This window comes from Ranitomeya imitator, chromosome 2 (assembly GCF_032444005.1).
Source record: "Ranitomeya imitator isolate aRanImi1 chromosome 2, aRanImi1.pri, whole genome shotgun sequence".
Lineage (NCBI taxonomy): Eukaryota > Metazoa > Chordata > Amphibia > Anura > Dendrobatidae > Ranitomeya > Ranitomeya imitator.
In genome coordinates this window covers 128,128,582-128,416,939 of record NC_091283.1, presented here as the reverse complement: position 1 = coordinate 128,416,939, position 288,358 = coordinate 128,128,582, and the positions used below count along the sequence as shown (strand labels likewise).

Sequence of the window (288,358 nt, the reverse complement as noted above, 5' to 3'; positions counted from 1 at the left end):
AGAAGCAGAGCGCCGAGGACAGACAGCGGTAGGTAAGTATGAAGCGGTTGTTTTTTTTACTTTAACGATGGTAACCAGGGTAAACATCGGGTTACTAAGCGCGGCCCTGCGCTTAGTTACCCGATGTTTACCCTGGTTACCAGCGAAGACATCGCTGAATCGGTGTCACACACGCCGATTCAGCGATGTCTACGGGGAGTCCAGCGACCAAATAAAGTTCTGGACTTTCTTCCCCGACCAGCGACAGCACAGCAGGGGCCTGATCGCTGCTGCCTGTCACACTGGACGATATCGCTAGCGAGGACGCTGCAACGTCACGGATCGCTAGCGATATCGTCTAGTGTGACGGTACCTTTAGTTTAGTGAGGTGATGTTATAGACCTGCCTAAAGAGTTGTTTTTAGGGTAAAACTGTAGATACTGGGAATTGACCGGATTGTGTGGGGTAGTACATTCCAGTAAACTGGTGCAGCATGAGAAAAGTCTATAAGTAGCATTAAAATATGACAAAACATGGCTTTAATTATACCTTACATTTTTCCTTATGAAATATTGAACCTTTAAACAAGGAGGCAATATGGCAGTATTCTACATACAGTTGTGTAGTGTTCAGCTCTTCCTCTCCTGCACTATTAGGTCTATACAATGCATGGATGACCTCTACTGTAAAGTCTAAGAAATACATATTTTTTTCCAACTTGCAATTATTATTAAAGAAATATTCCAGGTGAAACAGTGCTATGCTTATTGAAGCACTAGATGGTGGCCCGATTCTAACGCATCGGGTATTCTAGACTATGTATGTAGTTTATTTATGAAGATTTCAGAATAATGCAATGAATACACAGGATTCAGCCAATTCGCAGCCAGATTCGCTGAATCAGTGAAGCCAGGGCGAGCTCCAGGTTTTTGAGGGCCCTGGGCGAAAGAGTCTCACAGCCCACATAGCATATAACACAGCCCACGTAGTATATAGCACAGCCACGTAGTATATAGTACAGCTACGTAGTATATAACACAGCCACGTAGTATATAGCACAGCTATGTAGTATATAGCACAGCCACATAGTATATTGCACAGCCACATAGTATATTGCACAGCCCACACAGTATATAACAGCCCATGTAGTATATAGCACAGACCACGCAGTATATAACACATCCCACGCTGTTATGACCTGGTGGTCAGGACAATAATGGACCTGGTGGTTAAGAGCACACGGAATGACCTGATAGTTACTGATAATAAAGGACGAGCTCTGGGACGTGGGAACTCTGCTGACCGCAATCCCTAAACCTATCAACCACACTAGATATAGCGGTGGATTGCGCCTAACGCTCCCTATGCAACTCGGCACAGCCTAAGAAACTAGCTAGCCCTGAAGATAGGAAAATAAAGCCTACCTTGCCTCAGAGAAATTCCCCAAAGGAAAAGGCAGCCCCCACATATAATGACTGTGAGTAAAGATGAAAATACAAACACAGAGATGAAATAGATTAAGCAAAGTGAGGCCCGACTTACTGAACAGACCGAGGATAGGAAAGGTTACTTTGCGGTCAGCACAAAAACCTACAAAAAGACCACGCAGAGGGCGCAAAAAGACCCTCCGCACCGACTCACGGTGCGGAGGCGCTCCCTCTGCGTCCCAGAGCTTCCAGCAAGCAAGACAACAAATTAAATAGCAAGCTGGACAGAAAAATAACAAACCAAAGAAATACAAGCTGGAACTTAGCTTCTGATGGGAAGACAGGTCACAAGAACGATCCAGGAGTGAACTAGACCAATACTGGAACATTGACAGGTGGCGTGGAGCAAAGATCTAAGTGGAGTTAAATAGAGCAGCAGCTAACGAATTAACCTCGTCACCTGTGAAATGAAACTCAGAAACACCCACCAGAGGAAGTCCATGGATAGAACCAGCCGAAGTACCATTCATGACCACAGGAGGGAGCCCGACAACAGAATTCACAACAGTACCCCCCCTTGAGGAGGGGTCACCGAACCCTCACCAGAGCCCCCAGGCCGACCAGGATGAGCCAAATGAAAGGCACGAACAAGATCGGCAGCATGAACATCAGAGGCAAAAACCCAGGAATTATCTTCCTGACCATAACCCTTCCACTTGACCAGGTACTGGAGTTTCCATCTCGAAACACGAGAATCCAAAATCTTCTCCACCACATACTCCAACTCCCCCTCAACTAACACCGGGGCAGGAGGATCAACAGATGGAACCACACGACCTATGGAACACATTATGGATGGCAAAAGAAGCAGGAAGGGCCAAACGAAATGACACAGGATTGATAACCTCAGAAATCTTATACGGACCAATGAAACGAGGCTTAAACTTAGGAGAGGAAACCTTCATAGGAACATAACGAGACGACAACCAAACCAAATCCCCAACATGAAGTCGGGGACCCACACAGCGCCGGCGGTTAGCGAAACGTTGAGCCTTCTCCTGGGACAATGTCAAATTGTCCACCACATGAGTCCAAATCTGCTGCAACCTATCCACCACAGTATCTACACCAGGACAGTCTGAAGACTCAACCTGCCCTGAAGAGAAACGAGGATGGAAACCAGAATTGCAGAAAAACGGCGAAACCAAAGTAGCCGAGCTGGCCCGATTATTAAGAGCGAACTCAGCCAACGGCAAAAAGGACACCCAATCATCCTGATCAGCAGAAACAAAGCATCTCAGATATGTTTCCAAAGTTTGATTAGTTCGTTCGGTTTGGCCATTTGTCTGAGGATGGAAAGCCGAGGAAAAAGACAAATCAATGCCCATCCTAGCACAAAAGGATCGCCAAAACCTTGAAACAAACTGGGAACCTCTGTCAGAAACGATGTTCTCCGGGATACCATGTAAACAAACCACATGCTGGAAAAATAATGGCACCAAATCAGAGGAGGAAGGCAATTTAGACAAAGGTACCAAATGGACCATCTTAGAAAAGCGATCACAAACCACCCAAATGACCAACATCTTTTGAGAGACGGGGAGATCCGAAATAAAATCCATTGAAATGTGCATCCAGGGCCTCTTCGGGACCGGCAAGGGCAAAAGCAACCCACTGGCACGAGAACAGCAGGGCTTAGCCCGAGCACAAGTCCCACAGGACTGCACAAAAGAACGCACATCCTGCGACAAAGACGGCCACCAGAAGGATCCAGCCACCAAATCTCTGGTACCAAAGATTCCAGGATGCCCAGCCAACACTGAACAATGAATCTCAGAGATAACTCTACTAGTCCATCTATCAGGGACAAACAGTTTCTCCGCTGGGCAACGGTCAGGTCTATCAGCCTGAAACTTATGCAGCACCCGCCGCAAATCAGGGGAGATGGCAGACAAAATTACCCCCTCTTTGAGAATACCCGCCGGCTCCGGAACACCCGGAGAGTCAGGCACAAAACTCCTTGACAGGGCATCAGCCTTCACATTCTTAGAGCCCGGAAGGTACGAAACCACAAAATCAAAACGGGAGAAAAATAACGACCATCGAGCCTGTCTCGGATTCAACCGTTTGGCAGACTCAAGATAAGTCAAATTCTTGTGATCTGTCAAGACCACCACGCGATGCTTGGCTCCTTCCAGCCAATGACGCCACTCCTCGAATGCCCACTTCATGGCCAACAATTCACGATTACCAACATCATAGTTACGCTCAGCAGGTGAAAACTTTCTAGAAAAGAAAGCACATGGCTTCATCACCGAGCCATCAGAACTTCTTTGCGACAAAACAGCCCCTGCTCCAATCTCAGAAGCATCAACCTCAACCTGAAACGGAAGTGAAACATCTGGCTGGCACAACACAGGGGCAGAAGAAAAACGACGCTTCAACTCCTGAAAAGCCTCTACAGCCACAGAAGACCAATTGACCACATCAGCACCCTTCTTGGTCAAATCAGTCAACGGTTTAGCAACAGTAGAAAAATTAGCGATGAAGCGCCGATAAAAATTAGCAAAGCCCAGGAACTTTTGCAGGCTCTTCACAGATGTCGGCTGAGTCCAATCGTAAATGGCCTGGACTTTAACAGGGTCCATCTCGATAGTAGAAGGGGAAAAAATGAACCCCAAAAACGAAACCTTCTGAACTCCAAAGAGACACTTTGACCCCTTCACAAACAAGGAATTCGCACGAAGGACCTGGAACACCATTCTGACCTGCTTCACATGAGACTCCCAATCATCCAAAAACACCAAAATATCATCCAAATACACAATCAGGAATTTATCCAGGTACTCTCGGAAGATGTCATGCATAAAGGACTGAAATACTGATGGAGCATTGGAAAGCCCGAATGGCATAACCAGGTACTCAAAATGGCCCTCGGGCGTATTAAATGCTGTTTTCCATTCATCGCCTTGTTTAATACGCACAAGATTATACGCCCCTCGAAGATCTATCTTGGTGAACCAACTAGCCCCTTTAATATGAGCAAACAAATCAGACAGCAACGGCAAAGGATACTGAAATTTGACTGTAATTTTATTAAGAAGGCGGTAATCAATGCAAGGTCTCAAAGAACCATCCTTCTTGGCCACAAAAAAGAACCCTGCTCCTAACGGTGATGACGACGGGCGAATATGGCCTTTCACCAAGGATTCCTTTACATAACTCCGCATAGCGGCGTGTTCTGGCACAGATAAATTGAACAATCGGCCCTTAGGAAACTTACTACCAGGAATCAAATTAATTGCACAATCGCAATCCCTATGAGGAGGTAGGGCACTGGCTTTGGGCTCATCAAATACATCCCGATAATCCGACAAAAACTCTGGAACTTCAGAAGGAGTGGAAGACGAAATAGACAAAAATGGAACATCACCATGTACCCCCTGGCAACCCCAGCTGGACACAGACATAGATTTCCAGTCCAATACTGGATTATGAACCTGTAGCCATGGCAACCCCAAAACGACCACATCATGCAGATTATGCAACACCAGAAAGCGGATATCCTCCTGATGTGCAGGAGCCATGCACATGGTCAATTGGGTCCAATACTGAGGCTTATTCTTGGCCAAAGGCGTAGCATCAATTCCTCTCAATGGAATAGGATACTGCAAGGGCTCCAAGAAAAAACCACAGCGCCTAGCATACTCCAAGTCCATCAAATTCAGGGCAGCGCCTGAATCCACAAATGCCATAACAGAATAGGATGACAAAGAGCAAATTAGAGTAACAGACAATAGAAATTTAGACTGTACCGTACCAATGGTGGCAGACCTAGCGAACCGCTTAGTGCGCTTATGACAATCGGAGATAGCATGAGTGGATTCACCACAGTAAAAACACAGCCCATTCCGACGTCTGTGTTCTTGCCGTTCAGCTCTGGTCAAAGTCCTATCACATTGCATAGGCTCAGGCCCATGCTCAGATAGTACCGCCAAATGGTGCACAGCTTTACGCTCACGCAAGCGTCGATCGATCTGAATGGCCAAGGACATAGACTCATTCAGACCAGCAGGCATGGGAAACCCCACCATGACATCCTTAAGGGCTTCAGAGAGACCCTTTCTGAAGATTGCTGCCAGGGCACATTCATTCCACTGAGTGAGCACAGACCACTTTCTAAACTTCTGACAATATATCTCCGCTTCATCCTGACCCTAACACAGAGCCAGCAAGATTTTCTCTGCCTGATCCACTGAATTAGGTTCGTCATAAAGCAATCCAAGCGCCAGGAAAAACGCATCAACATCACGCAATGCCGGATCTCCTGGCGCAAGGGAAAATGCCCAGTCTTGAGGGTCCCCACGTAACAAAGAAATAATGATCTTTACTTGTCGCACAGGGTCACCTGAGGAGCGAGGTTTCAAGGCAAGAAACAATTTACAATTATTTTTGAAATTCAAGAACTTAGATCTATCACCAAAAAACAAATCAGGAATAGGAATCTTAGGCTCTGACATCGGATTCTGAACCACAAAATCTTGAATGTTTTGTATCCTTGTAGTGAGATTATCCATCCAAGAGGACAGACCTTGAATGTTTACACCAGTGTCCTGAACCACCCAGAGGTAAAGGGGAAAATTGAGACAAAACACACTGCAAAGAAAAAAAAATGGTCTCAGAACTTCTCTTATCCCCCTATTTAGATGCATTAGTACTTTGGGCCACCTGTACTGTTATGACCTGGTGGTCAGGACAATAATGGACCTGGTGGTTAAGAGCACACAGAATGACCTGATAGTTACTGATAATAAAGGACGAGCTCTGGGACGTGGGAACTCTGCTGACCACAATCCCTAAACCTATCAACCACACTAGAAATAGCCGTGGAATGCGTCTAACGCTCCCTATGCAACTCGGCACAGCCTAAGAAACTAGCTAGCCCTGAAGATAGGAAAATAAAGCCTACCTTGCCTCAGAGAAATTCCCCAAAGGAAAAGGCAGCCCCCCACATATAATGACTGTGAGTAAAGATGAAAATACAAACACAGAGATGAAATAGATTAAGCAAAGTGAGGCCCGACTTACTGAACAGACCGAGGATAGGAAAGGTTACTTTGCGGTCAGCACAAAAACCTACAAAAAGACCACGCAGAGGGTGCAAAAAGACCCTCCGCACCGACTCACGGTGCGGAGGTGCTCCCTCTGCGTCCCAGAGCTTCCAGCAAGCAAGACAACAAATTAAATAGCAAGCTGGACAGAAAAATAACAAACCAAAGAAATACAAGCTGGAACTTAGCTTCTGATGGGAAGACAGGTCACAAGAACGATCCAGGAGTGAACTAGACCAATACTGGAACATTGACAGGTGGCGTGGAGCAAAGATCTAAGTGGAGTTAAATAGAGCAGCAGCTAATGAATTAACCTCGTCACCTGTGAAATGAAACTCAGAAACACCCACCAGAGGAAGTCCATGGACAGAACCAGCCGAAGTACCATTCATGACCACAGGAGGGAGCCCGACAACAGAATTCACAACACCACACATTATATAACACTGCCCACGTAGTATATAGCACAGCCCACACAGTATATAGCACAGCCCACACAGTATATAACACAGCCACATAGTTTATAGCACAGCCATGTAGTATATTGCACAGCCACGTAGTATATAGCACAGCCCAGGTAGTATATACAGTGGGGCAAAAAAGTATTTAGTCAGTCAGCAATAGTGCAAGTTCCACCACTTAAAAATATGAGAGGCGTCTGTAATTTACATCATAGGTAGACCTCAACTATGGGAGACAAACTGAGAAAAAAAATCTAGAAAATCACATTGTCTGTTTTTTTAACATTTTATTTGCAAATTATGGTGGAAAATAAGTATTTGGTCAGAAACTAAATTTCATCTCAATGCTTTGTAATATATCCTTTGTTGGCAATGACACAGGTCAAACGTTTTCTGTAAGTCTTCACAAGGTAGTCACACACTGTTGTTGGTATGTTGGCCCATTCTTCCATGCAGATCTCCTCTAGAGCAGTGATGTTTTTGGCTTTTCGCTTGGCAACACGGACTTTCAACTCCCTCCAAAGGTTTTCTAAAGGGTTGAGATCTGGAGACTGGCTAGGCCACTCCAGGATCTTGAAATGCTTCTTACGAAGCCACTCCTTCGTTGCCCTGGCGGTGTGCTTTGGATCATTGTCATGTTGAAAGACCCAGCCACGTTTCATCTTCAATGCCCTTGCTGATGGAAGGAGGTTTGCACTCAAAATCTCACGATACATGGCCCCATTCATTCTTTCATGTACCCGGATCAGTCGTCCTGGCCCCTTTGCAGAGAAACAGCCCCAAAGCATGATGTTTCCACCATCATGCTTTACAGTAGGTATGGTGTTTGATGGATGCAACTCAGTATTCTTTTTCCTCCAAACACGACAAGTTGTGTTTCTACCAAACAGTTCCAGTTTGGTTTCATCAGACCATAGGACATTCTCCCAAAACTCCTCTGGATCATCCAAATGCTCTCTAGCAAACTTCAGACGGGCCCGGACATGTACTGGCTTAAGCAGTGGGACACGTCTGGCACTGCAGGATCTGAGTCCATGGTGGCGTAGTGTGTTACTTATGGTAGGCCTTGTTACATTGGTCCCAGCTCTCTGCAGTTCATTCACTAGGTCCCCCCGCGTGGTTCTGGGATTTTTGCTCACCGTTCTTGTGATCATTCTGACCCCACGGGGTGGGATTTTGCGTGGAGCCCCAGATAGAGGGAGATTATCAGTGGTCTTGTATGTCTTCCATTTTCTGATTATTGCTCCCACTGTTGATTTCTTCACTCCAAGCTGGTTGGCTATTGCAGATTCAGTCTTCCCAGCCTGGTGCAGGGCTACAATTTTGTTTCTGGTGTCCTTTGACAGCTCTTTGGTCTTCACCATAGTGGAGTTTGGAGTCAGACTGTTTGAGGGTGTGCACAGGTGTCTTTTTATACTGATAACAAGTTTAAACAGGTGCCATTACTACAGGTAATGAGTGGAGGAAAGAGGAGACTCTTAAAGAAGAAGTTACAGGTCTGTGAGAGCCAGAAATCTTGATTGTTTGTTTCTGATCAAATACTTATTTTCCACCATAATATGCAAAAAATATGATAAAAAAACAGACAATGTGATTTTCTGGATTTTTTTTTCTCAGTTTGTCTCCCATAGTTGAGGTCTACCTATGATGTAAATTACAGACGCCTCTCATCTTTTTAAGTGGTGGAACTTGCACTATTGCTGACTGATTAAATACTTTTTTGCCCCACTGTATAGCACAGCGACGTAGTACATAACACAGCCCATGCAGTATATAACAGCTCACGCAGTATATAACACAGCCCACGTAGTATATAACAGCCCACGTAGTATATAGCAATGTGGGCACCATATCCCTGTTAAAAAAGAATTAAAGTAAAAAATAGTTATATACTCACCTTCCAGGGCCCTGGATCCAGCCCAGGCCTTTAGCGATGCTCCTCGCGACGCTCCATTCCCAGTAATACCTTGTGGCAATAACCCGTGATGATGTAGCGGTCTCGCAAGACTGCTACGTCATCTGGGGTCATTGCCGCAAAGCATTTTTGGGACCGGAGCGTCGCAAAGAGCGGGAAAGGCTGCCGCGGATGCCAGAAGGTGAGAATATAATGATTTTTTTAAATTATTTTTAACATTATATGTTTTTACCATTGATGCGGCATAGGCAGCATCAATAGTAAAAAGTTGGTCACACTTACAGGGTTAATGGCAGCGTTAACCGTTATGCAGCGGTGTATCTCAGTCCGTGTAACGGACTGCTAAAACACTATGAGGGCGCTAACTGGAGTGGAGTAGAGAGGGGCCAATTCGTGGCCGGTCTGTGCCTGTCGTTGATTTGTCGCGCCCAGCCGGCTGCGACCAATCAGCGACGCGGGATTTCCGTCACAGACAAACAGACAAACAGACAAACAGACGGAAGTGGACCTTAGACAATTATATATATATAGATGTGAGTGCATGTCACAGGTATTCAAAGAACACCAACCACAGGCTTCCATTCACACAAATCTAGCACTAAATGTTATGTACACCTTCGGCATGCAAAAATTATTTTACCTTTGTTAGTGGCTACATTTAGTTTATAACGTGCCCTATGTTTCACTCTGCAATCTTCACTCCTTCATTCATTTTCAATCCTCATAATATACAGTTTGAAGACACAAAAGAGCACAGTGAGGTCAAAAATACTCTGTTGTAAAAAAAATCACAGTAATAAGCAAGTGCTAGTCAAAAGATGGAAAAAACAGGGTATTTAGTTGATACGTTTTTATTGGTCATTTGCATCAAAGCTGTTCCATCCAGCATGTCCACATGAAAATTCCCTCTCTGAACCCTGCTTATACAGGTACTATACAGATGATCAGGTTTTTAAATACATCAGATAGGGATTATATACATTAGGTAGGACTGCTCTATATGGGTATACCTTGACGATTGGTGGAGCAGCTTAGTATACATTTTTTTGCAAAAAATGTATCAACTAAATACCCTGTTTTTTCCATCTTTTGGCTACCACTTGCTTATTATTGTGATTTTTTTTACAACAGAGTATTTTTTGACCTCACTGTGCTCTTTTGTGTCTTCAAGTTTCTTGGTGGTGTGTGAACAGGTTCCTACAGACTTGTTCATTGTGCAAGTAGCCCAGACTAATTCAACTGATTTATATTACAAAATCATCTGTATTTTTAAAACAGTGGGGGACCCATAGATCACGAGCATTCAGTATTGACTTTTGACTTTGTCCCGTGGGAAGGCATAGATTTCTCCAGAAACTCTGAATCTGTTGACATTGAGTCTGCTGACGTTGTGTACTGTAGATCACGGCATATTCAAAGTATCAGCAATTTTCTGTTGAGAAACATTTTTCCGAAACTGCTGCACAATTTTTAGACAGTTGTTGACAGATTTGTGAACCTCTCACCATCTTTGCTTATGAGAGACTCTGCCTCTCTAGCATACTCTTTTTTATACAGTCATGTGACATTGATGAAAATTGACTGTCCAGCTGGTTTTCATTAGTACCTATTACTTTTCCAGCCTTTTGTTATCCCTGTGTCAATGTTGTTTCAGAAGTGTTGCTGACATCAAATTCTAAATGAGTTAACTTTTTCAAATGAAATTGAAAAATGTTTAACTTTCATCTTCTGATCTGTGTTCTATGTTCTGTTTGTTATGCACATGCCCCACTGCATTTGATTTTCTGGAGCTCCACGTCGGGCTCTGCAAGTAGCCCAGTGAGATCCATATGTTGTATTTCCAATGCCAGAGACACACTTGTTTCTTGGTATTGCTCTAAGATTTTTAGTAACTCTCTTGGTTTTTCTGCGCACAGTTCCAATCCACATTCACCAGGACATCTCCTGTTTGTCTGTAGTTTCCGGTCACTGAGCTACTTGTCTGCCATTTCCAGTAACCTTGCTACCTACCCGCCTGCGGTTTCCAGTATCGCTAATTTCTTGCCTGTGGTTTCCAGTATCGTTACCTACATGTCTGCAGTTTATAGTAACCTTGCTACCTGTCTGGAGAGGACCTCATCTATTTTCCTGGGGTTTCCAGTATCGCTACTTAGAATCATACTGTAGAATCATAGAATGTTAGAGTTGGAAGGGACCTCCAGTGTCATCATTCCCAACCCCCTGCTCAATGCAGGACTCACTAAACCATCTCATACAGATGTCTGTCCAGGCTCTGTTTGAAGACTTCCATTGAATGAGGACTAGTGATGAGCGAATATACTCGTTATTCGAGATTTCTCGAGCATGCTTAGGGGTCCTCCGAGTATTTTTTAGTGCTCGGAGATTTCGTTTTTCTTGCCGCAGCTGAATGATTTACATCTGTTAGCCAGCATAAGTACATGTGGGGGTTGCCTGGTTGCTAGGGAATCCCCACATGTACTTATGCTGGCTAACAGATGTAAATCATTCAGCTGTGGCAAGAAAAACTAAATCTCCGAGCACTAAAAAATACTCGGAGGACCCCGAGCATGCTCAAGAATTCTCGAGTAACGAGTATATTCGCTCATCACTAATGAGGACTCAACTGCCTGTTCCACTCATTGATCACCCTTACTGTCAAAATTATTTTTCTAATATTTAATCTGTGTCTTCTACCATTCAGCTTCATCCCATTGCTTCTAGACTTTCTTTGTGCAAATGAGAATAAAGCTAATCCCTCTACAATGTGACAACCCTTGAGATATTTGTAGGACACTGTTTGCAGACCAGTCACCTTTCTGGTTGCTCTTCTCTGTACTTGCTCCAATTTGCTCATGTCTTTTTTAAAAATGTGGTGCCCAGAACTGAACATAGTATTCCAGATGAGGTCTGACCAAAGAGGAGTAGAGGGGGATTATTACTTCACGAGATCTAGGCTGTATGCTTCTTCTAATGCAGCCCAGAATTGTGTTTGCCTTTTTCTCTGCTGCATCACACCTTTGACTCATATTCAGTCTGTGATCTATTAGGACACTGTCATGGGGTTACCACAACAGAGAGGATTCAGAAGACTGCAGCATCTGATTGCTTCTACTCCTGTGCTGAAAAGAAGCACTTCACCTTCTTTTTAAATGGTGTAAATACAGTATCTTTTGGAAAAACAGGGGTTAATTGGCCATGTTGAGAACTCTGGGAGCCAGGGCTCTCAGCTGGGCATGGTTAGCCACTCCTATCCCCTGTATAATCTGAGTTCTGACTGACACACATGTTAGAACGAGCTTATGTTGCATGCCTGGGAGGATAGTTGTTTGGTGGTTATATGAGAAGGCATTTGTTGGATTTATTTGTGACTGTTGCTTAGTTTAGTAAGTGTGACAATTCCCTTTCCTTCTAGTTTGGTTTTTCCCCATCCTTCACTCCCTGGTGCATTCTGTTATATGTGAGTGAATATATGCATGCCTGATACTTTCAGTTGCCCCTGTTCGTATTGCCTTCTTCGTCTTGTTGGTGTACTGATGTTTACAGGGTTTCTGGCACTCGGGGCAAGAATTCATTTTGGCTCCCCCCCTTCCCCCACCAAGGACATATGTGATTTTCACACTTAGTCATGTACCGACTAGCTCCTCTCCCTAATGCTCTCAATGATCAGTGAAAAACTGAGAGAAGCAGGAAGAGAAGCTCATTGTCACAGGACCACAAGTATGAAAGTCACGTATGAGTGAAGTGTCCATGTGACGATTACTGGAACCTGCAGAGCTGAATCCTGACATTGCAGACTTCTGAATTTTCACAACTAATCCATTGCACACTTTTAGGATTCTCCCTTGCCTGTGGACAGTCATGTCAGCGCAATCATGTGATTTGTATACCTCTGGCCACATTCCGACTAGACGTGCCCGGCCTCACTCAGTTCATTTTCATTGAGTGAGGCCACACATGTCTAGCTAGCATGTGACCACATGTATCTAAATCGCCAGCACGAGAGAATCCTGACAGTGTGCAGGGCGCACTGTGAGAAGTCAGAAGTCTGCAGTCACAAAGAATAACTGCAGACTCATTACAAACCTGGACATCCCCTTAAAAGCTCCTAACATAAATAAAAGCATGAGCGAATAAAGGACTTTCTACAACAGCATCGTTGGGGTGAGTGCCGCATTTCTTCTTACATAACATATTGCAAGTGAAGTCTCCGATCCACTGTCTGCTGTGCACCACCCCTGAATGCTTTAATCTGGCTAAGTGTTAGAAGTCTGTGTGCCTTAGCTTGCTGAATTGCCTGTGAAGACTGACTTACCTGGTGCCGCATGGTCTTTGTATCTTGGCTTGTTTCAAAAACATGAGTTAGTTACCTCAGGGAGATAAAAACATTCAACACCGCGGAGACACCATCACGTGTTTCTCAACGCAGTGATCCAGAACACTGCTCCCATCCCATGTTTTGATCTCCCCGAGGTCATTCATCCTTATGTTTATAGTCCTTTTACTAGGCACTGATCCAAATAGTCAGTTTCCTACTCCACACTGATGAGGGGCAAATACCCCGAAACAGCTGTCTGTGGATGGATACCATGTTATGGCATAGGTGGTTTTCCTTTTTGGATGCTGCCCTTCCCGGGGTTGTTCCTTCCCAGTGAAAGACCTGGCTATTTATTGCTTGCGTTGAGAAACACGTGATGGTGTCTCCGCGGCTTTTCTACATGCATTTGCATATTTCCCATAAGGGATGGGAGCAGTGTTCTGGATCACTGCGTTGAGAAACACGTGATGGTGTCTCCGCGGTGTTGGATGTTTTGATCTCCCCGAGGTCATTCATCCTTATGTTTATAGTCCTTTTACTAGGCACATGCTCCTAATAGCCAGTTTCCTACTCCACACTGATGAGGGGCAAATACCCCAAAACAGTTGTCTGTGAATGGATACCATGTTTTGGCATAGGTGGTTTTCCTTTTTGGATGCTGCCCTTCCCGTGGTTGTTCCTTCCCGGTGAAAGACCTGGCTATTTATTGCTTACGTTGAGAAGCACGTGATGGTGTCTCCGCGGCTTTTCTACATGCATTTGCTTATTTCTGTATAAGACTTCAGTCTCCATTGAGGCGGGCATATCTCTGGCTATACGGTATGATCGTCGTCTTCGCCAGAGACATAGGGAGACATCCCAATGTGTGGGAGGTCCTGGGCCAAGAGAGATTGTGTGTGAGTCATCTGAGGAACTCATGCAAGTGGTTCGGCATCTCATCCTGTAAAACAGTCTGTTGTTCGCCAAAAAGGGGAGTGTAGTATGTTTTTACTTACTTAAAAGGGGCCATTTTGTGGGCATGTGTTCTTCCCAATCTCACAGTAAAACAGCCGCCGGAAAACTAAGAGCCCCAAGTTGCTGAGAGCTTAGCGACCTGGGTATACGTATTACCTCCGTGGGTAGGACACAATTTTTTCTGCCAGCTGAGATTTATCTGGGTGAAATTAAGGTGATTGCCAGCTGAGATTCATCTGGGTGAAATTAAGGTGATTGTGTTGCATTTCTGGACAGTGGGGTGGGGTTTAACTTGATCGACGCTAGGTTTGTCCAGGTCCGGGGCCTCAATCTACATACACTATCCAGTCCAGACCAATACCCCTAATTGCCATTGACTCCGGCCCATTGAGACAGGTGTATTTTACTCAAGTCATCCGAGGTTTACATCTTTCAGATAGGCACCATGCACTCTGAAGTAGTTGACTGTTACATGCTACAGGGTCTGCCCTCTCCTGTGGTTCTTGGACTTCCTGCCAATTTACAGCATTGTGCAGAGTACGCCAAGGAAGTGGTAAAGTGGAGTGAGTATTGCCAAGGACACTGCATGGGTACCCGGCTAGTGGGAGTGGATACCAACAGAGGTGTATCTAGGGTTTCTGGCACCTGGGGCAAGAATTCAGTTTGGCGCCCCCCCGAATGTATGCGATTTGCACACTTAGTCATCTACCCACGAGCTCCTCTCCCTAATGCTCTCAATGTTCAGTGAAAAACTGAGAGAAACGGGAAGAGAAGCTCGATGTCACAGGACCATAAGTATGAAAGTCGCATATGAGTGAAGTGTCCATGTGACGACTACTGGAACCTGCAGAGCTGAATCCTGAGATCGCAGCTTCTGAATTCTCACAACTCATGCACTGCACACTTTTAGGATTCTCCCTTGCCGGCGGACAGTCATGTCAGCACAAGCATGTGATTTGTATACTTCTGACCACATTCCGACTAGACGTGCCCGGCCTCGCTCAGTTCATTTTCATTGAGTGAGGCCACACATGTCTAGTCAGCACGTGACCACATGTATGTAAATCGCCAGCACGAGAATCCTGACAGCGTGCAGTGCGCACTGTGAGAAGTCAGAAGTCTGCAGTCACAAAGAATGACTGCAGACTCATTACAAACCTGGACATCCCCTTTAATGCTCCTAACATAAATAAAAACATGAGAGTTAGTTAGTATCACAAATAACATTCACATCCAGGTACCTTATAGATGACGTCGCCTCTGGAGTCATTCTCCTTTTCTTCATCTTGTCCAGACCGCATGATGAGTTTTCTCATCCACAGCCGTCTCTGCAGACGTCCATCTTCTCCGCTCTTTTGCAGAAAATCTCCACATGATGCCCTTAAAGATACAAGTGTCATTATAATGCTCCTGAATGAAAAATTACCTCTCACTATATTGTCTGCATAAAATATGACCCCCACACTGTCCCTCTTATGGTACATGCTATTTACACGGACCTACCCTTTCCATACCGGCCCCATTTTCACACTGTCCTCTCACACTGTGTCCCCCCTATAGGTCCCAGTATTTTTACTGTACTCTCTCATCACACTCCCCCTCCTTGGTATACTGTCCCCTCCTGGCTGTGCCCTTACACTGTCCCCCCATGCTACGCATGCACACATCCCAACACCCTCACTCCCCGTACTCTGTCCACATACGTTTTTCACATTGCTACTCATACTGTGTCTGCATACATTCCCCTGTTTGCTCCCCAAACTGTCTGCACACATCCCCCATACTGTTTCCTCATATATGCCCCCCATTCCCCGGTATTGTTTCCTCATACATGCCCCCCATCTTCCCCTTTGCTCTTCATTTTGTGTCCTCAAATCTCCCCCACACATTAAATCCCCCCATCCCCACTCCAAATATCACCCCACACATTAAATCCCCCATCCCCATGACAAATCTCCACCCACACACATTCAATCAATCCCCCATCTCCACTCCAATTCCCCCCCACAATAAATCCCCCATCACCACTCACATTAAATCCCTTCCCCACAATAAATCCCCCATCTCCACTCATATTAAATCTCCCCCATCCATTAATAAATCCCCCCATCCCCACTCATATTAAATCTCCCCCATCCAATAATAAATCCCCCTAACCCCACTTGCATTAAATCCCCCCCACAATATATCCCCCATCTCCACTCAAATTAAATCCCTTCCCCACAATCTCCCATCTCCACTCACATGAAATCCCTTCCCCACAATAAATCCCCCCATCTCCACTCATATTAAATATCCCCCATCCAATAATAAATCCCAACATCCCCACTCACATTAAATCACCCCCACAATATATCCCCCCCACAATATATCCCCCACATTCCCACACATTAAATGCCCCCCTCCACCTTCGGTGTCTTCAGCTTCACTGGCGCACTTACCACTGATCTGCGTCTCTGCCTCTGCTCTGCAGCACGGGCGAGTGACGTCAGCAGCGTGATCACAAGACCTGATCACGCTGCTGACGTCGCTCTGACCCGGCAGTCAGAGCTTCAATTGTACTCGCATCTCAGATGCAGTACAATTGAACACTGGGAGCCAGCGTGCTGCAGCTTCTCTGTGCCGGCTGTCAGCTTGACAGTCGGCACAGAGAACAGCTGACTCACAGTGCGGGGGGCGGCAGAATGCAGCCGCCGGGGAAGACACTGTGGACCGCCGCTTTAGGCGGCCCGACTGCGCCCCCCTGCCGGCTGCGCCCGGGGCACATGCCCCGGCTGCCCCCCCTAGATACGCCACTGGATACCAAGTCTATGCCTAATACCTGTCTGACTTTGAGGATGTGTTTCCTCCTGATTGTCCTTATGACAGTGCCATTAATTTTGTTCCTGGGGCCAAGCTGCCTAAAGGTACTGTCACATTAAGTGACGCTGCAGCGATATAGACAACGATGCCGATCGCTGTAGCGTCGCTGTTTAGTCATTGTGTGGTCGCTGGAGAGCTGTCATACAGACAGCTCTCCAGCGACCAACGATGCCGAAGTCCCCAGGTAACCAGGGTAAACACTGGGTTACTAAGCGCAGGGCCGCGCTTAGTAACCCGATGTTTACCCTGGTTACCATTGTAAATGTAAAAAAAAAAACACTACATACTTACATTCCGGTGTCTGTCGCGTCCCCCGGCGTCAGCTTCCCTGCACTGTGTAAGCGCCGGCCGTAAAGCAGAGCGGTGACGTCACCTCTGTGCTCTGCTTGACGGCCAGCCGGCCGGCCGGCGCTGACACAGTGCAGGGAAGCTGACGCCGGGGGACGCGACAAAAACCGGAATGTAAGTATGTACTGTTTTTTTTTTTACATTTACAATGGTAACCAGGGTAAATATCGGGTTACTAAGCGCGGCCCTGCGCTTAGTAACCCGATATTTATCCTGGTTACCAGTGAACACATCCCTGGATCGGCGTCACACACGCCGATTCAGCGATGTCAGCGGGTGATCCAGCGATGAAATAAAGTTCTGGCCTTCTAGCTCCGACCAGCGATGTCACAGCAGGATCCTGATCGCTGCTGCGTGTTAAACACAACGATATCGCTATCCAGGACGCTGCAACGTCACGGATCGCTATCGTTCTAAAGTTGCTCAGTGTGAAGGTACCTTAAAATCAGACTTTATAATATCTCTGGTCCAGAGAAGCAAGCCATGAAGGAATAAGTTTGGCAAAGGGTCATATCAGACCATCCTCATCTCCCACTGCTGCAGGGTTTTTCTTTGTAAAGGAGAAAGATGGGGATTTATGCCCATGCCTAGATTTCTGCAAACTCAATCTGATCACGGTCCGGGATTCATATCCGTTCCCTATCATTACGGACCTCTTTAATCAAATTGTAGGAGCAAAATGGTATTCAAGACTAGACTAGGCATACACTGCGTGCAGAATTATTAGGTAAGTTGTATTTTAGAGGATTATTTTTATTATTGATCAACAACTATGTTCTCAATCAACCCAAAAGACTCGTAAATATCAAAGCTTAATATTTTTGGAAGTTGGAGTGGGTTATTTTTAGATTTGGCTATCTTAGGAGGATATCTGTTTGTGCAGGTAACTATTACTGTGCAGAATTATTAGGTAACTTAATAAAAACCAAATATATTCCCTTCTCACTTGTTTATTTTCACCAGGTAAACCAATATAACTGCACAAAATTTAGAAATAAACATTTATAACATGCAAAAACAAAACCCCAAAAAATTAGTGACCAATATAGCCACCTTTCTTTATGATGACACTAACAGCCTTCCGTCCATAGATTCTGTTAGTTGCTTGATCTGTTTACGACCAATATTGCGTGCAGCAGCCACCACAGCCTCCCAGACACTGTTCCGAGAGGTGGACTGTTTTCCCTCCCTGTAGATCTCACATATTATGAGGGACCACAGGTTCTTTATGAGGTTTAGATCAGGTGAACAAGGGGGCCATGTCATTATTTTTTCTTCTTTGAGACTTTTACTGGCCAGCCACGCTGTGGAGTAGTTGGAGGCATCTGATGGAGCATTGTCCTGCATGACAATCATGTTTTTATTGAACGATACCGACTTCTTCCTGTACAACTGCTTGAAGAAGTTGTCTTCCAGAAACTGGCAGTAGGTCTGGGAGTTGAGCTTCACTCCATCCTCAACCCGAAAAGGTCCCACAAGTTCATCTTTGATGATACCAGCCCATACCAGTACCCCACCTCCACCTTGCTGGCGTCTGAGTCGGAGTGGAGCTCTTTGCTCTTTACTGATCCAGCCTCTGGCCCATCAATAGTCACTCTCATTTCATGAGTCCATAAAACCTTTGAAAAGTTAGTATTAAGATATTTCTTGGCTCAGTCTTGACAAATTATCTTATGTTTCTTGCTCAAAGGTGGTCGTTTTTCAGCCTTCCTTACCTTGGCCATGTCCCTGAGTATTGCACACCTTGTGCTTTTTGTTACTCCAGTAACGTTGCAGCTCTGAAATATGGAACAACTGGTGGCAAATGGCATCTTGGAAGCTTCACGCCTGATTTTCCTCAATTCATGGGCAGTTATTTTGCGCCTTTTTTGACCAACACGCTTCTTGCGACCCTGTTAGCTATTTGCCATGAAACGCTTGATTGTTCGGTGATCACTCTTCAAAAGTTTGGTAATTTCAAGACTGCTGCATCCCTCTGCAAGACATCTCACAATTTTGGACTTTTCAGAACCCGTCTGTTGTGAATTCTGTGGCAGAGCTCCCTCCTGTGGTCACAAGTGGTACTTCTGCTGATTCTCTCTGGGAGCTTCCGTTTGTGGAGGAAAGTGGTACTGCGGCTTCTGAGTTTCCTCCCTCAGGTGATCTGGTGAGGTCGTTAGGTGCTTCTCTACTTAACTCCACCTAATGCTTTGATCCTGGCTTCCTGTCAATGTTCCAGTGTTGGACTTGTTTTTCCCTGGATCATTCCTGTGGCCTGCTGCTCTGCATAGCTAAGTTCTTCTTTGCTATTTGTTTGCTATTTTTTCTGTCCAGCTTGTCTAATTGTTTTGCTGGAAGCTCTGGGACGCAAAGGGTGTACCTCCGTGCCGTTAGTTCGGTAAGGGTCTTTTTGCCCCCTTTGCGTGGTTTTCTTTAGGGTTTTGTGTAGACCACAAAGTTATCTTTCCTATCCTCGCTCTGTTAAGAAAGTCGGGCCTCACTTTGCTGAATCTATTTCATCCCTACGTTTGTCTTTTCATCTTAAATCACAGTCATTATATGTGGGGGGCTGCCTTTTCCTTTGGGGTATTTCTCTGAGGCAAGGTAGGCTTATTTTCTATCTTCAGGCTAGTTAGTTTCTCAGGCTGTGCCGAGTTGCATAGGTAGAGTTAGGCGCAATCCACGGCTGCCTCTAGTGTTGTTTGGAGAGGATTAGGGATTGCGGTCTGCAGAATTCCAACGTCTCAGAGCTCGTTCTATTATTTTGGGTTATTGTCAGATCACTGTATGTGCTCTGACCGCTATGTCCATTGTGATACTGAATTGCCTATCACAACAGTACAGGAAGCCAAAAGTGCTAATGATTCTCAATAGAGGGAAAAAAGAAGTTCTGAGACCATTTTTTTTTCTATGCACTGTGTTTTGCCTTTTTTTTCCCCTAGACATTTGGGTGGTTCATGACACAGGTGTAGCAATGGACATTAAAGGTCTGTCTTCATGTGTGGATCAGCTCACGGCAAGAGTTCAAAATATTCAAGATTTTGTGGTTCAGAATTCTTTGTTAGAACCGAGAATTCCTATTCCAGATTTGTTTTTTGGAGATAGAACTAAATTTCTGAGTTTCAAAAATAATTGTAAACTATTTCTGGCTTTGAAACCTCGCTCCTCTGGTGACCCAGTTCAACAGGTTAGGATTGTCATTTCTTTTTTGCGTGGCAACCCTCAGGACTGGGCATTTTCTCTTGCGTCAGGAGATCCTGCATTAAGTAATATCGATGCGTTTTTCCTGGCGCTTGGATTGCTGTACGATGAGCCTAATTCAGTGGATCAGGCAGAAAAAAATTTGCTGGCTCTTTGTCAGGCTCAGGATGAGTTAGAGGTATATTGCCAGAAATTTAGAAAGTGGTCCGTGCTCACTCAATGGAATGAATCTGCGCTGGCAGCTATATTCAGAAAGGGTCTCTCTGAAGCCCTTAAGGATGTCATGGTGGGATTTCCTATGCCTGCTGGTTTGAATGAGTCTATGTCTTTGGCCATTCAGATCGGTCGACGCTTGCGTGAGCGTAAATCTGTGCACCATTTGGCGGTATTACCTGAGATTAAACCTGAGCCTATGCAGTGCGATAGGACTATGACCAGAGTTGAACGGCAAAAACACAGACGTCTGAATGGGCTGTGTTTCTACTGTGGTGATTCCACTCATGCTATCTCTGATTGTCCTAAGCGCACTAAGCGGTTCGCTAGGTCTGCCACCATTGGTACAGTACAGTCAAAATTTCTTCTGTCCGTTACCTTGATCTGCTCTTTGTCATCGTATTCTGTCATGGCATTTGTGGATTCAGGCGCTGCCCTGAATTTGATGGACTTGGAGTATGCTAGGCGTTGTGGGTTTTTCTTGGAGCCCTTGCAGTGTCCTATTCCATTGAGAGGAATTGATGCTACGCCTTTGGCCAAGAATAAGCCTCAATACTGGACCCAGCTGACCATGTGCATGGCTCCTGCACATCAGGAGGTTATTCGCTTTCTGGTGTTGCATAATCTGCATGATGTGGTCGTGTTGGGGTTGCCATGGCTACAAGCCCATAATCCAGTATTGGATTGGAAATCCATGTCGGTGTCCAGCTGGGGTTGTCAGGGGGTACATGGTGATGTTCCATTTCTGTCAATTTCGTCATCCACCCCTTCTGAGGTTCCAGAGTTCTTGTCTGATTACCGGGATGTATTTGATGAGCCCAAGTCCGATGCCCTACCTCCGCATAGGGATTGTGATTGTGCTATCAATTTGATTCCTGGTAGTAAATTCCCAAAAGGTCGACTGTTTAATTTATCCGTGCCTGAGCACACCGCTATGTGCAGTTATGTGAAGGAGTCCCTGGAGAAGGGGCATATTCGCCCGTCATCGTCGCCATTAGGAGCAGGGTTCTTTTTTGTAGCCAAGAAGGATGGTTCGCTGAGACCTTGTATAGATTACCGCCTTCTTAATAAGATCACTGATAAATTTCAGTACCCCTTGCCATTGTTATCTGATTTGTTTGCTCGGATTAAGGGGGCTAGTTGGTTCACCAAGATAGATCTTCGTGGTGCGTATAATCTGGTGCGAATCAGGCGAGGCGATGAATGGAAAACTGCATTTAATACGCCCGAGGGTCATTTTGAGTATCTAGTGATGCCATTCGGACTTGCCAATGCTCCATCAGTGTTTCAGTCCTTTATGCATGACATCTTCCGAGAGTACCTGGATAAATTCCTGATTGTGTACTTGGATGACATTTTGATCTTCTCGGATGATTGGGAGTCTCATGTGAAGCAGGTCAGAACGGTTTTTCAGGTCCTGCGTGCTAATTCTTTGTTTGTGAAGGGATCAAAGTGTCTCTTTGGTGTGCAGAAGGTTTCATTTTTGGGGTTCATCTTTTCCCCTTCTACTATCGAGATGGATCCTGTTAAGGTCCAAGCCATCCATGATTGGACTCAGCCGACATCTCTGAAAAGTCTGCAAAAGTTCCTGGGCTTTGCTAATTTTTATTGTCGCTTCATCTGCAATTTTTCTAGTATTGCCAAACCATTGACCGATTTAACCAAGAAGGGTGCTGGTTTGGTCAATTGGTCTTCTGCTGCTGTGGAAGCTTTTCAAGAGTTGAAGCGTCGTTTTTCTTCTGCCCCTGTGTTGTGTCAACCAGATGTTTCTCTTCCGTTCCAGGTCGAGGTTGATGCTTCTGAGATTGGAGCAGGGGCTGTTTTGTCGCAAAGAGGTTCTGATTGCTCAGTGATGAAACCATGCGCTTTTTTTTCCAGGAAGTTTTCGCCTGCTGAGCGAAATTATGATGTGGGCAACCGAGAGTTGCTGGCCATGAAGTGGGCATTCGAGGAGTGGCGTCATTGGCTTGAAGGAGCTAAGCATCGCGTGGTGGTATTGACTGATCATAAGAACTTGACTTATCTCGAGTCTGCTAAGCATTTGAATCCTAGACAGGCTCGTTGGTCGCTGTTTTTTGCCCGTTTTGACTTTGTGATTTCGTACCTTCCGGGCTCTAAAAATGTGAAGGCGTATGCTCTGTCTAGGAGTTTTGTGCCCGACTCTCCGGGTTTATCTGAGCCGGCGGGTATCCTCAAGGAAGGAGTAATTGTGTCTGCCATCTCCCCTGATTTGCGGCGGGTGCTGCAAAAATTTCAGGCTAATAAACCTGATCGTTGTCCAGCGGAGAAACTGTTTGTCCCGGATAGGTGGACGAATAAAGTTATCTCTGAGGTTCATTGTTCGGTGTTGGCTGGTCATCCTGGAATCTTTGGTACCAGAGAGTTAGTGGCTAGATCCTTTTGGTGGCCATCTCTGTCGCGGGATGTGCGTACTTTTGTGCAGTCCTGTGGGATTTGTGCTCGGGCTAAGCCCTGCTGTTCTCGTGCCAGTGGGTTGCTTTTGCCCTTGCCGGTCCCGAAGAGGCCTTGGACACATATCTCTATGGATTTTGTTTCAGATCTTCCCGTTTCTCAAAAGATGTCAGTCATTTGGGTGGTCTGTGATCGCTTTTCTAAGATGGTCCATCTGGTACCCTTGTCTAAATTGCCTCCCTCCTCTGATTTGGTGCCATTGTTCTTCCAGCATGTGGTTCGTTTGCATGGCATTCCAGAGAATATCGTTTCTGACAGAGGTTCCCAGTTTGTTTCGAGGTTTTGGCGAGCCTTTTGTGGTAGGATGGGCATTGACTTGTCTTTTTCCTCGGCTTTCCATCCTCAGACTAATGGCCAGACCGAACGAACCAATCAGACCTTGGAAACCTATCTGAGATGCTTTGTTTCTGCCGATCAGGATGACTGGGTGTCCTTTTTGCCTTTGGCTGAGTTCGCCCTTAATAATCGGGCCAGCTCGGCTACCTTGGTTTCGCCATTTTTCTGCAATTCTGGGTTCCATCCTCGTCTCTCTTCAGGACAGGTTGAGTCTTCGGACTGTCCTGGTGTGGATACTGTGGTGGACAGGTTGCAGCAGATTTGGACTCATGTAGTGGACAATTTGACGTTGTCCCAGGAGAAGGCTCAACGTTTCACTAATCGCAGACGCCGTGTGGGTCCCCGACTTCGTGTTGGGGATCTGGTTTGGTTATCTTCTCGTCATGTTCCTATGAAGGTTTCCTCTCCTAAGTTTAAACCTCGTTTCATTGGTCCGTATAGGATTTCTGAGGTTCTTAATCCTGTGTCTTTTCGTCTGACCCTCCCAGATTCTTTTTCCATACATAACGTATTCCATAGGTCATTGTTGCGGAGATACGTGGCACCTATGGTTCCATCTGTTGACCCTCCTGCCCCGGTTTTGGTGGAGGGGGAATTGGAGTATATTGTGGAGAAGATTTTGGATTCTCGTGTTTCAAGACGGAAACTCCAGTATCTGGTTAAATGGAAGGGTTATGCTCAGGAAGATAATTCCTGGGTTTTTGCCTCTGATGTCCATGCTCCCGATCTTGTTCGTGCCTTTCATGTGGCTCATCCTGGTCGGCCTGGGGGCTCTGGTGAGGGTTCGGTGACCCCTCCTCAAGGGGGGGTACTGTTGTGAATTCTGTGGCAGAGCTCCCTCCTGTGGTCACAAGTGGTACTTCGGCTGATTCTCTCTGGGAGCTTCCATATGTGGAGGAAAGTGGTACTGCGGCTTCTGAGTTTCCTCCCTCAGGTGATCTGGTGAGGTCGTTAGGTGCTTCTCTACTTAACTCCACCTAATGCTTTGATCCATGCTTCCTGTCAATGTTCCAGTGTTGGACTTGTTTTTCCCTGGATCATTCCTGTGGCCTGCTGCTCTGCATAGCTAAGTTCTTCTTTGCTATTTGTTTGCTATTTTTTCTGTCCAGCTTGTCTAATTGTTTTGCTGGAAGCTCTGGGACGCAAAGGGTGTACCTCCGTGCCGTTAGTTCGGTACGGAGGGTCTTTTTGCCCCCTTTGCGTGGTTTTCTTTAGGGTTTTGTGTAGACCGCAAAGTTATCTTTCCTATCCTCGCTCTGTTAAGAAAGTCGGGCCTCACTTTGCTGAATCTATTTCATCCCTACGTTTGTCTTTTCATCTTAACTCACAGTTATTATATGTGGGGGGCTGCCTTTTCCTTTGGGGTATTTCTCTGAGGCAAGGTAGGCTTATTTTCTATCTTCAGGCTAGTTAGTTTCTCAGGCTGTGCCGAGTTGCATAGGTAGAGTTAGGCGCAATCCACGGCTGCCTCTAGTGTTGTTTGGAGAGGATTAGGGATTGCGGTCTGCAGAGTTCCCACGTCTCAGAGCTCGTTCTATTATTTTGGGTTATTGTCAGATCACTGTATGTGCTCTGACTGCTATGTCCATTGTGATACTGAATTGCCTATCACAACACCCGTCAAATCTCTCTTCTGACCCATTTTGCCAAAGGAAAGGAAGTTGCCTAATAATTAAGCACACCTTATATAGGGTTTTGACGTCTTTACACAACACCCCTCCTCATTACAGAGATGCACATCACCTGATTTACTTAATTTGTAGTTGGCTCTTAAGCCTGAACAGCTTGGAGGAGGACAAAATGTATAAAAAGTATCATGTGATCAAAAAACAACTTGCCTAATAATTCTGCATGCAGTGTATAATCTCATTTGCATTAAAGAGGGGGATGAGTGGAAGACAGCTTTCAATACGCCTGAGGGTCACTATGAGAACCTAGTGATGCCATTTGGTTGACGAAAGTGCCTTTCAGCACTTTATATATAGCATCGTTAGTCACCTGGTAGGTAGATTTGTGATTATGTATCTTGATGACATATTAATTTATTCACCTGACCTTGAGTCACATCAGATACATGTCAGGCAGGTCTTGCAAATACTCAGGGACAATAAATTGTTTGTCAAACTGGAGAAATGTATGTTCTCAGTTGAGGCGATCCCTTTTCTAGGATATGTGTTATCGTCCACTGGCTTTCACATGGATCCTGCAAAAGTCCAGGCGGTATTGGATTGGAATCGTCCTGAGGATTTGAAAGGGTTAGAAAGGTTTTTAGGTTTCGCCAACTACCGTAAGTTCATCAAAAACGTTTTGGTAGTAGGCAAACCGCCAACGGATATGACTAGGAAGGGGACGGACTTTTCCAAGTGGTCCAGTCTGGCCAAGGAGGTGTTTTTTTATCTGCGCGAATCCTCATACAGCCTGTCGTCACTCAACCTTTTATAGTCGAGGTTGACGCGACTGAGGTGGGAGTGGGGGCTGTATTGTCGCAGGGTGCATCACCTGGTAAATGGCGTTCATGTGCACATTTTTCAAAAACAACTGTCATCTGCAGAGAAAAATGATGACATAGGTAACAGGGAACTCTTGGTAATCAAGTGGGCTTTTGAAGAAAGGTGTCATTTTTTGGAGGGAGCAGTTCATCCGGCTATGGTGATCACGGATCATAAGAACTGCCCCTTTAATTCCTATTTAAGGGACAGTTACCTATTCACATGCCCTCATATTTATTGGCTTACTTTTTGGTACGCATTTTTATTTACTATTTTTTATTTTTATTTATTTTTATTTATTTGTATTTATTTTTTATTTTTTTATTTAATTTAATTATGTCACATTTCCTTTTTCAAATCTCATCATCATGTGCACTCACCCCTCATTAATCCAATTCACTTTCCGCATTTCTTTCATTTGTTTCTCATATAATGTAATCCATTCACCTATCACAAATCACAGTACTTTCCATTTTTCTTACCCTGTGTCCCTGGCACGCATGCGCTGCTGGCCCGACCTCAGGTCTTTGGGATCACGGACAAGAGAGCACATTGCGCATGCTCTGTCTCCTTGACGGATGCAGTGTGCTTGCGTTCCACTGCCGTGACCCGGAAGATCCTTTCAGAGTACCAGGTCAGTTATGCATGCGCCATTAGGACGGGACATTCATTGCAAAGTGGTGGTCACGTGAGGCATTATTATGATATGCCTATATTCATTCCTTGTGCACATTGGGCGAGCCCTGTATAAATAATCTGGTGAATCCCTCCCCCAACACACGCCTCCTGAAGAAGATTAACGAAAATTGCATTGGGGCGACGGGGACGCCAAGCTTGCCTCCTCATCACTGCAGTAAGTGTACTCTCCGCAGTTTATGTGATCTTGTACGGGTTTATATTTTGTCTATCTTTGCTTCACACTAACTTTGCATTTGTATTAGCGTGGTGACATGGAGTACTACATTATATATAGTAAACTATGCCAGCAGTACAATGGGATTTTTCCCTTAATATTTATTGAGCTTTTTGTTCATCTTCATGAGCAAATTAAGCTGTATCCTACAACTTCCTTTATTTATCTATATACAATATACACTGTACAATTGTTTTGCTGTTTTAACTTTTCATGTATTAACCAGCTCAAGAAAGGGCCATTATTCTGACTCTTCAAGGCAGTATGAGTTTCTAAATCCTTTCCCATCAATGCCTTAGATAACTGTATGATTGTTGTACTCACATGCAAGGCATCCTCAGACAGTGCCAACTAAGCTATACTGACTTGTAATAAGCATCTAGGAGAAACAGAGTTGATATTCTCTGAAATCTTGTATTAAGTACAATGCAGCAGGTTGAAAGAGTAATCCCAAACAGAGAAGTATACATTTGCATCCAATGATGGCTATAGCAAACTGATAATGAAGAAGAAGGGAGGAGCAAGGGCTAATGTAACACCCCTGGTAACTGGTTGTTACACGTGATTTTGCCTTCCTTTCGGGGAGGGTGATGTCATGCTTGGAGGCAAGGGGGATTTCCTTTAACAGGTAAGCATCTACATGCAACACATTCTAAATCCAGGCCAGAAGGGGGAGCTCTGAACCCGGATTCGGGGAGCTTCCCCAGACATATGTATTCTGGTCTGGAGGAGTAGTTAGTTCAGTGGAGGAGAGTGAAGAGGAGTGAGAGCAGAGAATGGGGCTGTGCAGCCATGTGTGAGCTGCAGTTCCAGGAATGGAAGATAAACTGAAGGGTTAGAATGAAGTGAGTATCTGAGGAAAGGAGCAAAGGAGAAGGAAAAGGCTTAGAACTGTGACCAGGCACCCTCTAAGCCGAAGCACAGGAACTGAGTACCGGGAGCCCGAGGTTGTGTTGAACTCTAGGTCGCACAGCAGACCTGGAGGGCAAAGGACTTTATGTAATTTGCCCACACCCACACCTGAAGGTGCAGCAGTACACAAAGAGCCCGGGTTATGATAGAGACCCTATAAAAAGGCTTGCCCTGCCCACCATAAGGGTAACTGTCCCAGGACAGGAGAGAGAGGACTTTGTCAGGGAGCCACAGGCAGCAAGGACCTCGCATGCGAACGCAAGCAGGAAGGCTTACGGACCTCACCTGAGAGAGGGATTCACCATTGCCTCCAGGCTGGACCACATCACTACCTGTTGCTGGTACCCTAGACTGTGGCGTGATTCAATTAGTAAACCAGGTAAAGATGTTACAACCCTGTGTCCTCCATTTATTTGCTGGCATCCACCACACCATCCCTGCCCAGATAGCTGGGAGCCCTGGGGACCCAGCTTCACCTGTGGGAACCGATACCATCTTGCTTCCATACCATCACCCCCAGAGGACCTCTTTAAGCAGCATCAGTCACCACTGGCGGAGTACCATGGGTGGTGTCACAAACTTTTATTGCTTTACAACTCCCTTTAAAAACTATCTCTTTTACTTGGCTGCCCAGGGCCACCGACCGGGTCACAGCCACAGTGACATCCCCTTTAAGTACCGGACCCAGTACTGAGAATCCCCACTGCCCTGGCAGGCGACTCAACTTGGCGTCACGAACAGGATGGACCGAGCCATTGAAATGGGTCTCGGCGCCATGGATTGTAATGGACTGTGTGAAATTGTTTAATGGCCATCATTATTGTACCATGAGGCGGATAAAGAACAGGAGAAGATGTGTTGCCATGGGTGGAGTTCAAGAATCGGTGCAAAAGCTGGATCCGCCCACTACAGAGACTTTAATGGGAACAAAACATGTCCGTCAGGAGGACGGATCTGCCCCTGGAGATGGCCGGTGGGTAAGTGGAGCAGAGACTGCCCACGAAGTAGAGAGGAGGAAGATGCGAGAAAGAGTGGCCACAACATGGCTGCAAGCTACCCGGTGAAAGCGATGGCGGACAGCAGTGGAGAGTCGCCAGGACCTGCCAACACCAGAGAGGATATCCCCGGTCAGCCATAAGAAACCCCAGACCTGATGACCACCTTGGATCCAGAGATCCTTGGCGCAGAGATGGAGGAGCTGGCCCGACGACTCCTGCGGACCCAGATGACAGCGGTGGCTGCATGGAAGGAGTCCCTGATCAGGAGGATGACGACTGCACAGCAACAAAACTTACCGCCAACACTCACAACCCCAGCGGAGCCAGAGAGAGCGGCACTGCTGAAAAAGATGACGGCGCTGATGACAAACCCGGAGCCCGCACCTTTGACCTCAGCAGAGTCTGGAAAGCGAGATGCTGCTGGAGGGGATGATAACACAGTGCACCTGACCCCAGCAGAGGCGGAAAAGGACACCTGTTGTGAATTCTGTTGTCGAACTCTCTCCTGTGGTCGTGAATGGTACTTCGGCGAGTTCTGTCCGTGGGCTCCCTCTGGTGGCTGTGAGTGGAGCTGCTGCTTCTGAGGTTCCTTACACAGGTGACGTGGTTTATCCTTTGGTTGGCTGCTCTATTTAACTCCACTCAGATCGTTACTCCATGCCAGCTGTCAATGTTCCTGCATTGGTTCAGTTCGCTCTTGGTTCTTTCTGGTGACCTGTCTACTCCAGCAGAAGCTAAGTTCCTGCTTGTTATTATTTGTTCATTGTTTCCTTGTCCAGCTGCATATTATGATTTTGCCTTGCTAGCTGGAAGCTCTGGGATGCAGAGTGGCATCTCCGCACCGTTAGTCGGTGCGGAGGTCTTTTTGCACACTCTGCGTGGTCTTTTGTAGTTTTTTGTGCTGACCGCAAAGATACCTTTCCTATCCTCTGTCTGTTTGGTAAGTCTGGCCTCCCTTTGCTGAAACCTGTTTCATTTCTGCGTTTGTGACTTTCATCTTTACTCACAGTCAATATATGTGGGGGGCTGCCTTTTCCTTTGGGGAATTTCTCTGAGGCAAGGTAGGCTTTATTTTCTATCTCTAGGGCTAGCTAGCTCTTAGGCTGTGAAGAGGCGTCTAGGGAGAGTCAGGAACGCTCCACGGCTATTTCTAGTTGTGTGATAGGATTAGGGGTTGCGGTCAGCAGAGCTCCCACATCCCAGAGCTTGTCCTGTGTGAGTTTAACTATCAGGTCGTGCCGGTTGCTCCTAACCACCAGGTCCATAACAGACACCAGCACCGGAGAGCGGAGAGACAGTTATGCAAACTGCACCGGTAGCTGAGGAAACCCTGATGGAACCCCTAGAACCCCCCGCCAATCCTAACGCCTGGTCAGGCAGCAATAGTCATAATCTGGGACCGCATGATAGACCTGGGGGATGCACTTACTGACCCAATGGTACCTGAACCCTCTTCCCTGAAGGCGTGTAGACAAAAATAAACCATACACTGGAGGCACCCAAAGACATACCTTATGGGATTCCCAGCAGAGGCCCAAGCAGCAGCTAACTGTGTGGAATTAATAGAAAAAGAGGAACTGTTTGTTAATCACAGAGATGTTGAGTCACACCTCTTAAAGGGCACGCTGACCGTGACCTTTACCCACCAGATAAAGTAACCTTTACCCGGCACCATGGTGAAAGGGGATACTATGCCTTATATGTAGCCAGGTGCACAGATAAATGTGGTAATACCTGTGTAGCCACTGAAAGTGGAGTACATAACCAGGCTACACAAACCCCTGTTGCTGAACTGTTTGCAGTTGAATCACCTGTTGTGACATATGAAAAGGAACTTCCCCATTCAGGAAGCAGTGGATACCAGGACCTGCCCTGGATAAGAAAATAAAGAGACAGAGTTAGCTGTTTTGAAAATATTGTTGATAATTTTTTATTAGTGTTTGTTGATATTTCTTACAGTTTAAAGAGACACTAGGGTAATGAACAGTGCTTACCTGAGAACTTATCCTTGTATATAGTTGGCATCTCTTAAGGTGCCCATTATTGGTTTTACCACGTGCCGGCAGTGTGTGTAGGAACCTGTTTACCCTGTTGTTTTACAGACTGAAGAAAATCCGTCTGGTTGTTATGCCTTGTAACCCACCCAAGCCAACGTTGGGGGTTTATGACGGGTCCTCCGCATCATTGTTGCTATTGGTGCACAAGGACACCCTGTGTTGAAATGTTTTCACTTTTCTGCATTTTTTTGTAAATATGTTATGCAACGTTCAAGAACAGTACCTCCTATAAAGTGAAGCCTAAGTTTAACTTGTTAACCGGGCACCGGGAGCCAGAGGTTGTGTTGAACTCTAGGTCGCACAGCAGAACCGGAGAGCAAAGGACTTTATGTAAATTGCCCGCACTTGAAGGTGCAGCAGTACACGAAGAGCCCGGATAGTGATAGAAACCCTATAAAAAGGCTCACACTGCCCACCATACGGGTAACTGTCCCAGTATGTGTCCTCCATCTATTTGCCGGCATCCACCACACCATGCCTGCCCAGAACACCAGGAACCCTGCAGACCCAGCTTCACCTGTGGGAAGCGATACCATCTTGCTGCCGCACCATCACCCCCAGAGCACCCCTTTAAGCAGCGTCGGTCACCCCTGACCGAGTACCACAGGTGGCGTCAAAAACATTTATTGCTTTACAACTCCCTTGAAAAAATATCCCTTTTACTTGGGTGCCCAGGGCCACGGACCGGGTCATGGCCACGTGACATCACCTTTAAGTACCAGACCTGGTACCGAGTATCCCCACTGCCCTGCCGGGCGACTCACTAACATCATCAACTACAGGAGAGACAAAGGGACAAACTTCAGAGGGCAGTCTTCTCCCTAGCAACAACAGAATTAAATGCATAAGACAGAAAATACACAAGTTGTTCCAATGAATGGGACACAACAGCCATCTACCCCCATTCCTGACCCGGCATACATTTTGTTTACGCTCATGCGGTTTAAAGAGCTGTAACATTTTTCTCGTTCGAATGCTCAAGTAATTTTTGTGTCTTTTTTGTGATGCGTGGGGCTTCATTTTTATGTTACTGTCTTTTCTCTCTTTTTTTTTGCTCATATTGGGGCAATATCAGTGGAAAAATAAGGGATGTAGGTGTCTGTTTTTCCTTTTTTCTATGACCACACAGGATTTAAAAAATGGGCCCCATTTTATAAGAAATACTTTTATTTATTGTACACTTTTTTTTTTTACACATTGTGACCCCATAGGGTAAAAAGGGCCTTGAGGTGAGGAGGGGGGGGAATTTAAAGATTTTTATTTTCGTCTTATTTCTGTTCAGGCCACATAGCAGAACTGTCTGGGTCTCCTATGACCCAGCAGCCCCTGCTCCCTCACTATTCAAAGCGACCACTGTGTATGCAGGTGGAAGTGCTGTCACAGCTTGCTAGTACTGTGTATGCAAGGCTTCTTTAGAACTGGGTATACAGAAATTGAGAAGGCAGATATGATGATAAACCATATCTGCCTTTTCTTTTTGGGAGTCAGGCTGCCTCTGACAGCGGAATCCCCGCTTGCACAGCTACATTGTGGTGAAGAACATGGAAAGCAAAAGTGGACCCTCTAGCCCGTAGGCAACGAACCCCCCATGGATGAGCTAACCAGATGGACCGCCCCCTATACAGGGAGATTTAGGGGCAGGCCCGTGAGGGACTATCACCACGGAAGCTGGAGGACCAAGACGGAAAAGGAATACGATGGAGAAACAGGAAACAGCAGGGTGAACGGAGACACAGAGACTGGTAGAATTGCAGCAGAGACACGGGAACTGGCGAGGTGCTGCAGAGACACAGAGACTGGCCGGATAGCAGCAGAGACACAGAGACTCGTGGGTTACTGAGGAGAGACGGAGACTGGCAGGATTGCGGCAGAGACACAGAGACTTGCGGAATACTGCGAGGAGACAGAGACTGGCAGGATTGTGGCAGAGATACAGGAACTGGCAGGGTACTGCGGAGAAAAGAGGAGAAGACCTAATGTCAGAGGGCAAGGAAATGCACAGAGACGCAGGAAGCCTAGAACACTTGAAACACAAATGACCATAGGCACAGGGAAGAGGAAGAGGCCGGTATTTAAGAGGGCGCTGCGCATTACCTCCGGGTGAAAGTCCTCCAGGATAGTAGAGAGGACAGTACAGGAAGGTGTAGGAGAAAGGTCAGAAGTGCGCGCGCGCAGAGCTGAACCTGGCGTGCGTGCGCACTCAACGAGCAGCAGGAGGCGGGAGCAGATGCCGAAAGGAAAACGCTGCAGAAGAGGAGCCGCGCCAGGACGCCGAGGACGGGTAAGTAAGAGAGGACGCGGCAAGCAGCGGCGGCGTGACATACATGATGACATGTGGCTGGACTCCTAGGCAGGCGCGTTTTATAACGTCACTGTACAGTAGGAGCTGAATCGCCCCGATGTTTAAAATCTATAGGCGGTCCTGAAAGCAGTTAATAATTGTGTACTGCCTAGGTCATTACAAGAGGGGCGTGCGTTTTTGGAGGGCATATAACTCCTTCCTGTTTGACATCACAAGAACAGTTAATGCTCAAAACACATCAGTCAGTTGAATGTTTGCTGGATCTTGCTGTACCACACATCGGAATATACTGTATGCGCATGAATACAAAGTTTTTATTCATTTTGGAATAAATGGAGTTTTAGTTATGCGCTGGTTTGAATTCTGGACTTTTTTCTATGAGGTTGGGATATGGAACCGTGCACTAATTAAAAACAAGTGAGTAGACTTCACTATTGGTTATTCATGAGGCTTTGAGCTCAAGTCAGGAGACCCGATGCTGAGTCTTCTGGTCCAAGTATGACTGCTGGTGCGTTAAAAAGCTTGAAATGGAATGGTATTGTGTAGGGAACCACATACTGTCCTATATGTCTCGTCAGCACAATTGAAGGCTTAGCAATACTTTTGATTCATTTCACTTTGAATTTTTGGGAAAAAAATATCGATGATGTCCAATTTACATTTCAAAAAATGCATTTGCAGCGCCCCAGAGTTCTGGTCGCTGCAGTAATGTCATTCTTCCACCAAGGGGAGTGATGTCACGTCTTAAGGCAATAAAGGAAATCACTTTACCAGGTAAACACAATACATGCAACATGTTCACACTCCAGACCAGAAGGGGGAGCTCTAAGCCTGTTTTATGTGAACTCCCCTATAAAACATCCTGATCTGGAGGGAAAGGGAGTTCAGAGTTCGGTTCCTGTCAGGAAGACATAGGGACAGGACGGAGTCCTGGAGCCTGAAGTGCTGCAGCTCCTGGAAGAAGACACTAAACAAACATATTGCAGAGAGTGTGCAGGAAAGCAGAGCACAGGAGAGGAATATCAGAGGGGGGCCAGCCAGGAGCAGACTGCTTCCTTCTGAGGCGCAGAAGCCGGTGGCCGGAACACCGAGGAAGCAATCGTCTCCAAGCCTTGCTTCAGAGACTGGCAGGACAGTTAATTCCACGTTAGCTGCCCGACCTTACAGCCAGGAGGCACGGTGGGGGCTGGGGCGTCGTAGGGTCCCTGTAAAAAGCCTCAGGCCATCAGTCATATGGGTTTGTCCTATCCATACCATCTGGGGGACAGAGAGAAAGAGAAATAACATCTAGTACACCAGCATCAGTTGTGAGGACCTCTGTTATGAATAGGTAATTCAGAACCACAATGGACCTTGAAGTTCAGAGCACACAAAGTGACCTGACAATAACCAAAAAACATAGGACGAGCTCTGAGACATGGGAACTCTGCTGACCGCAATCCCTAATCCTATCACACCACACAAGAGGTAGCCATGGATTGCGCCTAACGCTCCCTATGCAACTCGGCACAGCCTGAGAAACTAGCTAGGCCTGAAGACAGAAAAATAAGCCTACCTTGCCTCAGAGAAATTCCCCAAAGGAAAAGGCAGCCCCCCACATATAATGACTGTGAGTAAGATGAAAACACAAACACAGAGATGAAATAGATTTAGCAAAGTGAGGCCCGACTTACTGAATAGACCGAGGATAGGAAAGATAGCTTTGCGGTCAACACAAAAACCTACAAACAACCACGCAGAGGGGCAAAAAGACCCTCCGCACCGACTAACAGTACGGAGGTGCTCCCTCTGCGTCTCAGAGCTACCAGCAAGCAAGAAAAACCAATAAAGCAAGCTGGACAGAAAATATAGCAACAAAAGTAACACAAGCAGAACTTAGCTTATGCTGAGCAGACAGGCCACAGGAACGATCCAGGAGGAAGCAAGACCAATAATAGAACATTGACTGGAGGCCAGGATCAAAGCACTAGGTGGAGTTAAATAGAGCAGCACCCAACGACTTAACCTCATCACCTGAGGAAGGAAACTCAGAAGCCGCAGTACCACTCGTGACCACAGGAGGGAGCCTGATCACAGAATTCACAACAGTACCCCCCCTTGAGGAGGGGTCACCGAACCCTCACCAGAGCCCCCAGGCCGACCAGGATGAGCCATATGAAAGGCACGAACAAGATCGGCAGCATGGACATCAGAGGCAAAGACCCAGGAATTATCTTCCTGACCATAACCCTTCCACTTAACCAGATACTGGAGTTTCCGTCTCGAAACACGAGAATCCAAAATCTTCTCCACTATATACTCCAACTCCCCCTCCACCAAAACCGGGGCAGGAGAATCAACAGATGGAACCACAGGCGCCACGTATCTCCGCAACAATGACCTATGGAATACGTTATGGATGGAAAAAGAATCTGGAAGGGTCAAACGAAAAGACAGGATTAAGAACCTCAGAAATCCTATACGGACCAATGAAACGAGGCTTAAACTTAGGAGAGGAAACCTTCATAGGAATATAACGAGATGACAACCAAACCAAATCCCCAACACGAAGTCGGGGACCCACACAGCGTCTGCGATTAGCGAAACGTTGAGCCTTCTCCTGGGACAAGGTCAAATTGTCCACTACATGAGTCCAAATCCGCTGCAACCTGTCCACCACAGTATCCACACCAGGACAGTCCGAAGACTCAACCTGCCCTGAAGAGAAACGAGGATGGAACCCAGAATTGCAGAAAAACGGTGAAACCAAGGTAGCCGAGCTGGCCCGATTATTAAGAGCGAACTCAGCCAACGGCAAAAAGGACACCCAATCATCCTGATCAGCAGAAACAAAACATCTCAGATATGTTTCCAAGGTCTGATTGGTTCGTTCAGTCTGGCCATTTGTCTGAGGATGGAAAGCCGAGGAAAAAGACAAATCAATGCCCATCCTAGCACAAAAGGCTCGCCAAAACCTCGAAACAAACTGGGAACCTCTGTCAGAAACGATGTTCTCTGGAATGCCATGTAAACGAACCACATGCTGGAAGAACAATGGCACCAAATCAGAGGAGGAAGGTAATTTAGACAAGGGTACCAAATGGATCATCTTAGAGGAGCGATCACAAACTACCCAAATGACCGACATTTTTTGAGAGACGGGGAGATCCGAAATAAAATCCATAGAGATATGTGTCCAAGGTCTCTTCGGGATCGGCAAGGGCAAAAGCAACCCACTGGCACGAGAACAGCAGGGCTTAGCCAGAGCACAAATCCCACAGGACTGCACAAAAGAACGCACATCCCGCAACAGAGACGGCCACCAAAAGGATCTAGCCACCAAATCTCTGGTACCAAAGATTCCAGGTTGACCAGCCAACACCGAACAATGAACCTCAGAGATAACTTTATTCGTCCACCTATCCGGGACAAACAGTTTCTCTGCTGGGCAACGATCAGGTTTATTAGCCTGAAATTTTTGCAGCACCTGCCGCAAATCAGGAGAGATGGCAGACACAATTACTCCCTCTTTGAGAATACCCGCCGGCTCAGGCAAACCCGGAGAGTCGGGCACAAAACTCCTAGACAGGGCATCCGCCTTCACATTTTTAGAGCCCGGAAGGTACGAAACCACAAAGTCAAAACAGGAGAAAAACAGCGACCAACGAGCCTGTCTAGGATTCAACCGTTTGGCAGACTCGAGATAAGTCAAGTTCTTGTGATCAGTCAAGACCACCACGCGATGCTTAGCTCCTTCAAGCCAATGACGCCACTCCTCGAATGCCCACTTCATGGCCAGCAACTCTCGATTGCCAACATCATAATTTCGCTCAGCAGGCGAAAACTTCCTGGAAAAGAAGGCGCATGGCTTCATCACCGAGCAATCAGAACCTCTTTGCGACAAAACAGCCCCCGCTCCAATTTCAGAAGCATCAACCTCAACCTGGAACGGAAGCGAAACATCTGGTTGACACAACACAGGGGCAGAAGAAAAACGATGCTTTAACTCCTGAAAAGCTTCCACAGCAGCAGAAGACCAATTGACCACATCAGCACCCTTCTTGGTCAAATCGGTCAATGGTTTAGCAATACTAGAAAAATTACAGATGAAGCGACGATAAAAATTAGCAAAGCCAAGGAACTTTTGCAGACTCTTCAGAGATGTCGGCTGAGTCCAATCATAAATGGCCTGGACCTTAACAGGGTCCATCTCGATGGTAGAAGGGGAAAAAATGAACCCCAAAAATGAAACCTTCTGAACACCAAAGAGACACTTTGATCCCGTCACAAACAAAGAATTAGCACGCAGGACCTGGAACACCACTCTGACCTGCTTCACATGAGACTCCCAATCATCCGAGAAGACCAAAATATCATCCAAGTATACAATCAGGAATTTATCCAGGTACTCTCGGAAGATGTCATGCATTAAGGACTGAAATACTGATGGAGCATTGGCAAGTCCGAATGGCATAACTAGGTACTCAAAATGGCCCTCGGGCGTATTAAATGCAGTTTTCCATTCATCGCCCCGTTTAATACGCACAAGATTATATGCACCACGAAGATCTATCTTGGTGAACCAACTAGCCCCCTTAATCCGAGCAAACAAATCAGATAGCAGCGGCAAGGGGTACTGAAATTTGACCGTGATTTTATTTAGAAGGCGGTAATCAATACAAGGTCTCAGCGAACCATCCTTCTTGGCCACAAAAAAGAACCCTGCTCCCAATGGCGACAACGGCCGAATATGACCCTTCTCCAAGGATTCTTTTACGTAACTCCGCATAGCGGCGTGCTCAGGTACAGATAAATTAAACAGTCGACCCTTAGGAAACTTACTACCAGGAATCAACTCGATAGCACAATCACAATCCCTATGCGGAGGTAGGGCATTGGACTTGGGCTCATCGAATACATCCCGCTAATCAGACAAGAACTCTGGGACCTCAGAAGGGGTGGATGATGAGATAGACAGAAATGGAACATCACCATGTACCCCCTGACAACCCCAGCTGGACACAGACATTGATTTCCAATCTAATACTGGGTTATGGACTTGTAGCCATGGCAACCCCAACACAACCACATCATGCAGATTTTGCAACACCAGAAAACGAATATCCTCCTGGTGCGCAGGAGCCATGCAAATGGTCAGCTGGGTCCAATACTGAGGCTTATTCTTGGCCAAAGGCGTAGCATCAATTCCTCTCAATGGAATATTTATTATGATGGAATATAGGCTGAACTGGATGGACAAATGTCTTTTTTCGGCCTTACTAACTATGTTACTATGTTACTATGTTACTATGAATAAGACACTGCAAGGGCTCCAAGACAAACCCACAGCGCCTAGCAAACTCCAAGTCCATCAAATTCAGGGCAGCGCCTGAATCCACAAATGCCATGACAGAATAGGAAGACAAAGAGCAGATCAAAGTAACGGACAAAAGAAATTTCGACTGTACCGTACCAATGGTGGCAGACTTAGCGAACCGCTTAGTGCGCTTAGGACAATCGGAGATAGCATGAGTGGAATCACCACAGTAGAAACACAGCCCATTCTGACGTCTGTGTTCCTGCCTTTCAGCTCTGGTCAAAGTCCTATCGCACTGCATAGGCTCAGGTTTATGCTCAGATAATACCGCCAAATGGTGCACAGATTTACGCTCACGCAAGCGTTGACCGATCTGAATGGCCAAAGACATAGACTCATTCAGACCAGCAGGCATAGGAAATCCCACCATGACATCCTTAAGGGCTTCAGAGAGACCCTTTCTGAAGATTGCTGCCAAAGCACATTCATTCCATTGAGTGAGCACAGATCACTTTCTAAACTTCTGACAATAAATCTCTATCTCATCCTGACCCTGACACAGAGCCAGCAAATTTTTCTCTGCCTGATCCACTGAATTAGGTTCATCGTACAGTAATCCGTGCGCCAGAAAAAACGCATCAATATTACATAGTGCAGGATCTCCTGGCGCAAGGGAAAATGCCCAGTCTTGAGGGTCGCCACGTAATAAAGAAATAATGATCTTAACTTGTTGAACTGGGTCACCATAGGAGCGAGGTTTCAACGCCAGAAACAGTTTGCAATTATTTTTGAAACTCAGAAATTTAGCTCTATCTCCAGAAAACAAATCAGGAATAGGAATTCTTGGTTCTAACATAGAATTCTGAGCCACAAAGTCTTGAATATTTTGTACTCTTGCAGTGAGAAGATCCACACATGAAGACAGACCTTTAATGTCCATCACCACACCTGTGTCCTGAACCACCCAAATGTCTAGGGGAAAAAAAAGGCAAAACAGTGCAAAGAAAAAAAAATGGTCTCAGAACTTCTTTTTTCCCTCTATTGAGAAGCATAGTACTTTGGGCCTCCAGTACTGTTATGAATAGGTAATTCAGAACCACAATGGACCTTGAAGTTCAGAGCACACAAAGTGACCTGACAATAACCAAAAAACATAGGACGAGCTCTGAGACGTGGGAACTCTGCTGACCGCAATCCCTAATCCTATCACACCACACTAGAGGTAGCCGTGGATTGCGCCTAACGCTCCCTATGCAACTCGGCACAGCCTGAGAAACTAGCTAGGCCTGAAGACAGAAAAATAAGCCTACCTTGCCTCAGAGAAATTCCCCAAAGGAAAAGGCAGCCCCCCACATATAATGACTGTGAGTAAGATGAAAACACAAACACAGAGATGAAATAGATTTAGCAAAGTGAGGCCCGACTTACTGAATAGACCGAGGATAGGAAAGATAGCTTTGCGGTCAACACAAAAACCTACAAACAACCATGCAGAGGGGCAAAAAGACCCTCTGCACCGACTAACGGTACGGAGGTGCTCCCTCTGCGTCTCAGAGCTACCAGCAAGCAAGAAAAACCAATAAAGCAAGCTGGACAGAAAATATAGCAACAAGAGTAACACAAGCAGAACTTAGCTTATGCTGAGCAGACAGGCCACAGGAACGATCCAGGAGGAAGCAAGACCAATACTAGAACATTGACTGGAGGCCAGGATCAAAGCACTAGGTGGAGTTAAATAGAGCAGCACCCAACGACTTAACCTCATCACCTGAGGAAGGAAACTCAGAAGCCGCAGTACCACTCGTGACCACAGGAGGGAGCCTGATCACAGAATTCACAACAGACCTCACCGAGATGCTCAGCAGGGAGGTACTACAACACTCAGGCGCTAGAGGAAGGCTACTGATTTCCACCTGGATATGGGGACTCTGGAATTGCCTTCAGACCGGCCGGACTCTGCCTGCCTCGTGATCCGGTGCTCTGGACTGTGGACGCTGAAGCCTTCAGTAAAGGTAAAGAGACTGCAACCTTGTGTCCTCGTTCTTCACTGCACCTTACAACATGCACCATTCACCATCTACACTCTGGGAAGCCCTGGGGACATACCTCACCTGTGGGAAGGTATACCATCCAACTGCCATAACATTACCCCAGCGGACCTCTAAGCAGCGTCAGTCACCCTGACCGAATTCCACAGGTGGCGTCACGAACATTATCCCTTTAAAGACCTTTCCCCCATTTATCAACGGACGTTCCCCTAGGGCCACGGACCGGGTCAGCCACCGTGACATCCCCCTTGAGAACCGAAGGGCCCGACTCCGCGTACCCCACTGCCCTACACGGGGGGGCGATCCACATTCATTGAGTAAAATCAATATCATATTTTAATTGACTTGTCTGGTTATTTCATATCATGCACACCTGTCCCCCCTCTTTGTGTTATTGTCTACAATTTTAGATTTTTCCTATTTCCCCCATTTTTTATGGTGTTGTGTTTTAATTATTTTACAAATAAAATTCATTCATTTTTAAGAATATTGATTGCTTTGCCTAATTTTTGAACAAATTTTGTAGGTTTCCATAATGCACTAGTAGCCTGACCTCTGTAACCATCACTCCCTGAGCACTAATAGCTCGGCATTACACTGATTTGGCCATAGAACCAGTGGTACGGCCATCTCTCCAAAGTGCCCCAGGAGCCATTTTTCAAGACAACGCCAGGCCACATGTTGCTGGCGCTATTGGGAGCAGCCTGCGTGGCCTAAATGTGATATGATGGCCTGCACACCTGGGACGTCATTGGTTGGCAATTGTACAGGTAGCTGACAGCAGTGGATCTTGATGATTTGCTGCCCAAATGAATTTAGCGTAGCAGAACCTTCCTGAGACAACCATCAGTAACCTCATTGATAGCCACCAAGGTCCAAGTCCAAGGTGTGCATAGCTGCATGTGGTGCTCATACTCATTACTGAATAAATCAAGATGCTTTGAATATGTTGTTTCCATATTTTCATCATTTGCATATCAGTAACATGTCTATCCATCCTGTTATTTTGCATAATTCCTCAACATTTCTTTCTTAATGCTATAATGTCATTGTTGAGGAGTGTATTTACTTACCGTACTTATGTGCACATATTTGCAGGTACGCAGCTAAATGATAGATACCTGTCATTATTGGTACCTTGTAGTAAAAAAATGTTAAAACTATGTTATATGTGTACTGGGGATAAGAGTTATAAATAAGTCTGTGCTGCCCTCAAGTGGTACATTTTTACACACAAAGTAAATTCATATCTGCAGAATCATAGTATAGTAAATATTGCACATGGACGTGAAAAGTAAATGAAGCCATATTATAGGTGAGATCTTTGCATTGTTAAAATAGAAACTTACCTTATTCATTTAAAAAATTGTGCTTTTGCTCAGTTTACTGGAGATGGAGTTACAGAAACAGCAGAGGTGTATCTAATCTAGATTTTCCGACAAGTGGCCTTGTGATTACTGCTGGAAACTGCAGGCAGAGCTGAATCCTGAATCCTGACAGTGAGGATATTACTTGCTGTCAGAACTGACAAGCTACAGGACGTCATTTTATAATGAAAGGGTGCGTCCAGGTTTGTGATGGAAGGCTTCTGAATTCACATAGCGCATGCCATGACAGAGGCGAGAGTGGACGGTCATGTGAGCACAACTATGTGATTTGCGAACTTCCGGCCACATTCCGACAAGAAAAGACAGTGAGAGGAAGTTGCCAGACTGAGCCCTCAAATCGGGGAGTTCCACTGAATCCGGGGCGGTTGGTAGCTATGCACACATTAAATATATAAAGACTAACGAAACTGGATGGAGAGCATAGAGTAGCAGACGCAGATGAAGAGGTGAGTATTATTTTTTTTTTCTTTTTACATGTTACATTTATAGAGCTCTGGATTTTGGAGAGACCCTAGAGCATAATAAGGAACATTCAATTCGCTGAGAATAACTTTGCTGCAAATCAAAAAACATACTCACCTAATAACCCTAATTATGCAGCTGTCTGTCTATAACATTTATAACATAGCATTCGAACAGGTGCCAAGTTTACAATCACTAATAAAGAAAATGTACATATCTTAAGTAATAAAAAAATATAAAACCCCCCAACAATGATGTTGTATTATAAAAGTAAAAGAAAAAAGAGCAACATAAAAGTAGTGGAGTAAGAGAGAACTCCCACCACCACCACGAGTTGTGGAGTAAGAGTGAGTCTCCCACCACCACCATGAAGAGTGGTGGTGGTGGGAGACTCACTACTGAGAGGCACAGAAGCAGCCATCTGCAGACCAGACATAACCGCAAGAGAAGTATGCTGCCTTCCAGGTGCGATGATCAAGGATGTGACCTATAGGATACCAAAGCTCTTCAGCTCCAAGGACGTCCATTTCTTCTGATACATGTTGGCACCAATGACACGGCAAGGAAGGACCTACTGACAATCTGCAAGGACTTTGAAGAGTTGGGGAAGAAAGTAAAGGAACTGGATGCACAGGTAGTTTTTTCTTCTATCCTTCCAATAGACAGGCATGGCACCAGGAGATGGAACAGGATCCTTGATGCGAACAACTGGCTAAGACGATGGTGCAGACAACAAGGATTCGGATTCCTGGACCACGGTGTGAATTACTTGTACGATGGACTCCTCTCCAGAGACGGACTACACCTCAACAAACCTGGGAAACACACATTCGCCAGAAGACTCGCTACACTCATCAGGAGGGCGTTAAACTAGAAGAAGAGGGGACGGGAAGAAAAACATTAGACTCAAACAAAGAAGACCCAGGAAAACATACTCAGAAGGGAGGTAAGAACATTTCTAAAACAATCCACAGCGAGGAGATTGGAACAAAACAAAATCCTCTAAACTGCATGCTCGCAAACGCCAGAAGCCTGACAAACAAGATGGAAGAACTAGAAGCAGAAATATCTACAGGTAACTTTGACATAGTGGGAATAACCGAGACATGGTTAGATGAAAGCTATGACTGGGCAGTTAACTTACAGGGTTACAGTCTGTTTAGAAAGGATCGTAAAAATCAGAGAGGAGGAGGGGTTTGTCTCTATGTAAAGTCTTGTCTAAAGTCCACTTTAAGGGAGGATATTAGCGAAGGGAATGAGGATGTCGAGTTCATATGGGTTGAAATTCATGGAGGGAAAAATGGTAACAAAATTCTCATTGGGGTCTGTTACAAACCCCCAAATATAACAGAAATCATGGAAAGTCTACTTCTAAAGCAGATAGATGAAGCTGCAACCCATAATGAGGTCCTGGTTATCGGGGACTTTAACTACTCGGATATTAACTGGGAAACAGAAACCTGTGAAACCCATAAAGGCAACAAGTTTCTGCTAATAACCAAGAAAAATTATCTTTCACAATTGGTGCAGAATCCAACCAGAGGAGCAGCACTTTTAGACCTAATACTATCTAATAGACCTGACAGAATAACAAATCTGCAGGTGGTCGGGCATCTAGGAAATAGCGACCACAATATTGTACAGTTTCACCTGTCTTTCACTAGGGGGACTTGTCAGGGAGTCACAAAAACACTGAACTTTATTTAGGAAGGCAAAGTTTGACCAGCTTAGAGATGCCCTTAATCTGCTAGACTGGGACAATATCCTCAGAAATAAGAATACAGATAATAAATGGAAAATGTTTAAGAACATCCTAAATAGGCACTGTAAGAGGTTTATACCTTGTGGGAATAAAAGGACTAGAAATAGGAAAAACCCAATGTGGCTAAACAAAGAAGTAAGACAGGCAATTAACAGTAAAAAGAAAGCATTTGCACTACTAAAGCAGGATGGCACCATTGAAGCTCTAAAAAACTATAGGGAGAAAAATACTTTATCTAAAAAACTAATTAAAGCTGCCAAAAAGGAAACAGAAAAGCACATTGCTAAGGAGAGTAAAACTAATCCCAAACTGTTCTTTAACTATATCAATAGTAAAAGAATAAAAACTGAAAATGTAGGCCCCTTAAAAATAGTGAGGAAAGAATGGTTGTAGATGACGAGGAAAAAGCTAACATATTAAACACCTTCTTCTCCACGGTATTCACGGTGGAAAATGAAATGTTAGGTGAAATCCCAAGAAACAATGAAAACCCTATATTAAGGGTCACCAATCTAACCCAAGAAGAGGTGCGAAACCGGCTAAATAAGATTAAAATAGATAAATCTCCGGGTCCGGATGGCATACACCCACGAGTACTAAGAGAACTAAGTAATGTACCGTATATACTCGAGTATAAGCCGACACGAGTATAAGCCGACCCCCCTAATTTTGCCACAAAAAAACTGGGAAAACTTATTGACTTGAGTATAAGCCTAGGGTAGGAAATGCAGCAGCTACCGGTGAATTTCAAAAATAAAAATAGATGCTCCATACTGTTCATTATTGCCCCATAGATGTGCCATATAAAGCTGTGCCATATAGTGCTTGCACCGTTCATCATTGCCCCATAGATGTGCCATATAAAGCTGTGCCATATAGTGCTCTGCACCGTTCATTATTGCCCCATAGATGTGCCATATAAAGCTGTGCCATATAGTGCTTGCACCGTTCATTATTGCCCCATAGATGTGCCATATAGTGCTCTGCACCGTTCATTACTGCCCCATAGATGTGCCATATAGTGCTCTGCACCGTTCATTATTGCCCCATAGCTGTGCCATATAGTGCTCTGCGCCGTTCATTATTGCCCCATAGCTGCCATATAGTGCTCTGCACCATTCATTATTGCCCCATAGCTACCATATAGTGCTCTGCGCCATTCATTATTGCCCCATAGCTGCCATATAGTGCTCTGCGCCGTTCAGTATTGCCCCATAGCTGTGCCATATAGTGCTCTGCACCGTTCATTATTGCCCCATAGCTGCCATATAGTGCTCTGCGTCGTTCATTATTGCTCCATAGCTGTGCCATATAGTGCTCTGCGCCGTTCAGTATTGCCCCATAGCTGTGCCATATAGTGCTCTGCGCCGTTCATTATTGCCCCGTAGCTGCCATATAGTGCTCTGCGCCATTCATTATTGCCCCATAGCTGCCATATAGTGCTCTGCACCGTTCATTATTGCCCCATAGCTGTGCCATATAGTGCTCTGCACCGTTCATTATTGCCCCATAGCTGTGCCATATAGTGCTCTGCGCCGTTCAGTATTGCCCCATAGCTGCCATATAGTGCTCTGCGCCGTTCAGTATTGCCCCATAGCTGCCATATAGTGTTCTGCGCCGTTCAGTATTGCCCCATAGCTGCCATGCAGTGCTCTGCGCCGTTCAGTATTGCCCCATAGCTGTGCCATAGAAAGCTGTGCCATTGCTGCTGCTGCTGCAATAAAAAAAAATGCCATACTCACCTCTCTTGCTTGCAGCTCCCGGCGTCCGGTCCCGGCGTCTCTTCGCACTGACTGATCAGGCAGAGGGCGTCGCGCACACTATATGCGTCATCGCGCCCTCTGACCTGCACAGTCAGAGCGGAGAGACGCCGGGAAGATGGAGCGACGCCGGGAAGATGGAGCGACACCCGGCGTGTGGAACGGGGACAGGTGAATATTACATACTTACCTGCTCCCGGCGTCCCGCTCCCTCTGCCTGTCACACGATCTTCGGTGCCGCAGCCTCTTCCTCTATCAGCGGTCACCGGCACCGCTGATTACAGAAATGAATATGCGGCTCCACCCCTATGGGAGGTGGAGCCGCGTATTCATGTCTCTAATGAGCGGTCCCACGTGACCGCTGAAGAGGGGAAGAACTGCAGCACCGAAGACCGTGGGACGGCAGGGGGAGCGCCAGGATCGCCGGGACTAGGTGAGTATGCCTCAGCGCCCTCTCCCCCTCACCCGCCGACCCTGCCACAGACCGTGACTCGAGTATAAGCCGAGAGGGGCACTTTCAGCCCAAAATTTTGGGCTGAAAATCTCGGCTTATACTCGAGTATAAACGGTAATAGATAAACCATTATTTCTTATTTTTAGGGACTCTATAGCGACGGGGTCTGTTCCGCAGAACTGGCGCATAGCAAATGTGGTGCCAATATTCAAAAAGGGCTCTAAAAGTGAACCTGGAAATTATAGGACAGTAAGTCTAACCTCTATTGTTGGTAAAATATTTGAAGGGTTTCTGAGGGATGTTATTCTGGATTATCTCAATGAGAATAACTGTTTAACTCCATATCAGCATGGGTTTATGAGAAATCGCTCCTGTCAAACCAATCTAATCAGTCATTGGACGTGGTATATCTCGATTTTTCCAAAGCGTTTGATACCGTGCCGCACGAGAGGTTGGTACACAAAATGAGAATGCTTGGTCTGGGGGAAAATGTGTGTAAATGGGTTAGTAACTGGCTTAGTGATAGAAAGCAGAGGGTGGTTATAAATGGTATAGTCTCTAACTGGGTCGCTGTGACCAGTGGGGTACCGCAGGGGTCGGTATTGGGACCTGTTCTCTTCAACATATTCATTAATGATCTGGTAGAAGGTTTACACAGTAAAATATCGATATTTGCAGATGATACAAAACTATGTAAAGTAGTTAATACAAGAGAAGATAGTATTCTGCTACAGATGGATCTGGATAAGTTGGAAACTTGGGCTGAAAGGTGGCAGATGAGGTTTAACAATGATAAATGTAAGGTTATACACATGGGAAGAAGAAATCAATATCACCATTACACACTGAATGGGAAACCACTGGGTAAATCTGACAGGGAGAAGGACTTGGGGATCCTAGTTAATGATAAACTTACCTGGAGCAGCCAGTGCCAGGCAGCAGCTGCCAAGGCAAACAGGATCATGAGGTGCATTAAAAGAGGTCTGGATACACATGATGAGAGCATTATACTGCCTCTGTACAAATCCCTAGTTAGACCGCACATGGAGTACTGTGTCCAGTTTTGGGCACCAGTGCTCAGGAAGGATATAATGGAACTAGAGAGAGTACAAAGGAGGACAACAAAAATTAATAAAGGGGATGGGAGAACTACAATACCCAGATAGATTAGCGAAATTAGGATTATTTAGTCTAGAAAAAAGACGACTGAGGGGCGATCTAATAACCATGTATAAGTATATAAGGGGACAATACAAATATCTCGCTGAGGATCTGTTTATACCAAGGAACGTGATGGGCACAAGGGGGCATTCTTTGCGTCTGGAGGAGAGAAGGTTTTTCCACCAACATAGAAGAGGATTCTTTACTTTTAGGGCAATGAGAATCTGGAATTGCTTGCCTGAGGAGGTGGTGATGGTGAACTCAGTCAAGGGGTTCAAGAGAGGCCTGGATGTCTTCCTGGAGCAGAACAATATTGTATCATACAATTATTAGGTTCTGTAGAAGGACGTAGATCTGGGGATTTATTATGATGGAATATAGGCTGAACTGGATGGACAAATGTCTTTTTTCGGCCTTACTAACTATGTTACTATGTTACTATGTAACTTCCTGGGATGCCCTCCAATCCTAACAACCGAGGCTCTGAAAAGCCATGTGTGAAATCACTGGATGTATGCATGATGATTGACCACCGTTCCATTCACAAGGGTATCTTTTGAGCCCCGGTTCTCAGTTTCAATGAGAGTCTTAGTGGACAGACCACCAGCGATTGTGAAGTTATCCCCTATTCAATGGATAGTGGATAATTTCATAACTTGACATAACACCCTTAAACAGAAAAGGGTTTAGAAAATAATAAACACACCTATACTGAGCTATATTCATCAAATAAGACAACTGTATCCATCACATGACATGCGTTGAGGCCGCTGTATACATCTAAGTGGATACACTGAATCTACTGTAGAAACATCACATAGGATACGTTGAGACTGCTGTTTATACATTACATAGGATACACAGACTGCTGTATATAAATCACATAGGACACACTGAGACTGCTGTTTATACATTGCATAGGATACAATGAGACTGCTGTTTATAATCACATAGGATACACTGAGACTGCTGTTTATACATTGCATAGGATACACAGAGACTGCTGTTTAGGCCGGGGTCACACTAGACCGTAATACGAACGAGTGCAATGCGATAGAAAATCGCATAGCGCTCGTCTCAATGTTAATCTATGGGGCAGCTCCTATCATCCGATATTTTCTCGGCCATATTCAGGATCCGAGTGAAATCGCAGCATCGCCAATGAAAGGCTATGGGGGCGAGAAAAAATAGCACAGCACACGGACCATCAGTGTGACTTGCGAGAAATTCTCAGGCATTGGGCAGGTGACAGGAAAGGCTCAGCCATTATTTGCTCATTTCGCAAGTGTGTGAGAAAATCACATCCTCGCACTGCACACGTATCACTGTTTTGGTAAAATTTGTGCAATTCTCGTCCATCAAAAAAGGACCGTTTTTTTATACGTTGTGTGTGTCCCCGGCCTTATACATTGCATAGGATACACTGAGACTGCTGTTTATAAATCACATAGGACACACTGAGACTGCTGTTTATAAATCACATAGAATACACTGAGGCTGCTGTTTATAAATCACATAGGATACACTGAGACTGCTGTTTATAAATCTTATAGGATACACTGAGACTGCTGTTTATAAATCTTATAGGATACACTGAGACTGCTGTTTATACATCACATAGGATACACTGAGACTGCTGTTTATAAATCACATAGGATACACTGAGACTGCTGTTTATAAATCACATAGGATACACTGAGACTGCTGTTTATAAATCACATAGGATACACTGAGACTGCTGTTTATAAATCACATAGGATACACTGAGACTGCTGTTTATAAATCACATAGGATACACTGAGACTGCTGTTTATACATCACATAGGATACACTGAGACTGCTGTTTATAAATCCTATAGGATACATTGAGACTGCTGTTTATAAATCTCATAGGATACACTGAGACTGCTGTTTATACATTGCATAGGATACACTGAGACTGCTGTTTATACATTGCATAGGATACACAGAGACTGCTGTTTAGGCTGGGGTCACACTAGACCGTAATACGGACGAGTGCAATGCGATAGAAAATCACATAGCGCTCGTCCCAATGTTAATCTATGGGGCAGCTTCTATCATCCGATATTTTCTCGGCCATATTCAGGATCCGAGTGAAATCGCAGCATGGTGCGATTGTCAGCGTATCTCGGCCCAGAAACGCCAATGAAAGTCTATGGGGGCGAGAAAAAATAGCACAGCACACGGACCATCAGTGTGACTTGCGAGAAATTCTCAGGCATTGGGCAGGTGACAGGAAAGGCTCAGCCATTATTTGCTCATTCTGCAAGTGTGTGAGAAAATCTCACCATACGGATGCCATACGGATGTCACACGGATGTCAAACGGATCATTTGATGTGCGAAAACCACATCCTCGCACTGCACACGGATCACTGTTTTGATAAAATTTGTGCAATTCTCGTCCATCAAAAAAGGACTTTTTTTTATACGTTGTGTGTGTCCCCGGCCTTATACATTGCATAGATACACTGAGACTGCTGTTTATAAATCACATAGAATACACTGAGGCTGCTGTTTATAAATCACATAGGATACACTGAGACTGCTGTTTATAGCTCTTATATGATACACTGAGACTGCTGTTTATACATCACATAGGATACACTGAGACTGCTGTTTATACATCACATAGGATACACTGAGACTGCTGTTTATAAATCACATAGGATACACTGACACTGCTGTTTATAACTCTTATATGATACACTGAGACTGCTGTTTATACATCACATAGGATACACTGAGACTGCTGTTTATACATCACATAGGTTACACTGAGACTGCTGTTTATAAATCACATAGGACACACTGAGACTGCTGTTTATAAATCCCATATGATACATTGAGACTGCTGTTTATAAATCTCATAGGATACACTGAGACTGCTGTTTACAAATCACATAGAATACACTGAGACTGCTGTTTATAAATCACATAGGATACACTGAGACTGCTGTTTATACATCACATAGGATACACTGAGACTGCTGTTTATAAATCACATAGGATACACTGAGACTGCTGTTTATAACTCTTATATGATACACTGAGACTGCTGTTTATACATCACATAGGATACAGTGAGACTGCTGTTTATAAATCACATAGGATACACTGAGACTGCTGTTTATAACTCTTATATGATACACTGAGACTGCTGTTTATACATCACATAGGATACACTGAGACTGCTGTTTATAAATCACATAGGATACACTGAGACTGCTGTTTATAAATCACATAGGATACACTGAGACTGCTGTTTATAAATCACATAGGATACACTGAGACTGCTGTTTATACATCACATAGGATACACTGAGACTGCTGTTTATAAATCACATAGGATACACTGAGACTGCTGTTTATACATCATATAGGATACACTGAGACTACTGTTTATACATCACATAGGATACACTGAGACTGCTGTTTATAAATCACATAGGATACACTGAGACTGCTGTTTATAAATCACATAGGACACACTGAGACTGCTGTTTATAAATCTCATAGGATACACTGAAACTGCTGTTTATAAATCCCATAGGATACATTGAGACTGCTGTTTATAAATCTCATAGGATACACTGAGACTGCTGTTTACAAATCACATAGAATACACTGAGACTGCTGTTTATAAATCACATAGGATACACTGAGACTGCTGTTTATAAATCACATAGGATACACTGAGACTGCTGTTTACAAATCACATAGGATACACTGAGACTGCTGTTTCTAAATCACATAGAATACACTGAGACTGCTGTTTATAAATCACATAGGATACACTGAGACTGCTGTTTACAAATCACATAGGATACACTGAGACTGCTGTTTATAAATCACATAGGATACACTGATACTGCTGTTTATAAATCACATAGGATACACTGAGGCTGCTGTTTATAAATCCCATAGGATACACTGAGACTGCTGTTTATAAATCACATAGGATACACTGAGACTGCTGTTTATACATCACATAGGATACACTGAGACTGCTGTTTATACATCACATAGGACACACTGAGATTGCTGTTTATAAATCACATAGGATACACTGAGACTGCTGTTTATAAATCTCATAGGATACACTGAGACTGCTGTTTATATATCACATAGGATACACTGAGACTGCTGTTTATACATCACATAGGATACACTGACACTGCTGTTTATAAATCACATAGGATACACTGAGACTGCTGTTTATAAATCACATAGGATACACTGAGACTGCTGTTTATAAATCCCATAGGATACACTGAGACTGCTGTTTATACATCACATAGGATACGCTGAGACTGCTGTTTATACATCACATAGGACACACTGAGACTGCTGTTTATAAATCACATAGGATACACTGAGACTGCTGTTTATAAATCTCATAGGATACACTGAGACTGCTGTTTATATATCACATAGGATACACTGAGACTGCTGTTTATACATCACATAGGATACACTGAGACTGCTGTTTATAAATCACATAGGATACACTAAGACTGCTGTTTATAAATCACATAGGACACACTGACACTGCTGTTTATAAATCCCATAGGATACACTGAGACTGCTGTTTATAAATCTCATAGGATACACTGAGACTGCTGTTTATAAATCACATAGGATACACTGAGACTGCTGTTTATACATCACATAGGATACACTGAGACTGCTGTTTATAAATCACATAGGATACACTGAGACTGCTGTTTATAAATCACATAGGACACACTGAGACTGCTGTTTATAAATCACATAGGATACACTGAGACTGCTGTTTATAAATCACATAGGACACACTGAGACTGCTGTTCATAAATCACATCGGATACACTGAGACTGCTGTTTATAAATCACATAGGATACACTGAGACTGCAGTTTATAAATCGCATAGGATACACTGACACTGCTGTTTATACATCACATAGGATACACTGAAACTGCTGTTTGAAACTCACTTAGGATACACTGAGACTGCTATTTATACATCACATAGGATACACTGAGACTGCTGTTTATATATCCCATAGGATACACTGAGACTGCTGTTTATACATCACATAGGATACGCTGAGACTGCTGTTTATACATCACATAGGACACACTGAGACTGCTGTTTATAAATCACATAGGATACACTGAGACTGCTGTTTATAAATCTCATAGGATACACTGAGACTGCTGTTTATATATCACATAGGATACACTGAGACTGCTGTTTATACATCACATAGGATACACTGAGACTGCTGTTTATAAATCACATAGGATACACTAAGACTGCTGTTTATAAATCACATAGGACACACTGAGACTGCTGTTTATAAATCCCATAGGATACACTGAGACTGCTGTTTATAAATCACATAGGACACACTGAGACTGCTGTTTATAAATCCCATAGGATACACTGAGACTGCTGTTTATAAATCACATAGGATACACTGAGACTGCTGTTTATAAATCACATAGGATACACTGAGACTGCTGTTTATACATCACATAGGATACACTGAGACTGCTGTTTATAAATCACATAGGATACACTGAGACTGCTGTTTATAAATCACATAGGACACACTGAGACTGCTGTTTATAAATCACATAGGATACACTGAGACTGCTGTTTATAAATCACATAGGACACACTGAGACTGCTGTTCATAAATCACATCGGATACACTGAGACTGCTGTTTATACATCACATAGGATACACTGAGACTGCTGTTTATAAATCACATAGGATACACTGAGACTGCCATTTATAAATCACATAGGACACACTGAGACTGCTGTTTATAAATCACAAAGGATACACTGAGACTGCTGTTTATAAATCACATAGGACACACTGAGACTGCTGTTTATAAATCCCATAGGATACACTGAGACTGCTGTTTATAAATCACATAGGATACACTGAGACTGCTGTTTATAAATCACATAGGATACACTGACACTGCTGTTTATACATCACATAGGATACACTGAAACTGCTGTTTGAAACTCACTTAGGATACACTGAGACTGCTATTTATACATCACATAGGATACACTGAGACTGCTGTTTATATATCACATAGGATACACTGAGACTGCTGTTTATACATCACATAGGATACACTGAGACTGCTGTTTATACATCACATAGGATACACTGAGACTGCTGTTTATAACTCACATAGAATACACTGAGACTACTGTTTATAAATCACATAGGATACACTGAGATTGCTGTTTATAAATCACATAGGATACACTGAGACTGCTGTTTATACATCACATAGGATACACTGAGACTGCTGTTTATACATCACATAAGATACACTGAGACTGCTGTTTATACATCACATAGGATACACTGAGACTGCTTTTTATAAATCACATAGGATACACTGATATTACTGCATACATTACGTAGGATACGTGGAGACTTTTGTAAACATCTCATAGAATACACTGAAACTGCTGTATACATCACATAGGAGACACAAGACTACTGTCCACATCTATTAAGACACACTAAGGCTGCTGTTTATACATCACATACAAGTGCCAGTGAAAGAATTCACCTCCATTGGTTTTTCATCAATTTTGTTACATTACAACCTTTGCTTAAATATTTGTGTAATCCAGTTTGTGTGTGATTGTGTGATGAATCAGCACAAAATAGTCTAAGTTGGTGAAGTGAAGTGAGAAAAATGTAGGCATACCATATTTTCCGGACCATAAGATGCACTAGACCATAAGACGCACCCCAAATTTTAAGAAGAAAAATAGGGAAAAAAAATATATGCGTCAAATGAGGGTCCATCTTATAGTCCAAATTATTCAGCTTACCTGGGGGTAGGATGTGATGGGGAGTGCTGGTGGAGTGGGTTCACAATAGGTGTTTGGTGGTCTGGCTCATCCCAGGCTGGTGCAGCAGGTTCGGTGGTGTGGGCACTCCACCATTTTGTGAAAGCCCTCACACATCCATCCCAGGCTGATGCGCGGTAGTTTCACAGATGATCAGTGGTGTAGGGGCTCCGCCGGCATTTACCGGAAATCCCAGAGCTCCCACACATCCATCCCAGGCTGGAGCATGCACTTTTGTAGATGCTCGGTGGTGCGGGGCTCCACTGACATTTTGTGAAATGCCGGAGCCCCCGTACTTCCATTGCTGTAATGAGTTGGCCTCTATGAAAATGGCTGCCAAAGGCGGCGCATGCGCTGAATGAGATCTCGAGAGACGAGATCTCAGTGCCGAGTTCTCGTCTCCCGAGATCTCATTCTGCGCATGCGCTACTTCCAGCAGCCATTTTCATGGAGACCAACTCATTACAGCAATGGAAGTGCGGAGGCTCCAGCCCTCCACATAATGTTGGCAGAGCCTCCACACCACTGAGCATCTACAAAAGTACACACATCAGCCTGGGATGTATCTCCTAGTAAATGATTTCAACAAATGCCGGCAGAACCCCTGCACCACTGATCATCTGCGAAACTTTCGTGCATCAGCCTGGGATGTGTCTCCTGGTAAGTCCATCCGGCCTATAATACGCACACCCAATTTCCCAAAAAAATTTTGGGGAAAAAAGTGCATCCTATAGTCCGAAAAATATGGTAAATTAAATGTATGCGTTCAAATAACTACAAATTGGCATGTGCATCATTAATTGCTTGCACCAGAAATTTTTAGGGGCTTCAAAGCAAAAGGGGTGAATACATTTATTCATTTTTGCTCTGAAGCCCCTAAAAATATCTGGTGCAAGCAGTTACTCATAAGTCATATGTTTAGTGAAAGACTGCTGTATACATTACATGGGAGACATGAACCTGCTGTATAAATCATAGGATAGGTTGAGACTTCTCTGTATACACTTATTTTCCCTCATCTCCAGGGTTTAGATAAGAGGCTAAAACTTCAGAGCTATGATGGGAACAGGACAGGAGGACAGAGTAGGCTTCTCCTCCCATAAACAACGTCCTGATCCAGGGTTGGACTTTATCCAGCCTCGTGTGCACCGCATCAACATTCGGTGTGTGCGCTCTCCCAGTTCTTCTCTGTACAAATGATTATTAGCCAGAAAAAATGGGCCAGCGATGCACTATACAGTTAAGCCCACCAGGAAACCAGCTGTCAGTCAGTGCCTATAATTCTATAAGCTAAGGCCACCGGCATCAGGGGCTTATCTACAGCATTCTGTATTGCTGTAGATAAGCCCCTGATGTATCCTGAAAGATGAGAAAAACAAGTTAGATTATACTCACCCAGGGGCGGTCCCGGTGCGGTCCGGTCCGATGGGTGTCGTGGTCCGGTCTGGCGCCTCCTCACGTCCTCTTCTTTTCTTCCTGCCGCGGCTCTGGCTGTTGAGGGCAGAGCAAAGTACTGCAGTGTGCAGGCACCAGGAAAGGTCAGAGAAGAAAAGAAGAGGATGTCATTGTATGAAGATGGGAGGTGCTGGACCCAGACCGCGACTCCCATCGGACCGGATGGTATCGGGACCGCCCCTGGGTGAGTATAATCTAACTTGTTTTTCTTCTCTTTCAGGTTACATTGGGGGCTTATCTACAGCAATACAGAATGCTCTAGATAAGCCCCTGATGCCGATGGCCTTAGCTTATAGGCAAATTTTGGGGTGACAGATTCCCTTTAATTCTGGTGGGACTTGTGCTACAGACTGGAATATATGCATCTCCATGTTCTCTATGAAGTTTTTAACATAGCTTGAATAAATGGATTACGTGCTGATTCAAATTGTGGACTGTTACTATGCAGCTGGGATATGGGACTGTGCACTAAATAAAGTCAGGCCAGCCTACTGCATTACTTTGATATAGTTGGAAACTTGGCAGTCTACATTTGTGACTTTCTTTCCATCACTTGCCCCAATGCATTGCATTATCTATCTATACAGAAAGACCTGACCAGCACTTAAGCTGCGATGGCAGCATTATACAGAAAGCAAAAACACAGCAGCACTCTGCATAAGCCAAGCTATGTGAAAACACTGAAAACATTAAATCTAGACTGTTACTACTCAAAAAGAAGTACTTACACAAATGAAGATTCTTAGCACATAAATTTGCCAATTCATGTGTGCCCATCAACCATGGCAAGGTGACCTCCCTCTGTTGGGTCCTATTCTACCTTACATGCAACTCTTAGGCTATGAACCTACAGTTAAATGGACAAACATGTCTCTCCTGGGCTATGAACCTACAATTCAAATGGGCAAGTAGAACTGATAACGATCACCTGCAGATCAATGGAAGGAGTGCAAAATCAGGTTGGAGGCAATCTAACCTCCAATAGTCAAGACCCCCCCAAAAATGGCATGAAGATGAGACAGCCATAACTAATTCCTTGCTAGCTAATATGTATGTGAAACATAAATTTCACGTGGCGACGCTCATTAAAGGGTTGATATTAACTGTTAGTATTGCTACATCCAGCAGGTGGCACTAGAGTCCAGTCTGAAGAGTCTATTTCCATATCTAAACTGTTAACTCCCTCCTGTTCAAGATGCCCATGTACATGAAATACCATGTGTTTTACCCACATAACCATTTAACAACTTCCTCTCACAAATAAAACCCAGTGTTATCATCAAGGCAATAAATGAGTACAATATACTACATCTAAAATGCATTCAAACATTACTTACAATCTTCTGAGGTTGTAGATGCTTCCATCGCTCCTTTACGTAGTGAAACAAGAATGTAAAATGATAGTCATCATGTACAGAAAATGTAATACACGGCAATACTTTACACAATCTGCGTATCTAATGTGTCCCAGTGTCATGGCCTGTCTGCATCATTCTGCAGCAGCCAGAGCATAATACTACAGCCAGGGTACAGACTGACAATCAAGTGACTTTTCCAGAATATCTTGTGATCCCGTGCTGAAAACAAGTATACAAAGAATTTCTAAATTATTCTATGGTGAATACAGAGCAAAATTGCATTATTTAAATGATTACCCAAAGGTCGCAATAAATTGGGGCTTTACTTTAAAATGTTATCTCAGCAGAAACACTATCTACGGTCACCTCTGCCTAATAGGCAACAGTTTATGTTCTTGGGTTGGTATTTTTCTCATATCAATAGGACTTATTCCACATAGAAAAACAGAGAAGAAATGTCTTATTCCCACAGTGGTAAAAGGTAAATATAGAGATAATGGAGCCTTCTGGGAGCATGGCTCTACGTAACATGTTCATCACAACTTCTATGCTCTAGGGTTGCACTGATGTTGCATAAACTGGAGTTTATAATATGTCTTATAAACAACTTTGTTGCATAAAAGGGGTTTTAAGCTAGAAGTCTGCAGTCACACTATGTGACTGCAGACTTGTAAATCCTATCATTGCGCACACTGCATGCTGTGAGGATTCTTCGATGCCGGTAACAGCAGTCATGTAACTTCAAGTATCTTAGCGTCGTACTCCAAGCCAAAATCCAACTAGATGGTTGCAGCCTCGCTCAATGAAAGTGCATTGAGTGATGACAGAAACAGCCTAGTTGGATTTTGGCATATCGCACAAATGCAATCACATGACCGGCCACTCCCGACACCAAAGAATCCTCACAGCGCAAGTCTTTTAAGTGACTGCAGACTTGTAGTTGAAGACCAGACAATCCCTTTACCCAGGGTTCACATCATGTTTGACCGTTTCCTCATCTGAAGCCATGAAAAACAGAATTTAGACAAGATCCTCTGAAGCGTGGTATTCACCAAAAAGATGGACAACAGGACAGAGGCCAGATGAAGTACAAAGTCAGGGGTTCTGTCTGAATTCTTTTTTTTTTTTGTGGGTTTCAGATGGAAGCTTATGACGGAGTCTTGAATCTTGGAAACCTACGGTGTATTTAGCCAAAACTAATTATGTCAATTGCAAATAGTCTCGTCAGAGAGGAGGAGGAGTAGAACTCTAGTGCTTTTATCCTAAGTCTCACAACCCTAACAATAACGTACAAAGCCATCCACAACCTGTCTCCTCCATACATCTGTGACCTCGTCTCCCGGTACTTACCTACACGCAACCTCCGATCCTCACAAGACCTCCTTCTCTACTCCCCTCTTATCTCCTCTTCCCACAATCGTATACAAGATTTCTCTCGCGTATCACCCCTACTCTGGAACTCTCTACCACAACATATCAGACTCTCGCCTACCATCGAAACCTTCAAAAAGAACCTGAAGGCCTACCTCTTCCGACAAGCCTATAACCTGCAGTAACCACCGATCGACCAAACCACTGCACGACCAGCTCTATCCTCACCTACTGTATTCTCACCCATCCCTTGTAGATTGTGAGCCCTCGCGGGCAGGGTCCTCTCTCCTCCTGTACCAGCTGTGACTTGTATTGTTTAAGATTATTGTACTTGTTTTTATTTTGTATACCGCTCCTTACATGTAAAGCGCCATGGAATAAATGGCGCTATAGCAATAAATAATAATAAATAATAATGTTGTGATCTGATCTCCAGACCCACACTCGAGCTGTTCAGTGCTGTAATTGATGTTCTGGAAATGTAGGAGCAAGCCTATTGCAAACATTTTGATCATTACCTCCATCAGCTTCCATCCAACATTTTTTGTTAAACTGTGGAGGATAATGCAGCAAAAATATATGTGACTGTGGAGGATAATGCAGCAAAAATATATGTGGATGCAGCATAAACACATTTTGGAAGTGCTTGTTATCAAGATTAATGTTTTTTTGCTATTTTAATCAAGGCAATCAATCTATTTTCTTGGTGCTATGAATAACCAACAGGTAAAGCGCTTCAATACAAAATCTACATAATTTTTCTTACTGCTATAACCTTTTCATTTTTCATTCTGCATGCTCTGTACATGCATCAAATACATCTCAACTGAAAAAGAAAAGGAAGAATTTGCAATATGATTATTAAGATCCCCGAGACTATACTGAATCCGTGGGCGATAAAATCAGACAAGGCCTAGGGAATGCATGTCATTGCCGGCCTTTACAAATCCTCCTACACCCTGTTATAAATGTGTTCCTCTCGCTGTCAGAGCTTTATAGACTATTAACTGGTGAAACAGGACTACATTAACCCATTACTTGCCAAATTAAATTTTTTTACAAGTACGGATTTTTCAGAAAAGGGCGTCCCAATATTCAATTAAAAATGACAATGACATGATTTCCTATTTTGAAAACATTCATTTTACAAACACAACACAAAAAATTGGACCTAATTATTAAAATTGTAAAATCTTACTTGCTAGAAGCTAAAGATTAGGCGTCCCAAAAAAAGGACATTGGTAGATAATGGGTTAATCAGTAGATACAACGTTTTCAAGCTTCATGCACAGAGAAATACATATTCTGCCTAAGCTGCCGGCACAATTACTGGATTCTATGACTATAACATGTTCGACTTCTTACAAAGATACAAAGTTGATGCTTAATGTTGGCACTGTATGGCAGCTCAGAGGGTACCAATAATATTCCTTGTGGTCTATGATCACCGAGGGGTTGAAATATTTAGATTTAGGATAGAGAAGAGCCTGTGACAGGTAACAAGTTTGTGATGGACAGGAGCACTTCACGATCACTCTCTACCTGACCACTAAAAAAGTTGCCATAAAAGGATCAGCCCTCTCGACATACTGACCACATCAAAGGTGGGGACAAATAAGCTGGCTCTGATTGGGGAGCAGGGCTCGTATAACATAACAACCTCATTTGAACCCCAGGAACAGTAGTGCTGACACCATTGGAACGGCGCCGGAACCGGAGATGAGTATAAGAGCTTTGATCGTAACGGAGGCAAACATTGAGAAGGGGTTGTCCTAGTAGTGGCCAACCCCTTTAAAAATAGGATAACAACTGGAAAAATCTTTACCTTTTTCAAAACGGGGTGTCTTTTCATTGTTTTTCACTATCAGTACCATTTGAACAATATCAGACTGTTAAACACACCAGGGCCTGCCAGATGATAAAACCAGGCCACAAACAATGTTCAGTTCAAGATATATATTTATTTGTATAAAAAAAAGGAATAAAAACATCCATATATTAGCAATACAATCTCATAATGTGGAAAAATACCTCCAAACCAATGTCTGGTTTAAAGTGCGGTGCATACAAGCTGACCAACAACCCCTCTTAAGTACATAGTGTGGTAAGTATAAATTAACTTATTCCTGGTTGTTGCTGCTTAATTATAAATCTCTAGGTCAGCCTGGAACAAAACGTAGGGGTTTATGCTGGTCTCGTGTGTGTGCATATAGGTAATTATGGTCTCCTGTTTCATATCTCAGCGAGCTTTATATTTGGTAGCATTGTTTGTATTCTAAGCCATTAGTGTTATATAGAGGTTTAACCAAGGTAGTAAATCTTGATGAGCATTAGTCCATACAAACCATACAAGCCTTACAGGCTGGTGTTCAAGTAATTATGTTAATACACTGACACTTCAACAGACCGAATGTTTTGTTCCAGGCTGACCTATAATTAAGGAGCAACAACCAGGTCGACCACCCGAGGAAGCCTACGCGAAACGCGCGTCGGGGCCGCCGGACACACACTGGCACCACTAGTCTCTAGGTAAGATTGGCAGAGCTTTGTTTGTTCTTATATTTACCTACTTTAGGTCTGATTAGTATTAACATATATGATGGTAGGAGGTATATGCATGTCCTCTAGGAGCACTATGCACTTTATTAATAATTTCATTATGGATTAATATGCCACTTTGTTCTTGTCCTCTCTATGCCCGAGGTGTTACTTGCAGTGGTTGTTGTCTGCCGTACATGTACTATACGTGTCCCTTGTATGTGATGTTTGTTATTTTTATGTGATGATGACATCTAATAAAATTTGTTACGCTTTTTAGATTGTTACGCTTGTTGGGTTCTTTGATACTCCGTAGTTTCTCTGTAGGATTTATTTCATAGTGGAGTTGTACCCTGTTATCTTTCATGTCCATTATAGGGTGTATCCCTATGAATAGGTTGCATTGATATGCATCAGTGGTATCTGTATTTAACACTGGTCTAGTATGTTCACATATATACACATACATTCATATATTTGCGCCCCTGGAGGTCCCAGGTGGGAGATATTACTGTCATGTTTCCTATCATGATTTCACCTGTTTATAGAGAGGAAACATGGCATGGATAGCATCATCCATCTGACCGATATCTAGTTTGGAAGTGCACAATGAGTTATATTCATCACTTTGTCACGACTTTGAAAATATGATTTTCATAACTGTAAGACCCTGGGTGTTCATAAAAACTCAATATTCATTAATCCATTAATTTATGTGATATACTGAAAAATGTTTCTATGTTGAACTTTATGTGTAGAGTATATATATGAGAATATCCTTTTTTCTTGTGCTTTTCTGTAGAAATGCATATTTATTATTACCCATTCCATCAACGATATTGATCTTTTTCACATGACTGTTTTTAAATTATTTTCTCTATGGTTATGGAGATTGGACCAGTAGGAGGAGTGGTCTACACCTGACTTACTATGAATAGTACCTATTTTGCGTTTTGTATAATGTGGATATGTACACCTCTTGTTTGGTTTGATAAAGGCCCTGTGTGGCTGAAACGCTGCGTGTCTGTACTTTTTTTGTGTTTTCACTGGTGTCAATAAAACTGTTTTGAAGCAGACTACACAGTGCCTTGGATTCTTGGATTGTTTGCCATTTTTTGCAACCTAGTGTAAGGGTTGTACCAAGCTTGCATAGCTCACGAACTGGTACAAGGGATATACAACTTACAAATATTAATGAGATACAACTCATCCATCCCAGTGTCAGTAGAAATCTAAAAAGTATCATCATCACTGAACTATAAACCAACTTTGAGCATCAGCAGGAGTCTTACAAAGTAACTTCACTGATCTACAACAAAAAAACATTAGTCTCTGAATGTATTGTCCCTAATTTGCAATCCAGCTTTTCTAGTATTGGCTGCAATGTCCAAAAATACTATCCCTGAGTTGTAACTCAGCTTTCCCAGCATTTGCAGCAGTCTCAGAATGTATCTTCACTGAGCTGAAACCATGTTTTCCCAGTCAACAACAATCTTAGAAAATATTTTAAGGACCAACACAGCATTTCCAGCACCAACAGCAATCTTAGAATAAAAATTGTCAAAAACAGTTTAAGAATTAATCATAATTGAGTTGCAACCTACTTTTTCCAGCACAAGTCTCATACTACATCACGGGTATCATTAGTTACTCTCAGCATTAGCAGCAGTCTCAAAAGTATGACGTATCTTCATCAAGCAGCAGCCCACCTCAGGGCCGCCACTAGAAATTTCAGGGCCCCATACTGGCAAAATATTCAGGGCCCCCTTGAGAGTCCGCCCAGGCTCCACCCCAGCCCAGCCTCCACGCTCCACCCTCCGAACTGTCCACAGTCCCACTGCTCTTTCTTGGAAAAACTCCACTTCTCACCTATCACACATTAACAGTTCCCATCAACAGATCACACATATAGCCGGCAGCTTTTGCTTTGGCCAAAAGATTTTTTAAGCCTCCACCATAACAAGGTAGACACTTTTGGCCGGGCCCTACTCTACTACAACCTATTAAATATTTGTTAAAATATGAAATACAATTTAGGTATATTTTTATATATATTTAAATTTTTAAAATGACCAATAATATCACATACAAGAAACAAATACCACCGCACCATGTCCAGACCACATATTACCACCAGTGACCGAATAATATCACATACAAGGAACAAATACCACTGCACCATGAGCAGACCACATATTACCATCACAAAGTGACCAAATAGCACATGCAAGAAACAAATACCACAACACCATGTCCAGACCACATATTATCACCACCAGTGACCAAATAATACCACATTCAAGGAACAAATACCACCGCAGCATGACCTGACCACATATTACCACCACAATGTGACCAAATAGAACATACAAGGGACAAATACCGCAACACCATGTCCAGACCACATATTACCACCACATAGTGACTGAATACTACAATACTGGGAATAGAGCCGTTATTTATTCTTGGAACGGTTAATATATGTAATATGTGGTATGTTTTTTGTGGTATCAAGATATTCTATGGCACATGTACATTTTTCTAGGAAGGTTTTTTTGCATTATAGTATGAAATTAATTTTCTCTTTTGTGCGGATGATGAGAATATGTGGCGATCCTCCAAATCATGTATTATTCCCCCATATGGATTGGTCCTGGGGTAAAATTGAGAGGAAAGGGCTTTCTTTGTGTGTATACCTATAGGGGGAGTCTATACCTTGGGCTGCTCTGCTTGTCGCGGCATAAATAGATAGATATATGTCTTTTTCTATTCATAGAAGGCGCAGGTATGCGCAGGCGCACTTTCCCCCCCCCCCCCCCCCTTTTTGGTATAGGGCACGCAGACATGGCATCCTCCACAGGGCTCCTTTAAAATGGCGCCGGTATACGCATGCGCAGTCACTCGCCTTCTTTTCCCTGCGTCGCCGAAGGTCTCTACAGATTTCCGGTGCGCGTCATATGACGTCTGAGAGGGATTTCCTCTAGCGCGCGCCGGAAATGAGTACCGGAGCCGATGCAGCTGGGAATTTGGCGGTAGTGTCTCGACATGCGAACATATTACTGGCTGGCCTGGTTTTTCAGGGAGTATTTAACGAGGTAAGGTGGGGGTAGGAACACACTCCCCTTGAAAAAGCACGGGCGAAACGCGCGTCGGGGCGTTCCTGGGCAGCAGAGCACAAACCATGGGTAAGCATGATTCATTTACTAGCTGATTTTCACATTGCACATTGAATTCTCATCATCCGGGAACAATAGATGTTGTATTTATCCTTAAAGGATGTGTTGGGAACTCTGTATCTACATGTGTGATTAGTGATTGTAATAGATTTTGTATTTCAATGCTTGACATGACATGGCTGGATGCGATTTTTTCTGCTGCTCATGGAATCTTTTGACTAATTCTCTTTGACAAATTTCATATGGTAGGATGTACTATTTTTAACTTATTTTCAATAAACTTTATTGATTTTATAACAGTGTGATATAGTGGTCTGTGGGTACTTAGTACTCATATTGTTGTAGCTATATGGACTTGTCCACTAATCGGTAATAGGTTATTTATTATAGAGAAGCAAGTACAGAATGCTTCTGGCTAAGATTGGCTATTTCTGCTTTTTGAATCTATATTTCAGTAATAAAGAAGACACAATACTCTCACTATAAGTGCCATTATACACAGGAGATCTGTATTTGGTATGCAGTGTCTGTGTACAGGTAATACAGTAATCACTGGTGACATTATACACAGGACCGCTGTATATAGTATAGAGTGTATAGTGTCAGTGTATAGGTAACACACTGACTCACCAGTGACGTCTCTAGGTGAAGTCCTTCATCTTTCATCCAGTACAGACCGCCATCACTTCTTCCAGCCAGGGATAGTCTCTGCAGGAAATAACACAGTTATCTCGAGCTCAGCTTGCAGAATACATTACTTAATTTTTCCCAACTTCTACATTACACCACATGAAGAACAAACGTGACATAGTATCACTCTACACATTAACAGGACTGCCCCCCCATTTAAAACAGTATACTCAAAAAATAAAATAAATACATCACTGCAGTAATAATATCCCTTAATTAGCCCCTATGGTAATAATATTCCCCATCCTAGACCCCGTGTGTCTCATTCCTGGCTCCAGCCATATGTTCTCCCATCCTGCCCTCATGAGTATCCATTCTGCCCCATATGATCTCCCCATCTGTCTCCATCGTATCCATCCTGCCCCATGATCTTGCACGATCTGTCTCCAACCCTGCCCCATCTGTCTCTAATTATGCCCCCATGTCTTTCATCCTGCCCCGTGTCTCCAATTATGCCCCGTGTCTCCATTCTGCCCAATCTGTCTCCAATCCTGCCCCATCTGTCTCCAGTCATGCCCCCATATCTTTCATCCTGCCCCGTGTCTCCAATCATGCCCCATATCTCCATTCTTCCCCTGGTGTCCAGCATTCTGCCCCCTGTGTCCAGCATTCTGTCCCCATGTCCAGCATTCTGCCCCGTGTCTCACAGTCTGCCCCCATGTCCGGCATTCATTCCCCAAGTCCAGCATTCTGCCCCGTGTCTCACAGTCTACCCCTGTGTCCAGCATTCTGTCCCCATGTCCAGCATTCTGTCCCCGTGTCTCAGTTTACCCCTCTGTCCAGCATTCTGCCCCCATGTCCAGCATTCTGCCCCCATGTCAAGCATTCTGTCCCCATGTCCAGCATTCTGTCCCCATGTCCAGCATTCTGCCCCGTGTCTCATAGTCCGCCCCCATGTCCAGCATTCTGTCCCTGTGGCGCCCCAGGGTCCTGGTTGTCACAGTGGTATTGCTTTCCTCTCGGGGAGAATGATGCTACATTTGGAGGCAAGGAAGGATAACTGCAACCAGGTATCACAAACATGCAACACTTCGCACTCCAGGCCACCAGGGGGAGCTTTTGCTCCTATTTACTATGTCACTCCCCACATAGATATAACTGGTGGTCTGTAGGGAAAGTTAGTCAGTTCTTCAGGGAAGCTGTTCCTGGCAGGAGTGAATTCCTGTCAGAGGATAGAGGAGAGGGTTCACGGAGCTGTGCATGCCCACAGAGCTGCAGCTCCCAGAAAGAGACATTGAAATCCGAATTGTTTGCAGCGAGCGTGCAAAAGAGGAAGCAAAGGAGAGGATACCAGAAGGGGACCAGCCCCGAGCAGGCTGCCTCCTTCTGAGGCGCAGATACTCCGCTAGCCAGAACACCGAGGTTGCGAGGACCTCTAGGCCTTACATCAAAGACTGGCAGGACAGCTAATTGCACGTTACCTGTCTGCACCTACATCCATAGACCCGTAGAGCTGGGTCATCTAAGAGATCCTATAAACAGGCTCAAGTCACCAGTCATACGGGTTTTGTCCTATCCTATCCGGGGGACAGAGAGAGAGATAACCTCTGTGAGGACCTTATGTGAAGCCTTAGGCAGTAAGGGACTACACCACTACAGCGCAAAGGAAGGCTTTTATTCCCCACCCCCGGCAGCCCGCTCAGAGACCCGGCAGCCCGCACAGAGCCCTGGCAGGCTGCACAGAGCCCCGGAAGCCTGCACAGAGCCCCGGCAAGCCCACACAGAGCCCCGGCAGCCCACACAGAGCCCCGGCAAGCCCGCACAGAGCCCCGGCAGGCTGCACAGAGCCCCGGCAGCCCGCACAGACCCCCGGCAGGCCGCACAGACCCCCAAGATGCCCGTACAGATCCCCGGCAGGCCCGCACAGGCCCCACCCGCACACACAGACACGCACAGTGTCCGCCCACGCACCGCCCACACTCTTCCCCCCTCCGGAACAGGATGTAGGACAGAAAGGGCTTATTAACATTCCGATATTTGTGTCCCATTGACTTGCATTGGTATCAGGTATCGGTATCGGCGATATCCGATATTTTTTTGATATTGGCCGATCCAATCCGATACCGATACTTCTTGATATCGGAAGGTATCACTCAACACTACTAATGACAGAAGCCTTTTCTCAGAGGCGTAGCTAGAGCTTTTGCCGCCCGGGGCTGTTCCCGAGTTTGGCACCCCCCCCCCCCATCCCCCCCCCCCAGCTCAATACACACAAAGGTTACCAAAAATGGTTTTCCTGTTTTGTAGAACTTAAACTGGGCCTAATGGTGTCACCCCCACATGCCACACCTGTGACTTAATACCACCACACCATGACCAGGCCACATAGTGACCGAATAATACTACATACAAGGGACAAATACCACCGCACCATTTCCAGACCACATATTACCACCACATAGTGACTGAATACTACAATACTGATCAGTAATAAAAAAAAACCCACAATACTATCACCATAAGTGCCAGTATTCACAGGAGATCTGTACTTAGTATGCAGTGTCTGTGTAGAGGTAATACAGAGATCACTGGTGACATTATACACATGACATCTATATAGTATACAGTGTATAGTGTCAGTGTATAGGTAACACTGACTCACCAGTGACGTCTCTAGGTGAAGTCCTTCATCTTTTATCCAGCACAGACCGCCATCATTCCTTCCAGCCAGGACTCGTTTCTGCAGGAAATAACACAGTTATCTCGAGCTCCGCTTGCAGAACACATTACTTAATTTTTCACAACTTCTACATTACACCACATGAAGAAAAAAAGGTGATATAGTGTCACTCTGCACAGTAACAGGACCGCCCCCCCATTTAAAACAGTATACTCAAAAAATAAAATAAATACATCACTGCAGTAACAATATCCCTTAATTATCCCCTATGGTAATAATATTCCCCACCCTGGCCCCGTTTATCTCATTCCTGGCTCCAGCCATATGTTGTCGTATCCTGCCCTCATGAGTATCCATTCTACCCCATATGATCTCCCCATCCTGCCCCACCAGCCTCCATCGTATCCGTCCTGCCCCATGATCCAATCCTGCCCCGTGTCTCCAATCATGCCCCGTATCTACATTCTGCCCATGCCTCAAGTCCTGCCCCCAGTGTGTCCAGCATATTACCCCCATGTTGTCCAGCAATCTGCCCCAGTGTGTCCAGCATATTACCCCCATGTTGTCCAGCAATCTGCCCCAGTGTGTCCAGCATATTACCCCCAGTGTGTCCAGCAATCTGCCCCAGTATGTCCAGCATATTACCCCCAGTGTGTCCAGCAATCTGCCCTCAGTGTGTCCAGCAATCTGCCCCAGTGTCTCCAGCAGTCTGCCCCAGTGTGTCCAGCATATTACCCCCAGTGTCCAGCATTGCCCCAGTGTGTCCAGTATATTACCCCCAGTGTGTCCAGCAATCTGCCCCAGTGTCCAGCATTGCCCCAGTGTGTCCAGAAATCTGCCCCAGGGTCTCCAGCATTGCCTCAATGTGTCCAGAAATCTGCCCCAGGGTCTCCAGTATTGCCCCAGTGTGTCCAGCAATCTGCCCCAGGGTCTCCAGTATTGCCCCAGTGTGTCCAGCATTCTGCCCCATAGTCTCCTGTACTGCCCCAGTGTGTCCAGCATTCTGCCCCATGGTCTCCAGTATTGCCCCAGTGTGTCCAGCAATCTGCCCCATGGTCTCCTGTATTGCCCCAGTATGTCCAGAAGTCTGCCCCAGGGTCTCCAGCATTGCCTCAATGTGTCCTGAGATCTGCCCCATGGTCTCCAGTATTCAGAGTGTCCAGCATTCTGCCCCATAGTCTCCTGTACTGCCCCAGTGTGTCCAGCATTCTGCCCCATGGTCTCCAGTATTGCCCCAGTGTGTCCAGCATTCTGCCCCATGGTCTCCAGTATTGCCCCAGTGTGTCCAGCATTCTGCCCCATGGTCTCCAGTATTGCCCCAGTGTGTCCAGCAATCTGCCCCATAGTCTCCTGTATTGCCCCAGTGTGTCCAGCAATCTGCCCCATGGTCTCCTGTATTGCCCCAGTGTGTCCAGCATTCTGCCCCATGGTCTCCAGCATTGCCCCAGCCCCAGACAGTCAGAAATAAAGAAAAAAAAAAAAAAGTAAAATCCTCACCTCTCCCGTTCCTAGCGCAGGTCCGGTGCAGTCAGCGTCTCTCCGGCTCTGCGACGCTCAGGACAGAGAGGCAGAGCGGCTCGCACAGTAGTGATGTCATCGCGCCCTCTGCTCTGAGACGTCGCAGAGTCAGAGGAGGCTGCAGCTGCCGGCGCCGCAGGAACCAGGAGAGGTGAGTATAGAGCGGGGGCGGGACCCGGGGGTGGGGGGAGCTGGCCCTGGTCGTGGCGGCGGACAGCGCCGCCCGAAGATTTAAAGGGGCGTCTTTTTTTTTTAATCTTCTTCTCCGGCAGCGCCGGCCGCCCCCAGCATTGTGCCGCCCGGGGCGGACCGCCCCCCCCCACACCCCCCTTCCTACGCCACTGCTTTTCTCTATCCTTGGCCAAGTAAGTCAGGCAAAGTGATCTTGGCTAATGGTCACTATATAAATTCAGAAGGAAAAAATCTAAGGTGAGTTGTACCAGCTATAATGCAAGGAAAGTGTATACACTGCTAAACATGAACAGTGAACAAGAATTGTAACCATGTATGGCACAGGCACATGTATGGCACATATAGAGACCCGGGAGAAATAAGAAAGTTAGTTAAAAAAACAACTTGGTGATGGTATTACAGTCGATCTGTGTAATCAGACAATAAAATGTAGTAGCTGTCTTAAAGGGAAAATGTCAAGAGAATCCTTTCCTAAGAATAGTACTACAAAATCAGAACAGCTTTTGGACTTAATACACAAAGATGTTTGTGGTCCAATAAGTACTCAATCTCCTGGAAAGAAGAGATATTTTCTCACATTTATTTGATCATTCAAGATACACAGTCATCTATCTGCTTCACAGCAGAGAGGAAGTTCCAGAGAAACTTAAAATATATCTCGCTGAAGTATGTAACAAATTTCGCAGAATGCCAAAAATTCTGCGTGAAGATATGGAACTGAATATACGCTACCGTTCAAGAGTTTATGGTCACCCAGACAATTTCGTGTTTTCCAAGCACTCTCATACTTTTATTAATCAAATGAGTTGCCAAAAGGGTTGAAAATCTAGTCCAGACATTGACAAGGTTTGAAAAAAAGATTTTTATTTGAAGTAATAATTTGCTCCTTCAAACTTTGGTTTCGTCAAAGAATGCTCCCTTTGCAGTAATTACAGCATTGCAGACCTTTGGCATTCTAGCAGTTAATTTGCTGAGGTAATCTGGAGAAATTTCACCCCATGCTTCCAGAAGCCTCTCCCACAAGTTGGTGTGGCTTGATGGGCACTTTTTGCGTACCATACGGTCAAGCTGCTCCCACAACAGCTCAGTGGGATTGAGATCTGGTGACTGCGCTGGCCACTCCATTACAGAATACCAGCTGCCTGCTTCTTCCCTAAATAGATCTTGCATAATTTGGAGGTGTGCTTTGGGTCATTGTCCTATTGTAGGATGAAATTGGCTCCAATCAAGCGCTGTCCACAGGGTATGGCATGGCATTGCAAAATGGATTCATAACCTTCCTCATTCAAAATCCCTTTTACCTTGTACAAATCTCCCACTTTACCAGCACCAAAGCAACCCCAGATTATCACATTACCTCCACCATGCTTGACAGATGGTGTCAGATGCTCTTCCAGCATCTTTTCAGTTGTTCTGCGTCTTACAAATGTTCTTCTATGTGATCCAAACTCTTCAAACTTGGATTAATCTGTCCATAACACTTTCTTTCAATCTTCCTCTGTCCAGTGGCTGTGTTCTTTTACCCATATTAATCTTTTCCTTTTAATAGCAAGTCTCAGATATGGCTTTTTCTTTGCCGCTCTGCCCTGAAGACCAGCATCCCGGAGTCGCCTCTTCGCTGTAGACGTTATCACTGGTGTTTTGCGTGTACTATTTAATGAAGTTGCCAGTTGAGGACCTGTGAGGCGTCGATTTCTCAATCTACAGACTCTAATGTACTTGTCTTGTTGCTCAGTTGTGCAGCGGGGCCTCACACTTCTCTTTCTACTCTGGTTAGAGCCTGTTTGCGCTCTCCTCTGAAGGGAGTAGTACACACCGTTGTAGGAAATCTAAAGTTTCTTGGCAATTTCTAGCATGGAATAGCCTTCATTTCTAAGAACAAGAATAGACTGTCGAGTTTCACATGAAAGTTCTTTTTTTCTGGCCATTTTGAGAGTTTAATGGAACCAACAAATGTAATGCTCCAGATTCTCAACTAGCCCAAAGGAAGGTCAGATTTATAGGTTCTCTAATCAACCAGACTGTATTCAGCTGTGCTAACATACTTGCACAAGGGTTTTCAAGGGTATTCTAACCATCCATTAGCCTTCTTACACAGTTAGCAAACACAAAGTACCATAAGAACACTGGAGTACCAAGGTTCAATATATGTATCTGCAGATGTGTGGGATCTGGGTGGACACTGACCCGATGTGCTGGTTGTTTTATTATACAACAGGCAAAACAAGAGGGGGACAATTACATGACTTGTTTCACACTATTGCATTGGTAACAAAACGTTTAATTTTGCAATATTGGTTGGCCCGTACACTCCCAGAGATAAAAGAGATTAAAGCAGGACTAATGTCTGTTCTATATTTAGAAGAAAGAGAAGCAGAGAGGAATAAAGATAAGATGACGAAAAGATTTTTTTTAAAAATCGAGAGTGTTCATAGAATCGTTATTGTCTACTGGGGAAATTCAGACGATAATGAGGTCTTTTGTTAACTCAGATTGGTATCTGTTAGAAGACTTAAGTGGTAGTTTGGGTAAATTAAAATTTGTCACATGATAAATGCATCAGATGTTGTATGTTCAGGATTTGATTGTCGGATTACAATTATTGAAGCTGGATAGATGTGGACATTAGGGGGTTTGTTAATAGTATTTGTGTTATAAAGATTATCAATTGTTTTGTTTTTGTGTAACAATCTAAACCAACATTTGCAATATGTATTTTGTTTATTTGCTTAAAAATAAAAAAAAACAATAAAAATGATGTTTAAAAAAAAAAAGAACACTGGAGTGATGGTTGTTGAAAATGGGCATGTATACACCTATGAAGATATTGCATTCTAAACCAGTCATTTCCCATATTAACAAGTTATAGAGTGTATTTCTGAATTATTTAATGTTAGCTTCATTGTAAAAACTGTGATTTCTTTCAAAAATAAGGAAATTTCTAAGTGACCCTAAGCTTTTGAACGGTAGTGTACAAAAATTGGAATTGTGTTTCAGACCACTGTAGCATACAATCCTGAACAAAATGGTGTAGCGGAAAGGAGAAACTAGACACTTTGCGAAAGTGGAAGATGCTATTTTGATGCAGGTTTGCCAACAACATTTTGGGGTGAAACACTCATGACAGCTTGCTATCTTCAAAACATTTTACCAGACAAAGCTACTGAGAACTCCATTTGAACAATGGAATAGCTATCACCTGAACTACAACACATAAAAATATTTTGAAGTAAAGTATTTGTATATATTCCCAAAGAAAAACATACCAAGTGGGAATCTCAAGCAAAGGAGGGTATCCTGGTGGGCTACAGTGAAACTCAGAAAAAATTTAGAATCGTGCACCCAGAAACACACAAGGTCCCAAAAAGCATAGATGTAATGATTGATGAGAAGTTTGTGTCGCTCAAGTTTCAGGACATCATGCAAGTAGACCAGCTGAAGAAACAACAATCTCAGTCACACTTTCAAAATAACAAGACAAATGATGTAGAAGTTTAGTTAGATTCTTCAACCACCTAAGAAGCAACAGAAGAATCATGTGAACCTGAAGTCAGGAAATCGTCAAGATCAAACTAGGGTATACCAGCTAACAACTACCTGTCCATGAAAAACTGAAGTGGATTAATGCTGCTAATGAGAAAATGAAGTGCCTTCATCAACTTTACACCTGGAAACTCATCAAAATACCAGAAGGCAAGAAATCAATCAAATGTAACTGGGTTTTTAAGACCTGTATGGCTCTCAAGGTAAGGCTCACAGATTTAACCCCTTAGTGACAGTGACAATTTTGTACTTAATGACCAGGCCAATTTTTACAATTCTGACTGTTGTCACTTTATGAGGATATAGCCCTGGAACGCTTCAATGGATCCCACTGATTCTGAAAATATGTTTTCATGACATATTGTACTTCATGTTAGCGGTAAAATTTCTTTGATATGACTTGCGTTTATTTATGAAAAAACGGAAATGTGTCAAATTTTGCAATTTTCAAACTTTTGTGCCCTTAAATCAGAGAGTCATATTGCACAAAATAGTTAATAAATAGCATTTCCCACATGTCTACTTTACATCATCACAATTTTGGAAACATAATTTTTTTTCATTAGGATGTTATAAGAGTTAAATTTGACCAGCGATTTCTCACTTTTCCAACAAAATTGACAAAACCATTTTTTTAGGGACCACCTCATATTTGAAGTGAGTTTGGGGGAGTCAATATACCAGAAAATACCAAAAGTTACACCATTCTAAGAACTGCACTCATCAAATTGCACACAACCACAGTCAAGAAGTTTATTAACCCTTCAGGGGCTTCATGAGAACTAAAGCAATGTGGAAGGAAAAAATGAACATTTTACTTTTTCCACAAAAATTTTACTTTGGAACCAACCCTTTTTATTTTCATAAGAGTATCAGGAGAAAATGGACCACAAAATTTGTGGTGCAATTTCTCCTGAGTATGCCAATACCCCGTATGTGGGGGAAAGCCACTGTTTGGGCTTATGGCAGGGCTCAGAAGGTAGTGAGCACTGTTTGACTTTTTGAACGCAAAATTGGCTGGTATCAATGGCGGGCACCATGTCGTGTTTGGAGACCCCCTGATGTACCTAAACAGTGGAAACCCCCCAATTCTAACTCCAATCTTAACACAGCCCTAACTCCAACCCTAACCCTAACATACCCCTAACCCTAATCACAACTCTAACCCTAGCTCCAACCCTAGCACAACCCTAGCTCTAACCTCCACTCTCACGGAAAAATAGAAAAAAAAATGCATTTTTTTAATTTTATTATTTTTATCTTACTAAGGGAGTGATACAGAGGGGTTTGATTACTATTTTTTTTGTTTCGGTTTTTATTTTATTTTTTAGTTGCAGAATTTTAATCCACGGTGGCGTAGTGTGTTTCTAAACTTCAGTGTTTGAGACTGTGGTCCCAGCTCTCTTCAGGTAATTGACGAGGATCTCCCGTGTAGTTCTCGGTGGATTCCTGACCTTTCTCAGAATCATCCTTACACCACAAGGCTAGATCTTGCATGGAGCCCCAGACCGAGGAAGATTGACAGTCATCTTGTGTTTTTCCATTTTATAATAATTGTGCCAACAGTTGTTGCCTTCTCATCAAGCTGCTTGGTCAGTAATTTACCTCAGTATTTGTAAGCCAAAATCAGGAGTGGAACAATTAGAGGAAAAGTATAATAGAAACATGTCACCACTTCTGTATTTTTCACCCACTCCTGGCTTTGGCTTTAGATGCTGAAGTAAAATGCTGACCAAATACTGAGCATGTGAACATGGTCAAAGTCAGACTACGCGATCACCAGTGAGGTTTAACTTTGAGACTAGACCCTCCTAGTCATGAGCTCTTGAAGTAGAGAATGCACACAGGTCGTGAGCATATGCGGTTCTGTTTATTGAGCCAGTAAGCAGTTTCTTATACCATTTACAGGCAAAGTAGCTATCTATACAAGGTTCCCATGGGAAGTTCCTCCAGCTGCCCCCTTCTCAGGGTTATATCATAGCTTTTAATTCTCATGCCTTTCCCAATGTACTCTCGAAGACACACAGTTTCTCAAAACATTACAAATGAGATAAGAAAGTCAAAACATGAGACTAGAAAATATTAAACAAAATATAAAACTCAGAAAAATGTTAACCCTTCTATGTCAATTTCCCTCTTTTGTAAATAGTATAATCTCTACCTTGGGGTTAGTTGGCAACAGGATCTGTATTATGGGTCTACTACCCATTGGGGGACTGCCTACTTGCTTCACTCATCCACACACAATGTGGACACCCACAACCCATTAGTAGTGGTCATCAATCATCCAGGGCCTACAATAAACTATGGATGATTCCTTACTGGAAATATTGACGCACACGCTATTTAATGACTTGATTAATACATATATGAGCGCTTTTACAGTTACAAAGAGCAATAAACAAAATTGTAATATCTGTATGCAAGTCTGTATTGTGTAACGCAGTCTGGTGTCAACACCTCCTGTGGTTCCAAAGGTAGGCCTCAATACGGCATAATCTTGGAAGATATCAGGCTGTGTGTGCAGATCCAAGAATCCTGTGGCTTTTCTCCTTCCATTTCCTTTATGAGATTAATATGATGCCCTATGAGTTTATTGTTTCAGTCCACATTTAAAATGTACCCAGTGTCTTTGTTAGGGTCAATAACCCTGCTACTCCCAGCAGGATAGCAGAATGGCCATTCTGCAAGTTCAGTTACCTTTTTACAGGGACTGACGTGGATCCAGTTAGGTTTTCCCTCAAATTTCACTGCGGTGGACGTGGTCAGCTGGACTTGGAATGGGCCAGCAAATCGTGGGCCCTGGCTCCTTCTCATGTGGTTGCATATGAGCACCCAATTACGTGGATTCAGCTGATGCACATTTGCACTTGCATAGGGATCATGGCTGGGACTTACTGACCCTCTGCCACCATCCTATGTTCCCTTCACCATTTTGCCACTGTTTTAGCAGCTTCATCCACCCTTCAGATGGCCTCTACCTCTGGGGCGCCACCTTTTGTGTCTGCTTTCACCATGTTTACACCGACCTGGACAACAGCGCCTCCATTTATTGCTTTACCATTTAGCATTTAAAAGTTTTACCTTTTTCCCATAGCTTCAGTGAGCGCCCTCAGCTCTGCCTCCGGTGCTGACACATGAGGAGGGAGTGGTTCAGCTTGGATTACCTACTGTGAGGTACTATCACATATCCAGGGAAGAATTGCCCATCTAGGCCATATCTGGAGCCATCTACAAAGAACTCAAGATCTGCATTAGCAATTGGTTGATCAGCAACGAGAAAATCCTCCTGTTTCCTGTTGCATTATTGCTAAACAATCATTCTCATGTCCTACCTCAAATGCATCATCTTAACTGGCAACTAGCTGCTCTAAACTTCCCATTTTGGATTCAGCGCCAACAATGTAGCTGGATTCCAAACTGCACATCCCTTTAGTGTCACATAAGAGGGTAGCATAATTTATTAGGCTAAGAAGATGAATTCACACTTGCCTACTCGATCACAGGGTGCACATTTGTCACTCAGTAGCTGACTTCCTATGGCAAAAGTGGTGGCAAATCAGTCTGCTCCTTCCTCTGGGTTTTGCACTGTCTGGAGTAATGCCCATTCTCCCCACAGTTCCAGCGCTGCACTGTTTCTAGGTCATGAGGTCTCCTTTGATTTCTCTGTGCCCTAGCATACATCATCGGTTCATTGATCCTTGTCTGTTCAACTCCCAGCAGCAGTCTCAGAATGCATTATCACCAGGGGCGGATTATCAGAGGGTCAATATGGGCGGTAGCCAAGGGCCCAGTGGTGTGGGAGGGCCCTGGGGTACCGCACAGATTGACCGCTACCGCACAGATTGACCCTCTGCTAATCCGCCCGAGTGTGACGGCCTGCCGGCATTTATGTGCCCCCGGACTCGTTGGGCAGAGACAGGGGGCCCGCATCAAGCCCCTTCTCATCTGCTCACCGGGCCCCTTCCGGCGCTGCGGCAGTTCCCTATTGATGTGCGGGCGCGCGTGCGCACGCGAGCCCGCACGTCAATAGTTAACAACAGCCGCCAGCCAATTGGAGGCTTGCAGCTGAAGTCGGCCACAGCGCACACGTTGCCGGCGTCTGACGTCATTGTCTGTCGCCGGCGAGTGTGCGCTGCTGGAGGGACCTCTGTTGTGAATTCTGTTATCGAACTCCCTCCTGTGGTCATGAATGGTACTTCAGCGAGTTCTGTCCATGGACTCCCTCTGGTGGCTGTGAGTGGAGCTGCTGCTTCTGAGGTTCCTTCCACAGGTGACGTAGTTTATTCTTTGGCTGGCTGTTCTATTTAACTCCACTCAGATCGTTACTCCATGCCAGCTGTCAATGTTCTTGTACTGGTTCAGTTCGCTCTTGGATCTTTCTGGTGACCTGTCTACTCCAGCAGAAGCTAAGTTCCTGCTAGTTATTTATTTGTTCATTGTTTCCTTGTCCAGCTGGCTATCATGATCTTGCCCTGCTAGCTGGAAGCTCTGGGATGCAGAGTGGCACCTCCGCACCGTGAGTCGGTGCGGAGGTCTTTTTGCACACTCTGCGTGGTCTTTTTGTAGGGTTTTGTGCTGACCGCAAAGATACCTTTCCTATCCTCAGTCTGTTTAGTAAGTCTGGCCTCCCTTTGCTAAAACCTGTTTCATTTCTGTGTTTGTGACTTTCATCTTATCTCACAGTCAATATATGTGGGGGCTGCCTTTTCCTTTGGGGAATTTCGCTGAGGCAAGGTAGGCTTTTTTTTCTTTCTTTAGGGCTAGTTAGCTCTTAGGCTGTGAAGAGGCGTCTAGGTCGTGTTAGGTACGCTCCACGGCTATTTCTAGTTGTGTGATAGGATTAGGGGTTGCGGTCGGCAGAGCTCCCACTTCCCAGAGCTTGTCCTGTGTGAGTTTAACCATCTGGTCGTTCCGGGTACTCCTAACCACCAGGTCATAACAGTACAGCTGGCCCAAAGTATTAATGCATCTCAATAGAGGGATAAGAGAAGTTCTGAGACCATTTTTTTTTCTTTGCAGTGTTTTTTGTCTTTCTTTTCCCCTAAGCCTCTGGGTGGTTCAGGACACAGGTGTAGATATGGACATTCAGGGTCTGTCCTCTTGTGTGGATCATCTCACTGCAAGGGTACAAAACATTCAAGATTTTGTGGTTCAGAATCCGATGTTAGAGCCTAGAATTCCAATTCCTGATTTGTTTTCTGGGAATAGATCTAAGTTCCTGAATTTCAAAAACAATTGTAAACTGTTTCTAGCTTTGAAACCCCGCTCCTCTGGTGACCCCGTTCAACAAGTAAAAATCATTATTTCTTTGTTGCGTGGTGACCCTCAAGACTGGGCATTTTTCCTTGCGCCAGGAGATCCGGCATTGCGTGATGTAGATGCGTTTTTTCTGGCGCTTGGATTGCTTTATGATGAACCAAATTCAGTGGATCAGGCGGAGAAAATCTTGCTGGTTTTGTGTCAGGGTCAGGATGAAGCGGAGGTGTACTGTCAGAAGTTTAGAAAGTGGTCTGTGCTTACTCAGTGGAATGAGTGTGCCCTGGTGGCAATTTTCAGAAAGGGTCTTTCTGAAGCCCTTAAGGATGTCATGGTGGGATTTCCCACACCTGCTGGTCTGGATGAGTCTATGTCCTTGGCCATTCAGATCGATCGGCGCTTGCGTGAGCGCAAAGCTGTGCACCATTTGGCGGTATTCTCTGAGCATAGGCCTGAGCCTATGCAGTGTGATAGGACTTTGACTAGAGCTGAACAGCAAGAACACAGACGTCGGAATGGGCTGTGTTTTTACTGTGGTGATTCCACTCATGCTATCTCCGATTGTCCTAAGCGCACTAAGCGGTTCGCTAGGTCTGCCACCATTAGTACGGTACAGTCTAAATTTCTTTTGTCCGTTACTTTGATTTGCTCTCTGTCGTCCTATTCTGTTATGGCATTTGTGGATTCAGGCGCTGCCCTGAATTTGATGGACTTGGAGTTTGCCAGGCGCTGTGGTTTTTTCTTGGAGCCCTTGCAGTATCCTATTCCATTGAGAGGAATTGATGCTACGCCTTTGGCCAAGAATAAGCCTCAGTACTGGACTCAATTGACCATGTGCATGACTCCTGCACATCAGGAGGATATTCGCTTTTTGGTGTTGCATAATCTGCATGATGTGGTCGTTTTGGGGCTGCCATGGCTACAGGTCCATAATCCAGTATTGGATTGGAAATCTATGTCTGTGTCCGGCTGGGGTTGTCAGGGGGTACATGGTGATGTTCCATTGCTGTCAATTTCACCTTCCACTCCTTCTGAAGTCCCTGAGTTTTTGTCAGATTACTGGGATGTATTTGAAGAGCCTAAATCCGGTGCCTTACCTCCTCATAGGGATTGCGATTGTGCTATTAATTTGATTCCTGGTAGTAAGTTTCCTAAGGGCCGACTGTTTAATTTATCTGTGCCAGAGCACGCCGCTATGCGGAGTTAAATAAAGGAATCCTAGGAGAAAGGTCATATTCGCCCGTCGTCATCACCGTTGGGAGCAGGGTTCTTTTTTGTGGCCAAGAAGGATGGCTCTTTGAGACCTTGTATTGATTACCGCCTTCTTAATAAGATCACAGTCAAATTTCAGTACCCTTTTCCGCTGCTGTCTGATTTGTTTGCTTGGATTAAGGGGGCTAGTTGGTTCACCAAGATAGATCTTCGAGGGGCGTATAATCTTGTGCGAATTAAACAGGGCGATGAATGGAAAACAGCATTTAATACGCCGAGGGCCATTTTGAGTACCTGGTTATGCCATTCGGGCTTTCTAATGCTCCATCTGTGTTTCAGTCCTTTATGCATGACATCTTCCGAGAGTACCTGGATAGATTCATGATTGTATATTTGGATGATATTTTGGTCTTTTCGGATGATTGGGAGTCTCATGTGAAGCAGGTCAGAATGGTGTTCCAGGTCCTTCGTGCGAATTCCTTGTTTGTGAAGGGGTCGAAATGTCTCTTTGGGGTTCAGAAAGTTTCATTTTTTGGGTTTCATTTTTTCCCCTTCTACTATCGAGATGGACCCTGTTAAAGTTCAGGCTATTTATGATTGGACTCAGCTGACATCTGTGAAGAGACTGCAGAAGTTCCTGGGCTTTGCTAATTTTTACCGTCGCTTCATCGCTAATTTTTCTAGTGTTGCTAAACCGTTGACTGATTTGACCAAGAAGGGTGCAGATGTGGTCAATTGGTCCTCTGCGGCTGTAGAGGCTTTTCAGGAGTTGAAGCGTCGTTTTTCTTCTGCCCCTGTGTTGTGCCAGCCAGATGTTTTGCTCCCGTTTCAGGTCGAGGTTGATGCTTCTGAGATTGGAGCAGGGGCTGTTTTGTCGCAAAGAAGTTCTGATGGATCGGTGATGAAACCATGTGCCTTCTTTTCTAGAAAATTCTCACCTGCTGAGCGCAATTATGATGTTGCCAATCGAGAGTTGTTGGCCATGAAGTGGGCATTCGACAAGTGGCGACATTGGCTTGAAGGAGCCAAGCATCGCGTGGTGGTCTTGACGGATCACAAGAATTTGACTTATCTCGAGTCTGCCAAACGGTTGAATCCTAGACAGGCTCGATGGTCGCTGTTTTTCTCCCGTTTTGATTTTGTGGTTTCGTACCTTCCGGGCTCTAAGAATGTGAAGGCTGATGCCCTGTCAAGGAGTTTTGTGCCTGACTCTCCGGGTGTTCCTGAGCCGGCGGGTATTCTCAAAGAGGGGGTAATTTTGTCTACCATCTCCCCTGATTTGCGGCGCGTGCTGCAGAAGTTTCAGGCTGATAGACCTGACCGTTGTCCAGCGGAGAAACTGTTTGTCCCTGATAGATGGACTAGTAGAGTTATCTCAGAGGTTCATTGTTCGGTGTTGGCGGGTCATCCTGGAATCTTTGGTACCAGAGATTTGGTGGCTAGATTCATTTGGTGGCCTTCTTTGTCACGGGATGTGCGTTCTTTTGTGCAGTCCTGTGGGACTTGTGCTCGGGCTAAGCCCTGCTGTTCTCGTGCCAGTGGGTTGCTTTTGCCCTTGCCAGTCCCGAAGAGGCCCTGGACGCATATTTCCATGGATTTTATTTCAGATCTCCCTGTCTCTCAAAGGATGTCGGTCATTTGGGTGGTTTGTGATCGCTTCTCTAAGATGGTCCATTTGGTACCTTTGTCTAAATTGCCTTCCTCCTCTGATTTGGTGCCATTGTTTTTCCAGCATGTGGTTCGTTTGCATGGCATTCCGGAGAACATCGTCTCGGACAGAGGTTCCCAGTTTGTTTCGAGGTTTTGGCGGTCCTTTTGTGCTAAGATGGGCATTGATTTGTCTTTTTCTTTGGCTTTCCATCCTCAGACAAATGGCCAAACCGAACGAACTAATCAGACTTTGGAAACATATCTGAGATGCTTTGTTTCTGCTGATCAGGATGATTGGGTGTCCTTCTTGCCTTTGGCTGAGTTCGCCCTTAATAATCGGGCCAGCTCGGCTACTTTGGTTTCGCCTTTTTTCTGTAATTCTGGTTTCCATCCTCGTTTCTCTTCAGGGCAGGTTGAGCCTTCGGACTGTCCTGGTGTGGATACGATGGTGGACAGATGCAGGAGATTTGGACTCATGTGGTGGACAATTTGACATTGTCCCAGGAGAAGGCTCAACGTTTCGCTAACCGCCGGCACTGTGTTGGTCCCCGACTTCGTGTTGGGGATTTGGTTTGGTTGTCATCTCGTCATGTTCCTATGAAGGTTTCCTCTCCTAAGTTTAAGCCTCGTTTCATTGGTCCGTATAAGATTTCTGAAGTTCTCAATCCTGTGTCATTTCGTTTGGCCCTTCCAGCTTCTTTTGCCATCCATAATGTGTTCCATAGGTCGTTATTGCGGAGATACGTGGCGCCTATGGTTCCCTCCGTTGATCCTCCTGCCCTGGTGTTGGTCGAGGGGGAGTTGGAGTATGTGGTGAAGATTTTGGATTCTCGTATTTCGAGACGGAAACTCCAGTACCTGGTCAAGTGGAAGGGTTATGGTCAGGAAGATAATTCCTGGGTTTTTGCCTCAGATGTTCATGCTGCCGATCTAGTTCGTGCCTTTCATTTGGCTCGTCCTGATCGGCCTAGGGGCTCTGGTGAGGGTTCGGTGACCCCTCCTCAAGGGGGGGGGGGTACTGTTGTGAATTCTGTTATCGAACTCCCTCCTGTGGTCATGAATGGTACTTCGGCGAGTTCTGTCCATGGACTCCCTCTGGTGGCTGTGAGTGGAGCTGCTGCTTCTGAGGTTCCTTCCACAGGTGACGTAGTTTATTCTTTGGCTGGCTGTTCTATTTAACTCCACTCAGATCGTTACTCCATGCCAGCTGTCAATGTTCTTGTACTGGTTCAGTTCGCTCTTGGATCTTTCTGGTGACCTGTCTACTCCAGCAGAAGCTAAGTTCCTGCTAGTTATTTATTTGTTCATTGTTTCCTTGTCCAGCTGGCTATCATGATCTTGCCCTGCTAGCTGGAAGCTCTGGGATGCAGAGTGGCACCTCCGCACCGTGAGTCGGTGCGGAGGTCTTTTTGCACACTCTGCGTGGTCTTTTTGTAGGGTTTTGTGCTGACCGCAAAGATACCTTTCCTATCCTCAGTCTGTTTAGTAAGTCTGGCCTCCCTTTGCTAAAACCTGTTTCATTTCTGTGTTTGTGACTTTCATCTTATCTCACAGTCAATATATGTGGGGGCTGCCTTTTCCTTTGGGGAATTTCGCTGAGGCAAGGTAGGCTTTTTTTTCTTTCTTTAGGGCTAGTTAGCTCTTAGGCTGTGAACAGGCTTCTAGGTCGTGTTAGGTACGCTCCACGGCTATTTCTAGTTGTGTGATAGGATTAGGGGTTGCGGTCGGCAGAGCTCCCACTACCCAGAGCTTGTCCTGTGTGAGTTTAACCATCAGGTCGTTCCGGGTGCTCCTAACCACCAGGTCATAACAGACCTCGCCGCCTGGAGCGCTGGTCAGGTGAGGAGACTCTGTTTGTTTGTTTTTGTTTTGTTTTGTTCTTTTGATAACCTAATGGTGGACACACTGGGGGCAATGCTGGAGGACACCATGGAGCAATGCTGGAGACACTGGGGCAGATTGCTGGACACACTGGGGGCAATGCTGGAGGACACACTGGGGCAATGCTGGAGACACTGGGGCAATGCTGGAGACACTGGGGCAGATTGATGGACACCCTGGGACAATGCTGGAGGACACACTGGGGCAGATTGCTGGAGACACTGGGGCAATGCTGGAGACACTGGGGCAATGCTGGAGACACTGGGTCAGATTGCTAGACACACTGGGGGCAATGCTGGAGGACACACTGGGGCAATGCTGGAGACACTGGGGCAATGCTGGAGACACTGGGGCACATTGATGGACACACTGGGGCAATGCTGGAGGACACACTGGGGCAGATTGCTGGAGACACTGGGGCAATGCTGGAGACACTGGGGCAGATTGCTAGACACACTGGGGGCAATGCTGGAGGACACACTGGGGCAGATGATTGCTGGAGACACTGGGGCAATGCTGGAGACACTAGGGCAATGCTGGAGACACTGGGGCAGATTGCTGGACACACTAGGGCAATGCTGGAGGACACTGGGGCAGATTACTGGAGACACTGGGGCAATGCTGGAGACACTGGGGCAATGCTGGAGACACTGGGGCAGATTGCTGGACACACTGGGACAATGCTGGAGGACACACTGGGGCAGATTGCTGGCGACACTGGGGCAGATTGCTGGAGACACTGGGGCAATACTGGAGACACTGGGGCAGACTGCTGGACACACTGGGGCAATGCTGGAGGACACACTGGGGCAATGCTGGTGACACTGAAGCAATGCTGGAGACACTGGGGCAATGCTGGAGACACTGGGGCAGATTGCTGGACACACTGGGGCAATGCTGGAGGACACACTGGGCAGATTGCTGGAGACACTGGGGCAAAGCTGGAGACACTGGAGCAATGCTGGAGACACTGGGGCAGACTGCTGGACACACTGGGGCAATGCTGGAGGACACACTGGGGCAGTCTGCTGGACACACTGGGGCAGATGATTGCTGGAGACACTGGGGCAATGCTGGAGACACTGGGGCAATGCTGGAGACACTGGGGCAATGCTGGAGACACTGGGGCAGATTGCTGGACACACTGTGGGCAATGCTGGACAATTGGACATTCTGAGGCAGATTGCTGGACACACTGGGGGCAATGCTGGACATACTGGGGCAGATTGCTGGACACACTGGTGGTAACATGCTGGACACACTGGGGCAAATTGCTGGACACACTGGGGTAATATGCTGGACACACTCGGGGTAGTATGCTGGACACACTGGGGCAGATTGCTGAACACACTGGGGGCAGGACTGAAGGCATGGGCAGAATGTAGACACGGGGTATGATTGGAGACACGGGGCAGAATGAAAGACATGGGGCAGGATTGGATCATGGGACAGGATGGATATGATGGAGACAGATGGGGCAGGATGGGGAGATCACATGGTGTAGAATGGATACTCATGAGTGCAGGATGGGAGAACATATGGCTGGAGCCATGAATGAGACACACGGGGCCAGGGTGGGGAATATTATTACCATAGGGGCTCATTAAGGGATATTATTACTGCAGTGATATATTTATTTTATTTTTTGAGTATACTGTTTTAAATGGTGGGGCGGTCCTGTTACTGTGCAGAGTGACACTATATCGCCTTTTTTTCATGTGGTGTAATGTAGAAGTTGTGAAAAATTAAGCAATGTGTTCTGCAAGCGGAGCTCAAGATAACTGTGTTATTTCCTGCAGAAACGAGTCCTGGCTGGAAGAAATGATGGCGGTCTGTGCTGGATGAAAGATGAAGGACTTCACCTAGAGACGTCACTGGTGAGTCAGTGTTACCTATACACTGACACTATACACTGTATAATATATACAGCGGTCCTGTGTACAATGTCACCAGTTATCACTGTATTACTTATACATTATATACAGAGCTCCTGTGTATAATACCACCAGTGATCTCTGTATTACCTCTACACAGACACTGCATACTAAGTACAGATCTTCTGTGAATACTGGCACTTATGGTGATAGTATTGTTTCTTTTATTTTTTTTATTACTGATCAGTATTGTAGTATTCAGTCACTATGTGGTGCTAATATGTGGTCTGGAAATGATGTTGTGGTATTTGTCCCTTGTATGTGCTATTTGGTCACCAAGTGGTGGTAATATGTGGTCTTGACATGGTGCGGTGGTATTTGTTCCTTGTATGTGATATTATTCGATCACTGTGGTTGTAATTTGTGGTCTGGTCATGGTGCGGTGGTATTTGTTCCTTGTATGTGATATTATTGGTCAAAATATACATAAATTGTATTGCAGATTTTAACAAATATTTAATAGGTTACAGTAGAGTAGGGCCCGGCCATTTTCTGGAATAATCTGGTTCGGGTATATCGTGACCCTGTCACATGACCCCGTCACATGACCCCCGTCACATGACCCCCGTCACATGACCGGGAGGGCCCACAGTGTCTGAACAGCCCGGGGCCCTGGCTACCCTTAATCCAACCCTGATTATCACTGAGCTGAAACCCAGCTTTCCTGCTGTTAGGAGCAGTCTACAAAAGTATCATCACTTAGCTGTAAATGGGAGTCATAGAAGTCCAACTATTTTTTTACGGCAATTTTTTCTCTTTGTGCCCATTCCTGTGCAAGACACCAATCGTAAACAAGGTTGTACTGGGGAAAGTCACAAGACCAAAAAGGTCATTATTTATATACAAATTAAGAATTTTGCTTTAACAGAATACCAAGAATTTTTGTTTGCTAAGCTGCAACAATGTTTCCCTTTGTGCCCTGCCCTGTTCAGTGTCCCAACCATGTCCAGTGTTCCAACCCTGTTCAGTTGATGCCCCCAAAAAACTTATTTTTGCAAAGAAGCCGAGACCTAAACAAAATTGGGAGTCTTAGAAGCCCTATAATTTTTTATGTATAGTAAGTATTGCCTTTGGTGCCAGTCTATGCAAAGAGTCCAATCCTGTAGAGTTGACCCCCCAAAAAATAAATAAATAAATAAATAGTTTCAGAAATAATGAGAAAGAAGGTGAGATGTAATTAAAATTAGAGTAATAGATGCCCAACAATTTCTATAACAATTCTGGTGCTTTGTGCCCATTCCTGTGCAGGGGCCCAATATTTTGCAGGGATCTATTGGGGAAATTCACCACAGTTGATTTTGTTCCCTCTCAAAAATAACTTCACTGGAAATGATGATGAAACTGAAATCTAAAGAAAATTGGGAGTCATAAAAGCCCAACATTTTTTCATTACAAGTTTTGCCCTTTGTGCCCATGACTTTGCAGGGGTTCGAATCACCACAGTTGACACCATGCAAAAATAATTAATTTCACAAAAAATGAGAAATAAGCTGAGACGTTAAGAAAATTGGGGTAATCGAAACCCAACAATTATTTACATTTTTTTTAACTCAATCCTGTGCAGGGTCCTACTGGACAAATTCAGACTATTCAAAGGCCAAAAAATAGCCTCATATTCACCAAACTTTGGCTCAACATATTAGGAATCTCGTAAGCAATAGTTTATTCTTTAATACATGACAAAAAAAAAAACATTTTTAAGCAGCGCAGAATGTAGAATTATGTTCACCACCATACTCAAACTAAAGCCCAAAGCACTTGGGTAGGAAGAACATTAATATGAGAATGCGAAAAAGCAAATGTACGCCTATACAGCACAGACCATGAATGCGCAATTCAAAGCACCATGAATCATCAAAAGTGAAATGTCAGCAGGATAACTTTGGAAGTTACTCTTTCTAAATGCTTTGTTGCATCTTTGTCTGCTGATGGTGCTGTTCACCTAGTAACAAATTTTGTACCCTCCAGTTCATCTCTTCAGTTTTTCATTTTTTTATGTATAATGTGAGTAATGTATGTGACGCCCGCTAGGGCCGTGGAGTACTCGGAATTGGGTCGAACGGTTCTTAAAGGGGTGGTCACGGCAGCGGCGACCCGTTCCGTGGCCCTGGGCACTCAATAAAAGTAATGCACTGATGTTTGGAAATAAAGTTTATATAGGAAAGGGGATTGTTCGTGACGCCACCTGTGGTGTTCGGCTATAGATGGCCGATGCTGCTTAAGGAGACCGCTGAGGCCGATGGTGATGCATTTGGGATGTTTCTGCTTCCCACAGGTGGAGTGGGGCCCCAGGGCAGTTAAAGGTGTATAGTAAAGTTACTGATGGATGGTAGTTGTGCAGGGCAAGTGACGCAGGAAAGAATTGAGAGGATACAGCAGGGTGCAGTCTTCACGTTTTACTCACAGTTCGAGTACGGTATCCAGCCGGGTGCTGTGTCCTCCGGGTTCGTGGTCCAGCCAACTCTCCAGTATATTGGGGCACTTGTCCAGAACCCCCTTCGTATGTGCCTTTCTCTGGCCAACTCACTGCACTGACTTCCGCCTCTCCTGCCCTGTGCTTCACACCCAGTGTCCCAAGCCGGTAGTTGCAGGTTCTGACAAACGATGTCTTCTGGGAGCTGCTCTCCCTTCTCTCTTTCTCCTGTTCTCTCTCTCTCGTGCTGGAACGACCTCCTCTCAGCTCCAGTCACCGGCTCCAACTGTCTCTCACATCTGCTCTTCTCTCTTCCTCCCCACAGAGTTAATGACTTTCTATCTCTCTCCTCCCCTTGTCCACTCTCTCCACCCACACCTTCTACCTAATCCCTCCCTGGCCTGGAGAGGTCTAGTGATGGGTGCAAGTGTTAGGGTTCTGTACAGTGACCCCTCCTTACCAGAAAGTTGGGGCACTGCACCTCTGGCTGAGATGCAGTACCTCTGTGGCCACTGGACCATCAGTATAGTGCAGGATTAGCTTAGGATAGCATAAATTTATATAGTGAGTGGATTGGCAACAGTATAGGATATAGGATAGGAACAATAGTTTTAGGCTATAAGATAGATAATAGTTAAAGATAGAACTAGTCCAGTGGGTGGGAACTATTGGTGATGAAAAGGGGGCACTTCCTGGTACTGCAGGAGATAGCAGGAGTTAAAGAAGTGCATAGTGAAGGTCAAGTTCAGGTGTGGTGGATTGCTAGGGGCAGCATGTGTCGCTTGTTTCAGGCAAAGGGAGGCATTACTGGGATCCAAGGCGGTCGCTCCTGTCATGTCCTTAGCCTAAAGTCTGGCATAGGAGTTGCTGGATACATCGTGTCCTCTGGCATACATTCAAAGATGGACAGGGACCTGCAGAGATGAAAGGTGATGGACAGTCTCAGGTGCACTGCCAAGGTGGACAGGAAATCCATGAGGCTGACAGATTCAGTGGGCTTGGGGGTAGTCCAGGACGAACTAGTGACAGGACTGAAGAGAAGTTTCACTCAGGATGAAGAACACGTGTCACCAACTGATGAACTTTAAATGACTAGTAAACATTTCCCTGTTGTAAAGAACTTGGTGTCCCCTGAATTGTGTGCGATGGCTCCTGAAGAAGGAAGTCTGTAGACAGCGGAGTGAGTGTGATGCACCCCACACCCTACTGGGACACCGTTTGTCGGTAAAGTGCCAGAGCTTAACCGGACAGCAGATCTGCCATGAATACTGCTCTTCAGCACTTTACAAGTGCACAAGTGTTGCCTAGTGTGGAAGTGTCACCCCTCCTAGTGGCACCAAGGCCACTTCAACACTCGCAGTGTTACATGAAAGTTTGGGAACCTTTCAGAATTTTTTACATTTCTGCATAAGTTTGACTTAAAACTACATCAGATTTTCAGCAGATCACAGTGAGAATTTTTCATGGTGATTTGCTGTGAAGACACCGAGGTTGAACTGCGGTGACCTCATCACTGGCTTTTTCCCACGGTGCTGAGGGCACCACAGTTCAGCCTAGATGGGAATGCAGCCTTACTGACCGACAGCAACCACAACCACCCAGCAGGAAGTACACTAAAATTTACAAATCTCAGGGCCCGGATGGGATACACCCTCGAGTACTGCAGGAATTAAGTACAGTCATTGATAGACCATTATTTTTAATCTTTAAAGACTCCATAATAACAGGGTCTGTACCACAGGACTGGCGTATAGCAAATGTGGTGCCAATATTCAAAAAGGGGACAAAAACTGAACTCGGAAATTATAGGCCAGTAAGCTTAACCTCTACTGTGGGTAAAATCCTGGAGGGCATTCTAAGGGATGCTATGCTGGAGTATCTGAAGAGGAATAACCTCATGACCCAGTATCAGCACGGGTTTACTAGGGACTGTTCATGTCAGACTAATCTGATAAGTTTCTATGAAGAGGTAAGTTCCATACTGGACCAAGGGAACCCAGTGGATGTAGTGTATATGGATTTTTCAAAAGCTTTTTATACGGTGCCAGAAAAAAGGTTGATGCATAAAGTGAGAATAATGGGGATAGGGGAAAATATGTGTAAGTGAGTTAAGAGCTGGCTCAGGGATAGGAAACAAAGGGTGGTTATTAATGGAGCACACTCGGACTGGGTCTCGGTTAGCAGTGGGGTACCACAGGGGTCAGTATTGGGGTCCCTTTTTTTAACATATTTATTAATGACCTCGTAGTGGGCATACAGAGCAGAATTTCAATATTTGTAGATGACACTAAACTCTGCAGGGTAATCAATACAGAGGAGGACAATTTTATATTACAGGATGATTTATGTAAACTAGAAGCTTGGGCTAATGAATGGCAAATGAGCTTTAATGGGGATAAATGTAAGGTCATGCACTTGGATAGAAGTAATAAGATGTATAACTATGTGCTTAATTCTACAACCCCGGGCAAAACCGTCAATGAAAAAGACCTGGGAGTATGGGTGGATGACAAACTCACATTTAGTGGTCAGGCAGCTGCTACAAAGGCAAATAAAATAATGGGATGCATTAAAAGAGGCATAGATGCTCATGAGGAGAACATAATTTTACCTCTATACAAGTCACTAGTTCGACCACACTTAGAATACTGTGTACAGTTCTGGTCTCCGGTGTATAAGAAAGACATAGCTAAGGCCTCTATCACACTTCCATTTTTTTGTGTCCGTCGTAGTGCAGCAAAATAATGGATCGACGGGCATCATGAAAATAGTGAAAAACGTGTGTGACGTATCCAGTGTAATGATGGATGCGTCGTCCACAAATTCTGGGAAAATAAATGTCCGGGGACGAACGAGAGAGAGAGAGATTGATTTTTCCTGGACTTGAAAATCCTTCCTGGCAAGCTCAGAGGGGAAAAACTGGATCTGACGCTGGATTCCAGTGTGTGACGGTCAGCGACGGATCCTGTGTCCATAGGCTTCCATTCTACTCAAAGACGTATGCCGCAGGATCCGTTGTGACACGTTTTCCCGACGCAGACAAAAAATGTTACATTGAACATTTTTTCCAGACGACGGTCCGCCTAAACACGACATGTGGCCATTCGTCGCGATCCGTCGTTAATACAAGTCTATGGGAAAAAAACGGATCCTGCGGCCACATTTGCAGGATCCGTTTTTTTCCCCAAAAAGTACGCATTGCAACGGATCTGAAAAGACGGAAGTGTGAAAGAGGCCTAAACTAGAGCGGGTGCAGAGAAGAGCGACCAAGGTTATTAGAGGACTGGGGGGTCTGCAATACCAAGATAGGTTATTACACTTGGGGCTATTTAGTTTGGAAAAACAAAGGCTAAGGTAAGGGGTGATCTTATTTTAATGTATAAATATATGAGGGGACAGTACAAAGACCTTTCTGATGATCTTTTTAATCATAGACATGAGAAAGGGACAAGGGGGCATCCTCTACGTCTGGAGGAAAGAAGGTTTAAAGGGCCACTGTCACCCCCCTCCAGCCGTTATAAACTAAAAGAGCCACCTTGTGCAGCAGTAATGCTGCATTCTAACAAGGTGGCTCTTTTAGTTTTTTGTTCATGTATTCCCAAAATAAAGCGCTTTGAAACTTATCCAAAATACCTCTCTTTGACCATGGAGGCGGGTCCTCACTCCCCAGCTTGAACCGGTATTCTGCCGTCACTCACATCTTCAGGGGCTTTCGGCACCGCCCCCTCTGCGCTTTTTTCGCTTCAAAACCGGCGCCTGCGCTGTGTACAACTGTGTGGGGCAGGCGCAGTAATCTCTGGCCATCTGACGTCCCAGCCAGGCTTGCAGACTGCGCCTGTGTGGGCAGTGCGGCCACCCACCTTGGGAATCCCAGCCCCGCAGTCTGTTATGCATTATGCACAGTACGGGGCTGGGATTCATAGGCAGGGCGGCCGCACAGGCGCAGTCTGCAAGCCTGGCTGGGACGTCAGATGGCCAGAGCTTACTGCGCCTGCCCCACACAGTTGTACACAGCGCAGGCGCCGGTTTTGAAGCGAAAAAAGCATGGAGGGGGCGGTGCCGAAAGCCCCTGAAGATGTGAGTGACGGCAGAGTACCGGTTCATTACTGCTGCACAAGGTGGCTCTTTTAGTTTATAATGGCTGGAGGGGGTAACAGTGGCCCTTTAAGCATAATAACAAATGCGGATTCTTTACTGTAAGAGCAGTGAGACTATGGAACTCTCTGCCGTATGATGTTGTAATGAGTGATTCATTACTTAAACATAAGAGGGGACTGGATGCCTTTCTTGAAAAGTATAATGTTACAGGTTATATATACTAGTTTCCTTGATAGGGCGTTGATCCAGGGAACTAGCCTGATTGCCATATGTGGAGTCGGGAAGGAATTTTTTTCCCCAATGTGGAGCTTAGGCTGGTTTCACATTTGCGTTTTTTGCCGCTGCGTTTTAGCGCAAAAAAACACATGCGTTTTTTTCCCTATACTTAACATTAAAAACGCATGCGTTTTTTGCATGCATTTTGCCGCGTTTTGCCACTGCATGCGTCATTTCTATGCATGCGTTTTGTTGCAGAAATGCAACATGTAGTAATTTCTAGCGGTGTTTTTTTGCCGCAAAAAAAACGTATTGCTGTCTATGTAAACGCATGCGTTTTTAAGCACATGCATTTGCATGCGTTTTTAAACGCATGCGTTTTAATAGAAAAACACAAGAATACACACTGATAAGCCAACCCCCAACCCTAACCCTAGCCTCCCATGGCTATTGAAGCATGGCAAAAGTAAAAAAAAAAAAGTGAAAAAAAGTGAAAAAAATAAAAAAAATATAAAAGTTTTAATCACCCCCCTTTCGCCCCAATCAAAATAAATCAATAAAAAAAAAAATCAAATCTACACATATTTGGTATTGCCGCGTTCAGAATCGCCCGATCTATCAACTAAAAAAAAAGCATTAACCTGATCGCTAAACGGCGTAGCGAGAAAAAAATTCGAAACGCCAGAAATACGTTTTTTGGGTCGCCGCCAGATTGCATTAAAATGCAATAACGGGCGATCAAAAGAACGTATCTGCACCGAAATGCTATCATTAAAAACGTCATCTCGGCACGCAAAAAATAAGCCCTCAACCGACCCCAGATCATGAAAAATGGAGACGCTACAAGTATCGGAAAATGGCACAATTTTTTTTTTTTTTTTTTAGCAAAGTTTGGATTTTTTTTTTCACCACTTAGGTAAAAAATAACCTAGTCATGTTAGGTGTCTATGAACTCATACTGACCTGGAGAATCATAATTCTGAAAATAGTTTTCAGGTCAGTTTTAGCATTTAGTGAACCTAGCAAAAAAGCCAAACAAAAAACAAGTGTGGGATTGCACATTTTTTTGCAATTTCACCGCACTTGGAATTTTTTTCCCGTTTTCTAGTACACGACATGCTGAAACCAATTATGTCGTTCAAAAGTACAACTCGTCCCGCAAAAAATAAGCCCTCACATGGCCAAATTGACGGAAAAATAAAAAAGTTATGGCTCTGGGAAGGAGGGGAGTGAAAAACGAACACGGAAAAATGAAAAATCCCAAGGTCATGAAGGGGTTAATAACTATGTTACTATGTTACTATGTTACAATGGTTTCACTGCTGGTCAATGATGCTGTGCTCATAGCAGCTCATTCACCAGTGGCTCTCAGCCCGGACAGTCGCATCTTGGCACCGTCCAGGTTGAAAACTATTAATCCCCAGGCATGGATTACAGCGTGAGACAGAACGACGGACAAGTGAGGGATATAGTTGTTTTTTATTTTTTGTTTATTACAGGAGACGAAGGATTCAGTGAAGTGTTTTGTTTTGTTTCTAATAAAATGCTTTGTTCTGTGTTTTTATTTACCATATAACTATAGGATTAGCAATGGATAGGTGTCTTATAGACTCTTCTCCGTTACTAAGCCGTGGGCTTGATGTCACCTGACAATACAAAGGTGACATCAACCCCTCAAATATGAACCCCACTTGCTACTGCTACAGGGCAAGTGGAAAGAGTCGGGCAAAGTGCCAGAATTGGCGCATCTGATAGATATGCCTTTTCTGGGCAGCTGCGGGCTGCTATTTTTAGGCTGGGGGCCTATATCAATGGCCCATTACCAGCCTGAGAATGCCACCCCCCAGCTGTTAGCTTTAGCAAGGTTGGTTGTCAAAAATGGGGGGGACTCCAAGTCATTTTTCTTAAATTTATTTAAACAATTTAAAAAACTGTGTGGGGACCTCTCTATTTGTGATAACCAGGGTGGCTGGGTGTTTTGCCTGGCTGGTTGTAGAAAATAGAGGGGAACCCGCGCCGGGTTTTTCATTTATTTTTTATAACGCAAGTGGCGGCTGATGAATACTCCCATCAGCCGATCCTGCTGTCACTGTTATTAGCGGCAGTAGGCGTAGGCTATGGGAGTCAGCCACCGCATGCTGTCATTGTGATCACTTGAATATAATTCTCATAATTCTCCCCTGCTTGTGCTGATCGCCAACAGAGCAGGAGAGAATGATGAGAGCCGTCTCAGGACCTGGTTTTGGGGAACAGTGCTTACTGTAGCGCTTCTTCCCTGGTTCCCATCCATGTGGTACTGATGCGGCACACGGGCAGCACATGGTTGCCATACGGGTGCTGCAAGTATTACACACACGGACTGTTATCTCCAGTACCAGAAAAAAACGGACGTTTGAAACCGACCTAATAGGGTGTGTTGTCACAAAGGAGCTCAAGGCAACCTTTAAGCAACCAAAGGTCTCTCTCATATTAGCTAATGTAATGTTCATGAGTGTACCATCAGAACACTAAACAGCAATGGTGTATGTGGTATGGGAAAAGCCTCTGAAATCCAAAAAGAACACTGCTACCTGTCTTCAGTTTGCTAAAGATTGTATGGACAAGTCAAAAGACTATTGGACCAAGGCTACTATAAAAAAAAGAAATTAAATTCTTTCCATTCACTTATCTGCTCCTTTATAGATTTATATCGTAGGTGGCAGCGCACATTAAAGTTTCCACTAGAGGCTTATTCTCACTTCACACTGAGCAGCAGACACTAGAGAGACACTTGTGAGAGTGGCAGACATGGAAGTAACAACACATTTCTAAATACTGTTGATGTTCTTCATTCATGCATTTAGATATTGAGCAACATTCCTCAATCCGGAGACCTGCCCCACTGTCTTCATTCTACTCCGCATGCCTCCAGAAGAACTAGTGGTCCGATAATCCCACGTTCTGCACCGGTCACTTTCTCTTTTGAACAATATCTTTTTTAGTGCAGAAAGTCTGGATTTTCAGTTTCAGAGTTTATTCAGTTTTGGAACAATAGAGAACAGTAGGAAAATCATTACACGCAAACAAAATCACAATATTAACAAAAAAACAATATTTCCATATTATACAGATATAAAACATTTTTATCAAATTAAATTTGAAAATGTCATGAAACCTGTCCTTTGGTTTGTACTTACCTGAATAAAAGAAGAATAAAAGAAGATTGCTTGTCCATTTGATTGAATTCATCCTTCCTTGCTCATACTATTTCGCTGTAGCAGAATCGCTATTTGTGCTCCCGACTGCATTATGGGAACCGTGTACACGACTGCATGTACTACCCTAAGGCCTCAATCACACCTCTGAGTGACACGTACATGTTCTAACCATTTTATTTTTCACGGATACAGCACCTATCTACCCATTATAATCTATGGTGCTTTTGACATTTCTGTGTTTTTACATAGATTGAGTATCCATACAAAACACATGGAGAAATGTCCATTTTTTTTATTCTGGCAGCACGGATGACAAGGACAAATACAAGTCTATGGGTCCATGAAAATCATGTACTGCACACATATGGCATCAGTGTGATGTCATCAGGACCGGTTTTAGATAAAGTGGAGCCCTGTGCAAAAGGTTAAAGTGGGGCCCCAAAATGCTCACATATTGCACCATCACTCAGAAACATTTTGGTTGTATTTACCTGCGCTGAGTTCAGGTCGTTAAACGAGCGTGACTGACAATACTGAAGTTGTTAAATGGGGACAGATAGTCCTCAATACAGTATAATGCAGGTCCCATATAGTACATATAGCATAATGCACTCCCCATTGTCTTTGTTAGAGTATACTGCAGCCCCACACACACAGTATAATGCAACCCCCTCAGAGTATAATGCAACCCCCTCAGGGTATAATGCAGTCCCCCTCAGAGTATAATGCAGCCCCCCTCAGAGTATAGTGCAGTCCCTTCAGAGTATAGTGCAGCCCCCCACACACAATATAATGCAGCCCCCTGCACACACACACTATAATGCAGGCTCACACATAGTATAGTGCTGCCCCTCCCCCACACAGTATAATGCAGCCCCTCCACACACAGTATAATGTAGCCCCCACACATACAGTATAATGAAGCCCACACAGTATAATGCAGCCCCCCACACAGTATAATGCAGCCCCCATACACAGTATTATGCAGCCATACACATACAGTATAGTTTAGCCCCCAAGCACTGTGCAGCCCCCCAAACACAGTACAGTGCAGCCCCCAAACACAGTACAGTGCAGCCCCCATATACAGTATTATGCATCCCCACTCATAGTAGAATGCAGCCCCTTTCACACACAGTATAATGCAGCCCCCACACAGCAGAATGCAGGCGCCCCACTCACAGTATAATGCAGCCCTCCACTCATAGTATAATGCAGCCCTCCACTCACAGTATAATGCAGCCCCCCATTCACATAGCATAATGCAGCCCCCATTACAGTATAATGCAGGCCCCACACATACATAGTATAATGCAGCCCCCAAAGTATAATGCAGCCCCCCACACACAGTATAATGCAGCCCCCCACACATAGTATAATGCAGCCCCCCCACACACACATAGCATAATGGAGCCCCCGACACACAGTGTAATTCAGCCCCCCCACTCACATTATAATGCGGCCCCCACACAAATAGTATAATGCAGCCCCCCACTCACAGTATAATGCACCCCCACTCACCGTATAATGCAGCCCCCATACACATAGTATAATGTAGCCCCCATACACATAGTATAATGCAGCCTCCACATACACACAGTATAATGCAGCCTCCCTCAGAGTATACTGCAGCCCCCCACAGTATACTGCAGTACCCATCAGAGTATAGTACAGCCCTTTCAGAATATAGTGCAGCGCCACACACTGTATAATGCAGCCCCCCAGACACACATACACACTATAATGCAGTCACACACACAGTGTAGTGCAGCCCCCCACACACAGCATAATGCAGCCCCCCCCACACAGGATAATGCAGCCTCCCACACATAGTATAATGCAGCCCTCCTACACACACACTATAATTAAGGCACACACACATAGTATAGTGCAGCCCCCACACAGTATAATGCAGCCCCCACAGTATAATGAAGCCCCTCACAGTATAATGCAGCCCCCACAGTATAATGCAGCCCCCATACACAGTGTTATGCAGCCCCCACACATACAGTATAGCTTAGCACCCCACACAGTACAGTGCAGCCCCCATATACAGTATTATCCTGCCCCCACTCATAGTAGAATGCAGCAATGCAGCCTCTTCCACACACAGTATAATGCAGCCCCACTCACATAGAATGCAGGCCCTCCACTCACAGTATGATGCAGCCCTCTACTCACAGTAAAATGCATCCCCTTCACTCACAGTATAATGCAGCCCCCATTCACATAGCATAATGCAGCCCCCACTCACAGTATAATGCAGCCCCCACACACAGTATAATGCAGCCTCACACTCCGTGTAATGCAGCCCCCACATACAGTATAGTGCAGCCCCCCACACAGAATGTAATGCAGCCCCCACACACATAGTATAATACAGCTCCCACACACATAGTATAATGCCGCCCCCGACACATGGTATAATGCAGCACCCCACTCACAGTATAATGCAGCTCCCCACTCACAGTATAATGCAGCCCCCACACACATAGCATAATGCAGACCCCACTTACAGTATAATGCAGCCCTCACACACATAGTATAATGCAGCCCGCCAAACACATAGTATAATGCAGCCCACACACACAGTATAATGCAGCCCCCCACACAGTATAATGCAGCCTCCCTTAGAGTATACTGCAGCCCCCTCACAGTATACTGCAGCCCCCTCAGAGTATAGTGCAGCCCCTTCAGAGTTTAGTGCAGCCCCCACACAGTATAATGCAGCCCCCCACACAGTATAATGCAGCCCCCAGACAGTATAATGCAGCCCCCCACAGTATAATGCAGCTCCACACACACATACAGTATAGTGCAGCCCCCTCACACAGTACAGTGCAGCCCCCCACACAGCATAATGCAGCCCCCCATATACAGTATTATGCAGCCCCCCACACAAAGTATAATGCAGTCCCCCCACTCAGAGTATAATTCAGCCCCCTGATAGTATAATGCAGCCCCCACACACACATAGTATAATGCAGCTCCCCCACAGTATAATGCAGCCCCCACACACACAGCATAGTGCAGCTCCCCCACACACAGTATAATGCAGCCCCCACACACATAGTATAATGCAGCTCCCCACTCACAGTATAATGCAGCCCCCCACTCACAGTAAAATGCAGCCCCCACACACAGTATTGTGCAGCCCCCACACAGTATAATGCAGCCCTCACACACATAGTATAATACAGCCCCGGACACACAGTATAATGCAGCCCCCCACTTACAGTATAATGTAAGCCCCACACACACATAGTATAATGCAGCCCCTCACTCACAGTATAATGCAGCCCCCCACAGTATAATGCAGCCCCCACAAACAGTATAATGCATCCCCCCACACACAGTGTAATGCAGCCCCGCCACTCACAGTATAATGCAACACCCCCATACACATAGTATAATGCAGCTTACACAGTACACATATACACATACATACACATATATGTGGCGCACGATGAAGTGACATCATCGCGCGCCTGCTGAGTCAGAAGCAGAGGGGAGTGATGGGAGAGGGAGCATCAGCCTACACTCTCTCCTCCATCACTGTTTTCAACTGTATAGGCATATAAGATGCTGATAAGTTGAATGTGCAATGCGAGGGGGGTGCCGGGCCCTCTTACGGGCCCCACAGTTGCCGTGTGGTGTGCCGCTAGCAGCATGCCATTGGCTGAGGGCTCCTGAAAGAGGGGGGCCCTAGGCAGCTGCCTGGTGTGCCTGCCCCTAACGCCGGCCCTGGCTGTAATGTATCTGGTGTGACCTGTATTTAACATTGAACATGATAGAAGATTTGCAATTTAGAGACTAGACTAAAGTTTCTAATGATCTAATAACAGCTAAATCCAAAGGTTATTGTTCCCTGCTGATTCTCCTGGATCTCTCCGCAGCATTCGACACTGGATCATCAGCTCCTCCTCTCTATGATCCGCTGTGTGGACTGATACACATTGTGTTTTGGTACCGCATTACCATATTTTTCTTTCTCTTTTTTTGTCCCCATGTACCATTAATAAAATTTACATTTTGATGACTTCATATATTATTATGTGTTTATTCTTTAGTTCCTGGACTTTTGTTGTTCGGTTCGTCCGTTTTTATTGCCCTAGTTTTGCCGAATGGTCTGCCATTTATACAGTTACCCCTTATCAAGCTTGGTGATATATTTTTTCATCTTTAGGTTGGTGTTTTTACATTGCTTGTATAGTGTGTTATTTCTTATACCTAATCTAATATATAAAGCTGAATGTGTGTATGTGTGTGTGTGTGTGTGTATGTCCGGGATTGGCATCTGAACCGTCGCAGCTACAGCCACAAAATTTTGCACAGTCACACGTCTGGACCCCGAGAGCGTCATAGGCTATGTTGTGAGGTGAAATTTTAACCCCGCGCTTTCCAATTCACCAAACAATTTTGCCCCTATCTACATAATGGGGAAAAAACTGAAAGGAAAAGTGTTGGAGACGTCGCAGCTACAGCCACAAAATTTTGCACCGTCACACGTCTGGAACCCGAGAGCGTCATAGGCTATGTTGTGAGGTGAAATTTTAACCCCACGCTTTCCAATTCACCAAACAATTTTGCACCTATCTACATAATGGGGAAAAAGTGAAAGGAAAAGTGTTGGAGACGTCGCAGCTACAGCCACAAAATTTTGCACAGTCACACGTCTGGACCCCGAGAGTGTCATAGGCTATGTTGTGAGGTGAAATTTTAACCCCGCGCTTTCCAATTCACCAAATAATTTTGCCCCTACTTACATAATGGGGAAAAAGTGAAATGAAAAGTGTTGGAGGAAAATTGACAGCTGCCAGATGTGAACACGGGGGACTTAAAGAATGAGAGTGATGGTGCCAAAGAGTATATACTGTACAGTTGCTAAGGTGGGGCCCCGACATGGGGTACTCACCACACACGGGGATATGAACACACACACAAAATGCGCCACACACTACCACGTGCTTGAACACATATACAACCCTCAGCACAGATTTCACCACACATACACCAACCTTGCCACATAAAAGTCGAAACACAAAAGTCGCCGCTCAAAACTCGCCACGCGCAAAACTCGCCACATGCAAAACTAGGCTCACGCAAAACTTGCACCCGCGGAAAAATTGCCACATGCACAAAAGTTGCAACACATGCAAAAGTTGCCTCACACAAAACTTGCACATACTCAAAAGGCACCACACATAAAACTCGCAATGCGCAAAACTCGCCATGCGCAAAACTTGCTGCAGACAACTTGCTACACTAACCTGTCACATGCAGCTCGACGCACAAAAAGTTGCTACATGCATGTCGCCACACAACACTCATCTCACCAAAGTCGCTACATGCATGTCGCCACACGCAACTCAACACACAACTTGACACATGAAACTAGCCCTAAAACACACACAAGTCTGGTATTATCCTTCAGAAATAAAAATCTGATTAATAAGCAGACAAACTACAAGAGCAACAAATGTACCATATAGGAAATACGGCAGCTGCCAGTCACATGACCTGTCTATTATGTGTATGTGTGAGCTAATGTATACTGCCGGGGGTGAGGGCTTTCTGGGGATTTATCAGGCTGCCAATTTAGCTTACAAATACTGAGGTAAAAATACTGAGCAAATAACGTGTGAACGAGGTCTAATACAGGAGGAGATGACATACAGATATATACTATGTACGGGCAGATGACACACAGGTATATACTATATAGAGGAGGAGATGACATACAGGTACATACTATATATTGGAGGAGATGACATACAGGTATATACTATATACAGGAGGAGATGACACACAGGTATATACTATATACAGGAGCAGATGATCTACAGGTATATACTATATACAGGAGGAGATGACATACAGGTATATGATATATATAGGAGGAGATGACATACAGGTATATACTATATACAGGAGGACATGACACACAGATATATACTATATACAGGGGAGATGACACACAGGTATTTACTATATACAGGAGGAGATGACATAAAAGGTATATACTATATATAGGAAGAGATGACATACAGGTATATACTATATACAGGGGGGATGACACACAGCAGGTATATACTATATACAGGGGAGATGACATACAGGTATATACTATATACAGGAGATGACATACAGGTGTATACTATATATAAGGGAGATGACAAACATGTATATACTTAAGTGAAAATGAGAGGTGTGAGGTGAAAATGAAAAGGTGTGAGTGCAAAATGAGAGGAGTGAGGGAAAATAGTGGAGTGATTGGAAAATGACAGATGTGAGGTCGAAATGACAAGTGTTAGGGGGGAATGAGAGGAGTGAGGGGGAAAATGAGAGGAGTGAGGGAGAAAATGAGAGATGTGAGGGGGAAAATGAAAGATGTGATGGGGAAAATGAGAGGCGTGATGGGAAAATAAGAGAAGTGAGGTGCTATAACTAACCACAGATATTTACTATGCCCAGGCAACGCCGGGCTCTTCAGCTAGTTCAAAATAAAAAGGATTGTCTGTCTGCTGTCTCTAACATCATGTCCTCCCTCTATCTGAAACTAAATCTTTCCAAAATGGAACTTCTTGTGCCTCTCCCTTCTACTAACCTCACAATACCCAACATCGAAATTACCCTGGAGGGTTCAACCATAACTCCCAAGCAGCATGCCCGCTGTCTTGGGGTCACATTTGACACCGAACTTTATTTTACTCCCTATATCCGATCACTCACTCACTCTTGTCACCTGCATCTTAAAAACATCTCCAGAATCCAACCTTTTCTCACCTTTGAAACTGCTAAAACTCTTACTGTTGCTCTTATTCATTCTTATCTGGACTACTACAACTCTCTTCTGATCGGTCTTCCTCTTACCAAACTTTCTCCTCTCCAATCCATCTTGAATGCGGCAGACAGGGTCATATTTCTGTCCAGCCACTTCACCGATGTCTCCATCTTGTGCCAGTCATTATACTGGCTACCCATTCGCTACAGAGTCCAGTATAAACTCATCTCTCTCACCCACAAAGCTCTCCACAGTTCTGCACCGCCTTATATCTTCTCTCTCATCTCTGTCTATCGCCCTACACGTGCCCTCCGTTCTACAAATGACCTAAGACTAACATCCCCCGTAATCCCCCATAATCCAAACCTCGCACCTCCGTCTCCAAGACTTCTTTCGTGCTGCGCCAGCTCTCTGGAATGCACTTCCCCAGACAATCAGACTGATACCTAGCACTGATCTATTCAAGCGCGCTTTGAAAACCCATCTCTTCAATCAAGCCTACCACATCAACTACTCAGTAAACTAACTTTGCCCTGTTCCCTCCTTCCAAATACTATACTGAATCTGCACCCTATTATTCATCTTTCTCCACACCCTCCATGCACATAACTGCACTTGATACTTGACTCTTGCACATCTATTATATAATTGTCTAAGGGTCGCTTCCGTCTTTCTGCCTATGCAGCATCAATAGTAAAAAGATCTAATGTTAAAAATAATAAAAAATCATTATATACTCACCCTCCGTTGGCCTTTCCCGTTCCTCGCGACGCTGCGGTGACCGGTCCATGCATTGCGGTCTCGTACATCATCATCTCGCGAGACCGCAATGCACTCTTTGGACCAGAGCGTCACGAGGAGCATCGGTAAACGCCTCGGCTGGATCCGGGTGCCGACGGAGGGTGAGTATATAACTATTTTTTATATTAATTCTTTTTTTTTTAACAGGGATATGGTGCCCACATTGCTATATACTACGTGGGCTGTGTTAGATACTGCATGGGCTGTGGTATATACTACATCCCTGTGCTATATACTATGTGTGCTGTGATATATACTATGTGGCTGTGGTATATATTACGTGGCTGGGCAATATACTACGTGGCTGTGCACTATACTATGTGGCCTGGGTTATATACTGCATGGGCAGTGTTATATACTACGTCTCTGTGCTATATACTACATGGCTGTGCTATATACTACGTGGCTGTGCAATATATTACGTGGCTGTGCAATATACTACGCGGCTGTACAATATATTACGTGGCTGGGCTATATACTACGTGTCTGTGCTCTATACTACGTGGCCTGTGTTATATACTACGTGTCTGTGCTATATACTACGTGTCTGTGCTATATACTACATCGCTGTGCTAAATACTATGTGGCTTGTGTTAAATACTACGTCTCTGTGCTATATACTACGTGGCTGTGCTATATACTACGTGGCTGTGCAATATATTACGTGGCTGTGCTATATACTACGTGCCTGTGCAATATATTACGTGGCTGGGCAATATACTACGTGTCTGTGCTATATACTACGTGTCTGTCCTATATACTACATGGTTGGGCAATATACTACGTGGCTGAGCAATATACTAAATGGCTGGGCAATATACTACGTGGCAGGGCAATATACTATGTGGCAATTTGAACCACGCTTCGCTAATTGGCCGGCCGAATCCTGTGCGGAAATTGCATTATTCTGAAAACTTCATAAATAAACTACATACAGATTCTAGAATACCCGATGCGTTAGAATCGGGCCATCATTTAGTTTATTATAATTGCCAGACCTGAAATAACAATCACTTATCACCTATTGTGTCCCCCCCATTTCCTTGTAGATTGTAAGCTTGCGAGCAGGGACCTCACCCCTAATGTCACTGTTTAAATTGTCTTAACTTGTATTGAATTTATTGTCTGTACATGTCCCCGCTAATTGTAAAGTGCTGCGGAATATATTGGCGCTATATAAATAAAAAATATTATTATTATTATTATTATTATTATTATTAATATAACATGTGTGAAAAACACTGATGACACATTGATGGTAAAAATGGACACATGGATCAAACACTGATGCACAACACTGATGACACCGGTACCATTTTTCACATATGTGTTTAACCCCTTAATCCCATTGGATGTACTATCCCGTCAAGGTGACCTGGGACTTAATTCCCAGTGATGGGATAGTACGTCCAGAGCGATCAGCTGCGCTCACTTGATTATTTTCTATCATATAGACCCCTCAAAATGACTTCAAATGTGATGTGGTCCCTAAAAAAAATGGTGTTGTAAAAATGAGAAATTGCTGGTCAGCTTTTAACTCTTATAACTCCCTAACAAAAAAAATTTTGTTTCCAAAATTGCGCTGATGTAAAGTAGACATGTGGGAAATGTTACTTATTAAGTATTTTGTGTGACATGTCTCTGTGATTTAGGCTGCCGTCACACTAGCAGTATTTGGTCAGTATTTTACATCAGTATTTGTAAGCCAAAACCAGGAGTGGGTGATAAATACAGAAGTGGTGCATATGTTTCTATTATACTTTTCCTCTATTTGTTCCACTCCTGGTTTTGGCTTACAAATACTGATGTAAAATACTGACCAAATACTGCTAGTGTGACGGCAGCCTTAAGGGCATAAAAATTCAAAGCTGGAAAATTACAAAATTTTTGCTAAATTTCCGATTTTTTCACATATAAACACAGGTAATATCAAAGAAATTTTACCACTATCATGAAGTACAATATGTCTTGCGAAAACAAAGTCAGAATCACCTGGATCCGTTGAAGCGTTCCAGAGTTATAACCTCATAAAGGGACAGTGGTCAGAAATGTAAAAATTGGCCCGGTCATTAATGTGCAAACCACCATCGTGACTTAAGTGGTCCCGAAAAAACAAGCTGCCATACAGCATCATCAGCAAAAAAATAAAAAAGTTATAGTCCTCAGAATAAAGCGATGAGGTAAAATGAGGTATTGCTGTAATCGTACTGACCCGAAGAATAAACCTGCGTTATCCATTTTACCAAACGCGGAACGGTATAAATGCCCCTCCCCCCCCAAAAGAAATTCATGAATAGCTGTTTTTTGGTCATACTGCCTCACAAAAATCGGAATAAAAAGCGATCAAAAAATGTCACGTGCCTGAAAATGTTACCAATAAAAACATCAACTCGTCCTGCAAAAAACAAGACCTCACATGACTCTGTGGACCAAAATATGGAAAAATTATAGCTCTCAAAATGTGGTGACGCAAAAAAATATTTTTTGCAATAAAAAGCGTCTTTTAGTGTGTGACGGCTGCCAATCATAAAAATCCGCTAAAAAAACGCTATAAAAGTAAATCAAACCTCCCTTTGTCACCCCCTTAGTTAGGGAAAAATAAAAAAAATTAAGAAAATGTATGTATTTCATTTTCCCATTAGGGCTAGGGTTAGGGTTAGGGCTAGGGTTAGGGTTAGGGCTAGGGTTAGGGCTAGGGTTAGGGCTAGGGTTAGGGTTAGGGCTAGGGTTAGGGCTAGGGCTAGGGCGAGGGTTAGGGTTAGGGCTAGGGCTAGGGTTTGGATTACATTTACAGTTGGGATTAGGGTTAGGGGTGTGTCAGGGTTAGGGATGTGGTTAGGGTTATGGTTGGGATTAGGGTTAGGGGTGTGTTGGAGTTGGAGTTAGGGGTGTGGTTGGGATTAGGGTTAGGGTTGTGTTTGGGTTAGGGTTTCAGTTAAAAATTGGGGGTTTCCACTGTTTAGGCACATCAGGGCCCTCCAAACGTGACATGGCGTCCGATCTCAATTCCAGCCAATTCTGCGTTGAAAAATTAAAACAGTGCTTCTTCCCTTCCGAGCTCTCCCGTGTGCCCAAACAGGGGTTTACCCCAACATATGGGGTATCAGCGTACTCAGGACAAATTGGATAACAACTTTTGGGGTCCAATTTTTCTTATTAACCTTGGGAAAATAAAAATTTGGTGAGCTAAAAAAACATTTTTGTAGGAAAAAAATGGTTTGTTTTTTTATTTTCACGGCTCTGCGTTATTATCTGTAGTGAAATACTTGGGGGTTCAAAGTTCCCAGAAAACATCTAGATAGGTTCCTTGGGGGGTCTAGGTTCCAATATGGGGTCACTTGTGGGGGGTTTCTACTGTATAGGTACATCAGGGGCTCTGCAAATGCAACGTGATGCCTGCAGACCATTCCATCTAAATCTGCATTCCAAATGGCGCTCCTTCCCTTCCAAGCTCTGCCATGTGCCCAAACGGTGGTTCCCCCCACATATGGGGTATCAGCGTACTTAGGACAAATTGGACAACAACTTTTGGGGTCCAATTTCTCCTGTTACCCTTGGGAAAATACAAAACTGGGGGCTAAAAAATAGTTTTTGTGGAAAAAAAAGAATTTTTATTTTCACAGCTCTGCGTCATAAACTGTAGTGAAACACTTGGGGGTTCAAAGCTCTCACAACACATCTAGATAAGATCCTTAGGGGGTCTACTTTCCAAAATGGTGTCACTTGTGGGGGGTTTCATTGTTTAGGCACATCATGGGTTCTTCAAATGCAACATGGCGTCCCATCTTAATTTCAGCCAATTTTGCATTGAAAAGTCAAACGGCGCTCCTTCCCTTCCGAGCTCTGCCATGCACCCAAACAGTGGTTTACCCCCACATATGGGGTAACAGCGTACTCAGGACAAATTGCACAACAGCTTTTGGGGTACAATTTCTTCTAGTACCCTTGGGAAAATAAAAAATTGGGGGCGAGAAATTCATTTTTGTGAAAAAATATGATTTTTTATTTTTACGGCTCTACATTATAAACTTCTGTGAAGCATTTTTTGGGTCAAAGTGCTCACCACACATCTAGATAAGTTCCTTAGGGGGTCTACTTTCCAAAATGGTGTCACTTGTGGGGGGTTTCAATTTTTAGGCACATTAGTGGCTCTCCAAAAGCAACATGGCGTCCCATCTCAATTCCAACCAATTTTGCATTGAAAAGTCAAATGGCGCTCCTTCCCTTCCAAGCTCTGCCATGCGCCCAAACAGTGGTTTACCCCCACATTTGGGGTATCGGGGTACTCAGGACAAATTGTACAACAACTTTTGGGGTCCATTGTTCATTTTTTTAAACATTCCAAAAATTCCTGTGAAGCACCAGAAGGGTTAATAAACTGCTTGAATGTGGTTTTGAGCACCTTGAGGCATGCAGTGTTTAGAATGGTGTCACACTTGATTATGTTCTATCATATAGACCCCTCAAAATGACTTCAAATGTGATGTGGTCCCTAAAAAAAATGGTGTTGTAAAAATGAGAAATTGCTGGTCAGCTTTTAACTCTTATAACTCCCTAACAAAAAAAAATTTTGTTTCCAAAATTGCGCTGATGTAAAATAGACATGTGGGAAATGTTACTTATTAAGTATTTTGTGTGACATATCTCTGTGATTTAGGCTGCCGTCACACTAGCAGTATTTGGTCAGTATTTTACATCAGTATTTGTAAGCCAAAACCAGGAGTGGGTGATAAATACAGAAGTGGTGCATATGTTTCTATTATACTTTTCCTCTATTTGTTCCACTCCTGGTTTTGGCTTACAAATACTGATGTAAAATACTGACCAAATACTGCTAGTGTGACGGCAGCCTTAAGGGCATAAAAATTCAAAGCTGGAAAATTACAAAATTTTCAAAATTTTTGCTAAATTTCCGATTTTTTCACATATAAACACAGGTAATATCAAAGAAATTTTACCACTATCATGAAGTACAATATGTCTTGAGAAAACAAAGTCAGAATCACCTGGATCCGTTGAAGCGTTCCAGAGTTATAACCTCATAAAGGGACAGTGGTCAGAAATGTAAAAATTGGCCCGGTCATTAATGTGCAAACCACCCTCGGGGCTTAAGGGGTTAAACAAAGAACTTGAGAATGAGGCCTAAGGCTACTTTCACACTTCCGTCTTTTCAGATCCGTCACAATCCGTCGATTTTTGAGAATGCAGGATCCTGCATTTTCCCATAGACTTGTATTAGCGACGGATTGTGACGGATGGCCATCCGTTTCATCCGTCGTGCACTGGATCCGTCGTAAAATAGTGGTCCGTCGTCCAGAGAAAACGTTCATTGTAACGTGTTTTGTGCACGTCGGAAAATCGGTCAGCGACGCATCATGCGCTGCCGGTCGTCGGCTACAATAGAAGCCTATGGACGCAGGATCCGTCGCTGACCGTGACACACAGGAATCCAGCGACGGATCCAGTTTTTCCTTTCTGAGCATGCCCGGAAGGATTTTCAAGTCTCTCTCTCTCTCAAAGGATTTTCAAGTCTCTCTCTCTCTCTTCAAGGATTTTCAAGTCTCTCTCTCTCTCCCAGGGCATTTAATTTCTGGAATTTCTGTACGACGGATCCGTCATTACACTGGATCCGTCGCACACGTTTTTACCTATTTTCATGACGTCCGTCAATACGTCATTTTACTGCACCACGACGAACCCCAGAAAACGGAAGTGTGAAAGTAGCCTAATGCTGTCCATTTAGCGTACAGTATAGTGTATGATCATAGCCTTTGTGTTGTTTTAATGGCTTTTAAGACTGCGAAAAAAAGGCAAATTGGACATAATTTCATACAAAACCTGAAAAATGGGCCAGACAAAATTGTTGGCACCTGTACAAAATTGTGGGTAAACAACTTTGTTTCAAGCATGTGATGCTCGTTCGAACTCACCTGTAGCAAGTAACAGGTGTAGTCAAAATGAAAATCACACCTGAAATCAGATAAAAAAGGGGAGAACTTGACTCAATTTTTGCATTGTGTGTCTGTGTGTGCCTCACTAAGCAGGGAGAATAGAAGGAGGAGAAAAGAGCTGTCTGAGGACTTGAGAACAAAAATTGTTGAACAATATCAACAATCTCAAGGTTACCAGTCCCCTCTCCAGAGATCTTGATGTTGCTTTGTCCACGGTGTGCAACATAACCAAGAAGTTTACAACCCACTGCACTGTTGCTAAGCTCCCTGGACGTGGATGGCAGAGAAAAAATGATGAAAGGGTTCGGGTTAGGACAAAAAAAGTCAGACTAAATGTATGTAAGCCAAAATCCTTCTGGGAAATAGTCTTGTGGACAGATGAGACCAAGGTTCAGCTTTTTGGTAACGCACATCATTTTACTGTATAGCGAAAATGGAATGGGGCCTACAAAGAAAAGAACACAGCACCTACAGTCAAATATGGTGGAGGTTCAAATATGTTTTGGGGTTGTTTTGCTGCCTCTGGAACTTGGTGCCTTGACTGTGCGCAAGACATCATGAAATCTAAAGATTATCAAAGGATTTTGGCTCGCAATGCAGTGCCCAGTGTCAGAAAGCTCAGTTTGCGTCCTAGGTCATGGGTCTTCCAGCAGGACAATGATCGCAAACATACTTTACAAAGCCCCCCAGAAATAGATGGAACAAAGCACTGGAGAGATCTGAAGTGGCCAGCAATGAATATGTCTCTAAATGCCATTGAACACCTGAGAAGAGATGCTGGGCGCAGCAGCACGCTATGTTGTTACCAAAGCACATCTGTCAAAATAACATTTCCTATTTTTGTAAAAGAAAAAACAATAAAAAAACATAAAAGGAAAAAAAAAATTAAAAGTTGCAATTCAAAGTAATGTGCGATGATTTGTGGAGGGAGATTGGAAGGCTACATATGGGAGCACAGGACACATCCATGCAGCTGGCTGGGGAAGAGTGGGAGGAGAAGCCATGATTACACACAGTGTATAGCAGTAGCCATGGAAACAAGCTCTCTTTTCACATGGCGCTGATCAGCTGTCAGTGTGTGATGTCCTGTCTGTGTCTCCGGCGTGCGGTGCGGCCGTGCACCGTGATCACGGAGAGCCATGGGCAAGACCGTGTTATTGTGGATGTAAAGGGCAGCAGTGATGAGAGCTGCGGCAGTGCCAGGGTTAAGTCCCGGGACAGATGTTCCCCTCCTCCTCCTCTCTCCTCCTCCTCTCAGCCTGCATGTCAGCACAGCCTGTGCGCTCCGCATGCGCCGCCAGCACTGCAGACAGGGAGCAGCAGCATCGCCGGCGTCTCCCCGGCCCGGAGCCTGCACAGCTATGGCTCCAGCAGGTAGGAGGGCATGCCGGCTCGTACCATCCATCAGTGCTGCCACCATCAGTGCTGCCCATCCATCAGCTGTGAGGAGGACTGACTGAGTCTGTGTGTCTGGTGTATGCAGGACCATGGCAGGCTGCACCTGTAGGAGGAGGCACATAACATCCCATCACTGGGGAAGATGGTGCTGATGCTGGGGAAATGCACCCAGGGGGGTGATGAGGCAGTGGCACCTTGTCTACACCCTGCCCGGCCGCACTGGGTGATGATATTGTATGGATTCTGTCAGTGCCACATTGTAAGCCCCAAGACCACCGTCCTGAGAACTAGGACTAGGGTCATATACTATACAGCAGACCCAGTGGTTAGTGTTAGAATCAGGGGATTGTAGGGGTTAATGTGAGCCCCAGAACTAGGGGTCTTAGAGCTAGGGGCTCACTTATACAGCAGACCTGATGGTTAATGTTAGCTTCAGGTGATTGGAGGGGTTAACCTATTTGAGTTGTGCACCTCCATGACTTAGGCTGTGTCACCAGCAACATATCATGTTTAGGCTATCAAAGCGAAGGGTTAATGCAGAGGGGACATCACGGGACACATCTCAGAAATGATCTGTCCTACAGTCCTGTCCTCTCACCCTCCCCCAGCCCTGGCACCCTCGTAATCTGCCAGGCATCCGGTGATCCCGGCTCTAATAATGCCGAGCTCAGCACAGGGGTTCGTTCCCATCCTCCAAGCTGCATGTTCCCTGTCCTCCTCCTCCGCCTCCTCCTTCCAGATCAGTCACTCAGATGTCTGCTGCTGATCCAGGGCTGAGGGGCACATTGGGCGACTCTTGGGACTCCCTCCCAGGTAGCCTATATGATGGTTAACCTCAGGGTTCGCTAGCGTTGGCCGCTCCCCAAGTGCCCAATGTTTTAGTTTCAAACATCTTTTATTAAGTTTCAAAACAAGAACAGTTGGCAAATTAGAAAAGCCCCATGTAGGGTGATCAAGTGTAGGCAACCAAAAGCATAGACCAAAAATCCACCCTGAATTACCACGACACGTTCCGGCTGTGTGTCAAAGTAGGGTGATCAAGTGTAGGCAACCAAAAGCATAGACCAAAAATCCACCCTGAATTACCACGACACGTTCCGGCTGTGTGTCAAAGTAGGGTGATCAAGTGTAGGCAACCAAAAGCATAGACCAAAAATCCACCCTGAATTACCACGACACGTTCCGGCTGTGTGTCCAAGATTGTGGAAATAGAAGTTGATTTTACCTTAAAGCTAAGCAGAGGGCAGGTATGGGATACTGGGAATTTATAGATGAAGAGACCGTGGAGATTTACATAGAGCAGTTTTTATAATACAGTTCCATAGAATCAGACCGCACAGCATATAGTGTCCCGTAGAGCATCATGATGGAGACTAATGACCACGGCTTCAATTGGGAGGATTGCAGAGAGCCTTTGAAAAGCGGTCATAGAGATCAATTGTGATCAGTCATCTTATTCAGATGGGTTTTGATCAAAAAGCCTTATAATAAAGTTTGTCATCTGTCTCCAAAACTTTAAAGATGAGCCCAGATCAGAGCACCCTTGAAACAATTGAGAGAGGTATTCGGAGATATTGGGGTATCCTTGGACATGTAACAATATCATATTCTGCAGTGCTGCAATGGTTGGTCATGGTGGCAAATAGAAAAGCGATCTCAAGCAAGTTTGGTCAGATACTGTATTGGTTGGAATGGGGAGTTTTGGTTAGAGACTACAAAGTCCAGAATTTCTTGAGTTCCATCATTGTTTGTGATCATTGGTCAAACTTCTCAGAGAATTGTTGAGGAGTTGATAATTCTTGAGTTATTGGTAAAATTATGTAAAGAGATTATTCTCCTAACATTCCACTAGAGAAAACGAGCTGCCTGAATGGTTGTGTGAATGTGGGTTGGGATAATTGCTGTAGATTATAGGATGATAGGTTGAATTTATTTCTATACCTTCTCCAGATGAGAACAAGATGATGGGACATATCGTAGTATCTTTGTCCCAGAAAAAAAGAAGCCAAATGTAATGGCACGGTGAGGTCAGATTCTAGTTGGGGCATTGGTCGTACTTGAGACAGTTGAGCTGCTAAATAATATTTCTGGAAATTAACTGATTGACTCCAACTCTTAGTGGAAAAACAACAATTTCTGTTTGATTCTCTCCTATCAAGCGAGACATAAATTAAGATTTTTTATCGGTTGTGGATGGTGACAGGAAGGCATTTGAACAAATGAAAGACCCTCTCCGGATAGTCACTCTAATCAAGTTGATTTGTCTGAACCTGGGCAATGTGGGTTGGTCTTTACTTTGTAGGTCAGGCTTTATTATATAAAAGTTGATAATTCCATTTGTGGATAGAATCTAGTGAATTGGTGACTTTAATACCCACACAACAGAATTATAATGGGATATGGGCTACAAATTCGATGTTAAGTTGAATAAGTACATGGGTGGGAGGGGGAATATTGCAAATGAGAGGCTTAGTTTTATTCATTATAACTACCCGCGCTAAGGGCCGTGTTTGGCATTCATGATGCCCTAGGCACTGTAAGTGGTCACGTCCCCTATTGGTAGGTCAGACAACAGTCTCATGCAGCCGTCAGTGTTACACGTACAGATTATATCCGTATTTTTCATAGCTACAATAGGTAACCATTATAGTCTATGAGGCAGTTCACATATCCGTGTTTTTTTAAGACTGTGTGCCCGTGCAAAACGTATGGTGATTTGTCAGGTTTTTTTTTACAGTACAACATATAAAGAGTGCTAATACAAGTCTATGGATGAGAAAAAACTCATATCACATGGGTAGTAACAGTGTACAGTCTGTGCGCTGTTTGTGATTTACATTGCAAAGTATAGGAGATGCTTTGTCATTTATTTATCCATCTGTGAAGACCACTGACGATAACTGATGGTAAAAACGGACTCGCAGACTGTGCACTGATGACGCACGGACCGTGCACTAATGACGCACGGACCGTGCACTAATGACTCACGGATTGTACACTGATGACGCACGGATCGTACACTGATGACACACAAACCATGCTCTGATGACACGCAGAACGTACTCTGATGACACACAGAACATACTCTGATGACACACAGAACATGCTCTGATGACACAGAGAACGTACTCTGATGACACACAGAACGTACTCTGATGACACACAGAACGTACTCTGATGACACACAGAACGTACTCTGATGACACACAGAACGTATTCTGATGACACACAGAACGTGCTCTGATGACACACAGAACGTGCTCTGATGACACACAGAACGTGCTCTGATGACACACAGAACGTGCTCTGATGACACAGAGAACATACTCTGATGACACACAGAACGTACTCTGATGACACACAGAACGTACTCTGATGACACACAGAACGTGCTCTGATGACACACAGAACGTGCTCTGATGACACACAGAACGTGCTCTGATGACACAGAGAACATACTCTGATGACACACAGAACGTACTCTGATGACACACAGAACGTACTCTGATGACACACAGAACGTACTCTGATGACACACAGAACGTATTCTGATGACACACAGAACGTGCTCTGATGACACACAGAACGTGCTCTGATGACACACAGAACGTGCTCTGATGACACACAGAACGTACTCTGATGACACACAGAACGTATTCTGATGACACACAGAACGTGCTCTGATGACACACAGAACGTGCTCTGATGACACACAGAACGTACTCTGATGACACACAGAACGTACTCTGATGACACACAGAACGTATTCTGATGACACACAGAACGTGCTCTGATGACACACAGAACGTGCTCTGATGACACACAGAACGTGCTCTGATGACACACAGAACGTGCTCTGATGACACAGAGAACATACTCTGATGACACACAGAACGTACTCTGATGACACACAGAACGTACTCTGATGACACACAGAACGTGCTCTGATGACACACAGAACGTGCTCTGATGACACACAGAACATGCTCTGATGACACAGAGAACATACTCTGATGACACACAGAACGTACTCTGATGACACACAGAACGTACTCTGATGACACACAGAACGTACTCTGATGACACACAGAACGTATTCTGATGACACACAGAACGTGCTCTGATGACACACAGAACGTGCTCTGATGACACACAGAACGTACTCTGATGACACACAGAACGTACTCTGATGACACACAGAACGTACTCTGATGACACACAGAACGTATTCTGATGACACACAGAACGTGCTCTGATGACACACAGAACGTGCTCTGATGACACCCAGAACGTGCTCTGATGACACACAGAACGTACTCTGATGACACACAGAACGTATTCTGATGACACACAGAACGTACTCTGATGACACACAGAACGTATTCTGATGACACACAGAACGTGCTCTGATGACACACAGAACGTGCTCTGATGACACACAGAACGTGCTCTGATGACACACAGAACGTGCTCTGATGACACACAGAACATACTCTGATGACACACAGAACGTACTCTGATGACACACAGAACGTACTCTGATGCCACACAGAACGTATTCTGATGACACACAGAACGTACTCTGATGACACACAGAACGTACTCTGATGACACACAGAACGTACTCTGATGACACACAGAACGTACTCTGATGACACACAAAACGTACTCTGATGACACACAAAACGTACTCTGATGACACACAGAACGCGCTCTGATGACACATAGAACGTACTCTGATGACACACAGAACGTGCTCTGATGACACACAGAACGTACTCTGACACACAGAACGTACTCTGATGACATACAGAACGTACTCTGATGACACAGAGAACGTACTCTGATGACACACAGAACGTACTCTGATGACACACAAAACGTACTCTGATGACTCACAAAACGTACTCTGATGACACACAGAACGCGCTCTGATGACACATAGAACGTGCTCTGACACACAGAACGTACTCTGATGACACACAGAACGTGCTCTGATGACACACAGAACGTACTCTGATGACACACAGAACGCGCTCTGATGACACATAGAACGTGCTCTGACACACAGAACGTACTCTGATGACACACAGAACGTGCTCTGATGACACACAGAACGTGCTCTGATGACACACAGAACGCGCTCTGATGACACATAGAACGTGCTCTGACACACAGAACGTACTCTGATGACACACAGAACGTGCTCTGATGACTCACAGACTGTGCACTGATGACACACAGAACGTACTCTGATGACACACAGAACGTACTCTGATGACACACAGAACGCGCTCTGATGACTCACAGACTGTGCACTGATGACTCACAGACTGTGCACTGATGACACACAGAACGTACTCTGATGACACACAGAACGTGCTCTGATGACTCACAGACTGTGCACTGATGACACACAGAACGTACTCTGATGACACACAGAACGTGCTCTGATGACACACAGAACGCGCTCTGATGACACATAGAACGTGCTCTGATGACACACAGAACGTGCTCTGATGACTCACAGACTGTGCACTGATGACTCACAGACCGTGCACTGATGACGCACGGACCATATGTACACTGATGAGACACGGACCATATGTACACTGATGACGCATGGACCGTACACTGGTGACACAGGTACCATATGTATATGATGACACACGGACCATACACTGATGACACCAGAACCATTTTACAAGTACGTGTTTAAAAACACAGACTAGTGAAAGATGCCTAAAAGTGCCCATTACCATTAGATAGTAGTTAATGTCTTTATACACATAAGGATACAGTCGGCCAAACCCGGAGATATCAACGTGCTCAGCCGATTATCTGATGCTAGATTCACACATTCTTCCATTTAGGCAAAGTTTATTTGGAAACAATTTCTAGTAATTTCAGGGTTCAAGTTTTCAAGTAGTACTACCTGGTTAATGAAGAGTTTAGGAGGCAGCTGGCCAGCTGGGACATGAAGGCATTCCTTCTGTGGTTGCAACATACTATATGATGGGTCAATGCCTGTTTTCACCAGCTGCCTTCTTTTCTGCCTCAGTCAGTTCATCATCTATGAGGGTGGGTCCTAGGCATAACATAAGAGCATGCTGGATTTTTAACAGGGGACATGACAGATCCCATGGAATCTGCTGGTTCGGGGAGAAATGCTCCTCCTGCAGAGGGGAACACTTGGCCCCACTTGGGCAGAGATGCTGCTCTGGCTAAACCTGTATCCCTGGAAGGAGCAGACCACACAACTTAGGATGGGCATTTCCTCTGGTTTCTCTATTCCCTTTGTTTTCCTTCCCTTTTCTATCGTTTCTTTCATTTTTAAATGAGTGTCTGAATTTTTATAAGCTACCTGGGACAAGATGAGGAAGAAGGTTTGATTACATCACTTGGCCAGAACTTTTCTAGAGCTACCACTCCCAAACTAGAGATCATCCCATGTGGGACTGAGTCGGAAAAAAGGAAATAAGAAAATTTGGTTTTATTAATCACCTTTCCAACCTGAGGAAATGAAATCTGTTACTGATGGTGTCTGTAAATGTTTAGCTTCTGTGTTTTATGTTTTTGACAGGATAATTTGGATGTGGAGTCAACTTTCCACCTGCAGCCAGTGTTTCAGACTACGGTACTTTCATTTGTTTGGGTGTTAGCTGGATTGTTATTTTTACTATGACTATGTGTTTACCAGTTGGTTCTTCTTGTTATTGCTTTAATGGTTTTATCTCTTTTCTTGCATGATCTCTCCATTATGAGATTGAAAATTCTTTAGTTACACGTTACTTAGAGAACTGCTTATTTGTTGGTCGGGTTGGGTTGTCCCATTGTCAGTTCTTCCTAAACTTTTTTCATTACTTTGCACAGCAGTTTAGAAAACGAAGAGTCCCACAACAGTATTCTCTTTTCTTGGGCTTGAAATTGACTTTGTGGAAATGGTACTTTGTTTACCCATAGGTAAGACCGTCAGACTTTGTAGCATGTTAGAACTTTTCTTGGTTCACAGAAATTGTAGCTGTGTCCTGTTTGTTAGGTCACTTGGTCTTTGCTTTCGGAGTTATACCAGTGGGTTGTGCTTTTTCTAAGCACCTTTCCTAAGTAACAGCGGGTAAATCTGTTCTTTTGCACTATGTGTGGATCACTTGGCCTACTAAGAATGACTTCAGGGTGTTACAACATTTCTTGGAAGAATCCAATGGCCAAATAATGATGGAGTGCAATGCTAGTAACCAGTTTTGATCTTTGATTTTTTATAAAAGCATCGTCACTCTTGTTTTTTGGTGCCATTCTTAGAACTTCCCGGTATGCTCATTCCTGATCCAATTCCTGATAGGACAGGGTCTGGGGTACCAATTTGATTTACTTACAACTATTCCCTAAAATTAAGGCTGTATCTTAGGTTTTGAGAACACACCACCTGAATCTCTCCTTTCCAGTGGCAGGTTTGTCAAACAATTTGTCCACAGGCCATTCAGGGTATGAACTATGGTGGAGATCAACTTTTCCTGCTTGTGAGGGCCTCCCTGGCTTCTCGACCTGATCCATCAATTATCAAGCATGGAAGGAGTGGATGGAGGTGGTTGATAATAGAGTGTTAGGTCAAGATGATCAAACACATCTTACATATACCCTAAAATATTTGAGAACATTGAACAAAAAAGGTGTTTTGGGCCTTGTGGCTCAGGAACTTTTGACTGGACTCACCTTCTTCATTAAATTATAAGGATGGTCAGATGTTACCAAGTCTTCTTTATTTCGTAGGTAATAAAAGGATGAGATGAGATTTGTTGGTAGGTGCGACTCTTAGAATGCTTTCCTGGTTATGTTCACCCGGATTTGCTTCTCGATTAGCCTCATCTTACTGATACTTTGCTGTGTGGATTTTTGGAAATTTGTATGTGTTCAGAGAAGTAGGCCAGGCCTAAACCTGGTCCGCGTGCATTTTTCTCAGCTTTGGTAAATGGATTTTGTTATATTTATTCATTGTTGTGTGCTTTCAGGCATATATTGATAGGGTCTTGGACTGCAGAAAATGGGCCGTGGATCGTAATTGTAAAGGTTCACTTATTAAGCAGCATGTCCATTGAAAGATTAATGTAATGTTTCCTTTAGTCCCTTCCGAATATAGGATGTGATAGTATGTCCTAAGTTGGGTTCCCATGTGTGGAGTAGGCACAAGACCAGGGGTGGGCAATTAATTTAGCCATGGGGCCACATGAGAAATTGGGATGGTTTTAGAGGGCCGGACTAATATAATTAACTAATTTTTACCCAATACTGTAGTATACTGTAGTGGCCCCATATAGTGCTGCACAAGCATTATGGCCCCATATAGTGCTGCACAAACATTATGGCCCCCATATAATGCTGCACAAACATTATGGCCCCATATAGTGCTGCACAAACATTATGGCCCCCATATAATGCTGCACAAACATTATGGCACCATATAGTGCTGCACAAACATTATGGCCCCATATAATGCTGCACAAACATTATGGCACCATATAGTGCTGCACAAACATTATGGCCCCATATAATGCTGCACAAACATTATGGCACCATATAGTGCTGCACAAACATTATGGCCCCATATAATGCTGCACAAACATTATGGCCCCCATATAATGCTGCACAAATGTTATGTCCTGTCTGGCCCAAACCCCCCCCCCCCCCCGGATACGTCACTGCCAGTCACAGCCTCCCAGGACCAGTATAGATGGGGAGGCCACCAGTCACAGCCCCCCAGGTCCAGTATAGAGGGGGAGGCCGCAAGTCACAGCCCCCCAGGACCAGTATAGAGGGGGAGGCCGCAAGTCACAGCCCCCCAGGACCAGTATAGATGGGGAGGCCACCAGTCACAGCCCCCCCCAGGTCCAGTATAGAGGGGGAGGCCGCCAGTCACAGCCCCCCAGGACCAGTATAGAGGGGGAGGCCGCCAGTCACAGCCCTCCAGAACCAGTATAGAGGGGGAGGCCGCCAGTCACACAACCTCAGCAGTCAGCCAGAATGCAGGCCGTTGGGTGCAGCCGGTCAGGATGAAGCATGGACGGTGGGTGCAGGGAGGGCGGATACAGCCTCTCTCGGACACTTACCAGTGACCTTGGCGCCGGTCTCGTCTGCACGGACAATCTCAGGGATAAATCTTGGCTCCTCACACCCGGCCGCCACCGTTAAAGCCCGCAGAAGCCTCCAGAGACCGCTCCCCATCACCGAGGTCAGTGACAGACTGACAGGCCAGCCAATCACAAGTAGTGATGGAGCGAGAGCCGGGCAGCCCAGCCAATGGTGTGGAGCACAATGCAGCCAAAGGGCGGGGCCAGGAGCTGCACAGTGTCTGAGGAACCGCCAATGGCGTCTGGCCAAGCGGTGCCAAGGGCAGCTGTCAGAAGTGACAGCTAGCTGACGGGCCGTTCAAAATCATCAGGCGGGCCGGATGCGGCCCGCGGGCCGCATCTTGCCCAGGTCTGCACAAGACCATACTGTATCTGGCTGATACCGACATATGTCTCTGACCGATAGGAGCTTGCTCCGATCGCTGCTGTGTAACTAATTAGATGCCGCTATCAATCACTGATGTAATTACTGCTTGCTGATGGCTTGCTATGGTAGCTGGGGTCCTGTTGAATGCCCCCATGGCGGCCATCTTAGTTCTCCTGTGAAGCCCAGCCTCTGGCTTTATTTCATAGGAGAGTGTCATTATCTTTGTATACAACAGTACAGATCACAGGTTTCCCCAAGAAGACTGAAAAATAAAGTAAATTTTTTTTTAAAGATATAAAAATAATTCAAAAATATAAAAATTTGAATCACCCTTCCTTTTCGGCTGCTCTTAACCCATTATCTACCAATGTACTATTTTGGGGATGCCTAATCTTTAGCTTCTAGCAACTAAGATTGTATAATTTTTATAATTAGGTCCAATTTTTTGTGTTGTGTTTGTAAAATGAATGTTTTCAAAATAGGAAATCATGTCATTGCCATTTTTAATTGATTATTGCGACGCCCTTTTCTGAAAAATCCGTACTTGTAAAAATTTTGCAAATTATGTTTCTGATTCATTAGGGCCCAAATCATTAAAAATCTGTCATAAAAAAAATGAAAATTGCTAATTTGGCAAGTAACGGGTCAAATAAAGAGATTAAAAAAGCAATATATAACTTTATGTTAATATTAATATAGAGCAAAATTAATTTGAGCCTATTGGTTTGACTCTCCACAACAGTCACGGTGTCACGTGTGCCCCCCCCCCCCCCCCCCCCACACACACCTGGAAAAATTAAGTACCCACCTCTTACCTACACTATTTATGTGCTATATTTTTCTGTGACTCCACGAGACTTTATGCTATTTTTGTATGAATTCTACAAACCAGATACTTATAAAAGTGAATTTGTCAGCAGGTTTTTGCTATGTAATTTAAGAGCAGCAGGATGTAAGGGCAGAGACCCTGATTGCAGGGACGTTTTGCTGTTTCAATACAACCATTATTTTATCAGCAGGAGATTATCACTATAGGACAAGCCTTGTGCCTGCTGGTCCAACCTCACCCCCAGCTCTGTTAGCAGCTCTCTGTCACTATACAATGTATACAGAAAGCTGTGGTATGGGTGATGTTATACTCAGCTCAACAACTGAGCTCCGCTAGATCTGCAGAAGTAAAAACTGTGACTATACAATAACTGCTGCACCCGGTAAACTAAGTGATGCATCGCTGGAATCAGGGTCTCTGTCCTTACATCATGCTGCACTCAGATTACATAGCAAAAACCTGCTGACAGATTCCCTTTAATGGTAGAAGCTGATATATACCGCAAGCCTATAACGTTATTGAGAATATCTCTCTTTATCGTTTCTTCTCTCTGTCTAGTAGATGGGATTTTTCTTTATTACATTTTATACATTAGAAGATAATGTAGACATGTTTTCTAGAGCACCATTTGAATCAAACTGCCTTGGAGAGAATAAAAACATTGTCCATAGTAAATAATAGTCTGTAGACTTCTTGTCCATAGAATCCAGCTTTTTTTTCTAAACAGTTTCTCGGAAGTTAAACGTGACGTTTGCTAGTTGCTGTGAAAAATAAAGTCACTTTTGATGAATAATGGGTTTTTCCATATTTTTAATAGTAAACATAAGGCAAAAGATATTTTGTAAAAAAAAAACAGATTTCCCTCACTTGTCTATTGCACCAAATAATAGACAAATTTATCTTTAATTAGATTGTGATGTAGGAATGTTTAATCCCATCACTAAATGCGCGTTAGACCCGCGGCCGGGGGACCTGTGCGGCATGTGCAGGACAGGAAGCCACAGCATGAAACTGGGATGCTGCTGTGCAGTCAGGGCTGTGGGTATGCCGACGTCCCTGCTGGGAGGAGGGACGTCGGCGTTTGCTGTTGTGAATTCTGTTGTTAAGCTCCCTCCTGTGGTCATGAATGGTACTTTAGCTGGTTCTGTCCATGGGCTTCCTCTGGTGGTTGTGAGTGGGGCTGCGGCTTCTGAGGTTCCTTCCACAGGTGACGAGGTTAATTCGTTAGCTGGCTGCTCTATTTAACTCTACCTAGATAATTGCTCCATGCCACCTGTCAATGTTCCAGTATTGGTCTAGTTCGCTCCTGGATCGTTCTTGTGACCTGTCTTCCCAGCAGAAGTTAAGTTCCTGCTTGTTTTTCTCTGTTTGCTATTTTTTATGTCCAGCTTGCTATTTTGCTTTTTGTCTTGCTTGCTGGAAGCTCTGCGACGCAGAGGGAGCGCCTCCGCACCGTGAGTCGGTGCGGAGGGTCTTTTTGCGCCCTCTGCGTGGTCTTTTTGTAGTTTTTTGTGCTGACTGCAAAGTTAACTTTCCTATGCTCTGTCTGTTCAGTAAGTCGGGCCTCACTTTACTAAATCTATTTCATCTCTGTGTTTGTAATTTTCATCTTAACTCACAGTCATTATATGTGGGGGGCTGCCTGTTCCTTTGGGGAATTTCTCTGAGGTAAGGTAGGCTTTATTTTTCTATCTTTAGGGCTAGCTAGTTCCTTAGGCTGTGACGAGGCGCCTAGGGAGCGTCAGGAGCGCTCCACGGCTATTTCTAGTGTGTGTGATAGGATTAGGGATTGCGGTCAGCAGAGTTCCCACGTCTCAGAGCTTGTCCTGTATTATTAGTAACTATCAGGTCATTCCGTGTGCTCTTATCCACCAGGTCCATTATTGTCCTCACCACCAGGTCATAACAGTTTGCGTTACAAGCTTCCTATTACCTACATGCCCATATAGACGGCTTAGGAGGGTGGATTCTACTGACAGATTCCCTTTAACGGGATTGGCCAGGACTAGAAAAACATTGCTCCTTAATTGCAGGAACAGACCCTCACCTGTTTACAGTTTATGTGCGGTATTGCAGGTTAGCGGAATAGGGCTGAACTGCAATAACCTTATACCACTTGTAGACAACTTTTTGGAAGAAATGTTTCTGCACCTGGATTACGGTACCTCCTAAGCAGCTGGCCATTTTACTGTTGGTCTGCAAAGGAAGCAGAGCTTGCGGTATAAATTGGGATCCCTCAGTCAGGGTGGTACGGAAGGCGTTGTAAGTAAATGGTGCAGAGTAGCTCAAGAATGAGAATTTTTCATAACAGATCAAGAGCCCCTGAGGCTCTGTAAGACAGGCATAATCCATTAGTCAGATAACCAGAGTAGCTATAGGCAGAAGTAGGTCTCCTTATAGAGCTGTATAAGTCTTTGTCAATGAGCATCTGTTAGGAGTCGGAGACACAGATGTGCAGGGAGTTCAGCTGAGAGATGCAATCCTTTCATTGCACTGTTACACAATCTCTTAATGCTGGTATCTGTTTTCTAAGTCATCTTCCCACTTGTCTAGACAATAATGCCAATTTATTATATTGGCTTACGTTTAGTATAACTACATTTTCCCGGTTACCTTGTTAGCAGAATAGGTTGATAGATCTGTGATGGGTTTTAACAGTAAACTATGAAAAGTAATTCATTGTGTCACTCTCTTTCACGTGCATCTCTGCTGCCTGGATTCACCGAATTACTTATGATTCAGTGCATTTGATAATAGCAGTCATTGGTGTGCCAACTGTTGTGAATTCTGTGGCAGATCTCCCTCCTGTGGTCACAAGTGGTACTTCGGCTGATTCTCTCTGTGAGCTTCTGTTGGTGGAGGGAAGTGGTACTGCGGCTTCTGAGTTTCCTCCCTCAGGTGATCTGGTGAGGTCGTTAGGTGCTTCTCTACTTAACTCCACCTAATGCTTTGATCCTGGCTTCCTGTCAATGTTCCAGTGTTGGACTTGCTTTTCCCTGGATCATTCCTGTGGCCTGCTGCTCTGCATAGCTAAGTTCTTCTTTGCTATTTGTTTGCTATTTTTTCTGTCCAGCTTGTCTAATTTTTTGCTGGAAGCTCTGGGACGCAAAGGGTGTACCTCCGTGCCGTTAGTTTGGTACGGAGGGTCTTTTTGCCCCCTTTGCGTGGTTTTCTTTAGGGTTTTGTGTAGAGTTATCTTTTCTATCCTCGCTCTGTTAAGAAAGTCGGGCCTCACTTTGCTAAATCTATTTCATCTCTACGTTTGTCTTTTCATCTTAACTCACAGTCATTATATGTGGGGGGCTGCCTTTTTCTTTGGGGTATTTCTCTGAGGCAAGGTAGGTTTATTTTCTATCTTCAGGCTAGTTAGTTTCTCAGGCTGTGCCGAGTTGCATAGGCAGAGTTAGGCGCAATCCACGGCTGCCTCTAGTGTTGTTTGGAGAGGATTAGGGATTGCGGTCTGCAGAGTTCCCACGTCTCAGAGCTCGTTCTATGATTTTGGGTTATTGTCAGATCACTGTATGTGCTCTGACCGCTATGTCCATTGTGGTACTGAATTGCCTTTCATAACAGTACAGGAAGCCAAAAGTACTAATGATTCTCAATAGAGGGTAAAAAGAAGTTCTGAGACCATTTTTTTTTCTTTGCACTGTGTTTTGCCTTTTTTTTCCCCTAGACATTTGGGTGGTTCAGTACACAGGTGTAGCGATGGACATTAGAAGTCTGTCTTCATCTGTGGATCAGCTCTTGGCAAGAGTACAAAAGATTCAAGACACTATTGATCAGAAATCTATGTTAGAACCAAGAATTCCTATTCCTGATTTGTTTTTTGGAGATAGAACTAAGTTTCTGAGTTTCAAAAATAATTGTAAATTATTTTTGGCCTTGAAACCTCGCTCCTCTGGTGATCCAGTTCAACAGGTTTTGATTGTTATTTCTTTTTTGCGCGGCGACCCTCAGGATTGGGCATTTTCTCTTGCGCCAGGAGATCCTGCATTGAGTAATATCGATGCGTTTTTCCTGGCGCTCGGATTGCTGTATGATGAACCTAATTCAGTGGATCAGGCAGAGAAAAATTTGCTGGCTCTTTGTCAGGGTCAGGATGAGATAGAGGTATATTGTCAGAAATTTAGAAAGTGGTCCGTGCTCACTCAAAGGAATGAATCTGCGCTGGCAGCTATGTTCAGAAAGGGTCTCTCTGAAGCCCTTAAGGATGTCATGGTGGGATTTCCTATGCCTGCTGGTTTGAATGAGTCTATGTCTTTGGCCATTCAGATCGGTCGACGCTTGCGTGAGCGTAAATCTGTGCACCATTTGGCGGTATTACCTGAGCTTAAACCTGAGCCTATGCAGTGCGATAGGACTTTGACCAGAGTTGAACGGCAAGAGCACAGACGTCTGAATGGGCTGTGTTTCTACTGTGGTGATTCCACTCATGCTATCTCTGATTGTCCTAAGCGCACTAAGCGGTTCGCTAGGTCTGCCACCATTGGTACGGTACAGTCAAAATTTCTTCTGTCTGTTACCTTGATCTACTCTTTGTCATCGTATTCTGTCATGGCATTTGTGGATTCAGGCGCTGCCCTGAATTTGATGGACTTGGAGTATGCTAAGCGTTGTGGGTTTCTCTTAGAGCCCTTGCAGTGTCCTATTCCATTGAGAGGAATTGATGCCACGCCTTTGGCCAAGAATAAGCCTCAATACTGGACCCAGCTGACCATGTGCATGGCTCCTGCACATCAGGAGGTTATTCGCTTTCTGGTGTTGCATAATCTGCATGATGTGGTCGTGTTGGGGTTGCCATGGCTACAAGCCCATAATCCAGTATTAGATTGGAAATCTATGTCGGTGTCCAGCTGGGGTTGTCAGGGGGTACATGGTGATGTTCCATTTCTGTCAATTTCGTCATCCACCCCTTCTGAGGTTCCAGAGTTCTTGTCTGATTACCGGGATGTTTTTGATGAGCCCAAGTCCGATGCCCTACCTCCACATAGGGATTGTGATTGTGCTATCAATTTGATTCCTGGTAGTAAATTCCCAAAAGGTCGACTGTTTAATTTATCCGTGCCTGAGCACGCCGCTATGCGCAGTTATGTGAAGGAATCCCTGGAGAAGGGGCATATTCGCCCGTCATCGTCACCATTAGGAGCAGGGTTCTTTTTTGTAGCCAAGAAGGATGGTTCGCTGAGACCTTGTATAGATTACCGCCTTCTAAATAAGATCACGGTTAAATTTCAGTACCCCTTGCCATTGTTATCTGATTTGTTTGCTCGGATTAAGGGGGCTAGTTGGTTCACCAAGATAGATCTTCGTGGTGCGTATAATCTGGTGCGAATCAGGCGAGGAGATGAATGGAAAACTGCATTTAATACGCCCGAGGGTCATTTTGAGTATCTAGTGATGCCATTCGGACTTGCCAATGCTCCATCAGTGTTTCAGTCCTTTATGCATGACATCTTCCGAGAGTACCTGGATAAATTCCTGATTGTGTACTTGGATGACATTTTGATCTTCTCGGATGATTGGGAGTCTCATGTGAAGCAGGTCAGAACAGTTTTTCAGGTCCTGCGTGCTAATTCTTTGTTTGTGAAGGGATCAAAGTGTCTCTTTGGTGTGCAGAAGGTTTCATTTTTGGGGTTCATCTTTTCCCCTTCTACTATCGAGATGGATCCTGTTAAGGTCCAAGCCATCCATGATTGGACTCAGCCGACATCTCTGAAAAGTCTGCAAAAGTTCCTGGGCTTTGCTAATTTTTATCGTCGCTTCATCTGCAATTTTTCTAGTATTGCCAAACCATTGACCGATTTGACCAAGAAGGGTGCTGATTTGGTCAATTGGTCTTCTGCTGCTGTGGAAGCTTTTCAAGACTTGAAGCGTCGTTTTTCTTCTGCCCCTGTGTTGTGTCAACCAGATGTTTCTCTTCCGTTCCAGGTCGAGGTTGATGCTTCTGAGATTGGAGCAGGGGCTGTTTTGTCGCAGAGAGGTTCTGATTGCTCAGTGATGAAACCATGCGCTTTTTTTTCCAGGAAGTTTTCGCCTGCTGAGCGAAATTATGATGTGGGCAACCGAGAGTTGCTGGCCATGAAGTGGGCATTCGAGGAGTGGCGTCATTGGCTTGAAGGAGCTAAGCATCGCGTGGTGGTATTGACTGATCATAAGAACTTGACTTATCTTGAGTCTGCTAAGCGGTTGAATCCTAGACAGGCTCGTTGGTCGCTGTTTTTTGCCCGTTTTGACTTTGTGATTTCGTACCTTCCGGGCTCTAAAAATGTGAAGGCGGATGCTCTGTCTAGGAGTTTTGTGGCCGACTCTCCGGGTTTGTCTGAGCCGGCGGGTATCCTCAAGGAAGGAGTAATTGTGTCTGCCATCTCCCCTGATTTGCGGCGGGTGCTGCAAAAATTTCAGGCTAATAAACCTGATCGTTGTCCAGTGGAGAGACTGTTTGTCCCTGATAAGTGGACCAATAAAGTTATCTCTGAGGTTCATTGTTCGGTGTTGGCTGGTCATCCTGGAATCTTTGGTACCAGAGAGTTAGTGGCTAGATCCTTTTGGTGGCCGTCTCTGTCGCGGGATGTGCGTACTTTTGTGCAGTCCTGTGGGATTTGTGCTCGGGCTAAGCCCTGCTGTTCTCGTGCCAGTGGGTTGCTTTTGCCCTTGCCGGTCCCGAAAAGGCCTTGGACACATATCTCTATGGATTTTATTTCTGATCTTCCCGTTTCTCAACAGATGTCAGTCATTTGCGTGGTCTGTGATCGCTTTTCTAAGATGGTCCATTTGGTACCCTTGTCTAAATTGCCTTCCTCCTCTGATTTGGTGCCATTGTTCTTCCAGCATGTGGTTCGTTTACATGGCATTCCAGAGAATATTGTTTCTGACAGAGGTTCCTAGTTTGTTTCAAGGCTTTGGCGAGCCTTTTGTGGTAGGATGGGCATTGACTTGTCTTTTTCCTCGGCTTTCCATCCTCAGACTAATGGCCAGACCGAACGAACCAATCAGACCTTGGAAACCTATCTGAGATGCTTTGTTTCTGCCGATCAGGATGACTGGGTGTCCTTTTTGCCTTTGGCTGAGTTCGCCCTTAATAATCGGGCCAGCTTGGCTACCTTGGTTTCGCCATTTTTCTGCAATTCTGGGTTCCATCCTCGTTTCTCTTCAGGACAGGTTGAGTCTTCGGACTGTCCTGGTGTGGATACTGTGGTGGACAGGTTGCAGCAGATTTGGACTCATGTAGTGGACAATTTGATCTTGTTCCAGGAGAAGGCTCAACGTTTCGCTAATCGCAGACGCCGTGTGGGTCTCCGACTTCGTGTTGGGGATCTGGTTTGGTTATCTTCTCGTCATATTCCTATGAAGGTTTCCTCTCCTAAGTTTAAACCTCGTTTCATTGGTCCGTATAGGATTTCTGAGGTTCTTAATCCTGTGTCTTTTTGTCTGACCCTTCCAGATTCTTTTTCCATACATAACGTATTCCATAGGTCATTGTTGCGGAGATACGTGGCACCTATGGTTCCATCTGTTGATCCTCCTGCCCCGGTTTTGGTGGAGGGGGAATTGGAGTATATTGTGGAGAAGATTTTGGATTCTCGTGTTTCTAGACGGAAACTCCAGTATCTGGTTAAATGGAAGGGTTATGCTCAGGAAGATAATTCCTGGGTTTTTGCCTCTGATGTCCATGCTCCCGATCTTGTTCGTGCCTTTCATGTGGCTCATCCTGGTCAGCCTGGGGGCTCTGGTGAGGGTTCGGTGACCCCTCCTCAAGAGGGGGGTACTGTTGTGAATTCTGTGGCAGAGCTCCCTCCTGTGGTCACAAGTGGTACTTCGGCTGATTCTCTCTGTGAGCTTCTGTTGGTGGAGGGAAGTGGTACTGCGGCTTCTGAGTTTCCTCCCTCAGGTGATCTGCTGAGGTCGTTAGGTGCTTCTCTACTTAACTCCACCTAATGCTTTGATCCTGGCTTCCTGTCAATGTTCCAGTGTTGGACTTGCTTTTCCCTGGATCATTCCTGTGGCCTGCTGCTCTGCATAGCTAAGTTCTTCTTTGCTATTTGTTTGCTATTTTTTCTGTCCAGCTTGTCTAATTTTTTGCTGGAAGCTCTGGGACGCAAAGGGTGTACCTCCGTGCCATTAGTTCGGTACGGAGGGTCTTTTTGCCCCCTTTGCGTGGTTTTCTTTAGGGTTTTGTGTAGACCGCAAAGTTATCTTTTCTATCCTCGCTCTGTTAAGAAAGTCGGGCCTCACTTTGCTAAATCTATTTCATCTCTACGTTTGTCTTTTCATCTTAACTCACAGTCATTATATGTGGGGGGCTGCCTTTTCCTTTGGGGTATTTCTCTGAGGCAAGGTAGGCTTATTTTCTATCTTCAGGCTAGTTAGTTTCTCAGGCTGTGCCGAGTTGCATAGGCAGAGTTAGGCGCAATCCACGGCTGCCTCTAGTGTTGTTTGGAGAGGATTAGGGATTGCGGTCTGCAGAGTTCCCACGTCTCAGAGCTCGTTCTATGATTTTGAGTTATTGTCAGATCACTGTATGTGCTCTGACCGCTATGTCCATTGTGGTACTGAATTGCCTTTCATAACAGTCAACTAAATAGATCTCCAATGTCTCCTTGAGATCTGTGAGATCCATAGTCTTTAGGTGAAGATCAGAACTATCCAGCGTAAAATCTTTAATTTTTTTTTATTGAAATCAAATGAAAAACAGTAAAGACCATAGGGGTCTGAAACGCGTCAGTCATTGCCATTCTACAAAACTTTAGTGTTTATCACTCGTCTTTAAATAAAGAAAAAAGATAGCAATTTATTACTAGACCATGCAGGCCTTCATAAAAAAAATAAACATTTGGGGGAGCAAGGTGACCCCAGTTAACTGTTATGAATAGAGGATATTACCGTAAGTTAGGAACTTTATGCACAGTTTTTAGACATGATTGTCCATGCTTGGAAAGCAATTGAATGTTACTGTAACTAAATCTCCTTGATTATGTCATTACACATATATGAAAAAAATATTTACTTTATTAATCACCAAAAAAATGGAGGTGATTGCATTGAAGAGGTGAGGTGACCACACTTGTGGGGTATTCTTACCAGCATAATGCCATCATATAATTTTTACAATCATGTTGTGATCTTCATGTTCTTCATGTCATGACCAGATTATAGATGGTTTCTTGTAGGCTATCTATTTACTATGTGATATTTGATATTGTGAGTTTATACTAATTTGTTATTCAGATAAATCACCAAAGAAGAATATCTTCATATACGTCCAATAAAATAGACATAATCTTTATTAAATCTTTTAAAAACACATATCAGTGCAACAGGTACATAACCACAGGCACAGGTAACAGTAGGTGGGAAACCCCAGGTAATGACTCCAAAGTTAACAAGAATATATACAATACATATGATAGTTCACAAAACACGCGTCATGTTTTATTACTCACGTGAAACGCGCGTCGGGTGTGGTGGGTCCTCAGGAGTGCTCCTTGGTAAATATGTTATAGTATTGACTTTTTATACACTTGTATTTTTACTATCTTTTGTTTTGTGCCTGGAGATTGCATGGCTACACAGTTGTCAGACATGGTACCTGTGTCAATTGTTATATCACATGTTTTGTGAACTATCATATGTATTGTATATATTCTTGTTAACTTTGGAGTCATTACCTGGGGTTTCCCACCTACTGTTACCTGTGCCTGTGGTTATGTACCTGTTGCACTGATATGTGTTTTTAAAAGATTTAATAAAGATTATGTCTATTTTATTGGCCGTATATGAAGATATTCTTCTTTGGTGATTTATCTGGCATATTGCTTCATGGCCCCATATATGGGATATACTTAGGTGTGTTTAATTTGTTATTCAGAAATAGCCACTAGTTTGCTACAGGCACATAGTACACCTATAAATGCAGAGGTGTTTGTACTGGAGGGGCAGAAGCTCCGGTCTTTTCAATCATGGTAATCAGATGTTCATTTTTTAGAATCATGTTGTGATCGGACTTGTTGATCGTTTTGGGCTAGTAATTTACTATACTACATTTTATATCACGATCATATAATAATGTATTATTATTACTAGTTTGCTGGTATTTGATACAACTATATACACTATTTAATTTGTATTTATTATATTTAATTATTTTATTGCCTTTCCTCAATTCTCTTTTTTATGTTCCACATTTGGGATTTCCTTGTATTTTTGTCTTTAATTTTGTGATTAATAAAGTAACAATTTTTTGTATCAAATTGCAAAAGCTATCTGGAACTCAAAAGTAAGTATGGTGAAAAAGATATGTCACAAAGTGACTAGGGACTATGGGTGCCTACGTAATCTCCCGATCTATGGGGGTGCCCTAGTCTATAACTGTCCCCGCATTACTCGTGAAGGTGGAGACACCAGGGTCTCATGCCTTACTATGCTCCTGTATCAACCCTTATCTGTTTTCTCCCCCACCCAGGGAGATGTGAGGCTGAAGTGTATAGGATAACACTAACCAGACAAACAAGGGAAGACAGACAGGGATAAATGAAAACTACAATAATACAAAATACATTCAGGAAGGTGAAACCAAATAGGAGAGGATGAGGATCAGCACACAAACTCCACGCAACAATCTCCTGAACAGCTGTGCAAAACAAACTTCATCTCCAACTCCTCACCAGGCAGTAAGAACTCTCAATGGAAATTCACAATTGTCAATGGCAAGCATATATAGCAAAGGGGAGTGGCCAACACTGAACAGCTCAAGCAATCCAGGTTGGAGAGCTCACAAAAATCAGCTGAACTGATTAACCCTTGCCAGTAGTGAAAAATGCCAAAACTGTTTAATTCGAGAGTAAAGCAGTTCTAATCAGTGCAGGGGTGAAACCAGATGCTACAATCTTCTGGCCCCTGTCTGTCTTGGGATCCTTGTGACAAGATGATTTTAATTATGTAATCCACAAAACAGTGAGTATAGACTTGTGACGTTTCAGTCAATATGCACCTTTATCAAATATATTGTGGTAGATCGGCTCACTCGGCTGCACATGCAAGTAGATATGTGTTGTGAATTCTGCTCTTGGGCTCCCTCCGGTGGTTATGAGTGGTAGTGCTGCTGTCTTTGGATCGCAGCATTTATCAGGTGTATCCATTTTTTGCAATTTGGGCTGGGCTATTTAGTCCTGCTTTATCCTTTAGTCAGTGCCAGTTGTCCATTGTTTTTGGAGGATTCACATCCATACCTGGTCTCTCCTGTTTTGCTGTTCATTTCAACAAAGATAAGTTCTGGCTTTGTTTTGCTGTCCACCTGCTGTGGACCTTATAGTTCTGTGCATTTTCATGTTGTGTCTTGTCCAGCTTTGTCTGTGAAGGATTTTTTGCAGCCAAGCTGTGTCTCTGGAGATGCAGATATACCCTCCATGTCTTTAGTCAAATGTGGTGATTTGTATTTTCTGTGGTGGATATTTTCTAGTGTTTTAATACTGACCGCATAGTACTCTGTCCTATTCTTTCTTTTTAGCTAGAATGGCCTCCTATGCTAAATCCTGATTTCATGTCTGCGTATGTTATTTCCCTCTCCTCTCACAGTCAATATTTGTGGGGGGCTGTCTATCCTTTGGGGATTTTCTCTGAGGCAAGATAGTTTTCCCGTTTCTGTCTTTAGGGGAAGTTAGTTCTTAGGCTGTGTCGAGGGGTCTAGGGAGGTGTTAGGTACCCCCCACGGCTACTTCTAGTTGCGCTGCTAAGTTCAGGGTTTGCGGTCAGTACAGGTACCACCTTCTCCAGAGTACGTCTCATGCTGTTCCTAGGCCACCAGATCATAACAGTACAACTGGCCAACAATGAGTTAATTGCATCTCAGAAGAAGGGAGGAAAGGTTTTGAGCCATTTTTTTTTCCTTAGCCTGTTTTGTCTTTTCCTCCCTCTTAATCTCTGGGTGGCTACGGAACCTAGTAATAATATGAATGTTCAGGAGTTAGTTTCTCGGGTGGATCAGCTTGCTGCTAGGGTACAGGGTATTTCAGATTATATTATTCAGACTCCTGCCTTAGAACCTAAGATTCCCACTCCTGATTTATTTTTTGGTGACAGATCCAAATTTTTGAGTTTCAAAAATAACTGTAAACTGTTTTTTGCATTGAGACCCCGGTCCTCTGGTGATCCCATTCAGCAGGTTAAAATCATCATATCCCTCCTGCGTGGTGACCCACAGGATTGGGCATTTTCCCTGGAATCTGGCAATCCTGCTTTGCTTAATGTTGATTCTTTCTTTCAAGCATTGGGGTTATTGTATGATGAGCCTAATTCTGTGGATCAAGCTAAGAAGATCTTGTTGGCCCTGTGTCAGGGTCAAGAAGCGGCAGAATCGTATTGCCAGAAATTTAGAAAATAATCTGTACTGACTAAATGGAATGAGGATGCCTTGGCGGCAATTTTCAGAAAGGGTCTTTCTGAATCCGTTAAAGATGTTATGGTGGGGTTCCCCACTCCTGCTGGTCTGAGTGATTCCATGTCTCTGGTGTTGTGAATTCTGTGGCTGAATTCACTCCTGTGGTCACAAGTGGTACTGCAGCTTCTGAGCTTCCTCCCTCAGGTGTTCTGGTGAGCTCGTTGGCTGCTTTGTTATTTAACTCCACCTGATTCTGTCTTCCTTGCTCCTTGTCAATGTTCCAGTGTTGGATCTGAGCTTCTGGATCTTTCCTGTGGCCTGCTGCTCTGCTTAGATAAGTGCTTCTTTGCTTTTGTTGCTACTTTTTCTGTCCAGCTTGTCTTTTCGTTTTGCTGGAAGCTCTGAGACGCAAAGGGTGTACCGCCGTGCCGTTAGTTCGGCACGGTGGGTCTTTTTGCCCCCTTTGCGTGGTTTTTTGCTTTAGGGTTTTTTGTAGACTGCAAAGTTCTCTTTGCTATCCTCGCTCTATCTAGAATATCGGGCCTCACTTTGCTGAATCTATTTCATCCCTACGTTTGTCTTTTCATCTTGCTAACAGTCATTATATGTGGGGGGCTGCCTTTTCCTTTGGGGTATTTCTCTGAGGCAAGTCAGGCTTGTTTTTCTATCTTCAGGCTAGTCAGCTCCTCAGGCTGTGCCGAGTTGCATAGGTAGTGTCAGGCGCAATCCACAGCTGCCTTTAGTTGTGTTTAGGTTAGGTTCAGGTATTGCGGTCTACAGAGATTCCACGTCTCAGAGCTCGTTCTATTGTTTTTGGGTTATTGTCAGATCACTGTATGTGCTCTGATTGCTGGCACACTGTGTCACTGGATTGCCTACATAACACTCTGGCCATTCAGATTGATCGGCTCTTGCGCAAGCGCAGAGTTGTGCACACTGTGGCCTTGTCCTCCGAGCGGAGCCCTGAGCCTATGCAGTGTGATAGGATTTTGTCTAGAGCTGAACGACAAGGATTCAGGCGTCAGAATAGGTTGTGTTTTTACTGCGGCGATTCTGCTCATGTTATTTCTGATTGCCCTAAGCATACAAAGAGAATCGCTAGTTCTGTTACCATCAGTACTGTACAACCTAAATTTCTGTTATCTGTGACCTTGATCTGCTCATTATCGTCATTTCCTGTCATGGCATTTGTGGATTCAGGCGCCGCTCTGAACTTATTGGACTTAGAATTTGCCAGACGTTGTGGTTTCCCCTTGCAGCCTTTGCAGAACCCTATTCCTTTAAGGGGCATTGATGCTACACCGTTGGCTAAAAATAAACCTCAGTTTTGGACACAGCTGACCATGCGCATGGCGCCAGCCCATCAGGAAGATTGTCGTTTTCTGGTGTTGCATAATTTGCATGATGATATTGTGCTGGGTTTTCCATGGTTACAGCTACATAATCTGGTGTTAGATTGGAAATCTATGTCTGTGACTAGTTGGGGTTGTCAGGGGGTTCATGGTCACGTTCCTTTGATGTCAATTTCCTCTTCCCCCTCTTCTGAAATTCCTGAGTTTTTGTCAGATTTCCAGGATGTATTCGATGAGCCCAAATCCAGTTCCCTTCCACCACATAGGGACTGTGATTGTGCTATTGACTTGATTCCAGGTTGTAAGTTCCCTAAGGGCCGACTTTTCAACCTGTCTGTGCCAGAACATGCCGCCATGCAGAGCTATATTAAGGAGTCTGTGGAGAAGAGGCATATTTGGCCATCTTCTTCACCATTGGGAGCAGGTTTTTTTTTTTGTTGCCAAGAAGGATGGCTCCTAGAGACCGTGTATTGATTATCGCCTCTTGAATAAGATCATGGTCAAATTTCAATACCCTTTGCCTTTGCTTACTGATTTGTTTGCTAGGATTAAGGGGGCTAGCTGGTTTACTAAGATTGACCTTCGAGGGGCATATAATCTTATTCGTATTAAGCAGGGTGACGAATGGAAAACTGCATTTAATACGCCCGAAGGCCATTTTGAATACCTTGTGATGCCATTCGGACTCTCTAATGCCCCATCTGTGTTCCAATCCCTTCTTGGTTGTATATTTGGATGATATTTTGATTTTTTTCCGATGATTGGGAGTCTCATGTGAAACAGGTCAGGATGGTATTTCAGATCCTCCGTAATAATGCTTTATTTGTGAAGGGGTCGAAGTGCCTCTTTGGAGTTCAGAAGGTTTCTTTTTTGGGCTTCATTTTTTATCCCTCATCTATAGAAATGGATCCGGTTAAGGTTCAGGCCATTCATGATTGGATTCAGCCCACCTCTGTGAAGAGCCTTCAGAAATTCTTGGGCTTTGCTAATTTTTATCTTCGTTTCATTGCCAACTTCTCCAGTGTTGTTAAACCTCTGACCGATTTGACGAAGAAAGGCGCTGATGTGACGAATTGGTCCTCTGCGGCTGTTTCTGCCTTTCAGGAGCTTAAACGCCGGTTTACTTCTGCCCCTGTGTTGCGTCAGCCAGATGTTTCTCTTCCATTTCAGGTTGAGGTTGACGCGTCTGAGATTGGGGCAGGGGCCGGTTTGTCTCAGAGGAATTCTGATGGTTCCTTGATGAAACCGTCTGCCTTCTTTTCTCGGAAGTTTTCACCTGCGGAACGCAATTATGATGTCGGCAATCGGGAGTTGTTGGCTATGAAATGGGCATTTGAGGAGTGGCGACATTGGCTTGAGGGGGCCAAGCACCGTATTGTGGTCCTGACCGATCATAAGAATCTGATTTACCTCGAGTCTGCCAAACGACTGAATCCTAGACAGGCTCGATGGTCCCTGTTTTTCTCCCATTTTGATTTTGTTGTCTCGTACCTTCCTGGTACTAAGAATGTTAAGGCGGATGCCCTCTCTAGGAGTTTTTTTCCTGATTCCCCTGGGGTTCTTGAGCCGGTCGGCATTCTGAAGGAAGGGGTGATTCTTTCTGCCATCTCCCCTGATTTACGACGGGTTCTTCAGGAATTTCAGGCTAATAAACCTGACTGCTGTCCAGTGGGGAAACTGTTTGTTCCTGATAGATGGACTAGTAAAGTGATTTCTGAGGTTCATTGTTCTGTGTTGGCTGGCCATCCTGGGATTTTTGGTACCAGAGATTTGGTTGGTAGGTCCTTTTGGTGGCCTTCTTTGTCGTGGGATGTGCGTTCTTTTGTGCAGTCCTGTGGGATTTGTGCGCGGGCTAAGCCTTGCTCTTCCCGCGCTAGTGGGTTGCTTCTGCCTTTGCCGGTCACTGAGACACCTTGGACGCAAATTTCTATGGATTTTATTTCAGATCTTCCGGTTTCCCAGAGGATGTCGGTTATCTGGGTGGTTTGTGACCGGTTTTCTAAGATGGTTCATTTGGTACCTTTGCCTAAATTGCCTTCCTCTTCTGATTTGGTTCCGTTGTTTTTTCAGCATGTGGTTCGTTTGCATGGCATTCCGGAGAATATTGTGTCCGATAGAGGTTCCCAGTTTGTTTCTAGGTTTTGGCGGGCCTTTTGTGCTAGGCTGGGCATTGATTTGTCTTTTTCTTCCACATTTCATCCTCAGACAAATGGCCAAGCCGAGCGAACTAATCAGACTTTGGAAACTTATTTGAGATGCTTTGTGTCTGCTGATCAGGCTGATTGGGTGGCTTTCTTGCCATTGGCCGAGTTTGCCCTTAATAATCGGGCTAGTTCTGCTACCTTAGTTTCGCCCTTTTTTTGTAATTTTGGTTTTCATCCTCGTTTTTCTTCAGGGCAGGTTGAGCCTTCTGATTGTCCTGGTGTGCATTCTGTGGTTGACAGGCTGCAGCAGATTTGGGCTCATGTGGTGGACAATTTGGTGTTGTCTCAGGAGGAGGCTCAACGTTTTGCTAACCGTCGTCGGTGTGTTGGTTCCCGGCTTCGGGTTGGGGATTTGGTCTGGTTGTCTTCCCGTCATGTTTCTATGAAGGTTTCTTCCTCTAAGTTCAAGCCTCGGTTTATTGGTCCTTATAGGATTTCTGAGATTATCAATCCAGTGTCTTTTCGTTTGGCCCTTCCAGCCTCTTTTTTCATCCATAATGTGTTCCATAGATCTTTGTTGCGGAAGAATGTGGTGCCCGTTGTTCCCTCTGTTGATCCTCCAGCCCCGGTGTTGATTGATGGGGAGTTGGAGTATATGGTTGAGAAGATTTTGGATTCTCGTTTTTCGAGGCGGAAGCTTCAGTATCTGGTCAAATGGAAGGGTTATGGCCTGGAGGATAATTCTTGGGTTGTTGCCTCCGATGTTCATGCTGATGATTTGGTTCGTGCCTTTAATTTGGCTCATCCTGATCGGCCTGGGGGCTCTGGTGAGGGTTCGGTGACCCCTCCTCAAGGGGGGGGTACTGTTGTGAATTCTGCTCTTGGGCTCCCTCCGGTGGTTATGAGTGGTAGTGCTGCTGTCTTTCGATCACAGCATTTATCAGGTGTATCCATTTTTTGCAATTTGGGCTGGGCTATTTAGTCCTGCTTTATCCTTTAGTCAGTGCCAGTTGTCCATTGTTTTTGGAGGATTCACATCCATACCTGGTCTCTCCTGTTTTGCTGTTCATTTCAACAAAGATAAGTTCTGGCTTTGTTTTGCTGTCCACCTGCTGTGGACCTTTATAGTTCTGTGCATTTTCATGTTTTGTCTTGTCCTGCTTTGTCTGTGAAGGATTTTTTTGCAGCCAAGCTGTGTCTCTGGAGATGCAAATATACCCTCCATGTCTTTAGTCAGATGTGGTGATTTGTATTTTCTGTGGTGGATATTTTCTAGTGTTTTAATACTGACCACATAGTACTCTGTCCTATTCTTTCTTTTTAGCTAGAATGGCCTCCTATGCTAAATCCTGATTTCATGTCTGCGTATGTTATTTCCCTCTCCTCTCACAGTCAATATTTGTGGGGGGCTGTCTATCCTTTGGGGATTTTCTCTGAGGCAAGATAGTTTTCCCGTGTCTGTCTTTAGGGGAAGTTAGTTCTTAGGCTGTGTCGAGGGGTCTAGGGAGTGTTAGGTACCCCCCATGGCTACTTCTAGTTGCGCTGCTAAGTTCAGGGTTTGCGGTCAGTACAGGTACCACCTTCTCCAGAGTACGTCTCATGCTGCTCCTAGGCCACCAGATCATAACAGATATGGGTACACTGTGGCTTTTTTAGAACTTCCTTGGGTTTATTGTGGGCAGCATAAACCCAGGTGTGGTAAAGAAAATACAGCCCTTTGGGCAAAGCAGGAAAACAAAACAAAATGGTGGCAGGACAAACACAGTCCTTCTGTGAGCGGGGATCCTCCCGCTCATGGCTGGCAGAACACACACTGTTCAGTTTCTCAATTCCATGCAGCATTTGCATTTGGGAGCTCAAATTTCACTAGAATTTATTTGGGGGAGCCATGTCACATTTCCAGAGCCATTGTGCTACCACGAACGTTGAAACCTCCTATATTTCCATTATCAGATGACAGACTTGGGTGAGGGCTTGTTTTTTGGTGCGTTGAGTTGAAGCTTTTATTAGTACCATTTTGGGGTATGTAACGTTTTGGATCATTTTTAAAATTTGTCTCTCCAATGTCAAGAAAAGAACATACTGTAGCCCTTGAGAACCCTATGCAAACTCCCCTCAAGAGACCACGGTTGGTGGGCAGACTCAGTTTTTCTTATCCTCAGTGTTGTAACATTTGTATACTGCTGGGTGTATGGATCGTCCATATGAACAACAAAAAACTGGGGTATTAGCCATATTGCAATATTTATAGAAATTACATTTCCGGCCTAAAAATAAAAAGCAGCAATGTTTTTGCTCCAAACCTTCCTGCAATCAGCCGAAATAATGTATCATTGGTAGTTCAGGTATGAACTGCTTATTTCAGGTTCACTCGCAAAATTTCTTGTGCTGTAGGTTACGGAGCTTGAAAAGACTAATCCAATGTGACATTTGAGTCATCTCAGTAATTCAGGTGTAGAGTTGTTTTCTGTTTTTTCATCATCCACTTGCATAACCAAATTAACCTTTCAATTGAGCTGAGAGACAGATGACTGGACAATGTAAAAAATAATTCCAGCTGTGAAAAAAAAATTCACCGTTCACAGATTTCACAATTCTTTAACCCCCTTCTTGACACATGACATGCAGTTACATCAAAAGTTGTATCCGTGCCATTGACGTTGTCTCGCAGGCCAATCGATCATCGTTTCCGGCAGATGATGGCTGAATTATGCAATCATCATCTGCCTCTTAACAGCCACAGTTGGGAGTGGAGCTCCGCCCACAGCTGTTAACATGTTAAGTATCGCTGTCAATCTCTGACAGCAGTATTTAATACATGCTGGTGGGGGGAATATCATTCCACATGCACCCGTGCACCCGTGATTTGATCGCAGAGAGCTGATTGGTTGCCATGACCGCCAGGGTCCGCTGAAGACGTCAGCGCTTGCCATGACAATTCCCCAGTGAAAGCTGGCTTTCATAATAGGCCATGATTTTTGCTATACATAGCAATGCTAAGCGAACACATGATTGCAGCTTCATGTCCCCTTCAGGGCCTAACAACTAAAGTAAAAAATATAAAAAAAAGTTTGTAAAAATATGAGAAAAGTTCAGATCACCCCCTTTTTGCCCCATTAAAAATAAACACATTTGGTATCGCTGCATTCATAAAAGTCCAATCTATCAAAGCCTAAAATAAATTACTGTAGTTTGCCGACTATAAGACGTTGCAGACCATAAGACACACCTAGGTTTTCTAGGAGGAAAATAGAAAAAAATGTTAAGCAAAAAATGTGATCATAACGCACTGTTATGGATGTTGTTATTGTTCTATAACTGATATGTTATGGATCTGCTGCTGACACTGTTATGGGGGTAAAGTCCCCCAATTTTGTACTAATGTCCCCAGTCCTGGTGTTTATGAGGCCGGCTCCTGCCTCCTGTGAACCCACTCCTCCACTGCTGCTGCCTCCTCACAGCCACCAGCCACAGCCAAGTACATCCAGACTATTAAGACGTACCCCCCACACTTTCCTCCTTTTTTTGGAAAAAAAGGGTGTCTTATAGTCTGCAAAATACAGTAATCTGATTGGTAAACGGCAATATGAGAAAAAAAATCGAAAGGCCAGAATTACATTTTTGCAATGAAATGCAAAAAGGGTGATCAAAATTTCATATTTACCCCAAAATGGTTTCAGTAAAAGATTCATCTCAGGGTGCCAAAAATTAGCCCTCTCAGAGTCTCATATTTCCAAAATTAAACAAACTATATGAGTCTCGGAAAATGGCAACACAGGAAAAAAAACTTTCTTGCAAACTTTAGAATTTGTTTCCACCAGTTAAATAAAAAAAACCAAACTATACATGTTTGGTATATGTGTAATCGTAGCGACCTGGAGAATCATATTGCCAGGTCATTTTTACTGTACAGTGAACATGGTGAAAAAAAAAACAATTGCTGAATTTCACTTTTTTTCCAGTTTTTACGTACTTGAAATAGTTTTCCTGCTTTCCAGAGTGTCACATGATAAATGAATGGTGCCATTCAAAAGTACAACTATGGCTATGTGGACAAAGAAATAAAAAAAATTATTGTTCTTGGAAAAGGGGTAGGAAAAAAAAACCCCTGAAAATAGCCCAGTCATGAAAGGGTCAAAACTGTTTTTATTATCCTTGCAGATTTCATAGTTGATAGATGGGTCTCTTGACAATATGCAGATCAGTTTCCACCTGCAACCAGTTAGCTGTAGGAAAGTCTGTCTACCAGTATTCAGACTCCATAATGAGGTATAAATCCTAAAAAAGAAGGAAATAACAACAGTAAATTGGTAGTAAACTCTAAATACCAAAAATCGAAGAGAAAACCAAAGATAGGTATTCAAAAAGGGACAAAATTAATAATGTAGAAAGTTCATATCAACACTTTATTTGAAAATGAATCACACATAAAAACAACACAAAAAATATTTTTAAAAAACAGCTCAGGAGGGGGAGGGGTAAGTCCTCAAATATAGTAATTAGTCCTTCAAATAAATGTCAATTCAATAATATGCCAGTGCCAGTGATAAATTCATGAGAAAAAATATATACATGGTATAATAAGATATCAGATGATGGTCCAAAACTAGTCCCAAACACTCCCTGATGAAGCAGGAGCGAAACGGCATTGGATTGGTGTGAGGGGGTTGTGGTTTGTCTTCATACAACTATCTTCTGATATCTTATTGTACCATGTACAGTATATATATATATGTTTTTCTCATGAATTTATCAATGGCACTTGTACTTTAGATTGTTTATCTGTTGAACGATACATTCTGTTGTTTTTAAAGCCTTGTGAATTCATCAATTGCGTTCGCGCTTTAGATGGATTGTTTACCTTTTCTTATATTTATTACTGTCATGCACACCAGTAATTATTAAATATCTTGTTACTACACAATTATCATAATTATATCCACTGGTGATACAAATCTATGTGGATAATCATTGGTGTAATAATTTCTGAAAAGGTACTTAATATATATTTTTTTAATAAGCATTTTTGATGAGTTAACTTTTTGCGCTTTTTTATGCTTATTTGCATTTATTTTTTGACATACATAAACTATTCATTAAATACAAGGTCATTGTAAAATCTAAATATTATATACAGTTGGGGAAATAAGTATTTGATCCCTTGCTGATTTTATAAGTTTGCCCACTGACAAAGACGTGAACAGTCTATAATTTTAAGGGTATGTTAATTTTAACATTGAGAGATAGAATATCAAAAATAAAATCCAGATAATCACATTGTATAAATGATATAAATTAATTTGCATTTTGCAGCAAGGGATCAATACTTATTTCCCCTTGCTGTAGGTGTTATTAATATACATGGATGATTAATGGTATATTATTGAATTGACATATTTATTTGAAGGACTAATAACTATATATTTGAGGGCACACCCCTCCCCCTCCTGAGCTGTTTCTGAAAATGTTTTAACTTCTTGTTTTGTGTTGTTTTTATTTGTGATTCATTTTTAAATAAAGTGTTGATATGTACCTTCTACATTATTGATTTTGGCCCTTTTTGAATACCAACTTTTGTTTGTTGTCCATATTGAGGTGGTCTCTTTAATTAGAACCATTTCTTTAATTAGAACTAGTTCTTCCCCCATGTGACACATCTATGGGAAAAAAAACATTTGAAAAAAACGGTACAGAAAAATAAATTGACTAATGAAATTTCTCCAGTGCACCTACCACTGGGACTGCTCCTCAAGTGACAAATCAGGTCATGTCCGTAGAGAATGGGCAGGGCAGTCTTGTCTGCACCATTCAGAATATTCCATGGGCCAATTTCTCTTTCTTGAGAGTATATTATATATAGGCACCATTGACAGGTTTTTATAGATATTATAAAGAGGTTGTCTGATCTAAGAAGCAAGGTTTCCAGTTACTCTATGTGACCGCATTCTGCCGAATCGGGACTGTGTGCAATAAGCGCACTGTCACTATTCCCCTGTGTTCCCCATGGTGGTTCCATGACCACATGTATGCATTCTACAGTAACATGACTGCCTACTTGCCCCATTAAAATGTACAGTTCAAAGGAAAAGCTCTTTTGATTTTCAACAATAAATGGTTAAGAGAGGATGGAAACTTAACGGAGTTCTGGAGCCCCCGAGGTTGCCATGGAAGCTGCATATCGTTTGCATTGTTTTGTTTCTCCATGGGTTGAGGGTTAGCTCCCCGTTTATGACTACTCATCCAAAGGAGAACATACATGTAGTTAGTTGCCTGATTGCCTTCCTGCTTGTCCATGAATTTGGCATCTCGGTGGAATAATTGCCAGCTACTGCGTACACAAATCTCTGTATCTGTCATCTCTGCTGGAGGTATTCCCTGCAGATCTGCCAGCTGAGATCTATCCAGATGACAGCCTTGTGCCTTATTGATCCAGGAAGCCTAGATCATCAATGAAGATGTGACAATCTAAAGCGACTAGTGGTGCTGCCCACAGTCCTCGGCCAAGGTGGCACCATCGCGGGGATATCTGCTTTATTTGAAATATTTATTTAGTTCTATAGTCCTGACAATAGAAATGATCCACTGACCTGTTAATGGCAACATTCACTATGTATTTGATCTATTGCACTTTTTTAAGCAGTCACTTAGTTATGGATTAGGCTCGATAAAAGAAATCTGACATTTGTATTTATTTACTGGCTTTGTATTTATATATACAGTACAGACCAAAAGTTTGGACACACCTCATTTAAAGATTTTTCTGTATCTTCATAATTTTGAAAATTGTACATTCACACTGAAGGCATCAAAACTATGAATTAACACATGTGGAATTATATACTTAACAAAAGAGTGTGAATCAACTGAAATTATGTCTTATATTCTAGGTTCCTCAAAGTAGCCATCTTTTGCCTTGATGACTGCTTTACACACTCTTGGCATTTTCTTGATGAGCTTCAAGAGGTAGTCACCGGGAATGGTTGTAACTTCACAGGTGTGCCCTGTCAGGTTTAATAAGTAAGATTTCTTGCCTTATAAATGGGGTTGGGACCATCAGTTGTGTTGAGCAGAAGTCTGGTGGATACACAGCTGATAGTCCTACTGAATAGCCTGTTAGAATTTGTATTATGGCAAGAAAAAAACAGCTAAGTAAAGAAAAACAAGTGGCCATCATTACTTTAAGAAGTAAAGGTCAGTCAGTCCGAAAAATTGGGAAAACTTTGAAAGTGTCCCCAAGTGCAGTTGCAAAAACCATCAAGCGCTACAAAAAAACTGGCTCACATGAGGACTGTCCCAGTAAAGGAAGACCAAGAGTCACCTCTGCTTCTGAGGATAAGTTTATCCGAGTCACCAGCCTCAGAAATCGCAGGTTAACAGCAGCTCAGATTAGAGACCAGGTCAATGCCACACAGAGTTCTAGCAGCAGACACATCTCTACAACTGTTAAAAGGAGACTTTGTGCAGCAGGCCTTCATGGTAAAACAGTGGCTAGGAAACCACTGCTAAGGACAGGCAACAAGCAGAAGAGACTTGTTTGGGCTAAAGAACACAAGGAATGGACATTAGACCAGTGGAAATCTGTGCTGGTCTGATGAGTCCAAATTTGAGATTTTTGGTTCCAACCACCATGTCTTTGTGCGACGCAGAAAAGGTGAACGGATGGACTCTACATGCCTGGTTCTCACCGTGAAGCATGGAGGAGGAGGCATGATGGTGTGTGGGTGCTTTGCTGGTGACACTGTTGGGTATTTATTAAAAATTGAAGGCATACTGGACCAGCATTGCTACCACAGCATCTTGCAGCAGCATGCTATTCCATCCGGTTTGCGTTTAGTTGGACCATCATTTATTTTTCAACAGGACAATGACCCCAAACACACCTCCAGGCTGTGTAAGGGCTATTTGACCAATAACAAGAGTGATGGAGTGCTACGCTAGATGACCTGGCCTCTATAGATGGTTGGGGTGAGCTGGACCGCAGAGTGAAGGCAAAAGGGCCAACAAGGGCTAAGCATCTCTGAGAACTCCTTCAAGATTGTTGGAAGACCATTCCTGGTGACTACCTCTTGAAGCTCATCAAGAGAATGCCAAGAGTGTGCAAAGCAGTCATCAAAGCAAAAGGTGGCTACTTTGAAGAACCTAGAATATAAGACATAATTTCAGTTGTTTCACACTTTTTTGCTAAGTATACAATTCCACATGTTTTAATTCATAGTTTTGATGCCTTCAGTGTGAATGTACAATTTTCATAGTCATGAAAATACAGAAAAATCTTTAAATGAGAAGGTGTGTCCAAACTTTTGGTCTGTACTGTGTATATATATATATATATATATATATATATATATATATATATATATATATATATATATATTCATTCTGCAATAATAATTATTTACAAGACGTTTTTTCTTATTTTCTCCTGAATTGAAAGGTAAGTATGTGATTTATGTCTGGTGTAATTAAAACCACATACGCTCATGTGTGAGCAATGATGGGTAAAGGATTTTTTCCACAAGTCTATACCTTCCCTGGGTAGCGATTTCTCATACTTGTGCTGTGCTTAATGATAGTGGAATGCAGAAAATTGGTAATTTAGAACAATTATCATGAACGTCACTGTAGACTAGAAAAAGCTTTCATGTGCCGTTTTTGGTGCTTGAGTGTGCTCCTCGATACATGATACTGATCCAGGATACTCGTAGTATTTCCTGCCATATTCATAGATAGCAGCAAGGTACACACATTTTCAGAGTTTTCCTTCGGACGGTTGATTGAATGCTTTAATGTTAAATAATGTGGCCTTGTGTCAAACTGCAAGAACAGCTTCCTGTGGTGCATGGTACTTACAGTCATTTAGCCTGAAATGTCAGGATCTCATCTGAAATGCCAAATCCACGTGGGAGCAGTCACAGAGAGGATTTTCTTTCCAATGCTTCCCTTAGGGTTCTAGAGGAAACGATCAGATCCAAACTCCCAGTTATGCCTTTAATGTCACGAGTGCCATAAATAAAGACTATTACTACCATCTGTCACTTGGCACTCCACTGCAATTAGGCAGCAATCTATTTGATAGAGATACAAAAATACAATGCTCCCAGAGAAAAGGATTCATATAGAATACATTGGTGTCTATCATGTAGCACTTAATTTAGGAAACCCATTTCTAATGCCCTATTAGACTATTATGAATAGTGTTCCCTTCTATTTATGAATAGTGTTCCCTTCTCTGATGGCTATCAATTAGATATAGAGTTGCTCCAAAGCGTTTGTCTCTCTTGGGAAGACACCACACACTACTCAGATTTACCATTGATTTAGATGGGAACTTTATTTCCCACGAGAAGGTTCTGTAAAATTGAAAGCTTTCTGGCAAGTTGACCTGCGGATTACAGCTGTTTATTGGGGTTCGCAAGTACAAGGATTGCATTATTTTTATCATACCCTTCTAAAATAAAGATTGCCTAAAATGAACAATCTTTTTAATAACTTACCCTTGAAAAGTTTAATGCTGGGCCGTTACTTTGTTGGTATTCTGCCTCCCAATATCAGAAGTAACGCCTAGTTTGGCAGCTTGCACATGGTTGTCTTGTATTCTTTTTGGTTTGAAAAAAATATGTTCTTTGGTATTCTTAAATATAATAGCAAGACTTACAGAAAACAGAATTAAAATGGATTTAGCCCCAGTTTTCTTAGGTTAGATCAGGATGTTATCTCCTTAAACAAAATCCAGTTGACTGCCTCTCCCATGCCATATAGAATGGTTGGGCGGCCATCATCCAAGTGCTTGTTGATCGGCAGAACACGAGGTTCAACTATAGACTGCGAGGAAACCAAGAAATCACATTCCCACCGGCTAACCTTGCTTGAAGCGGGGCAGGTTACCTGGGCTGAACCCGTCCTGCCGGCTGGGCTAGTGAAGAATCAGAATCAGGACAGACTTAGTCATTGGATCTGCTTCACATTTCCAAAAAGGGCAACTATTTTGGCATAATGTCCTGATGAAACAGGGCAATGCAAATGTGAGGGGGTACATAAATTCTGCCTCAGTCAGAACTTTATAGAACACTAGATGGTGGCCCGATTCTAACGCATTGGGTCAGGGGCGTAGCTAGAGCTTTTGCCGCCCGGGGCTGCTCCCGAGTTTGGGGTCCCCCCCTCGGCTCAATACACACAAAGGTTACCAAAAATAGGACAACACGCATGATCGGAACTGCAAAAAAAAAAAACAAGTTCTGCTTACCTGACCGCGCTCCTGCTCTCTCCACGCAGCTGAAGCGTGCACTCGCCGGCGACTGACAATGACGTCAGCATTGCCCCCAGTGTCTCCAGCAATCATCTGCCCCAGTGTGTCCTCCAGCATTGCCCCCAGTGTGTCCAGCAATCTGCCCCAGTGTCTCCAGCATTGCCCCAGTGTCTCCAGCAATCTGCCCCAGTGTCTCCAGCATTGCCCCCAGACAGTGTGTCCAGCAATCTGCCCCAGTGTGTCCAGCATTGCCCCAGTGTGTCCTCCAGCATTGCCCCCAGTGTGTCCAGCAATCTACCCCAGTGTCTCCAGCATTGCCCCAGTGTGTCCACCGTTAGCTTATCAAAAAAAAACCAAACAAACAGAGTCTCACCTGACCAGCGCTCCATGCGGCGAGCTCCCTCCAGCAGCGCACACTCGCCGGCGACTGACAATGACGTCAGAAGCCGGCGACGTGTGCGCTGCGGCCGACTTCAGCTGCCAGCCTCCAAATGGCTGGTGGCTGTTGTTAACTATTAACGTGCGGGCGCGGGCCCACACGTCAATAGCGTTAAACAGCTGCAGCGCCGGCCACGGTTTTAGAGGGCCCCGGGCGAAAGCCCCCCCTTTAACACATAGCACGATTCATGATGCAGATACAGCAGAGAAATATAGCATAGCCACATAGCATATAACACAGCCCACGTAGCATATAGCACAGCCACGTAGTGTATAACACAGCCCACATAGCGTATAGCACAGCCACGTAGTATATAACACAGCCACGTAGTATATTGCACAGCCCACATAGCATATAACACAGCCACGTAGTATATAACACAGCCATGTAGTATATAACACAGCCCACGGAGTATATTGCCCAGCCACGTAGTATATTGCCCAGCCACGTAGTATATTGCCCAGCCACATAGTATATTGCCCAGCCACGTAGTATATTGCCCAGTGACGGAGTATACAGCACAGAGTCACGTAGTATATTGCCCAGCGACGTAGTATATTGCCCAGCCACGTAGTATATTGCCCAGTGACGGAGTATACAGCACAGAGTCACGTAGTATACAGACTTAAAATAAAAAATAAACATATACTCACCCTCCGATGAAGTTCTGGCCCTGTACCGCACGAGGCAGCTTCCGGTCCCAGGGTTGGTATGAGCGCAGGACCTGTGATGACGTTGCGGTCACATGACCGTGACGTCATGGCAGGTCCTTCTCACATACCATCCTTGGCACCGGAAGCTGCCGCTTGCATGGAGCGGGCACTGGAGCGTGGGGAGGAGCGGGAAAGGCGATGGAGGGTGAGTATAGCAGGTTTTTTGTTTTTTTATTATTTTTAACATGACATATTTTTACTATTAATGCTGCATAGGCAGCATCAATAGTAAATAGTTGGGGACACACAGGGTTAATAGCAGCAGTAACGGAGTGCGTTACACCGCGGCCCGTTACTGCTGATATTAACCCGTTGTGAGCGGTGACTGGAGGGGATTACGGAGCGGGCACTGATTGTGGGGAGGAAGGAGCGGGCGCCGGGCACTGACTGCAGCGGAGGGACTAATCGGGCTGTGCCCGTCGCTGATTGGTCGCGGCAGCCATGACAGGCAGCTGCCGAGACCAATCAGCGACGACAGACAGAGGCCGCGACCAATGAATATCCGTGAAAGAAAGAAAGACAGGACAGACAGAAAGACGGAAGTGTGACCCTTAGACAATGATGTAATATATATATATATATACAGTGGGGCAAAAAAGTATTTAGTCAGTCAGCAATAGTGCAAGTTCCACCACTTAAAAAGATGAGAGGCGTCTGTAATTTACATCATAGGTAGACCTCAACTATGGGAGACAAACTGAGAAAAAAAAATCCAGAAAATCACATTGTCTGTTTTTTTATCATTTTTTTGGCATATTATGGTGGAAAATAAGTATTTGGTCAGAAACAAACAATCAAGATTTCTGGCTCTCACAGACCTGTAACTTCTTCTTTAAAAGTCTCCTCTTTCCTCCACTCATTACCTGTAGTAATGGCACCTGTTTAAACTTGTTATCAGTATAAAAAGACACATGTGCACACCCTCAAACAGTCTGACTCCAAACTCCACTATGGTGAAGACCAAAGAGCTGTCAAAGGACACCAGAAACAAAATTGTAGCCCTGCACCAGGCTGGGAAGACTGAATCTGCAATAGCCAACCAGCTTGGAGTGAAGAAATCAACAGTGGGAGCAATAATTAGAAAATGGAAGACATACAAGACCACTGATAATCTCCCTCGATCTGGGGCTCCACGCAAAATCCCACCCCGTGGGGTCAGAATGATCACAAGAACGGTGAGCAAAAATCCCAGAACCACGCGGGGGGACCTAGTGAATGAACTGCAGAGAGCTGGGACCAATGTAACAAGGCCTACCATAAGTAACACACTACGCCACCATGGACTCAGATCCTGCAGTGCCAGACGTGTCCCACTGCTTAAGCCAGTACATGTCCGGGCCCATCTGAAGTTTGCTAGAGAGCATTTGGATGATCCAGAGGAGTTTTGGGAGAATGTCCTATGGTCTGATGAAACCAAACTGGAACTGTTTGGTAGAAACACAACTTGTCGTGTTTGGAGGAAAAAGAATACTGAGTTGCATCCATCAAACACCATACCTACTGTAAAGCATGGTGGTGGAAACATCATGCTTTGGGGCTGTTTCTCTGCAAAGGGGCCAGGACGACTGATCCGGGTACATGAAAGAATGAATGGGGCCATGTATCGTGAGATTTTGAGTGCAAACCTCCTTCCATCAGCAAGGGCATTGAAGATGAAACGTGGCTGGGTCTTTCAACATGACAATGATCCAAAGCACACCGCCAGGGCAACAAAGGAGTGGCTTCGTAAGAAGCATTTCAAGGTCCTGGAGTGGCCTAGCCAGTCTCCAGATCTCAACCCTATAGAAAACCTTTGGAGGGAGTTGAAAGTCCGTGTTGCCATCGAAAAGCCAAAAACATCACTGCTCTAGAGGAGATCTGCATGGAGGAATGGGCCAACATACCAACAACAGTGTGTGGCAACCTTGTGAAGACTTACAGAAAACGTTTGACCTCTGTCATTGCCAACAAAGGATATATTACAAAGTATTGAGATGAAATTTTGTTTCTGACCAAATACTTATTTTCCACCATAATATGCAAATAAAATGTTAAAAAAACAGACAATGTGATTTTCTGGATTTTTTTTTCTCAGTTTGTCTCCCATAGTTGAGGTCTACCTATGATGTAAATTACAGACGCCTCTCATCTTTTTAAGTGGTGGAACTTGCACTATTGCTGACTGACTAAATACTTTTTTGCCCCACTATATATATATATATACACTTTTAACCTGTGTCTTGCCTCTCTGTTGTGTTTTCTGTCTCTCACATCTTTTGTCTCCCGCTCTGATTTTCATATTTCCTTCTGCCTCTTCTTCCTGCTTGTCCGTGGCTCTGCCCCCGACATTTAGCCCCGCCCCTCCATGGCTCTTCACAGTGTGAGAGCTGTGACGCTGCTGGAGGGGAGGGATCGGAGCTTCTGCTGCTGACTGCAGGTGCGGGGGTGAGTCACAGCGTGTGTGACTGTGTGCCCCTGCTACACTGCAGCCAGCAACTCTGCACGGCCGCGCGCACTGCCAGCGCTCTGCTCCAGTGCACACTGCAGGGAGGAAGGAGCAGAGAATGAGTGCGCGCAGCCGCGCTGATACCCGCCCCCCGCATTGTGCCGCCCGGGGCGGCCCGCCCCCCCCCCCCGCATCCCCCTTCCTACGCCACTGCATCGGGTATTCTAGAATATGCATGTCCACGTAGTATATCACCCAGCCACTTAGTATATTGCCCAGCCACGTAGCATATTGCCCAGCCACGTAGTATATTGCCAAGTCACGTAGTATATTGCCCAGCCACGTAGTATATTGCCCAGCTACGTAGTATATTGCCCAGCCACGTAGTATATTGCCCAGCCGCGTAGTATATTGCCCAGCCGCGTAGTATATTGCCCAGCGACGTTGTATATTGCCCAGCCACGTAGTATATTTCCCAGTTACGTAGTATATTGCCCAGTTATGTAGTATATTTCCCAGCCACGTAGTATATTTCCCAGTTACGTAGTATATTGCCCAGTGATGTAGTATACAGCACACAGCCACATAGTATATTGCTCAGCGACATAGTATATTGCCCAGTGACGTAGTATATTGCCCAGTGACGTAGTATATTGCCCAGTGACGTAGTATATTGGCCAGCCACGTAGTATATTGCCCAGTGACGTAGTATATTGCCCAGCTACGTAGTATATTGCCCAGTGACGTAGTATACAGCACAGAGCCATGTAGTTTATTGCACAGCAACATAGTATACAGCACAGAGCCACGTAGTATATTGGCCAGTCACGTATGTTGCAGGTTAAAAAATAAACATACTCCCCTAACGATCCGAGGGCCCCTTGTAGTTCTAACATACTCACCATTCTTGTCGCTGCTCCTCAGCGTCCTGTCTCTCCGCCTCCTGGGATCCAACGGCGCTGTGCCGATGGCACGCGGCTGCCGCCATCTTGCGTTCCCAGGATGCATTGCGAAATTACCCAGATGACTTAGCGGTTTCGCGAGACCGCTAGGTCTTCTGGGTAATTTTGCAATGCATCGCTGGGAAAGGAAGATGGCGGCAGGCACGAGCTGTTCAGCGGACAACGGACGGTGAGTATAGCAGGATTTTTTTTTATTATTATTTTTAACATTACTTTTTTTACTATTGATGCCGCATAGGCAGCGTCAGTAGTAAAAAGTTGGGGACACACAGGTTTAATAGCGGCGGTAACGGAGTGCGTTACCCGCGGCATAATGTAGTCCGTTACCACCGGCATTAACCCTGTGTTAGCGGTGACCTGAGGGGAGTATGCGGGCGCCAGGCACTGACTGCAGAGAGTAAGGAGCGGCCATTTTCTTCTGGACTGTGCTCGTCGCTTATTGGTCGCGGCAGCCATGACAGGCAGCTGGCGAGACCAATCAGCGAATGAATAACCGTGACAGAACAACAGACAGACAGACGGAAGTGACCCTTAGACAATTATATATATAGATGAGGCTTGAAGGAGCTTACAGGTTAAACTATGTGCAAGACACGGTATAACAAGTGTCATAAAACATCAAGAGCATATACTTTATACATGTACAGTATTTTCACACTATAACAAGAAGTAATTTGAAAGCAAACGAATGACACAGATATTTCTATAAATGTGTGCAAAGAAAGAAAGGAGAAAGCAAACTACATCTAAATTCTGATGGGTCCTCCAGTTATAAATTAATCTTTGCTATAGGAATAGTAATCACTTCATTAGCAATGAAGCCAACTTTGTCAACTGTTTTAGACTTTGAGTAGTAGAATCAGCAAAGTTAGAGACAGATTTAGGAATGCCATCATTTTAATATATTCCTTAAAGGGTACCTATTCCCATCAGATGTCTATAATGCATTAGCTCTGTTCCGAGAACCAAAAATGGCCCATAGGAACTGAAGAGAAAACCCAACTGGTTTGAAGTCTCCTATGATAAGGCAGAAGTTTGCATAAATTAATGGTCTATTTATTCTTATAGACGCTTTTACGTTGATCAATTAGGAGGCAGGTATCAACGGCACATTTTTTTCTACAATTCCTAAATTGTTTGGTATTTGGTGAAACCTAATAGTATTTGTGTATGTAAGCGCTATTTTTTCAATAATTTTAGATAAAGTGGGGACATAATATCCTATCTTATATGTAATATCTTAGAGCTCATCAATGCAGTTTGTACATTTTGGTTACAAAAAGTGTTCACTAATTGATTGATTTCTATAATTGTGATGACTGAGACCCACAATTCATCATGTGGGGATAAATCACCATATGAAATGTATTTACTTGTAATGTCAAGCATGGAGATCTGATCCATCCATATACGCATCTAAGAATATGATGCCAACTTTAGGCCGAGCAAGGGTTTAGTGGACCGCTCTCTTCCATAAACATGCATGCTTCTAAGCAAGGTAAGCAAGCATGCATGTATGCTCACTCATATGGACAGAGGGATACCATGTAACAATAGTCTGATCCAATAACACAAATCTAATATATTGGGCTAGTTCTAGTCATTACCTTTAAAAAAAAAAAGTCACATTCAGTGGTGGTGCTACATTTACAGAGCTATAACAGATCTATCTGGCAATTTTTATTTTTTTTTGCAAATCCCATGTAATAAGGAATTTAGGACTTTCAGCTGCAAAATTGTGGTCACCAAGGAGACCCAGTCATTTGGATTTGTTGCAGTATATAAAATAATGGCCTGCTGCATTGAGCAATTCACTCCAATTCTCTAATTTAATTGCCTGCTTATTAAACCATGGACACTCATGACTAGCACTATTTTTGGTGTCGCCTTTGCCACTAAGGTTGACGTGTCCATATTGCCAGGAGAGAAGCTCTCCGTACAACTGGTGCTACACAGAATCTATGCTGAACATGTATCTTGTAACTTTCGGACTAGAAGTCGGAGCTCTTGTTACAAGGTATTCTTGCTGTTCAGTAATACAGCAGTGTTCACAGGCACCAATTTCTTCTATCTACCGTTTTTGCTATCAAGTTGAATATCACATTTTCAAAAGGTTTTAATTAGGACAGAATACTGACACGGAAATTAATTTACTACATCGTACTCAACCAATCTGTTCTTTGTAATTGGGGGGTGTTCTGTGAAATGTTCTTTTTAGAACAGGCTTTCTGGAGATTAAATTTGAAAATCCATTGAATATGTTTCACTCTGTAACAGAAGCAACAAATGGGAGACAGGCAGTTCCACGCTCGAGTACCTCGACTTTATTACAAATCCAATACCAGTTCTAGTACTTGGCGCAGACGCTTAAGACTTATGCTAACAACATAAGGAAGGAAAAAATGGAGATGCCAGACTTCCCTTCATTCATGGAATTTCACTGACATTTTAATTGGGCCTTGGTTTCTATTTGCATTTTATTTACTTTGAATCAGCGCTTTTTACTCAATTATAAGCATGTTACATTATCAAAAGATATTTCAAGTGTCAATTCAGCTCACAACTCCAGTGTTAGAGATAAACATCCCAGGAAACCTCCAGGATGGACAGTCTGTGGTTTCGGAGTGGTGCACGGAGTATGTACTGGTCGGGCTTCCAGGTCAAAAACCTCTCAATGGCCCAAAGGGATGTTCTCCAACACCAAAGGGAATGAGTTAAATCTTAGCCTTAAATCATGTATGACAAAAAATGGCATGTACAGTATACAAACTCATACTTCACTTCATTTATTTTGGTTTTCTTTATTTTTAACAATGAGAATCTTCATTTCTTGTCTCCATGCTTTTCCAGACTTTAAAGGGGGTTTCCGGGACTTTATGGAAAAACAAAAAATGTATCTAAGTACTAACAGGCAGGTAATTGCAGCTTACCTGGCTTTTGTGCCTGGCGCCGTTCTTCCTCGGCACAGAGCGGTCACACACCACTCTTGCCAGAGATTCAGCTGCCTCTGCTGATGCGACGGGGTGGGTCTTCCGGAATCATTCTCATTGACAGCCAGCTCCCCCACTTAGGCAACGGGAATCCTTCTGTCAATCAGAATGATGTTGTAAGTCCTGCACCGTCGATAGAGCAGAGAGCAAAAGAAGCCTCCGCTCTGTAGACGTGATGTCAGCAGAGTCTTCTGAATCCCCGGCAGCAGCGGTCTGCGACCGTTCTGTGCCAGTGAAGAATGCCACCGGACACAACAGGCAGGTAAGTTTCAATTACCTACCTGTTAGTGCTTAGGCACATTTTTTTTAATAAAGTCCTGGATACTGTTGTGAATTCTGTGGCTGAATTCACTCCTGTGGTCACAAGTGGTATTGCAGCCTCTGGGCTTCCTCCCTCAGGTGTTTTGGTGAGCTCGTTGGCTGCCTTGCTATTTAACTCCACCTGAGTCTGTCTTCCTTGCTCCTTGTCAATGTTCCAGTGTTGGATCTGAGCTACTGCATCTTTCCTGTGGCCTGCTGCTCTGCTAGATAAGTGTTACTTTGTTTTTGTTTCCGTTTTTTCTGTCCAGCTGTGCGATTCTCTTTTGCTGGAAGCTCTGAGACGCAAAGGGTGCACCGCCGTGCCGTTAGTTCGGCACGGTGGGTCTTTTTGCCCCCCTTTGCGTGGTTCTGCTTTAGGGTTTTTTGTAGACTGCATAGTTCTCTTTGCTATCCTCGCTCTGTCTAGAATATCGGGCCTCACTTTGCTGAATCTATTTCATTCCTACGTTTTGTCTTTTCATCTTGCTAACAGTCATTATATGTGGGGGGCTGCCTATTCCTTTGGGGTATTTCTCTGAGGCAAGTCAGGCTTGTATTTCTATCTTCAGGCTAGTCAGCTCCTCAGGCAGTGCCGAGTTGCATAGGTAGTGTTAGGCGCAATCCACTGCTGCTTTTAGTTGTGTGAGGATAGGTTCAGGTATTGCAGTCTGCAGAGATTCCACGTCTCAGAGCTTGTTCTATTGTTTTTGGGTTATTGCCATATCACTGTATGTGCGCTGATTACTGCACACTGTGTTGCCTGATAGCACAGCATAACAGGATACCCCGTTTAAGAATGACAAGTAATTGAAGGTAAAAACTGAATGCAGAGTATGTTCTCCTGATTGGTATGTGTCAGTGGTCAGAGCCCCTTACCTTCACCCCTTTATCGCGTTGCGATGTAGCAGTTGCACAAGGCAATCTTTAGCTGTACAACAGATGTGGCCGTGTAGCCTCAGTCTTCTCATTTCCACAGATTCATTCATCAGACTGCCATCCTAAGTTTGTTTTCATTCATTATTTGTAAGAGTTACGCGGATCTTCTATGAATAGCTATCGATCCTGTCCTGTGCTTGAGATAAAACTATGATTGATCGCCCAAGATATAAATACATTTTCGTTGAGGGATTCTGCAAGCATGAGTTTTCTATTCTTTTTTCTTTTGTTGCTGTCCTATCTGTAATATGTCAGAGAACTATAGTGCATACTGGTCAAAAGTGTTTTACAGAAAAACAGCCATGAGAATCTTCATTTCTTGTCTCCATGCTTTTCCAGACTTTAAAGGGGGTTTCCGGGACTTTATGGAAAAACAAAAAATGTATCTAAGCACTAACAGGCAGGTAATTGCAGCTTACCTGGCTTTTGTGCCTGGCGCCGTTCTTCCTCGGCACAGAGCGGTCACACACCACTCTTGCCAGAGATTCAGCTGCCTCTGCTGACAAAGGCAAAATCTGCCTAGAATAACCGGTGACACGAAGCTTTCTTTCTTCCAGAACAGTTTAAAGGAATTTCCCGGGAAAACCTTTAATAAATAGAGCGCTGAGGGTCTCATGACTGGGACCCCCAGTGATCAAAAGAGCGGGGGTCCAAAATACTATGTGAATGTGTGACCACAGCTCTAATTAGTTTTTATATTTCCATCAGATCCATAAAAAGAGAACAGGGCGCTTTACCGCTCCATTCACACTAGACTTTTGGAGCTTTTCTCACGATCGGCGGGAGTCCCAGCAGTCATATACAGTGCCTTGCGAAAGTATTCGGCCCCCTGGAACTTTTCAACCTTTTCCCACATATCATTCTTCAAACATAAAGATACCAAATGTAAATTTTTTGGTGAAGAATCAACAACAAGTGGAACACAATTGTGAAGTTGAAATGTATTGGTTATTTTAAATTTTTGTGGAAATTCAAAAACTGAGAAGTGGGGCGTGCAATATTATTCGGCCCCTTTACTTTCAGTGCAGCAAACTCACTCCAGAAGTTCATTGTGGATCTCTGAATGATCCAATGTTCTCCTAAATGCCTAATGATGATAAATATAATCCACTGTGTGTAATCAAGTCTCCGTATAAATGCACCTGCTCTGTGATAGTCTCAGGCTTCTGTTTGAAGCACAGAGAGCATCATGAAGACCAAGGAACACAACAGGCAGGTCCGTGATACTGTTGTGGAGAAATTTAAAGCCAGATTTGGGTACAAAATAATTTCCAAAACTTTAAACATCTCAAGAAGCACTGTGCAAGCGATCATATTGAAATGGAAGGAATATCATACTGCATACTGCAAATCTACCAAGACTCGGCCGTCCCTCTAAACTTTCATCTCAAACAAGGAGAAGACTGATCAAAGATGCAGCCAAGAGGCCCATGATCACTCTGGATAAACTGCAGAGATCTACAGCTGAGGTGGGACAGTTTGCCCATAGGACAACAATCAGTCATACACTGCACAAATCTGGCCTTTATGGAAGAGTGGCAAGAAGAAAGCCATTTCTCAAAGATATCCATAAAAAGTGTCATTTAAAGTTTGCAACAAGCCACCTGTGAGACTCACCAAACATGTGGAAGAAGGTGATCTGGCCAGATGAATACAAAATCAAACTTTTTGGCAACAATGCCAAACAATATGTTTGGCGTAAAGACAACACAGCTCATCACCCTGAACACACCATCCCCACTGTCAAACATGGTGGTGGCAGCATCATGATTTGGGCCTGCTTTTCTTCAGCAGGGACAGGGAAGATGGTTAAAATTGATGGGAAGATGGATGGAGCCAAATACAGGAACATTCTTGAAGAAAACCTGTTGGAGTCTGCAAAAGAACTGAGACTGAGATGGAGATTTGTCTTCCAACAAGACAATGATCCCAAACATAAAGCAAAATCTACAATGGAATGGTTCACAAATAAACGTATCCAGGTGTTAGAATGGCCAAGTCAAAGTCCAGACCTCAATCCAAATCGAGAACCTGTGGAAAGAGCTGAAAACTGCTGTGCACAAACGATCTCCATCAAACCTCACTGAGCTCGAGCTGTTTGCCAAGGAAGAATGGGCACGAATTTCAGTCTCTCAATGTACAAAACTGATAGAGACAAACCCCAAGCGACTTGTAGCTGTAATCGCAGCAAGAGGTGTCACAACAAAGTATTAAGTTAAAGGGGCCGAATAATATTGCACGCCCCACTTTTCAGTTTTTGAATTTCCACAAAAATTTAAAATAACCAATAAATTTTGTTCAACTTCACAATTGTGTTCCACTTGTTGTTGATTCTTCACCAAAAATTTACATTTGGTATTTTTATGTTTGAAGCATGATATGTGGGAAAAGGTTGAAAAGTTCCAGGGGGCCGAATACTTTCGCAAGGCATTGTATTTAGTTGAAAATGGGAAAAAATAAAGCTGACTAATAAAATGCTGATAGTATAACACTTGTATATTTTCCATGTGTTTTCTTCATATAACACTAACCCCGAGAATAAAAAATGTGAAATAAAGCAATATTTAATCTATATCACATAGCATAAGATATCTAAGATAGGAAAATGACATAGTGGACGCAATAAGGGACAGAGACGGATGTGAACAGCGGCAATCTCGGTACAGCGCTCCCGAATATGTTGGTGTTGTATAAGCAATGGGAAATAAATCTATAAAGAAGAAGAAATGATGGCGTTAACCCTTGCATGCTTACAGCTGGCCATCCTTCCGTTCTCCCTGCTGCAGTCTGTGAAAATCCCTTGGCTGGAGAGCACATTATTAGACGCATTGCTGTGGGTTGCTAAGCCTGGCAGTCAACATGTGCGGGGCTGCATGTGGCCCACGAGTCGCTGGCTGGATACCATTACCCTTCACAGATGGCACAGTGAGAAAGGAGTACAAGTCATCTGTTTCCAAATCCTATTTTTGCTGTTTTAGCAGTACGGTCTGATACCTGCTATAAAGTGAGGGGGTCATATTTTTTTTTCCAGTAAAGTGCACAATATTTCCCTGGATCCCAATCTGAACAAACAGTTGGGTTTTCTCTTACTCTTGTAGAGTACAGAGCTTACAGCGATTAATCGGGGTTTATGCTGCACAGCGGACGGTATGCACGGACAGACATAGGGCCCATCTGCTCCTATCCTAATAATAACATCACGCTGATAGGACGGGAGACATGGATATTCACACAATTGCTGATCCTTGTTGTGCAGACTGCAGCGGGGCAGAGAGGTGGCCGGATCTCCAGCTCTATGGCTTCGGCTCTCAGTATGTGCTATCAGTCATCGTAATACACCACTTATTACAATTGTCAGTTTGCTGTCATCTCTCTACGGTATTGGGATTTTATGGCTGAAATACGCCGCACCACCTCCCAGCGTTATGTATGGTCTGCTGGCATTCTAAATATCCACCATTGTTCACTGGGCAGAAATAAAATGACAGGTGATTGAAGTGCTAGATATGTATCAGCGAGTGATCAAGGCTTGTCTCAGGCGTGTCAATCAGGTACAGCCAGACCACCAATGACCCTACCTAAAATCTGTACCTCTGTGCATAATGATTGTGCCTGCCCCGTCACCATTACCAAATCTTTCTGGTCGCTTACTTCCAAATCTTAGACTGTTTAGCACCACAAGGTTTAGCCCCTTCTCACATCAGCTAATTTTTAATGTTTTGCCTTCTTTTTTCCTCCCCTTCTTTGAAGAGCCATAACTTTCTCATTTTCTTTGTCAGCATGGTGCTATGAGGTCTTATTTTTTTTTGTCCAGGATGAGTTATAGCTTTCACTTATTTTACCCTAGAATGTAATGAAAAACTGAAAAAAAAAAGTCCCAAGCGTTGTAAAATAGAGAAATAAAAAGAATTTTCGGCATTGTTTTTATAGCATTCATTATAAGGTTAAAAATAACTTGATAACATGATTTTTTTGGTAAATGTAATAATGGCAATGCTAAACTTGCATAGTTTTTTGTGGGTTTTATAAAGTATTCTGAAAGTTGTTTAAAAAATACCCTGAAATGAATCATTAACAGGGAGCGGCGCTGCTGTCACTCACCCTGCTTCTATCACCACCCCCTGATGACAATTCTTTTCAGTAAACAAGGTGGCCGGGAAAAAAGCAATAGGGACTGAAGATATGGACTGGCGGGGACAGAAAAAGTGTGTCAATGTGATAGAAGTTGCGGACACTTTTCCATCTCCTCTACTGAAACAGATGTCATCAGGGGATGACAGTTACAAAGCTGTGTGAAATATGCAAATTGTCTCTTTGGAGAGCAAGAGGACTAGAACTCTATTGCCACCATAGAAAGTAGCAATAATAAAAGTCAATATCGACTCTCCAACGAACCTTGCCACATGACTTCGGATAAAAACCAAAACAAAGGGTAGATGTTGACATTTTGGATTTCTACTTCCAATAGGTGGCACTAGAGTTCTAGTCCTCTTCCTCTCTGATGTGATCATTTGCATATTTCCCAGAGGAGCATTGTAAGGCTTAAAAGTCTCCTCACCTTGGCATGTCAGGCTTGACATGTCTGTCTCTGTAAGGAAAAACGTTGCCCCTTGGAAAGCTGTGGGAAGTGACTGCAGAGCTACCTCTAATGACACTTTTTTTCAGGACAGCAAAGGAAATAGCAGCAGCCCCAGATCCCTGATGACGATCCTTTTGAAAATACCTAATGCGTACTAGGAGAGTCAATTGAATCGCCATCAGAAATAAAAGTAAATAATCACACAGAAAGTTAGAGAGGGAACAGTAGGACATTTTTAATAGAATTTTTAATTGAAGTACATTAAAACAGTGGTTAGCTTATCAGATTAAATAGCCATGTAGTAAGAAATTCACTGTTGCTTTCTGACAGCACATATAAGGCTTCATTCTGGCATCCCTCATTTGTATGTAAATTGTGGTCTAAGTGTCTTTAACCCCTTTACCCCCAAGGGTGGTTTGCACGTTATGGACCGGGCCAATTTTTACAATTCTGACCACTGTCCCTTTATGAGGTTATAACTCTGGAACGCTTCAACGGATCCCGGTGATTCTGACACTGTTTTCTCGTGACATATTGTACTTCATGATAGTGGTAAAATTTCTTTGATATTACCTGTGTTTATTTGTGAAAAAAACGGAAATATGGCGAAAATTTTGAAAATTTTGCAATTTTCCAACTTTGAATTTTTATGCAATTAAATCACAGAGATATGTCACACAAAATACTTAATAAGTAACATTTCCCACATGTCTACTTTACATCAGCACAATTTTGGAACCAACATTTTTTTTTGTTAGGGAGTTATAAGGGTTAAAAGTTGACCAGCAATTTCTCGTTTTTACAACACCATTTTATTTTAAGGACCACATCTCATTTGAAGTCATTTTGAGGGGTCTATATGATAGAAAATACCCAAGTGTGACACCATTCTAAAAACTGCACCCCTAAAGGTTCTCAAAACCACATTCAAGAAGTTTATTAACCCTTCAGGTGTTTCACAGGAATTTTTGGAATGTTTAAATAAAAATTAACATTTAACTTTTTTTCACAAAAAATTTGCTTCAGCTCCAATTTGTTTTATTTTACCAAGGGTTACAGGAGAAAATGGACCCCAAACCTTGTTGTACAATTTGTCCTGAGTACGCTGATACTCCATAAGTGGAGGTAAACCACTGTTTGGGCGCATGACAGAGCTTGGAAGCGAAGGAGCGCCATTTGACTTCTCAATGCAAAATTGACTGGAATTGAGATGGGACGCCATGTTGCGTTTGGAGAGCCACTGATGTGCCTAAACATTGAATCCCCCCACAAGTGACACCATTTTGGAAAGTAGACCCCCTAAGGAACTTATCTAGAGGTGTGGTGAGCACTTTGACCCACCAAGTGCTTCACAGAAGTTTATAATGCAGAACCGTAAAAATAAAAAATCATTTTTTTTTCACAAAAATTATCTTTTCGCCCCCAATTTTTTATTTTCCCAATGGTAAGAGAAGAAATTGGAACCAAACAGTTGTTGCACAATTTGTCCTGAGTACTCTGATACCCCATATGTGGGGGTAAACCACTGTTTGGGCGCATGGGAGAGCTCGGAAGGGAAGGAGCGCCGTTTGACCTTTCAATGCAAAATTGACAGGAATTGAGATGGGACGCCATGTTGCGTTTGAAGAGCCACTGATGTGCCTAAACATTAAAACCCCCCACAAGTGACACCATTTTGGAAAGTAGACCCCCTAAGGAACTTATCTAGAGGTGTGGTGAGCACTTTGACCCACCAAGTGCTTCACAGAAGTTTATAATGCAGAACCGTAAAAATAAAAAATCATTTTTTTTTCACAAAAATTATCTTTTCGCCCCCAATTTTTTATTTTCCCAATGGTAAGAGAAGAAATTGGAACCAAAAAGTTGTTGTACAATTTGTCCTGAGTACGCTGATACCCCATTTGTGGGGGTAAACCACTGTTTGGGCGCATGGGAGAGCTCGGAAGGGAAGGAGCGCCATTTGACTTTTCAATGCAAAATTCACAGGAATTGAGATGAGATGCCATGTTGCGTTTGGAGAGCCACTGATGTGCCTAAACATTGAAACCCCCCACAAGTGACACCATTTTGGAAAGTAGACCCCCTAAGGAACTTATCTAGATATGTGGTGAGCACCTTGACCCACCAAGAGCTTCACAGAAGTTTATAATGCAGAGCCGTAAAAATAAAACAAAAATTTTTTCCCACAAAAATTATTTTTTAGTCCCCAGTTTTGTATTTTCCCGAGGGTAACAGGAGAAATTGGACCCCAAAAGTTGTTGTGCAATTTGTCCTGAGTGCGCTGATACCCCATATGTGGGGGGGAACCACCGTTTGGGCGCATGGGAGGGCTCGGAAGGGAAGGAGCGCCATTTGGAATACAGACTTAGATGGAATGGTCTGCAGGCGTCACATTACGTTTGCAGAGCCCCTAATGTACCTAAACAGTAGAAACCCCCCACAAGTGACCCCGTATTGGAAACTAGACCCCCCAAGGAACTTATCTAGATGTGTTGTGAGAACTTTGAGCCCCCAAGTGTTTCACTACAGTTTCTAACGCAGAGCCGTGAAAATAAAATAAAAAATTCCCCCCAAAATTATTTTTTAGCCCCCAGTTTTGTATTTTCTCGAGGGTAACAGGAGAAATTGGACCCCAAAAATTGTTGTCCAATTTGTCCTGAGTGCACTGATGCCCCATATGTGGGGGGGAACCACCGTTTGGGCGCATGGGAGGGCTCGGAAGGGAAGGAGCGCCATTTGGAATGCAGACTTAGATGGAATGGTCTGCAGGCATCACATTGCGTTTGCAGAGCCCCTAATGCACCTAAACAGTAGAAACCCCCCACAAGTGACCCCATATTGGAAACTAGACCCCCCCACGAACTTATCTGGATGTGTTGTGAGAACTTTGAGCCCCCAAGTGTTTCACTACAGTTTATAACGCAGAGCCGTGAAAATAAAAAATCTTTTTTTTTCCCTCAAAAATTATTTTTTAGCCCCCAGTTTTGTATTTTCCCAAGGGTAACAGGAGAAATTGGACCCCAAAAGTTGTTGTCCAATTTGTCCTGAGTACGCTGATACCCCATATGTTGGGGTAAACTCCTGTTTGGACACACGGGAGAGCTCGGAAGGGAAGGAGCACTGTTTTACTTTTTCAACACAGAATTGGCTGGAATTGAGATCGGACGCCATGTCGCGTTTGGAGAGCCCCTGATGTGTCTAAACAGTGGAAACCTCCCAATTATAACTGAAACCCTAATCCAAACACACCCCTAACCCTAATCCCAACGGTAACCCTAACCACACCTCTAACCCAAACACACCCCTAACCCTAATCCCAACCCTATTCCCAACCGCAAATGTAATCCAAACCCTACCCCTAACTTTAGTCCCAACCCTAACTGTAGCCTTAACCCTAACTGTAGCCCTAACCATAACCCTAGCCCTAACCCTAGCCCTAACCCTAGCCCTAAACCCTAGCCCTAACCCTAGCCCTAACCCTAACCCTAGCCCTAACCCTAACCCTAGCCCTAACCCTAGCCCTAACCCTAACCCTAGCCCTAACCCTAACCCTAGCCCTAACCCTAACCCTAGCCCTAACCCTAACCCTAGCCCTAACCCTAGCCCTAACCCTAGCCCTAACCCTAGCCCTAACCCTAGCCCTAACCCTAATGGGAAAATGGAAATAAATACATTTTTTTAATTTTTTTATTTTTCTCTAACTAAAGGGGTGATGAAGGGGGGTTTGATTTACTTTTATAGCGGGTTTTTTAGCGGATTTTTATGATTGGCAGCCGTCACACACTGAAAGACGCTTTTTATTGCAAAAAATATTTTTTGTGTTACCACATTTTGAGAGCTATAATTTTTCCATATTTGAGTCCACAGAGTCATGTGAGGTCTTGTTTTTTGCGGGACGAGTTGATGTTTTTATTGGTAACATTTTCGGGCACGTGACATTTTTTGATCGCTTTTTATTCCGATTTTTGTGAGGCAGAATTACCAAAAACCAGGTATTCATGAATTTCTTTTGGGGAAGGTGTTTATACCGTTCCGCGTTTGGTAAAATTTATAAAGCAGTTTTATTCTTCGGGTCAGTACGATTACAGCGATACCTCATTTATATCATTTTTTTATGTTTTGGCGCTTTTATACGATAAAAACTATTTTATAGAAAAAATAATTATTTTTGCATCGCTTTATTCTCAGGACTATAACTTTTTTATTTTTTCGCTGATGATGCTGTATGGTGGCTCTTTTTTTGCGGGACAAGATGACGCTTTCAGTGGTACCATGGATATTTATATCCGTCTTTTTGATCGCGTGTTATTCCACTTTTTGTTCGGTGGTATGATAATAAAGCGTTGTTTTTTGTCTCGTTTTTTTTTTTTTTTTCTTACGGTGTTTACTGAAGGGGTTAACTAGTGGGCCAGTTTTATAGGTCGGGTCGTTACGGACGCGGCGATACTAAATATGTGTACTTTTATTTATTTTATTTTTTTTTATTTAGATAAAGAAATGTATTTATGGGAATAATATTTTTTTTTTTTCATTATTTAGGATTTTTTTTTTTTTTTTTACACATTTGTAAAAAATTTTTTTAACTTTTTTACTTTGTCCCAGGGGGGGACAATACAGATCGGTGATCTGCCAGTTTGCACAGCAGTCTGACAGATCACCGATCTGTCTGAGAGCAGTGCAGCGTTACCAAGTGCCTGCTCTGAGCAGGCACTTGGTAAGCCACCTCCCTCCCTGCAAGACCCGGATCCGTGGCCATTTTGGATCCGGGACTTGCTGCAGGAAGGAGGTGGGAGACCCCCGTAGCAACGCGATCACATCGCATTGCTGCGGGGGTCTCAGGGAAGCCCGCAGGGAGCCCCCTCCCTGCGCGATGCTTCCCTGCACCGCCGGCACATCGCGATCATGTTTGATCGCGGTGTGCCGGGGGTTAATGTGCCGGGGGCGGTCCGTGACCGCTCCTGGCACATAGTGCCGGATGTCAGCTGCGATAAGCAGCTGACACCCGGCCGCGATCGGCCGCGCTCCCCTCGTGAGCGCGGCCGATCGCCTATGACGCACTATTCCGTCCTTGGGAAGTAAAGCCCACCCCACATGGACGGAATAGTACATCTAATGGCAGAAAGGGGTTAATGTTTTGCATGTGATTTTCATCAGTCTTTGGTCAGTGTCAGTTTTTACCATCAGTGTTTCATCTATGGTTTTCACTGATTAAAAAATATATTACAAAACATCTGTCAATTCTAACAGGGCTATAGACTTGTAAGCGTAAATTTTATCTGTGATTCAGAACAAAATCAGACATGTCTCTGTGATTTTTTTTTGAGGAGGGATCAGTCTGCAAAAATACACCAACATATGAACACTTTTTTTCTGTTCTGGAAATGTTTTCCTAGAATTGCTTATTTGGTAAAACCACAACCCCGACTGTGATTTCCTTACCAAATTGCACAGTTTAGCACAAGGGTGAGGAACCTTTTTTCTGCCAAGGGCCATTTGTATATTTAGAACATTATTATTATTATTATTTATTATTATAGCGCCATTTATTCCATGGCGCTTTACATGTGAGGAGGGGTATACATAATAAAACAAGTACAATAATCTTGAACAATACAAGTCACAACTGGTACAGGAGAGAGGACCCTGCCCACGAGGGCTCAATCTACAAGGGATGGGTGAGGATACAGTAGGTGAGGGTAGAGCTGGCCGTGCAGCGGTTTGGTCAATCGGTGGTTACTGCAGGTTGTAGGCTTGTCATCAGTCACTGGCCGTACTAAATGATCAACTTGAATTGTATCCTGGTATATTTGGTCAAACCATTAATTTACCACTAATGTTATGGCTGGAACCCTTTTTTTTTTTTAGTGCTGCCGTGATGTTAGCTGATATGGATGATGCTGCTACTCACAGCTGATTGTCCAGGTTTATGTCGGTCTGGAGCACAGTCGACTCTTTGCAATAATAATTTTTGTAATGAAATCGCATCAGTAAGTTCTGAACACAGATGTAGATTTCACTACATGTCTTCTCACAGTGCGAAATTCATCACTACTCATGTAACATTTATGGAACTCAAGCAGCGGGAGGTCTGCAGTATATACATCACATAGGAGACACTGGGGCATATATATATATATATATATATATCACATAGGAGACGCTGGGGTATATGTGCATCACAGTATTTTTTTTTCAATACACAACAGTTTCCAGTTTATAAGTTATGAAGAACTGAAAATTGTAATTTGTTGAATTTGCAGCATTAGGAGCTCATATTTACTGAAATCAAAAGCCTTTTCAATCAAAAACATCTTAATAGACTAAGTTACGTGTTAACATAGGACCCTTCTCTGATATTACCTTCACAATGCTTGCATCCATTGAACTTGTGAGTTTTTGTAGAGTTTCTGCTTCCCACCCTCATAGATCTTTTGCTTGGTGATACTCCAAAGGTTCTCTCTAGGGTTGAGGTCAGGGGAAGATGGTGGCCACACCATGAGTTTATCTCCTTTTATGCCCATAGCCAATGACTCAGGTATTCTTTAGCACATGAGATGGAGATTGTCATTCATAAAGATGACTTTGCGACAGGTGGCACTGTTCTTCATTTTGCACCATGGAAGAGAGTAGTCAATCAGAATCTCTATAAACTTTGCTAAGGTCATTTTCACACCTTCAGGGTTATTTCAGCCCAAAACAGGACTGCGTCACCTCCTTGATTTACCAGCCTTGTTGGGACATGGTGAACATCTACCAACCATCCACTACTCCAACCATCTGGAACATCCAGGGTTGCTTGACACTCATCAGTTAATAAGACTGTTTTAAAATTTGTCTTCATGTATGTCTGGGCCCACTGCAACTTTTTTTCTGCTTGTGAGTAGTGTTAGGAGTGGCTGAATAATAGGATTCTGCACATCTGCAAGCCACTGGAGGATCCTACACCTTGAGGTTCGTGGGACTCCAGAGGCACCAGCAGCTTCAAATACCTATTTGCTGCTTTCTAATGGCATTTTAGCAGCTGCTCATCTATTCGTCACAGGAGACACTGGGGCTGCCGCTGCTGTCGTCGCCATCGGTGGGATTGGAGGGCGAAACGCGCTGACCCTGCCCACAATGTGCATTTTGAGGCTGGCACTGGCTTGCGTCAGGACGTAATTCTTCATTGCATGAACCATAGCATTCAGTGGTGAATACTGCGTGCGCGTGCGCAAAATGTAAATAAACAATGAAAGGTCCTACTGCCGGGAAAACATGCTCGGGTACTGCAGAAGAGGACATCGAGGGTACCGTAAACCATGGGAGAAAAAGGACATTGCCGGTCGGATATTTACAGGGAGCAGTAGTCACTGTTTGGTCCATGTGGATAAATTATATGATTATGAATAAGGGTATACATTATTCAGTGCATGACAAAGACATAGCAAAACACAAATCTGTCAATGTTGCAGTGATTGTGACAAATGTAGACACCAGATGTCTGGGTAGCTAAACTGATTTATGCTGCTGCAGCTCCATCTGGTGGACACTGACCTTATTACTTATAATCTAAAGATGGCAAAAAAAAGCGCAATGATGGAAAAGCTCAAAGAACTTGTTCTGTCTATGTAGTATTGTGGATTTGCCAAGGAAAATGTAAAAGTCTGAAATGGTTATTATGTTGTGTCCAAGCTGGCTTAAAAAAGACCATTTTAGAATCTCTGTATGTTACATACATCTGCAATTCACAGTCTGTGTGAGTTATTGAGACACTGGATTAGTGGTGGTCATCCGGATGCCTGTAATGAACTGTGATTATAGAGGCTCTTTTGTTGACTTATCAGGAGGGTTTAGTAATTATTAGATACCCTGTGATCCAATGCGCAAAGATAGAGGTGGCTGGGGTGGGTCATTCATCTTCGGACTCTTCTGACCTGACTGCCCAAGAAATGTGCGCTGGACATATACCAGGAACCTATGTGTGCTCCATGAGCGATAGAAGCCAGACAGACAACCAGAGAAAGAAGCAGAGCAAATATCCCAGAAAACAGGATGGGCATACAAACTTCTAGGGGTTTTCCTGGCTCAAGATAGACTTCTGCAATCCTTCTATGTGACTGCTGAATCGTGACAATGTGAAAGGTGCACACTGTCAGGATCCTCCCTTTATTTCCTGCGCGAGCGGGCTGTCACATGACTACGAGTACATGATTTGCATACTTGCAGTCACAGCCTGATTAGTTTCTTATTCGCTTCTCTCAATAGGACATAGATACATGGATTAAAAGCTAGTTGACACGCAACCACAAATATGGAAACATCATAGTTCAGGTCACATCACCACAAAATCCTGCTGGAAATAAAAGGGAATCGTGACAGTGGGCTCATTACACACTGTCACAGTTCAGCAATCTGCAGTCACCTAGAATTTTTGCAGAAATTACACTTCAGCTCAAAGATCCCTGTTAACATATTGATGACATACCCTTAGGATCGCTTATCAATGGCAGACCAGTGTTGATGGACATTGAGAACCCCATAGATCAGTGAATAGAGCGGAGCAGCACATTTCCACACACTGTGTAATCGCCCTTCCTGGGACCGCAGATCAGCCCCTACTCACTTCATTAGGAGATAAATTGCCCCATTGGAGGGCGGCTACGATCCAGCGTATGGTGCAGTCCTGTTTGGCTTCATGTACTGTTTATATTGAGCCTTAAACCGCGCGCCTTACGGCGTGCAAATTTTTGCCTGTAGGACATTATTGCAAGAGAGCTTGGCTGAGTAGATTACACAAGAAGGAAAACACACAGCAAGTCAGCAGGATCTAGGAGCAACATGGCAGATGTGACAACCTACATGGTGAGCTGCAGCATGTGCTACATGTTCACAGATCGACCAGAAGAAGAATCCAATTTCACCTGTCAGAAGTGTAGACTAGTGGCCCTTTTAGAAGAAAAGGTGCGGGGTCTGGAAGAAAGAATAGCAACTTTGAAACTCATCAAAGAGAATGAAGACTTTCTAGACAGAACAGAAGCATCTCTACTGGTCACAGAAGGTGCAAAAAGTGTCAGAGAACCTCCAAAAGCAGATGAGTGGAAGCATGTGACCAAAAGAAGCAAGAAGACCATGGAGAAATCACCAACCACACAACTGAAGAACCGATATCAAATCTTTGTAGAGGATGAAGATGGCACACCTAAGAATGAAGCAATACCAGCAAGCAAAAAAGAAAAGGGCACACAGCAACAAGTGACAGCAAAAAGTACAGCCAAGAAGCAACGAAGAGTGGTGGTGGTGGGAGACTCACTACTGAGAGGCACAGAAGCAGCCATCTGCAGACCGGACATAACTGCAAGAGAAGTATGCTGCCTTCCAGGTGCGATGATCAAGGATGTGACCGATAGGATACCAAAGCTCTTCAGCTCCAAGGACGTCCACCCATTTCTTCTGATACATGTTGGCACCAATGACACGGCAAGGAAGGACCTACCGACAATCTGCAAGGACTTTGAAGAGTTGGGGAAGAAAGTAAAGGAACTGGATGCACAGGTAGTTTTTTCTTCTATCCTTCCAGTAGACGGGCATGGCACCAGGAGATGGAACAGGATCCTTGATGCAAACAACTGGCTAAGACGATGGTGCAGACAACAAGGATTTGGATTCCTGGACCACGGTGTGAATTACTGGTATGATGGACTCCTCGCCAGAGACGGACTACACCTCAACAAACCTGGGAAACACACATTCGCCAGAAGACTCGCTACACTCATCAGGAGGGCGTTAAACTAGAAGAAGAGGGGATGGGAAGAAAAACATTAGACTCGAACAAAGACGACCCAGGAAAACATACTCAGAAGGGAGGTAAGAACATTTCTAAAACAATCCACAGTGAGGAGATTGGAACAAAACAAAATCCTCTAAACTGCATGCTCGCAAACGCCAGAAGCCTGACAAACAAGATGGAAGAACTAGAAGCAGAAATATCTACAGGTAACTTTGACATAGTGGGAATAACCGAGACATGGTTAGATGAAAGCTATGACTGGGCAGTTAACTTACAGGGTTACAGTCTGTTTAGAAAGGATCGTAAAAATCGGAGAGGAGGAGGGGTTTGTCTCTATGTAAAGTCTTGTCTAAAGTCCACTTTAAGGGAGGATATTAGCGAAGGGAATGAGGATGTCGAGTCCATATGGGTTGAAATTCATGGAGGGAAAAATGGTAACAAAATTCTCATTGGGGTCTGTTACAAACCCCCAAATATAACAGAAAGCATGGAAAGTCTACTTCTAAAGCAGATAGATGAAGCTGCAACCCATAATGAGGTCCTGGTTATGGGGGACTTTAACTACCCGGATATTAACTGGGAAACAGAAACCTGTGAAACCCATAAAGGCAACAGGTTTCTGCTAATAACCAAGAAAAATTATCTTTCACAATTGGTGCAGAATCCAACCAGAGGAGCAGCACTTTTAGACCTAATACTATCTAATAGACCTGACAGAATAACAAATCTGCAGGTGGTTGGGCATTTAGGAAATAGCGACCACAATATTGTGCAGTTTCACCTGTCTTTCACTAGGGGGACTTGTCAGGGAGTCACAAAAACATTGAACTTTAGGAAGGCAAAGTTTGAACAGCTTAGAGATGCCCTTAATCTGGTAGACTGGGACAATATCCTCAGAAATGAGAATACAGATAATAAATGGGAAATGTTTAAGAACATCCTAAATAGGCAGTGTAAGCGGTTTATACCTTGTGGGAATAAAAGGACTAGAAATAGGAAAAACCCAATGTGGCTAAACAAAGAAGTAAGACAGGCAATTAACAGTAAAAAGAAAGCATTTGCACTACTAAAGCAGGATGGCACCATTGAAGCTCTAAAAAACTATAGGGAGAAAAATACTTTATCTAAAAAACTAATTAAAGCTGCCAAAAAGGAAACAGAGAAGCACATTGCTAAGGAGAGTAAAACTAATCCCAAACTGTTCTTCAACTATATCAATAGTAAAAGAATAAAAACTGAAAATGTAGGCCCCTTAAAAAATAGTGAGGAAAGAATGGTTGTAGATGACGAGGAAAAAGCTAACATATTAAACACCTTCTTCTCCACGGTATTCACGGTGGAAAATGAAATGCTAGGTGAAATCCCAAGAAACAATGAAAACCCTGTATTAAGAGTCACCAATCTAACCCAAGAAGAGGTGCGAAACCGGCTAAATAAGATTAAAATAGATAAATCTCCGGGTCCGGATGGCATACACCCACGAGTACTAAGAGAACTAAGTAATGTAATAGATAAACCATTATTTCTTATTTTTAGTGACTCTATAGCGACAGGGTCTGTTCCGCAGGACTGGCGCATAGCAAATGTGGTGCCAATATTCAAAAAGGGCTCTAAAAGTGAACCTGGAAATTATAGGCCAGTAAGTCTAACCTCTATTGTTGGTAAAATATTTGAAGGGTTTCTGAGGGATGTTATTCTGGATTATCTCAATGAGAATAACTGTTTAACTCCATATCAGCATGGGTTTATGAGAAATCGCTCCTGTCAAACCAATCTAATCAGTTTTTATGAAGAGGTAAGCTATAGACTGGACCACGGTGAGTCATTGGACGTGGTATATCTCGATTTTTCCAAAGCGTTTGATACCGTGCCGCACAAGAGGTTGGTACACAAAATGAGAATGCTTGGTCTGGGGGAAAATGTGTGTAAATGGGTTAGTAACTGGCTTAGTGATAGAAAGCAGAGGGTGGTTATAAATGGTATAGTCTCTAACTGGGTCGCTGTGACCAGTGGGGTACCGCAGGGGTCAGTATTGGGACCTGTTCTCTTCAACATATTCATTAATGATCTGGTAGAAGGTTTACACAGTAAAATATCGATATTTGCAGATGATACAAAACTATGTAAAGCAGTTAATACAAGAGAAGATAGTATTCTGCTACAGATGGATCTGGATAAGTTGGAAACTTGGGCTGAAAGGTGGCAGATGAGGTTTAACAATGATAAATGTAAGGTTATACACATGGGAAGAAGGAATCAATGTCACCATTACACACTGAATGGGAAACCACTGGGTAAATCTGACAGGGAGAAGGACTTGGGGATCCTAGTTAATGATAAACTTACCTGGAGCAGCCAGTGCCAGGCAGCAGCTGCCAAGGCAAACAGGATCATGGGGTGCATTAAAAGAGGTCTGGATACACATGATGAGAGCATTATACTGCCTCTGTACAAATCCCTAGTTAGACCGCACATGGAGTACTGTGTCCAGTTTTGGGCACCGGTGCTCAGGAAGGATATAATGGAACTAGAGAGAGTACAAAGGAGGGCAACAAAATTAATAAAGGGGATGGGAGAACTACAATACCCAGATAGATTAGCGAAATTAGGATTATTTAGTCTAGAAAAAAGACGACTGAGGGGCGATCTAATAACCATGTATAAGTATATAAGGGGACAATACAAATATCTCGCTGAGGATCTGTTTATACCAAGGAAGGTGACGGGCACAAGGGGGCATTCTTTGCGTCTGGAGGAGAGAAGGTTTTTCCACCAACATAGAAGAGGATTCTTTACTGTTAGGGCAGTGAGAATCTGGAATTGCTTGCCTGAGGAGGTGGTGATGGCGAACTCAGTCGAGGGGTTCAAGAGAGGCCTGGATGTCTTCCTGGAGCAGAACAATATTGTATCATACAATTATTAGGTTCTGTAGAAGTACGTAGATCTGGGGATTTATTATGATGGAATATAGGCTGAACTGGATGGACAAATGTCTTTTTTCGGCCTTACTAACTATGTTACTATGTTACTATGTTACTATGTTAAAGCTCCGATGCTCCAATACCATATCGGTAAACTTCTGACCCATCAGTCACAGCTCCCAGGGCTCAGGTGTAACCGCCAAGTCTACGCTTCCTATAGTTACCTACATTAAATTGCAATCAAAGCAGACAAGCAAACAGGACTGACAGTAGTGGCATAAAAATACACGATGACTATCAGTCATTGATGGCCAATACGCATACATACTCTGTATTAGCCTCATGGCACAAACATTTATTTCCTGCAGTTAAACCTAATGGAAGTGCAGACTGTAACTAGGACAGCATAATACAGTGACAGCTCCGCTGTGATACTATGATAAATAATACATTCTATGTTACTGCCTGGCCTAAATAATCTGCATGCTGTTACTGAACAAATATCAATTTCCTGAGCTAAATTAGATTACGGCTAAAGTATAACAGCAGTAATAGTCTCTCAAAAAACTCTGGTCTTCCCCGATGTTCCTCTTATCGGGCAAACACACCCTGCAATTCTTGATCTCACCAAGTCCATCATTTCTACAACAATGATTCTACAGCTGTCTGGGGCAAAGCTTCAAACTTATAGGCTCTAGTACAGAATCTCCATTAGAGTTCCCAACTATCGCAGGTTTTTAAAGGGGAGATTCTCAGCAAGTTTTTTATATGTAATCAGAGAGCAGCATGATTTAGGAAAGAGACCTTGATTACAGAGATGTGTCACTTATTAGTCTGTGTGCTGTTGTTTCAATAAAATCAATCTTTTATCAGCAGGAGATTATCGGTAGAGGACTAGCTGCCTCGTGCCACCTAGTCAATCTGCCTTGTATAACCCCACCCACATTGCTGATTAGAACACATAGAAAGCTGCCAATCAGTGGTGTGGGCGGGGTCATCCATAGCTCAGCATTCAGAGAACGGCTAGATCTGCAGCAGAGAAACTGTGATTTTTATCACAACTGCTGCACCTAATAAACTAAGTGGCACATCACTGTAATCAGGGCTACTGCCACTATACCTAGCTACAGCAATCACCGAATCCCCCTTCTCGAGCAGAGTCAAGGCACGGGATTTCTCTTTCATTTTAAGCTTCTTTCGACCCATTGTGGGAGATAATAAAAAACTGAGGGAGATAATAAAAGACTGCCTAATAGCAAAACTGGCTGAGCTGCACATAACAACCAATCAGAGTGCAGCTTTCATTTTACCAATGAAGTGAAAACTGAGCGTTGATTGGTTGATATTTGCAACAAAGCCAGCTTTAATATTAGACAGTTTTTTATTATCTCCCCCATTGTGTACACTTTTAAAAAGTGAAATTATGATGTGGATTTTATATGTAAAGTTTTTTTTTGCTGCGCAAGTGTAAAGATTTTTTTTGCCGACACTGTTGAAGTCATCTTTTTAGGCACAGCGTATCTGTCGTTGAAGCCTGGACTCTACCCTTCTTGAAATTAACATCATATCAGTCAGATCCCATCGGTAGGGGCCTGTGTCCTAAACAAGTGGGATTTGGGCTGATTTTCAGCAGTGTGATTAGGGCTTCTGCGCTCTGTAGGTTTCCATCATTCCCATTCCCTGTCCCCACTACGATACTGGGAACTGCCTCTTCAGGACATTGTATATGAACTCGCATTTTTACTTAGGAGTATTACTTTTGTTATAAGACACTATATGTATTTTTTACATTTATTAGTGAATTAATATTGTTATCAATTTGTATATGTGCTATTTCAGGTGGTGGAAATATCACATGTCTTCTATTTACGTTTCAGTTGCCTTTTGATGTCCTATACAGCTGAATCCAAAAGAAGAAAATGCCGTTGGTTAAGAGAAATATTGAACCGCGGCATTTATGCCGTGGGACGGTGCCGGATGGAGTCACCAGCGAGCTGGAGTGTGTCACAAACAGTACCCTGGCCGCCATCATCAAACAACTGGGTAGCCTAAGTAAGTGCAAATCTGTTATTGAGGTTGGAAATCTGAGGATTCTGTATATGTATTATGTGTTTGAAACATCACTAGAAGCCAGTCTGTATACATTGACTCGATTACCTGCCATACTGTAATCTGCAGGATAATGGGGCTTATAATGCACAAGCTCTTGCCAGATTACAAATACGCATCCTGCAAATCCTCTAGCAGACCTAATATCCAACACCATTAGACCAGGATGATTTACCTACTTGCCATGAGACTGAGGAGATAAATCTCCTGCTTATATGGATATCAAATATGGTTCCATCTCTGGCTGTTAATATGGTAATATTACACAGCATGGCTTGTTGTTGTTTCTTATAGAGAACCTTACAGAACACATATCAGATTATTATTATTATATATTATTATAGCGCCATTTATTCCATGGCGCTTTACATGTAAGGAGCGGTATACAAAATAAAAACAAGTACAATAATCTTGAACAATACAAGTCACGACTGGTACAGTAGGAGAGAGGACCCTGCCCGCGAGGGCTCACAATCTACAAGGGATGGGTGAGGATACAGTAGGCTAGGGTAGAGCTGGTCGTGCAGTGGTTTGGTCGATTGGTGGTTACTACAGGTTGTAGGCTTGTCGGGAGAGATGGGTCTCCAGGTTCTTTTTGAAGGTTTCGATGGTAGGTGAGAGTCTGATGTGTTGTGGTAGAGGGTTCCAGGGTAGGGGGGATGCGCTGAAGAAATCTTGTATGCGATTGTGGGAAGAAGAGTTAAGAGGGGAGTAGAGAAGGAGATCTTGTGGGGATAGGAGGTTGCGTGCAGGAAAGTACCGGGAGACAAGGTCACATATGTATGGAGGACACAGGTTGTGGATGGCTTTGTACGTCATTGTTAGGGTTTTGAACTGGAGTCGTTGGGTAATGTGGAGCCAGTGAAGGGATTGACAGAGATGAGAGGCCGAGGAATAGTGGGGGGACAGGTGGATTAGTCGGGCAGCAGAGTTTAAAGTAGATTGGAGGTGTGCGAAATTGTTCGAGGGGAGGCCACAGAGCAGGAGATTGCAGTAGTCGAGGCGGGAGATGATGAGGGCATGGACTAGGGTTTTTGCAGATTATTGGTTTAAGAATGTATGGATCCGTGAAATATTTTTGAGTAGATCATGGCTGAATGATTTCTACCAGGTATGGTTAACTCTGAATTGCTGCAGTCGATTAGCCACCTGGGATTGAGCCTCATGGAAGACTCATCAGACAGGCGGGTCCTAGGTGCCTTCCCTCCGCCCCCTGCCGATGACTGACAGGTCTCTCCCTGTGAGTGCTTGTAGGCAGAGACCAGTGATTCCAGGGCAGCCAGCATGGAGAAGCCTTCTCCTATGCAGCTTGATGGCTTTTAAACTACAATATGTTTTTATCTGAAACATCGCAGCATTTCAGCGTTAAACTTATATAGCTGAAATCATACAGCCATGGTGTAATACATGCTGCTCGTGGATCAGCAACAAGTATCATCTTTTAGGTTCCCTTAAAGGTAAGGAAATAAGAATGTAGACTCCCTTTTGAAATCCCCAAATTAAGGTCGAACAGATGGAGGTCCAAAATGGAGGTCCAATAGATGCCTTCATACTGAGTCTGGTACAACTACAGCTCTGCTACTAAGTGATGTACTTCTCCTTGTTATGCCCCATTCTGCCACCATACTGTGTTCTCACTTTCACTATATTTATTGACCATATGTCAAGATTTTTTTTGCATCCGACTTAATGATTTCTATAAATTTTATTGTAATTTGACTTTAGAACTGACATGCTCTTCATTTTATTTTTCACTTTTAGCTGCATATTGCAGCAAAATTAATGAATCATTTTGGGGCAGCATGGTGGCGCACTGGTTAGCACAGCAGCCTTGCAGCGCTGGAGTCCTGGGTTCAAACCCCACCAAGGACAACATCTGCAAGGAGTTTCTATGTTCTCTCCGTGTTTGCGTGGGTTTCCTCCAGGTACTCCTGTTTCCTCCCACATTCCAAAGACATACTGATAGAGAATTTAGATTGTGAGCCCCAACGGGGACAGCGATGATAATGTGTGCAACCTGTAAAGCGCTGCGGAATATGTTAGCGCTATATAAAAAAATAGATATCACATTGGAAAAATGGATGTTACTAGATTTCACCACGCATATGTTACTAAGGATTATACTGAGACCTGATAACTTACTTTTACCCAGAATGGTTGTATAATCCTTTTTTGAAAGTTTTACCGCTTACCATTAAAATAATAATTTTGAGAGTCCACTTCTGGATGGACTAGCAAAAAGCAAATTTTCGTAAAAGGATCATGCATCCATTCAAACGTAGATTTTCAAAGTAAGTACAACAGCCTTGTCAAGTCTAAGAGATTTTTGTTATAACATCTACAGTTTACATTGTGAAATCTGGTGACTGATTTATTTTACATAGGTAAAAAAATCAGTTCATGATTGAATGGAGCGCGTATGTGGGGAAAAAAGCAGGTTCTAAAGAAGGGGTTTTTGTAGGCAAGCAGATAAGAAAACTCAATGGTAAGAATAAAGAAAAACCCTAAGATTTGCTGTGTAGACTTCAGTGGAAGCTGTAGTTCAAGGAAACTGGCAGAAAACAGTTATGTACAGTTGTGCCTTTTCACACAACTGTTTGCTCCTACCCTGATTTCCTATTCTTTTACATGTTAGTCACACTTACATGTTTCAGCTCACCATACAAATTTGAATATTAGACAAAGATAACACCAGTAAGCAGAAAATGCAGTGTTTAAATGAAGGCTTTTATTATTAAGGGAAAAGGAAATCCAAACCTATTGTAACCTGAGTGAAAAGTGATTCACCCCCCCCCCACCCACCATAACACATAAATTAACTGTGGTTTATCACATCCTTGGGAAGCTGTGTTCAAATTCCATGGCCACACCCAGGCCTGATTACTGCCAAAACCTGTTTTCAATCATGAAATCACTTAAATATGACCTGCCTGGCAAAGTGAAGTAGACCAAAAGCTCCTCAACAGCTAGATATCATGCCGAGATCCAAATAAATTCTGGAACAAATGAGAAACAAAGTAAGTGAGATCTATCAGTCTAGAAAATGTTACAGAATAGTGGATGGGATTTCTAGAAATGATTATTAGTTTTGATAGATTTTTTGATTAATACTAATTCGATCATCTAGTACTATACTTTCCGTAAGAGGAGGATGCTCACACTGCTGTCCACCCTGCCTATCTGATCTAATACTGGAGATACCAGAGGTGCTGAGGTAAGAGGAGGCTGCTCACACTGCTGTCCACTGTGCCTATCTGATCTAATACAGGAGGTATCAGAGGTTCTGAGGTAACAGGAGGTTGCTCACACTGCTGTCCACCCTGCTTATCTGATCTAATACTGGAAATACCAGAGGTGCTGAGGTAAGAGGAGGCTGCTCACACTGCTGTCCACCCTGCCTATGTGATCTAATACGGGAGGTATCAGAGGTTCTGAGGTAACAGGAGGTTGCTCACACTGCTGTCCACCCTGCTTATCTGATCTAATACTGGAGATACCAGAGGTGCTGAGGTAAGATGAGGCTGATCACACTGCTGTCCACCATGCCTATCTGATCTAATACTGGAGATACCAAGAATGCTGAGATAAGAAGAGGCTGCTCACACTGCTGTCCAGCATGTCTATCTCATTTAATGCTAAAGATGACAGGAGTGTTGAGGTATAAAAGAGGCTGCTTACAAAGCTGTCCATCTTGTTATCTGATTTACTACTGGGGATACCAGAAGAGGCTGTTCACATAGCTGTCTACCCTTTCTGATCTAATACTAGAAATACTAGGAGTGCTGAGGTAAGAAGAGTTCACTCACACAGCTATCCATCCTAGGAGTGCTGAAGAAAGAAAATTCAGTTCACACTGCTGTCGACCATGTCTATCTTATCTAAGGCTAAGTTCACATTAGTGTTTCTGTGCACAGCATATCATCTGCATGCTTAAACGCATGCAAAGGCATGCTTACGACTGTGCATCATCTTACGCATGACGCAAACAAAAACACTGCATGTGAATGCGTTTAAATGCATTTTGGCATGCATTTGCGTTTTTTATGCACATGGTGGAGGCTGTGACATCATTTTCTGGATATGTGCAGTCTAAAGTATCGAACGCATGCGTACGCATGTCCTTGCGTACCAATGCATTCCCATAGACACTAATGCGTTTTTTTTACGCACTCGTACACAAAAACATGCAAACGCATGTCCATGCGTACACCATGTGAAATACATGTACGCATGACGCATGCGGATCTATGCGGATAAAACACTGCTCACAAAGACGCAAATGTGAAACCAGCCTAATACTGAAGATACCAGGAGTGCTAACTTGAAAAGAAGCTGCTCTTGGAGTTGGAAGGGACCTTCAGGGTCATCGTGTCCAACCCCTGCTCAATGCAAGATTCACTAAACCATCTCAGACAGATGTCTATCCAGCCTCTGTTTGAAGACTTCCATTGAAGGAGAACTCATCACCTCTCCTGGCAGCCTGTTCCACTCATTGATAACCCACACTGTCAAAAATATTTTTTCTAATATCTAATCTGTATCTTCTCCCTTTCAGTTTCGTTTCATTGCTTCTCGTGTTTCCATGTGCAAATAAGAATGATGATCCGTCTACATGATGATCCCTGTGACATTCCTTCAGATATTTATAGACAGCTATTAAGTCTCCTCTTAAAGAAAAAAGTTAAAGTAAGGAAATAAACCTCACTGTGTCATGAATAGATGCTTGCCTCTCAAAAGTGCAGCCAGGATCCAAGTCTGTTGACCATCGGGAAAAATTAGGCTGAATATGAATAAATTCATTTTTTTTTCAATTTTTATTTTAATCCATTAAAAATGAAAGGTGTTGTCCAGGCAGGTAAAAAAGAATGCAACATTCTGTTGGATTCTTTGTAACCTGTCTGGACAACACCTTTCGTCTTTAATGGATTGAAATAAAAATTGTATTTTATTCATATTCAGCCTAAGTCTCATCTTAGTTTTCTTTTCTACAAGCTAAATATTCCCAGATCCTTTAACCATTAATGGTCCATCTGATCTACTACTGGAGATATCAGGGATACTGAGGGGAGAAGAGGCTGCTCTTACTGCTGTCCACCATGTCTGCTCTAATACTGGAGATATCAGCACTGCTGAGGTAAGAAGAGGCTGCTCACCATATAGTCTATCTGATCTAATACTGGAGATACCAGAAATCCTGAGGAAAGAAGAATCTGCTCACACTACTGTCCACCCTGTCTTTCTAATCTAAAGGTACCGTCACACTGAACGATATCGCTAGCGATCTGTGACGTTGCAGCGTCCTGGCTAGCGATATCGTTCAGTTTGACACGCAGCAGCGATCAGAATCCTGCTGTAATGTCGTTGGTCGCTGCAGAAAGTCCAGAACTTTATTTCGTCGCTAGACTCCCTGCAGACATCGCTGAATCGGCGTGTGTAACGCCGATTCAGCGATGTCTTCACTGGTAACCAGGGTAAACATCGGGTTACTAAGCGCAGGGCCGCGCTTAGTAACCCGATGTTTACCCTGGTTACCAGCGTAAAAGTTAAAAAAAACAAACACTACATACTTACCTTCCGCTGTCTGTCCCCGGCGCTGTGCTTCTCTGCACTGGCTGTGAGCGCCGGCCAGCCAGAAAGCACAGCGGTGACGTCACCGTTCTGCTTTCCGGCCGCTGTGCTCACAGTCAGTGCAGGAAGCAGAGCGCCGGGGGACAGACAGCGGAAGGTAAGTATGTAGTGTTTTTTTTTTTACTTTTACGATGGTAACCAGGGTAAACATCGGGTTACTAAGCGCGGCCCTGCACTTAGTAACCCGATGTTTACCCTGGTTACCGGCATCGTTGGTCGCTGGAGCGCTGTCTGTGTGACAGCTCTCCTGCGACCAAACAGCGACGCTGCAGCGATCGACATCGTTGTCGGTATCGCTGCAGCGTCACTGAGTGTGAAGGTACCTTAACACTGAAGATACCAGAGTTGCTTATATAGCAAAAAGTCACCCACACTGCAGTCCACCCTGGCTTTCTGAATGCTGAGCAGCTTGCTGTGGCCCAGAGATACCCTTCTGTATGCATTCTAAAGCTATCACTAAATTACAGCTGCAGAGCTTCCGCCTACTTCTCCTAACACATGTAGAAAAGCTGCGGAGACACCATCACGTGTTTCTCAACGCAAGCAATAAATAGCCAGGTATTTCACCGGGAAGGAACAACCACGGGAAGGGCAGCATCCAAAAAGGAAAACCACCTATGCCAAAACATGGTATCCATCCACAGACAGCATAGGTGGTTTTCCTTTTTGGATGCTTTTCTACATGCATTTGCATATTTCCCATAAGGGATGGGGGCAGTGTTCTGGATCACTGCGTTGAGAAACACGTGATGGTGTCTCCGCGGTGTTGATGTTTTGATCTCCCCGAGGTCATTCATCCTTTTGTTTATACTTCTCCTAACAAACACCAGTTCTGTGAACATTTTAGGAGAGGTTTCTTTCTGCATAAAAAGACAGTGGCCATTTAATTTCTATATCGATTACCGTACTTCCTTAGACAAAACCAGTGTGATTGCTATTTACATTTCATCACCTCATTTATTGTATTAATCTATTTATTTTGTATTTAGGATTTTATTTATAATATTATTTTGCCTGTTTTTCCACATCAGAACTCTTTTAGTTATAGTCATGATGACCTTCTCTATTGTGTGTGCAGCCATTAAAGTGGGGTTCTGGTTTGCGTTGGGGTGAGGGGGGGGGGGTTCTGGTTTGCGTTGGGGTTGGGGGGGGGGTTCTCACTTCCCTCGTGTTGTGCTTCCAGGATTATTATAGACACTATTATCTGTATTAAAACAAAGAGTCTGAAGAGTTGTACTCTCAAGTGTTAGTATAAAGTGGAGCAAAATGCAACTGTGGTATTCTATGTGCCAACAATTTACATGATAAGGTTTTAAGTTAATTTCCAAATCCAAACGTTTACTGTTTGTGATGAAATAGAAATACATAGTTGACCTATTGTTTTGGGCTTCGGTAATTGTATTAGTTCTTCTTGCTTTGCCCATGATGCAGGTCGACATGCAGAGGACATCTTTGGAGAGCTGTTTAATGAAGCAAATAGTTTCTACATGCGGATGAATTCACTGCAGGAGCGAGTGGACTTGCTTGTCATCAAAGTAACTCAGTTAGACTCCACCGTGGAAGAAGGTAATGATTCACACCATACCCCTGACATTTATTATTATGTGGTAATTATGGGACCAGTGATTCATATAATAATTATTTTTGCACTTATGTTGAATGATTTATAGCTCGACTTTCTTTCCATCGGCTAATTAGAGGCTTCATATTCAAATAACCCCTCAATTAGCAAATCCCAAGAACTGTATCAGTACCTGATTGTCAGAGACGGAAGGTTAGACGTCTTACAAATTCACATCAGATCATAGAGCTGTAATGCATAATTTGGTGGTTTCTTTGTGGCTGATTTATGAAAACTGTATAAAACAAAAACTGTCTTTGTAGAACAAAGCAACCAATCAGAGTGCAGGTTTGATTTTTCAAGATTAGGGTACAAATTATATCTTCACTAGGATTGGGTGCTGTGGACACAAGGACAGTTTCTCTTTTAGGCAGCTTCCATCAATCTCCCCCTTTGCAGTCCAGCAAACGACACAAAAATGCTAAATACCACCAACCATAAAAATTGCGGCGAAGAAGTTTTGGGATGTTAAGCCTCCAAGACCTATACTCAAGTTGTCTTGTAATATAGCAGTGGAAAAGGAGGAAGAACCTTGAGAAAGGTTATGTTGTTGTTGTGAAACATTGCCTCATGGGCCAATAAAGACTCCACTTTTTTGCACAAATTTCTGTGGAGCACTACCTTTCCTTCCCTTATGATATATACCGTATGTACATGTACGCATTTATATCTAAAGATGTATAATGTTTCTCAACGCAGAACTGTGCAGAAGTTTTAGACAGGTGTGTACAAAATGACGCAAAGTATAAATGCTTTTAAAAATAGAAGTGTTAATAGTTTATTTTTTATCAATTAACAAAATGCAAAGTGAAAAAAAAACAATAATATAAGGAGCTACCTCAATAGTTGGTGTGACTACCCTTTGCCTTCAAAGCAGCATCACTTTTTCTAGGCACATTTGTACACAGATTTTACAGAAACTCTGCATGGAGGTTCTTCCAAACATTTTGGAGGACTAACCACAGAGCTTCCGTGGATGTCTCTTGTGCAAATCCTTTTGTCTGTTCATGTAATCCCAGACAGACTCAAAGATATGGAGATTAGGGATCTGTGTGGAGGTTATATCATCATTTCCATGACTCCTTGTTCTTCTTCGTTGAAGATAATTCCTAATGACAATGGCTATTTTGGGTTGTTGTCCTCCTACTAAATACATTTGGAGCCGACTGAATGGTATTACATAATGGATAAGTATTTGCCTGTATTTCTCAGCATTTAGGACACCATTAATTCTGACCAAATCACCAACTCTGTTTTAATTCCCAAATTTGCAAGAACTCTCCTCCATGCTTCACTGCTGCTTGCAGGCTCTTAATATTGTACCATTCTCTTGCCCTTCAGCAAACTTATTGAGGACACCATTAATCCTGACCAAATCCCCAAATCCATTTTCAGCCTCAAATTTGCAAGAGCCCTCCTTTATGCTTCACTGCTGCCTGCACACATTTACTATTGTACTGTTAGGTTGAACAATAAGAAATGTTCACTCTAGTTGCCTACTCTAGACCTAATGGATATTGATCAGGTGCACACTAAAGAAATACACCGGACACACACAGTCGGATGTAAACTCTCCTTGATCAATCTATGGCTCAGCTCCAAGGACCTTTATTTAATCAGAATACAGGTTTATATAACCCCTGTAAGGGAGCTCGGTTAGCTCTGAGATGGGAGTGATCATATGTATTCCATTGGTTAGTGGATTGGGCAATGAGCAAGTCTGTGGGCGGATCCATGAGGTCATCAAGGTGGGTTGGTCCATGAGGCCATCAAGGTGGGCGTCACTGTGGGTGGATCCATGACGTCTTCAGGGTGGGCGTCATCTTGGATACCAGCCACATGTTGTGTAGAAACAGGAAATGGCAGCCATCTTTAGTGTTCCACTGGTCATCTTGGATATCGGCACATGGTGTGGTGAAACAGGAAATGGCAGCCATCTTTGGGGTCTCACTGATCATCTTAGATATCAGCACATGGTGTGGTGAAACAGGAAATGGCAGCCATCTTTAGTGTCTCACTTTGATATGAGAAAGCTTATGTAAGGTTAAACATTACATGTTATGGGTCACTTTTCTCAATCTCTTATGCCTTGAGGTTAATTAAGGATTTGATCTTATGGCTCTGCTCAACAGTACCACTCTCTTTCCCTTCGGCAAACAAACTTCCATCTGTTGCAGCCAAATATTTTTTTTAAATTTGACTCATCAGTCGAGAACACCCACCTGAGTCACTTTGCCTTGTTGCCATGTCCAAGGTATGTTTTTTTGGCAACCACAATTCTTTCATGAAGACTATTTCTGGCAAGGCTTCTCTGTAACTGTAGATGGGTGAAGCTGGGTAACACGGGTTGCTGCCAGTCCTGAGATGATGGAACTGCAGAACAATTTCCAATATCGAAGGGAAGGGTAAGCATGATGTGTTTTTCATCTGCTGCATTAAGTTTGATTGCCTGACCACTGTTTCTAATGTCCTCACTGTTGCCTTTTTGTTGTTGGTTATTTAAAAGAACATTTTATCTTGAAACCCTGGTCTGGGAGAGACCTTGCTGATGCTGTATAACTACCTTGTGTCTTGTTTCCGTGCCCAGTTGTCCCACAGTATATATGACCTGTGACATGAAACTCTCTTCTACAATCCCAGCTTTGAAGCAGAGTTTTGCTTTTCCTCTCCTAGTTTTAAGCTTCCTACACAGTTGTTTGTGTTAATGACTGTGTTCAACCTACATATGAAAATAATGATACCGGTTTGATATAATTGGCTGCGATTTTACCTGTTTGGTATAATTGGTTACAACTTTAGGTGCGTGTACCTAGAAGAATTGATGCTTGCTTTGAAGGCAAATTTTAATTTGACTTGGATTTCTCTGCTGCTCGTTCCTTTTACATTCTGTTAACTGATAATAATAAACTATGGATCTACATGGGAAAGCATTCTTACTTTGCAGCATTTCTTCCTCACCTGCCAATGTACTTGTATATGTAACAAATTCACTCAACAAATTTAAAAAAGTTAATTTCAGTAAAAAGTAATACACAATGGATTTATAAGCTTTTTTGGGGGGGCACATGGATTCTATAGATGTCACTGGTTATTCGACGGCAACCTAACTTGGAAGAACCCAAAGCCCTCTTGCTTAGACAGGAGTAACATGTTGATGATTGTTGTATTGAGATTGCAGTGTCTTGTTGTGATGTTGCATCTTTGGATTGTCTAAGGTGACCGACTGTGAGTGTCATGGTGAGTTCCAAATTTATCAGATTTTCTGACACTTTTCGAATAGACTTCAATGGAAGCCAAATGTGACTGAAACAGAATTTTGCTGGGTTTTTTTTTACAACAAAATTGTAGCTCTATAATAGTAGACTTAGTACTTCGACTTATTCCGTACACCCCCGAAAAAATTGCACGTCAGAGCTCACGTTTGCTCTGCCGTCACCATTACAGTCTATTGCCCCGTCTGCACATGCGTCTGGACCGCGTTTTTCTGGGGATTTCGAACATATGCCCCGAAGGGGACACAGAACGCAATGTAAAAGTACGCTTTAGTTAACCCATGGGGTAATGCAAGAAAATTAATAAAAACAAAGAATTACTACACAGAATTGTGCCAGCTTCTTTATTAACTCGGTGCACCACCCTGCTATCACAAAGTGCTTTTTGTTATGCAAGAGTACATTTCCTATGGTAAGTCAGTATCGATCCTGGATATGTAGAGGTCAAATACATCTTGCTACTTCTAAAGAAACATGGTGTTTTTATTCATTATTTTCTCTCAATATTATTATTTTTCTCACTTAAAGGGGTATTTCAAGTTTGAAACTTATCCATAATATAGGACATAACTTTCCGATCACTGGGAATCTAACCACTGTGGCCCCCAGCGATACCAAGGACTAGGACTATTCAGCATACGCGTTCAGTGGAGTAGAAGTCGATCATGTGCCCTACCAGTCCACTCACTCTTAATGGGCGGGCTGAAGATTACAGAGCAGTGCAGTTGGCTTATCACAGGCACTCTCATTAGAATGAATAGAGCGGCAGTGTGCAAGATCGGCCTACGCTCCAGTAAGCCACTCGGGATCAAGCAGGGCCATGATTGTTGGACCACTAGTGAACGGAAACTTATTCCCTAACCTACAGATAGGATATAATTTTCAAATTTGGCAATATCGCTCTAATACAGCGCAGATAGGAGGCACTTTGCTTTTCCCTTTATGTTCTTCAAGACCCATTGTTTTTTTATTTATCCATTGATATCTGTAGGAGGACTTGTCTTTTTTTTTGGTTTGTTTTTTTGGTGTTACAAGTTGTAATGTTGAATGCCCTTATTTGGTTTCTGATCTAATGTACTAAAAAACAATGGAAAAAAATCTCACCTGGGTTTAGTTTTTACGACGTACACTGTTGCGTAAAACTGACCCGGTCATTATATTCTGCAGGCCAGTATGAGTACGGTGAGACCAAATCTGTATGGTAATTTAGATTTTACTGCTTAAAAAATAAATACATAGTTTGAGTATTTATTTTCAGTTTTTAATTCTTCTGTTGATATTGATGTGTGAGGGTTTAGGAGAGCAAGCTGTAGTTGTTGTAGGTACAATTTTGAGATACATGACACATTTTTTATATTTTCTTTACATTTTTTGAGGGGAAGTGAGGCGACCTAAAACTGGCAATGCTGACATTTTTATTCATGTTTTATAATGTTCACCATAATAGATAAGTAATGTAATATTTTTACATTTCAAACTTTCAAAGATATGATTATTTTAAGATTTTTTTATGGGAAAAGGGGTTGATTTTGTTTTTTGTGGGGGGTAAAATATATATATATTTTTTTAAATAACGATCTTTTACTTATCATGCAGTTATTAGATAGCTTGTGAAATACATTGGAATACTCAAGTATATAAGTGTGTAGTAATTTTAACTATCCCCTATGCAGCTCTGCCTATGCCTAAAGCTTGGCTCTCATGACAAACCATTGGCACCCTTCGATTGTGTCGCTAGCGGCTAAGGCCGTGAAGTGACAGATGGATTCCCTCTTCTTGGCCAGGCCACCTTTGGGTTTTTTGTGCATAATTTTTTTGTTGGTTTCAATAATTAAAAAGAAGAGAAAAATAAAAAGAATCGCTCAATCTCTGTGGCTCCTGCACAAGTTTGTTTCTACAAACAGCATTGGCTTCTCTGGCCAGAATTCTGAATCACCCTGACATTCATGTTGCCTGTGTCACACAAGGAGCCAGAGAGGAAACCACGGATGGTTCCACCTGCAGTACCATTGATATAGTCATTTATATCTGCATTTTTAAGATGGGGATATAATGGTGTATAAACAGCTGCGTAGCCGCAAGAAGCCACCCTCAGCCCCCTTCCTAAACTTTATAAGAGAGGCAGTTACTTTCTCGCCATGCCCCTTTTCCCGCAGACTTGGGCCGTGGGCAGTTGCCCAGATTGTCCTAATTTTAATCCACCACTGATTATTGTATCATCTTGTTATATATCATATCTACATGCAGAATAAAGGTAACAGGTAAATGCTGTTAAAATCCATCCTTCGCTGAAAGACACTCCCTCATGTGGCTTTATCAACAGATACAAAAAGGTTTGGTTTTCAGAAGGTAGGGGTGCAAGAATTAAAAATAAAAAGACCAAAACTAGCTGCAGTTGTAAGGGATTGAAATGCTGAAGAGAGATATGATTGAAATGAATAGTTCTTCATTGGACTATTGTATGACTTGGACTTTAACATATCTAACACCTTAGTAAAATGATTATGTGATGTTCCATCATGACAGTGGAGTCCTAATGGCCTCTGACATCACACATGAAGTCCATGCTGTAATAGTATCAGCTCTAAGAGAGAGTTGTTAAAACTCCATAAGAGAAAAATTGCTATCTATAAATTTCCAGAGCCTGGCAGTATTTGACCAGATGAGAATTTCAATTAAGGACTTCTGCCTCTTTGGCTCAGAAAGGGTGGCCATACCCAGGCGACCTACTTGTATTAAGCATTTTTTTCCTAAGTGCTAAATTTCCTTGCTGTGAGTCCCATTAATTAATTAATCAGGCCATGTGCTTATTAATTGGAAGATAAGTAAACTGCGGCATAGGACATGCCACTCTAATGTAATGTCACTTCTTGATTTTACATTAAAGCAACTACAATTAGAAAGGGTTTGTCATTGGCACAGTGCAGATAATAATATTCTTCACATGAATCTCTTTTTGTTACTCATTAGACACCACAGAACAGGAATGGCAGGGTGCAGAACCCAAAGCATCAAACACGTCATAGCGTTTTACACTGTATGAGATATAGGACTTGTACGGTTTGTATCTTGTTATTGTCTTAGACTGTTATGTAGTGTACCTGAATAGGTCATCCCAAGCGTAGCTCAAAATGTTGAAAAGTGGAATTACTAAAGCCTCCCATACAAATTAAGGCTCATTCAGACATCCATGCAAATTGGCCAAAAATCGGCCCACAGCGCATGGACTAGCCACAGGTCTCTCAACCTTAATGTGACAGCTTCATAGAAAGGTATGAAGCTGTCACATAAGAGTCAGGAGAGCTGCAGCTAATCTGTATGCATTAGCGGTACGTGTTTGTACCGATTGGTACGAACGTCTGAATGAGTCTTTGGTCTAACGTCAGCCAATATCAACGGGTTCCATTATGGGACGATGGACAGATGATTGTGAAGGAGTTACGGTTCCAGCATCTTCAATTTTGGAGTCCATTGCTTTTGTTCCCCCTAAGATAAGCCATCTCCAAATATGTCCAGCAGCAGCTGTCTCCTAGAACACAGAGGTTTATCCAGCAGATTGTGCGCACTTGTATAAGAGAGAGATGGCTGAGATAGCTGCCAGCCAAAACATTGGTCAAACCATCATTCAGCCAACAACCTTCTAAGATGTGCAAGGGGCTTAAACCGAACCTGTCAGCAGGATTTTGCTAAGTAAATCACAGGCATTGTTTGGTTGGCACTGTTATACTGGTTAAAATGATACCTGTCTTGAAGAAATCTGTCTTGTGGTTCTTGTGTAATAAGTGTTAGAAGTCTTCAGTTAATGATATGCTCGTGCTCTGTAGACAGAGTCTTATCTTCCTGCTCCAAACCAGAGAAACCAAGGCCAAAACCTGCCCTCAGACCAGCCCGAAGCACAAACATATTCCTCATCATAGAGACAGAGAGACAGACTGTTTGTGCTTCAGGGCAGCCTAACACTTATTACACAAGAACCACAAGACGGATTTCTTCACCCCAGGTATCAATTTCATCCAGGTAATCATTTTAATCAGTATAACAGTGCCAACTTGACAGTGTCTGTAGTTTACTTAGCAAAATCCTGCTGACAGATTTGCTTTAAGACTGGCAGACTCCCACTCTGCCTATTCATGTTTGGAGCTGGTCAGTTAAGTTCATTAAAATCCAGGTGGGTGAGCTCAATGAAAGGCTGGTGATTTTTTTTCCCCACCATGTTGCCACTCTGGGGAAGGATAGGATATGCCAGGGTCAGTGGGATCCATCATCACAATGAAAATGGTTTGGACTATGTTTTTAAGGTGCAGAGCGATAGGCTCATCTTGGTTGTTGTAAAGTGTTCAGCCAGTTGGCCAGATAGCTAAAGATTTTCTATGTGTTATGTGGCCAGTTCTAAGGCAAATCCTCTGTGTTTGACTGAAAGTTTTTTTCTGTGCCAATTATCTTACGCCTGAGTTTTAACCCCTTAGTGACGGAGCCAATTTTTTGAAATCTGACCAGTGTCAATTTATGTGGTAATAACTCGGGAATACTTCAACAAATCCCAGTGATTTTGAGATTGTTTTTTCGTGACACATTATACTTTATGATAATGGTAAATTTAGGTTGATATGCTTTGTGTTTATTTATAAAAAAATATCAGAAATTTGAGAAAAATGTTAAAAAATTAGCAATTTTCAAACATTGAATGATTATCCCTTTATTCCAGATGGTCATACCACAGCAAAACATTAAGGCCGGCGTCACACTTGCGAGTTTTACGGACGTAAGAGCGCAGAATCTACGTCCGTAAAACTCGCAAAAAATACGGCACAATTATTCTCTATGCCCCTGCTCCTATTTGCCGTATTTTACTGATCAGTATTATACGGCTTTCTACGGCCGTACAAAATCGCAGCATGCTGCGTTTGTCACCGTACTGCGCAAGAAATACGCCAATGAAAGTCTATGGAAGCGTGAAAAATACGGATTACACACGGACAAGCAGTGTGACTTGCGAGAAATACGCAGCGCTGTTAGAGAGAAAAGCCGGCAATTCAGTGCGGTGTACAGTAAAATCACACTGACAGCTTACAGTCCAATAGGTAGAATAAATGTGTACACATAGAATAGGTATATATATATATATATGTCAGTGAGACACATATATGTATATATATTAATATTTATTCCAGCGCTATACAGCTTGAAAGCCGGTAATTCCAATACCGGCTTTTTCTTTCTCCTTCCTAAAACCCGACATGATTTGAGACATGGTTTACATACAGTAAACCATGTCTTCTCTCCATTTTTTTTGCAGATTCCACACTACTAATATCAGTAGTGTGTATCTGCAAAATTTGGCCGTTCTAGCTCTTAAAATAAAGGGTTAAATGGCGGAAAAAATTGGCGTGGGCTCCCGCGCAATTTTCTCCGCCAGAGTAGTAAAGCCAGTGACTGAGGGCAGATATTAATAGCCTGGAGAGGGTCCACGGTTATTGGCCCCCCCCTGGCTAAAAATATCTGCCCCCAGCCACCCCAGAAAAGGCACATCTGGAAGATGCGCCTATTCTGGCACTTGGCCACTCTCTTCCCATTCCCGTGTAGCGGTGGGATATGGGGTAATGAAGGGTTAATGCCACCTTGCTATTGTAAGGTGACATTAAGCCTAATTAATAATGGAGAGGCGTCAATTATGACACCTATCCATTATTAATCCAATTGTAGTGAAGGGTTAAATAAAACACAAACACATTATTTAAAATTATTTTAATGAAATAAAAACAATGGGTGTTGCAGTATTTTATTCAACGCCCAATCCAGTCACTGATGACCCTCGTTCTGTGAGTAAAAAAACATAATAAACCAACAATATACTTACCCTCCGCAGATCTGTAACGTCCAACGATGTAAATCCTTCTGAAGGGGTTAAAACATTTTGCAGCAAGGAGCTGTGCTAATGCAGGCTGCTCCTCGCTGCAAAACCCCAGGGAATGAGGCTAAAAATAGATGAATGATCTATATTTAGCTTTATTTGCGGTGAGGCGCCCTCTGCTGGCTGTTCATAGATCGTGGGAAATTACCTAGAAAGCTCCCTGGCTCCCTGGCTTTCTAGGTAATTTCCCACGATCTATGAACAGCCAGCAGAGGGCGCCTCACCGCAAATAAAGCTAAATATAGATCATTGATCTATTTTTAGCCTCATTCCCTGGGGTTTTGCAGCGAGGAGCAGCCTGCATTAGCACAGCTCCTTGCTGCAAAATGTTTTAACCCCTTCAGAAGGATTTACATCGTTGGACGTTACAGATCTGCGGAGGGTAAGTATATTGTTGGTTTATTATGTTTTTTTACTCACAGAACGAGGGTCTTCAGTGACTGGATTGGGCGTTGAATAAAATACTGCAACACCCATTGTTTTTAATTCATTAAAATAATTTTAAATAATGTGTTTGTGTTTTATTTAACCCTTCACTACAATTGGATTAATAATGGATAGGTGTCATAATTGACGCCTCTCCATTATTAATTAGGCTTAATGTCACCTTACAATAGCAAGGTGGCATTAACCCTTCATTACCCCATATCCCACCGCTACACGGGAATGGGAAGAGAGTGGCCAAGTGCCAGAATAGGCGCATCTTCCAGATGTGCCTTTTCTGGGGTGGCTGGGGGCAGATATTTTTAGCCAGGGGGGGGCCAATAACCGTGGACCCTCTCCAGGCTATTAATATCTGCCCTCAGTCACTGGCTTTACTACTCTGGCGGAGAAAATTGCGCGGGAGCCCACGCCAATTTTTTCCGCCATTTAACCCTTTATTTTAAGAGCTAGAACGGCCAAATTTTGCAGATACACACTACTGACATTAGTAGTGTGGAATCTGCAAAAAAAATGGAGAGAAGACATGGTTTACTGTATGTAAACCATGTCTCAAATCATGTCGGGTTTTAGGAAGGAGAAAGAAAAAGCCGGTATTGGAATTACCGGCTTTCAAGCTGTATAGCGCTGGAATAAATATTAATATATATACATATATGTGTCTCACTGACATATATATATATATATATATATACCTATTCTATGTGTACACATTTATTCTACCTATTGGACTGTAAGCTGTCAGTGTGATTTTACTGTACACCGCACTGAATTACCGGCTTTTCTCTCTAATATATGTGTCTACTGACATATATATATATATATATATATATATATATATATATATATATAGACAGTATATATATATTTTCTTTTCTTTTTGGGACACATGGATCACTTCTATAGCGGTATGTTGGTTTTGCTAGCCTGCGAGAAAACCACGCAGTACGGATGCCATACGGATTACATACGGAGGATGCCATGCGCAAAAAACGCTGACACACCCTGCCTACGGAGGAGCTACGGACCACTTTTTTCGGGACTTTTCAGTGTATTACGGCCGTAATATACGGACCGTATTGTTTTACGCTGTGTGTGACGCCGGCCTTATAAATAACATTTCCCTCATGTCGGCTTTACATCAGCACCATTTGTAAAATGTTATTTTATTTTGTTAGCATTTTAAGAAGTTTAAAAATGTAGCAGTAATTTTTCATTTTTTCAAGGAAATTTACACAATTTATTTTTTTAGGGACTTATCCATGTTTCAAGTGACTTTAGGGGTCCTATATATTGGGAAACCCCCAAACGTGATACCATTTTAAAAACAGCACCCCCTTGACTTATTGAAAACTGCTGTCAGGTAGTTTATTAATCATTCAGGTGCTTTTCAGGAATTAATGCAAAGTGGCATGACAGAAATTAAAATGTGTATTTTTACCACCTAAATGCCGCTAACTTCTGAACAGATTACTACAGCCGTCTGACTCTAAGGCCGCTATTTGGTCGTGATTTGCCATGCCAAACATCAGGACCACAAAATCATGATCTGAGGGCACTAATTGGGATAAATAGGAAGCCCCCACACTCTGTTAACCATTTATAATGATGTAGTCACTATTGACAGCAGCATCTAAGGGGTTAAACACTGATCATGGCTGATACAGCAAGTTGTCAGCTATAGTGGACAGCTGCTGGATTGTCACCTGTATGGGGAGGCTATTCTCTTGTATCTCAGGTCAGTTAAAAGACTTATTGGCTGTCATTAAGGGGTTAATGCCTCTCTGGAGTATTTAATTGCTGTGCCTAGTAAAATACGAAAGAAATACAGTGGGGCAAAAAAGTATTTAGTCAGTCAGCAATAGTGCAAGTTCCACCACTTAAAAAGATGAGAGGCGTCAGTAATTTACATCATAGGTAGACCTCAACTATGGGAGACAAACTGAGAAAAAAAAATCCAGAAAATCACATTGTCTGTTTTTTTATCTTTTTTTTGCATATTATGGTGGAAAATAAGTATTTGGTCAGAAACAAAATTTCATCTCAATACTTTGTAATATATCCTTTGTTGGCAATGACAGAGGTCAAACGTTTTCTGTAAGTCTTCATAAGGTTGCCACACACTGTTGTTGGTATGTTGGCCCATTCCTCCATGCAGATCTCCTCTAGAGCAGTGATGTTTTCGGCTTCTCGCTTGGCAACACGGACTTTCAACTCCCTCCAAAGGTTTTCTATAGGGTTGAGATCTGGAGACTGGCTAGGCCACTCCAGGACCTTGAAATGCTTCTTACGAAGCCACTCCTTTGTTGCCCTGGCGGTGTGCTTTGGATCATTGTCATGTTGAAAGACCCAGCCACGTTTCATCTTCAATGCCCTTGCTGATGGAAGGAGGCTTGCACTCAAAATCTCACGATACATGGCCCCATTCATTCTTTCATGTACCCGGATCAGTCGTCCTGGCCCCTTTGCAGAGAAACAGCCCCAACGCATGATGTTTCCACCACCATGCTTTACAGTAGGTATGGTGTTTGATGGATGCAACTCAGTATTCTTTTTCCTCCAAACACAACAAGTTGTGTTTCTACCAAACAGTTCCAGTTTGGTTTCATCAGACCATAGGACATTCTACCAAAACTCCTCTGGATCATCCAAATGCTCTCTAGCAAACTTCAGACGGGCCCGGACATGTACTGGCTTAAGCAGTGGGACACGTCTGGCACTGCAGGATCTGAGTCCATGGTGGCGTAGTGTGTTACTTATGGTAGGCCTTGTTACATTGGTCCCAGCTCTCTGCAGTTCATTCATTAGGTCCCCCCGCGTGGCTCTGGGATTTTTGCTCACCGTTCTTGTGATCATTCTGACCCCACGGGGTGGGATTTTGCGTGGAGCCCCAGATCGAGGGAGATTATCAGTGGTCTTGTATGTCTTCCATTTTCTAATTATTGCTCCCACTGTTGATTTCTTCACTCCAAGCTGGTTGGCTATTGCAGATTCAGTCTTCCCAGCCTGGTGCAGGGCTACAATTTTGTTTCTGGTGTCCTTTGACAGCTCTTTGGTCTTCACCATAGTGGAGTTTGGAGTCAGACTGTTTGAGGGTGTGCACAGGTGTCTTTTTATACTGATAACAAGTTTAAACAGGTGCCATTACTACAGGTAATGAGTGGAGGAAAGAGGAGACTCTTAAAGAAGAAGTTACAGGTCTGTGAGAGCCAGAAATCTTGATTGTTTGTTTCTGGCCAAATGCTTATTTTCCACCATAATATGCAAAAAAAATGATAAAAAAACAGACAATGTGATTTTCTGGATTTTTTTTTCTCAGTTTGTCTCCCATAGTTGAGGTCTACCTATGATGTAAATTACAGACGCCTCTCATCTTTTTAAGTGGTGGAACATGCACTATTGCTGACTGACTAAATACTTTTTTGCCCCACTGTATATAGCTCATTTTGAGCAAATTGCAAATAGAAATGATGCAACGCCAATTTGGGATGCTGATGACTAGTAGACTGACACAAATAAATTTACCCCCCTATGCCCCATTTGTATAGGGTTTATATTTTTTCCTGGCCGCACTCATGGGCTCAAAATGCTTGCTTATTTTTTTATTTAAGGCATGTAGATTTCTTACAGCTGTTGGTAACTCCTTGTCATTTCATTGACTATATTCTGGCCTTTTTTGTTCACACTTAATACTTTGTATTTAGCATGAGCCTTAGGCTGCCGTCACACTAGCAGTATTTGGTCAGTATTGTACATCAGTATTTGTAAGCCAAAACCAGGAGTGGCTGATAAATGCAGAAGTGGTGCATATGTTTCTATTATACTTTTCCTCTAATTGTTCCCCTCCTGGTTTTGGCTTATAAATACTGATGTAAAATACTGACCAAATACTGCTAGTGTGACGGCAGCCTTACTGTGATTTTTCCTGGGAAATTTTAGTGACTGCTGCCACCAAATCTTGCTGCAGATCTTTTGCAGTTGCGGAATGGTTTTTGACCACCTGCATCCTCGGGAATCTGGTGGCAGCCAGTGATACCTTACTCTTCCTACCATGTCCAGCTAGTATAGTTAGTATTCTTCCTAAGGGAATCTGTCATTAGAATCATCCTGCTGAGCAACAGGCAGCATGAATCAGATTCTGGTTGAACGACTGCAGCATTTCAGAGAAAACACAATTTCAAAACTGGTCAGGGGTTCTAGGGAGATACTTGGCTAGTTCGATGATGTCCTCTGCCGGCCACTTCCTTGCAGTAGTCATTGAAAGTGGTATTTTGGTTTGAATTAGGAGTAATCTAATCACTTGTTCTATCAGTTGTGTTGTGTTTTTTTTTAAGTATTTCAAAGTCTACCTAGGCTTGGTTTCAGAAGTCCTGGAAAATTCTGGAATAAGCATCATATTCGCTGACATAGACCTTATTGGAAATATTTGATGGGATTTGAAGAAAGCGGTTGCAGCACGCAAACCCAAGAATGAGGAATGAGCTAAGATTTCCCAGGAAGTCTGCCAGTAGCTGGTGCCTGCATGATGTTTGTAGCAGATTATAGCAGCCAAAGGCACACTCAAGACGCTCATCATGATGGGGCTGAATCATTCTGAGACTGCAGTAGTCTAAATGACATTTTGTGTTTAATTTGTTATTGACCTGTAACCATGTCAAAAGTGCCCAGTTTGTGCACTTATTTTATTCATCATGCTCCCCTGAGTACTCCATGTGTTTCTTTTTTAAAATCTACCTTTTTGCTCCAGAGATATAAGGCTTTTCACTTAGTGCTAATTTGTATGGTCTTTACTAAGAGGGTGTTGCTCCCAAAATTCTCTGGGGGAGTGTCCTCAGACTGTTTGCATTATTACCCTATGATCAGTACCTCCTTGGTAAAGACCCAGATTTTTGGAACCGTATGGCAGAATTTAAAAAAAGAATTTTCGGCCTTACTAACTATGTTACTATCGAGGGGTTCAAGAGAGGCCTGGATGTCTTCCTGGAGCAGAACAATATTGTATCATACAATAATTAGGTTCTGTAGAAGGACGTAGATCTGGGGATTTATTATGATGGAATATAGGCTGAACTGGATGGACAAATGTCTTTTTTCGGCCTTACTAACTATGTTACTATGTTACTATGTTAATATATTGGAATACTTAGGGGAGCAGCGGTAATAAAATAAGAACAAATATTGCCCACTTTTGTTCTGGTGAAAGTGTTTTTCTCTGATTGGATAATTGCAGTAAATGTATTTAGTTTGTAAAAAAAAAAAAATTGCAATGATGGTTTAAATAATTTTGATTACAACTGTAATTGTAAAACAGAGGCCCCGATTCAGCATTACCTTTGTGCCTGTTATTTGTCTAGTTTTGTGTGTTTTTGTTTGCAGTCAATTCATTATCCTTTTTGTGCAAAATTTGGCGCAGCTTCACTGAAGTCCCTCACTGGTGTACTTTTCAATATTTTGGTGCATTTTTTACTACCTTTGGCGCAAAGAGTCATAAAATAATAGTTCAGGACAGGAAGAAATCCCATTTTTGACTGTGTGCCAAATTCTTGAATCACATGCACAATTTTGATAAATTTTGCACCGAAACGGCAAGTAGTACCACAAAACAAAAAAGGAAAGTGACTTAAGAAAAGCCCAAGTGATTAATCAAGGTCATAGAGTTTAACCTATACTCGAAAGATGACTTGTGTCTTTATGGCCCATCATTACAGAAGAGACATCTGTTGTATGGAGGTTGATAGTGACCAATGGGCTCCTTGTAGGATGTTGTTCTGCTTTGCAATTTTTCATAGTAAGCAGTGCATATAAATCGACCTTCCCACAATAGTCAGGCTCTCCTCTTAGCCAGTGTAGTCAGCCTCTCTGCTTACTGCTTATATAAAGTCATACCTTTAGTGAAAGCTTGTATAGATTGATCTAGTTATTTTGTGTGTATTGATTTTATCCATTTTTCATTTACATCTGTACAGGATTTTCTCTAACATCAATTTTTTCCTTGGTTTTCTTTTGTGTTTTACAGTATCATTGCAGGACATAAATATGAGGAAAGCATTCAAAAGCTCCACGGTGCAGAATCAGCAGGTGGTGTCGAGGAATTCCATCCCGAATCCAGTTATGGAGATGTACCAACGCTGCGACAAGCCTCCACCGCTCAACATCCTGACCCCATACAGGTCATACAGAGAATATGAAGCCATGTGGCTTTTAACATTATGTATATAGCTGCAACGTATTCTGTCGTGCTGTACGGATATATCCCAGACACATGTATAAACTCTGTAGAAGATATATTATTTATATATTTGGTATTTGACATTTCACTGATCACCACCCAAAACTTTTAGACCTTCAACAGTAACATTTTTAGGTTCTTTTTTACTTCCTTCCAAGACAACTCATTCCCCAGGCAGCTTTATGTGCTTACTCACTAGTTCACCAAACCATAGTAAAAGCCTCAATTTATTCCGTGTTACATTTTACGTAGTTGTAGAGACATTTGGTCAAGTTTACTTTTAGAGGTGCGGCATGGATTCATACCGGTATATTGACATTTTTGATTCTGTACTGAATTAAACAAACTGTAATAGTTGGGTAACAGTTCTCTAAAAAGAATCCAAGAACACTTAAAATAGCACTCCGAGAATTTTTTTTTCCAGATAGTAGCCTCCATGTAAGTCTTAGGAATGTACTGACTTCTTGGCCACACTAAAGCCGTTGTTCAGACAATGATCAAGTAAAGTACTCCGCAAGGATAGGACAGTATTATTTATGGATATTTATTACTAATCAGACTGGAAGATAAAAAATCACAGCATGTTCTTTAACAAGCACAAAATGCATTCAGCTCTTATTGTGCATGAAGCCACCAACATCTGTTATTTCCATCATTTATTTATAAAGCCCCAAAATATTCAGCCTTGTGGTAAGATTAGAGAAATCCTGCTGCAATGCATTTTATAAAAGAAAACTAAACACGGAAAAATCTGTAATGAGATCTCTGCTAATGAGAGGTAAAGGGAACTTGTGAGTGATGGACAGAAGTTTAGTCTTGACTCGAGCAAAGAAGTGCATGATGGCTATTAATGAGGTCAGGCTGGGTTGTCTGTGGCCCACAGGAGGAATTTACCCTAGCCTACCCTGTTTTTTTTTTTAGATTTTTGCAGTGGGGACATTTTATTTTCAATACTTTTTTTGTTCATTGTTGCTAATTTTTCAATATGTATTTTTTTTTACATAATTTGTTCGCTAAAACATCATCAATGATTTCAGGGGAAAGTTATTGTTCTTTAATTTATTGATCATTTTTTTCAACTTTTGGCTCTTACGGGTTACCTCTCTATAGAGAAAACATTAAAGAAGCACTCCTCCCATTAAAGTTTTTATCCTCTTAATATATTTCAACCATGAGTACTTACAATTACGGTACTCATTTTGCCTTTCTACTAAGTTAATTCTTCTCTTTTCTCTGCTTTATATAGAAACAGGAAGTCTCTTTTCCTTTAAAAATTATTCCTCCCTTCACCTCCTGACCCAGCTACTCCTCTCCTCCCCCTACCAGGCACCTCTACAGTGACTCATGATTCATACAGGGAAAATTGACCTCCTGTTTCTCCATAGAGCTTAGAAGGATTCAGCTAGTCCGTTTTTAATCAAGTGATGTCATAGACCAAATGAAAAAGAGAAGAATTATCTGGGTAGAAAGGCAAAATGAGCAATTGTAAGTACACAGTGCTATATAATATGATGATTGCGATATATTAGGAGGATAAAAACTTTGATCGGAGGAGGAGAAGTGCTTCTTTACACTACAGAGTGCAGGGAAATAAGTCACAGGGTCTGCTAGCACTCAGAACATTGAAACCAGTACCTACTCATTTTGAGTGTGACCTATTTGTTTCACAGGATGATAAAAATGAATCTCGACCTGTAGATGCACACTATATGATCTACACAAAATATATGTTTAGAGAAGAATTCGAGCCGATAGATCTAAACTTCCTAACTTGTCCCAGTGAGGGAGGCGCCTTCTACAACCAGATGAACAAATGTTACTTTACCTTTCTACTTATTTCTAAAATGTTTTTACCCAAGAAACATGGGTCTGGTTGTGCTGGTGGTGTGTAAGTGCGTGTATGTGCCATCAGCACTTCTAAGCCCATAGGAAACTGAAGATCTTACAAGATTTGTTTAGTTCTCCTCAAATAACTGCTTTACTCTAATTTTAGGGATGACCGGAAAGATGGTCTTCGATTTTACACTGATCCTTCATATTTCTTTAACTTATGGAAAGAAAAGATGTTACAAGCTACTGAGGACAAGAGGAAAGAGAAGAGGAGACAGAAAGTGAGTTGTTATGGTTACAGTCTAAAGCCCAAACTATTTTATTTGTGAAAACCCTGGTTAGACAAGACTTCCAATAAAGGGAACTTGCCCTAAATTTGTGCCACAGACAGTATGAATCAGAGACTGGCTGTGCGGTTACAGCTAGGTATGTATTTGTCTGAAATGCTCCGGTGTTTTACAGAAAAGAGTTTGAAAAGTGAATAAACGAAGAGACCTAACTAGGCCAACACTACCCCCTCTAACTTTTCCCTGCCCTGCTCCAGTTGATTGACAGGCCTCTCCCTAAGTACAACATGTTAGAGACACCTAAGATACAACTAGAGTGGTGCAGGGAGTAGCCAGCTGTGGTTCACACCAGACTAGTCTCCAGCTTTTAAAACCATGTTTTCTCTTAAACCGCTTTATAGTTGAAGCTCATCAAGAGAATGCCAAGAGTATGCAAAGCAGTCATCAAAGCACAAGGTGGCTACTTTGAAGAACCTAGAACATAAGACATAATTTCAGTTGTTTCACACTTTTTTGTTAAGTATATACCGTAATTCCACATGTGTTAATTCATAGTTTTGATGCCTTCAGTGTGAATGTACAATTTTCATAGTCATGATAATACAGAAAAATCTTTAAATGAGAAGGTGTGTCCAAACTTTTGGTCTTTACTGTATGTGTCTGACTGTAATCACCAAGCTGGGCTTAGATTTATGTGGTCAGCGTGGGTCTAGTGATAGCTTCCCATTAAGGTTTCCCATTTACATTTCTGTAGCATCTCCAACGTTAGCTCTTCTCTTAGAGCCCAAACTATGTTATTTTAGTGGAATGTTACATTAAAAAAGGCTCACATAGTAGAAAAGACAAAAGTATAAAAGTAACATCAAAGAAAAGCAATGAATTTTCTGAAATCAATCAGTAACCACTCAGAATGAAGAAAGAAAGCGGTGATGGTAAATGCTATCCTGCCAACTGCTCAGGTGTTGCTTCACGGTGGTGGATTCTCATCACATATATGCACGTGGTACCTATTTTTCACGTTTTATAAATTTGTAAAAATGTCATAGTGTTTTAGTTCTCACTTCTCAATATAAAGAAGTTATCATTTGAAACGTGGAACATATGTAGTGTGAGCCTAAGCTAACCTAACTTAAAAAATAACCATTCTCTAGCCATACATGGCTTATTCAAATAGCAAAATATCATTGTGAATCCAAATCTACTATACAATTGTCTAAGGGTCACTTCCGTCTGTCCTTCTTTCTTTCTGTCACAGTTATTCATTCGCTGATTGGTCTCGCCAGCTGCCTGGACCAATCAGCGACGGGCAGTCCGGAAAAAAATGTCCGACCCCTACTCCCCGCAGTCAGTGCCTGTCACCCGCATACTCCCCTCCGGTCACCGCTAACACAGGGTTAATGCCGGCGGTAACGGACTGCGTTATGCCACGGGTAACGCACTCTGTTATCGCCGCTATTAACCCTGTGTGTCCCCAACTTTTTTACTATTGACGCTGCCTATGCGGCATCAATAGTAAAAAATGTAATGTTAAAAATAATTTAAAAAAATAAACCTGCTATACTCACCCTCTGTAGTCCGCTGAGCTGCTCCCGCTGGCTGCCATCTTCCGCTGCAGTTTCCGGTGGCAAAGATGGTATGGCAGAAGGACCTGCCATGACGTCACGGTCATGTGACTGCGACATCATCACAGGCCCTGCGCGCCTGCGCGACAAGGACCTGCCATGACGTCACGGCCATGTGACCGCGACGTTATCACAGGCCCTGCGCTAGAAAGACCTGCCATGACGTCACGGTCATGTGACTGCGACGTCATCACAGGTCCTGCGCCCATACCAATGCTGGGACCGGAAGCTGCTGTGGACTATAAGGGGCCTTCGGAAAGGTGAGCATATGTTTATTTTTAATTTTTTCACCTGTGACAAACCTGGTTGGGCAATATACTACGTAGCTGGGCAATATACTACGTGACTGGCCAATATACTACGTGGCTCTGTGCTGTATACTGCTTTGCTGTGCAATATACTACGTGGCTCTGTGCTGTATACTACGTCACTGGGCAATATACTACGTTACTGGGCAATATACTACGTGGCCCTGTGCTGTATACTACGTCGCTGTGCAATATACTACGTAACTGGGAAATATACTACGTGACTGGGCAATATACTACGTGGCTGCGCAATATACTACGTGGCTGGGCAATATACTACGTAACTGGGCAATATACTACGTGACTGGGCAATATACTACGTGGCTGGGCAATATACTACGTGGGCTGGGCAATATACTACGTGACTGTGCAATATACTACGTGGCTGCGCAATATATTACGTGACTGGGCAATATACTACGTAACTGGCCAATATACTACGTGGCTGTGCAATATACTACATCACTGGGCAATATACTACGTGGCTGGGCAATATACTACATGGCTGGGCAATATACTACGTCACTGGGCAATATACTACGTGTCTGGGCAATATACTACGTGGCTGGGCAATATACTACGTGGCTGGGCAATATATTATGTGGCTGGGCAATATACTATGTGTCTGGGCAATATACTACGTGGCAGGGCAATATACTACGTGGCTGGGCAATATACTACGTCACTGGGGAATATACTACGTCACTGGGCAATATACTACATGTCTGGGCAATATACTACGTGACTGGGCAATATACTACGTGGCTGGGCAATATACTATGTGTCTGGACAATATACTACGTCACTGGGCAATATACTACGTGGCTGGGCAATATACTATGTGTCTGGGCAATATACAACGTGGCTGGGCAATATACTACGTCACTGGGCAATATACTACGTCACTTGGCAATATACTACATGGCTGGGCAATATACTACGTGGCCGGGCAATATACTACGTGGCTGAGCAATATACTACATGACTGGGCAATATACTACGTCACTGGGCAATATACCACGTCACTGGGCAATATACTACGTGGGCTGTGCAATATACTACATGGACATGCATATTCTAGAATACCCGATGCGTTAGAATCGGGCCACCATCTAGTTTATTATATGTACACAGTAACAGACACATCTACACATGCATAAGCAATTGGACATGTATGTATGTATGTATGTATATATATATATATATATATATATATATATATATATATATATATATATATATATATATATATATAAATACCCCCACATACACACACTTTATATACAATAATATTGTTCTGCTGTGTAAACTTTAACAAGAATGCAATGTTTTGGGAACCTCTTTTATTCATATTATATTCACAGCCAAACATAGAACACAGATTAGAAGGTGAACTGTTATGAATAGGTAATTCAGAACCACAATGGACCTTGAAGTTCAGAGCACACAAGTGACCTGACAAAAACCACAAAACATAGGACGAGCTCTGAGATGTGGGAACTCTGCTGACCGCAATCCCTAAACCTATCAAACCACACTAGAGGTAGCCGTGGATTGCGCCTAACGCTCCCTATGCAACTCGGCACAGCCTGAGAAACTAGCTAGTCCTGAAGATAGAAAAATAAGCCTACCTTGCCTCAGAGAAATTCCCCAAAGGAAAAGGCAGCCCCCCACATATAATGACTGTGAGATAAGATGAAAAATACAAACACAGAGATGAAATAGATTTAGCAAAGTGAGGCCCGACTTACTGAATAGACCGAGGATAGGAAAGATAGCTTTGCGGTCAACACAAAAACCTACAAACAACCACGCAGAGGGGCAAAAAGACCCTCCGCACCGACTAACGGTATGGAGGTGCTCCCTCTGCGTCTCAGAGCTTCCAGCAAGCAAGCAAAAACAAAAAAGCAAGCTGGACAGAAAATATAGCAACAAAAGTAACACAAGCAGAACTTAGCTTATGCTGAGCAGACAGGCCACAGGAACGATCCAGGAGGAAGCAAGACCAATACTAGAACATTGACTGGAGGCCAGGATCAAAGCACTAGGTGGAGTTAAATAGAGCAGCACCTAACGACTTAACCTCATCACCTGAGGAAGGAAACTCAGAAGCTGCAGTACCACTCGTGACCACAAGAGGGAGCTTGATCACAGAATTCACAACAGTGAACGTTACACATTTTTCCATTTCATTTGAAAATATAACCTATTTATAAATTGATAGCAGTAACACATCTCAAAAATAGTGGGACAGGGCCGTGTCTACCATAGTGTAGCATTCTTTCTTGCTTTTACAACAGTCTGTAAATATATTGAAAATGAAGAAGCAAATGCTTGAGTTTCGGGAAAGGAACATTGTACCTTCCTGAAAAACATGTCCACACTATACTTTCCTCCCATCTCACATCTAACCTACTCTTTGACAACGTTCAATCTGGCTTCAGGCCCCACCATTCCACCGAAAGTTTCCTAACCTAAATTACCAACGACTTACTGCCAAAGCTAACAGACATTTCTCTATACTACTCCTTCTAGATCTGTCCTCTGCGTTCAACACAGTTGGTCACTCCCTCCTACTACAAATCTTTTCTTACCTCGGTATCACAAACCAACCCCTATCCTGCATCTCCCCATACCTCTCTAACCACACATTTAGCATCTCCCACTCCAAAACTACCTCTTCACTCTATCCTCTGTCTGTCAGGGTACCTCTAGGGTCTGTCTTGGACCCCATACTCTTCTCCATCTAATGCCCCATTGCTTCAAGTGCCATCTATCACCATATGTCACCTGTTATGATCTGGTGGTTTAGGAGCAACATGGGACGAGCTCTGAAGGAAGTGGTATCTGTACTGACCGCAGTCCCTAAGCTCAACACAACACTAGAAGTAGCCGTGGGATGCTCCTGACACTCCCTAGGCACCTCGTCACAGCCTGAGAACTAACTACCCCTAAAGATAGAAACAGGAAAACTATCTTGCCTCAGAGAAAATCCCCAAAGGATAGATAGCCCCCCACAAGTAATGACTGTGAGTGGAGAGGGAAAAGACATACACAGAATGAAACCAGGATGAGCACAGGAGGCCAGTCTAGCTAGATAGATAGGACAGGATGGAATACTGTGCGGTCAGTATAAAACACTACAAAAAATCCACACAGAGTTTACAAAAATCTCCACACCTGACTAAAGGTGTGGAGGGTAAATCTGCTTCCCAGAGCTTCCAGCTACACAGAATTAATTCATACTGACAAGCTGGACAAACAAAGAAAGCACAGAACAGATAAGTCCACAACCTGTGGACAGAAAAGAGCAAGCAAGGACTTAGCTTTGCTGAACTGGTCAGGATAACAGGGAAATCCAAAGAGATGTGAATCCAACCAGGAACCATAGACAAGTGGCACAAGCTGAAGGAAAGAGCCAGGCCAAATAGCCGAGCAGAATAGACAATCAGTGGAAGCAGCTGCTGACTGCTAAATCCAAGGAGCAGCCATACCACTAAAAACCACTGGAGGGAGCCCAAGAGCAGAACTCACAAAAGTGCCACTTACAACCACCGGAGGGAGCCCAAGAGCGGAATTCACAACAGTCACCTATCTGATGTCCAGAATCAACAGAGACAAAACTAAGCTCACCTATCTTTCCTACCTCATCTATCTATCACAATAAATGACATCACACTTTCCTCTGTACCTGAAGTCCGCTGCCTCTGAGTAACCCTCGACTATTTGTTCTTCAAACCACAAATCCAAACCCTCATCTCCCCCTGCTGCCTCCAGCTCAAAAATATTTCCAGAATTCAACTCTTCCTCAAACCTTAATCTCCTAAAATACTAGTGCATGCCCTCATCATCTCCTGCCACAGCTACTGCGATATCCTCCTCTTTGGAGAGGTGCAAGAGTGTTAGCAGGAAGGCCAGTCTGTCCTTAACTCTGCTGCCTGATAAACCCACCTCTGTCCTCACTACTTCACCTCTTCTCCCCTCTTCAAATCCCTTCATTGGCTCCAAATTCCCCAAGCATCCAATTCAAGCTGCTATCACTGACCTACAAAGCTGTCCATACTCTGTCTCCCCCATACATCTCTGAACTAGTCCTCTGATATCTCCCACCGCGTAATCTCTGGTCCTCCCAAGATCTCCTTCTCTCCCCCACACTCACATATTCCTCACACAATCGCCTGCAAGATGTCAACACAGTATTCCCCATCCTGTAGAATTCTGTAACCCAATAGAGCCCAATGTGCCCTCAATATGCCACCTAAGGGCCCATAGATCACAAGCATCCAACCTCGACCTTCGACTTTTTCCATTGTGCATATGGATTTCAGTCAAAGTCTTTGCAATTTTATGTTGATGAACATTTTTCTGAAATTATTTCACAATTTTTACTCAGTTGTTCACAGATAGGTGAGCCACTGACCATATTTGCTTCTGAGAGACGCTGCTTCTTTAATATGCTCTTCATACACAGTAATGTGACTTTGTTGAAAATTGACCCTGTAGCTGTTTTTCACAAGTAGCACTAACTTTTCCAGCCATGTGTTAAGCCTGTTCCAGCTTTTTTGAGATGTGTTGCTGCCTTCAATTTCAAAATGAGTTAACATTCTCAAATAAATTAGAAAATTGTCTAACTTTCACTCTCGGAACTGTGTTCTATGTTCTATTGTGACTAAAATATAGCTACAAAAGATTTCAAATCATTGCATTCTTGTTTTCTTTACATTTTATATAGCGTTCCAACTTTTTTGGAATTGGAGCTGGATATAAAATGCACACATTGCATAGACCACACATGCTCACCCTGTAACCTGGTGTGAGGGGACAACGGGCATGTTCTCCTGCAAGTGGGCCGGAAGACCGGATGATGTTGCAATGAAGTCATTTGATAGATGCCATCAGCACACCTTAGCAGGCCAGCTTTGCTTTTAGTAAACTTATAATGGCCAATTGGTCGGGCTGCCCATGTTTTATATTTATACTAATAACAGCATACCTTGAAGCTCATATCTTTGTTATCAGTCCGGTACTTTTATTACTATACTGATGATAGCAGTCGGGGTAGAAACACTAAATTGCTGTTCATACGAGCTTAAAATTTGTATTGTAAAAGAATATATGTAAGTACGGTACAGTGTTTTAGATTGACAGTCCTATTCTACATCTTCTTCTAATACTACAGTAGCAATGACTCTTTGGGGTGGGATAATAAGCAACCATGGAAGAAACAGTACAGATTTGTGTGGCAGAAAGTGTAATGCGCTTCTCACTGATGATTATATGTTGTGACGTGTTAATGTCTTGTCTCCCAGACATGTCACGCGATGCCATAGTAATTTTAATTTAGTCCCAGCAGGATCATTGTCTGCAGGATATCTGTGCGCTCTAAATAAGTATTGTGTCTTTCTGCTTGGGGCACCTGTCTATGTTGTGTTCTTACATCAGGCTGCATATTAATGGAAATGTAGAAATAGATATTATAAAGTTTGATGTGTATTCTCATTTCCCATCTTAAGCGTTGCTCTATTCGCTCTATATGTGTGCCAAACTTTCCATCACCCCTGCGTAGAGTGCGACTAAAATTGGTTCTACTTTTAATAGCATTTGGTACCTGGTAACATTAGGCTGATTTTTTCACTTAACTAACCTACCGTTTGTAAAGCAGGACGGTAAATTTTAGAAGAAATCATTTAAAATTGCACAATGTTTTTTCATTACACATACAGTATATGATCATTGTGATAAGAATTATAGGTATTGTAGGTATATAGGTATACTAGCTGAAGAGCCCGGCGTTGCCTGGGCATAGTAAATATCTGTGGTTAGTTATAGCACCTCACTTCTCTTATTTTCCCATCACGCCTCTCATTTTCCCCCTCACATCTTTCATTTTTCCCCTCACGCCTCTCATTTTCCCCCTCACTCCTCTTATTTCCCCCCTCACTCGTCTCATTCCCCCTCACTCCTCTCATTCCCCCCTAACACTTGTCATTTCGACCTCACATCTGTCATTTTCCGATCACTCCACTATTTTCCCTCACTCCTCTTATTTTGCACTCACACCTTTTCATTTTCACCTCACACCTCTCATTTTCACCTCACACCTCTCATTTTCCCCTCAGTATACACCTGTATGTCATCTCCTGTATATAGTATATACCTGTATGTCATCTACCCTGTATATAGTATATATCTGTATGTCATCTCCCCTGTAAATAGTATATACCTGCTTTATGTCATCTCCTCCTGTATATTGTATATACCTATGTGTCATCTCCTCCTGTATATAGTATATACCTGTATGTCATCTCTTCTCTATATAGTATATACCTGTATGTCATCTCCTCCTATATATAGTATATACCTGTATGTCATCTCCTGTATATAGTATATACCTGTATGTCATCTCCCCTTTATATAATATATACCTGCTGTATGTCATCTCTTCCTCTATATACCTATGTGTCATCTCCTCTTTTATATAGTATATACAGTACAGACCAAAAGTTTGGACACACCTTCTCATTTAAAGATTTTTCTGTATTTTCATGACTATTAAAAATATACATTCACACTGAAGGCATCAAAACTATGAATTAACACATGTTGAATTATATACTTAACAAAAAAGTGTGAAACAACTGAAATTATGTCTTATATTCTAGGTTCTTCAAAGTAGCCACCTTTTGCTTAGATGATTGCTTTGAACACTCTTGGCATTCTCTTGATGAGCTTCAAGAGGTAGTCACCGGGAATGGTCTTCCAACAATCTTGAAGGTGTTCCCAGAGATACTTAGCACTTGTTGGCCCTTTTGCCTTCACTCTGCGGTCCAGCTCACCCCAAACCATCTCGATTGGGTTCAGGTCTGGTGACTGTGGAGGCCAGGTCATCTGGCGTAGCACCCCATAACTCTCCTTCTTGATCATATAGCCCTTACACAGCCTGGAGGTGTGTTTTGGGTCATTGTCCAGTTGAAAAATAAATGATGGTCCAACTAAACGCAAACCGGATGGAATAGCATGCCGCTGCAAGATGCTGTGGTAGTCATGCTGGTTCAGTATGCCTTCAATTTTGAATAAATCCCCAACAGTGTCACCAGTAAAGCACTCCCACACCATCACACCTCCTCCTCCATGCTTCACGGTGGGAACCAGGCATGTAGAGTCCATCCGTTCACCTTTTCTACGTTGCACACACGGTGGTTGGAACCAAAGATCTCAAATTTGGACTCATCAGACCAAAGCACAGATTTCCACTGGTCTAATGTCCATTCCTTGTGTTCTTTAGCCCAAACAAGTCTCTCCTGCTTGTTGCCTGTCCTTATAGTATAGAAAGGTAGGAGACAAAAAAAGCGCAAATAAGGTCTTATCCCCAAGATTGTTTCTAATCAATTATGAGAGAACTGCTCACCTGGTGGTACACAGTAAAAGCGTGTAGTTGTCAGCTGCTGCAGATCCACAGGTCGGCGCTGCGACCTCTCAGAACCATTATAATAGATGAATGTGGATAAAATCCGCGCTGCTGTAACAATTGATGGATCCAGATATAGTTATAAGATGTTCGGGTGGTTTATTCAACGCGTTTCGAAGCTCATGGCTTTCTGTGGAAAGCCATGACCTTTCCGTGAAAACTTCCTGAAGAAGAAGCCATGAGCTTCGAAAAGCGTTGAATAAACCACCCGAATATCTTATAACTATATCTGGTGTTGTGAATTCTGTGATCAAGCTCCCTCCTGTGGTCACGAGTGGTACTGCGGCTTCTGAGTTTCCTTCCTCAGGTGATGAGGTTAAGTCGTTAGGTGCTGCTCTATTTAACTCCACCTAGTGCTTTGATCCTGGCCTCCAGTCAATGTTCTAGTATTGGTCTTGCTTCCTCCTGGATCGTTCCTGTGGCCTGTCTGCTCAGCATAAGCTAAGTTCTGCTTGTGTCCTTTTGTTGCTATATTTTCTGTCCAGCTTGCTTTTTTGGTTCTGCTTGCTTGCTGGAAGCTCTGAGACGCAGAGGGAGCACCTCCGTACCGTTAGTCGGTGCGGAGGGTCTTTTTGCGCCCTCTGCGTGGTTGTTTGTAGGTTTTTGTGTTGACCGCAAAGCTATCTTTCCTATCCTCGGTCTATTCAGTAAGTCGGGCCTCACTTTGCTAAATCTATTTCATCTCTGTGTTTGTATTTTTCATCTTATCTCACAGTCATTATATGTGGGGGGCTGCCTTTTCCTTTGGGGAATTTCTCTGAGGCAAGGTAGGCTTATTTTTCTATCTTCAGGACTAGCTAGTTTCTCAGGCTGTGCCGAGTTGCATAGGGAGCGTTAGGCGCAATCCACGGCTACCTCTAGTGTGGTTTGATAGGTTTAGGGATTGCGGTCAGCAGAGTTTCCACGTCTCAGAGCTCGTCCTATGTTTTGTGGTTTTTGTCAGGTCACTTGTGTGCTCTGAACTTCAAGGTCCATTGTGGTTCTGAATTACCTATTCATAACAATCTGGATCCATCATTTGTTGCAGCAGCGTGGATTTTATCCACATTCATCTATTATAAATGTTGCCTGTCCTTAGCAGTGGTTTCCTAGCAGCTATTTTACCATGAAGGCCTGCTGCACAAAGTCTCCAACAGTTGTTGTAGAGATGTGTGTTGTGAATTCTGTTGTCGGGCTCCCTCCTGTGGTCATGAATGGTACTTCGGCTGGTTCTGTCCATGGACTTCCTCTGGTCGGTGTTTCTGAGTTTCCTTCCACAGGTGACGAGGTTAATTCGTTAGCTGGCTGCTCTATTTAACTCCACTTAGATCTTTGCTGCATGCCACCTGTCAATGTTCCAGTATTGGTCTAGTTCTCTCCTGGATCGTTTTTGTGACCTGTCTTCCCAGCAGAAGCTAAGTTCCAGCTTGTATTTCTTTGGTTTGCTATTTTTCTGTCCAGCTTGCTGTTTTTATTGTTGTCTTGCTTGCTGGAAGCTCTGGGACGCAGAGGGAGCGCCTCCGCACCGTGAGTCGGTGCGGAGGGTCTTTTTTTGCGCCCTCTGCGTGGTCTTTTTATAGGTTTTTGTGCTGACCGAAAAGTAACCTTTCCTATCCTCGGTCTGTTCAGTAAGTCGGGCCTCACTTTGCTAAATCTATTTCATCTCTGTGTTTGTATTTTCATCTTTACTCACAGTCATTATATGTGGGGGGCTGCCTTTTCCTTTGGGGAATTTCTCTGAGGCAAGGTAGGCTTTATTTTTCTATCTTCAGGGCTAGCTAGTTCCTTAGGCTGTGCCGAGTTGCATAGGGAGCGTTAGGCGCAATTCACGGCTATTTCTAGTGTGTTTGATAGGATTAGGGATTGCGGTCAGCAGAGTTCCCACGTCCCAGAGCTCGTCCTTTATTATCAGTAACTATCAGGTCATTCCGTGTGCTCTTAACCACCAGGTCCATTATTGTCCTGACCACCAGGTCATAACAGTACAGGTGGCCCAAAGTACTAATGCATCTCAATAGAGGGATAAGAGAAGTTCTGAGACCATTTTTTTTTCTTTGCAGTGTGTTTTGTCTCTCTTTTCCCCTTTACCTCTGGGTGGTTCAGGACACTGGTGTAAACATGGACATTCAAGGTCTGTCCTCTTGGATGGATAATCTCACTACAAGGGTACAAAACATTCAAGATTTTGTGGTTCAGAATCCGATGTCAGAGCCTAGGATTCCAATTCCTGATTTGTTTTTTGGTGATAGATCTAAGTTCTTGAATTTCAAAAATAATTGTAAATTGTTTCTTGCCTTGAAACCTCGCTCCTCAGGTGACCCTGTTCAACAAGTAAAGATCATTATTTCCTTGTTACGTGGTGACCCTCAAGACTGGGCATTTTCCCTTGCGCCAGGAGATCCGGCATTGCGTGATGTTGATGCGTTTTTCCTGGCGCTTGGATTGCTTTATGACGAACCTAATTCAGTGGATCAGGCAGAGAAAATCTTGCTGGCTCTGTGTCAGGGTCAGGATGAAGCGGAGATATATTGTCAGAAGTTTAGAAAGTGGTCTGTGCTCACTCAGTGGAATGAATGTGCCCTGGCAGCAATCTTCAGAAAGGGTCTCTCTGAAGCCCTTAAGGATGTCATGGTGGGGTTTCCCATGCCTGCTGGTCTGAATGAGTCTATGTCCTTGGCCATTCAGATCGATCGACGCTTGCATGAGCGTAAAGCTGTGCACCATTTGGCGGTACTATCTGAGCATGGGCCTGAGCCTATGCAATGTGATAGGACTTTGACCAGAGCTGAACGGCAAGAACACAGACGTCGGAATGGGCTATGTTTTTACTGTGGTGATTCCACTCATGCTATCTCCGATTGTCCTAAGCGCACTAAGCGGTTCGCTAGGTCTGCCACCATTGGTAGGGTACAGTCTAAATTTCTATTGTCTGTTACTCTGATTTGCTCTTTGTCATCCTATTCTGTTATGGCATTTGTGGATTCAGGCGCTGCCCTGAATTTGATGGACTTGGAGTATGCTAGGCGCTGTGGTTTTTTCTTGGAGCCCTTGCAGTATCCTATTCCATTGAGAGGAATTGATGCTACGCCTTTGGCCAAGAATAAGCCTCAGTATTGGACCCAATTGACCATGTGCATGGCTCCTGCACATCAGGAGGATATCCGCTTTCTGGTGTTGCATAATCTGCATGATGTGGTCGTTTTGGGGTTGCCATGGCTACAGGTTCATAATCCAGTATTGGACTGGAAATCTATGTCTGTGTCCAGCTGGGGTTGCCAGGGGGTACATGGTGATGTTCCATTTTTGTCTATTTCGTCTTCCACTCCTTCTGAAGTTCCAGAGTTTTTGTCGGATTATCGGGATGTATTTGATGAGCCCAAAGCCAGTGCCCTACCTCCTCATAGGGATTGCGATTGTGCAATTAATTTGATTCCTGGTAGTAAATTTCCTAAGGGCCGATTGTTCAATTTATCTGTGCCAGAACACGCCGCTATGCGGAGTTATATAAAGGAATCCTTGGAGAAAGGCCATATTCGCCCGTCGTCCTCACCGTTAGGAGCAGGGTTCTTTTTTGTGGCCAAGAAGGATGGTTCTTTGAGACCTTGTATTGATTACCGCCTTCTTAATAAAATTACAGTCAAATTTCAGTATCCTTTGCTGTTGCTGTCTGATTTGTTTGCTCGTATTAAAGGGGCTAGTTGGTTCACCAAGATAGATCTTCGAGGGGCGTATAATCTTGTGCGTATTAAACAAGGCGATGAATGGAAAACAGCATTTAATACGCCCGAGGGCCATTTTGAGTACCTGGTTATGCCATTCGGGCTTTCCAATGCTCCATCAGTATTTCAGTCCTTTATGCATGACATCTTCCGAGAGTACCTGGATAAATTCCTGATTGTGTATTTGGATGATATTTTGGTCTTTTCGGATGATTGGGAGTCTCATGTGAAGCAGGTCAGAATGGTGTTCCAGGTCCTTCGTGCGAGTTCCTTGTTTGTGAAGGGGTCAAAGTGTCTCTTTGGAGTTCAGAAGGTTTCATTTTTGGGGTTCATTTTTTCCCCTTCTACTGTCGAGATGGACCCTGTTAAAGTCCAGGCCATTTACGATTGGACTCAGCCGACATCTGTGAAGAGCCTGCAAAAGTTCCTGGGCTTTGTTAATTTTTATCGGCGCTTCATCGCTAATTTTTCTACTGTTACTAAACCGTTGACTGATTTGACCAAGAAGGGTGCTGATGTGGTCAATTGGTCTTCTGCAGCTGTAGAGGCTTTTCAGGAGTTGAAGCGTCGTTTTTCTTCTGCCCCTGTGTTGTGCCAGCCAGATGTTTCGCTCCCGTTTCAGGTTGAGGTTGATGCTTCTGAGATTGGAGCAGGGGCTGTTTTGTCGCAAAGAAGTTCTGATGGCTCGGTGATGAAGCCATGTGCTTTCTTTTCTAGAAAGTTTTCGCCTGCTGAGCGTAACTATGATGTTGGTAATCGTGAGTTGTTGGCCATGAAGTGGGCATTCGAGGAGTGGCGTCATTGGCTGGAAGGAGCCAAGCATCGCGTGGTGGTCTTGACAGATCACAAGAATTTGACTTATCTTGAGTCTGCCAAACGGTTGAATCCGAGACAGGCTCGATGGTCGTTATTTTTCTCCCGTTTTGATTTTGTGGTTTCGTACCTTCCGGGCTCTAAGAATGTGAAGGCTGATGCCCTGTCAAGGAGTTTTGTGCCTGACTCTCCGGGTGTTCCTGAGCCAGCGGGTATTCTCAAAGAGGGGGTAATTTTGTCTGCCATCTCCCCTGATTTGCGGCGGGTGCTGCAAAAATTTCAGGCTGATAGACCTGACCGTTGCCCAGCGGAGAAACTGTTTGTCCCTGATAGATGGACTAGTAGAGTTATCTCTGAGTTTCATTGTTCAGTGTTGGCTGGGCATCCTGGAATCTTTGGTACCAGAGATTTGGTGGCTAGATCCTTCTGGTGGCCATCTTTGTCACGGGATGTGGGACTTGTGCTCGGGCTAAGCCCTGCTGTTCTCGTGCCAGTGGGTTGCTTTTGCCCTTGCCGGTCCTGAAGAGGCCCTGGACGCATATTTCTATGGATTTTATTTCGGATCTCCCCGTCTCTCAAAAGATGTCGGTCATTTGGGTGGTTTGTGATCGCTTTTCTAAGATCGTCCATTTGGTACCTTTGTCTAAATTGCCTTCCTCCTCTGATTTGGTGCCATTATTTTTCCAGCATGTGGTTCGTTTACATGGTATCCCGGAGAACATCGTTTCTGACAGAGGTTCCCAGTTTGTTTCGAGGTTTTGGCGATCCTTTTGTGCTAGGATGGGCATTGATTTGTCTTTTTCCTCGGCTTTCGATCCTCAGACAAATGGCCAGACCGAACGAACTAATCAAACCTTGGAAACATATCTGAGATGCTTTGTTTCTGCTGATCAGGATGATTGGGTGTCCTTTTTGCCGTTGGCTGAGTTCGCCCTTAATAATCGGGCCAGCTCGGCTACTTTGGTTTCGCCGTTTTTCTGCAATTCTGGTTTCCATCCTCGTTTCTCTTCAGGGCAGGTTGAGTCTTCGGACTGTCCTGGTGTAGATACTGTGGTGGATAGGTTGCAGCAGATTTGGACTCATGTGGTGGACAATTTGACATTGTCCCAGGAGAAGGCTCAACGTTTCGCTAACCGCCGGCGCTGTGTGGGTCCCCGACTTCGTGTTGGGGATTTGGTTTGGTTGTCGTCTCGTTATGTTCCTATGAAGGTTTCCTCTCCTAAGTTTAAGCCTCGTTTCATTGGTCCGTATAAGATTTCTGAGGTTATCAATCCTGTGTCATTTTGTTTGGCCCTTCCTGCTTCTTTTGCCATCCATAATGTGTTCCATAGGTCGTTATTGCGGAGATACGTGGCGCCTGTGGTTCCATCCGTTGATCCTCCTGCCCCGGTGTTGGTTGAGGGGGAGTTGGAGTATGTGGTGGAGAAGATTTTGGATTCTCGTGTTTCGAGACGGAAACTCCAGTACCTGGTCAAGTGGAACGGTTATGGTCAGGAAGATAATTCCTGGGTTTTTGCCTCTGATGTTCATGCTGCCGATCTGGTTTGTGCCTTTCATTTGGCTCATCCTGGTCGGCCTGGGGGCTCTGGTGAGGGTTCGGTGACCCCTCCTCAAGGGGGGGGTACTGTTGTGAATTCTGTTGTCGGGCTCCCTCCTGTGGTCATGAATGGTACTTTGGCTGGTTCTGTCCATGGACTTCCTCTGGTGGGTGTTTCTGAGTTTCCTTCCACAGGTGACGAGGTTAATTCGTTAGCTGGCTGCTGTATTTAACTCCACTTAGATCTTTGCTCCATGCCACCTGTCAATGTTCCAGTATTGGTCTAGTTCTCTCCTGGATCGTTTTTGTGACCTGTCTTCCCAGCAGAAGCTAAGTTCCAGCTTGTATTTCTTTGGTTTGCTATTTTTCTGTCCAGCTTGCTATTTTTATTGTTGTCTTGCTTGCTGGAAGCTCTGGGACGCAGAGGGAGCGCCTCCGCACCGTGAGTCGGTGCGGTGGGTCTTTTTTGCGCCCTCTGCGTGGTCTTTTTGTAGGTTTTTGTGCTAACCGCAAAGTAACCTTTCCTATCCTCGGTCTGTTCAGTAAGTCGGGCCTCACTTTGCTAAATCTATTTCATCTCTGTGTTTGTATTTTCATCTTTACTCACAGTCATTATATGTGGGGGGCTGCCTTTTCCTTTGGGGAATTTCTCTGAGGCAAGGTAGGCTTTATTTTTCTATCTTCAGGGCTAGCTAGTTCCTTAGGCTGTGCCGAGTTGCATAGGGAGCGTTAGGCGCAATCCACGGCTATTTCTAGTGTGTTTGATAGGATTAGGGATTGCGGTCAGCAGAGTTCCCACATCCCAGAGCTCGTCCTTTATTATCAGTAACTATCAGGTCATTCCGTGTGCTCTTAACCACCAGGTCCATTATTGTCCTGACCACCAGGTCATAACAGTTGTGTCTGCTGCTAGAACTCTGTGTGGCATTGACCTGGTCTCTAATCTGAGCTGCTGTTAACCTGTGATTTCTGAGGCTGGTGACTCGGATAAACTTATCCTCAGAAGCAGAGGTGACTCTTGGTCTTCCTTTCCTTGGGCGGTCCTCATGTGAGCCAGTTACTTTGTAGCGCTTGATGGTTTTTGCCACTGCACTTGGGGACACTTTCAAAGTTTTCCCAATTTTTCGGACTGACAGACCTTCATTTCTTAAAGTAATGATGGCCACTCATTTTTCTTTACTTAGCTGCTTTTTTCTTGCCATAATACAAATTCTAACAGTCTATTCAGTAGGACTATCAGCTGTGTATCTTCTGCACAACACAACTGATGGTCCCAACCCCATTTATAAGGCAAGAAATCCCACTTATTAAACCTGACAGGGCACACCTGTGAAGTGAAAACCATTCCCGGTGACTACCTCTTGAAGCTCGTCAAGAGAATGCCAAGAGTGTGCAAAGCAGTCATCAAAGCAAAAGGTGGCCACTTTGAAGAACCTAGAATATAAGACATATTTTCAGTTGTTTCACACTTTTTTGTTAAGCATATGATTCCACATGTGTTAATTCATAATTTTGATGCCTTCAGTGTGAATGTACAATTTTCATAGTCCTGAAAATACAGAAAAATCTTTAAATAAGAAGGTGTGTCCAAACTTTTGGTCTGTTCTGTACCTGTATGTCATCTCCTCCTGTATATAGTATATACGTGTGTCATCTCCTCCTGTATATAGTATATACCTGTATGTCATCTCCTCCTATATATAGTATATACCTGTAAGTCATCTCCTCCTGTATATAGTATATACCTGTAAGTCATCGCCTCCTGTATATAGTATATACCTGTATGTCATCTCCTCCTGTATATAGTATATACCTGTGTGTCATCTGCTCCTATATATAGTATATACCTGTAAGTCATCTCCTCCTGTATATAGTATATACCTGTAAGTCATCGCCTCCTGTATATAGTATATACCTGTATGTCATCTCCTCCTGTATATAGTATATACCTGTGTGTCATCTGCTCCTGTATATAGTATATGTGTGAGGCAACTTTTGCATGTGTTGCAACTTTTGTGCATGTGGCAATTTTTCCGCGTGTGCTAGTTTTGCGTGTGGCGAGTTTTCCAGGAGGTGAGTTTTGCACGTGTGGCTAGTTTTGTGCGAGCCTAGTTTTGCATGCGGCGAGTTTTGCATGTGGCGAATTCTGCGCGTGGCGAGTTTTGAGCGGTGATTTTTGTGTTTCGACTTTTATGTGGCGAGGTTGGTGTATGTGTGGTAAAATGTGTGCTGAGGGTGGTATGTATTCAAGCACGTGGTAGTGTGTAGCGTATTTTGTGTGTGTTCATATCCCTGTGTGTGGTGAGTATCCGATGTCGGGGCCCCACCTTAGCAATTGTATGGTATATACTCTTTGGCGCCATTGCTCTCATTCTTTAAGTCCCCCTTGTTCACATCTGGCAGCTGTCAATTTGCCTCCAACACTTTTCCTTTCACTTTTTCCTCATTATGTAGATAGGGGCAAAATTGTTTGGTGAATTGGAAAGCGTAGGGTTAAAATTTCACCTCACAACATAGCCTATGACGCTCTCAGGGTCCAGACGCGTGACTGTGCAAAATTTTGTGGCTGTAGCTGCGACGGTGCAGATGCCAATCCCGAACATACACACACACATACACACATACATTCACACACACATTCAGCTTTATATAGTAGATGTGTGGTCAGTACAACGGACTGGCACATGACTTATTCCTTCCAAAGACCATACTAAGGACCGGGGCGCATTCATTATGGGTGGAAGAAAGGCGAATCTGACGGCTAATTAGGAAAGGCTTCTTTACAGTTAGATCAGTCAGAATGTGAAATGCCGACCACAAGAGGTAGTAATGGCAGACACTATAAGAGGTTGAACTTGATGGACCTAGGTCATTTTTCAACCTATGTAACTGCATGGGCTGTGCAAGTTCTGTAGAAATCTCCTTTAGGACACGTGAAAGCTGTGTGTGAGCAACTCTATTGGAAAATGAAGGCTCTGAATAGATCAGTATAAGAGCTCTAATACATAACTGCCTTGTATATTTTCAGGAGCAGAGGCAGGTGGAAGACCCCACCCGGGAAGTCAAGAAGGTTCGGAAAGCACGGAACCGGAGGCTGGAATGGAACATGATGGCATATGATAAGGAGTTCAGGCCAGATAACAGGTTCTCACCATCTCCATATCATGTGACTTCATCCGAGGGATCACTGTCCCCTGATAATAGGCAGGTTCCACGCACAATATGTCCACATTGAAATATCTTTAGGCTGGGGAACAGATGAAAGTTTTATACGTGTGGGTTGGTTGGAGGGAAATATACTGTCAGCATCATTTTCTAAAATGTGTCAGCGATTGTGCACCAAATACTGTACATGCGTATGTTACTGTACATGCATATGTTCTAGTCCTTCTTATGTACAAAATAGAAATGTCGCTGTTGTACTTGCTAATATTCCAGGCAGCAAGCTGCACGATGACTGCACCCCTCATCCTGGGTGGGATTTCCACGCCATTAGCTGTAGTAGACTATATGGACTTCCACTTCTCACAGTCGTTTTTTGTTCCATTTGCAGGTCGTATGCTTCAGATCTCGATCACTCGTACCCTGCCAGCCCCAATCACCCCACTCAGCAGATCCTAGCTACCGTCCCTCACTTGACCCCGGAGAACAAAGAGATCATCCTAATGGCCAGTCAAGCGCAAGAACATGGCTACCGTTCGTCTGCTCCGGGTAGCCGACAGAACAGTCTGAACAGAGCCCAGCAGGCTCATGCACCACAGCCACCAGAGGCTATTCTCAATGGCCCACGACCTCAGGTCCTAAAGGATTATGGGTAAGTGACGGCATTCAGACTTCTCTGTTAGAAATCTCAGCCAATGTTTCCAAAGAGCTCTGTGCATAGTTCAAGAAGCAGTGGTGCTGCCTCCATCCATGTCTTAAATCTGTGAATAGACTTAAAGAGAATCTGTCAGCAGGTTTTTATTATGTAATTTGAGGGCAGCGTGATGTAGCAGCTGAGACACAGATTTCAGTGATGTATCACTTATTAGGCTGTGTGCTGTTCTTTCAATACAATAAGTGTTTTATCAGGAAGAGTTAAAGTGTTTTTATCATTGCCGGACTAGCTCCCTCGTACCTGCTGGTCCAACCACGCCCCCAGCTTTGATTAGCAGCTTACTGTCAGTATGTAATGTACATAGTGAGCTGTGGTGTGGGTGGTTAGCTTTCTGAGCTCTGCTACATCTACAGCAGAGAAAACTCTGATTTTATCACAACTGCTGCAGTCAGTAAACTAAGAGGCACATCACTGGAATCAGGGTCCCTTTTCCTATATGCTGCTCCCAAATGAGGAGCAAAAACCTGGTGACAGACTCCCTTTAAAGGGTAACCATGATTTAAATTTTTAATTCATAAATGTATAATATGCATAAAAATAAGAAACTGTGTAATATATCTCGTCAGGGTGATCTGCTTCTTTCTCCTCCTGGACTGATCATTTTCAAAATGTTCAATTCAAGGATTAATATCCCGGTCCGGCGGATACAGACTTTCCCATTACTGGGATAAGAGATGGCAGTTGGCGATTTTAAAATTCTATGGACGGAGGAGAAGCTGGAGGAAGACATACATTCTGCTGCAAGTTCTCCTGCAATGATAGCTCCAATTCTCCATAGAACCTTATGAGCACCAACTGCCATCTCCTAGCCAGGAAATGGGAAAGTCTGTATTCACTGGAGTCAGGTTTTAACCCCGGAACTGAGAATTGTGAGAATGAAGGATCAGCCCAGGAGGAGAAAGAAGTGGAATTTTCTTATAAGATATGTTACAAAAATTTCTTATTTTCATGTGCACTATTGATTTTAGAAAAAAATAAAATTCTGGGTACCCTTTAAATGTACAGGATGCAACTTCCTAAATATATGGTGCGCATTACAGATTCTAGTTATTTTGGTTTATATGTGTGTATGTTTTATATCTGTAAATGCACACTGATTAATGTAGAAAGGCGTCAGCACCTTGGAGAGCTCACTACTTGTTTCTAGGCGAACCAGCGATGGCGGTAAGTGTTAAATCCCAGACTTGGCACCAGATGCCATTCACACCGATTGCCAAGAAGCATTTAGCTACCTTCTGTGACAGATGTAGAAATATCAGTGTGATTACGCTGTGGCCTGTGGGAGAGGATGGCGCACAACTCTTGGACGGCATCCATCTCATTCTGTGTAATATTTCAGACTGTCAGATGTTGTCAGTGTGCAGCTCTCTAAATAAATCGCCTTTATTCCAAAAGCAGGAATCGCTGCCATAGGGCATGTATCTAAATTATTAGGCCGTCATTTGTCTTATGGTTTTCTTCCACTTCCATAATCTTTCAGGAAGACCTTTAATGTCCGGGATTACTATTGGGAATGCTAACGAAAGCAACGCTACACTTACAGGAAGAATCTGGACTAAAGGGATATATTGTTTTATGCCTAGTAATTTTATTTTGGGTGTAATAATAATGCAGAATGATTGTTTTCTCTATTGAGCACTTGCAGCTCTTGGCTCAGGATCTGCAGAGTTTTTCCTGGGGATTTGCAATCTATGAAACGTTTGCAGAAAACCATACAATACAACATCATATAAGTGAGCGATCCGGACAAAATAAGTGGCATGAAATATGTAAATGCTCTTTGAAAGAATTTCTATTCTGTTTTGGGAATATTCCTAGTTGAAGTGGGTGCAGGGTATAAAATTGGATTTTTTGGCAGGCAGGCAATATTCCGATGCCTGCGAGTACTGTATGTCAATTGATCCAATTAATTCAGTTATTTTATTCCGGATAAATACTTTTAAAATGTTATGTTATCATTATCATTAGCGTTAATTATATTGGCTTTATTTATTTATATATAGCACCATTAATTCCACAGCACTTTACAGACATCATCACTGCCCCCATTGGGGCTCCCAATCTAAATTCCCTATCAGTACGTCATGGATGGATGCAAGTAGAAACCAGAGGAACATACAAACTCTTTACAGATGTTGTTCGTGGTGGGATTTGAACCCAGGACCCCGGGGCTGTAGAGGAACAGTGTTTACCACTGAGCCACCGTGCTGCCCAAAATCATCATATTCATATTGTACTGCTTAAAATCATGTCCTATTATCCACAACTTACCGTACACAGAAAGAAGAAAGCCACACTGACTTTACACTGACATATATACTTACATATAAAAATTACTTCAAATTCCAAATGTTATGGTTTATTTATTAGATGCTTTTCTGTCTCTCATCAATAATTTGTGACATCCCAGGCAGATATTTTCATCAACACTAAAAGCATTCACTAAATCTAAGCTTGATACATACATAATTATGAAGTTGGTAAAATTGAAAGGGAACATGTACGCATGTTGAATACAGCCAGGGAAGTGGCTTTCCTAGATCAGCGATAAATATAATAAGTGCTTCACTTCTTCCCAGGACAGAACTTTAGGCTACCTGTATATTAATACATTTAGGTGGTGTAATTAGCTTGCTTATATTTTTCCTTTACGTACGGGTCCAATTAACAGATAACATAAATGGGTATAGTATCTTATTTTGTATGACCTAAAATCATTTGTAGAACACAGACCTGTTTGTCAATCCTTTTTATCCCCTTAAATAGTGATTTAGGTAAACTGAAGTGTATATTATTGCAAAACCAAACCCAATGCATGTCCACCTCCATGGACCTACTACCGATATTCACTCAAATTAAAATTAATGTGTGTTGTTTTTTTTTATTTCAGTGGTCAACAAGGTCCTATGACTGAATATTTTGTGCCGCCTGCACCTCCACCACCTCCTCCAGTAATTCCTTCTGCACAAACAGCTTTTGACAGCCCAATTTCAGCACCTACTCCTGTAGCTCCCAATATTGCTGCCTCCATGACGTCGTACGTCCCTGCCCCACCTCCTGCTCCTCCCTGTCCATACCCTGGCTCTCCTCCCCAAATTGGTTCTTTGGGACCACCTGTAGCACCTCCGCCACCCCCACCAGGCGCTCTTACTCTTACAGCCTCACCTGTTCATTCAGCGTCCCCTCCCACTGTCACTGTGGAACCAAGGAAACCTCAGATTCCACTCATTCCCATGAGTGACGCTAGGAGTGACCTTCTAGCTGCAATCCGCAGAGGTAAGTGTTTTTCTCTTGTTGTATCCTCGCCTCCGCCTAAAATGGTAAATGTGTTAAATTGTGGTTTCCAAAAGTTACTAATCGTATATTACTTATGGAAATACTTGAACGTCATTGCTGCTTGAAATCAAAATGTTTTGTTTGGAGACATTTGAGGATGAATTCCATTTTACAATATTCTGAGGTCAAAAGTTGCCTAGTAGTCCTAAAATAATATACTGTCATGAGTATTAAATCTACGTAAAAAAAAAAAAGTAGATTCTCCAGCGACACGTCATCAGGTAAGTAAAAATGTAAAGTTTATTTCACAAATACATTAAAATCAGGAATGGTAGCACATTAGCAGACCAGACTAGAGAAGGAGAAAGCTACGACCTTCTAGTTTCAACATTTAGCCTTAATCATTGTCGTGACCATGTTAAACCATTCCTGTTTTTTTTTTTTTTAAACGCTTTTTATTGAAGGATTCCACAAGATAACAAACATATAATATCACAGCATAATGTCAAAATAATCCATATATCAACATTCACATTGACATAGATATGACAAAATACCTTCAATAATAAAGTCTACACTCCCTGACAGAAGTTATGCCGCTTATCCATGTTAAGTAAATAAAAGCTTATAACCTGACGTTAAATTCATCCATTGGTTGTATAAATTATTCTTTTGAAAGCTGAAACCCTCCAAAATGTGGTTTAGGTTTAGAAAATAAATTGGCATCAATGCAGGAATATTGACCATATATTGTAATGTATTTGTGGAATACACTTTCAATTTTTACTTACCTGAGAATGTTTCGCTGGAGAATCCACTTTTTTTCTAAGTATTAAATCGGTATTCTCAAAGTTGAAAGTGATCCCCTGTCCATGGAATAGGTCTGAGTGCTGGAAAGCCCTGTATGAATTGTGCGGTGGTCGATCAAGCGCACTGCCGATCATTCATTCTCAATGTCATTGCCTGAGATAGCCCACTGCCGGTCCTCTGTGTCTCCATAAGAATGAATGGCGCTGTAGTGCACCTGATCAACCTCTGCTCCAATTACAGCCCCAGTCCTTTGGATTGGTGTGAGCCCTAGCGTCGGATTTTCAGCAATCAGGAAGTTATGGATCGGGAATAACACATCCAATTTTCCAAACAAACTTGGCGTTTTCTATAAAGCTATAAATAAATAAAATTAAATCTCAGGTTGACTGGTGGTTATTGATATGTGTACTTACACTTCATGTGTTAAACATGTTGCTGGTCGGCGGCCATTTTTAGTGGGTTTATACTGATCGACTTGTCTTTAGATGTACACTGAACAATCTGTAATAGATCTGTAGTAGGGTGCCTGTTATTTTTGTCTATTTTTGAATGCTTTGCGCCTTGATTTGTTTACATCCAATTCATTATTCGATTTGTACCTTTTTTGAAGCCTTTTTCAAATTTGCTTGCCTGTTTGTGTTTTCCGCTTTGTGAGCAGAGCTTACCGATTCCAAATGGTTTCACCTGATTCATCAATTGCGACTTTTTAAAAAGTTGCAAAATTTGGCGCAACTTTGTAAATGTGCCCGGGGTGGTAGCCGTAGGCGAGCGTCATGTGTCTGACAGATACCCCGGCACATTACAGAGAAATGAGTGTTGTGGGTGTGCATGTGTGACATTATTTCTGTGTCTGTTGCCACCGCCATCCCTTCTGTTACACTGTGTGCAGAACCACTGACCTGACACTTTCAATTATGAAGCCAGACCAGTTCTTACAAACAATGTCCATTTTATGCACGGTCAAACTGGTGAACAGGGGGATAACAGGTTATGCGTTCTGCTTGGTCTTCTTCCATTCCTGCTCCTTTCCTAGAGTTAGTTTGTAATTTGTTCCTGGCAACAGGTGCCACAGGGTCATGGAGAGAAGTTGGAGTTGCCTGGATTTTCCTAGGGGTAGGGTCATACGGGTCCTGATGTGTTGCTATGAATCTGATACTCCAAGTCTTTGCCTATATCAGTCCCAGGGAGCGCTCGTAGAGACGATGCTCGCTGTTTCAGAACCCACAGCAAGGCGATATCTTTTCTCAAGGTCCCCTTCTCGCTGAACAGTATATTTCCCGGACTTATAAGCTTTCCTATTGCATAGGTCCCTACTTGCCTGTGATGTCCTACCACATTCGTAACTATTTGTTTTCCATGCTGAGCCCTGTAGTTCCACCACCGGTAAATCTGTCTTCTTCTTTTCACCTCTTCTCCAACACTGACTACTTACTTCCTATATCCCTAAAATGTTCCCACTGGTTCCCTTATTGGGACGCCCTTTCCCCCTCCCCTCCAGGGGCCAGCCTTACAGTTAACACTGCAGGAACCTGACACAAACAATGGCCATACTGATAAATACAGTTGTATATGATGTACAAGTATAACAACACACAAAATAACTCTTAGTACATGCTTGGCACAATGTCTTCATGAGGGGGGACAGGACTCCTTATTCACCCTCTACAACTTCACTCTAACCTCACTCCCCCTGTGTGTTTTTTAGTATGGCAGTATTTCTAACATAATATTTGCAACATTTTGCAAAACGTGTGACTTTTGATATAAAAAAGTTGCGAAAACAGTTTAAAACTGATAAAAAAAAATTTTTTAATTTGCGGCAAAATCAGGAATTGTGTGCGCCATTTTGAAGAATTTGAACAGAGTAACTGGAGAGACAAAAAGTGCAAAATAGGGTCTTATCCGGTAAATAAATGGTATAGAAAATTATAGGTGTGCTCACCTGGTAGGGTTGTGACAATGACTTCTATAGGAGCATGTAAAGGCTACTGCAGGACCACCAATTAGATGAAATGCAAAAGATGAGGAATAAGGTGGTTCAGAATCCGCGCTGCCAAAGGTCCAGTAGTTTGATTACACACAAAAGTGAAGCACGGATGCGGTTTATTTCGTCAACATATTTCAAGGTTTACACACCTCTTCGTCAGGACAAGACCATAATAATATAAGAACACTATCATTGTGGTTTTGTCCTGATGAAGAGGTTTGTAAACCTTGAAATGCATTGATGAAATAAACCACATTCATGCTTCAACTTTGTGTGTGGTCATACTTCTGGACCTTCAGCAGCGCGGATTCTGAACCACTATATTCCTCATCTATTGCATTTTGAATAATTCGGTACCAAAAAAAGACAACTGATACCACAAAAAAAAATAGGAAAGTGACTTAAAACAAAAAACGCAAATGATGTATCATCTGGGCCTACGTCTTCCACGTTGTACCAACTTTGATAAATTTTGTTAACTGTTCAGGAGTGTTGGTTTAATAATTCTGTGTTATCTGTTACCACGTATCTTATTGATAAAGGCTATATGTTTGATTGTTGTTTAGGTATCCAACTTCGGAAAGTTCAAGAACAGAGAGAACAGGAGGCAAAGAAGGAGCCAGTTGGCAATGACGTGGCCACAATCTTGTCCCGCAGGATTGCTGTGGAATACAGTGAGTCTGATGATGACTCAGAATTGGAAGAGAATGAATGGTCTGATTAAAGAATTGGAGTGTTTCTTATATTATCCATCACAACTCTCACATAACTTCTGCAATGGCTGCGAAATGGACACAAAACGTATTATACAGTAGTGCAGCCACCAATATCACTGAGATCTGTTCATGTTTGTGTAAATTTACATGGTTGAGAATCTCCACTTGTGCAGCGGAGTCAAATTTATGATTTTATGTAAGAAGGTAGCCAACTTCTGTATCCTGTTTTTGCTATAGGCCGTAGTAAACTACACAGAAATATATGGCACTCAGTCGTGGGACACTTGTGCTGCACAGTTTTGTCTTTTCTGTGTATTTTGCTGTATGTGACGACAAAAGAGACAAGCAACAGCGTCATCTTATATTAAAGCACAAGACTGCGTGCCACAGTATAGTATCTGACAGCACTAATCTCGCTAAAAGGGTTTATGGCTTAAGAGAACGGTGCCACTAATATTCGAATGACTCTGATGAGCTACCATACCCGTACAGCTCAGAAAAGTAGTGTATTTCATGTGTCCTCAGCTGCTCCGTTCTGGGGGATCGAATTGGCAGTTTCATTTTAAAAATTTTTAAAAATAGTTAAAACTAGTCATAGATTTTTAACACGCTGCTCTTAACTGCCTTACTAAATTGCCTCTTAGCATTTATTGTAAGACGTCTGTCTTACGCATTCAGGTTTTCCCATTTCTTTTACTTAAATGAAGTCTATCGCTAGTTCTTTAGATTAAAGTTTCTTTTAAATCATGTTATCAAAGCTTAAGTAGACATAGTTGTTCTCATTAAAATGAACTGAAAGGAAGATCAGCTCCGAAATCTTAAGGCCTCATGGACATGTTCGCATTATGGCGCTGGTTTGCATGGATCTGCAATAGGGAGCATATATAGGTCCATTGATGCGGCACAAACCTCCACACAAAGAAACAATTGTCATATTAAAAACAATCCTCTCCTAGAACCATTGCTTCCAGGGAAGAAAATAGAAGAAGCACTCCCATTACATTTTTATGCCGCAAACCTGTGGAGCCTGTGTAAATGTGTGTGTAGTACAGTGTAAGTGTGTAATGTGTGTAGTACAGTGTAAGTGTGTAATGTGTGTAGTACAGTGTAAGTGTGTAATGTGTTTAGTACAGTGTGTGTTAATATACTTACCGATTGCCACCTTCTGTTGTTTTCAGCGCTGCTCTGGTCCTCTTCTCACTGTCGTGACTGATAATCCAACTCTATATATCACACTAGGGTTTATGTGTGAGCCGGAAGTCGCTTTTACAATGTAAGTCTATGGAGCATCAGACGGAAGACATTGTTAAAGCGATTTTCGGTTCACACATAAACCCCAGTGTGATCCACAGAGATGGAATTTCAGTCACATGCGTAAGAAGAGGACCAGAGCGGCGTTGAAAACCGGGTAAGACAGTGATCAGTAAGTATATTAATGCACTTACACTACATTAAATATATTAATTCACTTATACTGCATTACATGCTGTATATTAATACACTTACGTTACATTACACCCACATTTACACGTGTTTAGGACATAAAACACTTTTAGCATCCCACACAGTCCCTGTGATTTCATTGTATAGAGCTCCATGTGTGACCACAGTCTCCTGCTCTGCACTGTCAACTATTAATGTGTAACAGTCTAATGTGTATTGGGACCCCTGGCTGTCTCCTGAAAGATGATGTCTGATTTTGGATTACCGATCCTTTTTCATTTTTTAATAGATAAGCCACTGCCAAAGATTTCTGGCAGCAGGTTTCTTATAGACAACACAGGAGAGCTTGGTCATCTGAGTGCTCCTGTGTATGGGAGAGTCGGGCAAGATAGTTGCTGGCTAAACCATCATTCAGCTGACAGCTATCTAAAGTGTATGGGGGCTAATGTAATGTAAAGCTATGGAGCTTTGGTAGGATATATTACAGACTCCGTAATATAAATGCAACTTGTCCTATGGCATAAACTTCCCATAACTTTATTTAGACACATACCGTCTACTTTATGGATCTTTATATCTTAGTTTTAGCCCTCATGCACATACTGTAAGGTACTGTGCGTAGTCCATTCATTTTGAGCTAAGGATGGAATGGCTATTCCTGAAAACCTTCACCATTGGGAATATATACACCGCTCATCCATAGGGCTGTAATACACTTGTAAACAAGAGTACAAGCATTGCCCTGCTTTACACATCGTGCTTGAATGTAGCAGCTATGAACAATGTACTTGGATTACACATATTATATGATTTATATAATATTATATAAGTACAAAAGCACAATTTACAAGTTATACCCTAATAAATGTTCCAGCTCATTTTACTTTTATTGCATTTTTGCTTTTACAAATTCAATCTTTTTTGTTATTGCCTGCTTACCTATTGGTCTTTGGCAATGGAACGGTTAAGTCTATTTTACCTATGGATCTATGTGTCTAGGTAATTCTAGCCTATATATAAGTCTAGGCTGGTGGAGAGCTTAATGTTTGCTTCCCTGGTGGTTTGGGTGCAGAGGAAGATTTAATGTCTGCTTCCCGGGTGGTTTTGGTGCAGAGGTAGGTTTAATGTCTACTTTGGTAGTTTGGGTGCTGAGGAAGGTTTCACGTCTACTTCTTTGGTAGTTTGGGTGGAGAGGAAGATTTAATGTCTGCTTCCCTGGTGGTTTGGATGGAGAGGAAGATGTAATGTCTACTTTGGTAGTTTGGGTGCTGAGGAAGGTTTCACGTCTACTTCTTTGGTAGTTTGGGTGGAGAGGAAGATGTAATGTCTGCTTCCCTGGTGGTTTGGGCGCAGAGGAAGATTTAATGTCTGCTTCCCTGGTGGTTTCGGCGGAGAGGAAGATGTAATGTCTGCTTCCCTGGTGGTTTGGGCGCAGAGGAAGATTTAATGTCTGCTTCCCTGGTGGTTTGGGCGCAGAGGAAGATTTAATGTCTGCTTCCCTTGTGGTTTGGGTGGAGAGGAAGATTTAATGTCTGCTTCCCTGGTGGTTTGGGCGCAGAGGAAGATTTAATGTCTGCTTCCCTGGTGGTTTGGGCGCAGAGGAAGGTGTAATGTCTGCTTCACTGATAGTTTGGTTGCTGAGAAAGGTGTAATGTCTGCTTCCCTGGTACTGTAGTTTGGGTGCAGAGGAAGGTTTAATGATTGTTTCCCTGGTGGTCAGAGGTAGTGGAGGGATAAATTCCTACTTTGTCGGTAGCATGGGGTGGAGGAGAGGTAATTGCCAGCTTACATGTGGTCTAGGGTAGTAGAAAGGTTAATACCTGCTTTCCTAGTGCTCTGGTTTAGTGTAGAGGTAAAATCTTATGTCTAGTATCTTACTTACCTCTTCTGGATCCAGTCGTGGGTTTGTATCTCCCTACCAACTACTTCCATTAAGTAAGTGCCCCAATGTGCATGCATAAAGACCAAAACTACAGAGATAAAGATTTATTCTATTCAGTTCACTGTGTCCCAAGGGACTACAAAGGGATACCTATTTATATTTTATCCTTTACGGGAGTGGTGGGGCATGTGTATAGGAATCTATGCCAATATCCTGGCCATTTGGAGATGAAATACGCAAATATTAATAGAATTGTAAAAAAAATTACATGAACCGTACATCCAAAACTCATACATTGATCTACTGCAACTAAGCAAAACTTTACAAAACTGAGCATGAGGTTCTTAGTTAACAGGTCAGACTGTACGATGTCCTCAACCTCTTAACCTTAAAATATAGCTGCGTGTGGTGACCAAAGCTTACAGATAAACCGTCATTTTAATTTTTAATTCATAAATCAATAATACACATGAAAATAAGCCACTTTGGAATAGATCTTATCAGGGAAATCTGCTTCTTTCTCTGACAGAATTGATCAGTCATTATCAAAATTCTCAATTCTGAGGTAAAATCTGTATTCAGTGAACACAGACTTGTTTATTTTCATGTGTACCGTTGAATTTATGAAATAAATATTAAAACAATAATTTACGATTGAAAGTGATACCGCATGAGCAGCGGGAGCGACCAGGTGCCCACACATCACCCAGGCTGCAAGGCTGAGCCCCCACAGACACAGCAACAATGGCCGCCACACTAGGCCGCCACACTACACCAACACCAGGTGTAAGGAGCTAAAAGACTCGCCTTCTACAAAGCTGAGAGGAAAAATAGCCGCAATGCTCTTGGAGTTTCCTGCTAATTGAAAATTTATAAGCAAATAATCCCTCTCTCTTCCCGCAGATATCGTACTGTATAAGGATGACAACTATTGCTCAGTATTTATAGCCATACATTTTGAAAACCCATATAATATCAAGATCATTATCAAGTTTTATACCAGACTAAATTTACAAAATCGCTTATGTAATTCTGCCTCACTTCCCGCAACAGAATGTGAATTGTGCGTGGCGCTCACTGACTGTGATCCTTGTGTGCCTTGTACACGCAGCCTTTATTAGTAATCAGACACTCCAGATATTTCCTATATCACCATCCTCAGAGACGGCATAGGCTTTAATCCTTCTCCTCAAACAGTGGTGTTCATCCAGTCTCCTAGGAAACAATATTTCAGCCGCGATATCAAAGCTTTTCCCTTGATTTCCTTTTGCATCTTGTTGTGGCATCAAACAGCATAGCCCAAAATAGCAGACACCCGCCAGTTATTTTTATTTTCCTCATTCACATTAAATCCTCATTTTCTGCGTTGACAGCTTTCTAATCCATGACCAGATGTTATCTTTATAACTACTGGAGGAATATTTTACATTTCTATAGTTATTCTGTATAGTGGGATTTATAGTGATTTTCTTGTTTTTAACAAATTGGGTTTAAGAAAAGAAAAATTAGAGTGGGACAGCCCATTACGGATTACCCTGAATGAAAGGTATTTAGACAAACAGGATAGGTGAGGGTTTTGGAAGATGTACCCATCACTGAAAAAAAATTTTTCCCCTAAAACTGGATTCCTAGACCTGAGTTTACATGAGATAAGTATACTGTTGGACTCCATTGATCTTACGTTTGTCACAGACTCAATTGACCTTTTCTGAATTATTGAATACCTCCTTAAAATGCGTTGATGCATTCTGTACTTTCACTGTTCCTAATAATTGGTGGAGGATAAAAGTAGTAGTCTGAGCTGTTGTGCTAGAATCAAGAAATTCGGTCACATGATGAGGGATTAGATCATGTTCAACAATGTGGTTCTCCTCATGAAGAAGTAGGTTCAACTTCGAAACGCATTGAGAATAAACCGTATGTTCTAATCTCACATCACATCTTCGGATTTATTGAATCTAGTACAGCAGCGCATACTACTACTCCTATCCTCCACCAATTGTTCTACACGGTAGCTGTTACACTTTGATTCCTGAGTTGTGGGTTAAACAACCTTAAATGGTGAGCCATTCCTAGACCTCTCACCTAGACCAATTTCTCCACCAGATAAGACCCTATTGAGCTTGGTGTCTCCCCATCTTTCCTCCATTTACTATTCATGAAATTTCCAACCCTGCCTTAATTATCTAGTAGAGTTTATTGTTCTATTTTTTGGATAAGTTAATGAATTGTCTTTAAGGAACCATAGACACTAGTTCCTGAAAGGCAGTGCCCTTCCTAGTTTCCTTATTCGTTGTCTAGAAAACAAGAAGCTCATTCATAGGATCGTGAGGCTCCAAGATTTGCAAACTAAAATTGATAAGTGGTGGACTTCAACGTTATTTGATTGTTTCCACTTTGCAGTGATGTAAGCCAACCTAATATGCTCCCTAAAAATTTTGAATAATGCCTTCTTACAACTAAGAGCATATGTTCTAAGGACCCTAAGCCAAAGCGGTAACTGCAACAGTAACCACCTACGATTAAAGAGTGGCAGCAAAAGAGCCCAGGGTAGCCAAAACATACAGTAAATCCAATAGATTTTTCCCAACTATATCATTAGTTAAGTTCTTTAGAAATAGTCCTGCTGACTCAGTAAGTATTGAATTCTGCAAAATTCTCTCCATCCTAAAGACTTGTGTTTACAGATCCGAGAAATGGCAAAACCAAATAAAGCATTCCCCTCTTCATCATCTTCACCCTGTTGACCTATTTTCATACTTTTAGCAAATAAAACTTCTAGGAATGTAAATGTATAACGAGCCCTTATAATGTAATGGATGCCAACTGTAATATGGAGTCGGAACCTTTTGCAGAATAACTTTTTGCTGACGGTTCCCATCAAGTGAATTTTATCACCCACACCTGTCCTTATAATAAATTCAGAAAGGGGTTGTTAAGAGTGGGCGAACCATTTAAATGCAATGATCTTCATATTCCTCCAACTCACAGCCTGATAGTAAAAGACATGAACTTTGCTGAACATTGAATACAGATTCAGTTCAAGCTCTTAATGTAAGCCATACTTTATCTCAAAATGTCCAAATTATACGATGATGTTTACCAATGTTCTTCTTATGAGATTAGCTTTAGCCAAGACAGTGCATGCCTCCTGACTTGTATGTAAGGCATATTATAATACAGCCAGTGAACCAGGACTTCTTTCATATGTTATACTGCACAATACTGTTGCACTTTTCTGTACTACAATGCACATTTAATGTCATTTGGTCAATGAATTGGTCAATAATTATGTATTTGGTGAAATATTTTGAGACTTTCAAGACTTGTGACTTGACATTATAGGTCCAAAATTTTTACATATCATATGAAATGTTTAATATTAGAGCAGCAGGGAACTGATCTGAATATGGTTGCATGTATATCTTTCTCCCATCCATGCAAAGTGTTCTCTTACAGTACAGACCAAAAGTTTAGACACACCTTCTCATTTAAAGATTTTTCTGTATTTTCATGACTATGAAAATTGTACATTCACACTGAAGGCATCAAAACTATGAATTAACACATGTGGAGTTATATACTTAACAAAAAAGTGTGAAACAGCTGAAATTATGTCTTATATTCTAGGTTCTTCAAGGTAGCCATCTTTTCCTTTGATGACTGTTTTGCACACTCTTGGCATTCTCTTGATGAGCTTCAAGAGGTAGTCACCGGGAATGGTTTTCACTTCACAGGCGTGCCCTGTCAGGTTTAATAAGTGGGATTTCTTGCCTTATAAATGGGGTTGGGACCATCAGTTGTGTTGTGCAGAAGTCTGGTGGAAACACAGCTGATAGTCCTACTGAATAGACTGTTAGAATTTGTATTATGGCAAGAAAAAAAGCAACTAAGTAAAGAAAAACAAGTGGCCATCATTACTTTAAGAAATGAAGGTCAGTCAATCCGAAAAATTGGGAAAACTTTGAAAGTGTCCCCAAATGCAGTGGCAAAAACCATCAAGCGCTACAAAGAAACTCGCTCACATAAGGACCGCCCCAGGAAAGGAAGACCAAGAATCACCTCTGCTTCTGAGGATAAGTTTATCCGAGTCACCAGCCTCAGAAATCGCAGGTTAACAGCAGCTCAGATTAGAGACCAGGTCAATGCCACACAGAGTTCTAGCAGCAGACACATCTCTACAACAACTGTTAAGAGGAGACTTTGTGCAGCAGGCCTTCATGGTAAAATAGCTGCTAGGAAACCACTGCTAAGGACAGGCAACAAGCAGAAGAGACTTGTTTGGGCTAAAGAACACAAGGAATGGACATTAGACCAGTGGAAATCTGGAGTCCAAATTTGAGATCTTTGGTTCCAACCACCATGTGCGATGCAGAAAAGGTGAACGGATGGACTCTACATGCCTGGTTCCCACCATGAAGCATGGAGGAGGAGATTTGATGGTGTGGGGGTGCTTTGCTGGTGACACTGTTGGGGATTTATTCAAAATTGAAGGCATACTGAACCAGCATGGCTACCACAGCATCTTGCAGCGGCATGCTATTCAATCCGGTTTGCGTTTAGTTGGACCATCATTTATTTTTCAACAGGACAATGATCCCAAACACACCTCCAGGCTGTGTAAGGGCTATTTGACCAAGAAGAAGAGTGATGAGGTGCTACGCCAGATGACCTGGCCTCCACAGTCACCAGACCTGATGCTAATCGAGATGGTTTGGGGTGAGCTGGACCGCAGAGTGAAGGCAAAAGGGCCAACAAGTGCTAAGCATCTCTGGGAACTCCTTCAAGATTGTTGTAAGCCCATTCCCGGTGACTACCTCTTGAAGCTCATCAAGAGAATGCCAAGAGTGTGCAAAGCAGTCATCAAAGCAAAAGGTGGCTACCTTGAAGAACCTAGAATATAAGACATAATTTCAGCTGTTTCACACTTTTTTGATAAGTATATAATTCCTCATGTGCTAATTCATAGTTCCTTCAGTGTGAATGTACAATTTTCATAGTCATGAAAATAGAGAAAAATCTTTAAATGAGAAGGTGTGTCCAAACTTTTGGTCTGTACTGTATATTGAAATTTATATAGTTAGTGGTTAATATTTTGAACCATTGAGAAAATGTCTATATTTTCCCTAAGGAAATTCTGAATCTGAAATAAAAGAACATTTCTAAAATTAGAGAAATTCTCAATAACTTTAAGTTTTAGTCTTATAAGAATAACAAATTTTAGTGTATAACAATTCTGTTCAGCCATTTGCTACCTACTTTGGTGAGTTGATGGTTCCTAAAGTTGATAGTCTATGTCAGAGGTCCCCAAACTTTCTTACCCCGAGAGCAACATTCAGCTTTGAAAGATGGTCATGAGCCACATTCTATGCCATAAAATCATGGAGGCCCCCTGTCTGCCTCTTTAAAGGTTTTAATTTCACATAATAATGCTTTAAATCCCGCTTATAAATTAATAATGCCGCAAGTACTTTCTTATTAAGTAATAATGGCCCAAGCTCACCTTATACGGTACATAAAGTATGTTCTGACTGCCTCTTTATAAAATAATAATGCTACAAGTGTTCCTTCAGAAAGTAATACTCATCCATATGATCCCTTATAAAGTACTAATGTTTTGAGTACCACCTTAAAAGTAATAATGCCACAAGTACCTGATTTAAAATTAATAATTTCGAGTGACCCTTTATAAAGCAATAATTTTCCAAGTGTACCATTAAAAATAGTAATGCCCTGAGTGCTAACTATAAATTAATAATGCCCCTTTGGTTCCCCCTTAAAAAATAATAACGCCCAAGTGCTCGCATAGCAAGGATCAATGCCCCGGTGTATGCCAATACTGTTGAAAGTGGCACCTGAGCAGACAGACATGAGCCACACATAAGGGGCCTATGCATCCAGCCGGTCACCAAAATCTATTTTCAGAGGAGGATGCTATGCGACTGCCTGAAGCAGTGATTTACTATGACCAGTCATTGGATGCAGCAGTAACATGGTCATGTGACCAGAACCACTGATTGGCCGCAGCACTCACATGTCTTTTTTTTCCAAAAGAGGAAGCATGGTAGCAAAAACAGGGAATTGGCAGGTGAATATGCATTATTTTTTTGTTTTGAAACCAAACTGAGCCTTTTATATTATATACTGTGTGTAAATATATATATATATATAGATTAAAGAGGTAGAGGTTTTCTTACCATAGATATACAGTGACATGTAAAAGTTTTCGCACCCCTGGTCAAGATTACAGTTATTGAAGTTGAAGATGAAATGATCTCTAATAGACCTGAAGTTAAAGATGACACATTTCCTTTGTATTGTAGGCAATATATATACCATATATACTCATGTATAAGCTGAGTTTTTCAGCACATTTTTTTTGTGCTGAAAATGCCCCCCTCGGCTTATACATGAGTCATTGTCCCAGTTTACGGCAGGGGAGGGGGAGCAGCGGGTCACAGGAGGCAGGAGCTGGGGGCTGCGGCTAAATCCTGTGCTCGCTGCTAAATATAAATGAATATTCACTGCACTGGCAATGAGTATTCATTTCTCTTACAGTGCGCACAGGTACATCCGCAGCCGCCGACTTCTAGTATATAAAAAACAACCTACTTACCTTCCCTGCGCGCCCTCGCAGCATCTCGTTCCAGCTTCCAGCAGCTTCCGCAGCTGGGCGATCACATGTCACGCTCATTAAGGGAATGAATATTCATTCCACTTCACGCCTATGGGAGTGGAGAGCTGAAGATTTATTATCTTAATGAGCGGTGACACATGATTGCCCGGCTGCAGGAGCTGCTGAAAGCCAGAACGAGATATTGGGAGGGCGCGCAGGGAAGGTAAAAGTAGGATGTTTGTTTTTATTCTTTTCTCATGGGGGGCTATGCAGACAAGGATGGGAATAAGGAGCCATGCAGATAAGGATGGGAATAAGCAGCCATGAAGACAAGGATGGTAATAAGGAGCCATGCAGAGAAGGATCTGAATAAGGAGCCATGAGACAATTTCTCCCAGTTTTTCAAGGAAAAATTAGGTCCTCGGCTTATACTTGGTTCGACTTATACACGAGTATGCACAATATATATATATATATATATATATATATATACAAAAATGTGGGCACCATGGAGATTTGTGTGCTCAGATATCTTTGACCAAGGTTTCAGACCTTAATTAGCCTGTTAGGGTTATTTATGGCTTGTTCACTATCATTATTAGGGAAGGCCAGATAATGCAAATTTCCCAGCTATATTAATGCCTGACCTCCTCTAACCTTGTGCCAAAAACAGCAGTCATGAGTTCTTCTGAGCAGCTGCCTAGCACTCTGAAAATGAAAATGGTGGAGGTCCATAAAGCAGGAGACTGCTATAAGAAGATAACAAAGCATTTTTAAGTTGCCCTTTCCTCAGTTTTAAATGAAATAAGGAAATGGCAGTTAATAGGAACAATGGAGGTCAAGATAAGGTCTGGAAGACTAAGCAAAATTTCAGTGAGAACTGCACATAGAATTGCTAGAGAGGCAGATCTGAGCGTCTGCTTGACTGCAAAAGACCTTCAGAAAGATTTAGCAGATTTTGGAGTTGTGGTACATTGTTCTACATTGTTCTACACCTGCACAAATATGGCCTTCTTAGAAGAGTCATCAGAAGAAAACCTCCACTGCGTCCTCACCGTAAAATTCAGCATCAGAAGTATGCAAAATAACATCTAAACAAGCCTGATGCATTTTGGAAACAACTCCTGTGGACCAATGAGGTTAATATAGAACTCTTTGGCCACAATTATCAAAGGTTTGTGTGGAGTAAAAAGGACACAGAATTTCAGGTAAAGAATATCTCGCCAACCATTATGCTTTGGGGTTGTGTTGCAGCCAATGGCACGAGGAACATTTCAGTGGTAGAGGAAAGAATGGATTCAATGAAATTTCAAGAAATTATTGATGCAAACTTAACACCATTTGTAAAAAAGTTGAAAAGAGGATGGCGTCTACAAATGAATAATAATCCTAAACACACATCAAAATCCACAATAGACTACCTCAAAAGGCGCAAGCTGAAGGTTTTACAATAGCTCTCACAGCTCTCTGATCCTCATTGAAAATCTGTGGCTAGGCCTCAAAAAATATCAGTGCATGCAAGATGACCCAGGAATCTCACAGAACTGGAAGATTTTTCCAAGGAAGAATGGATAGAAATCCCTTTCAAAATGGGGTGCTACTATGTACTAACCATGTAGGGTGATCAAATAAATAAATATATATAGCAAAGGAATTTGTTGTCACCTTTAACTTTAGGCCTTTTAGAAATTGTTTCATCTTCAGATTGCTTAACTGTTCACAATAAGGGTAGGTTTGACAAGGGGTGCCCAAACGTTTACATGCTACTGTATATCAAGTATTCACAGAGATCCTACTTTTTCCTTGTCTCTGCTGTTTTCGTAACAAGATTTCAATGGCGAGAGCTGTGCACCACCTCTTCATCCCCAGCCCATCGGCAAACTCCAAATCAAACAGTTTCTATTCTGTTTTTTTTTTTCCATAGCATGTCTCTTCTGTGTTAACCGAAATAATGGTACAGGAGAGAATAAATTTGGAATATGGCATCTAGTGGAGCATACCACAATTTCCTGAGCCCTAAGAATGGTGAGAGCATCTTTAAAGTACCACCTCAGCATTTTTTATCTATTTCAGCGCTGGAGTGATTCCACTACCTTAATGTCCCTGACCCTGGTATTTTACTTACCTGCTGCTGTCTTCAGCTGTTCCCCGCTGTCTTCAGTTGTTCCTGGTGCGGCTACGGTCCCATACCGACATCTTGTCACCACAAATTCTAAGTGACTGAAATGGTCACAACAAGCTCTCAGTGTAGTCTATGAGAGCTTTGTTCTGGCCAGATTCTGGCTCTTATAGCTTTGAGTTGTGGTTTCCGCATCACCCAGCAAACAGTGGAGCAATTCAGCTGATGGAGACAGCCTGGAGTGGTGCAGGACAGATAAGGATGGTGGCTGGTGAGTATATTACTAGGATCAGGGGACTTATATTGGTGACACCACTCCAGCGCTGAAATTTAAAAATCCGTTGGAGTGGTGCTTTAAGCATAATCAGACTTTCTTCCAGTACAATCACTCGTAGAACAAACTCCTAGAACTTGAGCAATGCATAAAAGTCAACTTTTTTACATTAAGCTCCTGTTTTTAGCTCACACAATCTTTAGAGAACTACTAACTGACAAAACTTCATGGATGATGTAGTTATACAAACACTATATTAGAAAAAGTACCAATTCTGGAATAAAGTGACCTCAAAAACCAAGAGGATGAAGCCAAAGTGAGAGACAATTCCTTCATCAGTGAAGGTGTGAACACATGCACTGGACCTTTTAATATGTGAATTTGGTATATATGTTGATGCCTGTATTTATATGTTAATGTGCACAGCTTTTAACTGTAAGTGCTATGTGTAGTGGACTGCGTAGTGTATGCGCACACTAGCCCAGGACACTTAAGGTATCAGTATGAGCTTTATTGCTGTATTATTGTCCTTAGGACCATGATGAAATACTGCTTGTTATTACAGTATTTAAAGAGATTCATGTATATTTGTTTTAATGACACAGACAATGCCAGTAATGCATGTGTTAATTTATGACAATAAATATATTAACATGGTGTGTGGCTTAATAAAATAACAAATGATTGTACCACAACTATTGCATCAAAAGAAAGAGCTAAATTGATGTAGTTCTTTCCTTCGACTGCTTAATATAGATATTCAGTATATTGTCGGTATTTATGGTTTCACAGATTCATTTTTTTTTTTCAAGCAGTTTTTCTGGGGGTTTTTTGTGGATTTTTTTTTCAACTATGCAAAATGGCTCATACCAGCAAAACCAGAGACTCACTTGTTTTAATTTTTTAAAGACGGTGATCGTGTTCTCCACCAAAGTGGAATAAAATATATGAACAATGCCACAAAAAAGTGCAGCCTATCACAGCCAACTCCGAAAGCACTGTTTTGGGGAGCTTACCTCTCATCAGTGCAGGGCATGCTACTGCTTGGCTGAATGAGTTGCATCAGGGGAAAACTTATTTTTAAAGCATTGCTCCAAGGGAAAGAATTAGCAAATTAGCTCATAATGACCAAACCATAGATCCATCAGTAGACAACAAAACAGTGCTGAAACAGCTTCTGAAAAGTCGGACACTGCTGAACAGAGGACAAACAGAGTCTGGAGTAACTCTTCCTGCCTCATTAGTAAATGGATCCATCGGTGGTTTCATCTGAATCACATATTTTAGAGATTTAGATTGAAACTCTGTTGTCAGTGCACAGCGTAGAGCGCAGGATAAATGTGAGCTGATCCAAAATGTTCTGTACCCCGAAATATCACTATCTTATAAAAACAAGTCCTCACTTGGGTCCGTCACGTATTAACAGATATACGTATAGGGGACGTCCACATTACTAGTAGCACAAAGGCTCTGGAAAAGCAACATGACTCCCACCAAAAGAATCCCAGCAAAATCTGCACTCTCAAATCCAAATGCCTCCCTCCCTTCTGAGCCCCACAATGTGCACAAACTGCAGTTAGTATCCACATGTTTGCCATTAATGTAGTGAGGAGAGCCAATTTAATTTACGGATTTGTGGTACTACAAGCATAAGCTGGGCACAATAAATGCATTGGGCACTACAATGGCATATTTGCAATTTTCTCTCTGGACCTTCCACTACATGTTAATTTCTGGAAAACACATATAGGCTGCGTTCACATGTTCGGTATTTGGTCAGTATTTTACATCAGTATTTGTAAGTCAACACCAGAAGCGGAACAATCAGAGGAAACCTATAATAGAAACATGTAACCACTTCTGCATTTATTACCCACTCCTGATTTTGGCTTACAAGTAATGACGAAAATACTGACCAAATACTGAACGCTTTAAATGTGGCCATAGAGTCAAAATCATCAAAACACCTGTAGATGAACTCCCAGAGGGGTGCAGTTTCCAAAAGGGGTCACTTGTGGGGGGGTTTCTGCTGTTCTGGCACTTAAAAGCTCTGCAATTAGAGTCCACAAACTATTCTAGAAAAATCTGCATTGCAAAAATTAAATAGTGCTCCTTCCCTCCCGAGCCCTACCGAGTTGCCAAACAGTACTGTACAGCCACATATGGGGTATTGCCATGTTTAGAGACATTGTGCAATAAATTATGGGGCCTTTTTTACCCCTTTCCCTTGTGAAAATTAAAAATCTGGGGCTAAAACAGTATTTAGTGATAAAAATGTAATTAATATTATTTGCTCACCACCTAACGGCATTCTGTAACACACACGTGGCGTCAATATCCACGATCATCAATACTGTAGTTGTATTCACTGAGGGTGAAGTTTGTAAAATGGGGTCACTTGGAGTTCTGCTGTTCTGGCACCTCAGAGGCCAGCACAATCTACATTTCAATATGGCACGCCTTTCTTTCTGCACTTTGCAATGTTCCTGAAAAGTGGTTTCCAACAACATATGGGGTATTGACGAACTCGGGAGAAATTGTATAACAAATTATGTGGTCATTTTCTCCTATTTCCCCTTTTGAAAATTAAAAAATGGGGCTAAAACAACATTTTAGTGGCAAAATGTAATTATTTTTTCTTCATGTAGTGTCAATATTATCCCTGCACACCAAACTGAATTAATTGAAAGGTGTAGTTTGTAAAATGGGGTCACTTATTGAGGTTTCTAGTACCTCAGAGGTTCTTCCAATGTGACATGCCACCCACAAATCTTTCCAGCAAAATCTGCACTCCAGTATGGGGCTTTTTCCCTTCGAGCTTTGCACTGGGTCTGAAAAATAGTTTCCGACCACATATAGAATATTGGAGTACTCAGGAGTAATTGCGTAACAAATTAAGTTTTCCATTTTCTCCTAATAGCCATTTTAAAAATTAAAAACTTGGGGCTAAAACAACAATTTAGTGGCAAAAAAAATTTCATTTCCACAGTCCAATGTTACACAATTCTGTGAATTATGTGTGGGTTTAAAATGCTCACTACACCCCTAGGTGAATTCCTCAAAAGGTGTAGTTTCCAAGATGGGGTCACGTGGAGCTTTCTGCTGTTTTGGCACCATAATGGCTCTTCAAATGTGATATGGCACCTGCAGACTATTCTAGCCAAATCTCAAAAAGTCGAATAGCAATCCTTCCATTCTGAGTCCTCCCATGTGCCCAAACAGTTGCTTTCCCCCATATGGGCTATCGGCCTACTCGGGAGAAATTGCACAACAAATTGGGTAGCCCTTTTTCTCCTTTTATCAATTTACCCTGGGGGTTCAAGATGGTCAACACTTACCTAGATAGATTCCATGAAGAGTGTAGTTTCCAAAATGGGTTAACGTTTAGGGGTCTTCTCCTGTTTTAGCACCATGGCGGCTCTTACGGTGTGACATGGCGTCCGCAGTCTTTTCCTGCCAAATCAGTGCTCAAAAAGTCAAATAGTGCTTCTTCCCTTCCTAACCCTCCCATGTAGTTTTCCACTACAAATGGGGTATCGGTGTACTCATGATAAATTACAAAGCAAATTGGATATCCCATTTTCTCCTATTACCTTTGTGAAGATTAAAAATTTGCAGCTAAAGAAACATTCTATTGAAAGCACATCATTTTTCATTATTTTCTAACACTTTTCTGTAATTTGTGTGAGGCACCTGAAGGTTTAACAAACTTCCTGAATGCGGATTTGAATGCCATGAGGGGTGCAGTTTTTACAATGGGGACTTGTTTGAGGGTTTTCTGACCTATAGGGCACTCACAGTGGTCCATAAAATAATAGGATTTGTAAATTTCATTGGAATAATGAAAAGTTACTGCAAATGTTTTAACCCTTCTAATTCCCTAACCAAAAAAATATGCTTAAAAAATGCTGCTGACATAAAGTAGACATGTGGTAAATGTTATTAATTATTTTGTGCGGTATGACTATTTGTTTTGAGGGCATAAAAATTCCAATTTCAAAAACTTCGAATTTTCAAAATGTTTTTGTCAATATTTTGATATTTTCATTAAAAAAATTGAAATCATATCTACAGAAATGTACCCCTATCATAAAGTACAATGTGTCACGAAAAACAGTCTCACTGTTCTATAGTGTATATAGAACCATTCCAGAGTTATTAGCACATAAAGTGACACTGGTCAGAACTGAACATTTTGACTTGGTGACTTGGTGAAAACAGGTTCGGGGGTGGAGGGGCTAAACATACATATCAGCAATTGGAGGATTCTGTCCATAATTCAAGCTCTCTGACAGGTTTTCTATTGTATATGTATTCACTAAATATTAAATAAGTTGTTTCAGGGTACAACCTTGTGCCGTGAAAAATTTTCTATTTTTCAGACTATAATAGAATTACAATATATACAGTACACATGCAATACTTGATAAGCAACCAGATTTTGATTTGGAAAGCTACATTTTATTGAAGGTACAAAATGAGCTGCCAAAAGTATCACACATTTGCATTTGACACAACCTTATGTAAAAAAAAATAATAATTTAAAACTCTTGTGTAGTTTCTGTTCATTTCTCATAAAGACAATACAGGTAGATAAATAAATTTAAACATGATAAAAAAATAGACTACAGTTTATACATGCTTTGAGTCGAAACATCCAGGAAAAAAATATGGATTTGTTTGAAGTCGACAAACATCCAGTTCATGCAATGGGATGTCCATCCAGCTCTGTCCTGGGCAGAGGGGGACACTTGGAGGTCATTGACTGGCTCCCAGAATTGAAGATTTCTGCACAAAACATTATGTACGTAAAAAAAACACAAGGTCAATACCTAGCTGACATAACATTGTAAACTTTACCAAAAGACGGGGAAGATGTCATAGACAATAATTTTGTCAAAAATCGAACAATATTTGACATTTTAGAATCAGACAATATTTGACGTTATCTCCAAGTATACAATTTCTAATCTTGGATAACATTAGACGCTGTTGACTACCAGTTAATTAAGAGGTTTGCCAACGAATAAAGCGCATAAAGACAGGTAGGTTTCTGCTCTTAATCGACAATGTAACCAGTCGAACTGCACAAGTTTAAACTTTTATCATGTGGTGATACAATCTATATGGGAATGAATGATCGTTAATGCAATCATTTGGTCCCCATGCAGTAGGCAAATTGTCGGCAGCACAGAAATATGTGCTAGCTACAACAAGTATTGTTTTGATTGCATAAAAGATATGATCTGCTGATTGATTGCTATGATCACACAAGCCAATGATCTGTTGTAGACTTCAAAATGTCCCTCCTACAGCTCTATTCTAGTATATGCCACCGCAATTCCGCTTGTATCTACATACTGCTCTTCCCCCATCTTTCAACTTCTCATGCTTCCTGGTGCTTAAACTACAGAGATCTACGTGCCTGTGTAGGATTAAGAGACAGTCTATGGTATTGTCCCATGACCGGTTTATGGTAATCAGTAAAACACCGAATCAATTGGGTAAAAATTCTAAGCAATTTGTAGCATTCCAAACTGAAGGATTACAGTGAAGTGGGCTGCAAGAGCAAAAAATAGTCCTGTGAGTTTGTGGACGTCTGTAATAAGAATTACCCAAGTGCATGGGGTTACTGCATTAGAGCTCATTCAGATGTCTTATTTTAGTGTTCATCTTCCAGACATGTTTTTCTAGCCTTGTTCCTAGTATCCGTCTAAGGGGGCTGTTCAGATATCCGATTTTTTTTGTGGACCAAGTGATCTGTGCAAGGTTGCGAAGACGTCTGATATTGATCCGAAAGTCGGCTCAATGGGTCCATGAAAATAATCAGATGGCACACGGATGACATCCAAGTGCTGTCTGTTTTTCACGGATTGCTAGATAAGGGAAGGTAGAGAAGCTTATTTTTCTCATCTAACAAAAATGATCAATTTGATGAAACTTGGTGACACTCTGAACAAAATCACTGGTGAATCTAAGAATGTTTTTCACATACGTGAAATAAAACAACGTCTGAACGAGCTCTTAGAATTAGGATTTCACAACTATCAGAGAACCTACAAAATTCTCAGTGAACAATTGGTTGATACAAAGCCAACATGGAAAAGTAGCAAAAAAAATAAGAATTAAATAGCAACTATATTAACAGAAAAAAGACTCGTAAATAAAGCTCCATGTACAGTAAGGCGGGCAAGTCACCTAAAAGAGAATGACCTGTTTCTTGTCACAGGGCATCACAGAAACAGAAGACTGATAAGATTATCCATCCATGACACAAATCATATAGACATGTTACAGACCAACAGCTGTGGAGACCCCTTCAGTGCCACGAGTGATGTGCCGTAGAGGCGAATGATGGAAGAACCTTTACATTCTCACATATTTTTTTAAATTTGAATATTAGAACCAGACTTTTCTGTGGAGATTCTGGATTGTTCTTGGGATAAATTATTTATCTTGAGGTGCTCATGGTGACGGCTGTGCAGATTCAGTAATGTGCAGCCATAAAACAGACCCAAGTCCAGAATTCTAATAACATTCTGCCCTTATCATTGCCGATTTGCATCAAGTAACTGCATACAGAAATAATGCGGTGCTGCCGATGATGCCTGTCCGGCACTCCGTTGGTTCGAATGTGCCCGGCAGCAGCGCTGATCAGGGGTTTAGATTCCACTTGCATGATATCTTTGGCACTAAATACACATGATCCATATTAGCGGTTTACTATGGTCAGGGTTTTTTTAAAATCTGTTTTCAATCTTGTTTTCGGATATAAAAGCACAATCACCAGCTGACTATTAGACACGATGACCACTGCTTCTGCTCACGGCCTCCACTAAGCAGCAGAAAACAGGTTCTTATCTGGTCTAAGTACAACCCTTCATTAGCAATAAGGCTGCAGCAGCCTTCGGTTGATGTTTTGCAGTGCTATCATTAGTAAGTACATACGGAGAAATGCAAGTAATTGGTTCTCTTGTACAAGATAACGTTGTGGGTTTCTCTAATTTCTCGGAGAAAGTTATATGTATATTTTTATACCAGCAAACAACTGTAAAAATGAAACATTCACACTTATCACTGAAGAGACTTCACAGAGCATTAAACAAAGTGCATTATTTTTTTTTTTTAGAAGTTTTACAGTTTTTTTTTTCCAGATCTCTAAATAGGGATATGTGTAAAAGTTCAGGAATATTCTGGCCTGGGACTTATGTAGACAACTAATAAATTATGTGCTTTACGCTGGATATGTAAAGGTATCAGCAACCTTTCATTCTCCATTCTTCTGCCCTATATATAATTAAACAGGACCTGTCGCTTGCCATAGGTATATAATTGTGTTCCCGGTGTAAATGCTGCTGTTCTCCTGAATCTGGTTTTTTCTTGTGTGCCTTCACCTCTCCATTACCAAGATTTGGACCCTCTTTTCTGTATGTATATCGAGTCTTTTTAGACAACTGGGTGTGGTCATCAACTCTTCTCTATGGGAAAGTTTTTGGAGACCACGCCCAGTTGGATACATTGATTAGATTTAAGAACTAGGAAGAGGAGACCATATCCAGGAATGGAAAGGTGCAGGAACAAAAAATAAATAATCCCAGATTCAGAAGAACAGCGGCATTTACACCAGTAAAAAAACTTATTTATGGCAAGTGACAGGTCATCAGCGTTACTACTTCCATATATTGACAATTGTTGGTAATTTAATAATAAAGAGGTGTCATTGGAATCCTGGACAAGTACAGATGTAGGGAAAGTGTATTTTACAAGCAGAATAGGCTTCAAGGCAACATTGGGAGTGTTTTTCCTGACAACAACTTTGGAGTGTTTTTGGACTTTTTTTGCAACAGCATCTTTTTTTTTTAACAGTATATGTAAATTAATGAGTGGCTTCCAAACGGAAGAATGAAGAGGTGACTTATTATAGCCGAGTCACAGCTTTCAAACCCTAAAGCAGTTAAAAGAAGCTCAAAAGGACTGAACATGTGCACAGCAACTCATTTTGAAATTGCTTTTCATATGGTAATAATTTTTTTAAATTCATTTTTCAGCTGGATTTTAGGCGGAATATGCCTGATAATGACACCATGTGCATATACCCTGTAAGTTTTACAGGAGATGAGCACAACCATCTTGTTTACCCCCAATAAGGAAACTGCTTAAAGGGAATCTATCAGCAGTTTTTTCTACCTAATTGAGAGCAGCATGATGTAGGGAAAGAGAACCCGATTCCAACGATGTATCCCTTAGTTTACTGGGTTCAGCAGTTGTGACACAATCAGAGTTTTTACACGTAGGATGTTGCTGAGCTCAGAGAGCTGCCCCTGCCAACAACCCTGATTAGCAGCTTTCTGTATATTTACAGTAAGCTGTTAATCCGTGTCGGGGGCGTGGTTGGACCAGGATGCACATGAGCTGTAGTCCAGACAGTGATAATCTCCTGCTGATAAAACACTCATTGTACTTAACCAACAGCACGCAGCTTAATAAGTGACACAGGACTGAAATCAGTGTCTCGGCTACTACCTCATGCTGCCCTCAGATTACATAGCATAAACCAGACATATTCCCTTTAATCAATCCTCCCGTATGGCTTATGAATAATCTATAAACCTTAAAAGACATTGTTCAGAAAAGCATTTCATGTCTTTGCGGCTGCTTTACTTAGGTAAATATAATGCTATCAATTTAACTATGTGAAACCATAGTCAAATCATAAATCCAGCTCTGCTACATCCAAACTGGTTTTAATGGAAACTGAACATTTTTGTCTTATACCCCATTAAAGAAAACATCTATATATATAATTGTCTAAGGGTTTTTCCGTCTGTCTGTCTTTCTGTCTGTCTGTGTGTCTGTCTGTCCTGGAAATCCCGGCTCTCTGATTGGTCGAGGCCGTCAGGCCTCGACCAATCAGAGACCGGCACAGCATCGACATAGAAATCCCGCGTCTCTGATTGGTCGAGGCCGCCAGGCCTCGACCAATCAGCAACGGGCACAGCGACGATGATGTCATAAAGGACGTAGACATCCAGCGTCTCTGATTGGTCAAGGCCGCCAGGCCTCGACCAATCAGCAACGGGCACAGCGACGATGATGTCATAAAGGACGTAGACATCCTGCGTCTCTGATTGGTCGAGGCCGCCAGGCCTCGACCAATCAGCAACAGGCACAGCGACGATGATGTCATAAAGGTGTCATGGTTGCCAAAGATGTCATGGTCGCCATGGCGACGATGATGTCATAAAGGTTGCCTCGATCAATCAGTGACGGACACAGTCTGCCGCGAATTCTGGAATCATCATTGTCCATATATTACAGGGACATGCATATTCTAGAATACCCGATGCGTTAGAATCGGGCCACAGTCTAGTTTGTTATAATAGTTAATAATTTCCCTAACAAATCTGTTTATACCTTTCCTGCAACTGACCAGAAAAAGAAAACAGGAATGAGTTTACAGGTGATATGGAGTCAATACAGGGCTGACGAGAAATGATTACCAAATGTTAATGGTCATGTGGGTGGGTAACTCCCACCTTGGTTAATGGTCATACTCTGAGCCGGGCTGGTACGGGCAACAGCAGCCACATTCCCATCAGATGGTAAGATTATTAGGGGTAAACCCCAGTAAAGAATGATCCACAATAATCTCTCCTAAGAATTCTGGCAAGACAAAGTAATATTTATGTAATTTTCTTAATGCCTGGTGGCCATTATAGGAAAAACACTCACTCGCAACATTAATACATTCAATTTGGTGGAAGTTACTGATCATTATTGGTAATCACCAGCAGTTAAGTGTTGAAACTCAATGCTTTCTCATCACTCACTAGGCCATATACAGTAAATAGGCTAGACATACACTTCTAATAAAGTTATAGATCTTATTAAATTATTGAAATTTAACCCTACTGTCCCTTTAAGTGACCTAAAAAGAGCTACAGTTCGACTGCTGGAGCATGCACCATCGTTATTAGTTCCTCTTAAATTTGAAGAACAGGTCCAATGGTGATGCGCTACATGGGTTCAACAAAAAGGCATACAAAAAACTAGGATCACACCACAACTGGGGATCAAGTATGCCTTGTAATTAAGGCAAAGATATACTGGCTGAACATATGCCAGGACACGTATTTGGCAGATATCTTGCAAATGAAAGTCGATGGGTCTGATCCATTATTGCATTTGTACCAGTTTTTTGTTTAGTTTTTGGTGTTTTTTTACCTGTTTATCATTTGGAGCTCATTTTTCTTTACTTTGCTCCTTTTTAAAGCCTATTTTATGTGTTTTCCTGTGTGTCCTTTTTTATTTTTCTTAATGTTTACCATTGTGAGCACGCTTTTTCTTCTGGTCGATTCATCAATTGCGACTTTTTTAAAAAGTTCACAAAATTTGTCACAAATGTACTTTAATCTATCCCTGGAGTGATTTTATATGCTCCAGTTATTTTGGCACATATTCTGTGACATTTAGTAAAACATGGTCAAAAAAGTTGTAAAATGGGTCAAAGAGAAAACAATGGAGATCACAGAATCCTTCTCCCCCATTTTGAACAATTTGGCACACAAAAAAAGCGTCAAGGCATACCACAAAAAAATAAATAAATGTGACTTTAAAAGAAAAACGCAAGTGATGAATCAGTACATGAAACGTATGTTTCCGGAAACTTTCCCACTTTATACGTTTATCCCAAGTTTTGTGTGAGCCTAACCTAAAGTAACCAAATACAAAAGCAGCAGAGATGAAAATGTAAACATGAAAAAAATTGGCAACTGTGTTACAGGCACACCACATGTGATGCTAGTGCATAAAGAACAGTTATTCTGCTTCTCCATTTTGACCAACAAAATGCCCAGGCTATTTAAAGGGAATCTGTCAGCAGGTTTTTGCTATGTCATCTGATGGCTGCATTAGATAGAGGCTGAAACACTGAATTCAGGGATGTGTCACTTATGTGATTTTGTTTATTTAGAATCTAGGTTTTATCACAAGGAGATTATCATTGCCAGGTCTGATGTGCACTTGCTTGTTAGTCTGACTCCGCCCCTTCCTGTGAGCCTGGGGGCGGGTGCAGCTTACTCAGCTCTGCTTCATGCTAAATCTAAAAACCCTTATTGTGTCACAACTGCTGCTCTCACTACACTAAGTGATACATCATTGGAATCAGGCTCACTTGCTCTATCTTATACAGATCTCAGGTGAGGTAGCAAAAACCTGCTGATAGATTCCCTTTAAATCCTTGTATAAGAGCAGCACCTTTATACTATATTTGTGCCTTATGATAAGAGTAGTCTGGACTGTAAGATGTATAACAGCATGTTTTAATGCCCACGGTTCCTTGCGTAGGGTCACAGTGAACCACATACTGACAATGTTGCCTGTAGATGTGGGGATCTTATTTAAACCCCTTCACATCCAGACTACTCCGCTTAGAAGGACTTATGGACTTTTCTTACAATATTAGGCTGCAAAACAAGAAAGCAAATGCCGACATATCTACCATATGAACAGTACCAGCTGATAAACCTGTTGGAACAGAACATGGAAAGTGCTCCTTTGCATGTTTTAAAGCAATACGTTGGATATCAACAGGAAAAATATAGCAACATTTGACATCTTTTTTTTTCTCCATCTCCTCCCCAGTTTGGCACAGTTTGTTAACGAATATACAACTTCAAGTCCCTATACATCACTGGAAGTTCTAGGTCCAGATAAGAACCTGGGTGGCATACAGCCACAGCAAGCAAGCCATAACGACTTCTGGATGTCTGGGTTTCTGAAAGCGTAAATAATGGGGTTGATGACGGAATTACAGGCAGCTGGCAGGACCAGCGAGTAGGTGTATACCATAGGGTAACTGGAGTCAGCAACTAAGGAGTACACAGCAAAGGGAATCCAGCATAGTGCAAACGTGCCCAGTATAAGAGATAAGGTTGATACCCCCTTCCTTGTGCTGGAGGCTTGAGATGTGGCCATGAATTGGTGCTGAACCGCAATCTGCTGGGCATGGCGGAATGCAATCCTGCAAATCTGCAGATACAGCTGCATCATCAAGGCAAAGAGCAGGAGGAAGGACACCGCCAGCACAGCTGCATTATTTCTGGTCACTGGCTTCAGAACACTGCAGGAGGACTGTTCCCTAACACAGTTCCACCCCATGATGGGTAATAAGCCAATACAGATGCAAAGTGCCCATACCAGGAGTATCATCAGGTAGGTGAAAGTTAGAGTTCTTTCTGTGTGATATGTCAGGGCATTGTAGAGAGACAAGTATCTGTCCACTGTGATAGCCAAAAGGCTACAGACCGAGGCCGAAAAAGAGGCTATGAGGAGCCCTGCTGAACTTAGCGTAGCCACTTCGTTATTAAATACATAAAGAACTATAAAATTCACAATAAGTCCCATCCCAGCCAGGAGATCAGCCAGCGCCAGGCTGCCGATGAGTATAAACATGGGTGCCCGGAGGGTGGGCGTATAGAAGAGTATAGCAATCACTATTGCATTCTCGCACGCCATGATTGTCCCAGTGACACAAAGGATAATATCCCATGGGTTGACAGACTCATCTGGGGAGAGGTCAGATGTGGTGACGGTGGAGGTGTTGGTGTCCCATGGGTCATAGGGGTGGTGATGAGACATCCTGCCGGAAGAAGAGTTGTGGAGATACAGGAGGTGTTCCATGGTGGCGGCTGCAGGCTGGTGAAGCATCGCTGCACATCAAAGAGACAGAAAAATAATGATAAGGTTAGAACAGAATGAAAACGCATTGTTCGGACCCTCAATGTCATCTTGACACGTTCCAATACAAAGCTCGGTATGCTAGTGACAGAATAAGGCTGCCGTCACACTCGCAGTATTTGGTCAGTATTTTCCATCAGTATTTGTAAGCCAAAACCAGGAGTGGGTGATAAATGCAGAAGTGGTGCATATGTTTCTATTATACTTTTCCTCTAATTGTGCCACTCCTGGTTTTGGCTTACAAATACTGAGGTAAAATACTGACCAAATACTGCTACTGTGATGGCAACCTAACTGGCAAATATTGTGCTGGGGTATAACAATGCCTCATCCCTGTATCGATCATTAATATATAACTAAATCCAATACATACACATAAATCATATAATAAACAAACGGACACATAACCATCAAGGCCCCATTTAGAAACAGTCATATTTCTAGGTAAAGTATTGATAATGTGTCATAGCAGTGAGGAAGGACAATCACTAGTTCCTCACATAAGGAAGCATTTCCTCGTCCACAGACGCTTTGCACCTTTTATTTTGACCTCCACATATAAGATGCCAAGCCATGTATGTCGCCACACTGCCGGATCTGCGAGCAAATGGCTCCTAACTTCTTTTCTCTTCAGCAGGCTCTGCTGCCCTTTTCCATGCAGTCTCCTTCCCCACCAGCCAAGGTGAGATGAGAAAGGCCGCCTATTCCTTACCCATGCGTGCGCCTGTTCCTACAGAGATCATTACACAGTTTACGCTTTTGCTTCGGCTGCTCGTGAAAGCTGAAAATTATAGGATATATTATCGTAATAACAATAGATCCCATGATAAGCTGCACTACAAGTCTCCCAGCAGAAATATCACATCTCTGGATATGTGCGTTTACCCAGAACTAACAAAGGAGACTGTCTGTGTTTCCACTGGATTAACAGATCACAAAGGATTTCTCTAAGGTAAGGCTACAACATACAGTTACCCATTCACTGGAGACAGATCATTGCCATCTTGTATCTGCAGGATTTCACCATGCAGGATATCCCTAAGCTTTCAGGATGCTACTGACAGTAGCTGCAGGCCATTTCTTCCTATTCGTGGAAGGCATTCAGTGTGACCGCAGCATACATTTCATGCTATCTTCACACACAAATCAAATATCTAATTATTAAGGATAATTCCCTTTTTTTCCGGGCACCAGATAAAAAATCATCTCAATGCACAATGGACTTTTCACTGCATGTGAGATGTCTCTATCCAGTGACCCTGCAGCCCAAGAAGGGCCTGAGCTGCCTCCTGCAAGATCAATGTATAGCCTTCCGGAATATCAGACTGCTAAAGCAAGGGTTACCGACCATAGGCTGTGTGAGCATTTATAGGGTGCAGTATGGCATATACACTATGTATCTAGAGAGAGAGATAGATACTGTAGAAAGATAGATAATAAACACTGTAGATAGATGATAGATAATACATAGATACTGTAGATAGATGATAGATAGATTGATAGATAGAGATAACTTGTAGATAGATAGATAGATATGAGATAGATAGATGATAGATAACTTGTGTTTAGATAGATAGATAGATAGATAGATAGATAGATAGATATGAATAGACATAAGGATAGATAGATTGAAATAGTTAGACGCAGATTTATAATTGTAGACAATATAGGGTTAAAAGCATGTACAATATTGGGTTGGAAAGAATCTTACCTGTACAACATATGTAAATGGCTTCTATTCCTAGCATAAAATTGTATACTATAATCCTAGCTGTATTTGATTTGCAGATATAATACAAATAATTAATAGATTTAGACAACTAGAATAGATAGATAGATAGATAGAAGAATTAAATGAAAAATAAAATAATGCAACAATATACTAATGCATGGAATAAATATATCACGTTTCACCTGGATTACGTGAAAGTGTTGCTTTAATTTAGTTTAATTTGTAGGTAGATAGACTATTGATTGATAGATAATAGATAGAAAAATGAAATAAAGCAACACTCATCCATACGAATGCAAGGAGTAAATATATCACTTTCCACCTGAATATTATGGAAGTGCTGCCTTATTTTTGTTTAATCTGAAGACTGATACATAGATAGATGGATGGATGGATGGACACATGGATGGATAGACACATGGATAGATGGATAGACACATGGATGGATAGATGGATAGACACATGGATGGATAGATGGATAGACACATGGATGTATAGATGGATAGACACATGGATGGATAGATGGATAGACACATGGATGGATAGATGGATAGACACATGGATGGATAGATGGATAGAGATATGGATGGATAGATGGATAGACACATGGATGTATAGATGGATAGACACATGGATGGATAGATGGATAGACACATGGATGGATAGATGGATAGATGGATAGACACATGGATGGATAGATGGATAGAGATATGGATGGATAGATGGATAGACACATGGATGGATAGATGGATAGACACATGATGGATAGACACATGGATGGATAGATGGATGTCATAGGATACCAGGGACCTATGCATACACACATACACTTGTAGACATGCAGACTTCTTCCTACCTTCCTTCTATGATCTCCAGCTCTGTCCCTTTGTGCTGCTAGTCCTTGCACTGCTTGTTAAGGCTCAATCCTTGGTTAACATTGCTAATACTGCTCCCAGATAGCAGTGGCTTTGACTTGCACTTAATATTCTTGCCCCATTGGGTCTGCCGAGAAATCTCAGCTCTGACGTCAAAGTGTTCGCTTATATTCATGATGGGCTCTGAAGTCTGTGAATCAGAGGGGGCTGTGAGCAGAATAATAATGAGCGCACACTCACACACACACACAGGGGCACACACCACACCTCTGGAATTTCATTCATAGATTTCTCCCTGTATGGGACACACCTCCATTGGGTCAGCGCCTACAATCTAGCTGCACTTGTTCTACATTCATGGGGGGATTCAGGTTGTCTCTATCCTTTACCATTAGTGCTTGTGATGGTTGGTAAATCTCGCCCCGTGTGAATCTTCCTGCATTACATAGATTTGCTGCAGCCTCGTTATAATAAACATATAAATCTATGACTACAGTACATTATTTTTCCAATAAAGCAAGGCAATGCATTTTACGCACATATTGCAGAATGCATCGCTGCATATTCACAGGTTTTAATTTTCTTTATTATTTGTTCTCATCTTTAGAATGATAGACTTTTTGATTAATAATCCTCGATTCCATCCTTTTAATCTGAGTACTCTGGAAATGATAGTGTTAAAAATGTACAATATTGCAGACTACCGCCTCAATGGTCCAGGGAGGACTCTGCATTGAAATATCCCTTTAACCCTTTCCGTCCAGATTTCAGAAAAATCCAATCTGCCGTAGGGCTATGTTCCCACCATGAGTATTTGGTGAGTTTTTGATATTGTAGATTTTCTGTACCCATTAAGTAAATAGGTTACTTACATTTTTTTTTCCTAAACTGCAGCCCCCAAAAAATTCACCATCGTGGGAACGTAGCCTCAGTTCTAAGAACAGAAAATGGCAGCTCTTGTCAATCAAGATTTAAGCTCCACCCTTGTGCCTCACGCCTCACCCCATTGTCAGTGACGTTCTAACCAGATGCTAATGATGTCATGGATGCAGGAACGCTCGAGCCTGTCATTAACCCTAACCCTCTCCATGCACGTAGCCCAGACATCCATTGTGAGGCAGCCTGGCAGGGATGGGGTTAAAGCAACAACCTTTCCTGCGTCATTAAACAATCTTTTGTCCTTTATTTTGCTGCAGAGAGTAGATTTTTTTTTTCTTGCAGTCAATACATTTTCCTCTTTGACAACAGTTTCCATAGAAATAATAGGAATCAGGAATCCCTCACCCTTAGGTCCGTCTATTCAATGTCTTTGTTAAACACCTGATGCCAGAAGACATGCAGAGTTTGCAATAATAATTTGCTTTATTCCACTGGGGATCATTGATCTAGTAATATATTTAGCATAACATCAAGCTCATAAAGAGATGATTGCGTGCCACAAAAAAAAAAAAATCTATCATTAATAGAGCCAAAGATGGAGAATTCCTTCAAAAAAAATGAGACTTTTCCTTGAAACAATGAGGCTATAGGATGTGATTAAATTAATTCCTCCACATGCACTAAAGCATGATAAATGCTTTCGGATCCACGTTATATTAACCCATAACAGTTTATCGGTTCATCTTGTCAGTAGACAGGGGAAGCTGCTGCGTTTGACGAGAGACGCTCCTCCGTACTCACTAATGAGGTCTATGTATCAAGCCCGCACTGATCTATCTTGACGCAATGCACCAGTTTTGGCTCATGGTTCACAAGCCTCTTACATGTGGAGCAGTCTGGTAAAAAAGGAAGGGTCATATTTTTTTTTTGCAATGAAAACTGACAGTGCATCTACATGCACTTGGTCTGAGAACCATGGTGTTCGTAGAAATGAGGTTATAGGAGTATGCAATATTAATCATTTTCATGTGTTGATACAACTCTCCAATATCTTCTCTAAGATGTTGTCTTATCAGATCACAACCTCACTAGAACTGTTTGAGTCATGTAAAAGCAACTGTAATTTTCAGACTACCATTAAGGATTCGTCTTTGAGTGATGGAGAATCCAGACCATAGTTCCCACCAGTCAGTGTTGTCACAGAGGACATTATATGGATCGGAATCCACATCAACGTCCATATCCATGTCCATGGTAGAGCTAGGATGTGCCTATTCATGTTGTTTGTGACTTTGACTGACAACATTCTATATGAGAACATTGACTGGCAGGGGTACAGTGCAAGGGTGGTGGTGAGGTAACTAAGAAAATAGATGTGTTTGATATAAGGCAACCAAAATCCTTGCCAACAACAACAAGAACAAACGCTGGAAAAAATGCCCAAGCCATCCAAAGTCTGAAATCACGCAGGTAGTTTTCGCTGCAGTTTAAAGCTTGTAATTTATTCAAACAGAATAGAAAATACTTTTTCTTCTTGCTATTTCTGGCACTGGCTAAAAACAAACTGCCATGGTGTTTTACCAAAAAATGATGTCTGTAAAGCCACCTTAAGGTTTTGTACACAGAGTCTTCTTGATGAGTTTTCATAGCAGAAACTACAAGGTTTTTTTTAGAAGTTTTGATATTTGGAGAAGGATTGGAAGACTTTCCGCTCGATTTCTGCTCCATAAACTCCTTGAAAAAACTCTGAGCTTTCGGTTATGTGCAGAGCCACTTAAAGATGCTGGGAGAACCGCCATGTTTTCCAAGGCAAAAACGATTCAGGGAAACTTTGGCAGCTCTTTTCATGAAGTGTCTTCGCTGGTGGATATGGAGCAGAAACTCTCTGCCTGGATCATTCAGTGCTAATTAATATAGAATTTTGATGTGAGTGAATGACCTTTTTTTATGTGAGGGTGTAAGGAAGTGGCGGGGACCCTCAGCGCTCTCTCTCTCCTAGATGCCGGGCATGAGTACCCCATGCAGTGCTCTGAAGTTTGCCTATGTTTTACTGTTTTATTAATACCATGTGTAATGCTCTTTTATCCTATGCCTTGTATATACTGTGTTGTAATGAACATGTTAACATTAGGGACAGTAAGCTAAGGGTTAGCAAAAATAGGCTGGGTTAGCAGCCTGGAATAAGCAGCAATTTCCTGCTTCTGTAGCAGTGCCCGGGCAGGATTGCCCGTGGCAGGACATGCTCCAGCCATGGGAGCATAACATTCCCTTGGAGGGGAGAAAGTGCTGCCCAATGGACTACGGGGCAGCTGAAATGGGCATTAGGACTGAGGAAGTGACCTCTAAGAGACTGTTAGCTCCCAGGAGCCGATTGGGAGCGGATGCTTCTGCTGCTGCTGCTGTTGCCGATGGAGCAGCATCTTTGAATAGGGACAACTTAGGAACTGTTATTTTCTCTCTTTTCACAGTTATTAGTTCTACTGTTGAAAAAGAACTGTGACTCCGCGGTGCTTCATGGGACCAGAATTCCAGCAGACACCGTGAGTACTCATTCTCCATGTGTAAGGTGCCAGGGTGTTCACTGACTGCTTAATAGACTTGCCCACAACTACCACTGTTATGATCCGGTGGTTAGGACAAATAATGGATGAGCTCTGGGACGTGGGAACTCTGCTGACCGCAATCCCTAAACCTATCAAAACACACTAGACATAGCCGTGGATTGCACCTAACGCTCCCTATGCAACTCGGCACAGCCTAAGAAACTAGCTAGCCCTGAAGATAGAAAAATTAAGCCTACCTTGCCTCAGAGAAATTCCCCAAAGGAAAAGGCAGCCCCCCACATATAATGACTGTGAGTAAAGATGAAAATACAAACACAGAGATGAAATAGATTTAGCAAAGTGAGGCCCGACTTACTGAACAGACCGAGGATAGTAAAGGTTACTTTGCGGTCAGCACAAAAACCTACAAAAGACCACGCAGAGAGTGCAGGGAAAAATACCTTCCGCACCGACTCACAGTGCGGGAGGCGCCCCTCTGCGTCCCAGAGCTTCTAGCAAGCAAGGCAATATTGACAAAAGCAAGCTGGACAGAAAAAATAGCAAACAAGCAAAATAGCACAGAGGAACTTAGCTTCTGCTGGAGCAACAGGAACTCAGAACGATCCAGGAGTGAACTAGAGCCATAGTACAACATTGACAGCTGGCATGGGGCAAAGATCTAAGTGGAGTTAAATAGAGCAGCTCACTAACGAATTAGCCTCGTCACCTGTGGAAGGAAACTCAGAAACACCCACAGGCACCAGAGAAAGTCCATGGACAGAACCAGCCGAAGTACCACTCATGACCACAGGAGGGAGCCTGACAACAGAATTCACAACAGTACCCCCCCCTTGAGGAGGGGTCACCGAACCCTCACGAGAGCCCCCAGGCCGACCAGGATGAGCCAAATGAAAGGCACGAACCAGATCGGCTGCATGAACATCAGAGGCAAAAACCCAGGAATTATCCTCCTGACCATAACCCTTCCACTTGACCAAGTACTGGAGTTTCCATCTCGAAATACGAGAATCCAAAATCTTCTCCACCACATACTCCAACTCCCCCTCAACGAACACCGGAGCAGGAGGGTCAACGGATGGAACCACAGGCGCCACGTATCTCCGCAATAACGACCTATGGAACACATTATGGATGGCAAAAGAATCTGGAAGGGCCAAACGAAATGACACAGGATTGATAACCTCGGAAATTTTATACGGACCAATGAAACGAGGCTTAAACTTAGGAGAGGAAACCTTCATAGGAACATAACGAGACGGCAACCAAACTAAATCCCCAACACGAAGTCGGGGACCCACACAGCGCCGTCGGTTAGCGAAACATTGAGCCTTCTCGTGGGACAATGTCAAATTGTCCACCACATGAGTCCAAATCTGCTGCAACCTATCCACCACAGTATCTACACCAGGACAGTCCGAAGACTCAACCTGCCCTGAAGAGAAACGAGGATGGAAACCAGAATTGCAGAAAAACGGCGAAACCAAAGTAGCCGAGCTGGCCCGATTATTAAGGGCAAACTCAGCCAACGGCAAAAAGGACACCCAATCATCCTGATCAGCAGAAACAAAGCATCTCAGATATGTTTCCAACGTCTGATTAGTTCGTTCGGTTTGGCCATTAGTCTGAGGATGGAAAGCCGAGGAAAAAGACAAATCAATGCCCATCCTAGCACAAAAGGATCGCCAAAACCTCGAAACAAACTGGGAACCTCTGTCCGAAACGATGTTCTCCGGGATGCCATGTAAACGAACGACATGCTGGAAAAACAATGGCACCAAATCAGAGGAGGAAGGCAATTTAGACAAAGGTACCAAATGGACCATCTTAGAAAAGCGATCACAAACCACCCAAATGACTGAAAACTTTTGAGAGACGGGGAGATCCGAAATAAAATCCATAGAAATATGCGTCCAGGGCCTCTTCGGGACCGGCAAGGGCAAAAGCAACCCACTAGCACGAGAACAGCAGGGCTTAGCCCGAGCACAAGTCCCACAGGACTGCACAAAAGAACGCACATCCCGTGACAAAGACGGCCACCAAAAGGATCTAGCCACCAAATCTCTGGTACCAAAGATTCCAGGATGCCCAGCCAACACTGAACAATGAAGCTCAGAGATAACTCTACTAGTCCATTTATCAGGGACAAACAGTTTCTCTGCTGGGCAACGGTCAGATTTATCAGCCTGAAATTTTGCAGCACCCGCCGCAAATCAGGGGAGATGGCAGACAAAATTATCCCCTCTTTGAGAATACCTGCCGGCTCAGAAACACCCGGAGAGTCAGGCACAAAACTCCTTGACAGGGCATCAGCCTTCACATTCTTAGAGCCCGGAAGGTACGAAACCACAACATCAAAACGGGAGAAAAATAACGCCCATTGAGCCTGTCTCGGATTCAACCGTTTGGCAGACTCAAGATAAGTCAAATTTTTGTGATCTGTCAAGACCACCACGCGATGCTTGGCTCCTTCAAGCCAATGACGCCACTCCTCGAATGCCCACTTCATGGCCAACAACTCTTGATTACCAACATCATAATTGCGCTCAGCAGGCGAAAACTTTCTAGAAAAGAAAGCACATGGCTTCATTCCCGAGCCATCAGAACTTCTTTACGACAAAACAGCCCCTGCCCCAATCTCAGAGGCATCAACCTCAACCTGAAACGGGAGCGAAACATCTGGCTGGCACAACACAGGGGCAGAAGAAAAACGACGCTTCAATTCCTGAAAAGCATCCACGGCCGCAGAAGACCAATTGACCACATCAGCACCCTTCTTGGTCAAATCAGTCAACGGTTTAGCAACACTAGAAAAATTAGCGATGAAGCGACGATAGAAATTAGCAAAGCCCAGGAACTTTTGCAGGCTCTTCACAGATGTCAGCTGAGTCCAATCATGAATGGCCTGGAGTTTAACAGGGTCCATCTCGACAGTAGAAGGGGAAAAAATGAACCCCAAAAATGAAACCTTCTGAACTCCAAAGAGACACTTTGACCCCTTCACAAACAAGGAATTAGCACGAAGGACCTGGAACACCATTCTGACCTGCTTCACATGAGACTCCCAATCATCCGAAAAGACCAAAATATCATCCAAATACACAATCAGGAATTTATCCAGGTACTCTCGGAAGATGTCATGCATAAAAGACTGAAACACTGATGGAGCATTGGAAAGCCTGAATGGCATCACCAGATACTCAAAATGGCCCTCGGGCGTATTAAATGCTGTTTTCCATTCATCGCCCCGTTTAACACGCACAAGATTATACGCCCCTCGAAGGTCTATCTTGGTAAACCAACTAGCCCCTTTAATACGAGCAAACAAGTCGGACAGCAATGGCAAAGGATACTGAAATTTGACTGTAATTTTATTAGGCGGTAATCAATACAAGGTCTCAAAGAACCATCCTTCTTGGCCACAAAAAAGAACCCTGCTCCCAACGGTGATGACGATGGGCGAATATGGCTTTTCTCCAAGGATTCCTTTATATAACTCCGCATAGCGGCGTGTTCTGGTACAGATAAATTGAACAATCGGCCCTTAGGAAACTTACTACCAGGAATCCAATTAATAGCACAATCGCAATCCCTATGAGGAGGTAGGGCACTGGCTTTGGGCTCATCAAATACATCCTGATAATCCGACAAAAACTCCGGAACTTCAGAAGGAGTAGAAGACGAAATTGACAAAAATGGAACATCACCATGTACCCCCTGGCAACGCCAGCTGGACACAGACATAGATTTCCAGTCCAATACTGGATTATGGACCTGTAGCCATGGTAACCCTAAAACGACCACATCATGCAGATTATGTAACACCAAAAAACGGATATCCTCCTGATGTGCAGGAGCCATGCACATGGTCAATTGGGTCCAGTACTGAGGCTTATTCTTGGCCAAAGGCGTAGCATCAATTCCTCTCAATGGAATAGGATGCTGCAAGGGCTCCAAGAAAAAACCACAGCGCCTAGCATACTCCAAGTCCATCAAATTCAGGGCAGCGCCTGAATCCACAAATGCCATAACAGAATAGGACGACAAGGAGCAAATTAGAGTAACGGACAAAAGAAATTTAGACTGTACCGTACCAATGGTGGCAGACTTAGCGAACCGCTTAGTGCGCTTAGGACAATCGGAGATAGCATGAGTGGAGTCACCACAGTAAAAACACAGCCCATTCTGACGTCTGTGTTCCTGCCGTTCAGCTCTGGTCAAAGTCCTATCACACTGCATAGGCTCAGGCCCATGCTCAGATAGTACCGCCAAATGGTGCACAGTTTTACGCTCACGCAAGCGCCGATCGATCTGAATAGCCAAAGACATAGACTCATTCAGACCAGCAGGCATGGGAAATCCCACCATGACATCTTTAAGGGCTTCAGAGAGACCCTTTCTGAAGATTGCTGCCAGGGCACATTCATTCCACTGAGTGAGCACAGACCACTTTCTAAACTTCTGACAATATATCTCTGCTTCATCCTGACCCTGACATAGAGCCAGCAAGATTTTCTCTGCCTGATCCACTGAATTAGGTTCGTCATAAAGCAATCCGAGCGCCAGGAAAAACGCATCTATATCACGCAATGCCGGATCTCCTGGCGCAAGGGAAAATGCCCAGTCTTGAGGGTCGCAACGTAACAAGGAAATAATGATCCTTACTTGTTGAACAGAATCACCTGAGGAGCGGGGTTTCAAAGCCAGAAACAATTTACAATTATTTTTTAAATTCAAGAACTTAGATCTATCACCAAAAAACAAATCAGGAATTGGAATCCTAGGCTCTGACATCGGATTCTGAACCACAAAATCTTGAATGTTTTGTACCCTTGTAGTGAGATTATCCATCCAAGAGGACAGACCTTGAATGTCCATGTCTACACCCGTTTTCTGAACCACCCAGAGGTAAAGGGGAAAAGTGAGACAGAACACGCTGCAAAGAAAAAAAAATGGTCTCAGAGCTTCACTTATCCCTCTATTGAGATGCATCAATACTTTTGGCCAGCTGTACTGTTATGATCCGGTGGTTAGGACAAATAATGGACGAGCTCTGGGACGTGGGAACTCTGCTAACCGCAATCCCTAAACCTATCAAAACACACTAGAAATAGCCGTGGATTGCGCCTAACGCTCCCTATGCAACTCGGCACAGCCTAAGAAACTAGCTAGCCCTGAAGATAGAAAAATTAAGCCTACCTTGCCTCAGAGAAATTCCCCAAAGGAAAATGCAGCCCCCCACATATAATGACTGTGAGTAAAGATGAAAATACAAACACAGAGATCAAATAGATTTAGCAAAGTGAGGCCCGACTTACTGAACAGACCGAGGATAGTAAAGGTTACTTTGCGGTCAGCACAAAAACCTACAAAAGACCACGCAGAGAGTGCAGGGAAAAATACCTTCCGCACCGACTCACAGTGCGGGAGGCGCCCCTCTGCGTCCCAGAGCTTCCAGCAAGCAAGGCAATATTGACAAAAGCAAGCTGGACAGAAAAAATAGCAAACAAGCAAAATAGCACAGAGGAACTTAGCTTCTGTTGGAGCAACAGGAACTCAGAACGATCCAGGAGCGAACTAGAGCCATAGTACAACATTGACAGCTGGCATGGGGCAAATATCTAAGTGGAGTTAAATAGAGCAGCCCACTAACGAATTAGCCTCGTCACCTGTGGAAGGAAACTCAGAAACACCCACAGGCACCAGAGAAAATCCATGGACAGAACCAGCCGAAGTACCACTCATGACCACAGGAGGGAGCCTGACAACAGAATTCACAACATACCACCCAGTGCCACCTTGTTACAAGTTGGTAACCTGTTTTTTTAATGTGAGTGAATGACTTGCCTATTCTAATGCAGAAAATTAGATAATAGTATCCACTGGATAAGGGACACATAACCCTAAATAAATTTGTATGAGCTGTCAATTCTATTTCTTTTTACTCAACCAAAAACTTCAGTTGTAGTTGTCTGATTAGACCTAAGTATAACAGTCTTAGCAACTAAAAACGGAGGACTCAAAGTCTAGTTGTTGCCATCTCCTTTGGGAAGGTAACCATTTTGCAGCCCTAACCTTTGAACCATTTGCACTCCCTTAGTTCCTATCCCCAGTCCAGTATTGCACATGTGTTGTAATTTACGTTGTGTTGTAATTTTGCCTCTGACCTAATAATTTTTTTTGCTGTTTTCTGAAATCAGACATAACATTGTAGAAATAAAAAGTTATACTTTGCTAGATATATTACATTTTTATGCATCAATTGTATTTCCCTCGTACTATCCCCAATCCTACCCTTGACTCTAGCTGTAACACTAGCCATAATCCTATTCTATCCTAGCCCATGTCTAGCCCTAACCAAAACCAATTGTTAGTCCTGACTCTAGCAATAGTACAAAATTGTAAAAACAGCCCTGAGTAATAAGCGAAGAAAGTATGACTCAAACTGTCATCATTGATAAACTGCTCATCTTCTGTTATGGCAATTGCTGCTTATGCAGAGCACAGCAGTTGCAGTTGAGATGAGTTTGGCTGCTGCGATCTGCATAGGCAGGAACTGAGATAACAGTTCTCCCTTCACGATTCCTAGCTTTGGTATTTCATGCAGAGCACAGCAGCCAATGAGAAACTCTTCGTAATTGCTGCATTTTGCATAAATAGTGTCAGGCGTACACTGATTGTGCTGCTTCAAAAAAAGGTGCTTACAAAAACCTGTCATTTCACATTTTGGGGCAGACATAAGAATTGGGGGAAGATTTACACCCCCATAGATTTGGGCATCCATTAACATTAACTGCTACATATTTGAGAAGAATCAAGCGTGAAGTGATCAGGAAGCCATTATCCTTCCGTGCTGTCATATACCAGAACTGCAACTTCCCTGGAGTGCCCAGAAGTACAAGGTTTTTAATGCTCAAGGACATGGCCGAGGTAAGGGAGACAAACTCGACCACCAGTGAACAAGACACGTAGGTGGAAATGTCAAGATGGGGGCCAATAAATATCTGATAGCAGCTTTTTCAATGGCTTTATGGACTGATGAGTTGAGAGTGACTCATGAAGGACCAGATGAATGTGCCCCTTGCTGCATCAGTAATGGGCATAGACTTCCACACTGACTCAGGTGCCAGCACGGTGGGGTTGGACACTGCTATGGGCTGGTATTATTAAAGATCAGCAAATTGGACCCTTTAAGGTTGAAGATGGACTCAAAATCAACTCTCAAACCTTCTGCTACTTTGTGGAAAACACTTTTGTTAAGCAGCAATACAGGAAAAGGTCAGCATCTTCAAGAAAACTATGATTTCTATTCAGGCCAATGCTCCATCACAGCATCGAAGTCTCCAGTGCTCAACTGCCAGTAAAGGCAATAAATATACAAGAATAATGACACGGCCCCGTCCTCACCTGACCTAGACCAAAGTGAGGACTTGAGGTCCCTTCTTAAATGAGAGATTTATGGTTAAGGAAAACACCTCTCAGTACAGTTTCTGGAGGCTGAGGTTGGTGCTGCCCAAAAAGTTCATTGTCAACAGATTAAAAAATTGATAGACCCTATGGATGGAGCCTATGACTGTTATTGAAAACAAGGGTGGCTATATACAGTACAGACCAAAAATTTGGACACACCTTCTTATTTAAAGATTTTTCTGTATTTTCATGACTATGAAAATTGTAGATTCACACTGAAGGCATCAAAACTATGAATTAACACAAGTGGAATTATATACTTAACAAAAAAGTGTGAAACAACTGAAATTATGTATTATATTCTAGGTTCTTCAAAGTAGCCACCTTTTGCTTTGATGACTGCTTTGCACACTCTTGGCATTCTCTTGATGAGCTTCAAGAGGTTGTCACCGGAATTGATCTTCCAACAATCTTGAAGGAGTTCCCAGAGATGCTTAGCACTTGTTGGCCCTTTTGCCTTGCCTCTGCGGTCCAGCTCACCCCAAACCATCTCAATTGGGTTCAGGTCTGGTAACTGTGGAGGCCAGGTCATCTGGCGTAGCACCCCATCACTCTCCTTCTTGGTCAAATAGCCCTTACACAGTCTGGAGGTGTGTTTGGGGTCATTGTCCTGTTGAAAAATAAATGATGGTCCAACTAAACGCAAACCGGATGGAATAGCATGCCGCTGCAAGATGATGTGGTAGCCATGCTGGTTCAGTATGCCTTCAATTTTGAATAAATCCCCAACAGTGTCACCAGCAAAGCACCCCCACACCATCACACCTCCTCCTCCAAGCTTCACGGTGGGAACCAGGCATGTAGAGTCCATCTGTTCACCTTTTCTGCGTCGCTCAAAGACATGGTGGTTGGAACCAAAGATCTCAAATTTGGACTCATCAGACCAAAGCACAGATTTCCACTGGTCTAATGTCCATTCTTTGTGTTCTTTAGCCCAAACAAGTCTCTTCTGCTTGTTGCCTGTCCTTAGCAGTGGTTTCCTAGCAGCTATTTTACCATGAAGGCCTGCTGCACAAAGTCTCCTCTTAACAGTTGTTGTAGAGATGTGTCTGCTGTTAGAACTCTGTGTGGCATTGATCTGGTTTCTAATCTGAACTGCTGTTAATCTGCGATTTCTGAGGCTGGTGACTCAGATAACTTATCCTCAGAAGCAGAGGTGACTCTTGGTCTTCCATTTATAAGGCAAGAAATCCCACTTATTAAACCTGACATGGCACACATGTGAAGTGAAAACCATTTCCGGTGAATACCTCTTGAAGTTCATCAAGAGAATGCCAAGAGTGTGCAAATCAGTCATTTGAAGAGCCTAGAAATAAGACAAATACTGCTAGTGTGACGGCAGCCTAATAGTTACACAATAATCCTGCACACAGATATTCTCCACAGAAAGACAAAACCTCACTTTTACTTTTGTAAATATTCGGGATTCAGGCTTATTGATCTAATATATAAAGCTGAATGTGTGTGTGTATGTGTGTGTGTGTGTGTGTGTATGTCCGGGATTGGCATCTGAACCGTCGCAGCTACAGCCACAAAATTTTGCACAGTCACACGTCTGGACCCCGAGAGCGTCATAGGCTATGTTGTGAGGTGAAATTTTAACCCCGCGCTTTCCAATTCACCAAACAATTTTGCCCTATCTACATAATGGGGAAAAAAGTGAAAGGAAAAGTGTTGGAGGAAAATTGACAGCTGCTAGATGTGAACAAGGGGGACTTAAAGAATGAGAATATACCGTACAGTTGCTAAGGTGGGGCCCTGACATGGGATACTCACCACACACGGGGATATGAACACACACACACAAAATGCGCCACACACTACCACGTGCTTGAACACGTATCACCCTCAGCACACATTTCACCACACATACACCAACCTCACCACATAAAAGTCTAAACACAAAAGTTTCCGCTCAAAACTCGCCACACGCAAAACTCGCCACATGCATAACTAGGCTCACGCAAAACTCGCCACACGTGCAAAACTCACCTCATGGAAAACTCGCCACACGCGGAAAAATTGCCACATGCACAAAAGTTGCAACACATGCAAAAGTTGCCTCACACAAAACTTGCACATACTCAAAAGGCACCACACATAAACTTGCCACACGCAAAACTCGCCACGCGCAAAACTCGCCATGCGCAAAACTTGCTGCACACAATTTGCTGCACTAACCTGTCACATGCAACTCGACGCACAAAAAGTTGCTACATGCATGTCGCCACACAAAACTCATCTCACAAAAGTCACTACATGCATGTCGCCACATGCAACTCAACACACAACTTGACACATGAAACTCGCCCTAAAACACACACAAGTCTGGTATTATCCTTCAAAAATAAAAATCTGATTAATAAGCAGACAAACTACAAGAGCAACAAATGTACCATATAGGAAATACGGCAGCTGTCAGTCACATGACCTGTCTTTTTTGTGTATGTATGAGCTAATATATACTGCCGGGGGGGAGGGCTTCCTGTTGGCTGGGGATTTATCAGGCTGCCAATTTAGCTTACAAATACTGAGGTAAAAATAGTGACCAAATAACATGTGAACGAGGTCTAATACAGGAGGAGATGACATACAGATATATACTATGTACGGGCAGATGACACACAGGTATATACTATATACAGGAGAGATGACACACAGGTATATACTATATAGAGGAGGAGATGACATACAGGTACATACTATATACAGGAGAAGATGACATACAGGTATATACTATATACAGGAGGAGATGACATACAGGTATATGCTATATATAGGAGGAGATGACATACAGGTATATACTATATACAGGAGGAGATGACACACAGATATATACTATATACAGGAGGAGATGACACACAGGTATATACTATATACAGGAGCAGATGACCTACAGGTATATACTATATACAGGAGGAGATGGCATACAGGTATATACTATATATAGGAAGAGATGACATACAGGTATATACTATATACAGGGGAGATGACATACAGGTATATACTATATACAGGAGATGACATACAGGTGTATACTATATAAAAGGGAGATGACAAACATGTATATACTGAGGTGAAAATGAGGGGTGTGAAGTGAAAATGAAAAGGTGTGAGTGCAAAATGAGAGGAGTGAGGGAAAATAGTGGAGTGATCGGAAAATGACAGATGTGAGGTCGAAATGACAAGTGTTAGGGGGGAATGAGAGGAATGAGGGGGAAAATAAGAGGAGTGAGGGGGAAAATGAGAGGTGTGAGGGAGAAAATGAAAGATGTGATGGGGAAAATGAGAGGCGTGATGGGAAAATAAGAGAAGTGAGGTGCTATAACTAACCACAGGCAACGCCGGGCTCTTCAGCTAGTCTACTATATAATTGTCTAAGGGTCACTTCCGTCTTTCTGTCCTTCTGTCTTTCTGTCTGTCACAAAAATTCATTGGTCGCGGCCTCTGTCTGTCATGGAATCCAAGTCGCTGATTGGTCTCGGCAGCTGCCTGTCATGGCTGCCGCGACCAATCAGCAACGGCCACAGTCCGATTAGTCCCTCCCTACTCCCCTGCAGTCGGCGCCCGCTCCATACTCCCTGCAGTCACCGCTCACACAGGGTTAATGCCAGCCGTAACGGACCGCGTTATGCCGCGGGTAACTCACTCCGTTACCGCCGCTATTAACCCTGTGTGACCAAGTTTTTACTATTGATGCTGCCTATGCAGCGTCAATAGTAAAAAGATCTAATGTTAAAAATAATTAAAAAATAAAAAATCATCATATACTCACCCTCCGGCGCCTTTCCCGCTCTTCGCGACGTTCCGGTGCTAAGGATGGTATGCAACAAGGACCTTCCATGACGTCACGGTCATGTGACCGCGATGTCATCACAGGTCCTGCGTGCCTGCGCGAGAAGGACTTTCCATAACATCACTGTCATGTGACCGCGACGTCATCACACCCTGGGACCGGAAGCTGGGGACAGAACTACAAGGGGCCCTCGGATCGGAAAGTGAGTATATGTTTTTTGTTTTTTTTTAACCAGTGACATACGTGGCTGGGCATTATACTGCGTGGCTGGGCAATATACTACATGGGCTGTGCAATATACTACGTCGCTGGGCAATATTCTACGTGGGCTGTGCAATATACTACGTGGCTGGGCAATATACTACGTGGCTGGGCAATATACTACGTGACTGGGCAATATACTACGTGACTGGGCAATATACTACGTGGCTGGGCAATATACTACGTGGCTGGGCAATATACTACATGGGCTGTGCAATATACTACGTCGCTTGGCAATATACTACATGGCTGGGCAATATACTACGAGGACATGCATATTCTAGAAAACCCGATGTGTTAGAATCGGGCCACCATCTAGTCTTTTATATTGACCGACGGCTCTGGAGTTGTTCAATAATAAGATTAGTGATTAAAAATACAAGCTGCTTAATAATAATGCACACAGTGCATATCACAGATACAGGCTTGCAATAGAGAACGGAGACATTGCGAGTGTGTTTACACGGGGCATTAATGGATACAAGGAAAAGTATGATCCAGCTCATGAAGTAAAGTGTAGGGAGAATCCAGCTGTTTTTGGATAAAAAAAAATGAACAAAAGCTTTATTGTAATTCAAGAAAGAAAAAGAATATTCTCAGTACTGAAAAAAAGAGCTTTTCCTATGTGTTTTGGACTAAAACATAGTCCTCACTTATGGATCCATGAGTCCATCAAGGACAAATCTGTTGGGATGTACTCATTTATGCTGAGCATAAACATATACATATGTTTTCAGTATATATATGGAGAGAGAGGGGGAGACAGAGAGAGATAAGAGCCCACTTATTAGAAAATAGGTCTCTAATATTGTGGGGAATACAATGCATTATTATTTGGCTAAAGCCAAAAACAGTCTTCTGCGTTTTCTTACAGGGTATAATTACCTGGTTTATATGACAAGCCGTTCATTATAGTTATTCTTGTATCAGACTTTCTATGACATTAATACAGCAGAACGTCTAATTTATTTATGTCGTTCTTCCTAGGATGGAGGAGCCCCACATAACAATTAAATAATTATGCAGTTACTCACCATAGTGACAAATGGGGGAATTAATGGATTAAAGGGTATATTAATAGATGTTATTATGATGAAAAGACTGAATAAAATCCCTGCATAATGAGAAACTCATCTAACTGAAGTTGGTATCATATTTCGAAAGAAAATGACAGCAACTCCTACATAATGTAGTTCCTTCTTTGTGTTTTCAACTGTCTGAAAAGTAATCTTATTTCTCAGAGAAAACAATAATGCAGGTCAGGAAACATCACACACAAAACACAACCTTAACCTCCCAGATGAGTGGTCTTTTGCCTTTGTATGAGGAAAATGGTCTTGGGACCCCCCGAGGCACCAGGACCCCAGTGCAAATGCTCAATCAACAATTGCAATCTTCTTTAATTTATTATATTAGCAGAGTTCTTCCAAAATTGGTTACTGTTGGAAATGTGATACTCTAATAAGCCTGAACGGCCATGAGGTATTTAAGGTTCTCCGTGATTGCCATGCAAGAGCCATCAGAATCACATCAGGAAAATAAAGGCTGCTGTAGATCGCAAGGCACCACTGCTTTCTCTGAAGGTACTGCTGTTTGTGGAAACCTGTTGTGTTTCCTATTATAATATTATAATAATAAAAATAGGGGCGGTGTTTTCTACAGCTACGTCTACTGCCCCAGAGGCTCATACACAGTAGCCATAGGGACACTACCTGGCATATCAATGAAATGAGCTGGCACCCGAGCTGGCACATATGTAAGGCGAAACAGCATGCTCACACTGTGGCCATTTAACAGACAAAACCTAAAAGAGAAACAAAATGAGTACATACCCTGTGGTAAGTACCGTATATACTCGAGTATAAGCCGAGATTTTCAGCCCATTTTTGGGGGCTGAAAGTCCCCCTCTCGGCTTATACTTGAGTCATACCCGGGGGTCGGCAGGGAAGGGGTGGGGGCTATCTAATTATACTCACCTACTGCTGGCGCGGTTCCTGGACGTCCCTGCTTCTTCCAGCGCTGCAGATTCTTCCTGTACTGAGCGGTCACATGGTACCGCTCATTACAGTAATGAATATGCGACTCCACCTCCCATAGAGGTGGAGCCGCATATTCATTACTGTAATGAGCGGCAACTGTGACCGCTCAATACAGGAAGAAGATGCAGCAGTGGAAGAAGCAGGGACGCAGCGCCAGCAGTAGGTGAGTATACGGGGAGGGGGAGCGCAGCGCTGCGCGATATTTACCTCTCCTCGTTCCAGTGCGGCTCCGTCTTCAGCGTCCTCTGGCTGTGACGCTCAGGTCAGAGGGCGCGGTGATGTGGTCAGTGCGCGCCCTCTGCTGAACGTCAGTGCCGAAGACGGAGCCGCATGAGGAGCAGGTAAATATTGCCAGTGCTGGGGTCCTGAGCGAAGAGAGGTGAGTATGTGATTTTTTTTTTATCGCAGAAAAAGCATATGGGGCAAGTGGCTGTACGGAGCATCTCATGGGGCCATAACACTTGTGCAGCATTATATGGGGCAAGTGTCTGTACGGAGCATCTTATGGGGCCATAACACTTGTGCAGCACTATCTGGGGCAAGTGTCTGTATGGAGCATCTTATGGGGCCATAACACTTGTGCAGCATTATATGGGGCAAGTGTCTGTACGGAGCATCTTATGGGGCCATAACACTTGTGCAGCTTTATATGGGGCAAGTGTCTGTACGGAGCACCTTATGGGGCCATAACACTTGTGCAGCATTATATGGGGCAAGTGACTGTACGGAGCATCTTATGGGGCCATAACACTTGAGCAGCACTATATGGGGCAAGTGTCTGTACGGAGCATCTTATGGGGCCATAACACTTGTGCAGCACTATCTGGGGCAAGTGTCTGTATGGAGCATCTTATGGGGCCATAACACTTGTGCAGCACTATATGGGGCAAGTGACTGTACGGAGCATCTTATGGGGCCATAACACTTGAGCAGCACTATATGGGGCAGGTGTCTGTATGGAGCATCTTATGGGGCCATAACACTTGTGCAGCATTATATGGGGCAAGTGTCTGTACGGAGCATCTTATGGGGCCATACTTGTGCAGCATTATATGGGGCAAGTGTCTGTACGGAGCATCTTATGGGGCCATAACACTTGTGCAGCATTATATGGGGCAAGTGTCTGTACGGAGCATCTTATGGGGCCATAACATTTGTGCAGCATTATATGGGGCAAGTGACTGTACGGAGCATCTTATGGGGCCATAACACTTGTGCAGCATTATATGGGGCAAGTGACTGTACGGAGCATCTTATGGGGCCATAACACTTGTGCAGCATTATATGGGGCAAGTGTCTGTACGGAGCATCTTATGGGGCCATAACACTTGTGCAGCATTATATGGGGCAAGTGTCTGTACGGAGCACCTTATGGGGCCATAACACTTGTGCAGCACTATAAGGGGCAAGTCACTGTATGGAGCATCTTATGGGGCCATAACACTTGTGCAGCACTATATGGGGCAAGTGTCTGTATGGAGCATCTTATGGGGCCATAACACTTGTGCAGCACTATATGGGGCAAGTGACTGTACGGAGCATCTTATGGGGCCATAACACTTGAGCAGCACTATATGGGGCAAGTGTCTGTATGGAGCATCTTATGGGGCCATAACACTTGTGCAGCACTATATGGGGCAAGTGACTGTACGGAGCATCTTATGGGGCCATAACACTTGTGCAGCATTATATGGGGCAAGTGTCTGTACGGAGCATCTTATGGGGCCATACTTGTGCAGCATTATATGGGGCAAGTGTCTGTACGGAGCATCTTATGGGGCCATAACACTTGTGCAGCATTATATGGGGCAAGTGTCTGTACGGAGCATCTTATGGGGCCATAACACTTGTGCAGCATTATATGGGGCAAGTGACTGTACGGAGCATCTTATGGGGCCATAACACTTGTGCAGCATTATATGGGGCAAGTGTCTGTACGGAGCATCTTATGGGGCCATAACACTTGTGCAGCATTATATGGGGCAAGTGACTGTACGGAGCATCTTATGGGGCCATAACACTTGTGCAGCATTATATGGGGCAAGTGTCTGTACGGAGCACCTTATGGGGCCATAACACTTGTGCAGCACTATAAGGGGCAAGTCACTGTATGGAGCATCTTATGGGGCCATAACACTTGTGCAGCACTATATGGGGCAAGTGACTGTACGGAGCATCTTATGGAGCCATAACACTTGAGCAGCACTATATGGGGCAAGTGTCTGTATGGAGCATCTTATGGGGCCATAACACTTGTGCAGCATTATATCGGGCAAGTGACTGTACGGAGCATCTTATGGGGCCATAACACTTGTGCAGCATTATATGGGGCAAGTGTCTGTACGGAGCATCTTATGGGGCCATAACACTTGTGCAGCACTATATGGGGCAAGTGACTGTATGGAGCATTTTATGGGGCCATAACACTTGAGCAGCACTATATGGGGCAAGTTACTGTACGGAGCATCTTATGGGGCCATAACACTTGTGCAGCACTATATGGGGCAAGTTACTGTACGGAGCATCTTATGGGGCCATAACACTTGTGCAGCATTATATGGGGCAAGTGTCTGTACGGAGCATCTTATGGGGCCATAACACTTGTGCAGCATTATATGGGGCAAGTGTCTGTACGGAGCATCTTATGGGGCCATAACACTTGTGCAGCATTATATGGGGCAAGTGACTGTACGGAGCATCTTATGGGGCCATAACACTTGTGCAGCATTATATGGGGCAAGTGACTGTACGGAGCATCTTATGGGGCCATAACACTTGTGCAGCATTATATGGGGCAAGTGTCTGTACGGAGCATCTTATGGGGCCATAACACTTGTGCAGCATTATATGGGGCAAGTGACTGTACGGAGCATCTTATGGGGCCATAACACTTGTGCAGCATTATATGGGGCAAGTGTCTGTACGGAGCACCTTATGGGGCCATAACACTTGTGCAGCACTATAAGGGGCAAGTCACTGTATGGAGCATCTTATGGGGCCATAACACTTGTGCAGCACTATATGGGGCAAGTGACTGTACGGAGCATCTTATGGAGCCATAACACTTGAGCAGCACTATATGGGGCAAGTGTCTGTATGGAGCATCTTATGGGGCCATAACACTTGTGCAGCATTATATCGGGCAAGTGACTGTACGGAGCATCTTATGGGGCCATAACACTTGTGCAGCATTATATGGGGCAAGTGTCTGTACGGAGCATCTTATGGGGCCATAACACTTGTGCAGCACTATATGGGGCAAGTGACTGTACGGAGCATTTTATGGGGCCATAACACTTGAGCAGCACTATATGGGGCAAGTTACTGTACGGAGCATCTTATGGGGCCATAACACTTGTGCAGCACTATATGGGGCAAGTTACTGTACGGAGCATCTTATGGGGCCATAACACTTGTGCAGCATTATATGGGGCAAGTGTCTGTACGGAGCATCTTATGGGGCCATAACACTTGTGCAGCATTATATGGGGCAAGTGTCTGTACGGAGCATCTTATGGGGCCATAACACTTGTGCAGCACTATAAGGGGCAAGTCACTGTATGGAGCATCTTATGGGGCCATAACACTTGTGCAGCACTATATGGGGCAAGTGACTGTACGGAGCATCTTATGGGGCCATAACACTTGAGCAGCACTATATGGGGCAAGTTACTGTACGGAGCATCTTATGGGGCCATAACACTTGTGCAGCGCTATATGGGGCAAGTTACTGTACGGAGCATCTTATGGGGCCATAACACTTGTGCAGCATTATATGGGGCAAGTGTCTGTACGGAGCATCTTATGGGGCCATAACACTTGTGCAGCTTTATATGGGGCAAGTGTCTGTACGGAGCACCTTATGGGGCCATAACACTTGTGCAGCACTATAAGGGGCAAGTCACTGTATGGAGCATCTTATGGGGCCATAACACTTGTGCAGCACTATATGGGGCAAGTGTCTGTATGGAGCATCTTATGGGGCCATAACACTTGTGCAGCACTATATGGGGCAAGTGACTGTACGGAGCATCTTATGGGGCCATAACACTTGTGCAGCATTATATGGGGCAAGTGTCTGTACGGAGCATCTTATGGGGCCATAACACTTGTGCAGCATTATATGGGGCAAGTGACTGTACGGAGCATCTTATGGGGCCATAACACTTGTGCAGCATTATATGGGGCAAGTGACTGTACGGAGCATCTTATGGGGCCATAACACTTGTGCAGCATTATATGGGGCAAGTGTCTGTACGGAGCACCTTATGGGGCCATAACACTTGTGCAGCACTATAAGGGGCAAGTCACTGTATGGAGCATCTTATGGGGCCATAACACTTGTGCAGCACTATATGGGGCAAGTGACTGTACGGAGCATCTTATGGAGCCATAACACTTGAGCAGCACTATATGGGGCAAGTGTCTGTATGGAGCATCTTATGGGGCCATAACACTTGTGCAGCATTATATCGGGCAAGTGACTGTACGGAGCATCTTATGGGGCCATAACACTTGTGCAGCATTATATGGGGCAAGTGTCTGTACGGAGCATCTTATGGGGCCATAACACTTGTGCAGCACTATATGGGGCAAGTGACTGTACGGAGCATTTTATGGGGCCATAACACTTGAGCAGCACTATATGGGGCAAGTTACTGTACGGAGCATCTTATGGGGCCATAACACTTGTGCAGCACTATATGGGGCAAGTTACTGTACGGAGCATCTTATGGGGCCATAACACTTGTGCAGCATTATATGGGGCAAGTGTCTGTACGGAGCATCTTATGGGGCCATAACACTTGTGCAGCATTATATGGGGCAAGTGTCTGTACGGAGCATCTTATGGGGCCATAACACTTGTGCAGCACTATAAGGGGCAAGTCACTGTATGGAGCATCTTATGGGGCCATAACACTTGTGCAGCACTATAAGGGGCACGTGTCTGTAGGGAGCATCATATGGGGCCATAATGATTGTGCAGCACTATAAGGGGCAAGTCACTGTATGGAGCATCTTATGGGGCCATAACGCTTGTGCAGCATTATATGGGGCAAGTGTCTGTACGGAGCATCTTATGGGGCCATAATGATTGTGCAGCACTATAAGGGGCAAGTCACTGTATGGAGCATCTTATGGGGCCATAACGCTTGTGCAGCACTATATGGGGCAAGTGACTGTACGGAGCATCTTATGGGGCCATAACACTTGTGCAGCACTATAAGGGGCAAGTCACTGTATGGAGCATCTTATGGGGCCATAACACTTGTGCAGCACTATATGGGGCAAGTGACTGTACGGAGCATCTTATGGAGCCATAACACTTGAGCAGCACTATATGGGGCAAGTGTCTGTATGGAGCATCTTATGGGGCCATAACACTTGTGCAGCATTATATCGGGCAAGTGACTGTACGGAGCATCTTATGGGGCCATAACACTTGTGCAGCATTATATGGGGCAAGTGTCTGTACGGAGCATCTTATGGGGCCATAACACTTGTGCAGCACTATATGGGGCAAGTGACTGTACGGAGCATTTTATGGGGCCATAACACTTGAGCAGCACTATATGGGGCAAGTTACTGTACGGAGCATCTTATGGGGCCATAACACTTGTGCAGCACTATATGGGGCAAGTTACTGTACGGAGCATCTTATGGGGCCATAACACTTGTGCAGCATTATATGGGGCAAGTGTCTGTACGGAGCATCTTATGGGGCCATAACACTTGTGCAGCATTATATGGGGCAAGTGTCTGTACGGAGCATCTTATGGGGCCATAACACTTGTGCAGCACTATAAGGGGCAAGTCACTGTATGGAGCATCTTATGGGGCCATAACACTTGTGCAGCACTATATGGGGCAAGTGACTGTACGGAGCATCTTATGGGGCCATAACACTTGAGCAGCACTATATGGGACAAGTTACTGTACGGAGCATCTTATGGGGCCATAACACTTGTGCAGCGCTATATGGGGCAAGTTACTGTACGGAGCATCTTATGGGGCCATAACACTTGTGCAGCATTATATGGGGCAAGTGTCTGTACGGAGCATCTTATGGGGCCATAACACTTGTGCAGCTTTATATGGGGCAAGTGTCTGTACGGAGCACCTTATGGGGCCATAACACTTGTGCAGCACTATAAGGGGCAAGTCACTGTATGGAGCATCTTATGGGGCCATAACACTTGTGCAGCACTATATGGGGCAAGTGTCTGTATGGAGCATCTTATGGGGCCATAACACTTGTGCAGCACTATATGGGGCAAGTGACTGTACGGAGCATCTTATGGGGCCATAACACTTGAGCAGCACTATATGGGGCAAGTGTCTGTATGGAGCATCTTATGGGGCCATAACACTTGTGCAGCACTATATGGGGCAAGTGACTGTACGGAGCATCTTATGGGGCCATAACACTTGTGCAGCATTATATGGGGCAAGTGTCTGTACGGAGCATCTTATGGGGCCATACTTGTGCAGCATTATATGGGGCAAGTGTCTGTACGGAGCATCCTATGGGGCCATAACACTTGTGCAGCATTATATGGGGCAAGTGTCTGTACGGAGCATCTTATGGGGCCATAACACTTGTGCAGCATTATATGGGGCAAGTGACTGTACGGAGCATCTTATGGGGCCATAACACTTGTGCAGCATTATATGGGGCAAGTGACTGTACGGAGCATCTTATGGGGCCATAACACTTGTGCAGCATTATATGGGGCAAGTGTCTGTACGGAGCACCTTATGGGGCCATAACACTTGTGCAGCACTATAAGGGGCAAGTCACTGTATGGAGCATCTTATGGGGCCATAACACTTGTGCAGCACTATATGGGGCAAGTGACTGTACGGAGCATCTTATGGAGCCATAACACTTGAGCAGCACTATATGGGGCAAGTGTCTGTATGGAGCATCTTATGGGGCCATAACACTTGTGCAGCATTATATCGGGCAAGTGACTGTACGGAGCATCTTATGGGGCCATAACACTTGTGCAGCATTATATGGGGCAAGTGTCTGTACGGAGCATCTTATGGGGCCATAACACTTGTGCAGCACTATATGGGGCAAGTGACTGTACGGAGCATTTTATGGGGCCATAACACTTGAGCAGCACTATATGGGGCAAGTTACTGTACGGAGCATCTTATGGGGCCATAACACTTGTGCAGCACTATATGGGGCAAGTTACTGTACGGAGCATCTTATGGGGCCATAACACTTGTGCAGCATTATATGGGGCAAGTGTCTGTACGGAGCATCTTATGGGGCCATAACACTTGTGCAGCATTATATGGGGCAAGTGTCTGTACGGAGCATCTTATGGGGCCATAACACTTGTGCAGCACTATAAGGGGCAAGTCACTGTATGGAGCATCTTATGGGGCCATAACACTTGTGCAGCACTATAAGGGGCACGTGTCTGTAGGGAGCATCATATGGGGCCATAATGATTGTGCAGCACTATAAGGGGCAAGTCACTGTATGGAGCATCTTATGGGGCCATAACGCTTGTGCAGCATTATATGGGGCAAGTGTCTGTACGGAGCATCTTATGGGGCCATAATGATTGTGCAGCACTATAAGGGGCAAGTCACTGTATGGAGCATCTTATGGGGCCATAACGCTTGTGCAGCACTATATGGGGCAAGTGACTGTACGGAGCATCTTATGGGGCCATAACACTTGTGCAGCACTATAAGGGGCAAGTCACTGTATGGAGCATCTTATGGGGCCATAACGCTTGTGCAGCACTATAAGGGGCAAGTGTCTGTACGGAGCATCTTATGGGGCCATAACACTTGTGCAACACTGTAATGTGGCAAGTGTCTGTACGGAGCATCTTATGGGGCCATAACACTTGTGCAGCATTATATGGGGCAAGTGACTGTACGGAGCATCTTATGGGGCCATAACGCTTGTGCAGCACTATAAGGGGCAAATATCTCTATGGAGCATCTTATGGGGCCCTTATTACCTTTTATGCAGGATTATATGGGTCATATTTTAATATGGAGCATCTAATGGGGCCCATCAAACTGTATGGAGCATTATATGGGGCTCCTGATTCAATATGGATATTCAAAAACACTTAACCTACTGATGTCTCAATTAATTTTACTTTTATTGGTATCTATTTTTACTTTTGAAATTTACCGGTAGCTGCTTCATTTTCCACCCTAGGCTTATACTCGAGTCATTTTCCCAGTTTTTTGTGGCAAAATTAGGGGGGGTCGGCTTATTCTCGGGTCGGCTTATACTCGAGTATATACCCTAAGTAAATAGTAATAGTGCATAAAAATAACATAAGGTACCCTGTGTTATTTATATGTACTATTACTAATTACTTACTTACATAGTTTCTTATTGAAATAGGGTACCCTATGTTATTTTTATGCATTATTACTATTTACTTACATAGTTTCTTACTTAAATAGGGTACCCTATGTTATTTATATGTACTATTACTATTTACTTACTTACATCGTTTCTTACTTAAATAGAGTACCCTGTGTTATTTATATGTACTATTACTAATTGCTTACTTACATAGTTTCTTATTGAAAAAGGGTACCCTATGTTATTTTTATGGACTATTACTATTTACTTACATAGTTTCTTACTTAAATAGGGTACCCTGTGTTATTTTTATGGACTATTACTATTTACTTACATAGTTTCTTACTTAAATAGGGTACCCTGTGTTATTTATATCTACTATTACTAATTACTTACTTACACAGTTTCTTACTTAAATAGGGTACCCTGTGTTATTTATATCTACTATTACTAATTACTTACTTACATAGTTTCTTATTTAAATAGGGTACCCTATGTTACTTACCGTATATGGACTATTACTATTTACTTACTGTGGGGTAAATTCTCATTTTGTTCCAATACAGTACAAATATTAGGCACTTTGTTTGCCAGTTTACTGTTTTTACTATAGACAACTAAGTGACTACCAGACATCTATGACGCTGATCATCACCCTGCAAAAAAAATAGACTTAGGGTATATGCACAAGATGTCTTTTTCAGGCAGGCTTGTACCAAAACCACTTAATTAAAGCACCGAGAAATTTCTCAAAAGAATGAACACATGCATTTCTATGTGAACAAAAGACTTGCTGTTCATCTGTTCAAAAAAGTCTTTTGATAGTCTTTTAACTGTTTCAGGTTTCCAAAAAACACCAAGTAGTTAAAAGAAGTGAGCGGACCATTCTTCAGGCACTTTCAATTCTGAAGTTGCTCTATATTTTACAATACAAGTCAATGGAAACACTAAGAAAACACCCAGGCCTCTTTTAAGTGTTTTGTCAATGTTTTTGCTTTAGAATCGGAAAACAAACAACTCTAAAAATACTGAACAGCAAAGTGGTTTTGAAATAGAACTACAGAGAAAGAGTCTTTCAACCATTTTTTAAAGAATTATTTTGGAGTGAATCCACTAAGAAAAGAATTCTATGTGCAGATATCTTTAGATCCTTTCCTGGTGATGAATTTTCATACAGCTCAGCTTTCATTAGCAGCTCTGCATTCCATTTAAAACTACCCAAGTGCAGAGAGACCATTGGGGCTAGAGGTAAAGAGGTCCATGTATACCTCCAAAGCAGGTAGAGTGGTGCATTATGGTGAGATTTTGGACTGCATGGGCCCCATATATTGTTCTTCCATACCACGGCCATGTCTCTGAGCACTGAACACCTTTGCTCTTCTGGGCACTCCAGGGATGTTGCAGTTCTGGAATATGGAGAAAAACACCGTGTGCACTGCTATAATCTGGTGCAGAGACTAGGTACCCAAACCATCAAGTAAATTATGAAAAAGTCTCGCACTCAACTTAAGTGTTTATTTTGTAGATTTATTAGTAGCACTAGAAGTGGCACTGGAAACGTTTCAGTCCATAGGGACTTTCATCAGTCACTACAACATTAAAGAAAATAAATTTGAATGTGGTATATGTACAACCAAGGAAATAAGGCAAAACAAAGTATATACAAAACATAAAAAGAACATAAAAAGAAGAACAAAATGTAAGCCAGTAGATATATTTCACGCATTAGCTATGATATGGCAGTGATACCGTATTAAATAGCCTCGCTAAATGTGCTGTGTGATATATAACAGGAGTTTGTCCGAAAACAGAAAAAACACGTACCGTGCTGTGCCTATTAGTCTGTGGCAACAATTGCTATATCGGAACGCGGATAGCGTGTTATGCCTAATGTGGCGTGAGAAGAAAACAGGATTATATGGCTATCCGTGGCTAATAGAGAGAAACGGATAAAGGGATGGGTATACTTACAAACAACTACCGCCGTATAAAATGATAAGGTAAATGAGAGGGGTGTAGAGAAGAAACTGTGGAATAATAGGTAAAAAGACTGGACATTAGCTAGAGTAAAATGGAGCATATCCATAGTAAAGAGGTAATGTACATATACGCCCATGGTGCCCAAGTCTATAGATACCTTGAAATATTATGTAGCAGGCGTGGGGCGGTGACCTCAGGTGGCCTTTTGGGAGACAGGGGCTGCTGAGGACATATAAGCAGCGATGTATAAAGGCACAGTCCTCTGTATATATAATGAATGGCAGTAAACAAGAAATACCTGTGAGGGAGCCACTGTGAGATGAGGGAGACATCCTCTAGACACGGTGTCCACCGCTAGTCTGAGGAGTACGCCGGTGCGGCATGCTTAAATGCCATGCCTGGCGGTCGCTGTGTGATGAGGTGCAGTCACAGAATGTGATGTAACTGGGTCTCGTTTAGACCGGAAGAACATGGCCGCGCGGGTCACAACAGTGATGTGCGTTCCACGTCAGACACACTGACGCTGGGGCGGCACCGAGTAAAAGAAATAGACGATCGCAGTGTGCGGTCATGTAATCCATAGGGATGGGTGTTATGATCTGGTGGCCTAGGAGCAGCATGAGATGGACTCTGGAGAAGGTGGTCCCTGTACTGACCGCAAACCCTGAACCTAGCAGTGCAACTAGAAGTAGCCGTGGGGGGTACCTAACACTCCCTAGACCCCTCGACACAGCCTAAGATCTAACTTCCCCTAAAGACAGAAACAGGAAACCTATCTTGCCTCAGAGAAAATCCCCAAAGGATAGATAGCCCCCCACAAATATTGACTGTGAGAGGAGAGGGAAATAACATACGTAGATATGAAATCAGATTTTAGCATAGGAGGCCATACTAGCTAAAAAGAAAGAATAGAACAGAGTACTATGCGGTCAGTATTAAAACACTAGAAAATATCCACCACAGAAAATACAAATCACCACATCTGACTAAAGACATGGAGGGTATATCTGCATCTCCAGAGACACAGCTTGGCTGCAAAAAATCCTTCACAGACAAAGCTGGACAAGAGAAAAACATGAATATGCACAGAACTATAAGGTCCACAGCAGGTGGTCAGCAAAAACAAAGCCAGGACTTATCTTTGTAGAAAATCACAGCAAACTGGAGAGACCAGCAGGGAAGTGAATCCTCCAAAAACAATGGACAACTGGCAGGGACTAAAGAGTCCTGCAAAGCTATATACCCCAGTCAGTTTTGCAATTAGTAGATACACCTGTCCAATCCTGCAGTCCAGGCACAACTGCATTACCCTCTACAACCACCGGAGGGAGCCCAAAAGCTGAATTCACAACAGATGGGCAACATATATAATAATATGGGAAGGATTGGTAAGGGTGAGGGAAAAAGAAGGCGGTACAGGGGGCGGAGTGTGCCGGGGACTGTATACATCCCTGAGTGGGAGGGGAAGGAGGGCACGGGGGGTGGGAACTACCATAATGCAGGGAAATGTAAGTACAATGTCTATGGGAGTACGGCCAGGGATGAAAAGGAAAGTAAAATCTCCCAGACTGGAGGTGTTGTGTCCATTCAGACCGCAAACAACACAAGCTAATGCACTCCTATGTGGTGTGCCTAGGTGGAGGAGGTGTAACCCATAATGACAAAGGGCCGCAATCACTGACATTTATGGAAAATTGTCGTGTCCGTGGTGAAATAAGACACGTGTATTTCCAGAACTATAAACGAAGAGTGGTGACCAATCTGGTGGCGTTCAGAGTTCATGATATGCCAATGAAATCACTAATACAGACGACTCTATAAAAATTGAGACATATGTTAGTATACATGTCATACAAGATGTCATACATACAATAGGTTAACACTATAGAGTATGGGCACATAATTATTTCAAATAAATGCAGATAGCTCGTATTCCCTGTTTAAGTCCTTTGGTGATAATGTATCCAATGTATGGATCCAGTAAGCCTCGCGTTTTTTAAGCATGAGGATTCTGTTTCCCCCCCTGCGTTGTATGGGTACCTGTTCCAAAACCTGAAATTTCAGCTGTGAAATATTGTGTCCGGATGTGTAAAAATGGTGGGGTAAAGGTAACAGAAGGTTATTACAGCGGATAGTGGATTTGTGTTTGGATACCCGATCTCTGATTGGTTGTGATGTTTCTCCCACGTATAAAAGGCACTTGATGACGTAAATGACATATGTGGAACTACAAGTGAAATACCCCCTGATTTTGAACTCTTTTCCGGAATATGGGTGTGTGACCTTATTGCCTTTAAGGACATTGTTACACTGGAAGCGATGTAAACAGGGGAAGGTCCCTTCCCTAGGTTTGCCTAGAAAACTTTGTTTCATAATGGTGTTGGGGCCAATGTCAGCCTTAACAAAAGTGTCCTGTAAGCTAGGAGCTCTTTTAAAACATGGAAGAAATGGATGTTGGAATTCTGCAACGTTTGGGTAGTTCTGGAATATGACAGCACTGGAGGATAATGGCTAGTTGCCCCAGACTAGTCAGTCTTCTTCCCATGGTATCACGCCTAGGTGGGCATGATAATATAAATTGCACGAGCGGTGTCATCACAGCTTATGCAAATTTAGCGCATGGTGCCCCTTATTCCGGTAGCGTCACTGATCTCTGAAGCCAGATTCACACTTCCCAGCTTCAGAGGCAAGTATACTGCCTACAATTGAGGGTGGCACACAGCGCTTTCTGTAGGGAAGGATAGTGGTGGCTCTGGGTGTCACTACAGGTCGGTGAGGAGGCACTGGATGTAACTCACTACTATCTCTGAGAGCTGAATGTGGATGTCACAGTAAGAAAGGTTGGGGACTCCTGCCCTAAGGGTATAGGCAAATAGTGCCATTTAGATGCTGCCACAGATGCCGAGTTTACCCAGGTGAGGTTTCCATGTCCTGAAGTGGCTAAAAGAAGTTATGTAAGCAGCATAAGATGGAATATGCGTAGTTTTGACATTTCAAGGCACTTTATTTTGTGGGGCGCACATGCCGAGCTTTTTCAGGTGATTCTGGGCATAATCCACCTTAAAAAGATGCCATAGGCACAAGGTGTTTTGGATGAGTCTTTCGGAGCTGGTCTGCTTAAAAAAACACCAGAAATAAATCAGTTAAAAATGGTTCAAAGTCCACTGCTATTAATATCAATTGTAAAACCACATTGCTGATCATATATTCTTTTTTTTCCACTTCATGTTTTTAAAAAATGCCTGATGAGAGAAAGTACATGTTTCTTCTTTGAAGTGTCTCCTGGTGGAATATGCTGCAAACCAAGCAATATCAAATCAGAAGGCAAAAAAAAAACGCTTTAGGGAGAAAACTTCCAAAAGGTCGCAAACATTCTTCAAAATTGTTTCAGGAAATGCTGAAGGAAAAGAAAAAATCCAAAAAATTCCCAAAGGAGCATTCCCAGGAAACTTGTCACTTGTCATATTACACTAGGATACAGGAATAGAAAAGACAAACACGATTATGAAATCATCACAACAAAATAAAGACTTGAAATACAGATTTAAGCTGCATTCACACATCTGGGTGTCATGGTCTATGGTTCATGGACCCAACAAGGGTTTCCCAACCCAAAGTCAACAGCTGTATAAGCAAATATGAGCTGTGAAATTCAGGTCAGGAGACCAACGTTCGGACGATCCTTCGTGGTCTATACTTAGATCATAACACACCGCTGTTGAATAGACATAACACTTTTGTTATGTCATAGAATAAAAAAAGTTTGGAGATCATTACAACAAAACATAATCCATGAATGAATGCTAGTACTGTTGTTATAGCATTTTAATAATATACAGTTAGGTCCATATATATTTGGACAGAGACAACATTTTTCTCATTTTGGTTATAGACATTACCACAATGAATTTTAAATAAAACAATTCAGATGCAGTTGAAGTTCAGACATTTAGCTTTCATTTGAGGGTATCCACATTAAAATTGGATGAAGGGTTTAGGAGTTTCAGCTCCTTAACATATGCCACCCTGTTTTTAAAGGGACCAAAAGTATTTGGACAGATTCAATAATTGTAAATAAAATGTTCAGTTTTAGTACTTGGTTGAAAACCCTTTGTTGGCAATGACTGCCTGAAGTCTTGAACTCATGGACATCACCAGACGCTGTGTTTCCTCCATTTTGATGCTCTGCCAGGCCTTCACTGCAGTGGTTTTTAGTTGCTGCTTGTTTGTGGGCCTTTCTGTCTGAAGTTTAGTCTTTAACAAGTGAAATGCATGCTCAATTGGGTTGAGATCAGGTGACTGACTTGGCGATTCAAGAATATTCCACTTCTTTGCTTTAATAAACTCCTGTGTTGCTTTGGCTTTATGTTTTGGGTCATTGTTCAGCTGTAGTATGAAATGACGACCAATCAGTTTGGCTGCATTTGGCTGGATCTGAGCGCACAGTATGTCTCTGAATACCTCAGAATTCATTCGGCTGCTTCTGTTCTGTGTCACATCATTAATAAACACTAGTGACCCAGTGCCCCTGGCAGCCATGCATGTCCAAGCCATCACACTGCCTCCGCCGTGTTTTACAGATAATGTGGTATGCTTTGGATCATGAGCTGTACCACGCCTTCACCATACTTTTCTCTTTCCATCATTCAGGTAGAGGTTGAGCTTGGTTTCATCTGTCCAAAGAATGTTCTTCCAGAACTGTGCTGGCTTTTTTAGATGTTTTTTAGCAAAGTCCAGTCTAACCTTTTTATTCTTGATGCTTATGAGTGGCTTGCACCATGCAGTGAACCCTCTGTATTTACTTTCATGCAGTCTTCTCTTTATGGTAGATTTGGATATTGATACACCGACCTCCTGGAGAGTGTTGGTCACTTGGTTGGCTGTTGTGAAGGGGTTTCTCTTCACCATGGAGATTATTCTGCAATCATCCACCACTGTTGTCTTCCGTGAGCGCCCAGGTCTTTTTGCATTGATGAGTTCACCAGTGCTTTCTTTCTTTCTCAGGATGTACCAAACTGTAGATTTTGCCACTCCTAATATTGTAGCAATTTCTCGGATGTTTTTTTTCTGCTTTCGCAGCTTAAGGATGGCTTGTTTCACCTGCATGGAGAGCTCCTTTGACCACATGTTTACTTCACAGCAAAACCTTCCAAATGCAAGCACCACACCTCAAATCAACTCCAGGCCTTTTATCTGCTTAATTGAGAATGACATAACGAAGGGATTGCCCACACCTGTCCATGAAATAGCCTTGGAATCAATTGTCCAATTACTTTTGGTCCCTTTAAAAACAGGGTGGCACATGTTAAGGAGGTGAAACTCCTAAACCCTTCAACCAATTTTAATGTGGATACCCTCAAATGAAAGCTAAAAGTCTGAACTTCAACTGCATCTGAATTGTTTTGTTTAAAATTCATTGTGGTAATGTCTATAACCAAAATTAGAAAAATGTTGTCTCTGTCCAAATATATATGGACCTAACTGTATTTGAGTGATAGGTATTCAGCACAGCAATGTGTTTCACAAAGTGATGCACAAGCACAAATCCAGATATGATAACTTTGTTATACTAGATACTGGAAAAATATGACAGCATCTAACAACTTAAAAAAAAAATATTTAAAAATAATTGTTGACTCCTATTCAGCAACATTATATGCAAAGTTTTGTCTTGTAGTATTTTTTCTCAACTGGAAGTGAGTAGGGGAAAATGTGAATTCAATTAATTGAATCCATTAATTTAAATAAAACTTGCTAAATTAGCACGCAAGTGAAAATATGCAACTTTTAATCTACTTATTGTGTTTTTTTATGTGATTCACAGATGATACAACATTGATAGTAACAAACATAGATGGAATTAAGGACTTATTACGGAGCGTCAAGATGGTAAGCTCAAATATGGGACTACTACTCAACACAAAGAAGACAAAGATAACAACCACTGTCAAGTATGACCAGGACACATTTCAGATGGACGGCGAAGAACTAGAACTTGTAAAGGACTTCAACCTACATGATCACTCAAGATGCAGTGATGACACTGGAAGTCAATGGGAGAATAGCTATGGGTGAATCATCAATTAAGTCACTGGACAAGTTCTTCAGATTGAAGAACATTTCACTAACGACAAAGACATGGCTCGTGCATTGTTTGGTCTTTTCTGTGGTATGCGAAATCTGGGAGATAAAGAAATAAAACAGAAGAAATAATTGACACCTTCGAAATGAGGTGCTGGAGAAAGATGTTATCAATACCATGGATGGCAAGAACCTGAAACAATCCATTTTGGAACAAATCAAGCCAGACAAGTCACTCGAAGCAAACATAACTGAACTACAACTTGCCTACTTTGGACACATCATACGAAAACAGCAATCACTGGAGAGGGACGTCATGGTTGGAAGAATAGAAGGAACGAGGTGAAGGTGAAGACCAGCAGTGTGATGGCTTGATATTATCAAGATAACGGCTGAGAAAACTTATCTAGGCTAGCACAAGATCAATTATCCATCAAGTCGCCATGGCTTGATATCAAGCCGAAGGCTGTTAAAAAAAGAAGTGTTACTGCTCGTGTTTATAAACTTACTGATCGTTTCATTGCTTCACAATTTGCACCATGTTGGCTCCACTGTGACTAACGGAATCATCAGTAACTTCTAGCCATTCCCTTGGCTCCATCACAGATTTCATCAATTTTACCAGAACAAATAGCACCACATGCTGTACAAATATTTTCCTTAAAATGATGAAACCAAAAAAGGAAATGTGCCCATTGTACTATACATCATAAGTTAAAAATAATATGAAGCATAAAATTGAAATTCACAATGTTGATTTGAACCCTGATTAACAGAAACAATAGCCAGGCAAGAGTGTATCTTGAACTGCAGGTAAAGTATACATGGAGTTTGGTCCAAATGTACCCTTTCTGCTATCCAGAATTTGAGTATCTTCCAGAAGTATCATTCTTCTTCTCTCACTTTCTTAAACTCAACATAGATGAATGGAATTAATTATCTTTCCACAATCCACTACACATTCTTTATTGAGAACTGTTAGTAGCTCCACTCTTTCCTAGTGTCCCAAGTCCAATGCACTGGGGGTTACCTGTAACTCTCCCATGTCTTCCAAAAAAAACACATCCAAGTCTGTGCAACCTCCTGCCACCTCCATATTAAACATTTCTAGAATCTTCTTTTTTTCACAACAGAGAATCAGAAAAAATGCTAGTGCATACCCCTATCATCTTGTGCCTAGATTGCTGTAACATCCTTCTTTATGGTGTCCCATCTAATAGTCTTTGCTCCTTCAATCAATCCTCAACTTTTCAGCTTGATTACATCAACTTTCCCCTTGTTTCTCTTTTGTCTCTCCCTTTGTCAATCGCTTCAATGTCCAGAGAATTTAGTTCAGACAACACTCACTTAATAGGCTATCTACAACCTACTGCCTTAAATTTGTTACTTAATCTCCCACTTTCTCCCCACTCATCATTTCCAGTTCTCACAAGACCTCCTTCTTTGCTCACCACTTGGTTGCTCCTCACAGAGCCATCTTCTGGATTTCGCTTATGCATCTTACATACACTGAAGCTCCCTACCCAAACCAGTCAGCCTGTCCCCCACCATCGAAAATGTTCCAATGCAAACTGAAAACCCATGTCTTCAGAAAAGCCTACAACTAATAATAATAATAATC

At 43.2% G+C, this 288,358-nt stretch overlaps 2 protein-coding genes across 3 annotated transcripts; one reads left to right on the top strand and one right to left on the bottom strand.

The window, feature by feature from the left end:
- The first annotated feature begins 109,610 nt into the window (after positions 1-109,610).
- On the top strand, positions 109,611-225,921 carry LOC138662087 (actin-binding protein WASF3-like). 2 transcript variants are annotated; one of them, XM_069747227.1, is made up of 9 exons: positions 109,611-109,704; positions 174,073-174,247; positions 181,364-181,498; positions 197,194-197,347; positions 199,400-199,517; positions 217,998-218,113; positions 218,523-218,783; positions 221,737-222,122; positions 225,486-225,921. In XM_069747227.1, exons 2-9 carry the CDS (start codon positions 174,115-174,117, stop codon positions 225,641-225,643), a joined length of 1,461 nt encoding a protein of 486 aa, XP_069603328.1. In that variant the 5' UTR covers positions 109,611-109,704; positions 174,073-174,114; the 3' UTR covers positions 225,644-225,921. The 2 variants fall into 2 exon arrangements, with proteins under 2 accessions (XP_069603328.1, XP_069603327.1); XM_069747226.1 differs by lacking the exon at positions 109,611-109,704 and having other exon boundaries at positions 174,087-174,247; positions 217,998-218,173; positions 225,486-225,739.
- Positions 225,922-245,097: 19,176 nt separating this feature from the next.
- On the bottom strand, positions 245,098-253,504 carry LOC138662086 (G-protein coupled receptor 12-like). The gene is made up of 2 exons (XM_069747225.1): positions 253,296-253,504; positions 245,098-250,679 (listed from the first exon to the last, which is right to left on the bottom strand). The coding sequence occupies exon 2, from the start codon at positions 250,675-250,677 to the stop codon at positions 249,652-249,654; it is 1,026 nt and encodes a 341-aa protein (XP_069603326.1). The 5' UTR covers positions 250,678-250,679; positions 253,296-253,504; the 3' UTR covers positions 245,098-249,651.
- Between the last annotated feature and the right edge of the window lie 34,854 nt (positions 253,505-288,358).

Coding starts and splice junctions, on each gene's coding strand:
- LOC138662087 (XM_069747226.1), top strand. CDS start 174,115: ATGCCGTTGGTTAAGAGAAATATTGAACCGCGGCATTTATGCCGTGGG. Junction 174,248..181,363: donor CAAACAACTGGGTAGCCTAA/GTAAGTGCAAAT, acceptor CCCATGATGCAG/GTCGACATGCAGAGGACATC. Junction 181,499..197,193: donor AGACTCCACCGTGGAAGAAG/GTAATGATTCAC, acceptor TGTGTTTTACAG/TATCATTGCAGGACATAAAT.
- LOC138662086 (XM_069747225.1), bottom strand. CDS start 250,677: ATGCTTCACCAGCCTGCAGCCGCCACCATGGAACACCTCCTGTATCTC.